Here is a 288,358-nt window from a genome sequence, read left to right on the forward strand (position 1 = left end):
AGGATACCAGACGAACATTTTTTTCTGCGGCGATTTCAAAAGTATTCCAGAAAGTGACTTGAACCGACAGATGAAGTAACGTTGTTCGGAGTTACTTAAGTGAACGATATGTGAACATTCCATTGCCTGTCAAGGAGGAAGTGAAGCTCTCCGACACACACGTCACTTAGGCAAACTTCCTTTAATTCAGTGCACCAATAGCTCATCAGCGTCGTCAAATGAATTCAGAAATTTATAGCAGAGTACAACTGCTGGTTAAAGACTTTATCAGCAGATTTCTTCGGCAGTTTAACGACAATAAACGTTTAACACACACAAACTGGTCTTTTTGTGAAAATAATGACGGTCATCATTTTATTAGGTTCTCACATTTAATTGAACCTAACTTTCGGGATCAGTTAGGAACATAGATGTACGTATATTTTTCTTATTTCGTTCCGATACAAAGGAAAACAGATAGGGAACACTTCTAGAACAACCGGAATGGTAGACAGCTCAACTCGATTGGTTCCCATGGTCAGTTTTGCGTTCTTCCACCTGAATATCCTCACCGACCCTGCTGTTGCTTCCAGAAACAATACTGGCTTGTGCGCTCGTCGAGAATAAGCTCGGGTTGAACAATCCTGCGGATGATCGGTTTTCTGATGATTGCCGGTGTCAACGATGGGTTCTGGTATTCACGGGTTTGATTTCATGGCTGGTTGAGCGCGGGAAGAAAAAACTTTTTTATGCTGGCTCGTATGGAAAACACCGGCTCTAGAGAAATCAGCTGGTTTATAATGTCCGGTTGATTCGTTTCGAACAACGGTCGGTGGCAGATGGAATCTGGCCTGGGGACACTAAAAATGAAATCTGATGAAATTGAATCATCTTGCCTCACCAAACAACTTTTTTCGTATGTTTGTAAACAAAGATAACCAGCACCACCAATATCCCGCGCTCTCCTCGCCTACTTACTGCAAAAGTCGGATAACCTAGTATTTAAAAGACCTTGGGGCTGAGCATGCTTGAGCTAGGGATGGAAATTAGGAATTCGGTTGATAGTGGAAAGTGAAATTTTCCAACAAGAAATAGCTGTGAGATATTTCCATGTAAATGAAATATAAACTTGAATTTAATGAAAAATTTTGTTTTGGCGTCTCCAAATTGTGTGTTGCAACTTTTTTTGTGTGCTCTAACGTAAGTTTAGAATTGTTAAAAAATTCTCTGACTGCGTTTCTGCTTCAGTTTGGTGTTCAGAATTTCACGGTAAAGTAAATCTGTACGGCTCAACTTATACTGCAAGATTGTTTTCCGATGTTCCGGTGAGATAATCTAGAATTTTTGCCTGTACGAAATCAATTTGTTGCGTTGTTTTCCGGTTGACACCATTTTTTGTTCTAACTTCCAACAAACTTACAGCGAAAAAGACCTCAGTGTATTTTTTTTTGCATTTTTTTAGACATCCTGCACAGTAACCAGGAAATTATGAGTTCGTTAAATTATTTAACCAAACCAGTTCTGTAATTCGGATAAAATCGATCATTCGTGATTTTACTCCTTTTTAGTACTCAACTTCGTTAACGGGTACTTTTTTTAATTTTTTTTTAAGGAACGCAAACCCAGGATCTCAATGAAACTTCCCAAGCAACCAAAAGTCCCATATCTACTTAAACGCGTGCCTCCAAATTTCGCTGAACAAAGGTTCCAAAGGGAATGAGTACCGAATTCTCTCGATTGCGAGCATGAAAGTTACAAAATGTTCCTCAAATAGCCCTTCTGTGACACGTGAATCGCATAACTCAATATTAAAATTACAAATAGGGCCTCAAATATCCTGCTATGGACTTGAAGTTCCAAAAAAATCCTAAAATAGCCTTTTTATGACATGTCAATCGCATGCATTCAGTGTAAAAGTTACAAATTGGGTCTCACTCAAATAGCCTTCTATGGACTTGAAGTTCCAAAAAGTTCTTCAAATAGCCTTTTTTGAGACATGAAAATGAAATGTTAACGAACATCACGAAAAGGCATATATTCAATAAATCATTTTTTGTAGCTTGGTAATTGTTGCAATGTACAATTTATATTGAAATTTCAACTCAGAACAACTCAAAGCTAACTCGCAAAGAATTGTTTTTGAAAAGAGTAATTTTTTTTTCACTATAAAAAATTTTGGCCAACTGTATTTACTTACCACGAATTTATCACACATTGAAAGTCAGTTCAAGCAATTCATAAAATTAAATATCAAGATAAACTCAAGAAATTGTATAATTTTATGCTTAAAGGAAACATGGAATTTTAATTTTTTTAAAACCGATATTACTTTGACGGATGTTTGATTTATATGCCGTTTCATAATGTTTCTGATTAATAATTAACATGCGTCTTCGCTGCTGACCGCTGGCTGTCCTTGCAGGTAACCTTGCAGCTTATAACCACTTCGAATTTTATCATCTTGAAAGATCGCGGTTCAAATCTGGTATCAGGACTAATTTTTTTTCATTAGTTTGTTTGATTGATTGAGTAAGCAAATAAAACAAATGTGTAGCAAAAGTGGCGTTCGTGCAGGCGTGTATCGAACAAAATCACGAGGTTCCGCACGAGTTTTATTTTAAACGATTACAACTCTTTTCCAAAAGTTTTTAGTTTTTGTCGAAAAGAAAAAAAATGCTGGAAAAATGCTGCAGCGAATCTCAATTCTCCACACTTAATTTTTTTTTCCTCTTGGGGAGAGAGTCTACTGCGACCATTTAGTTGATACCCCGCGTTACTACCCAAGTAACCATAAATGTGATTTAAATCATCGACGTTTTTTGGCGGATTTTAGAATCAAAAACGTAATTTAACGTACAAATGTAAACGAAAATCAAAACAAAATGTCCCGAATCATACTAGTATAGACGAAGGCCAGTAGTTTGTAAGATTTTAAATATTGTAAATTTAGATAAAAATTCATTGTTTAAAATATAATTTTAGTATCCACTGAAGAGGAGCGAAACCCATAGTAGTTAGAATCGTCTGGACAACTGGTAACAACGTTTTTGATTATAAAATCCGCCGAAAAAACGTCGATGATTTAAATCACATTAAAACAAAATTCCAAGTAACCATAAAGAACTGAAGCTTTGTATTTTTATAGCTTGATACCAGCATTCAAGTGCTAAATCACATTATACCAGCACATCAAGTGCAAATTTGCATTATAACAGCCCCCATTTTAACATAGTATGCTGCATCATATTAGAACTATACCACTCTTTTAAAATGCAACTAGCATTTTATCAGCTTTGCACAATGCTTTTGAAATGCAACATAGCTCTAAATCAGAGTATCAAATGCTATAGTTTCCAAGCATCAAATTGGCATCACACAAGCTTGCTTTAATGCTTTTTAGCGCTATGTAAGCACTACAGTGGCATTAGGCCAAAGCACATTGGCTTTGATTAAGCTGAATTAATTCAAATTTAAGTCACCGGTTTCCAGAAATTTGATTCAAAGGGGGCTTTTTTTCAAAGCTGATAGGACCTGATAGGTCCACAAGCAGAGCTACTGAAAAAAGTCCGGACCTAGATGTCATGAGTTAGATTCCAGATCATCTTCAGCCGAAAAAAAAATCATGTCGAAAATTCAACCCGAGAGAACCTTCTAAATATACATAAGCGAATATCAACATAAGCAAAATTAAGTATCATGGCAGAAAAAATAAAGCCCAACGAAATTAGATTTTCACCCCCCTATGAAAATTACGTAACGCTAATAACTACCCCCCCCCATTATTTTTAAATACTGATTTTCGATGGTAAAAAAAAATTTAAAATAATATTTTTAACGTTCTTCATAACGAAATCAATATTTATCCATATCGCTTCTTAGTACTCATTGATGATAATTCTCTGATAAAATAAATTGAATGTCTTATTACGATTTGCTCTGTGCTTGTTAACTGATGATCTATCTTGTTTACTTTATTTTGTTCAAGGAGCAAAACTTGTAACGCAACCAAAATTGCATTTTTTTATCAATTGAGAGAAAAAATAGTATAATTTCCATATAAAGGTTGAATTGAGTTCATGGGGAAAAGTGTACCTAATATTCGATTTTCCAACAGTTATTTCACGGATATTCAATACACTTTTTAAGGAATCTATATCAGAATCTTAAAAGAGAAAAGGTTCCAATCCAGTTTCAATCATGTTGAAGCTCACAATTTATAAGCTGATTTTGGTTTGCTTATCATTCTGCTAAAATTGCATGACATCAAAATAGCTGCGATGAAACTGAAATTTGTAAGAAAAAATCGTTACGTAACGATGAGCATACCTCCCCCCTCCCCTATGTCACAATTCGTAACGCTCGAGCTTACTCCCTCCCCCCCTAGGAGCGTTACGTAATTTATGGATGCCCCCTTATAGGGTTATACCAGTTTCTGTACTGAAGCAGCAGCTAATTTCGTCAAACCTGGCTCATAGAGCTGATATGATACCCATAATCAAGCTATATAGCTGACGTTAGAGCAGAATTGGTGCTAGTTTTTAGTGCTTATGGTTATTTGGGTATTTTTACTTTGCTATGCTATTTGACACCCCTGCACTATTGGTTGAAGTTGCAGTTGTTTACCGGAAGCACTACGAGCACACACATATCTAGGTAGGATCTACAAGTTCAATCTAAGTTCCCTTGAAAAGATCCATGTATGTGCTGCATCATTGAGGCGTACAATTCCAAAGTATACCCGGCAAGCATTTCACTAATGCTAAAAGCGCCAACCTTCATCATACTTTGTGTGCCAGGTTATTTCACGAACGGGATTCGATCTCATGACCGTTGGCCTAGAAGACAAATATGCTATCCTCTAGGCCACGATCTGCTGGCCACACACACTTAGGTGTAGGAATGTATGTAAACAAAAAGGATTGTCATCAATTTTCGGTAAAAACCGTTGAGCAAAATTGCTTAACAATCCTGCCTGTTATTTCGGGTATTTCGGAATATAAAGCACAAACAACTAATCGCCTTTAATCGCCTCACACTCGGAACATTTTCACTTCTATATTTGTGGTAATTGTATAAATGTATGTCAAATTGTTTTTAATGACTGTATGGGTGATCGGAAAGAGACACTGCCGTCGAGTGTCGTTTCGAAATAAACCAAACGTCAAACCCGTCTGTCATTTCGGGTGGATAGACGAAATCCTGAATTAACAAAATAAAAAACGAAAATTTCGCACGACGTTCGACCACACGAGTAGAAACCACATTTGGACACGAGTAGAAAATGTCGTTCCCGAAGCCTTTCAGGCAAAAAACACTGATTTGACTGCGCTTCAAATGTCCTTCTGGAGGCTCATCAGAAAAGAAATAAACGATAAAAAATCGGTAAATATCACCGGTAATTTGATAATAATAAAAGGTATTTCGGTAATACATAAGGAATTTCGGTAAACATTACTACTGGTTGTTCGGTAATACAAAAAGCTGTCACGAGAAGAACTGTAAATATTAAAATTTGAAAACTGCCGCGTTTCGATATTTATTTACCAAAAAAAGATCCGTAATACTGACAGCTCTCAGGCCAAGACAGGCCAAGAAAAAAAATTACGAACGGATTTACAAGCTCCACATGTTGGAAATTCGGTAAAAATCATTGCCGAGTTCGGTGTTTCTCGTTTAAGGTGTATACAGATAAACATCCACGGAAAATAAAAAAAAGGTAAAATTTACCAATACTGATATTATGAAATTGCTTGGTACATATTTGTATCTGAAAATAATCACATTTTCGTAGGTGATGGAAAGAATTAGAGAAACATAAGCTATCAAAGAACGAAAGAACATAAGCCGTGAATATCATGAATTTTTCGAAAAAGATACAACGGCTCACCGGCAGGACTTGAACCTGCAATCTCAGCTTGCCTGCAACCTGCAATCTCCGGAGATTCCAGGTTCAAGTCCTGCAGGTGAGCCGTTGTATCTTTTTCGAAAAATTCATGATATTTACGGCGTATGTTCTTTCGTTCTTTGATAGCTTATGTTTCTCTAATTCTTTCCATCACCTACGAAAATGTAAAATTTACCTTTTTGCGAGGTGATTTTTTTCCACCCAGCTTTCTCGGTAAATTTTACCTTTTTTCATTCACCTAGCAAAAAGGTGAATTTTACCTTTTTTGCATTTACCTAGCAAAATAGTAAATAATACCGTTACCCCACCCTCTGATTTAAAAGGTAAATTTTAACTGGGTTTGGTTGGTTTCTTCAATAAAAATAAAACAAAATTCGTTCAAGAATTGGTATTTATTTAAGATAATAGGAACTTTTACCTTTATAATTAATGTTGGAATGCAGAAAATTATTGTTGCTTCCTCACGGTCACCTTCTTCGAGTTCTTCCGAGGAACCTTGGCCGCTTTATCCTCTTGCAATCCTTCACATTCATATCTTTCTCCTTCGATTGATCCGGTTAGGTCCCGTTTTTCCGGAATGATCTGTAGGATGTTCCGGAATGTCAGCCAATCTGTAACAAAAGCAAAGTATTATTTATTTATTTATTTATTTATTTATTTATTACAAATCAACGGAACACATATTGGTCCAAATGATGACTTAAAATTAATATAAAAGGAGTAGTAAGTCTAATTACAGGGTTCTCAATACACTTAAAACTTTACTACGGAAAACATCTCTCGAAACGTCGAAGTCGAAGTGCTCAGAAAAACGGTTGAATGTTTTCATTACACCGATGATAGCGCTATTAGCTCCATAATTGTTCAAACGAATGGGAATATACAATCGCAGATCTTGGTTTCTAAGTCCACGGGGTCGCACACTTAGAGGAATGGCTTCTAGGAGCATGGGGCAGTCAATTCGCGATGTCAAGAGATCGGCGACGAAGGAAGCTCGTGTTGCGTTTCTGCGGACTTGAAGACCTTCTTCGAGTTCTTCCGAGGAACCTTGAACCAGCACTATTAAAGAAATCTAAAAAAACATTTACTGTTCTGTTGCGATTTTCACATATTGGGCACAAAGCAAAACTTGCTCCTGAATGACAAAACAGCTTAACCTCAATAAACGGGTTCGGCAAATTGTTACCTTTTTTTCAAAGATGAAATGTACCGTTTTGTTTAGCTTAATCCAGGTCAACTTCACCTCGCTACGAGGTAAGTTTTACCTTTTTTGATTCACCTTTTTTTCCAGGTGGATTGTACCTTTTTATTCAGCTCAATTCAGGTAAACTTTACCTCGCTGTGAGGTGAGTTTCACCTCGAAAAGTTAGAAGTTACCTTTTTGACTTTCACGAGCATTCACCTTTTTATCTCGGTAAATTTTACCTTTTTATTATTTTCCGTGTCAGTATTAACACCATTTTAAAATCATCTTCCCATAATTTCTCCATCAAATCATACTCACAGTATGAAATCAGCTGCTCAATCAAAATCTGATTACTATATTCATGAAGCTTTCATCGTTATATGGGCTTTCGTAAAATTACTGCGTTTTCCCACTCCTTTCGCAAAAGAGTTCTTAACAAGATCTTCCGATTTGGAGGAGGAAGCAAAAAACAAACACAAACTAAGTGCGCGAACCCAACCGACGATGGTGATTTGTACGATGGAACCAAATCTGAAAACCATTTCGTCTAAGCCGATTAGCCGAAAGTTGATAAATTTCTTTTCACACCAACGACCAACTTGGTCGGCTTGGTCGACCAAAAGCTTGAGGGTTTTTTTTCTTATATTCTCTTTTTTTTTTGGTACTCTTTCTAGATCGGTCCAGGAATCATGGGGTTGACAATCCTACCTATCCCATATCGATGGACGACGGCGAAGGTGCCCTGCTCGGGAAGTGGTCGGATGATTTATTATTTGCATATTCAGATTTCCATCACTTTTTTCTCCCTTTGTCCTTCCACCACCACCTCTGGTGCTGAGCTGATGGATTCGACTGGAAAACTCGGACGGCATTTTTTCGTGGTGGGAAAGCCTATTCAAGGGAATCAAATAGTCACAACCATCCCAGTAGGCGATGCAGCGGCAACAACAAAAAACAACAACAAACGGTAGGCTTGGATTGGATCACTTTTGTCAAATGTGGTTGTTTTTTAAGGGAAGGGGGAGGGCCATTCCGTCACAGAGCCTACTTATGTAGGCATTCAATCAATTTCGGGGACCTCGGGGAGGTTTCTCGGCGATATGGATGACACATTTTTGTACCGACTGACGGCACTCATTTGAATAACCTCATAATACGTATCGTAAAACGAAATCATCGGCATCGTTCTTCTTTTTTTTTGTTTCGGGCCGCAGAGTGGTCCGTCACCGTTCATTGATGACTATGAACGACGGTGACAGAAGCGACATTTTCCTGGATCGGGAGGAAATAACACCGGCCGAAGTGGAAAGTCGCGAAGAAATCCATATATAAACTCGTATTAGTGAATATCCGAGAAAAAAAAAGATCCGAAATTCCGAAACCAATTGACCGAAGGCGATGAAAGAATTATAATATAAACATAAAAACGTACATAAATAAGCAGTAACAAACAAATTTATATTCAATTTCATTAAGAGCGAATGTCTTTATAGAAACCCGATTGGTGTGATGCGAGGAAGGAGAAGTTCCGTCAACAAACAGGCCGCCATCAAATTGATATCGATTTGATTTTGTCGCCGGTCGCATCGGAACGATCTTTTTATGGCTGCGGCTGCGGCTGTTATCCATCCATCCGTCGTAGATCGGTTGTCGATCAGCAGGTATGTATGTATTCTATATGTTTGCCTGTAATTTCGTTCCGGAAACATAAACACTAAATATGACCGGTAAAATTCATCATTTTCATGACATTCTTTTAGTAAGATTTTACACAAAAAATGATTTTTGATAGAAGTAGGCCTTGAAATTCTCTTTGAAGGGTTTTTTTTCTCGGATTAGAAGTTTGTGTGTGGTGATTACGGTGGTTGTCGAATCCCGGACGACGCATTTACAAGGCTCATCTCGAAATTAATGCTTATCTGACGTTATCGAGCTCTTGATACTTGACAGCTCAGTTATATTAGCGATTGCTATCGCTGCTTATACTTCGCCAGAAGCATATTTAGGATGCCACATTCTTCCCTTTTTCAATGTTACATTTTTTTATAATCTTTTTTTTTTGTTCAAAACAGTATTCAAATAATTCAAATGCATGAGGATGCAGCAGATCGGTACTTGTACATGAAAATGAACCACTCGCGAAAAATACAAAAAAAAAATAAATGAAAATCCCGGAAGGGCCCGTGGATAGAAATAATGTTTAGCTAGCTTAGGTTTTCAGTATGTCGTGTTAGTGAATTGTGACTATTGCTACAAAGTTTTGGGTTTTGCGTGTTCGTGTTTTGGGTACTAGTTAGCCGTGTAGCACACACTGAAAGTTAGTCGAGCTCAATTGTTTCAAAATATTATTGAATTTAATTTTATTATTTGTCAATCCATAAATTCATAAAACCTCCTTTCAAAAACCCACCTGAAACAGCTTTTTGGGTCGGATGAGTTCTATTCTATTGCAACGAAAGAGTTATTTTTGTTGTTTCAAAAATTCCTTTTATTATTTCATTAACTTGTCACGGTGTGTATTTTGATACTACATGTTACATGATTCTTCAAGAGCAGCACTTGAAATGCATATTGAATTCGCATTTTAATTTTGGCATTTTTTGTGGCTTTCAATCATCAGTTGTAACTCGTGTATCAAGCAATGCAAGATGTGTGCAGTCACCCCTTGCTACGCTATGCTATGCTATGAACTAAACAACCTTTAATCAAAAGAATCTTGAAAAGTCTCTAAGTCTTCTTTATCAAAAAAGTAAAAAAATATTTTAGAAACGAAGAAAAAAAAAATGATTTTATCCAGTATTGTTCTGATGGATCCACTATAAGAGAAGACAGATTTTTTCCATATTTTTTTCGTTTAGTTTTTTTACTTCCTCTTATGGTCTCCGAAATCTGATAACGCTAGGCTGTTTGTCGCTTCTATTTGGTAGGCAATAAAAATAAAACTAATTTAATTAATGAACCATCTCATCGACACCAGAAACGGGAACAGGCGGTATTTGGTTTTGGATGAACCAGTTTTTTTTCGGCTCGTTTGTTTCGAACAGACCGACCGATCGACCGTCGGCCGGCGTATATCTTTGTTGACTTTTATTTTTATTCGTTTGCCTCGATCTCCAGTGGGTGTGATGTAGTCAATTGATTATAATATGTTTCACTAATTTACACCACAATCGATTCCCCACCGGTGATGTCGTCGGTGTGATCTCATGCTGCGACAATTCCGTTAAATAACGCTCACGCGATCGACCTGCTGGCTGTTGCTATCATCTTGGTTGTTGGTTTTGTTGTGGGGCGTGTTCGGGTCTTCCGGTTAATGGATTTGCTTTAGCCTAATGGATCAATCAGGTGGAGCTTTTTTTGGAGTGGTTCTTTACTATTTGAAAATGTTAAAAGATTCCGACGAAATGATGACATTTCTTCCATGCACCGTTTTCTGGTGATTTGATCGTATTTCAGTGATCTTTTTTGCTTCATTTGTTTCAATATGACAAATTTTGATCATTCTTTTTTCTATTTGATCGTTCAGTTCTTATCACGACCGAAATCATTGACCGCCTGGATCGCGGTTTCGGTTGGTTGATCCTGGAGTCGATCCCGGGCCATTCATTCCTAGCTCGGCGTCGTCGTCTATCATCTAAGGGGCAGGTTCAGACATTCATTCATTGGTGGAAGCGCCAAACCAGTTATATCATAATGATCAGTTTCATTAATTTTCCCCTCCATCATTATCATGGTTAGGCTGGCTTCCGCTCTTCTACGAAGCATTTACCACCAAACGATCTAGCCACTAAAATATCACTAGCACACAGACCATTAGGGCGCTCGAAAAACGGTCCACCGAACTTCTGATGTTCATGATTATGATGATGATGATCGGCAAATCGACCGCCAAAACCCGGAATGATATTTGTTTATTGTCGACGGATTCTAATGACCAGTTACGCAAAGTTACCTGAACACCGAGGGGTAGGTAAATGGAAGCAATGCTGGGCTGCCACGGATTCTGCGATCCCAGACGCAGACACACAAAGTGTTCTTTAATTCGTTTCCGGTGTCTGGCACTCCCTAGGCTGAGGACTGACGTTTGGCTATCGAAGATTGTTATTTGCGATCTAGTTCAAAGATTTTTGTTTTTGATTTACCAAAAAGAGGTGTATCGAAGGAACAGTAGAAGACATCAAATCGAGACTTCTGCTTGATTAGATTTGGTTAATGCAGTATGACTTTTCTTGATGTTAAAATGTTTTAAAACTTGTTCATTCATTCAGGCATGTAGATAAACATACTCAAAATCATTAACTCGATGTGTCCACTTTCATTCTCAACTCCTCTCTCCAGAGTCCAGGCGATCGGAGGCCAAAGATCCTTTAGACGAAACTTCGTATTCTCCTCCAGTCAGGTTTGGGTCCGTTTCAAAGATCCTTAACTATCAAGATTATCGGGCATATTATTTCACGAACGAATCTTCGGAGACAACAACACAATGCATATGGTGCTGCCATCCAACGAGATGGGATCCAAGCTTTGCAGTTGACGATTGCACCTCTCACTCATACATTGAAAACAAACGTCACTTTTCCCAAACAAGATTTTTGTTTACATTGTTCACGCCAATCATTTTGCACTATGGGTGAATTGTTATTCTTTCCCACTGTTTATGGAAAATTTTGTTGCAACTGGCCGTTTCCAGTCAACCCTGACCCCGATCGTTCGCCAGCGGAACGGATTCCCCTAGCATTCATCAAAATTCAAGGAAATTCGCTACACCGGTAAGTTAACAAACTAAAAGTGAACGAAATTTGATTCTGAATCCAAATCAGGATGCAAGAAGGAGACTCAGGAATGTGTTATCAACAAATTTAATTTCAGCTTAGCATCCGATGGAACGGCTAATGAAAATATCAAGAAGAACCAATTAGACAGATGGATCATTAATTTTGGCTGCCCGTTCTTGCGAAGAATCAGCCAACACCGAACTCGATTGTTTGCCAGTGCGACACATTTTAGCAGAATTCGAGAAAAATTGAAACTTCTTTTCCTCCGGTAAGTTGATAAGTTGAAAGTGTATAAATTTATGTTTCAAATCCAACAACAATCGAATTACAGCTGTACAGCAGACGGAATTTCCGATATAGGATCCCAGGAGGAAAGAATCTTGCAAGCCAAACAACCTGATTGTCCACGCTAGTGCCTCGAGAAAAATTGACAACATCATTTTAAGATTATTTAGTCCTGATATACAAGTGAGAGATATCGATTCGGAAACTAGCTATCAGACAAGAGACTGGGAAAAAATACGCCAAGGAGCTGCATAATTCGGATGTACAAATAATGGAATTTTCAATGCCGGTCGCATAGGTGAATTAATCTTCATCTTAGCATCACCTGCTAATGGACAGTCATGAACGAGTTTTTGAAACCAAGGATGGTTTTAACAATTGTTACATTCTAACTGTAATTCGTTAAACTTGAACATTTGACGTAAAAGATGATTTATTATTTTGAATAAACCATGTCACTTTGTAAACCAGGGAAGGATGTCTCATACCAAATTTATGTAAAATAAGACGCTACTCGAATAATTTTCAAGTTTATTTTCTCAAATTTGTTAAATAGCCAAGTTTTGATTTAATGAATTTTGAAACGAGGGTCTCGTACAGAATCAATGTTTTATTTAAACGAGGCAAATAAATGTTTCAAATAAACATATGAAAAATTAAAACAACTGCTAGCATATATTCCACAAGCTCATAATGTTCAATCTAGTTACATATATATTCAACACATTTGAACAACTTTGTAAGAACTCACATTTTTTTGCAACTTTGACCACTGTGCTGTGGTGTAAACAAAGAGAACTGGGATGTAAACAAAAAAGTAAACGCGAGCTGCTTTGATTTTTATGCAGTAGTGTGTGTAACAGATTACACAATTTGAGCTTGGATCTCAGTCCGTAAAATCTATTTTGGCGCTAGTGTTCTGTCGCCAAAATTTCTCGGAAGCCGGTAGGACCTGGTCCGTTTCGAGGTATGGCATGGTCCCATTTTGTGGGAAAATGCACAACGATCAGCTGCTTCTTCGTCAACTTAGACAGAAATCGCTTTGAGCACTCAAACCGCAGTGCTTTGATTCGTTCTGTCATAAAATGGCGCTTTGCTCTCGCCTTTGATGATGAATTTACATATGCAAGTCACCTTTGATCAATCGTTGCATGGAAGAATTCGATCTTATACTAGATTCCTCTCCATTTTTGTCTTGACCGATTTTACCACGTTTAAAGTACGCGCAGACCGTGGCCTTCCACTACCGTGGACATGGTCCATCCGTGGATTCCGTATACTGCACTGTTTACGTTAATTGATAGATAAAGGTTGGAACCAAGGTTCTTAGATACACTAGGTTCTCCGACTTTCACAGTAAGTAGGCGAGGAGTGAGCGGGGCTCTCAATGAGTTTGTTTATTTTTTGCTCAGCTTTTCTGTGGTTTGTTGGTAAACAAACTTCATGAGTTCCGCATAGTTGCATAGCCTACATAGCCAAAATGGCTGAATCGGGAATTCGTTATTCGGGAACACCTCCTGAATATATACCCACCTTGGTTGGAACTAAAAGACCCACAAAAAAACTTCAAAAATCTCAAAAAACATCCCATAACAGATTGCTAAAATTTTCACAGTTTTTGAGGGTCATACTGTAAATTACTTTCAAATGTAATTTTGTTTCCTGGATGAAACTATAGGAATCACTGAAATAACCAAAAAATTTGGTGATAGAAATAGCACCGGTTTTGTATTGAGGACTGCTTCATAATATTTTGAGTGGTTTTGCACGATCAGCTTGAATCAATAGCAAATAACATATTGTCGCTGAATCCCCAAATCGGAGCTTTCATCAACATCTGCGACGGTGACATCACTGACGACATTTCATGTTGACCAGACATCTATCAGACATCTTCCGAGTGTCGGAACCAAACAAAAGTAAGGGTTGCCGATAGCCGAGGTGTTTGATGAATTTTTCATGGGTCGACATAAAAAACCCAGAATAACAGAAATGATAAAAACAACCAAAATTAGTAAGAATCTCAAAAAATAGCGAAAATGGCAAAAACTAATAAGAATGACAAAAATTATAGAAACAAGAAAAATAACAAAAGCGAAAAATATGAAAAAAATTGTTAAAATTGACAAAATTAATTCAAAATGACAGAAAGAACAACAATGGCAAAAATGAGTGAATTGACAAAATTTATAAAAATGACAAAAGAACAACAATGACAAAAATGAATAAATTGGCAAAAGCTGTCAAAAATTGTCAAAAAGGACAAAATTTACAAAAATAACAAAAAACTCAAACATGACAAAAATTACAATATGACAAAAATGAAAAATATTATTAAATAAAAAAAAATGACAAACATGAAAAAAAAATCACAAAATAACCTACAAAAATGACAGAAATTGTCAAAAATACTCAAATTACAAATTAGACAAAAATTACAATAGTGATAAAGATGACAAAAATTATCAAAAATGTCAAAAATGATTTTTTTTTATTTTTGTATAACATCGAATATCTTTTTTGTTTTACAAATTATGATATGAATACATGATATGTTCTCATCATTCGTTTTCTTATTTAATTTTTGGCATTTCGGCGAGTTGTGAAAATTCAAGGTAGAATATTTTAGAAAGAACATGAAAGTATTATAGGTGGAAAGATCAAAGCTAGAGCGCTTTGGGTAGAAGAAATTGAATAGTTGGTGAAAATGTGAGCAGGGCTTTGTTTTTGTGAACAGCTTTTGAACTACTTGCGTGATTCTTTGCCGCGCGCCGTTTCAATGTTGATAGGAAGCGATGAAGAAACCCATCGCATTCCTACCCACATTGAAACACGGACGGGTCGAACACATGTGAGATTGTGTCCGACCGGGCAAAAAATCACCCAAGCAGCGCTCACATGTGCTGTTCTATTGCTAAGCCAATTCTATCGATGCGTGCTACTTTTTTAGGTACATCGGATGGTTGCTACTTTTTGTTTCGCATATTATCCATCCGATGCCTTACTTTTTTGCCAAATGCATCGTGGTGAATTGTGTTGTAATTTTTGTTATCCCATTTCCCCCCTTCTTTAGCCAAGTGATTCTGTTATCTTATTTTAATCGCCGCCGGGATATATTCTTATTTAATTTTTGGCATTTCGGCGAGTTGTGAAAATTCAAGGTAGAATATTTTAGAAAGAACATGAAAGTATTATAGGTGCCCTGCTCACATTTTCACCAACTATTCAATTTCTTCTACCCAAAGCGCTCTAGCTTTGATCTTTCCACCTATAATACTTTCATGTTCTTTCTAAAATATTCTACCTTGAATTTTCACAACTCGCCGAAATGCCAAAAATTAATTAAGAATATATCCCGGCGGCGATTAAAATAAGATAACAGCATCATTCGTTTTGCAAAATTCAAGTAATATTTATCACCTGATGTTTTTTTTTGAATTTTTAGTAAATCACATTTGAATTTCGTATGAAACATTTTGTTTTTCCATACAAATGCATAACAAAGTTGAAACTCGTTGCGCTAAATCTGGACGGAATTGCTTCCCAAATTCACAGAGCTGATTAGTCTGTAAAAGTAACTGAAAACATTGTGGCAGTATGAATTTTAAATTTTCCATAGAAAATTTCAGTTGTCTATTGAACATATTCATTGTTCTGGAAGTCGTTTTTGATTGTTTCTTCTTCTTCTTCTACCAACAAAGTCAAAACATGTAAGCATTCTGGAGACTTGCGTCCTTCATTTTTATTTTCAGCGTTTTCCCCTGTTACATTGAAATATGCATTGCCGATACTGGATATAGATACTGGAGCAATGGGAGAAATAAAACGTGGAGTTCCCCACCAAACGCTTCATATGCATTCTGTACAAATATGAGCGAAAACGGAATTATTGCGACACATTCAACAGGGCATAACCTTTTTTACAATTGGGTAAAAATCAACCAAATTTTGCACACTTTCTCATTGATGTGTATTGTTTACATGCTGTCAAACTCGAAGTCGTGTTTTTCGATTCAACGAAAATGGAGGTAAACCAACGCGAGTCGAGAGAACAAATTCTTTCCAAACACCTGGAATTTCCTGACCTGGAGCACCGGCAGTAGGGAAAAATGTTGAACATTCACCATTCAATTGTCTTCAAAGTTTTGGAGCGAATCCAGGAGCGGTTGACGTTAGACCACGGCAAAGGAGCTGGAAGAAAACCCGAACCGGAGAACAAAAAGACGGAAGGGGAAGGTGAAGCGGATGGTTAAAGCAAATCCCAACGTCTCAAGCTGTGATTTGGCTAAAAAGTTCGGCATGTCGCATAGCTACGTCCAGAATGCAAAGAAGAGAGCTGGACTACATACATAAAAAGTACAGAACTTCCCAAACCGTGATGAGCTGCAACAATCGACGGCTAAAACTCGAGCACGGAAGCTCTACGAGAAGATGCTGACAATTTATGGCTGCTGTGTGATGGACGACGAAAGGTATATAAAAGCCGATTTTAAGCAAATTCCAGGGTTGAAGTTTTTCACCGGCAAGAGCAAGTTCGAGATGGATGACAAATTTAAGAAGAAGAAAATGTCGAAGTTCGTCTCTTGCGAACTGAAGAGTGACCCTTGAGTGCCTCGAGAAGCGCCTTTTGTCGTTCTTGCAGCAGTACGACGATGCTCCGCTATTTTAGCCAGTCAAAGACGAGAAGGACATGTTAAGAAAGTGGAAAAAAAACTGAGAAACTGGTACCGGATGACACTGTAAAGACTTTAATGGAGGGCATCAAGCAAAAAAGCGTTCAATTTTACACTCATGGCTCCATCGATTAACTTTTCTTTCGATTTTTGAATAAAATATGTGTAAAATTTTGGTTTGATTCTAAAAATTATAAGAAAATTGGCATGACATCTTCGGTGTCGCAATAATTTCGTGTTCGTCCTTTAACTTTAAAAAAAAAACATACAATGCAAATGTCTTCAATCGTAAGAAAGATTGGATCAAATAGGTTATCTATCGTCGGCCGGCCACATTTTTCGCTTGAAGTGCTACATTTAAATAAACATATAAAAAATTGATCAAAACGTCAACTTTTTATTTAAAATTCATTCAATTTCTCTTGAAAACAAATTACTTTTTCAAAATTCACTGGTAAAGTTCGACTTGTTCGCCCTTGATTTTAACTACTCGCAGCAGACGGTCGAGGAAAGCGTCGTATGAAGCCCGCAGGTGTTCTTGTGGTATTTTATCCACGGCTGCCACGAGATGTCGCTTCAGGACCTCTACACCTTCATGTTTCTTAGAGCAGACTTCGGCCTCCAACATACTCCAAACAGCGAAGTCCATAGGGTTCAGGTCTGGCGAGCTCGCCGGCCACTCGGAGCTCGAAATGAACCCTGAAAAATGTTGCGCAATCCAAAGTTGGCTTTTCTTCGCTTTGTGAGCCAGCGCCGAGTCCTGTTGGAAACCCCAATCCCTGGAACCAAAATGTCGACGAGCCCACGGTTCGACGATGTTCTCTCCTTCAGGGACAAAAACCACGGGTGATTCCGGCCCAACCCATCACCGATGCTGGTTTCTGTCGCCGGGTGGCCATCATGGCATGGTGGCATGGCTTCGTGATCTGTCTGGCAACCAAACTTTGTCGTTCTGCTTATTCACGAACTGCTGTACGGTGAAGAGTTTCTCGTCGGTAAACACGATATTCTTCAACCTTCCTTCCGCGGCCTTGTTCAGCAGCGCCTTCGCTCTTTTTACCCGTTCTTGTTTCTGCTTCACCGTAAGGTCTTGAACCTTTTGGATCTTGTAGGGCTTGGTCTGGTGTCACCACAGTAGGTCGGCGTCCCCCATCATATCGTTTTTTGGCCCTTCCGGTCTCCAGGTATCTTTTGACTGTACGGTATACAAAACTTCTGCACACACTTATATCGGACATCTCACGAACTATGTCCTTCTGCCGTCAGGACCCGGCAACGTTACACGATTTGTCTATGTATCGTGTGACAAACATCTTTTGAGTAAATCTTGGTGAATCTCGTTTTTAAGCTTTTTTTCCTCAGATTTAAGCTTTTTTTGCCTTGAGAGCATAGGAGATGAAAGCTCAAATCTGAAGAAAAAAGCTTAAATCTGTCAAAAAAGGGGAAATCTGAGGGGAAATCTGAGAGATGTGCTCCATACGGTTTGAATAGCGTTGCCGCCGTCTGTCTGTTGTTTGCCAGCTAGGAACAAGGCAACCACAGCGCTACGTTTCTGCTCGAGATCCATTTTTTCGGATAACACCTGATTACAAAAGTAACACTTACATCCAATGATAGCTAAAGCGGGCCATAGGCTACAAAAATGGCTTGAGCAAATTCGATGATTCCATTGATTGTTTGATTCTACACTCGCCCACACACGATACAAACATATTTCACGCGAGCACAAACGACTGCTTGCAACAACAAAAACCCTCTCCACCCCGGCTGAGGCCTGAGTTTTGTACAAGCAGCACCATACACCATGCCTCAGAGGGTTGCTTGTACAAATAATTTCGATCCCGACCGATTTCACTCACAGCGACAGAAATTTATCGAATTTCATCGCATTTGTACAAATGTGGTGTAGTCTGTGGCCCGCTTAAGACTTAATGTAAACAAAGCGAACGAGGGGTCGTTCAATACTGTTTCGTGTGCAACGAAATAATTACTGTTGGAGTAATGTAGCAATTCAATTGCCGGACCCTGTACATCTAAAGTTGGCAGGAGCCAGGTTGATGCTGTTTTGATATCGGATTTCACTGCAACCGAAATTTCAACAGCTGATTTGTTTCTTCGCACATTCTGTTCAGCACAGCACACTCAAAATTTTACTTTGCGGCTATTTTCTACTGGATTTGATACTGGTTCTTCCTTATTCAAACTTTTTTCCTCCTCAGTTAATTAGAACGACTTTTTCACGGAGCGAAAATTTTTTACGTCCCCGCGAGTCAACGCCTACTTAAACTCTCTAAAAAAAGTCGATTTTGATTATTTTTTAGAATTACAGAATTTAGAAAATAAAACATTAAAATGTACAGTCGAGAACAGTCTGGATAAATCCTCAGTTTAAATACATTGGCAAACATCAATACTTTATTTTAAATTTCCCCTCGTTGCCTCTATATTTTGTTTTTGTTTTTCGCTCTAATTATTTTGCACCGAATGTTTAATTATTATTTGGAGTGAATCAAAAATGTAAAACCCAGATCAACCGCACCGTACGCACACCTCTGTTTAGAAGTTGAGCAAATCGATTGGTACTAATAGAGCAGAGAATCCGATTAAAGCGAAGAAAGAAGCGGTGCTTCTTACTATAATTATAGATTAACGAAATCAAGAATAGCACGCTAAGATTATAGAGGTGAGGTTTTAGAGGGACTCTGAATGGTTTGAGTCGTTTTTTCTCGAATCGACGGCTGCTGAATGATCTATTTCGGAAACGGCAGCACGAATCAAGTTTGCTTCAAACAAGATGAATGCTTGCTTGTGTTTTTATTTTAATGTTTTTTTTTCTTCACATACAATTTGATACAACAACATAATAGTAATCGATGTTACATGAATATGCTTATGAGCTTCGATTTCTTTTTGTATAATTTTAAGCGAATCAAACACGCACATCTCATTCGGAGAAACACGCTTTTGGAAGGGAAGCTTCAATGAAATTCGGGTGGGTGCGTAACCTATACCTTCAGGGGTAATTCAAACAGTCACGTCATGATAAACTATCATCATCATCATGGGTCGGTGCGTGGTGGCGATATGGCTCACTTTTTTGGCCATGCTTTCCACCGACTAAACTACTGGTCGATCTTCCGGGTTTCCGCTAGGAGAAAGATATCCCAAAAAAAAAAAACTAGTGAATGAAAACCACACGCTGGAACTAAGAAGGTTCGACAACGGATTTGATGGGTCTTGTTTTATTTTATTTTATGGGTTGTAATTTCGTTCGTCGGCCAGCCGCAGAAAAGAGATATGCAGATGGATGGGGAGATGGAACCTCCGATAGGGGTACCGGAAAAATTGGCTATTAGCGGTGTTTATAGGCAATTAAACTGATAACACATTTTCAACGGCAGAAACGGAAGAAACAGTGCTCTAGCTATGGCTCGGACTCTGACGGTATCGTTTTTATTGCTATTTTATGCAGGAATGTTACTCCACTTTTTGAGGTGTGAATAAAGATTAGTCACGGCGGAACAGATTTTCGGTTGGCAAATTTGATTCATTGCCCCCATCTCAGCTCTAGCAAATGCGAAGATCATGTTAATGGTTTTAGAGTAGTGCATATCAGGTTTTTCAACCCTAACCGCCTATCTGCGTTAGCCCTCGTCGTACAAATTCGACCGAAATCATTCAAATTAAGCCTGTTAACATGGCACTGTTGAATCCGCCAGTCAAAACAGCATCTAAAATGGAGTCATAAAATAAATAATAACAGTAAATTGAGGAATAATTTGAAATTTCAATTAGTGGAACATGGCGAGGGGATCGTTTCTCCTTCGGGTGTCTCCACGTTTAGTATCTGCCCGCGGTTTATTACACCGATACAATAATGTACAAACATGCTGCAACAGTTACTGCAAGACGGTTGTGGTTGTGGAGCTTAACCAGTTGTTTTTGGTTCTTTTCTTCGTTTCTGAAAGACACCTTCTTGAGGATTTTTCTTCTGTTCGTTTTCAGTTCAATTACTCTATGCTACAACTCAGGTTTTAATTCTCCTTGAAAAAAAAAATCCTCGACAGGTGCTGAAAGATTACAAAACTCCAGGCCAATTGATACTCCGACATTCCTAAAGAGGTTGCTGTCAAATTGATCAAATAGATTAAAAGAATTAATTTTAACTCAGTCTTGTGAATCGTAAACAAATCCTTCCGAAGCATGCAGCTTCTAGCCCAACACACATGGCACGTGTTTGCCTCAAAAATGTCAAAATAATATTGAGTCATGGCATACTACATTTCTAGCGTAACATTTCAAAAAAGCGCAACTGCCAAATGTAAACAGTTTACAGTCATGCGGTTGCGCTTTACCTAAAAAAATATTTTCATATTAAAATCACATCAGTTTATCAAATAATTGATAAAATTCAACCGGGCCAAATTTAGTGTTTATTTTTTTAGAATTTCCAAAATGTATTACTCACTAACTTACTTAATGTTCCTGCGCCGATCCTCCGGTGCATAGGGCCGTGGTAAAAGATCTCCACTGTTGATGATCCGGAGCCAGCGTCTTCACCTGGTCCCAGTCAAGAATCTCGTCGACAGTTCGGATTTCGGCGGCTAGGCTTCGCCGCCACGAGTTTCTGGGTCTGCCCCTTCTTCGATGTTCTTCTGGATTCCATTCAAGCGTCTTTCTGCAAAGCTCCATCTCCACTTATGTTCCCGAATCTCTATTTCTAGCGGCCTTTGATGACACCGGTGATGAAGTTCCTCATTTGAGATCCAGTTGCCAGGCCACCAAGGGCGGATGATACTCCGCAGGCAGCGGTTTACAAATACTTGTAGTTTTCGCGTCGTCACCGTATATGTGCACCAAGTTTCGCACCCGTACAGCAATACAGATTTGACGTTTGAGTGAAAGATTCGAATTTTCGTTCGTAGAAATATCTGACGTGAGTGCCAGATGTTCCGGAGACTCGCAAATGCAAATCGGGCCTTTCTGATCCGGGTTTCGATGTCTTTCCTGGTACCACCATCAGGCGTTATCTGGCTACCAAGATACTGGAAGCACTTGTTGCCCAGCTACCATGAAACTGGAGGGATTTCCTGTATTGATCTCCATCGACTTGGTCTTTCCGACACTGACTTTGAGACCTGCTGCCTTGGAGTTTTCGGTGAGGTCGTCGAGTTTGCTCTGCATATCCGGTTGTGTTTGGGCGAGCAAAACAATATCGTCTGCCAGGTCAAGGTCGTTCAGTTGCTCCATTGTTGAAGGATTTCACGGCAATCCTCGGTTCGGTGCACAGTCGATCGATCCAGTCAGAATCTCATCCATTACGATTATAAAAAGTAGCGGTGATAAGATACATCCCTGTCTCACTCCAGCAGTTACCGGGATTGGTTCGGACAAGACACCGTCGTGCAAGACCTTGCACGAAAAGGCCTCGTACTGTGCTTCGATGAGATGGACTATTTTATCTGGGACTCCTCGTCGCCTTAGAGCAGCCCAGATGTTTTCATGGTTAAGTCGGTCGAATGCTTTCTCGAAATCAATGATCACCAGCAGAAGAGAGTCCTGGAATTCATTAAGGGGGCATCCATAAATTACGTAACGCTCCTAGGGGGGGGGAGGGAGTAAGCTCGAGCGTTACGAATTGTGACATAGGGGAGGGGGGGAGGTATGCTCATCGTTGCGTAACGATTTTTTCTTACAAATTTCAGTTTAGGTAAATGTACCCGACCTTGGCACCTAAGGCATGATTTACCCTTTTTTTCGACATTCCTACCTTCCTGTTGAGTGCACCATGTAACATCCTTTGAAGAATTTACTTGCTAACTTACATAGAGTTCAACAAAAATATGATTTCTCTATGGAACTTTCATTAATGTGAGTAAAATGCATGCAAAGTACTCACAGCGGTGCTCCAATTACTTGGCCGCCGTACCAATTGTTTGCCGTTTCGATGATCCGATTCTTGACCACCAGCAAAGTGCAATAGATCTTTACCAACAATGCTCAATTGACAGTTAACAGAATCGTTGGCTATTCTGAATATAAGGCCACTGACAGAATGACGTCAGCTGAGCGTAAAGTTCTATGCGACGATGGAACACCGGGCGCCACTCATACAACTAAAAGGCTTTTGAAAACATTGATGAAGTTTGGTTGAAAGGGAAGCATAAAATAAGCTTTCATTTCAAAAAGTCGGAATTCCAGAAATTCCGCAATGCGATTGCGACACAAAGGGTTATTTTCACTACCAAACAACTGTCTTCATATTGTGGAGTTTGACTTCATAAAGTAAGAAATTGAAAAATTCCTTGAATGGTATTTAAAAATTTTGCCCTATTGAATTTGTTAGCTGAGATTATGAGCTTCTAGTAAGAGCCATCTCGAATGCCCGGGGTGTTGCGCAGTGGTTTGACACGCCAAATAGATGTTAGAATGTAAACCTTGCTAAAACAGTTTTTTTAATTCGACTCACATCAAATATTTTAAGGAATAATTGGAAAGCAAACGATATTTTCCTGAACTTCCAACTTCTGTTTCCATGAAAAAAATTAGAACAAAATTCCAAAAAATTAAATCTGAGTAGGTATATGGTTTCCAAGCTATAGAAAACGATTCCAAAACTCAATTAATTATGTATTTTATATACTAAAGTCATAAATTGCCATCGATCTAACAATTTTTAGATAAGAAAAACATCTTAAGTCTTGTGAGATGCTTAGTTTAACTTGGTTTTTTTTTTAATATTTCGAACCACTGTGTTCTGTAGGAGACCACGTGGCTTTTGCTCGGCAGACTGCAATGCAAATGCTGTTCGCACGCATACCAATGTACCTTCGATTCATGGTTCCCAAATAGCGATTTTTGCATTTAAAATGCTTGGATATGACTTTTAGTTAGTCGAATCACTTATGTTCTCCAACTTATTTCGAAGCTTAATTTGATAGCAACGGTCTAATCATACAACCCAATTAGTATGAAAAAATTTGTGCGTAGTTTTAAATGAAGTTTTAGGGAAAACATCAGCCCAAAAATACCTCTTTAATGAACATGTATTTTTTCCAGCTTCCAACACTGGTGGTGTATTTCGATTGAAGTTGCATGCCAAGAAAAGGAACAAAATTAGTTTTAAATTTTTATTCAAAACCTAAATAAATATTCACTCTTTAGTCTTTCTAGTATTTTTTGATTTTTTGCCGAGTTAAACTGTAAGCATGAGTATTTATTGCAAATTTTTCAAATGAATATCCGCGTTTGAAAGCGCATGTGAATTTAACAGTTGCACTAGAAAGGTGAGTTCATCTGATTTTCATACGGTGATTTCCAACATAATTTCCTAGGATGCAGATCGAAAAAAATTAACTTCTTTATTAAAGTACAAACAATCAAAAAATTTGTTATGCACAGATTTGAAACAAATTATTCTCTTCGCAATGAAAATATATTCAAAATTTTTTAAGCTCAATTTGGACCTGAAAAACATGAAAAGGTATGTTGGCATGCCAAGAAAAGGACCATGCCAAAATAGGGCTCACTTACCCTAATCGCAGCTATTTTGATGTCATGCAATTTTAGCATAATGATAAGCAAACCAAAATCAGCTTATAAATTGGGAGCTTCAACATGATTGAAACTGGATTGGAACCTTTTCTCTTTAAAGATTCTGATATAGATTCTTTAAAATGTGTATTGAATACCCGGGAAATAACTGTTGGAAAATCGAGTATTAGGTACACTTATCCCCATGAACTCAATTCAACCTTAATACGGAAACTATACTATTTTTTTCTCTCAATTGATAAAAAAATGCAATTTTGGTTGCGTAACAAGTTTTGCTCCTTGAACAAAATAAAGTAAACAAGATAGATCATCAGTTAACAAGCACAGAGCAAATGTAATAAGACTTTCAATTTATTTTATCAGAGAATTATCATCAATGAGTACTAAGAAACGATATGGATAGATATTGATTTCGTTATGAAGAACGTTAAAAAATTTATTTTAAATTTTTTTTTACCATCGAAAATCAGTATTTAAAAATAATGGGGGGGGGGGGGGGGTAGTTATTAGCGTTACGTAATTTTCATAGGGGGGTACGTCGAAGCGTTACGATTTGTGACATACGGGGGGGAGGGGGTCAAAAAAGTGCAGTTTTTGCGTTACGTAATTTATGGATGCCGCCTAATTTGTTCCAGTATGATTCGTAGCGTTGTGATGTGGTCCACGCATGATCGTCAGGATCATTATTTAGCTTGTTGCCGTCGTAGTTTGGCGTCGATTTTCTCCTGGATCACTTTGCAGAGTACTTTGAGGGCTGTACAGATCAACGTTATGCCTCGCCAGTTACCATACTCTGTTAGGTCTCCTTTCTTCAGGACCTTTACGAGGATACCCTGCATCCAGTCGGCCAGGAATGTTGCAGTTTCCCAAATGTCAGCGAAAAGACGGTGAAACCTTTCTGCTGACAAGGCAGGGTTGGCTTTCAGCATTTCAGCAGGGATGCAATCGATCCCAGGTGCTTTGTTGGATTTAATGTCTTTGATTGCCGCTTCTATTTCAGCCATCGAGGGCGCTTCCGAGTTGACGCCATTGATGTGAATTACTGTTGGCGCTTCGAGCTGCGAGTTCTGTTGGCCATCGCTATTCGCGACTCGGAAGAGTTGTTCGAAGTGCTCAGTCCATCGTTTGAGCTGATCTGTTCGATCGGTCTATAACTGAGCTGCTCGGTCTTTTAACGGCATTATTGCATTTGTCCTTGCACTACTGAGGCGGCTAGAAATGTCATAAATTATTCGGATATCTCCATCGGCTAGGGAGTTTGTCCAGGCTCTCTTCTCTCGTCTACAAGCTCGTTTAACTGCATTTTCCAGTTTCGCATATCGTAAGCGGGCGGCTGCTTTGGCTGATCCGGTACATGCCTGCTCAATTCCGACTTTCGCCTTTCTCCGATCATCGACCATCCTCCAAGTTTCATCCGAAATCCATTCACTTCTTCTTCCACACACTTTACCGAGTGTACCATGGCTCGTCGTGATAAAGGCATTGCTGATTCCACACCACTGTTCTTCGACTGTTCCCGTCTGTCGGCAGCTCCGAGGCTCGGGGTTCAAGCTGTTCAACATATGCCCTTTTCACCTCTGGATTCTCCAACCGGCGGACGTCGTATCGACACCCGACTTTCTCCTCGCGCAACTCTTAGTCGTATCTCGCCAAGAACGAGGTGATGGTCAGATGCGCTTCGTTTGTTGCGGACATCAAGAAGGCTCCTCCATTTTCGGCTGATGCAGATGTGGTCAATTTGATTTTTTGTTCGACCATCTCGAGATACCCAAGTGACCTTATGGGCGATGGGGGAAGAGCGATACACCGATCACCATGTTGTTGTTGCCACGAAATTCTACAAACAGCTCTCCGTTTTCGCACATCTGTCCTAGGCCATGGCGCCCCATGATGCGCTCAAGGTCCTGATTGTCGGAGCCAGGCTTGCAATTTCTCTAACGAGAATCACCGACGTGCTCGGTTTTCGATTCTCGGTAGAGATTCTGTGAAACGCACCGCAGAGATTTTTAGCCGAACCTCTGTAGAGAATCTGTAAATCAACACGACAGAGTGAACACACACTACAGTGAAAAAATGTTTTCACCACAGAGAACGACAGCGACGGCAGCTGGCTTGGCTTGTTGCGTTTACCAACACATACGAAGCTGAACGACTCACCCGAAACATTCATCGTTTGTTGATGCTATTATTATGCACACCATAGTGTTTGTTTTTGTCTTTGCTTTTTCGTGGCTTAAACCATTCGATCCTGTGTTTTCACCGGGGTGCTCTACGGTGACAACTTATCGCACGCTAGAGCTATTGGAATTAGGTGTGTTTGGCTTTCGAAACCGGGGTGCGAATAAACTGTGGAGAGGAACAAAAAAACTCACCCGGGTGATTTGCAGCTATCGCACGGGGGTAATTTTTTCTCCGTTCTCCGTCTTTCTCGGTAGAGAATGGCATCTCTGGTCGGAGCCAATCTTTGCGTTGAAATCGCCCAAATGGATTTGAATGTCACCCTTCGGAATTTTCTCTACCACGCTGTTCAGTTGACTGTAATACTGCTCTTTCTGCGATTTTATTTTCGCGCTAGACTTTAAGCACAAAAGTTTCGTCAATCTCGAATTTCGCCTTATGATTTCGCTCTTTTCTTTACCAATAGATGTGTACACCACTTGAATTTGAAAATGGACTATCCTACAATTTAAAATGGTCTTTTATTGGAACTGAGAGAATTTTTGTTTCATAATAACCTTATTTAAAAAACAAATTATAGGAAAAAACTTGTAAAATTGATTCAATTAACTATTGAAAAATCGAAAATCTTGAGAATATTTATTCTGCTTTTTTTTTAATAAAAAAAAATCCAATAGCATCCCTACTACGTGAGCTGTTGGATACGTTTTTTAACTTATTTGGACAAAATTAAACACAACACGTTTAGAAACTTATAGATGCTAAATTTGTAGAATTTTTTTTTTTATAATTCTTTATTTGAAACGGCTCATACAATTAAGTTTCAAGGAGCCAAACTCGCTTTTTTGTTTTTACAATCTTTTTCTTGGCTTAGCACTTTTTTTTAGAAGAAAAAAAAAGATAGAAAGGGAAAAATGAAAATAAAATAGAATTATAGACGAAGATCGATAGCTTTTAGAAAAGAGTAGATTTCAAACATGTAGTTCAAATCTAGCACAGCTAGTACATCTCTCACTGGAACGTTAGGTGGTTTTCCTCGGGCCCGAAGAGAGTCTATTAAATTCGTTCTGGCGACAAGGTGGACCTCGCACGACCAAACAATTAATATGCTCAATGTCATGGTAACCTTTGCCGCAACCACACAAATTGCTGCCAGCAATGTCAAAACGATAGAATACCGCGTCTAAGGAATAATGATTGGACATGAGACGGGAAAATATACGAACAAAATCCCGACTCAGGTCCAATCTATTAAACCAGGGTTTAAGGCTTACCCTTGGGATAATCGAGTGGAGCCACCGACCCAAATCATCCTCGTCCCATTTGCGCTGCCAGTTGACAAGGAGTTTCTTCGAACCAAAAAGTAAAATTCGTTGAAGACGATTTCACGTAGATACGTGTCGCCTTCCATCGCCCCCACCTTTGCCAGAGAGTAGGCCTTTTCATTACCCTGTATCGAGCAATGAGAGGGAACCCAAACAAAGGTGATGGTAAAGCGACGTTTTGATAAAGCACTCAAATTATTCCGTATCTTCTCGAGGAAGTATGGCGAGTGCTTTCCCGGTTTTATCGAATGGATTGCTTCAACAGAGCTCAGACTATCCGTTACAATATAGTAGTGTCCAACTGTCCGGGAAGCGACACTGTCCAAAGCGCAGTGAATAGCTGCTAACTCCGCTACATATACAGAGCATGGTGACTGGAGACTGTGAGAGGTGCTAAATATTTCGTTGAACACCCCAAAACCTGTTGTTTCGTCTATAAGTGATCCATCGGTAAAGTACATTTTATCAGTATCGACGTGTCTATATTTAGCTTCGAAAATTCTTGGAATCAGAAGAGGACAATGCGAGACCGGGATTCCACAAATTTCCTGCTGCATAGACAAATCAAACTGGACAGAAGAATCGTCGTAGTCTGGCCTACAAACACAAGTTGGGCAGTACGAAGAAGGGTTAACCTGCATTGACATGAAGATATGGTAAATAGACATAAATCTTGTTTGAATATTTTGCTCAAGTAGCCTTTCAAAATTATCAATTACCAATGGGTTCATGACCTCACTACCTGATGAGGAACCGGAGTGATAATAAATTGAATCGATCTTTCAGTGGTAGTATGCCTGCTAAAACTTCAAGGCTCATGTTATGAGTTGAAGGCATGCAACCCAAAGCGATACGGAGACAACGGTATTGAATACGTTCGAGTTTAACACTAGAAGGACCGGCAAATTGAATATACCTATTCGGTCTTTTGAAATTGTTTTGTTATTTATTCGATATCATTTTTGTTATAAAATGGAAATAATTTTTCACCATGGGTGCACGGAATCACCTCATTTTGGCATAGTTGACGAATGCGTGTATGCCATAAAATGAATATTTCAAATAATAACCAAAAAATTAAAACACATTATCAATCAAATTATAAAATCATGTTAGACGGCTATAGATATTGACCATGGGTGCACGGTTTCACTTCAATTTTGTTTTAGTAGATGTTTTCTAGCATCCATCGCATTGAAATTTTTCAACACATTGCCTATAAATTATACCTGATATTGTAGATTTTGAAGCTTATTTTTTCTATAAATAGAGCAATTTACCATGGGTGCACGGATTCACCGCTATTCATCCAAAATCAATTTTTTAGCATGCTAATGGTAAAGAATAAAGACTTTTGTAGATTCAAATAAAAATTTGTGTTATATACATGGTTTTTCACTGTGGGTGCACGGATTCACCGCGTTTTAATCATATATTGACTTTTTGCAATTTTTTTAAAAGCATTTTTATAAATCTTAACTAAACCAAAGTCGAAACCATGTCTTTCATGTTCAGACATAATGATTTAAGTAACGATTTTTATTTAAATTTCCGTATTTTCATTCCTGGAAAAGAAATATTTCAATTATATCTTGAAATAATAAATTTATTTATTTTTATTACAAAACAGGTTTTTGCAATCGTACATTTATCTGATAAGATCTGATCAACATCCAAGAAATTGGAAAACGCTTACCATGGACCGAGTGAGTTTTAGGGATTATATGCATCAAGTCATGTCGTGCGACGGGAAACAGTAAAAATAAAAATAATGAATCAACATTGTCAAATGTACACGTTGATTTGTTTATCCTTAAAAGTTTTTAAATTGACGAATATTGCACTTCAAATACCTATCATGTCTAACTCAAAAATATGATGTGTTCTGAAGCAAGTTGAAAACTATTTCACTCTATATAATTTACAACGGTGAATTTGCAGCCATTCCGGGCACCCATGTTGAAATGTCCGCATCCGATGTGGTCTATCTATGTTTCCTCTTATAAGAAGATTGTTCAATCAGTTGCCAGCTGGCCAGGTATATACACGGGTGCCGGAATACCTGTAAGTGAACTTGCATTGGAATTTGTCGAGCCTAATAATCTAAGAATGCAAGTGAATACATACTTGGCAGAAACTGCGGCGAATCCGTGCACCCATAGTGGATAACCAACATATAAGAATATATCGCACCCATGTTGAATTATCATTTTAATTATTCAGTTTCATAGTTTCATAGCTTTCCAATGAATATACTTTTGATTGTCCAAACAAAGTAAAAGCACTGAAAATCCGAGTACAACCTGACGGTGGACCACAAAAACAGATGAAATTTCAATTTGTAAAAAAAATGCGCAAAGTAGTGAATTTTGAAAAATTCCAGTAAATTCAATTTTTGTTGCATCAAAAATCTAAAGACAGCAAAATGTTAGAATTTCAATAAAGTTTGTTGTCATATTTTTTCTAAAGCTCTACCATCGCTCAAACAGTATTTACTAGCAATCGAATGAAAAGTAGGTTTTTTAGACCACTTTTTTGAACGTTTTGAGACCATTTCATGAAAAAAAAATTTAAAAAATATTTCTTGTCTTCATGATGTAGGCATTAACTTCAGCTTTCATATGCATAAGACAAATATTTTTTTGGACGTGTAACATATGAACTACAGCAGTTTTCGTGAGGCATGTTTTTTCGGATTTTTTTTCTTTCATGCTGATTAACGAGAAAACTTGTAACTTTAGCTGTATATAATGTTCTAAACATATTTTACTGACATTACAAGGTTTCTTTTGATGTAAGTTTTGTTTAAATCGGTCTAACACGCCAAAAGTTATAACGATTTGAGCTTGTGGTGTCAAATTGACACCACAAGTGCTGATTAGGGTAATGAAATCTAATGCGGATGAGGGTTAAACGGAACGGCGCTGAACTATTACTTAAAAACACTGAGAAAATCTCGGAATGTGCCATCTGAAGAAAGGCAACAATATAATAATGTCTATTTTACCTGAGAAGCAAGCAGCTGAGAGAAGAAAGTCAGCCCAACATACACAGCCCTCTGTTATCTAAATGACTTTTTTCTCCCGAAAATCGAACAAGCTGATGGAATTGGATTCGGGAAATTGAAGAAAAAAAAATCCAAATTTTACACCAATATTTTGGGTTTCGGATAAGGCGACACTCCCCAAAACCAAACCGTCCAAAGCCTCTCACTCAAATGGATTAAGTCTGCTGATCCGATGTTATGCGTTCGTTTCGTTGGTTGTTTTGGTTCCATTCCGATCTAAATCGGATTGTTCTGTTTTAAATTGGTGTGGCCTTTTCTTATCGTGTATTTTTTCCTGTTACTCTCCTTTTCAATCTATTAATTTGTTGCTGGATTGTAGTGTGAGCAAACTTCGACGATGAACGGCCACGAAAACGTGTGATCACCTTTTGGCAGGTATGTCCCAATCCAGCTGACTGACACTGAAGAAGAAAGGCGAACGTTATCGTTTATTCCTAAACAGCCGAATTATGTCTATTTTTGGGAGGTCGTTAATGAATCGAGAGGACCATAAATTAGTTAACGTTTAGTGGGGTTCCCTTCATGTTCGGTGAAAGGTGTTTTGTTTAGGGCCATGACCTCATTTAAACAACATTTGAAAACAATTTGTCACAAAGTGTTCTTGTATGGCGTTAGGCAAACACAGTAGGCGTTGGTAAATATGACAGGGCATGTAACTTGATGTTTTCGATTAATGGCAGTTTCACGTCAAACAATCAAGACTGTTGTGAAACCTCAATTCTAATTAAAAGAATATAAACATCATGGAATGAACTCACCAAATTATAAAAACACAAACAGTTATCCTTGTCCAACACGGAACACGGTGGAAAAAAAACAAAGAACATACAAAAAAGTAACAGCAAAACATGCGCGTTTTAAAATAATGAAACGTTGTAGACCACACAATCCAGCTGATCTGACATTTAAGCCTTCATAAAGTCCATGATCACGTTTTTCTAGTTTTGTAGTAAGACGTTATTAAATGCTTTTTTGTTGTTTCTTCGAGTTTAAAAATTTTTTACGCTATTTTTCGGACTGATTTCCTGATATTTCGATAAATTTCTTGTGAAATTTCTCCTGTTCAAACCTAATTTTTGCTGAACAAATTAACAACTTGATTATAAGTTTGACTCCCCATGCGCTCGCGATCGCGGCGACCAGAAACTGCTAAAAGTAGTTATTACTGGCATAAGTAAAACAAATCTAATTGCAACGCATCAACAATTATTATTCCATTCGAGTTGATGATGAACATCATCGATGATGCGATGCGTTGAGTGAATTTTTCACTTTATAAAGAGGCGCGCAGCTCAATGAAACAATGAAGCAAATAAGAGTTTCCCACAAAACTGACCAATCGACCGAAGATCGACCGCAGACCGAATAAAAAATGAAGCCCCCCGCGAAATTGCTCCATAATAGAAAATCGGAATTGTTCAAAGCAGCCAGTCAGCCAGTAAGCCACATATATCACCGGCCACGTTGTCTGTATTTCGGACTTTATTCGCATCATTAGTGCCTATCTTCTGCCTGTCTGCCTTCCTCATCTCTCTCTGATCGAAATGGGTAAAGAGGCGCTCTGCGCTGAAAAAGGAAAAATCAATTTTGAAACGATTTCGAAGATTACCGGTTGCTTAATTGATAATCCGCATGCTATTAATTACAAATAACATTAAAATTATACATTTTGATTGCTTTTGGCAGTGCTTCATAGAGGCTTCTTGTGTATGGGGCTTCGGTAAATTGCAGCTTTTTTCTATTTTTGTTTTTGGTTAACGTTGTTCGTCGAATTTTTTAAGGTAATACAATCCCAGCACACTCAGCAGGCGCAGAGAGCGCATCATTCCTTACTTGCTTGCTACATCAAAGTAACAGCAATTAACACCTACTTGGAAGTAATTATTGCGCATCAAAGTAATCCACGCGGGGTCTCCCTGGTGATGGGTTGATGAAAAGCAATATGAACGCTCATCAGCTGTCAAAAATTGCTGACGCCACATATGTATTGATGGAATTGGAAATTCGTCGGGTTTTAGAGCCAATCTTGCGCGATCGATCGAGTTGAGTTGAGTTGAGTTGTTGCGAGTTCTGAGTGTGCGAAATTTTTCCGATTCTAATTACTGCGCTTCGCAGAGTTCAGCATCAATTAAATAGAATGAATTTAATTTGGTTTTGATTCAAAAATGAACGTTTAATCGTTATGAACGTATCCATGGCAACTCAGCAAGTCGATATTGTGTACGATTTATTGGGTCTTTGTTTCACTGCCCCATTTGTAGGATTATTTTCCTCGCCACATTATTCATTTCATTTTGCTTGTGTAATGTGTATTCTTGAATAGCTTTCCATTGTTTTTTTTTAAATTTAGTTGAAAAAAAAAGTTTTTGTTTTGAGAAAGTTTTCTAATTTTTGCCACTATTAAGAAATTTTTAAAATGTCTTTTTCGACAATTTTGACAAGCAAGGCGAATTCGACAATTTTCTAAATTTCAATTATTTTGACAATTAAGACCATTTTAACTCTTCGGGCATTTCGGCAAATTGGGGAATTTCGATAATTTTTTCAATTTAAACTATTTTGAATTTTGAAAACTTGAGACCATAATCATTTTAATATTTTCGAAGATTGGTACATTGAGTCATTTTTGTACTTCATGTCATTTATGTCGTTTTTGTTAAATTAGGGAGTTTTGAAAATTTAAAAAAATAAATTGTCAATTTAATAAAATTTGTCATTTTGAAAAAAATTTCGAAAATGTTGATGATCTGACAATTTTCTGACAACTTTTAATGCTCATTCAGTTACTTTTACATTTTTTTCCATATTATTATTATTTTTTAAACATATTTGCTTATTTTTTGGCCATTTGTAATTTTTTTTTTAAGTTTTGATATTTTTGTCATTTTTCGACATTTTTGTCAACTTTATTTATAACGATTTTTTTTCCGGTTTAGTCATTTTTGTCAATTTTATATTATTGTTAATTTTGTAATTTTGGCAGCAGTGTAGCTGTCAGTCAGCCAGCACCAACGCTTTTTCGTCAAAAAATCAGAAGTGAAAAGCAAGTGGCGACCCGGTTCGAAAAATCGGACAAAATCGGCCAGAATTTGGTCCGTTCAACCCATAAATCTGTTCGAAAACAGACCAGGTAACGAACTAAATTCGGATCAATTCAGTGCCTTGGTAACACAACTTTCATGGCGACCAGAAAACGCATTTTAAAGTTGTGATCCCAAGTTGAGCTAGGAATGGCCAAAAAAACACTTCTAAAGGCCAAAAAACGCATTTTAAATTTGTGATTCCAAATTAAACTCAAAATGGCAAAAAAAAAACGCTTCTGAAGGCTGGAAAACGCATTTTAAAGTTGTAATCCCAAAACTAGCTCAAATTTTGATAATCTGACAATTTTTAATCAATATTGTATATTTTGAAGGTAATGTTCATTTAATTATTTTTTACATTTTTTCCATATTTTTAATAATTTTTTTATTTAGTCTATATTATATTTACTCAATTTTTGTCTATTTGAAAATTTGGTCCTTTTTTATTTTTTTTTATATTTTTGTCATTTTATGACAGTTTTGTCAACTTTATTTATTTTTCCTACGACCATTTTTTCCATTTTAGTCATTTATGTCATTTTTGTAAATTTTATACTTTTGTCAATTTTGTAATTTTGGCAACAGTGTAGCTGTCAGTCTGCCAAATCGAATGTTGCCAAAATCGAACGGTTTTTTTTTGTTAATTTTTTTTCTTTCATTTTTACAAAATAACTATGTTTATTGTCGATAATGTTATTTTTAGTCAATTTCCAACATTTTAGTCATTTTTTATCATTTTTTTGTTCAAAAAGTCAGAAGTAAAAAGCAAGTGGCAACCCGGATCGAAAAATCGGACAAAATCGGTCGGAATTTGGTCCGTTCAACTCGTAAATCGGTTCGAAAACAGACCAGGTAACGAACCGAATTCGGGCCAATTCAGTGCCCTTTGTGACACAACTTTCCTGACGACGATAAATTTTTGCGAGTTGGCTGTCAAAACAACCGGGTCGTTTCCAGACCGAAATCGGTAAGTTTTCCGACCAAAATCTGACAGTTTTCAAGCCAAAATCGAACAAAAAGTAGCCCTGTTGTTTTTTCTGCTCGGTTGATTTGTTTGTTAATTTTCATTGGAAAAATTATCAAAAACAGTTGCGGTCATCCAGAGCTCAGATTGAAAGTATTAGAGGCGATCGATCTTCGGGAGGTGCTGGAGAGGGATACCCAGGATGAAACAGCATTTCAGCTGAAATCGCCGGAAAAGGCCCTCCGACGAAGATAGTGTTTGGATGATTACCTGAAAAAAGGGTTTTAGCACAGTTATAACTTATTTATAATGAATAAACTCATCTAAAATGCAATCGCTTTCGAAGTGTTGTACTAAACTTGTAAACAAATTTCTAGCAGTGACAACTGACAACTGGAAAAATAATGATAGCTTTGATCATTCCATATTGAATAGTCTGCCAGCAATCGGTCTGAAGTTGGTTTCGTTCAACCAATTTTCCCAATTTGGTGAGCGGCGTAGGTAAGCGGAAAACAAAATCGCTGCCAGTTGAGCTTACAAAAAGTGCAGTGAAACCGGGACGCGTGACGCGACTATCGTCGCGATTAACATCCGGTCAAGGGAAACTGATGGATCTTCAGAGGCTGATGAACTTCCTGGGTCTTCAGACACTTACAGATTTTCAGGACCAGATAGATAGACCTTTGTGACTTCACAGACCTTCAAAGAACTTAAAAACATTCAAGGCCTGATGCACTTCAGGAGGTCATGATATGATACATTTTAAGGAAGGTGGCATCAGTGCCTGATGTAACTTACGGATAAGTCCATCAAACCTCAAGGTCTACTGCTTGAATAAACTTTTGGATATGAAGGATCTCAAAAGCCTGACGAATTTTTCATGGACTTTCAAGGTCTGACGAGTCTTCAGGGTCCAACGGAGCTTCAGAGCCTAAAGACCTTCAAGGCCTGACAAACATTCACAGGCTGAGGGTTTACAAGGTCTGACGAATCTCTTAGATGGAACGTTATGATCCCCCTTCAAATGATCGCCGCATTTGAAGTGCAAATTTCAAAATAGTACTGGCTCTTCTCTAGCTAGGTACCAGTTTTGAGCTAGATCAAAGCAATCCGACCGTTGTTCTAGAGCACGCATGCTCAGTCAAGTCAGGCCGACCGCATAGGCGACCTTGCCGTGCCGTTGCTGTCGTCGTCTCGTCGCCAGAGGGTGTGTCCGCAAGATTCGCTGGGTTCTGTTTCCTCTGCTAAGCGCCGCCAGCTCGGATGGATGGCGCCTAAGGGCTACTATCAGCGTAGCGACCCTTTTCCAAAAGTCAAATGCTCAGCTAATGATGGGCTAATTATACAGAGAAGACACCTAAGAAGCACTTTGAAAGTAAACCGACATCCGAAAGGTGGGGTTTTTTTTTGTCAAAAAAGGATATGAACGCCGGTCGAGGAGAAAAAGAATCAGGCGGCGACGGCGGCCAGCCTGCGGCGGCAAAATGTTGTTTTATATATGCGCACACGATGACTAGTAGGTGTTGAGAAGTGCCGCAATTAATTATCCCACAAAGTGGCATCATCCTAGTGGGCGAGAGAACTGAACTGCGAAACAGATCAGTGCAGATCCTTGCTTTGCGGCTTGCTTGCTTAGGGTCGTTGCGACCTTTCCAGGCATTAGGTTGAATGATATTTTGCAGGTTTTTTCCTTTGCTGTTGTGAGTTGCTCTTTTTATTTGTGATCCCTCCCGGCAGAGATAAAATTTACCTGGCGGATGTTGGTTTCTCCGGACAAGGGACAGGAGTCAGTCTCTTTCCGCTTCGAAACTTATTTGTTGGAACTTGGCGTTGGTTTTTTGTTTCCTTTGTTCGTAAAGTTTGTTTTCGATGGCGCTTGAGCTCGGTTCATTCATGAGATTTTTTACAACTTCAGTCAGACAGGGTGTTAATGAGCGATGATACTCCAGAATGATTTGGCTGAGCTTTAACGAATTTTGATTTTCCTTTTTTCTGGTTGTCGAATGTCGACCCGTTTCGCCTTTATCGCTTTTCATTATTTTCGTATCCTACCACTCACGTACGTGGCATTCTCACGGTATCTTTCAATCAAATATTTGTTTGACTGTACCAAATTTTGATTATTGTCAAAGAACTTTGAAGTTTCAACACTTGTAGGGTTTCAATCAAAGTTACCTTCGACCATTCCCAGTAGAAAACAAAAATCAATCGAGCCTTCCGGTTTCTTGTTTAAAGCAAACACACTCAGAAAAATGTTAATGATACAACCAGTGGGAAAATTTATAGTTTTAATGAAGTCAGAACCGGCAGCCAAGAAATTCCCTACACAGAAAAAGCCGACTAACCGGTTCTGTTCAATCGATGTGTAAACTCTCAATAACCGAACAGAAGAAAGGAAGGAAGCATCGATCGGAAGTGATTTTCCGATTCTGATGGCCCGCAAACTGGCCGGGTTTGATCACTACCAGAGGAGGAACGAACAAACGATATCTCCCGTTTCTAAGCTTTTTGAAAAATATTCCCTATCGTTGATTCAAAGCGGAAGCAGCGCCGTCGAGCCACAGAAATCTTTCTATTTCATCGAGTTTAATTTGATTGGATAATTAGACCACTTACCACCCCATTCATCTGCAGATCATCATCTTTCATCTCTCCATCCATTCATCCATCTATCCATCAGCTTGAGATAGTGGTCCAGTCTTCTATGTTTCGAGCTCAATCGGAACCGCCAGACCATTGCGATTGAGAGGATCAGCAGAAGAGCAACAGCCGCCAGAGCAGCCATTTCGGGAACCCAGAACCACAGAAAGGCCTTCGAGCCCGCCGGGGTTCGTAATGATGTTCTTCAGCGCGGTTTTCCTTCAAGGTCGAATGTCGAAAAAATTGAATTAGATACAAAAAGTAATTTTACACCATTCAACCAAACGAACTAAACTCTTCCGGTTCGGTTTTTTTTTTCTGCCGAGATCGAGAGAGCCGCACATTCCGTTGAACTATGGAATGTATGCATGTTGTATAGTTTAATAGCTCACCGAGATGAGCTAATTCAACCACATTGCGACGACCGAATTGGCACGACTTTAATCCCCGAACCAGGCCTAATTCATATTTCACAATGCGAGTCCCTCCATAAAAGGTGACAACGCCATTAGGAACCTCTTAAACATTTCCGCTCACGCTTTGTCTCTCTCGAATCCGACTTGTCATCCTGCCTGTTGTGGTGGACCGCGGTGTTTATAAACCTATAAGCCAATTCGACTGGAAGGAGGCAACTTTCCTGGTGAAAATGCTTGCGGTGGTACAAATTATCGGCAAATTCCCGGCGAAATGCACATAACTCTCTACGCGTTCTGGATCCGGCCGGGTGTTCGTTCGGGTGGAGCTGGTTCTAGGGTGACCGAATGGATGAAAACTCGCAGCCTTAAGTCCGAATGGATCAGAACTTTGATGACAAAAAACAAATACATTTTTCAATATACCAAGATTTTTTAAGTAATCATGACGACTACACAGCATAAGCATGGACACAGCCAGATCTTGAAAGGATCCCGATGAGTAGCAAAAATACATTTACTACTCCCCTTTACTGGGCCGGGCCTACCGTGGAGTAGTACTGAGCTCATAAGGTCGTCCTTCTGTGGATGGAAATGAGGTTTATATTTGCACTGAAATTCAAAACTTTAAGATACTAAAGGGTGATACGGTCAAAATTTGGTCAAGGGAAAACGCGTGTAAATAGGTGAAATCGTTTATTTAAAAAATCAAGTTATGCTTCCGCTTTTCCAAATCCGAATTGCCGGGCCTTACGCTTAACCCCTGCCATCAGATTTTGTACAGCTACCTTGTCCACCTTCTTTGCCGCAGAAAGCCAGTTTGCCTTGACCTGCTGCTTGTCTTTAGCAGTTTTTTGGTCTTCTTTAGGTTCCGCTTGACAATAGCCCAGTATTTCTCAATTGGGCGGAGCTCCGGCGTGTTGGGAGGGTTCTTGTCCTTCGGAACCACCTGCACGTTGTTGGCGGCCTACCACTCCATGGCCTTTTTACCGTAATGGCAAGATGCCAAATCCGGCCAAAACAGTACGGAACAACCGTGTTTCTTCAGGAAAGGCAGCAGACGTTTATTCAAACACTCTTTCACGTAAATTTCTTGGTTGACAGTCCCGGAAGCTATGAAAATGCTGCTTTTCAAGCCACAGGTACAGATGGCTTGCCAAACCAGATATTTCTTCGCGAACTTTGACAGTTTCATGTGCTTGAAAATATCTGCTACCTTTCCCCTTCCTTTTGCCGTATAAAACTCCTGTCTCGGAAGCTGCTTGTAGTCGGCTTTGACGTAGGTTTCGTCGTCCATTACCACGCAGTTAAACTTCGTCAGCATCGTCGTGTACAGCCTCCGGAATGGCGCTTTGGCCGTCGTATTTTGTCATTGCGATTTGGAGTCATAACCTTCTTGTAAGTCATAGTCCGGCTCGTTTTTTGGCTCGATGTAGACGATACACCCAGCTTATTTGCAGCATCTCGGAGAGAGAGGTTAGGGTTTCGCTTGAAACTACCGGCAACTCTCTTTGTCGTCTCAGCGGCTTCCGGTTTTCGATTTCCTCCCGATCCAGACTTCCTGGCTGTTGACAAACGTTCCCCAAACACTTTAATTACATTTGTAACAGTTGATTTGGCAACTTTTAGCGATTTTGCCAGCTTAGCGTGCGAGTAGCTCGGATTTTTGCGATGCGCTAGCAAAATTTTGATACGCTGCTCTTCTTCCTTGGACGGCATTTTGACAACTGAAGAGTGAATTCCAAAATTAAAATAGGAGCAACATTCTACACACATACACCTTCAAAATGAGGGGTGTTCAGATTTTTTAAATGCAAAATTTGAAAGAAATACGTCAAGTCTATATTGACCAAATTTTGACCGTATCACCCTTTAGCTAAGAGTCCTGCGCCGATTGACCGAAGCATAGGGCTGAACTAAAAGATCTCCACTGCTGGCGATCCGGAGCCAGCGTCTTCACTTGCTGCTATCCAAGGGTCTCATCAACTGTGCGGATTTCAGCAGCTAGACTACGCTGCCAAGAGCTTCTGAGCCCGCCTCTTCTTCGATGCCCATCTGGATTCCAGTCAAGTGCCTCTTTGCAAATCTCGTTTTCATCTCTTAGCAGCGTGTGCCCAATCCATCTCCGCTTACTTTCCGGATTCTCGATTTCTAGCGCCTTTTGATTACACCGGCGATGTGGTTCCACGTTTGGAATCCAGTTGCCAGGCCACCAAGCGCGGATGATGTTCCGCAGGCCGCGATTCACAAAAACTTTCAGTTTTCGCGTCGTCACCGCATATGTGCACTAAGTTCCGCACCCGTACAACAACACGGAATTGACGTTTGAGACAATATTTTTGTGTTAAAAACAAACGAGTGAAAAACGTGCCGACTAAAATGACAAGTCCGGTCTCCAGCAAGGCCTGCTGCTGTCGCACAAATGTACGAGTTCGCATAATTGTCGCAGTCATGTGTGCGCAGTCCAATCTAGTGTGCTGCGGTTAATAAAATAACAACAAACGTGTTTAAGAAATCAAAATTCTAATGAGTTAATTTCAACCACTACCAAATGCCGAAGAAATAATTTCACTAATGTGTTTCTGCTTTGCAGGATAAACTGTGAAACACATGAAATCACACGGGGGCAAAAGTACGAATGATATACGGGGTTAACCGAATCAAATCTGAACGAAAATTGTATACTATTTTTTTGAAAATGCTCTGACAATCATCAGATACACTTTAAGAATACACAAAAACGCTCAAACTTCTATAACAATAAAAACTTGTTCTAGTCTCTCAGTGAGAAAACAAAAAAAGTCGTTATAGTAAGAAAATCAGATTTCAGTCATATTTCCCTTTGGGATTGATCAATTTTTCACGTAATTTGAATGAAGATGTAATGCAGTTTGATAAAGTATTAAAGGTCAAATGACAAATTCTTGAGTACTAGAGAAAAAATCCTTTAAAACCTGTTTGAATACCAGAAATCGATTAAAAAGGCAGTTATCTATTCACATAGTTCGTAGAGGCATTATTATTCAATTTTATAAAATAAATTTTATAAAATAATCTTATTTTGTAGAAATGCTTAAGTGGTTCTATTGTTATTTCGCACCCTTTTTTACTTTTTTGGTCCTCAACGCCAATTGCTTCATCTAAAAAAAAGTAATCTTATGTATGCTTGATTAATCCGTTAATCAATTTAAAACAAATTGTATTTAGAAGAAAATTTGTACGATTGTCGTTCATATTTCAACAAGAAAAACACATAGTGGTAGTATTCTTGTTTCGCTCACTGTATGAGAAGTGAGACATGATACATGAAACCGGAGACTTGAAACCTGAGATTTGAGATATGTAAGATCTTAAAATTGAGGAATAAACGATGGGACCTAAGATTTGAGAATGGAACCTCATACACGAGTCCTCAGACCTGAGGCTTGAGACTTGAGATCTGAGATTCCATACATTTGACATAGATGTGAGACGTGAGACATGAGACATAAGATATGATAGGAAAGACATGAAACCAGTCTCATGTCTCAGTTTCCAAATCACACTTCTCAACATTCATGTTCCACGTCTCAGTTTTCACGTTTAATTTTTAATTTTTCTTGTGTAACATCTTACGTCGCACGTTTCACTTCTCACGTCGCACTTCTCATGTCCCGCGTTTCACGTTAAACTTTTCACGTTTCACATCTTACGTTTCACCTCTCACGTTTCACCTCTTATTTCTTTCCTCTTACGTCACATTTTCAGCCCTTACGTCCCACTTCTCACGTCTCATTTCTCTCGTCTAACGGCTCACTTTTAATTTTCACTCCTCACCTTCTCACGTCTAACATCTCCACATTAAACTTCGCGCGTTTCACGCCTCACGTCTCACGTAATATGTCTCACTTCTCACGACTCAAATCTCACGTCTCACATCTCACGTCCCATTTTTCACTTTCTTGTCTCTCGTGTCACGCATCATTTCACACTTTTTACGTCTCATTCCTCACGTCTTACTTCTCAAGTGCTGCGTCTCAGGTCTCACGTCCCACTTCTCACGTCAAACTTCTTACGTTTCATATCTCACTTCTGACTTCTCACTTCTCATGTCTCGTTGTTTATTTCTTGTGTCTTCTGGCTCACTTTTCGTTTTTCACGTCTCACTTCTAAAGTGCTGCGTCTTACTTATCACATCTCTCACTTGAAGGCTGGTATCATTCTTCACGCTTACTTTCCTCACATCTCACTTGTTTGGTGTTATGCTTCAGATCTCATGTCTAAGTTCTCAATATTGATTCTGAATTATGCCCCAATAAAAATTCGCACCTTTGTTGATTTGTTGGTATTGAATCGAAGTTTTGGTGATGTCAGATTTAAAATTGGAACATCATAGTCAAAAGTCTCGTATTTTTTGACCCTTCACAAATTTTAGGGGTTTTTAATTTATTTTTGGAAAAATAGGTAGTTGGCATTTTGGCATCATCAGTGAAAAAATGTGATTTTTACTTATTCACTCTGATTTCGCAAAACGCGCCCCACTAATTGAGCTGTCTGATTTACCACTGATTAGGAGGTACATTTTTAAAAACGTTGAATATTTTTTCGGAAAGATTTTTTATGGTAAAAAGCGGTATGGTTGGACTCAGTAAGAATAAGAATTCATTGTGTGCATAGGAGTATCTTTATCCTATGCTAGCAAAATGAATAATATACAATTTTCGGCATTGTATGACTAAAGTAGGCTCTAGGTCCAAAGTAGGAGCACTCACCCTATCTACCGTTTGGCATCATCATTCCATCCGCTTGGAAGAAAAAAAAGCGATAGTGACTTCGACGCCTGAAAAGCCGACTAACTCGATCGTATTCTTAGAAAAGCGAACTCCTGAACTCCTGGTTTAAGGCGTCAGTCTGATTTTTATGGTCACTCTATCAGTTTCGCACTTCATTCTTATAACTCCACTATATCACTCCACAACACCCCGGGGTCGCTTCGAGTTCCCCCATTCCGACATCCAAACGGGAAGGAAACGGACGGGAAGCCAGCACAGCCGACTCATGGATTTATGGCCCAAATTTCAATAATATACTAATATAGTCGAGTTTAAACTGATAACCGGAAAATATATTGAGTCGCGTATTTCGTCCGACTCCTCTCCTTCTTTGAGGGACCAAAACCGGGCCGAGAATAACAACAACAACCGAAAGTAAGAGGAGAGAGGAACAAAAAAAAACAAATCAGTAAAGCTTTTAAGAGCTGATCGTGATTTTGGAGTGGCGACCTACGACGAAAGCTGAAAGGCGGTGGAGGCGCACGACGACGATCGGATCGGATCGAGATCGGACCATTTAGTTTATGAACAAAGGCTAAACAAACATTTTATGCTAATAAAATTAATAAAAAGTCAATTATAATAAATTAGTGAACGTGTCAAAGCATTTTGTTAAGTTAAAAATGGTCGTAAATTTAAGGAGAGACCCCAACCAAACATCTTTCAAACGGAGTGTGATGTGTGTGTGGAATGTGTCGGGTGCGGTTGATCGAAGCAGGCTGTTTTATTTTTTCGTTTGAAGTTTGACGGCGCGACCGGCCGGTCGTGCTGTTGCCATTAGTAACGATCCATCGAGGAATCGGGAATCGTTTTTGAAGACAGCAATAGGACAGACGACCGACCGAGGAAGATACTTCGAAACGTTGACTGTTCGGTATGGTGCCTTATGGGGGCGCTTTCGGTCAAATGGCCTCGTGCCTTCTCGACCGTCGTCGTCGTCGTCCTTTTGTTTCTGGATCCTTCTGGAGGAAGAGTGTTAAAAGGTAAACAGCGAAGGAGAACCGAGGTGAGGTGTTGAAAAACATACACAATCCATTTGACGTTCGAGAAAGAGGCTGGTTGGGATTTGTGAGTGGGATTCATTCACGAGTTTTCAAATTTTTGCTGTGAGCACCAGACGCAGGAGGATTTGTGGAGACCAGATTGGGAGGGGAGTGGATGTGGTGTGATACAAGTGGACCATTGGGTGTTCGATATCGGAAAAAGAAATTTAATAAATTAAATCGTTTATCGCTTAATATGTTGGCCGAGTGGCTCTCGGAGTCTGCGAAGAAAAAGACAACGATGACGACCACGACGACTCCTTGCATTTCTGTGGAAACACACGCGCTGACGAGAAACATGTGTATAATGTGGCATGTAATAGTTGAGCTCGTTATCAGCGAGGTTCGATCTTTAAAAAATGGCTCGCGTGCGCTTTAAAATGAGCAAACTACAACCGGAAAGATGCATATTGAAAATTGTCTCCTACCCTGTGAAACAGATCTCATGAATCCGTATAATTTCGATGACTATATTTATTATTTTGATTGTTCAAAATAATAATTTTCTTAGATGAATCCGGCTCGAAGGACCCACAAAGATAGAAAAGACTGCAGTGATTCAAGTCGATATGTTCAAATCTTAGAATTTTGCTAAGAAATATGAATTTTCGAAATCTAACATAAATTCAAATTTAATAATTTAAAAAAGATCGTTAGAATGATCCCGCTCGAAGGACCAACTCCGCAGTGTCAGCTAAAGATAGTCAGTTCTATGATTAACGTTTCAAGTGATTCAGATTTTAATATTCAGATTCAGATTTCAGATTCAGATTTCAGATTCAGATTTCAGATTCAGATGTCAGATTCAGATTTCAGATTCAGATTTCAGATTCAGATTTCAGATTCAGATTTCAGATTCAGATTTCAGATTCAGATTTCAGATTCAGATTTCAGATTCAGATTTCAGATTCAGATTTCAGATTCAGATTTCAGATTCAGATTTCAGATTTCAGATTTCAGATTCAGATTTCAGATTCAGATTTCAGATTCAGATTTCAGATTCAGATTTCAGATTCAGATTTCAGATTCAGATTTCAGATTCAGATTTCAGATTCAGATTTCAGATTCAGATTTCAGATTCAGATTTCAGATTCAGATTTCAGATTCAGATTTCAGATTCAGATTTCAGATTCAGATTTCAGATTCAGATTTCAGATTCAGATTTCAGATTCAGATTTCAGATTCAGATTTCAGATTCAGATTTCAGATTCAGATTTCAGATTCAGATTTCAGATTCAGATTTCAGATTCAGATTTCAGATTCAGATTTCAGATTCAGATTTCAGATTCAGATTTCAGATTCAGATTTCAGATTCAGATTTCAGATTCAGATTTCAGATTCAGATTTCAGATTCAGATTTCAGATTCAGATTTCAGATTCAGATTTCAGATTCAGATTTCAGATTCAGATTTCAGATTCAGATTTCAGATTCAGATTTCAGATTCAGATTTCAGATTCAGATTTCAGATTCAGATTCCAGATTCAGATTTCAGATTCAGATTTCAGATTCAGATTTCAGATTCAGAGTTCAGATTCAGATTTCAGATTTCAGATTAATATTTCAGCTTCAGATTTCAGCTTCAGATTTCAGATTCAGATTTCAGATTCAGATTTCAGATTCAGATTTCAGATTCAGATTTCAGATTCAGATTTCAGATTCAGATTTCAGATTCAGATTTCAGATTCAGATTTCAGATTCAGATTTCAGATTCAGATTTCAGATTCAGATTTCAGATTCAGATTTCAGATTCAGATTTCAGATTCAGATTTCAGATTCAGATTTCAGATTCAGATTTCAGATTCAGATTTCAGATTCAGATTTCAGATTCAGATTTCAGATTCAGATTTCAGATTCAGATTTCAGATTCAGATTTCAGATTCAGATTTCAGATTCAGATTTCAGATTCAGATTTCAGATTCAGATTTCAGATTCAGATTTCAGATTCAGATTTCAGATTCAGATTTCAGATTCAGATTTCAGATTCAGATTTCAGATTCAGATTTCAGATTCAGATTTCAGATTCAGATTCAGATTTCAGATTCAGATTTCAGATTCAGATTTCAGATTCAGATTTCAGATTCAGATTCAGATTTCAGATTCAGATTTCAGATTCAGATTTCAGATTCAGATTTCAGATTCAGATTTCAGATTCAGATTTCAGATTCAGATTTCAGATTCAGATTTCAGATTCAGATTTCAGATTCAGATTTCAGATTCAGATTTCAGATTCAGATTTCAGATTCAGATTCAGATTTCAGATTCAGATTTCAGATTCAGATTTCAGATTCAGATTCAGATTTCAGATTCAGATTTCAGATTCAGATTTCAGATTCAGATTTCAGATTCAGATTTCAGATTCAGATTTCAGATTCAGATTTCAGATTCAGATTTCAGATTCAGATTTCAGATTCAGATTTCAGATTCAGATTTCAGATTCAGATTTCAGATTCAGATTTCAGATTCAGATTTCAGATTCAGATTTCAGATTCAGATTTCAGATTCAGATTTCAGATTCAGATTTCAGATTCAGATTTAGATTTCAGATTCAGATTTGAGATTCAGATTTCAGATTCAGATTTCAGATTCAGATTTCAGATTCAGATTTCAGATTCAGATTTCAGATTCAGATTTCAGATTCAGATTTCAGATTCAGATTTCAGATTCAGATTTCAGATTCAGATTTCAGATTCAGATTTCAGATTCAGATTTCAGATTTCAGATTTCAGATTTCAGATTCAGATTTCAGATTCAGATTTCAGATTCAGATTTCAGATTCAGATTTCAGATTCAGATTTCAGATTCAGATTTCAGATTCAGATTTCAGATTCAGATTTCAGATTCAGATTTCAGATTCAGATTTCAGATTCAGATTTCAGATTCAGATTTCAGATTCAGATTTCAGATTCAGATTTCAGATTCAGATTTCAGATTCAGATTTCAGATTCAGATTTCAGATTCAGATTTCAGATTCAGATTTCAGATTCAGATTTCAGATTCAGATTTCAGATTCAGATTTCAGATTCAGATTTCAGATTCAGATTTCAGATTCAGATTTCAGATTCAGATTTCAGATTCAGATTTCAGATTCAGATTTCAGATTCAGATTTCAGATTCAGATTTCAGATTTAGATTTCAAAATTCAGATTTCGGATTCAGATTCGAGATTCAGATTCCAAACTTGTATTTAATTTCTTGAAAATTGTTTTTACAAATTATTTGACATATTTATTAGAGCACAATCACAAAATCCCATTAATTCAAAAAAGGTTTTACTGATTTTTTTTCGAAACAATTTAGAATAAAGTTTCAGTAAATTGACGCTTTTTTTAGGTCCGATCTGTCGTTTGAGATAAATTAACCATTTTAGAAACCGGTCCGGAAAGCATCTTTCCCAAGGTTACCTTTTGGAAATAACGAAATTATGTCTATCAAGTCCAGTGCCAACCGCTGCCAAAATTATACGTATTACGATTTCCGGTTCCAGAGGCTCGGAGGCTGGGCACAGATTTACTCGTTTCATCAATCGCTTCCCTTTGAGCGCGAAAAATGTCTTTGGAAGGAGACCGTCCATGAACTACGAAATTCAAGACTCTTCCACGTTTGTGAAAAAAAGTTTAAATACCTTAGTGTTTTTTCACGAATAATTGGAAACGATAATTTTTTCAGTCATCTCAACATATTCCAGAGCAAAATTGCGGTTGTCAAATTTCGGCATCGACTACTAGATTAGAAATTTTGAAACGGAATCGAAAAAAAAAACACGTGGTTTAGGAACGCCGCTGGCCCAAAGACAAGGTTTTAAATTCGCATCCGAACAAAATTGGACCCATTTGTGCGTCGTCTTCGCCATCCTGAAACAAAACGTGATTAGTCGGTGGCTTTTTAGCGAGAACAAAATCCCGAACGGAAACTTTCCGGATCAGCCCCCCAAAGCGCGACACTTAGCATAATTAATGGCGGAAAACAAGCATCCCGGCAGCAATTACAACAACTTTATAAAGAAATATCTTAATTTTTTTGTTCTCTAGCTGTTGTCCGATTCTCCGTTAGATTGTTGTTTTCTTTGTCAGTTGGTGCTGATGAGGGTTAATCAAGACCAATCTAGACACTTGCACAAACAACGAGCTTAGCAGTGAGATTAGAAAAAAAGGGAAGGGGAAGGGGGTTGGAAAAATTTGCACTTTAATGAGTTTTTCCCGGAGTGATTTGAAGATCTTGGTCGGCCTACAAGTACATCGCGGCCATTATCTGCTAAATGAGCGCCAAATTTTGGAGCGTGTTGAACACGCTAAATTAATGGAGTGTTACAAATGACGCGCCATTTTACCCCACCTCGATTTGTGAAAATTTTCCCCAGTTTACCGGTAGCTTAGGGGTGTCCAATGCCTAAATTTTTTCAACCCAAATTTCTCACTCTCAAAAAGTTAAAGAATTCTATAGATTCAAAGTGAAATTTTCCTTTATTAATGATGGATAAATATCAAATTTCCGAATCAAAGCAATCGAAAGATTCCCTTTAATACAACCACGGTATAAGAACAGTTCAGATACCGGTATTTCGATAGCAACTTACTTATTTTTGCGATTGCTTTGATTCGGTAGAATTATTCAACCAAGTAGGCCCACAACACAGAAATATCAGAATCAAATAACGACTGGTATTTTTGTTCAACAATAAACAAACAGTTCGTCTGGAAATTTTGATCATCCCTAGCCTATTTAGCCCGGGTGCCAAACATTCCGCTTAGAGGCCGTTTTACTTCTAATTCGATTTTGATGCTAATCAATGTGCACCCTCTTCTGCCGTGTACTGGGCTACCTACTTATTACAGCAAACGGAAAAGAAGAAGACGCTCGGGGATTATTGTTTCCTACCTCTATTTAATTGGGTTGTTTTCCTTGCTTCAAAACCGTTTTTTTTTTTGTTTTTAGCGAAACCTCTTCAACCAACTACCTATCTAACAGGCTTTTGAAAACAACTCGCGGATGGAAACACCTTCTTTTGTAGTGCTTTAGCAATAAATTCGCCAGCTAATCTAAACTATCTAATTCTCATTTCCTCGAGGAAGACCGATCGAAAAAAAGGAAAAACAAAGAGGAAGAAAACCGAGGAAAAAAATCCGCCAGTCGCCACACTAAATTATGATCTGTCCACACCCTCTAAAAATATGAAGCCTCCAAGCACCTAGCTAGCGGAACTTAGCCCCTGAAGTCAGCTTTTGGGGTGTTTTCGAATCAGCGCAGCAGGCGATGAAGACCTTATTGCCTTGCGCATCATGTGAGAAAAGTTCGTCGGTTGTGTCGTCGTGACTTTCAGCGCCTGCTTTGATGATAACTTACTTTAACGACGATGACAACACGGATGGATGAGTGGATGGTCCAAATTCGAAACCGATCGAAGGAAATTCGTCGGCCGCCATCAAACGTTTCAAAAATTTTAACAAAGTCATCAAACAACAGATTCTCGTACGGTTTCCGATCGGATGCGGAATGATGGGAGTTGTTTGATGTTTTGTGGTGACGATCTCGAGACCATAAATGGGCAATCGATAGCGCGGCGGCAGTGCCACATCCTAAATAATCAGATAGTTGGATAAAAGAAGTGGACAGCGGATGGCGAAAGTCTTATCGAAATGTACAAAATTAGAGCCAGTTCGGCTGAGATGAAAACTAGGATGACCAAATGATATTTTATTAATAGTTGTTTGGTTAAGTTTACCATACAAAAAGTACATTTTCACAAACTATTTCTTTGAAACTTACCGAACACACCGTAATCCTGTACGGCAGGGCCGTAGGAAGAACCGAATCATGGGGGGGGTTTTGGTGACTGATTTTAACCTATGACTTTTTGCCCAACAACGCACGAACAAACAAAAATTAAATCAAAATATGTTTGAAACTATATAATTATTCATTTTTAAGTACTCATTATTAGTCTTCGTATACATCGTAACTTTAAAAAAGTGGTCCTTAGTCTAAAGGATGAGCTCATTTTTTATAATGAAACCTTTAGAAACAAAATATGGAATTTTCTTTCATTGATGGTTAAAATTTATGAATTTGTTCAAGAGTCTGGTAGATTTAAGTTATTTGATTTGAGCATAAAATAAGTTCTTGTTAGAGTAGCCTTCAATTTCTTAGAAAAAAGCTTATTCTACAAACAAGCCCAATCTTCCAAACTTTTAAGCAAGTTCCAAGATTCTAACCTTTGATGAAAATAAATAAAAAATTTCAAATACACAGTGAGAGATTAAACATTTTCGGATCAAATTTGCTTGATGCAAACTTAAACTAAATTTATGATTTTAATTTGAAATTTGGCCTTAAAAAAAACTACATAATGTTAAACAGTACACCGAGAAAAATAGAATTTTGTGCAGATTTTTTAGGTGAAGATCAGGTACATGTTTCTTTAACAGTTTCTTTCTTTTCTTTAAAAAATATATTTATTCCATAATGAAAATCCTGAGGATGACTTTTTTTTAAATATAATTAAGAATATTTTTCATAAAACAATACGTAAACAGTTAACTCAAATACTACTTTATATTTTCAATTTTCAGCTGAATTCTGTTTACAAACTTATTCTGATAAAAAAATGAAATCTTGAAATTGAATTGACAAGCGAATATTCAAGTTCATGTTCTCTTGAATTATGATTTCTGAATCTTATTACCAAATCAGAATTTTATGAGCCAAGCCCTCATTCATGAATCTTTCAAACGAACACTGTAGTGCTGGTTTAATCTTAATTCTTTATTTCAATTATTTAATTTTAAATCTGTTTTGTAAATCTGTATTAAAATGTTAATTTCAAATGATGAATCTAAATCTGAGTTTTCAATTTTGGATCACCACTTAGAAGCTTTAAATGTTTGAATTTTTGGTAAGAATAAAGTTTAAGAACTTTGAATTTGAATATAAAACAAAATTCTTCTTTTTTCATATTCGGAAAACTATTATCAAAATATTGGAAATGCATATAATTTTCGAAAAACATTATTCAAATTTGATATGAAATCAAAACTGAATTTGAACCAGGATTTCAAAACAGCTTCTCATTCCTAATTTCTTATGATCATTCGAACTGAAAATCAAGAATCCTAAACTTGATACAAAATCAGAAATACGAAAATATGTAGAAATACAAATTTGTTCATGGGAATATGGAACCAGAACCTCCAAAATGTGTTTTATTTAAAATTTAATATTCAGACTGGAATTTCTATGATAAGGTTGCAGATTGCCCAGTTTTAATTGGGTTCAGGTATCAGGTATCAGAATGGGGGTAGGCTTAATAGCGGCACGTAATCCAAACATACGGGAAAATTGTGCCTAGCCTGTTTTTTATCCAAGATTTCATCATTTACCTGAGAAACCTGAAAAACCTATAAAAGGAAGAAATAAATTCAATCTATTTAAGATGGCATAAAGCCTTTCCACTAGGGATTATTAGCATTAAAGCTCTTTTCTACATTCGGTAAGGAATGATAGAATGTTTTTTAAGTTTAAATTCTTAAACTCAGATTCGCTTAAAGCGTAAGATCCCAGAGTACAAAAACGTAGTCTGGCAAATGAGGGACAGTTACATATAAGATGGAAGGGATCTTCCACATCTGATTCACAACTACCACATACTGGAGATTCAGCACGCTGAATGTTGTGCATGTGATAGTTGAGTTTACAATGACCGGAGAGTGCTCTGATCAAGATGCTGCAATGAGGTTTATTTAAAGTTAATAAGTAACTCGATATGATTGGAGATGGTTTTTCTAAAAATAATTTAGTTTGACGACAAGTGTCCAACTCTTCCCAGTATCGTTCATGCTGGTTAGAGAACCAAGTTTGAATTTGGTTTCTGAACCAACATGGTGATATTGGGACAGCCGGCTCTGGTCCGTAAAATTCTTTTTCCGACCCAGCTCTAGCGAGTTCGTCGGCGCATTCGTTTCCAAAAATTCCCTTATGTCCGGGTACCCATAGAAGGTTTAATCCATTGCCTTCAGCAAGTTCTTCGATTGCTTTCCGGCATGCGATTACCAGTTTGATCTAGAACTGGAAGCACTGAGTGATTTGATAGCTGCTTGGCTATCTGAACAGAAATAAATTGTTCTGAACATAATCTTCTTTTGAAGTGCAATTTGCACTCCATACATAATAGCATATAGCTCAGCCTGAAAGACTGTACAATATTTCCCTAGAGGTTGAGCATATTCTATGTTCAACTCGTGACAGTAAATTCCTGCACCTGCACGGCCGTTTCATAATGAACCGTCAGTATAGAATACAATATGAGAGGACATTTGGTCCTCTACGAAACCTGATAACCATTCTTGAGAAGAAGGAAATTTGACTTTAAACCCCATGTAGGGAAAACTACTCGAGAGTGTTAAATCGTTTGGCGCTAGATTAAACTTGTTTAATCTAACTAATTCAGGCCACACATTTGTATGACTCGATGATCTTTCGATATTTCCTGACAGCCAGAGACCAACTGCCTGTAGACGAAAAGCACATGAGAAGGCTTCCTGTTTTAGGAACAAGTGTAGAGGTTTGATAGAAAACAGAGCCTCTAGTGCTGCAGTAGGAGTTGTAGTGAACGATCCGGACATCCCCAAAAGACACATTCTTTGAAGGTGATTTAGTTTAGTCCGAACTGTTGCAACTTCTCCTTTCTGCCACCACACTAGACACCCATAGGCCAGAATTGGTCTTACTATTGTGGAATAAATCCAGTGAATATGTTTAGGTTTGAGTCCCCAGTTTTTTCCGATTGCACGTCGGCATTGTCCGAAGGCCATGCATGCTTTTTTGATTCTGAATTCGATGTGATCAGACCAGTTTAATTTGGAGTCAAGAATGACACCCAAATATTTAACTTGATTAGACACGGTGATTTCGGAACCATAAAACAGCAGAGGGCGCACCCCGCGGGTGATACGTTTTTTAGTAAATAAAACAATATTAGTTTTTAGAGGATTAACTGAAAGTTCTACATGAGAACACCATCGTTCAACAGAGCGCAGAGCTTGTTGCATTATATCAAATAATGTGCTTATGCACAAACCTCTTACCAGCAGAAGATAATCATCTGCGAATCCATAGGTTGGTATTCCACGGTCATTGAGTTTTCTCAACAAGCCGTCTGCAACTAGGTTCCACAAAAGAGGTGATAGTACACCTCCCTGTGGGCAACCACGTGTGCTAACTTTTGTTATTGAAGCCTGTCTTAGAGACGAATGAAGATTCCTGTTACTTAGCATTGCGCTAATCCAGTTAGTTATAACACTAGGCACTCCATGAAGTAGTGCCGCATCCATTATTGATGTAAACGAGACATTATCAAATGCTCCTTCTATGTCTAGAAATGCTCCTAGACATGATTCTTTCTGTGAAAAACTATTTTCAATATTATGTACTACGTTGTGCAGAAGAGTTAATGTTGCTTTTCCTGTTTGGTATGCATGTTGTGTCGCATTAAGCGGATGTTGGACAAGGCATTCTTGCCTGATATGATGATCAATTAAACGTTCAAGTGCTTTTAATAGAAATGAACTTAGACTTATAGGACGAAAGCTTTTGGCTTCGTCGTATGATGATCGTCCCCCTTTAGGGATGAATTTCACGGCTATCTGCCGCCAAAGTTTAGGAATATATCCATGAGCAAAACTGCTTATCATTATTTTTCTTAATATGTGTTTGAAATGATCGAAACCTTTTTGAAGCAAAACTGGAAATAAACCGTCACTTCCAGGAGATTTGTATTGAGCAAAACCATCGATTGCCCATTTGATCGATTCTGTAGTAACTATTTTCCGAGCAAAATGCAAGGAATCTAGACTTCCAGAAAAGAACTCAGGCTCTATCGATGAATCTTGATCAACACATCCTGGAAAGTGAGTATTGAATATACAACTTAATGTTTCCTTGTCGTTTGATGTATAATCACCACTAGGGGTTTTAAGGTATGAAACCTGATAATCTTTTGATTTGGCTAAGACTTTATTTAACCTACTTGCTTCGTGCAAGCTTGAAATGTTTGTGCAGTAGTTCTGCCAACTTGAGCGTTCGGCAGCTCTTGTTGCTTTCCGGTAAGCTCTGCGAGCCAACTTGAAGGCATCAAAACCTTCCGTGCGCCTTCGGTTCCAAGAGCGTCTGCAGTTTTTTCGTAATTTACTGAGATTTGAGTTCCACCATGGTGTACTGTTTTTGTTGAATTTCAACGTTCGTACGGGACACGCTTCTTCATAAGAATTTAAAATAATTTCGGTGGTTTTTGCAACCACTTCATCCAACTCAGAAGGAGTAGTAATTTCAGGTGTATATCCATGAAATTTAATAGCAATATGCTCCAAATATAGGTCCCAATTAGTTGTTCTTGGGTTTCTGAATGTAATTGTTTCTAAAAACTCACCTGAGTGTTCAAAATAGATAAACCTGTGGTCAGAAATCGATTCTTCGTTAGGCACATGCCAATTTGAAATTTCCTGAGAAATTGTTCTAGAACAAAGTGTGATGTCAATCACCTCTTCTCTGTCACACCTAACAAGAGTTGGTTTATTTCCTACATTTAGAATTTCTAAATCAGTGCTGCTTAAATATTCCATTAAATTTAAGCCTCTCAGATTGATATCTGAGCTACCCCATACAAAATGATGGGCATTGGCATCACAGCCAATTACAAGAGGTATATTTTGTGATTCACAATTGTGATTTTTAAATCATCCGTAGGGGATGATTGTTCATATGGTGAGTATGCTGAACAGTAGACGTATTTTCTATCAGGCAGCGAAACCTGAACGACGCAAATGTCTCTTGTTGTTAGATTGGGTATAAGTGTTGCATTTAAAGAATTGTTTATCAATATACATGCACGAGGCATTATTCGGGCATTAGTCATTCCAATTACACTGAACACAGTAAAGTTTGGTTTGAGCAAATTCCCTAAGTAAAAAGTTCCATTTCGGAAATAGGGTTCTTGGACCAAGGCGATTGATGCAGTTCCATTAAGGATTAAACGACATAAGTTAAGTGTAGCGGTTCTTTTGTGCTGCAAATTTATCTGTGCAACCTTAATAGAAAGCATTTCTATCAAAGAATTCCACATATATTTCCATCACACACAAGAACCTCTGCACCTTCATATCAACGCATGAAGCGGGGTATCCCATACAGGATGAAAATTTAAAAATCGTGTGTCTAATCTGAATCCCACGAGTTGCCAGGAAAAATACGGCCCTTTGCACCAGTGCCTGGCTATAGTGCAGACCTTAACAACGTTCTGCTTAAGATAGGATTATTATACACCCTCCTACCCCCACTTTGGGGCCCGCAGGCACAGAACCACCTTGAAGCGGGTGTTTACAAAATTTAGGAGAATACAACTCGTGCATGCGCATTAATAGCAATAAGCACAATTGGTGAATCCTCCCTGAAGAAACTTGGCTTGGAACCAAGCCAAGGTTCCCCCCTCCCAATGTGAAAGTCGCATTTGAAGAATGACTAACGCATATGGGAAGTACTGGATAAGTCGCCTTTTACGACGTGGACCAGTATCCCAGTGGTAGTATTCTATAAGCCGCCACCACACAGCCGTTGACAAGCAAATATTCAAGTTCATGTTCTCTTGAATTATGATTTCTGAATCTTATTACCAAATCAGAATTTTATGAGCCAAGCCCTCATTCATGAATCTTTTAAACGAACACTGTAGTGCTGGTTTAATCTTAATTCTTTATTTCAATTATTTAATTTTAAATCTGTTTTGTAAATCTGTATGTAAATCTGTATGTTGAAATGTTAATTTCAAATGATGAATCTAAATCTGAGTTTTCAATTTTGGATCACCACTTAGAAGCTTTAAATGTTTGAATTTTTGGTAAGAATAAAGTTTAAGAACTTTGAATTTGAATATAAAACAAAATTCTTCTTTTTTCATATTCGGAAAACTATTATCAAAATATTGGAAATGCATATAATTTTCGAAAAACATTATTCAAATTTGATATGAAATCAAAACTGAATTTGAACGAGGATTTCAAAACAGCTTCTCATTCCTAATTTCTTATGATCATTCGAACTGAAAATCAAGAATCCTAAACTTGATACAAAATCAGAAATACGAAAAAATGTAGAAATACAAATTTGTTCATGGGAATATGGAACCAGAACCTCCAAAATGTGTTTTATTTAAAATTTAATATTCAGACTGGAATTTCTATGATAAGGTTGCAGATTACCCAGTTTTAATTGGGTTGGTCTGGATATTTAATATAAAATTTTGGAAAAGTCCGGTTCGACCCTGTTGCTCGGATTTCATTGGAAAAGCCCAGATTTTGCTCGGATTTATTTTAATTCTTATTATTAAATCAAACGTAGAAAAAATCAAATTTTTATTTATACGTCCAAAATTTTTGAAGCAAGTTAAAAAAAACCTAAAAGGTTTTCTTTCTTGATCTTTGATGAGTAATTCCTAGGTTTTTACCAGAATTGCCCGGATTTTGGTCGACAATTTTGAAATCAAATACCCCGATTTTGCCAAGTTTTTTATAAAAACCAGTTCGATTTTGTCCGGCCCGGATACGTGCTGAAAAAAATCTGGCGACCTTATGCCATGACCAAGTGAGAAAATTTTGAAAAACTGTAGAAGAATTTTGAACTTGGGATGGGTTTTTGAGGTTTTGGCATTAGTTTTTAGTCTAGATTGTAACTCTTGAATAACTTTGATCTTTTATTATAATTGGATTATGGATTTAAAATTTTAAGTGTAAAGTAGAATACCTCGCTTGCTTTTTGGACCCTCATGGGGGGGGGGGGGGGGGGTTTAACCCCCAAAACCCCCCCCGTTCCTACGGCCATGCTGTACGGTATGATTGTAAAATTGACTGGAACATAAACTAATGAAAAGCCACCTTCAACTAGCAGAGGTCTCGATTTAGCGGTAGTCTCAATCCACTTTCCTCATTACCAAAGGCCAGGAGTCACAATCCGGTATCTCAATCCACTTTGACGATTTTCAACTACCTAGCAAACATTTTTGTAGCTATATTTTATGCTGTTTTGATACACGTTTTGATATATATTCTGTAATGAATGATCGTATGGAAGTTGAGAAAACAGCATTTGCGTACCAAAGTGGAGACAATATACATACATAAGTTTTATTTCTTTCTAAAGCGACGAAAACTACACCAACTGAGCGTTATCCGACACCTTATTCGAACCTATCGAAAGAATGCAAGAGAACATAAGATTTTGCTCTCATTTTTCAAATCGCTGACAGCGACAATATTTTCCAGTTATTCTTATTGGTCAATATATCTCAATTCTCATCTGATTTTTAGCCATCTATTTACATACACGGCGAACTTTCTATTACAACCGATTTAAACTGACTTCAGACGACATATTTAATTTTTAGGTTTTTTTTTACACTTTACCAGCATTATGGCATTCGTGTCTAGAGAAGACGACATATAATATGATATTTTCACTATGCAGTTGAAATTGCGATTCACAACACCATTGTAAACGACTTAAGTTATCATTTCTGAAACGATTTCATGTTTGCTGGGTAGCAGAAGTCTATATCCGCCTTTGTTGCTTTTAATCAGCAAAAGTCTGATTCTTAATGCAGTGATTTGGTCACGAACCGATTTTATCACCTTTATGACCCAATTTTGTTGTAGTTTTAATGCAAAATTTACTTTTTCCTATTGATTAAATAAATGACGGGGCACATAAATACTTATACACTGTCACTGGCTACGTCATTAATTTTCGCTTAGTTTTTTCATCAGTTTAGCCAAAAATTGTCTTTACAAAATCTCCCGATTTTGCCACTACCTCAATTTGTCACCCTAAAATGTATCGTTGGGGTGACAAAATCGGGTTTTCACTGTACTTCGATGATTTGGAAACAGTAGAAGTCTCAATTTGCTTTCATCATTTTCCAATGCTTTTCCACGACTATCAATCCAATTTCCTTCAGCCAGATGTTTCCATATTTCTTTAAAGTGGAAGTCTCAACCAGCCCCCCGATTATTTTTTATCTAGCGGAAGTCTCAATCGACTTACACAGCTGTCAGCTACAAGAAGCCTCAGCCAGATTGTATAATTTTCCAAAAGCAGAAGTCTCAATCAACTTTTGTAGGTTTCAACAAGTGGAAATTGTTGGAAGCAATCAACCTTCATGATTTTCCACATAGTAAAAGTCTCAATCCTTTACATTGTTTCCAACATCTGTGTACCGTTTTATTCTAAACGATTCCAAATATTGTTGAATCAACTCAATTCGATAAAACTGTCAAAATTTATGAGCATTTTAAAAAGAGATTTTTCGGGACCTTTTTCATTCGTAGCCGACCACAGGTAATTTACTAAAACAAGTTGTTCTAGCTTTCAAATGTTGAAAAGCTTATTCCCTACTACATTAATCAACACTTGCGGCCAGAGGAACGATAATAAACTACGGATAGAAAAAAATGAATAAATTTGAACGCATCTTTCGCGAACGGCATAGGGAGGTTAACCTTTCATTATTATTAACCCTTTCGTTTCATAAAGTAACAAATTTGCAACAGTTAATGTATGAAAAAAGTGAAAAATCGTATTTTATTTAAATTTTTTTCTTGATGTACTCATCATTTCCAGTTGTTTAAAATGATTTTTAAGGAAAAATAAAAAAAAAAAAACATGAAATGAAGGGTTAACCAGCTGCAGTCTCAATCTACTTTCACTGCTGCCAACTAGAAGAAATCTCAATCCGCTCATTACAGTTCAAACAAGTCATAGTCTCAAACCGGTTTTACGATTTCCAACTAGCAAAAGTCGTAATCCACACGCAAAATAATCCGCACGTAGCTGCTACGTGAAAAACTACATAATTTTTACCATTGATTTTCACGTAACTTGTATTTACGAATAAAATCAATAAACTCTCCCTTAGAAGGAATTTTTGTTTCATGAACATCACGTACAACTTACGTGAATTATTAGTGCGTTCAGTGTTCAGTGTTCAGTGAACTTTTACTACCTCCAATAAGCAGATGTCTTATTCTATTACGGGAGACTTACCGTAGGCGAAGCTACAAAAAAAAAAATGATTCTCAAAAAATTTTAAATTTTAATTTGATTTATAATTTTGGCAACATTTTACCCCACATTCCCCTATTACATTGCGATCAGATTTTAATATTCACTTACGGCATCCTCCATGAACGCGCTGCAGCGCACTGTGTAGCCGCGATTCCGCTTTATCCTCTGCCTTGATGTGGGCAAACTTCCTTCCGCCGCCTTCGGTGTTAATTTCGGATCTGCTGTCGTCTTCGTTATGCCCAAGTGGCCGATGCCACCGTTGATCTTGCTGCTGATGGCGTTCACTGTCCAACGCCAATGCTGATGCTATGGTGCAAATCTGAAAGCAGCTTGTGCTGCTGGAGTTGATTCGTCTGTGCACCACCGTCGTTGCTGCTAGCTGTCCTGTTGAGTGAGCGCGATTTACGCTTCCGTTGAAGTTGTGCGGCCGACCAGGCCACGGTTGCCTCAGCTGACAGTGCGGCATGGGAAATCCTGCTGACGTGGTAACCGATCGGTAGCACTTGGGCCCCGGAAATGATGGTCGAACCGAAAAACCACGGTTGATACTGATGTGGCGAGAAAATTCCTGCTGGAGCTGCTTTAAACCGGAGACACCAAATCACCTCGACTGATGCTGCTGCGGACTCAGCGGATTGCGAGCCCCTCAGGGACCGATGTCCTAATTGATTCGATCGACGATGGGGTCGAAGATGTTCAGCTGGCACCGCCTTAAATTGCACTGCCAAAGCAGCGGAACGATCACAATCAGGACCGCTGAATAATGTTGCAACTGCCGGTGAAGTGGGGACGAAACTGGTGATGATGATATGTGGCTGGTGGCCACCCTTGTGTTGCCACTGATACAGCCAACTGCCTGTTGCCAATTCGCCCTGTGGACGATTTCACGTCGTTTCTGCTGGCACTCAGTTTTGGCCACCACCTTTGCCTAACTGCCGTTCTTTTCCTTCGGAGGTTCTCTCCGCCGGAAGTGAATCGATGTGATGATGATGGAAGTGGTGATGAAATGAATTTCTAGACCCCTTTTTCTTGTTAACTCTTTCCCCGATGCCAATCGTTCAGGGCGTGGCAGAGGATTTCTCCTTGGCTTACCTACCTACCTACCTAAGGGTCCAGCGCCGATTAACCGGCGCATAGGGCTGAGATAAAAGATCTCCACTGCTGGCGATCCGGAGCCAGCGTCTTCACTTGCTGCCAGCCAAGGTTCTCGTCAACTGTGCGGATTTCAGCGGCTAGACTTCGCCGCCACGAGCTTTTGGGCCTGCCTCTTCTTCGATGCCCATCTGGATTCCAGTCAAGCGCCTCTCTGCAAATCTCGTTTTCATCTCTTCGCAGCGTGTGCCCAATCCATCTCCACTTACGTTCCCGAATCTCGATTTCTAGCGCCTTTTGATGACACCGGCGATGAAGTTCAACGTTTGAGATCCAGTTGCCAGGCCACCAAGCGCGGATGATGTTCCGCAGGCAGCGATTCACAAAAACTTGCAGTTTTCGCGTCGTCACCGCATATGTGCACCAAGTTTCACACCCGTACAGCAATACGGATTTGACGTTTGAGTTGAAGATTCGGATCTTAGTTCGTAGAGAGATCTGGCGTGACCGCCAGATGTTTCGGAGACTCGCAAACGCAAATCGGGCTTTTCTGATCCGGGTTTCGATGTCCTTCTTGGTACCACCATCAGGCGTAATCTGGCTACCAAGATACTGGAAGCACTCCACTTTCTCAACCTGTTGTCCAGCTACCACGAAATTGGAACGATTTTCTGTATTGATTTCCATCGACTTGGTCTTTCCGACATTGATTTTGAGACCTGCTGTCTCCTTGGCTTCCCTATGGAAAATGATCCATTTAGCCTTTGGCTTTTCGTTATAAAAGCAGGGACTTTCTTTATATGATCGGCGTTGATCCTTGCTCGGCCGTTGGTGGACCTCGGATTCGGAAGATAAAAAGTGCGGTGTGGATCTGCGGTTTGGTTAGGTTTGTTGTTAGTTTTGTGGTGTTTTCTTGACGCTATCGGCAGCGAAATTTAACCTACCCGTTTTTTCCGATGCTGTCGCTCTGTTGCGGATCGCTAACTTTTTCTCCTCCCACTCGAGGGCTCGTTATGCCCGATATTCTAGCGCACACGATGTTATTCCGACAGCAAGCACGCTGTCCAAACTTTTCCGTCCAATGCTGATAAATTTTCTCCCGGAACTGGATCTGTCAGACGGGATTTTTTTTCTTTTTCGTCCCTGTAGGAATTTACCGTATTCTGCTCGAATTCTGTCAAACTGTGCTGGTTTGTGTTCGATTTTTTTTCGGATCAGGGATGAGATCGGTTTCTGTTGTACGCTTAATATTATTTAGTTAAGGCATGGGTTTTATCAAAAATAATGTTGCCATTCGCTCATATCGTATCGAAAGTTTCATGACTAATGTATAGCAAAACTTATATATAACAATTCTTCATTCATGATTTTCAACAGGTAGAAGTCTCGATCCGTCCTTTGTTACTTTAATTTCACTAGCGGAAGTCTTAACAGAAAGCAAAATTGTCAATCAGCTTTCATAAGTTTTAACAGCTCTGAATTTGATTTTTTTACAATAAATTTCTGTAAAAAACACTAAAATTTTTAAAAATGAAAATCTGTTCCGAATTATTGTCATTGACCCATGCCTTTAAGACATTTTTGGTTTTTTGTCTCAGTTCATGATTTTAGCTTTTATTAAATTTCTCTTTTCTTGTAGTGTTTGTCAATCCAACCTCTTTTTTCAACCTACGTTTCGTATTCATATTTTTCTTTTGGCATGGAACTTTTCCAATTTTTGTCATTTGTTTAATTTTTTTGACATTTTAATACTTTTTATGTTTTTAAAGTGCTTTAAAATTGTTGCACAATTTTTGTATTTTTGTGATTTTTCCACATTCTTCTTTGATATTTTTCGAATGTCAAACTTTGACATATTTTAACATTGTTGGTATTTTTTTCATTCTTTTCATTCTTGTAATTTTTCATTCATATTTATTACAATGGTTATTTTTATGGCTGGTGTCATTTTTGTCATAATTTTCAATTTTGTCATTTTTATCATGACATTTTTGTTATTATTTTTGGTTTTAGTTATTTAAGTCATAGAAGTCATTTTTGCTATGTATACCGTTTATTTTTTGTAATTGTAATTTTATTGAGTAACGATAGCCTTCTTTGGTACTACATAAGGTTAAGGAAACTATTAATTATTTTAATGTTAAATTTTCGTTATTTCTGGCATTTCTGTTTTTTGTGTCTTTTTTGCCGTTTGTGTCATTTTTGGCATTATTGTTGTGATTTTGGTCTTTTTTTCTCTTTTTGTTTTTTTTTTTTATAATTTTTGGTAAATTGTGTAATTTATTCAATTTTTGTAATTTTTTGTAACTTTTGTCGTTTTTGTATTTTTTAACTTTTTTGTCGCGTTTGTGATTTTTGTAATTTTATAAATGATTTTTGAATTTGAACATCTTTATCATTTTTGAAATTTTCTAACATTTTTGACTTTTATTTTTTAGTAGTTTTTATCGTTTTTGACGTATTATCGTGTTGTTTGATTTGTTCGTATAAGTTATTTTCATCACTTTTATTTGTCGATTTTGAAGTTTCTTACAATAATATTACTTTTTATCTTTTTTGTCCATTTTCTGGTTTGTTTTCCGTTGAGATTTTAATTTGTTGTTTGTGTTTCAAGTTGTTTTTTTATATTTCTCTCCCCAACTCCTGGTTTTTTTATTTTTGTAATTTTTGCATTGTTGTCAATTTTGTCGTTTTTGACATTTTTGCTGTTTTTATAATTTTTTACATTTTTGTCGTAATTTTTGCCTTTTAAGTCTTTTTGTCATGCTGGCTTTTTTTTTAAATCCTGTTACCTAAAGCTACTTTTCTTTTATCATATTCTGCTCTCGAAATAGACTAAGAAGTTCTGTTGACAAATTGTTTTTTTTCGGCCTGCTTCGATTGAATTTATCTCGCGGATTTAATATATTGTTTCAGTTTTACTAAGAACACCTGTATTCGTGGTCCAAACAGCCGGTTTAGACCCAAACTCCGACCCGAGCAACCGCACTGGTGATCCATTACACCAGTTTCAACTCAACTTTTTTTAGAGCTGGTATAAGGTTTGATCCAAAACTGATGAGATTTGGATTCAATTTGACGCAGTTCTAAACCGTTTGACATTCAATAGAACACGGGTGGGGTTGCCAACTCCTGGGTATAATTTCTTAAGTTCAACTGTTGTATAAATTAGACCCAAGAGTAGACCTCGAATCCAGGTGCTCTAAAAGCAGAACTTAGAGAATGGTTTTCGAACTGACTTTACTTCTTGAAGTCATATAAGAGTTTTTGAAAACTCCTTATTCAGATTTGTTTTCTTTCTAAAGAATATCGAACTTTTGCTGGATAGTCGTGAATCCTTAAAAAATCGAGTGTTCCCATCTTTCACAGCAAGCCCTTAATCAAAAGAGGTGCAAATTGCGCCACGTTTTAATAATGCTTGACCAATTCACCAGCGATTCCTCCCAACCCAACCTTCTTCTGCTTCTTCCAACATGTGCTTTCTTCCCAAGTATTCACCCTGGAAGACTTATTGAAGTAAAACAGAAAAGATTTAGCTCCGAGATTAATTATGATAAAAGAAAGGAAAAGGCCAACGACTGTCTAATATGTGTCTACCTGACTCAGCGTTAGAGGACCTGTGCTCGAAAGGGGAAGGAAAGTTAAGCCTAAGATCGGTCCAACCAAGTTCAAACTAAATCTCACCGTTTGGTTTTTTCTTCCTTCAATTTTCGAATATTTAGCACTTGAGTCAAGTCCACAAGTTTTACGCATCCGAGGAGGCGTTGCTATCGCAAAGCCATAAATTTGTTTGACAAACTGCTTGCTCTTTCTCTGGCCGTGTACAAATGTGAAAGACGCTTCGAAAATCAAATCATATGACTAGAGATTATTGCCGAATTTTTGGTTATTTTTTGTGGAGATTTTAAACTCTTAAAATAAGTTAAAATTAAGTTCTCTAATTTAAGAAAGTTTATTCACTGAATGATGGAATTTCCCTAACTTGAGTCATAGTAGGCTGATTCAAGCGCTTTTAAACGTCAAGTGTAGGATCCATCTAGAACAAATGTGCTTCACGTGGTGCGTTTCCTACCATCCGTTTTAGGGCAAAATAACAAGATTCAGGTTAAAAACGTGGAGAAAAAGAAAGAAAAGTGTTTTCATTTCCATGTAAAAGATAACGCCGGGTAATCGATCACTGATAGTGTGTGTTGTGGTTGGTGGCTATAAGTCGTTTTTGTGCTGTCTGCTTCTTGAAGATTCGCCTGGACTCATCTCGAGTGTGCGTACTTACACAGTCCTTCTCCATATATATATTCTATCTTATTGAGGCCTAAAGCTGCAACTTAAGGACTCTTGTTTACGTTTTTTTCCTCCAAATTTATTTATATACGAAACCGAGACTATCACCTCACGGGGCAAAACTACACGATCAGTCCGGGTGATTTGGCTGGTGTGGTATGTTTTGTCAAGAGCTCTGCGGATTGGCCGTTTTCCTTATCTCAAACACACAAATTTGCGTCCGTACAGAATGTTTTGCTTGATTTTTTTCCTTCTTATTTGTAGCTGTTGCTTTTGCACAATCTTTCGTCTCTTCAGTTCTCTGCTGTGGGTGGAAGAAGGTGAACTTACTTGATCGTCTAGACGTGTTATATTTTGCACCACATTAACAAATTGAACCTGAGAGCAGAGTTTTATCGCATCAGCCTATCGTGATTATTTATAGGTTGTGAGCAAGGATTGGGTCGTATTTATTTATGAAACTCAAATTCTACCTGAAGGTTTGTGTGCTGAATAATCTTACGAATCCAGAAATATCTGAACAATTCTACAGTATAAGTTCTTCTGTTTGTATCAGGGGTTGGTTGAATAATTTTTGAAAAAATGCCCACACACAAAAAAGTCAAAGAACGAAAAAAACACAAAAATAAAAAAAAAACAATTAAAAATCATCAAAACCGGAAAAAAACATAAAAACAAATAAAATGACAAAAAATGAAAAAAATCACAAAAATTAAAAAAAAAAGTGACGAAAATCACAAAAATGGCGAAAATAACAAAATATTAAAACGGACAGGACCGACAAAAATGACAAAAATGACAAAAATGATAAAAATTACAAAAATTACAAAGATGAGAAAAATGACAAAAATGACAAAAATGACAAAAATGACAAAAATGACAAAAATAACAAAAATGGCAAAAATGACAAAAATGACAAAAATGATAAAAATGACAAAAACTACAAAAATGACAAAAATGAAAAAAATGACATAAATGACAAATATGACAAAAATGACAAAAATGACAAAAATGACAAAAATGATCAAAAAGACAAAAATTACAAAAATGTTAAAAATGACAAAAATGATCAAAAAGACAAAAATTACAAAAATGTTATAAAAGACAAAAATAACAAACATGACAAAAATGACAAAAACGACAAAAAAGACACAAAAGACAAAAATGACAAAAATGACAAAAATGACAAAAATGACAAAAATGACAAAAATGACAAAAATGACAAAAATGACAAAAATGACAAAAATGACAAAAATGACAAAAATGAAAAAAATGACAAAAATGACAAAAATGACAAAAATGACAAAAATGACAAAAATGACAAAAATGACAAAAATGATCAAAAAGACAAAAATTACAAAAATGTTAAAAATGACAAAAATGATCAAAAAGACAAAAATTACAAAAATGTTATAAAAGACAAAAATAACAAACATGACAAAAATGACAAAAACGACAAAAAAGACACAAAAGACAAAAATGACAAAAATGACAAAAATGACAAAAATGACAAAAATGACAAAAATGACAAAAATGACAAAAATGACAAAAATGACAAAAATGACAAAAATGACAAAAATGACAAAAATGACAAAAATGACAAAAATGACAAAAATGACAAAAATGACAAAAATGACAAAAATGATCAAAAAGACAAAAATTACAAAAATGTTAAAAATGACAAAAATGATCAAAAAGACAAAAATTACAAAAATGTTATAAAAGACAAAAATAACAAACATTACAAAAATGACAAAAACGACAAAAAAGACACAAAAGACAAAAATGACAAAAATGACAAAAATGACAAAAATGACAAAAATGACAAAAATGACAAAAATGACAAAAATGACAAAAATGACAAAAATGACAAAAATGACAAAAATGACAAAAATGACAAAAATGATAAAAATGACAAAAATGACGAAAATGACGAAAATGACGAAAATGACAAAAATGACAAAAATGACGAAAATGACAAAAATGACAAAAATGACAAAAATGACAAAAATGACAAAAATGACAAAAATGACAAAAATGACAAAAATGACAAAAATGACAAAAATGACAAAAATGACAAAAATGACAAAAATGACAAAAATGACAAAAATGACAAAAATGACAAAAATGACAAAAATGACAAAAATGACAAAAATGACAAAAATGACAAAAATGACAAAAATGACAAAAATGACAAAAATGACAAAAATGACAAAAATGACAAAAATGACAAAAATGACAAAAATGACAAATTGTCATTTTTGTCATTTTCGTAATATTTTTTCTCGTTGTTGTCGTTTTTGTTGCTTTGGTCATTTTTGTCATTTTTGTATTTTTTTTTACATTTGTTATTTTTGTCATTTTTGTCATTTTTTTTATTTTTGTCATTTTTGTATTTTCGTTATTTTTTTTTTCATTTTTGCCATTTTTGTTGGTTTGGTCATTTTTGTCATTTTTGTATTTTTTTTCATATTTGTTTTTTTTGTCATTTTTTTCATTTTTGTCATGTTTGTCATTTTCGTCATTTTTTTCATTTTTGTCATGTTTGTCATTTTCGTCATTTTTGTCATTTTTGTCATTTTTGTCATTTTTGTCAACAATGACAAAAATTACAAAACTGACAAAAATGACAATAATGAGAAAATTGACCACATCGACAAAATCTGCATTCCTGACAAAAATAACAAAAATCACAGAAATGACAGAATTTATGAAATTTTCAACAATTACAAAAATGACTGAAACGATAAAAATGACAAAAAAGTTAATACGAGACATTCTAAATAGAAATAGGATACATTTAATTTTGAATGAACAAATAAAATAAAAACAGTACAAAATGAATTTTTAATTCCGTTGAATTGAGCTCGATTACTTTTTTCTGCATTTTAAGACACTTGAATCGGAATGAAAAAAATGGCAACAAACGGAAATGCTGCATTTTCCATTAGCATTATCAACTTTTTAAGTACACATTCCGTGTTTTCGTCGTCATCATCGTAGAGCTACATATCACACTATAATTTTGGGTAATTCGAAACACACTTGAAGGCTACCCAAAACGGAGGGAAGAAAAAGTTATATTCATATTCATAATAAAAAGATATCAATGAACGTGACTTGGGGTCTCGCTTCATTTCTCGATTCTCAATTCCATTCATGAGTTGAGTAGGGATCACAAGTCGAGTCGAAACCGAAATCCCGAAAGAAAGATTTTTCTGAATGGATTAACAGCTTCTTTTCTTCATTTTTTTTTTGTGTTTCGACGATCGCTTCCCAGGAGTTCAGGCAGATTGTTTGTTTCGAATCGTTGTCGAACCACAACAATTCATTTGTTCCTCCCGTTCTTTCTTTTTCTTTTCCTTTTTTCTTGGTTCTCAAACTGACGACCTGATTGATAAATTTCGAATAATAAAAATGTTAAACCACACGTCTCAGATTAGAATCATCATCATCGACGGCTAGGGTCTTGGGTCATAATCATATCGTTCGGTTTGAAAAGTGAACCCCAATTCTCCCCAGTCAGTGACGACGAGTGATGGATGTGGATGGAGATTTGAAAAGACACTACCGGGAGCGAATCAAAATAAGGCAACAGAAGAAGAAAACCGATCGACCGACCGAGACTTCAGAAGAGCGCGAGATCACACATGTATATTTATTGTTGTTCCGAAAACCGTATTTATATTCATTTAATATTCATTCATGGCCGCAAAGCGTGGTTTTTGATTGCACTTGGATAGCTATCATTAGGTGTAGATAGGAAGGGGGCATTAAATGTCGGCCCTGGAGGGATCGGATTCTGTAAGAAGATACTCGCTTCTTGAGTTTGGTCCGGTAGATTCCGAAGTCACTTAGGCGGCACATTATTAGACTAGCAACAATGAGCGTGAGTCCTTAAGGTGGTTCAAATTTATCGATCATTTGCAGTTAGAGGTGTATCCAAAAAAGATGATTTTCGGCACGGAAGGCAAATAATTCGAGTTGAGTGGTCCTTCGAGCTGGATCCTAAAACACCCTTAAATGAATACGATGACTTCAATTATGACATGTATCACCCAAAGCATGTCGTCTCGAGACTAGTCGAGACAGCTCATTGTGTCATCGAGTGGTGGATGTCAGCACAGATATGGGTGCACTTGAACCCGAAACGAAACTCCTCCCGGCGAGAAGATGAGAGACACACAACAAATCCCACTCGGGGAAATTGAAAGGAAGCGAAAGGTGCTGAACTCCATTAGCACCTAATCAATCACTCGGATGACACTTGCTGGCTGGCGGACTACCGATGGACACAGATTTTCGCCTTGGTCTTTCTGGTCTGACCGATAGGCTTACTCTTTCGAGATCTGCATGCAACCAGACAATCCAGACGTTAGTTACATTATAGGTACATGGGAAGATGGTTGGGAATTTGTAGTCAGGATTTAGACACAAGCGAAGAAGAGGAACCTTTCACCTTGCACCCATTTGAGAGTCGAATCGAGTCATGTCGAGGATTAATGTGCTCATGATTGATTGCTTCCGATGATGGTAATGGTAGCTTGTTGGTTTCATTTCCAGTTAAGATAAGTTGGAGGTTAAGGTAGGTTTAAGGCAGGTTTAAGGCACATTACTACTGCTTCTTGAAACTTTTTGAATTTTACGCCCATTTGATTTCACTAGCGTTTTGAATCATATCATCGTTATTTATTTTAAATAGGAAATTGATAAATCGGGAAATCGAAACCGAGATATCGATATTTGAGAAACTTTTGAATAGTAATGAAAACATGTGACTTACGTTGAGTTTTTCAATCACCTCACTTTGCTGGATATCTTATAACGTTCCTATCCATGTAAGTTGTTAGGATTATTGTAGGTCATTATCTTCACTTTTATTCCAATTTAAGCTCACTGTTAGATCCTCTAAGACTTCTTAAGCAACATACCTTATGAACTTTGGTGGAATTGTTGATTTCCAGCTGATTTAGGGACTAAACAGGATTTTTCTCGATCCTGCCCAAAAAAAAATCTCAATCAGCTTCTGTATTGGACGTTATCTAAAAACCCACTTGACATATTGTCATCAAATTTTGCACACATACACATCACACTACTAGGAAACTTCACAGAAAATATCATTAATTTTCAATTATGCATTCGAAAATGTTGCATTTTTTTTTGAATACACTCTTTCGCTCTTCCTCGCTGTTTTTTTTTAATTTAAAATAACCGATTGCTATGACCTATAGAAAACTAAACCTTTGCGGCAAGTAACAAGGTAAATGTTATGAAAGGTACTGAACTCCGCAAATCGTAAAATCTATAAAATAGGAACATCTAGAAATCTCTAATCTACAATCGAAAAAACGATGATCGATGGTGGAGAAATCGATTATGAAAAATCGAATAACTGACCACCGAAAAGAGAAAAATCGAAAACAAAAACTTTGAAGTGATCGAGAATTTGAAAAATCGAGAAATCGGCGATGATAATTGGACTTGGAGATATCGACAATCGAAAAACCAATAAATCTTCAAAATTGATAAATCGTAAATTTATTATCAAAAATCCAGAATTAGAGATATCAAAAATATTGGGAGTAGAAAAACCAATAATGGAGAGCGAAAATCGGAAAATTTAAACATCTACTATCCGGAATCGAGAAATCGACTCTCGATTCTTGAGAAATCAGCAATTGGGAAATCGATGATCGAGAATCTAGAAATCGAGAGAACAACTATTGAGGAATCGAAAAATTTAGAAACCGACAATCTTGGAATTTAAAAATCGATAAAAACCGAAAAATTCACAATATCGATTAATTAATCTCTTGAGAATTGAAAAATCGATACATTGAGAAATCGATAAATCGCAAAATCGTAGGAGTAAGCCTTGACTTTTGGGCGACGCACGCGTTTTTGTTTTCGTCCATCAAAAGTTTTAATTAAATTTAAGTTTACTTTTATTTTTAGAACTCAACAGTGGAAAATAATTGAGTAAGTGAACCGGTGGAAGTTCCTGAAGTGGTTTGTGCTTTGTTTCAGAATGCTTAAACCGGGTTGGGGGAGTGCAGAAGGAATCTGAACGACAGCCGGTTCGGACTAGAGGAAGAGGTTTCTAGTCGGAAACAACAGAGACTTATTTAGTGAGATCCAACCTTTCCTACTATTTTAAACTTTTATATTGTAATATCTTGAAATTCACAAACGTGGGAATCAAGAAGATCGACAGAAGATAACACTAGTGTTGCAGTTTGTAGCCACTTAATTTAACATTTTTTGGATGGAACTGAGAAGCGCGAATTGAATTCTAAACAACACTTTATTCGTCTTCAAAGATTGGCCGTTTTATTCTTAGCTTAAACAGAAGTAGACTTGAACGTTTTGACTTAAATTTTTATTGGTGAACGTTTTGACTTAAATTTTTATTGGTGATTCGGAGCTACGTCTAATCACTTTGACGATTTCTTAACACTGATGTCGTCAGCTGATCGTGCATCGATCAGCTGTGTGGATAGAAATTCGCTAATTGGAGTAGCAATTATCAGCTGGTGAGAAAATTGCTCTCTCTCTTCGACTGTGTGATCTTCTAATGCTACAAAATCTTGGGGCTCATTAACGTGGCTTAAATTTACGCTTTAACAACTAGTTTACAGCATTTTTGAGCTAAGTAAGCTGAAGATCATTTGAAATATTAAATCGGGCGCTGAATCCGAAATTGAAATTCAAAAAAATCTCAATAGAACAGCTATCTCGGACTGCATAACTTTAATTTGAAATCATTGATAATTTGGTATATTGAAGTTGAATAAATTTTTTTTTTAGATCATCTGAACTTCATTTTTGCGTATGATTAACAGTATTTTTGATATTAGTGATGTTATGATAGAAAAACAATAATAATAAAACATGCATTTTTATAGAGAAAATTTCATTTATCGACAGTTTTACATTCGATGGTAACATGTTAAAAATATGATTTTCTATGGACCGTAAATATCAATTCAAACAAAAATGTCAAGTGGTTATTTATCAAAATCGGTTGAAAATTGAAGAAGCTATGGTTATTTTACTGAAACAGTGCATTTTTAATAATTTAACGAACCGCAGTGTAATAATCCTAATATAGGAAGAATTAAACATGATAAATCTAACTCGTTCCAAGCTAAAATTCATCATTAACTAACTTACCAGAAGGACACATGCCAATTTCAGTAAGATCTCACCAGCAAAAATACTGTTTTTTATTGTTAACTTTTTTCTTCATTGAATATTGCTTTAAATAAATATTTTATTAAATCCTTAATTGAGACAAATATTTCACCCGAAGACTGACCGCAAATTGTCGTCTAAAACGCAATGCGTAAGATGTACTTATTACAACTTCAAAAATGCAAATACAACTACTGTTTAAGTAAAATAACAATAACTTCTTCTGCCATTTAGTAAAATAACCATAACTTCAATAACCATCAAAATCTGTTCAACAGATTCTGATAAATAATCACTTTATTTTTCTAAAATTTCATATTTGGAGCATAACTTAAAAACTGTTCTACTGAGGTTTTTTCGAATTTCAATTTCGAATTCAGTGCCAGATTTTACATTAAAAATTGAGGTCAGACGATGAAGTTCACAATTTTTTTTTAAATTTTGTAAACTAGTGTAATCGATAAACCAAAAACGGACAATCGATAATCGAAAAATTCAGATTTAAGAAATCGATAATCGAAAAATCGGCAATCCATAATCTAAAAACCGGCGATCTTGAAATATGAAAATTGACTATCGATAATCGAGAAATTTACAAATCTAAGATCGAAAATCGAGACCATTTTTAATCGAAATGTATGTATGGAAAAATAATTATGAACGAGTTTTGAAATCCGACCATATTTATTTTGTAGATTGGTTCAAAAACTGACCTGTTCAAAAACGCTCAAAAGTCAACAAAGGAGGGGACCGAAGGAAATTGAGAAACCGAAATTTCTGTTTCGATGCCAAATGACTTAAAAATGCAAAAACGTCGGAATCTCGAACCTCGAAAATAAATATGTTGGTCAAATATCTACTTTCTGGGACTGTTTTTCGAAAAAGCCCTAGAAAGTCGATTTTTGACCAAATTTTTTTCAAGATAACACCAGATGTCGACGTTTCATGCTTTTCTAAATCATTTGGCATAAACATTGTTATTTCGATTGTCCGGATTTCCTTTGGTCCCCCCTTTAGTGAATTTTTTGAAGGTAATAAAACCGAAACTTTGAGCGCTTTGAGGCATCCCTAAATCATATCCGATTGAGCTAAAATTTTGCACAGGTCAGTTTTTCAAGTCTGTGGTAGATTTGTATTTAGAAAATATTTGATATTAAACTAAGCAATCTATGTGAATAGAGAGAGTTAGTTCTTAACCAACCAAGCAAATAGTATCTGAGAGAAAATATTTTTTACAATGGAAAACACTTAGAAATATTTTAGATGGTCGCAGCAAGCGGTTGCCTGAGGATAGACGTGTTTTTTCCGACGTCGTGTTTTTCCCGTTCGTTTTTTTTGCGATTAAAATACGGTAAATTTTGGATTTTTTTTTTAATATTCGTCCGAAAAAGCAGCTTTAAATGGTTTGAATCGGATGTCATGAGTTTCATATTCTTCGTTTAAAAGTGTGGTTTATTGTACTGAAATCAGTTAAGTGCATTTGTCCAACCTTACAGTGTTTGGAAAAATAGAGGTTGGCAGACGCCCTCCGGACGGAAAAAGAGTTGCTCAAAAGATTGCCCATCGCGAGGGACTGGATAAGTGCGATCCAATGGATTCACATGATAAGTCAATCATTTATCTCTTTCTATAATGAATATGGTTCATCAAAACACATATATTAGCTATGATGGAACTGTACATTTGAGAATTCACATCTTTTTATTTTCTTACTTATATTTAAATCAGAGCATGAAATATTTCAGTTTAAGAGGTTGTCGTAGTATTGCCGTGATTTGTCTGAATCTTACGGGATGAACGGCGAATTCACCATTTTCATTAACTTCGTGTCATGTGAGTTCGAAAAAACACGTTTTGAAGTTTTTCCATATATTTTTTTGGAAAATTGGTATTTTGAGTATGTAAAAAAATTCGAAAAATCTCAAATACAATTATTTTTTATCATTTTTGATAGGACTTGAACCCCCTTAGGATCATTCTTCCTCTATTCAAGTGGTTGGTTAACCCATTAGGGTCATACTTCGTGGTAGATCTTTAGATTTGGTTGAGTAATCCGGCTTTGCGGAGGAAGGCAACTGATTTGGATTCTTCTTGGGGGTAGTTACTGAGAATGTCTCGCATATTTGAATCAAATATAGTTTTAAACATGAAGAATCGTTCGGCATCATTAACTCTAAATCAAACATTTTGTCACTTATATCCCTTTGGCACTGAGAACCTCAATTCAAATGCATAACGAAATTATTAAGAATTTTCAAAACGTTTAAGTACATGAACTTGGCCAGCGTCGTTATTGGTTTATTTTATAGTTAGAGCTTCTCAAAATTGTACAGTGAGATTGGGATGCTTGTTTCCAGCATCTTTCATTTGGTTATTGTGCGATGTTGATTACCTCGAACTATAACGGAGTGCGACCATTCCCGGATCGAAAATCTGACCAAAATCGGTCAGATTTTGTTCCGTTCAACCCGTGAATCGGTCCGAAAACAGATCAGAAACCCGACCAAATTCGGAACAATTCAGTGCACTGGTGACACAAGTTTCCTAACGACGCGACGCGATGCCAAAAACAAACTGTCAAAGCAATTGGTCCGGATTTCCAGACCAAATTCGGTCCGCTTTCAGACTAAAATTCGTCAGATCCCAGACCGATTCTAGACGGATTCCGGACTAAAAAAGGTTTGTTTTCTGAATTCAAATTATTACTGCCATCGTAAATTTATATACTATTTAGATTTATCAAAAAGTTCAAGTTATTCGGAATAAACTTATTTGATTTAACATCTAGATAAAACATATTATTAAAATATAAAATATCATTGAAACAAAACATTTTTCGTCAGGCGGTTGCGAAACTAGACGACGCATCGCGTTGATTCGGCCAAGAAAAACTGACCGAATTCAAACCAAATCTGGACCGTTTTGAACTGTCAGGTCTTGTCTTCGACGCTGCTTTTAGCAGCAGTGAAATGGTTCGAAAAATCGGACGATTTTTAACTGACAAGCTGGCTGTTGACAGCAATCCGTTCGATTTTCAGATGCGCTCCGATCCGGGTTATGCCGTTGGCCATTGGCGATAGCTGATAGTCTGCTTCCATTTTTACCACATCATGTTTAGCAGAAGTGTTTCAAATACAGAAGCGTCGTTTTCATGCATGATTGTTTATGTGATTTGGTTGGAGAAATAAAAATTTACTGCTTTTTTTTCTGTGGTTCTTAATGTAGTTAACCATGGCTCAGTGAAAATGATTGATTTTCGGAACATTTATTGGTGGAATGAGGATAAACATATGTAGGCATTGAAAATAATAAATGATCATGTTCAAAGCCACGACTGGAAAACAGAAAAAAAAATTAAAAAACGCCCAAATGTCAAATTGGTCTGATTAAATCACCGACCATATTTTTTGTTAAGAATCTTCATAATTATAACTTTTTTAAGTCTTTAAAAAAGTTTAGCATTGAACAGGCTTACGATTTTCATGAATCTATAGAACAATAGTTTAGTAGATTTTGTTTGGTTCCGGTACAAGTTTTTATCTTAAACGATTACAACTCTTTTCAAAAAGTGCTCAGTTTTTTGTCGAAAGTAAAATAAAAAGGTGCAGCAAATTTCTTCTCCATCCAGACCTAAATAGGATCAAAATTATGAATTTATGTTCGATAATCTTGTCCGAAAAGTTTTGGTTTATCCCAAATGTTTTGGTTGGACACCGAATATTAACACGAGAAAAATCTGGCTATTTTTGGCCCGAAATCGTACTAGGTATTTCACTAAATTTGTTCGTCAGAAAAGTTGTGTCACTAGAGCACGAAATTTGTTGTATTCATGAATAAGATACCGGACAGATCACCTGAGAATCGGACAAATTTATCTATCTGGGGATCGACAATCCGCAATCGATTATAATAGCGTCAGCACTTAATTTTACTTCGGAAGTCCAGACTTCCGACTTCCGAAAGACTTCCGACAAAGAAAAGTGAAGTCGGAAGTCTGTGCCACGTTTCTAAAAAAAATTATTAAAATTCACAATATCGTTAACGGAGTATTAATAGCCGATAATCGTCAATCTATAGTCGAAAATAGACAATAAAAACAATAGCAGGCAGATAAGAATAACCATGGTCAAAATGTGACGAATCTATTTGTCTCTAAATTAGGAAATAAAAAAAGGAATTAAACCGGAAACTTGGTTAGACGAATAAGCCCAACAATTCAGTAGATCACGTGGTGGCAGAGGAAGTTTTCCTCTGTGGAAGTTTTTTTTACCTTTTTCCAATCCCACTTATCCCAGACGATATGCTCCAGGCCTGCGAATCAATCGACTGATCGCTATCGAATCGGGCGCGCCTCGATCAATCGGCATTATGTTATGTTGTTTCTGGTCCGGGGTACACGAAGCTGTTGGTTGAATTATATCTTTTATTGCATTTCCAAGTCATGTTTGTTGCTCGCGATTTATCTGGATGTTGCTCGCCTTTGTTTTTTCTTTTTCTCAAGTTTCTTTCCAATTTTTGGTTTTTTCGTCTCTCGCGATCTTTGGTTCCGGATCATCGGTTCCTTGAGGCCGATCTCTCGCTCGCGCTTTTTGGTGGCCGATTAATATTTCAATTAATAATTATATTCAAATACTTCCCATATGTATGTTTGCATTGCGTTCGCATTCGGATTGTTGGGTTGGGATCGGATCGATCGATCGATCCCACATACATTACTGGGGGGATAATCTGCCGTGGTTCTGTGCTGGGTTCGGTTTTATTGGTTTTTCGTGCGGTGCCTCCTCAATGTGTTTTGTGTTTAATCGAATCGGGTAAGGTTTGTGGCAATTGGCTGTTTCGGGTCGCGCTCACTGGATCGATTCTTCCGAGTCAAGGGTTTGTTTTCACGCAACGCCATCTTTAAGGGAAGGACCGGAACTCAGCAAGCCGTCCATTTTTGTTTTTTTTAGTCAACTGCAGCAGTTGGTTTTCTCGGATCTAGTTACCCGGTGTTAAATTTTAGTGATTATTTGCTGCGCCCAAGCCCCAAAGGGTTAGTGAAAGTTTCGGCCAAAAGTCACCGCCTACTGCCTACTTCTAGCCGTTGTTGATGAGATTGTCAACAAGCCCCCTATGTTTAGTGTTGCCTAGATTTATGATTAGTGTGTTTTGATCAAAGGGCGCGGCGAAATAAAAAAAAAAGTGCGGTCACCTCGTCTGATTATGCAAGTGCGCAAATTTCCAAGAGCGATAATTATTGATGTAGTGATAGTGAGTCGTCGGTGTTCGTCCGGTGTGGAATTTGTGCCGCGCGTCTGAGTGAGTAGTAAAGTTTACTTTTCGTGTGTACCGATGAATTTGACGGCCTTCGGATCTCGGCGACCCCAAGTGGCGGTGAAAGAAGACGGCGAAGGCGAAGACGCGACGAGCTGCCGGAGGTCCATAGAAAGTCAAGAACTGTCCTCATTGAGTGCCATTGATCAGCAGCAACAGCTCTACTGGAGGAAGCTAGCAGCGGTTACGCAAAGTATCGCCGCCGGAGGCAGTTCTTTCGGAGTGTCGCCGCCGTCGTTGTTTCTTCAAAGCTTCAACGAAGTAGCCGAGGAGCAGGCGGCGACAACGGAGGGGCAAAAAATGGACCCTCGGAGATTGGGTAAGTAGGCGTGTGTGTAATTGAAACAAGATGATGAATGAGGTAAATGCGAGTGTGGAGGGCTCTAATTTGCAAACGAGGAGTCGATTGCACTCCCTTCTGCTTTTGCTAACAAGCGGAGATTACGCAGCTCTTAGCCCTGTTAGAGCCAATAGGTATACCTATCTACCGACAGTTTTCTAACGATAGACTCGGAGGGTGATCGAATAGGTTCATTATGTCGTTGCTCGTTGATCATCGGATAAAATTATTGGCTGTTACTGACCTGATCAATTGGCCTCGCGTGCCTTTGGCCGATACGCACTCGATTTTTATTAGAAAGATATTTGTGTAACAAGATGAAGTAGAAAGCTTAGAATTCTTGGAGTAAATCGAAGGATAAAAAATGCGTTTTAAACTTGGGCTTATTTTCAGAAACAAAGCCTAACGCAATATAAAAAAAGGAAAAAAATGGATCTTCAATAATTATGCTTTTACAATTTTTTTTTTGAAAAATGTAATCTGTTTTCGGAGCACTTCTCCAGTGTATTCTCAATACAATCGTCAATCGCAGGTCAAATTAACGCAGCCCTCAGACGATTGCCCATGGATGTGCTAAACCTTGACTTGTTTGTTATAAGCGAGGAAATGGTTTCAGAGTCTATTAGGAATCTAAAGTACTCAACTTCAGCTGGAAAGGATGGAATACCTGCATGCGTGTTAAAAAGTGCCTCCCTCTACTGTTGAAGCCTCTAACCTATATTTTCAATCAGTCCATTGGACTGTATCAATTTCCTGCTATGCGAACAAATCTTTCATGAGCCCAATCTTTAAAAAATGTGATAAGCAAGAGGTGCGCAATTGCTGAGGTGTCACATCGCTAGCTGCCTGCTCGAAGGTCTTAGAGAGAATTGTTTTTAGCTTGTCGTAATTGGATCTCAGACAATCAGCACGGATTTTTTTCGAAACGCGTTACCGTTGATCCGTTGACACGTTGACGTTACCAAAGCTTGGCAGTGTTCACATCATTCTGTATATCCAATATGGATGATGGCAAGCAAGTTGACGCAATCTACACGGACATTACTGTTGCATTTGATTCAGTTAATCACGTAATTCTCCTTCAAAAGTTGCAACGTTTGGGATTATCCGAAATACTATGTACATGGATCAGAAGCTACCTAATTAATCATCGTTTAGCTGTTAAAATTGGATCATCTGAATCTGCAGATTTCATCCCAACTTCAGGGGTACCACAAGGTAGTAACTTGGGCTCGCTGTTGTTCACACTATTCTGCAACGGCATAAATTTGCTACTTGTTGAATGCGGAGTACTCTTGTACGCAGACAATTTTAATTTTTTTCTGATCATAAACAGTTTATCCGATTGTCATATATTACAGCAATTTCTAGATACGGTAGTAAATTGGTGCACTGGAATCCTACTTGTTTTGAGCATTTTTTAATTGCTGTATCATAACATTCGGACGGAAGAAAAATCTTTTCTTGTAAGACTATAATATACAAGGCGAAGTTTTAGAACGTGTAAATCAAATAAAGGCATTGTTTTGGATAGTCATCTGACCTTTAAGCGTCATCACTGTGTCACACTTAACAATGCCAACCGAAAGCTGGAGTTTATCATACGTTCGAGTAAAGAATGTACAGATCCTGTCTGCTTACGAGGTCTGTACTGCTGTGTGGTGCGTTCAATTCTAGAATCTACAAACCTTGTGTGGTGACCTTATGAAGCAGTATGGGTAGCGCGTTTTGAAGCGACTCAATATAAATTCGTGCGTTATGCTCTTCGTGAGTCGTCTTGGGAAAACCCTTTAAACCTGCCGCCGTATGCACAACGTTGTGCTCTGCTTGGGCTTCAGACTTTGTCAAAACGTCATACCATCGGTCAATCACTGTTTTTGGCAAAAATTCTTCGCAATGAAATCGACTGTTCCTGGATATTATCTCGTTTCAATATATATGCACCAGGAAGAGCTCTCCGACATCGTGACTGGCTTTCACTGGAAACAAGAACTACGAGCTATGCCAACAACGACCCCTTACGTTCCGCAAAAATAAGCTTCTTCCTTTCTCTGTTTGATTTTAATGTCTCAACTGCAACCTTTAAACGCCTGATTTATTGTAACCTTCGTGATCAAATGAGAAACAATTAACAAGGACTTAATGTACGATTTATGTAAACTTAGTATTAAGATAATCATTAGGACATCTATGTCAGATGATTTAATTTTCATAAACAACAAACAATATGTATTTACCCTCTTATTGAGGTATACGTTGTTTAAAAAAAATCATCAAAGCAACCACGCTTGGAATTACTTTATGTTACCAAGCAACCAATACTATCGTTCAAATCATCAAAACAACGATCCTGATGCATCGAAATACTTAACAATATCAATCTTTCATGAAAGATTTTTTATGAAAAAGCCAACTCAATCTATTTTTGGTTTGTTCTCTGGACATTTCCAGCTTAATCGGCATCAGGCTTACTGATATTCGCTTCATTTACTTGAAAATTTCCAATCGTTGCGACGCAACCAAAGTAACGACGCTATTAGCATATACTCGCGAACGAATCATAACTTGCAACAGAAGAACGCCTTTTTAGTGAACTATGAACAATGATTATTCGTTGGTTACGAGCTGGTGACGATGCTGTTGATTCGTACCCAGACTCAGACCCTCAAGGAATAATGCTACTAGGAGGACAATTACCAGGATAAAGACTAAGACCCATACTCGATAAACAGTTTACACAACTTGAGAGGAGAACAACAAGCCAATATTGACATACAGTACCGTTCACAATTGTATAGAAATTGGAAGCACGCGCAATGTCACTTTGACTTTGAACTTCCATAACTTTTTACTCTGATGATATTTTTTGATCGAATTTTCTACGTAAAATAGATAAACCACAGACAAACAGACAGGACACTCTGAAGAAATTCTGTTCAATTCTTCGCAAAATTTCTGCATTGCCATCTATTGGCGACATTGCCTACCAATCAATTTCAATTTGAGAAAAGGATCATGGTCACCTCTGACAATTTGGCGTTTCAAGTGCGATTATAAACAATCAATTCATCATTTGCTCGGAGGTATTGGATTATTCTTTTTACAATCTTACTCAAGTTTTTGTTTGTTTTAGGTTTTAATGAGATACCTATTCTGCTGGCTACGAAGTACATACAAGTGATACAATCAAATTAATCAAGTCAATCGAAGGTTTAACAACAAGTGTATGACTAAGACGCTGGCTCCGGATCGCCAGCAGTGGAGATCTTTTATCTCAGCCCTATGCGTCGGTCAATCGGCACCGGACCCTTAGGTAGGTAGGTATGACTAAGCAATGTTATTTCCGTTCAGTTCATGCTCACAAATATCCAGGAATGGCTGATGCAAACGAAACTTTTGCAAATCTGCATGTGAAAATTTCTACAAGTTATGGGAAGAAAATTGTAATTGTGAATGTTCTGTGCTTCAGAATAGAAAAGATTACGCACCATTTTGCTTTTTGGAACTAGTTCTAGCCAAGGTTGCTGATCTTCGCTCAGAATGGTTTTTCACCCCGATCCTAGTCACCAACGAGTTTACTCCTCAACATAGAAAGTCTGTTTTCTTTAGAAACGACGCTTTTCAGCATCGAACGACGCAAACCTAGTTTGTTTTTCTTCCCCTCTTTAGTGATCCGTTATTTCCTGAGTTACTATCGGTAACCATCAAACAATCATCATTCGCTTCTAATGAAAACATTGCGCGTAGACGGCGTCGAATTCTTCGACATCTACTCGACTCGCTGAAGGAAGGAAAGCGAATTAATTCTTGGAATACAAGAGATGCCCAAAAACCAAATTTATGCAAAAATTGCCTTATTTTCCTCTCAAGGTGTGTTAATTATTTTATTAAATATCGGTCTTAGTCTTTATCCCAGGAATTGATCCCTAGTAGCATTCTTCCTAAAAGGTCTGATTTTGGGCATGAATCAACAGCATCGTCATCAACTCGCGCCGAATCAACTCGCAATCGAATTCATTCAGTAGCGAAGTGAATGATTGCTGGAGTAAACAATGACTAAAAATCGGAAGGAGAAAATCAACAATGAACGCTAGGCAACACAAACAGAACGAAAATTCATAGTACATGGTTCACTAAGACGGCGTTCTTATGTTGTATGTTTTGATTCGTTCGGGAGTCAATGCTTAACAGCGTCGTAACTGTGGTTGCGTCGTAACGATTGGAAATTTTGAAGCAAACGAAGCGATTATCAGTAACCCTGGTTCTAGCTTATTCAATTTCAGATTCTTATATTTGTTACTGATATAATATTCATTCTCTCCAGAATAGACTTTCATACCCATTATAAACATCAATTCAATATCAATTGTGAAAACAAAATGAGATTATATACAAATGAGAATAGCTACGAAATAAAGAATACTTATTTAATTCAACATATATTTTATTAAAATCTATGATAAAAAAGCGACAATCACTCTTGGGTTTTGCTTCAACACCGGTTATCTTCGGTCCAGCCTTGCAGCTATCGGTTAAGTTCTTTTGAGTAAATTCACAGCTTAAATTTCATCATCTCCATGTTCATCAAAGGTATGAACAGTAATTTTGAGCGAGTTTAAGTTTCCAGATATTGCCAAATTCCCAGGGTAATTTGGAATTCACTACACAGGCTTTCGAATTGTTTCGATTTCACTGGACTGATCAATTGGCCGATAAAAAACCTGCACCGAAATGCGTATGAAGTGTCACTTTAACTACACAACCGTTAAGGAATAGCTCATGTGGCTTTTCTTCCATCCAACCGATTCCGGAAGCAAAAGTTATCAATGTCGGAAAAAGGCTACAAAGGCATTCAAAACTTTCTCTTCAGATCAAAGGAAAATTTCCGAACACGAAGGTACGTTGTTTATGTTTATTTTGAATTGCGTTGGAGACCATGGTGATATGGAAAAAACGGAAGGCTACCATGATCGGAAATCTTTTATCCGATAGCAGTGTACTCTAGTGTCGACATTGCCTAGCTTCAAAGGTAGCATGTCTGAAGTTTTTGAAAAGTTCTATCGGTGGAATCAAAAGTTACGCGAAGTTCAATTTTTCAGGCATGAACCTAAAAATGCGATTTCTTTAGAATTTTGGACGATTTATGAGAACAACATCTTTTCCATCCACAAATCAGTCAAATAATGTCTGACAGAAGCAATGATGAAAAAAATAAAATGAATAAATGATTCATTAGTGTTTTGAAACAGGAATCTCAAAAAATTTGATATCAGTTTTTGATTGAAACAGATTTACAGGTTGTGAACATAAAATATGATTTTCCTATGGAAACATTCGTCCAAAATTCTATAGAAATCGCATTATTAGGTTCATGCCTGAAATATTGTACTTCGCGTAACTTTTGATCTCATCAATTGAACTTTTCAAAAACTTCAGACATGTTAACTTTATATTTCGACAATCACTCTGCAAATTTTCAATATAAATTGTTGCGTAGTTTCTGAGATATTGCAGTTTGAATGGTTAAAGTCCAAAAAGTCTGATTTTACTCTATCTCTGGCCACACAATCTTCAGAAAGCTCAAATTTTGTAATATGATACTGTGATAGTTGATCTATCTTACGCAGAAAATTCGATGAAAAAATATCATCAGAGAAAAAAGTTATGGAAGTTCAAAGTCAAAATGGCACAGCGCGAGCTACACCCAAAATAATTTTCACTTAAAAAATAAGTGACATCTATAGTAAATTCTCGCCATACGTAATTTCATTTGAATTTTAAGTGATGGGTCAAGTGAATTCACTTAAGTGACCGGTCAAGTGAATTACACTATGACGTTCGAGTGAAATTTATCTGAGTTTCTAAGTAAGTTTCTAGTTAATTATCTCTCGCGTTTTTAAATAAAAGAACATTTATAGAACAGCACTACGATTTCAAATACTTACATTACGCTTTCGCCATAAATTTATGGCGAAAGGAAAATTCCATCGTAATCCCAAGGCAGATCGGTTTCTGCGGATAGTGCGACTTCTAAATCTTCCCTGCTGCAAACCCGAAAATCTGTCCTGTTCAACGCACAAGCTGGTTATCATGACCTTAAAATAACTTTTTCTTGCATCACGTTTAACACAAACTACCGCCAAAATCGCCTATTAAAGAATTGGGAAAATCCAAATCCAGCATAAGCTTTAAACGCTGCTCGTTAGAATTTGCCATTTTGAGCAGAATTTGAGTTAGAATTTGCCTGACATTCACTTGAAATTCAAGTGATGGGGAAGTGAATATTTTTTCTCACTTCAAATTCAAGTGACGACTGAAGTGAATGTAGATGAATTCACTTGAAATTTAAGTGACTGCCAAGTGAAATGTATATGTCGCACTTGAATGGAAGAAAATCACTGGATCCTTGTTTTTAAGTGAAAAATCATGTGTATTTTAAGAGTGAATTTGGGTTCAGTGTACCAATTTCTACACTCAGGCAAATTCTTATTATAATTTTCATAAGATACGTCTTATGAACCCCTTTTTTGCGTCCAAACTAATTTTTCATAAAAGTCTTATGAAAGTCTTTCAATTTTCATACGAAGTTCTTATGAAAAATAGAAGAATCGGCATTGTGGAAAAATAATGAACCATCCATTCCATCAGTCATTTTTCAATCGTCAAACGAAGTTGTAGAACTATTAATTTTAGCCAAGTTGGGCCATAATTGGCCCTAGGAAAAGTCATGTAAATGAAGACAAATAAAAAATTGTTTTATTGTTCTAAATGGTAAGTTGGAATTGAAGTTTATTTTTTGTGATCGTTAAATATATTTGAAAACTTTAATTTGTTTTTTGTTTACTTTTCAGCACGTTGACCGGGAAAACCCAAGGTGAAAGGACCGTATGCGGCCGATAAAATTCTTTGGAACCGGGTATTGATGTGCTGCTAATGATGACCATAATGTTTGTAATTCCAAACATATAAGTCAAACAATAAAATAAATTTTTAACATCAATTGTTTTGAATTTTTCTCATCAAACGTGACATATCCTGTTTTATAAGACCCTCTTATGAAAAGCAACAACCTCTCATTGAAGTAGGTGTTCATCTGCAGAATTCATTCGCGTCATAAGATAATCTTATGAATTTCAATGATTTTTCTTATGGCACCACTTCCATAAGAGAATCTTATAGCATGTATAATAGTATTTTTCTGAGTGTATACAATAATGAACGGTACTGTAGATTTGGTTTTAGGGCACCTCTTGAGTTCCTAGAATTAAATCGTTTTTCTTCATAAAGCATTCGTTTCGATGCATGATCGTCAGCGAGTCTAGAAGACGTCGAATGATTCGACGTCGTTTTTGCGCATTTTTTTCATCAAGGGCGAATGATGATTGTTTGATGGTTGTCGATAGTAACTCAGAAAATAACTGATCACTAGTGAGGGGAAGAAAAACAAACTAGGTATACGCCGTTCGATGCTGAAAATCTTCGTTTCTAATGAAAACAGACTTTCTTTGTTAAGGAGCTAAATCGTTGGTGGCTAGGATCGGCGGAAAAATCATTCTGATCGAAGATCAGCAACCTTGATCGGCATGAGCGTTGTAGAGCGCCATCGAAAATTACCGAACTGGAAAATTACCGACGACCTTTTCGGTAAAAAATTACCGTAACTAGACTGAAATCATATGTCAAGATAATGGTAGTTGTCAATGTGGCAGCTCGTTGCATTACCGAACAATCCGGTAGTGTTTACCGGAACACCTATATTTATTACCGAAAGTCCGGTGAAGTTCAACCGAACAACTCAATGCTCTGTAATATATACCGAACATCCAACAGATTTGATCGAAAAACCTTTTACTATTTGTAGCATCTAAAGCTTAGTTCTTTTAGAAATGGGACACTTTCATTTGCTAATAGCTCGTTAACTAGTTATCGGAGGTCCAAATTTTTGACAACATTTTGTTGCCTGTAAAAAGTACTATTCGACCTATTTTTTTCAAATTTTAAAATTTACGCGTTTTTGAGATATGTACGATGCAAGAGAAAAAGAAAAAAATAATTTTGCACAGTTTCCTTGAAAATGCGTCAATATCAAATTGATAGCTGACAAAACCGTTGATTATTCAAAGAATTACTGAGTTTTTGTGGTGGATAAGTATGCAAACACTGTCAATAATGTCCACAAAGTTCAAATCAAGCATTGGAGAGAAGCACATGATCGGCAACAACGGTTAAGGATCATCAAGGAAGTCAAGTCTTATAGCAGCTTTTTTAATTTTCAATAAACGAAAAACTAAGGGTAGATCGCTGAAATGTCCAAAACAAATTTCTCCGATAAGCTGAAAGTGTTGCCTAGTGATGACTAATTGAAATCCAACCTCAAACAACCATTTTTTGATAGTTCCAAAGCTCTTAAGCTATGAAACCGGTACCGAAAAAAAAACGTTCAAAAATGTGGTCAAAAATAATCAAATTTGTTCATTTCGAAACAACTGTATCCACTAAAATGCTTCCAATTTCCAGTTTCAAGAGAAGTGTTGGACCAGAAAGTATCACAAATTGAAGAAGGAGGGTGAAGCCACCTAAAATATAGATTTTACGAAGTATAAGTTGGAGAAACTGATCAATACCATGACTGAAAAAAGTGTGCGCCGGCCAATGGGTGATACCAAGAATTAAGTAGAAATTTCTTTAACAAAAAACGGTAAATATTTTTTTTCAAATTTTTTCATGAAAGATCATAACATTACCTTCTTTTTCTTCATAGAAAGTATTTCGTTCAAACAAATAGTTTTTTAGATACAGGCATTCGTAACTGTCCCATTTCTAAAAGAACTAAGCTTTAAGAGTAAGTTCACTGGTGTTGGGAAAAAGTGGTAGAAATTTTGACATTTTGAAAATTTTACCATGCAAAAATGATTTCAAGATCTTGGGGCGTTGTATTTTTTTACAACACTGTTTCTATTTCAGCCGTATGTGATAGAAATATTGCTATTTTCGCATCAAAGCATGCGAAAATACAACACGTGTTGTAAAAAAACTAGAAGGCCACAGATCTTGAACATGTTTTTGCATGGCAAAACTTTCAAAATGTGCCGTAAGTGTCAAAATTTCTACCACTTTTTCCCAACACCAGTAAACTTGCTCTAAGTAGTCAAGTATTTGTATACTGTTAATCTTATGTCATCTTAAGATCATTATTAGTTTAACCACGGATCTTGAAGGTTCACGAGGATAAAAATCTTATTTTGAAACTTCATTTCCATTTTTCGTGTCGATTAAGTACGTAGTGAGTTAAGCATAACTGTAAAGCTACGGAACTCGGAAGTGCCTCAGACACAGCCTGACGACGTTCGAAATGTGGGAGCCCGGTAAAACGGGTAAATTTCGATGCAACTACCCAAAGTATGGTGACAAATGTCACTATGCAGTCAAAAAATGGAAAAAGGCTAGAGGTGCCGGTTGTTGTGCGTAGTTTGTATGCCTATACAGTAAAGCTACGAAAATACATCAGACACAGCACATGGTTTTCGAGATGTGGGAACTGTTTCCGAGACCCGGTAAAACGGGAGTTTTTGGAACAATTGCCCAAAGTGTGTAAACATATGATGTTCCATGCAGTCGAGAATAAATCCTGGCTGAAGGTGCCTCAGACACAGTGCAGGGTTCTTGAATTGTGGGAACAGTTTCCGAGACCCGGTAAAACGGGGAAATCTTGGAAAAGTTGCCCAAAGTGTGGAAACATGCGATTTTTCCATGCAGTCGAAAATAAATCCTTGGCTGGAGGCTAATCAGTACATGGTACTCGAATTGTGGGAGCTTCTAGCTGCCCGAAGTATGGTAATTTCATTTACCATGCAGTCGAGTGTAAAGCCTAACTCAAGAGAATATACTAAAAATGAAATGAGATAGTATGGTATGGTATCTAAATTCGTCCAACAACTACAAAGCTAAGACTAGGCCTTCTGCTAAGTGGTTCTCGAGGATATGTCGCGTGCGTGGCATTAAAGTGCCTTTTGACACCATTTGAATCGAGGAAGAATGCGATTGACATAGGATCGGGCATTATCTGAGTTAAATGCATTCAATCCCATAAAAAAACAGGGTACAACTTTGCAGTGGAACCTCATCAAATCTAGTGGAGGTGACATAGACTCATCAAAATGATAGGCCATTGGAAGTACAATCAAATAATTGAAAATTTAAGAATGGAAAAAGGGAGGGAATGTAGCATCTAAGTAGTCAAGTATTTGTATACTGTTTATCTCATATCATCTTAAGATCATTAGATATTAGTTTAACCACGGATCTTGAAGGTTCAAGATGCTACACTATTACCGAAAAATTTGTTATTAATACCGAAATAACTGTAATAATTAGCGAAATATGAGTAATTTTTACCGAAATACCGTTATTATTCACCGGATAACCGAAGATTTTACCGAAAAACCTATAAAAATCACCGAAATACCAATAAATTTTATCGAAATGCCCAAAATTCTCACCGAAAAACTGTGAAACTTTCGGTTATTTACCACCGCTAGTTATTACCAGCCTTTGATATTTACGGAAATAAATGTAATTTGGAATGATTCGTTTCTTCAGCGAAATTTAGGAATTTCACATTTGTTTAGTTTAGGAACCACTGTCTGTAGAAGTATAAGGATGAGCCGGACATGAACAAAATTGCTGAGTGAACATCTACGGAGAATTCGCTCTACGGATGATGTAACCCTTAACCAATCTCGTTGAGATTAGGTGAATCTATTCCTACCTAGAACAATAGGTGATCACGGATGCTGAGATTACTGCTGATTAGAGAGTGATCCATTGTGTGAAAACATCGCAACATCCGAGTCCGATCCAGACACAATTGATCCCGCATACGATCGACCAGTTGATCTGCCACACTCGAGACCACAGCACTTCGTGGAATGTCCTGCCGTCGAAACTTTGCTTACCATAGAATTGAGTTCTAAGTCCAAAATCTAAGTTTAAGTTAAAAGACAAGTTTAATTATACGTTCAAAGTAGAATTTCACGTGTTACTTTCTACCTGTGCATGAGATCTCCTCGTGATCGAAGTGGGTTAAAGATTGCTGATTAAAAACACTTGGGGACTTACGAACGGTTTGCTTGAGGTCAACGACCTGGTTTCGAAGACAAGGGACGGAACGCTAGGAACACCAGGAACAAGGTATTGGCCCGATCCGGACCCAAACAACACGGTAGACGGTAGAAACCACTTTAGGATTCCAACGTCAACATTAGGATGACGCTTATCGATGCGTTAGCTTGTAAGCCAGCATTTGGTCCTTCGAGCTTGATCGAATCGCATACTGCGACTCTTGGGTAGGATAATACTAACATAGCAGAACTTGCATTGAAAGTTGTATCAACTGATCCTGACTTCGGTACTTATCAAAACTTGAATCAAGGACCAAATCAGAAAACGAACAAAACTAATTAGCACTGATACTCTACGAAAAATAAACAAAAACATTTTTTTTTAAATAACTGCTCTATGTTACCAATTTTAGTTGCCGAATTTGACACAAATTAAAAATTTTTAAACTGCATTCAGCGTTAGGATAGAATATGTACTTAAATTCTAAACACAACAAGGGAAGTGCTTCGAGGTTCATTGCTGCTCATTTTACCCATTCATTAAAAGCTTTTTAGCTAGTAGCGATCTTATCCTACAATTTCTCCTCATCAAATTTGTCCTGTCCCAACCATCACTAGCAACCGAAAAAGTTGTCAAAACTTGACGACTAGTTCACGCTTTCTGACCGCGGGAATGAGCGGCATCTACCTAACTAATTTTGTCTCTAAGTAATCGCTCATTATCCGAGGCCAATTTGTCGGTCTCTATCTATTTCTCTCGGCTTCTGTAACCAAAACTAGCGACCCTCACGGATGATCGTTAGGCCAAATTTAAACAAACGGCAATTTGGGCTCATCAAAAACCATTTAAATATGAATTTTATTAGCTAAAAGTGTCCCCTTGTTCGTATTTAAGAGCACGCACAATGGGTACAAAATGCAGTCCGGTGTGGCCATAGGAAAAAAAATCAAAAATCTCTGAACCGTTTCATCGGCTCGCTTTATTTATTTGTGTGGTTGCCATAGAGTTGAGTCGGTAGAGTCACTTGGTCCATGTTCCTATCTCTGTCTCGCACGGCATTAAAAACGGCACTCTACCCTACCACACACTAATTGGTTCGGAAATCGTGGATAAAGTTGTTTGCGGACCGTAAACTGTCTTGATTTGTTTTTGATTTACGACCGCGCCCGGTTTTATTTTTTCGCGTGTGTCCACCTCCGCAATTGACGATAAAAAAAACACAGAAAAACTGCCGACTGCCATCGCTGCTTTGCACCGATTGTTGACTTAATTTTGCAAACTTTTTCCATCATATCAGACAGTCGTCAACTCGTCACACTTGATGGAACATCTTTATATAAATACGTATTTACTCGTACTCGCGTTTGTTGGAGAAGGCTTTTGGTTGCCATTTTTTTCGATTGGACGAAAAATAATAATAAAAACAAAAATCATCATAGATCTTGCGGCGGCAATCGTAACTGTGAAAAATTGTCCTGCTTTTTAGGTTTTTATCATTTGAGCATTTTTTTCCTCTCATCAAACAACCACCTAGAGCCGGTTAATCTCCAGTTCGGTATCGGAATCCTTGGAGCGTGTCAAAAAGCATCATTTTCGGCAATTAAAACCTTTCCACACGAGACAGTGACAAGAAATTATGACGACGCCGAACGAGTTCAAACGTCGCGTCGTCGTTTGTCGGATGAAAAATTGACCGTTTCCTGCGATCGAAGGCGGCTGTTTATTATTGGTACGGTAGAGTTAAAGTTAGTAGAGAGTCGATTTCGAGAATTCGTTAATCTGAGAGAACTGTCAAGTTCAATTACGACGGTTCAGTTGGCTGAATCAACATCCGTTTTCGATTTGTTTACAAGAGCCCAAAAGCCGGGGTTGACAAAACCTCGGTTGGTTTGCTTCAAACGTCGCGCGGCCATTGTTTCAGACCTGTGTTGCATCCAGCGAACGACCTTACGGCCAGAAGAACGTCAGGTAAGCTGACGATGCTCTATAATGAAATTATTATTGTCATTATAACTATTATTATAATTTGACCCTATCTGGTTTCAGCAGCTCAACCGTTTTAATTGTCCACCTTCCGCAGATGGCATCTCGGTGATATGGCCACTGGCCCCTTTGTCTGCGCTATGTACCTGCACCTATAAACTAACGAACGCTTGCCCGTAAATGGCTCTTTTGGAGCTGAACTGATTTTGATCTTCTGGAGAAGTGGCCCTCACAGAGGTGGTCGAAGGGTTTCTGAGCAACGTATTTAGGATGGAAAAATTACCTAGCACCTAAAAGGTGCAACAGAAAAGGAAAACCTTAACTAAAATTTATTTGGGAATCAATAGATAAACAAATTTCAGATTGCCTTAATGTTTCAGAAGTGACCGATTTGCTCCAGCCTCTGAAGTTCCCGGACAATTCAGGAGCGTCAAAAACCCGACGAGGTTAGGGATCAAAAAGTGTTTTTAAAGATGAATTTTTGTCAGTTGAAGCAGTTATCGTCGACCTAAAGGGCATAACTTGTTTACCATTGGGTAAAAATCAACCAAATTTTGCACACTTTCTCATTGATGTGTATTGTTTACATGCTGTCAAACTCGAGGTCGTGTTTTTCGATTCAACGAAAATGGAGTCGAGTGAACGAATTCTTTCCAAACACCTGGAATTTCCTGACTTGTCGCACCGGCAGTTGTGAAAAATGTTGAACATTCACCATTCAATCGTCTCTAGAGTGTTGAAGCGGTTCCAGGAGCGGTTGACGTTGGACCACGGCAAAGGAGCTGGAACAAAACCGGGGCCGGAGAACAAAAAGACGGAAGGGAAAGGTGAAGCGAATGATTAACGCAAACCTCAACGTCTCAAGCCGTGATTTGGCTAAAAAAATCGGCATGTCGCAGAACTACGTCCAGAATGCAAAGAAGAGAGCCAGACTACATACCTACAAGGTACAGAACTTCCCTAACCGATATGAGCGGCAACAACCGACGGCTAACACTCGGGAACGAAAGCTCTATGGGAAGATGCTGACAAAATATGGCTGCTGTGTGATGGACGACGGAACGTATATAAAAGCCGATTTTAGGCAAATTTCAGGGTTGCAGTTTTTCACCGGCAAGAGCAAGTTCGAGTTTGGCAGGCCATCTGCTCTTTCGAACTGAGGAGTGAGCCTTTCGTGATTAAGAGCACAGTAAATGGCGAGATCTACAAATCTGAGTGCCTCGACAAGCGCCTTTTGCCGACAAGCGCCTATTTTGGCCAGATTTGGCATTATGTCACTATTCTAAAAGTGTCCGCCAAACTGTCCGGAGCTGCGCCCCTCGGAACAGTACTGGGCAATAATGAAGTGGGGACTTCGGAAGAGCAAGAAGACAGTTAAACACATGTTAAGTAAATGAAAAAAAAACTGAAAAACTGGTACCGGATGACACTGTAAAGACTTTTATAGAGGGCATCTAGCGAAAATGTGTTTAATTCTATACTAAAGGCTGCACCGATTAACTTTTCTTTTGAAGTAAATATATGTATAAATCAACCCTGAAAATTGAACTGATAACCTTGGCTGGTTCGCTTTCGTTGCTCTGTACTATTTGTTGTTTCTTTTTAGCTCCGCTTCTAAATTTGGCCTCTCAAACTATCTTATAACTTATGACGGCAGTATTCCTTCGAATAACAACTTTCCTAGTTTCCTAAGGGTCCGGCGCCGATTTTCCTATGCATAGGACCAAAATAATCCGGAGGCAGCGTCTTCACTTGCTGTCAGCCAAGTGAAGTTAATGCGTGGGGCACGAATGGATGTATACAAAACCCATACATTCATTCGAGCCCCACACCTAGACCACGGCTAGACTACGCAGCCATGATTTTTTTTTTCAAGGGAGTTTAACTTCCAGGGTCATTCTTCCCTATACGCAGCCATGAGCTTCTCGGCCTGCCTTGCATTCGATGTCCTTCTGCATTCCACACAAGCGCCTCTCTGCAAATCCCGTTTTTATGTCTGCAGCATGTGCCAGGCAACCAAACGCGGTTGATATTCCGCAGGCAGCGATTCACAAATACTTGCATATCTGCACTTTCTAAGCCAATCTTTTTCCACCGCAAAGCCAAATCAAAGTAAACAATCAGCAGAAGCTGCCTGAAAATCTGCGCTTCCAAAGCCATTCCGTCTTTTTCCACCGGAAAGCCAAGCCAAAACAAACAAACAGCAAAAATCTGTTCTTCTAAAGCCTTTCTGTCTTTTTCCACCGGAAAGCAAAATCATAACAAACAATCAGCAGCAGCAGCCTTAAAAATCTGCTCTTCCTAAGCCAATTCCGTCATCGGATGGCCAAATCATAGCAAACAATCAGTCGCAACAGTCCTAAAAATCTGCGTTTCCAAAGCCATTCCGCCATCCCACGAAGGCCAAATCATAACAAACAATCAGCAGCAGCCTTAAAAATCTGCGCTTTTTTAGCTATTTCGTCTTTTTCCACCGGAAAACCAAGCCAAAATAAACAATCAGCAACAGCCTTAAAAATCTGCGCTTCCAAAGCCATTCCGCATTTTTCCAGTGGCCGAATCAAAAACTTTTTTTTTTCGTAGCAGCAGCCTTAAAAATCTGTGCTCCCTGTGCCAATCCGTCTTTCTACCGGAGGCCGAATAAAAATAAATTTTTCGTAGCAGCAGCCTTGACAATCTGCACGTGATTTTAAGATTCTTATGAATCTCATTTCAGAGATTCACTCAGACACGTCTGTCACTCACAAGAATAGATCAATGACTGACTTTGTTTTGTTTGTTTTGCCTAGTGTTGCCAAAATAACAAACGTTGCCATAGTAATTTATATTATTTTATTTATCTTCAGTATTTCCGAATACAACTATTTTTTTAATTTTATTATTGATTAATTTTGATTTTTATTCTGAATTTCCTTCATCTCATCCCTACAGACGTCTCTTGTAGCAAGAGCTTTGAGGTTCTTTTCGAAAAGTTTCTACCGATTTTATGTCTCAAAAGTCGACGTGACTCAAAACAAAAAACCCACAAATGCATGTCATAGTCTTCAGAAATTAACGAAATATCAACAGCAACAACGACAGCGTCAACCAAGAACAGAAAACGAAAAACATTCATTTTTGTCCACGCAAGAACAAGAGAGCGACCAAACCGCCCCGAAAGACCACAAAAGACGAACAAATTAATGAAAATTAAAGATATCAAGATCGCGTCGATTTCGTCGCTTCCGCTTCTTGGTTCCTATCCTGAATTGGTCTGGTCGCTGTCAAAATATGACGCAAAAATTTGGAAAGAAAGGCAGGAATATGACCTAAACAGGTCCGCAAAACTTCATCATATCCGAGAGTGTGTGTGTGTCCCCGAAGGTAAAAAACCAAAATTATCGGTACCTACCTAAGGCGGAGGACGTTGGAAATTACGCTTAGTCGTTGTTGTCGTTGTTGGGGAGATCCATCACAATTTCGTTTAGTTCCAATTTTATCTCGGCTCGATAATTTTGGGACCGGATTTTTTTCTGTTGTTGCTTGTTTCGTTCCATCAGCGCAAAAATGCCTTTTATGATTTTTAATTCGTCATTCATCGTCAGACGGTCGTCGTCGTCGTCGCCGTCGCCATTTTCCTTGCCGTATGACAAAAACTGCTTATCAACGAGTGAGTCGAATAAACCTAAAAGAGAAAAAAAAACTTTAATGAGTACGCCATAAAGGCAAATTAAAGGGAAATAAATTTAGTCCGCATTATTTTTTTCCTCAATTTAAACTTGGTGGTGTCCCTGCCTGCTGTGATGCACGGAATTAGCCATCGAACAAAACGCAGAAGGCCTTGAAGTTTTGCGTTTAACTGCATTTAATCAGACGCCATGTCACACTGGACTGCCGCCGGCCAGGCCAAATGAGTAAAGTTGGAGATGGAAGAAAAAAAAAATGAATTTTGGTAATGAAAACAGCGGTGATTTGACGTTTTGAGTTCAATTAGGCACCGCTCTGCTTTGGCTGTACAGTGTATCATACATGTGAGGTGGTCGCCATGGTAATTAACCATCGATAGTAATGAAGGTAGGGTTGCTCTTAGAGTTTGTTCATTATAATTTTGTAATTTTTTTCATCAAATTTTCTACAACTGAATTTTGTTAATCAATTCGGTAATTTGGCAGTCATTTTTAAACGAATAAATTGTGAAAATTTACATCTAAATATCTTGGTTTAAATCCTCTATAAATAAAGAAAATAGAATTACTCTTATCGATATAACGAAAATTCTTATTTTTCAATCTCATTTTAAACAGTTGGGAACCCTCTAGCTTCCTGATTCGCATTTAACGAGTACATGCCAAAAGAAGTTGAAAATATCCAGTCCTTCTTTTACATTTTCAAGGTACCTATCATCATTATTCTTGGTGACAGATTTCACATTTCCGTTATCGAGCAACGGAGGTTTCTTTGTTTTTAATAAGCTGGTTTGTGTTAAAATTGATAATACTTTTATATCGACCTATCCAATTAACTTGTTTCATGAAAATGAAATCGCGACCACGATGTGGCAGACAAATTGAGGTTGCAGTGCGATGCATTTATATCATTGAGCAAGGACTAATAAAATCGTGTACACGAGTGGCGATTCCCGCTCGTCTACGATTTTTACCCGTAAAGGTTCGTCAAAGCGCGAGCAGGCTGTGAAAAAAAATTCTATAGGTTCGCGAACCATAGGAAACAAGAGCGAGGCAGTCCAACCAACAGACGATTCTTTTGGATTTTGAATCCTGTCTCGCTCGTGGAAATCGTAACATACATGAAAATTTTTCCCCGCGATTTTGGCTCACGAACCATTTAGCGAAAAGGTTCATGAACTTTTTTTTTGGAAGGGAACGCGTGGTTATTCGATTTTCTTCCGTAGGCAGGCTGTGCGTCTCTTTAGGTACGCGTACGGGTAATAAATTGTGCTTCAAGCAGCAGCAGGAAGTTCTTCATTTTCCACTGTTCTTTCAATTATTGTATGGAATATTTCTGTTTTATTTTTAAGTTTATTAAATAAAATTTTTTTTTGTTAACTTACAGCGTTTTAAGATTAACGAAACTCTAAATATTAAATCAAATTCATTCTGCGATGTCAACTCCTGGGTAGTCAATTGAATTAAACAAAGCTTTTTGACAAAATTATGGATTAGAATAGACACAAGAAGGCCCTAATAATGATCTTTAACAACCGTTTAAAGAATAAATAATCAAATCAAATCTTAGAGCCTTACAATTTCATCCAAATCACTACATTTATGTAGTAGAGGTTGAGTGTAAAATTCCATAACTGTTTTTTAAATTTTAAAGACAACCACGATTCCATATGAAAAGTTTTAACAAGAAAACACATGCAAACGTATCAATGATTATTTTGGATGAACGTGAATATCATAAAAAAATTATAAATTAATTCAATAATCAAAGAAGAGTTTTCAAGAAATTAAAAAAAAAAAACTTTCTTGAGGGGTTTTGGCTTGAGGGATACAAATATCAACGGAAACTTGCTTTTTCACCACCTTATTCACATGCCCCTAAAAGGATGAAGAAGAATTCTTTTTAACTTATAAGAAGACGAAACAATTTTAAAAGAAGAGAAAAACCCGAATTTTAAGAGTGCGTACTTAATTTTGTCAAAGCGAAAACAGACTTTGACCACAATAACGGGTCGGTAGTTTTTAAATATAACAATAAATTCATGTTATTCTCAATTCAAATCTTTTTAAAAAAAAAAAATGAGTATGATACTCAATCAATGATAAAAAACGATAGAATTAATGATACGTCGGAAAATAAATTACAAATTTGCATTGTTATTTTTAAATTATAATAATCTCTAACATTAACTCTGAATCCGATCTTGATCTCACTACTGGATTTGAAATCACCTTTTATTGTCTGAATTTCCTTATATTGAGCTTTTTGAATTGATTTCTGCAATTTTTTTATCTTCCATTTTGTCGTAATTTTTATTTTTATTTTATTAGATTATTTTTCGATCATAAAAATTCACAACGCAACTTTAAAATGAATAACTCCAAATTAATTATTCTTTTTTTATGATTCAAAACTATCAAAATTCTTTTTATGGGTTCATCACTCTATGTTTCGAACTGTTAGTAAGTACGGAGTTTGTTTTTCAGATTTTATTTTAACATTTCTGAATCCGCTTATACGAATTTTGCTATTAAAATTTATGTTTTCTCACTTTTTGCATAGAGTTTGAAATGGACAAATTGATGATTGAAAATTGCTTATTCCAAATTCAAAAATATTCAGTTGAAATTCATTTTGGAATAGGGAATCCTGATTTTGGAATTGTGATCTTTTGATGACTCAATTCTGAATGAAAAAGTCACACTTTACTATTTGAATTGGGAATTCTTAATCCACAAATTAGATTCAAATATTCGTAAAACTTATTTCAAAACCCAGAATTTGAATTTAAATTGTTCAGTTCCAAATTAAGTATCACGAATATGAAATTAAGAATTTGTGAGAAAGAATTTTTAATCCTAATTTTTTAAATCCATTGTATAATTTTGAATCCAGAAAAGCAATTTAAAAAAATGTATTTTGAATCGTGAACATTGAATTGTTTGTTTTCAAATTTTGTTCATCATTCGGATTTTCAGCTGAAATTAGGAATTTGAAATATCAATAGCAAATCGTACATATTTTAAATATTTTAAAAATAAAAATCGAATATGTTCACACTAGTCTAAAGGTAGTACCTATGTATGTCAAATTTAAGTAGTAATGAAAATCAAATAAGATGCCATTGAAAATATTTTGCAAAATGAGAATGTTCTGAAAAATATTTTGAAATATTTCTGAACTAGATATGGCTCTGTTACTTTGAAAACCTGATTAACATCAAAAATGTTGAAGACAATGACTAAGCTATCAGTTGAATTAAAAAAAGATTTTTTTTATTTCAAAACAGAAGTAAAAAATCAGTTTTCAAAAATTTAAATGCAAATTTTTCAATTATAGTTATCTTTAACATTAATTTTGAACTTGATCTTGATCAAACTCATGGATTTTAAATCTACGTTTATTGCCTGGATTACCTTTGATTGAGCTTGTTGAATTTTTTTTCTGCTATTTTTAATTCGTCATTATTATCTGCTCATAAACTGAAAATGATATTAGAGAAATAGCGTTTCTTTCTTATCTAATGTTGTCCGATTTCCCGGTTTTATTCGGGTTTGCCTGGACATTCAATACAAAATTTTGAAACAGTCCGGGACGGCCCGGTTGCCTGGATTTCAATGAAAAATGCCCGGATTTTGCCCGGTTATTTTCACTTTATTTGGAAAATCAAAATAACAAACTCCTCCAAAACAGAATTTTTGGAGAAAAAATAATCATGAAAGGTGTTTTGGATCTTAAAGTACGATTCAAAACCTGTCGATAAGTTCTGATAAACAAAAAAGTTTTTTTGCCCAGATAATGCTCGGATTTATGGACATTTTCAAAATTAATTGCCCGGATTTTGCTAGGTTTTTATTTAAAATTGCCCGGTTTGTCCGGCTCGGAAACGCGTCAAGCGAAAAAACTAGATATCTTGTATTTGGTCCACAATGAGTTAACATTGAAATTCTTAATTATCTTAATGGTTTTCCCTCGCTTTCGAAACTTCATCGCACGGTTAATGCCTCCTTTTTTCTGCCATGACATGAAATTTGAAATTCCAAACTTATATAACTTCCTCAATTTGAACTTCGGAAGAAACTTGAAAATAACAAAGGGGATACAATTAAGATGCCGAAGTAGCACATTTCTAGATTGGACTTGTATTTTTTTATCCTTCCCCCACCCCATACATCTTTTTAGGATGCGGAGGAACTTTCTATCCTTCGGATAATTAAATCAATATTTTTTCTATCTGTTACTGGGCCAGATTGCATCCTTTCGAAACTCTATATTCAAATTTGCCAAATTTGACGTTGTTTAACATCAGAAATGACAAACTTCAATTCACAAATTATGTACATCGTTCAAATGTTATGAAAAGTTTGAAAATCGATTTATTTCATCTGTCCACGCGTTGCATTTGGCGCAATCGACAACCATGTGGAGACAAAATAACGAAACGGAAAACACGACCATCAAGTGTGCAATGCGTTTTCCAATTTGGTTCACGAACCAGAATCGCGAGGTTCGCGAGGTTTTCTGCCACGGCTCGCTCACGATTTTCTGGCGATCGGATTCCCCTTGAAAAAAATCCCCTACAATCACGTGTTTGCTGGGTCGCGAACCTACTGTGGTCAGAACTTTTGTGAACTACGCGCGGTTTTGTTTCTTGGCTGCTCCGATTTGAATACGATTTTTTTAGTCCTTGTCATTGAGCAGTAATTACTACTTTCCTAGCCGAGAAAACCGTCACGACATGTTTGATCCAAGATAAAAAGTTTTGAACAAAATTCATGGCAATGAGGTCATTGACAATTTTGGAAAATTTTTACAATTTTAACAACTGTGGTAATTTTGACAAATCTGACAATTTTGACGTTTCTAACAATTTTGATAATTTTAATTTTTTTTTCAAATTTCGGCAACTTTGACAGTTTAGACAAATTCGACAATTTTGACAGTTAAGACAATTTTGACAATTTGAACAATTTTAAAAATTTTGATAATTTCGACAAATTTTGATACATTCGCCAATTTAGTCGATTTTGTCTATTTCGTCAATTTGGCAAATTTGACAATTTTGACCATTTTAACATTTTCGTAAATTTTAACAATTTTGTCAATTTAGTTCATTTGGTTATTTTGTCAAATTTTTAAATTTTGTCAATTGTGTAAACTTTGTAAATTTTGTCATTTTTTTTCAATTATGTCAATTTTGTCAATTTTGGCAATTTTGTCAATTTTGTCAATTTTGTCAATTTTGTCAATTTTGTCAATTTTGTCGATTTCGTCAATTTTGTCAATTTTGTCAATTTTGTCAATTTTTTCAATTTTTTCAATTTTTTGCAATTTTGTAATTTTTTTTCAATTTTGTCAATTTTGTCAATTTTTTGCAATTTTGTAATTTTTTTTCAATTTTGTCAATTTTGTCAATTTTGTCATTTTTGTCTTTTTTGTCAATTTTATCAATTTTGTCAACCTTGTCAAATTTGTTAATTTTGACAATTTTGACAATTTTGACAATTTTGTCAATTTTGACAATTTTGACAATTTTGACAGTTTTGACAATTTTGACAATTTTGTCAATTTTATCAATTTTGTCAATTCTGTCAATTTTGTCAATTTTGTTAATTATGTCAATTTTGTCAATTTTGTCAATTTTGTCAATTTTGTCAATTTTGTCAATTTTGTCAATTTTGTCAATTTTGTCAATTTTGTCAATGTTGTCAATTTTGTCAATTTTGTCAATTTTGTCAATTTTGTCAATTTTGTCAATTTTGTCAATTTTGTCAATTTTGTCAATTTTGTCAATTTTGTCAATTTTGTCAATTTTGTCAATTTTGTCAATTTTGTCAATTTTGTAAATTTTGTCAATTTTGTAAATTTTTTCAATTTTGTCAATTTTATCAATTTTGTCAATTTTGTCAATTTTGTCAATTCTGTCAATTTTGTCAATTTTGTCAATTTTGTCAATTTTGTCAATTTTGTCAATTTTGTCAATTTTGTCAATTTTGTCAATATTGTCAATATTGTCAATATTGTCAATATTGTCAATATTGTCAATATTGTCAATATTGTCAATATTGTCAATTTTGTCGATTTTGTCAATTTTGTCAATTTTGTCAATGTTGTCAATTTTGTCAATTTTTTCAATTTTGTCAATTTTATCAATTTTGTCAATTTTGTCAATTTTGTCAATTTTGTCAATTTTGTCAATTTTGTCAATTTTGTCAATTTTGTCAATTTTGTAAATTTTGTCAATTTTGTCAATTTTGTTAATTTTGTCAATTTTGTCAATTTTGTCAATTTTGTCAATTTTGACAATTTTGACAATTTTGACAATTTTGACAATTTTGACAATTTTGACAATTTTGACAATTTTGACAATTTTGACAATTTTGACAATTTTGACAATTTTGACAATTTTGACAATTTTGACAATTTTGACAATTTTGACAATTTTGACAATTTTGACAATTTTGACAATTTTGACAATTTTGACAATTTTGACAATTTTGACAATTTTGACAATTTTGACAATTTTGACAATTTTGACAATTTTGACAATTTTGACAATTTTGACAATTTTGACAATTTTGACAATTTTGACAATTTTGACAATTTTGACAATTTTGACAATTTTGACAATTTTGACAATTTTGACAATTTTGACAATTTTGACAATTTTGACAATTTTGACAATTTTGACAATTTTGACAATTTTGACAATTTTGACAATTTTGACAATTTTGACAATTTTGAAAAAATTTGGAAAATTTTGTCAATTTTTTTTCAATTTTGTCACTTTCGTCAATTTTGTCGATTTTGTCAATTTTGTCAATTTTGTCAATTTGTCAATTTTGTCAATTTTGTCAATTTTGTCAATTTTGTCAATTTTGTCAATTTTGACAATTTTGACAATTTTGTCAATTTTGTCAATTTTGTCATATTTTTCAATTTTGTCAATTCAGTCAATTTTGTCAATATTTTCAATTTTGTCAATTTTGTCAATTTTGTCAATTTTGTCAATTTTGTCAATTTTGTCAATTTTGTCAATTTTGTCAATTTTGTCAATTTTGTCAATTTTGTCAATTTTGTCAATTTTGTCAATTTTGTAAATTTTGTCAATTTTTTCAATTTTGTCAATTTTGTTAATTTTTTCAATTTTGCCAATTTTGTCAATTTTGTCAATTTTGTCAATTTCGTCAATTTCGTCAATTTCGTCAATTTTGTCAATTTTGTCAATTTTGTCAAATTTGTCAATTTTGTCAATTTTGTCAATTCTGTCAATTTTGTCAATTTTGTCAATTTTGTCAATTTTGTCAATTTTGTCAATTTTGTCAATTTTATCAATTTTGTCAATTTTGTCAATTTTGTTAATTTTGTCAATTTTGTCAATTTTGTCAATTTTGTCAATTTTGTCAATTTTGTCAATTTTGTCAATTTTGTCAATTTTGTCAATTTTGTCAATTTTGTCAATTTTGTCAATTTTGTCAATTTTGTCAATTTTGTCAATTTTGTCAATTTCGTCAATTTTGTCAATTTTATCAATTTTGTCAATTTTATCAATTTTGTCAATTTTGTCAATTTTGTCAATTTTGTCAATTTTGTCAATTTTGTCAATTTTGTCAATTTGGTCAATTTTGTCAATTTTGTCAATTTTGTCAATTTTGTCAATTTTGTAAATTTTGTTTCGACAATCTTGACAGTTTTGACAATTTTGACAATTTTGACCATTTTGACAATTTTGACCATTTTGACAATTTTGACAATTTTGACAATTTTGACAATTTTGACAATTTTGACAATTTTGACAATTTTGACAATTTTGACAATTTTGACAATTTTGACAATTTTGACAATTTTGACAATTTTGACAATTTTGACAATTTTGACAATTTTGACAATTTTGACAATTTTGACAATTTTGACAATTTTGACAATTTTGACAATTTTGACAATTTTGACAATTTTGACAATTTTGACAATTTTGACAATTTTGACAATTTTGACAATTTTGACAATTTTGACAATTTTGACAATTTTGACAATTTTGACAATTTTGACAATTTTGACAATTTTGACAATTTTGACAATTTTGACAATTTTGACAATTTTGACAATTTTGACAATTTTGACAATTTTGGCAATTTTGACAATTTGGACAATTTTGACAATTTTGACAACTTGGACAATTTTGATATTTTGGACAATCGTGACAGTTTTGAAAATTTTGACAATTTGGACAATTTTTACAATATCGACAATTTTGGCAATTTTTGACAATTTTGACAATTTTTACAATTTTGATAATTCTGACAATTTTGATAATTTTGACAATTTTGACAACTTTGACAATTTTGACAGTTCTAAAAATTTTGACAATTTTGTCAATTTTGTCAACCTTGTCAATTTTTTCTATTTGTTTAATTTTGACATTTTTGACAATTTCGACTTTTTCGAAAATTTTGACATTTTGGATAATTTTGACTATTTCGACAATTTTGACAATCTTGACAATTTCGACCATTTCGACAATTTTGATATTTTTGACAATTTTGAAAATTTTGAACATAACGATAATTTCAATCATTAGAAAATATTGATAATATCGATAATTTTAATAAATTTCGATCTTAAGACAATTCTGTCGATTCTGATAATTTGGACAATTTTGATTTTTTCTACAATTTTGATGCTTTCTGCATTTATTATATTTTTTGTCATGTTATCAATTTCGTTTTTTGTATTTTTTGTGATTTTTGTCAGTTTTGCATCGTTTTAGTCTGCCAATTTCGGCAGTTTTAAGAGTTTTTACTGTTTGGTGTATTTTTCTGGAGTATACATAATCTTGTCTTACAGGTTACCTACGAATTTTATTCACAACAGAACTAAATACACGATTTTTTTTATAATTCATGTTTAATATTGGATTTGATTTCCTTTAATGATTGCAAAATTTTCCTTTGTTTTAAACCCTTCATTAATGGAATCAAGTAAATTGTATTAATTATTTCTCTTCTGCATGAAATCCGGTTGTGTTCATTTTTGATATGAATAATAAACAGCATATTAAAAATTAAACAGTATGTAAATAACACAAAAAAGAAGTACCATCGCTTACAAATCGTTAATTACATGGCTAATCCTGCATCGATGATGACCGATATGAGGAAGTAAAACGCTATACGGCGTCGATTATTCACAATGTAAAATTACCGTTGATTGCGGCATGATTGCACTAGTTAGTCGACCAAATGACTATTTTAAATTTTTTCCGACCGTTTCCCATCAATCAATACACAGAGACTATACTCTAATCGCCATTATCTCGCAATCTCGATTACATACACACATTTTTCTTCAACTTCTTCTTCTGTTGGCTCAAACTATTTCATGAGTCATTAAAATTTTCCAATCGCATTAAAATGCAATTCAATCAGAAACAGGTAGGAGTTGGAAAATTGTGCCTGACTCCTTACAATGTATGAATAAACAGCAAACGACGACGAAGCATTCCCATCCATATTGTAAGCCTGCTGCTCATAATAATGATTGCATTTTTCCTCCCATTCATAAGTCACTCTAGGTCTAACTAGAGCTTAAGCTGCTGACTTCATCAAACATAGAACACTGAAATTAATCCCCATTTACGGTGCCATTTGCCATGTGCTTTGCATGGTTAGTCTCTGCTTAGTCAGTCAGTCATTCAGGCCACCAATCAACAAACTAATGCCGAGCGAGAGACCCTCCCTCCCTACCTTCTCTTTACTTCTCCGGACTCGAAATCGTCAGCAAATAGATCACAAAACAAATGCACTTTAGCGATTGCATGCAGTCAACCCATTCCATATCGCATACATCAACCATTTTGTGTATTGGCCTGGCATTCCTGTCCACCTACTACATTTAACCTTTTTTCTAACGGTCGCCTTGTTTATCCAGCAAGTTTAGTACATAGCTTGCTCGTTCAGTCAGAACTAATCATATGGCGATAGGTAACGAAATACACACCCTCCCCCTCTCTTTCCAGACTCAAGCAAGTGTCGTGCTCACGCCAAAAAGTGATTTGTTGCTCGTCAGCGGCGAATGAATTATTGGTTCTGTTTTTTTTTGTCTTGTGACTTTGACGAGCACCATTGGGAAAACGGTTTTTTGACAGTCGATCACAAAGCAATAAACTTGGTTGACATTTTTTTTAATTTAAAAATTTATAAGTTTCGACCTCGCCTAGAACCAGCAAGTTTTTCGATCCGAGAAAACGACTTCATTCATGCATTCCATGCCTTTCACTTTTTAAGAATTTTCCTTTGGTTCCAACCTTTCGGGTCCCGGGTCGTTTGTTTCTTAAAGCCCTTGCAGGAGCAATGAATTCCGGTGAACAAATGGCCGAAGCTAATTTCCATATTTCCCTTCACACTTCCAACCATTGGGTAACAACAACTGTCCTTATTTACACCTTCGGCCCGTTAGCCGTGTTGCCAGTTGCCAGCGAGTTGATGCACCTATCCCTTCCACCAGCCTTCAGATAGAAATATGAAAAAGGTGGTCAAACTGGCAGCCAATGTGGTTGCCAAAGAGTTCGCGATTAGGTTTGAATCAGAAAATTTGCATTTTTCATCACCAAATGTGGTACACCGTTAAAACACTGAATTCACATAATTTACAGAATAGACATGATTGAGAGAACTTAAAAATTTTTTTTCAATCACAAAATTCACTAATTGTCATACAGTTTAAGGATTTCTTCAAACTACGCCTAAGCTTATTAGACATCTTCAAGCCGAAAGTATTGCAAAACTTCAATAAAACTATCTGAATTAGATATGACACGGTAGGCGTTGACATGATGGCATCTCACGTGTTTGTTTTCGGGTCCGTGAAAATTTTTAAAAATTGAGTGTTTTTAGAATATTTCTCAAGATCAGCTGTTCGAAAATATATAAAACGAGTTCCCGGAAGTCCATAGAAACACTAATCGCCGGAAGTGTTTTAAACCTGTTTGTGGATGCGTTTCAAACTGGGTTATGGGTGTGCAAAAATTCGCTATATGTAGGTGGTTTCAATCGTTTCTTTGCGCAATTGGGGCATGGCAGCCGGAGGTAAGGTTTTTTTCCCGTAAATAAAAATCACACAGTTATGTTTGTTTCTTTTTTCTCAGGGATAAAAAATAATCACAATTACAACGGTACTCCGAAAATGTGCAAAATTTTAAAATGGTAATTTTATAAAATCGTTTAGATGCAACTTCTGAATGAGCTCACAAATTCTGCCGAAAAAGTGGCCGTCGTTCTAAAAATTTACAGTTGTTGTTTAAAATTGTGCTGTGACTGGAGTTTTTTTTTTATATCTGGTGATAAATGTGTGTTGATCAAATTGCGAGCCTCGAATTAAGGAATCCATTTCAGTGAAGAACAGTACCACTAAAATTTCAAGCATAAATTTTCAAATTCGTGTTTGAATTGTGATTTTTGTTAAATGAATGGGCATTTCATGCGAGTGTGAAGAAAATAGTTTTCCCAAATCCCGATTCGTGCATAAGCCTTAGGGGTCTTGGCTTGCTACGAACGAATCCTAAGTTTGTTTCCATTCCATTTGTGGTTCGGTAAGCAGCCGAAGCCTTAGGAATTGTCAATATTGTCAAAAATTGTCAAAACTGTACAAGTTGTCAAAATGGTCGAAATGATCAAAATTGTCAAATTTGTCAAAATAATCAAAAAAGTCAAAATTGCCAAGATTGTCAAAACTGTCAGAATTCTCAAAATGGTCGACATTGTCAAAATAATATCAAAATTGTCAAAATGGTCAACATTGTCTAAATTGGTTAAATTGTCAAAATTGACACAATTAAAAAAAATTTAAAAATTGAATAAAACGACCAAATTGACAACATTAATAAAAAATTTACAAAATTGCAGAAGTTGACAATATTGGAAGAAGTTTAAAAAAATTGATAAAATTGACAAAATGACAAAATTGACAAAATTGACAAAATTCACAAAATTGACAAAATTGACAAAATTGACAAAATTGACAAAATTGACAAAATTGACAAAATTGACAAAATTGACAAAATTGACAAAATTGACAAAATTGACAAAATTGACAAAATTGACAAAATTGACAAAATTGATAAAATTGACAAAATTGACAAATTGACAAAATTGACAAAATTGACAAAATTGACAAAATTGACAAAATTGACAAAATTGACAAAATTGACAAAATTGACAAAATTGACAAAATTGACAAAATTGACAAAATTGACAAAATTGACAAAATTGACAAAATTGACAAAATTGACAAAATTGACAAAATTGACAAAATTGACAAAATTGACAAAATTGACAAAATTGACAAAATTGACAAAATTGACAAAATTGACAAAATTGACAAAATTGACAAAATTGACAAAATTCACAAAATTGACAAAATTGACAAAATTGACAAAATTGACAAAATTGACAAAATTGACAAAATTGACAAAATTGACAAAATTGACAAAATTGACAAAATTGACAAAATTGACAAAATTGACGAAATTGACAAAATTGACAAAATTGACAAAATTGACAAAATTGACAAAATTGACAAAATTGACAAAATTGACAAAATTGACAAAATTGACAAAATTGACAAAATTGACAAAATTGACAAAATTGACAAAATTGACAAAATTGACAAAATTGACAAAATTGACCAAAGTGACAAAATTGAAAAAATTTACAAAATTCACAAAATTGACAAAATTGCCAAAATGAACAAAATTGACAAAATTGACAAAATTGACAAAATTGTCAAAATTGTCAAAATTGACAAAATTGACAAAATTGTCAAAATTGTGAAAATTGTCAAAATTGTCAAAATTGTCAAAATTGTCAAAATTGTCAAAATTGTCAAAATTGTCAAAATTGTCAAAATTGTCAAAATTGTCAAAATTGTCAAAATTGTCAAAATTGTCAAAATTGTCAAAATTGTCAAAATTGTCAAAATTGTCAAAATTGTCAAAATTTTTAAAATTGTCAAAACTGTCAAAATTGTTAAAATTGTCAAAATTGGCGAAAATTGTCAAAATTTTCAAAATTGGCGAAAATTGTCAAAATTGTCTAAACAGAAAAAATAGTCGTAATTGTCAAAGTTGTCGAAATTGTTAAGGTTGTCAAAATTATAAAAATTGTCAAAATTGTCAAAATTGTCAAACTGTCAAAACTGTCAAAATTTTTCGAATTTTCAAAATTTTAAAAAATTTCAAAAGTGTCAAAATTGACAAAATTTTCAATATTTTCCAAATTTTTAGAAATAGCAAAATTAACCAAATTGTCAAAATTAAAAAAAATACAAAATTGTGAAAATTGTCAAAATACCATTGTCAAATTTTTAAGATGGTCAATATTGTCAATTGTCAATAGTCAAATTCTTCGAAATTGTGAAATTGACAAAGTAAACAAAGTTGACAAAATTATTTAAAATTACAGAATTGACAAAATTCTCGGAATGGAAAACATTGTCAAAATTGACAAAATTATCAGGTATTAGAAAAGGGTTAGGCTTAAAAGCGGCACGTTATCCAAACAAACGGGAAAATTGTGCCTAGCCTTTTTTGCAGATTTCATCATATACCTGAGAAATCTGAAAACCTATAAAAAGGGCAAGAAAATAAATTCAATGTATTAAACATGGCATGTAGCCTATCCACATGGGTATTTTTGACAAAATATGGCATAGAGCCTATCCACATAGGGATTTTTAAGCATTAAAGCTCATATGGTTAAAGTATGTCATAATGTTACTTTAATTTAAATTCTTAGAATTTGATTCACTTATTACATACATGATAGGCAGAGTACAGAAAAGTTGTAAAGCGAACTAGAGACAGTTACATATAAGTTGGAAAAAATCTTAAGAATCATAAATTATTCGAGGAGATTTGATTTTACAATGATCAGAGCATGCTCTGACCAGGATGCTACAGTGAGGGCTTATAAAAGATCTGATTTAAGTTGGCATTTAGCCTATCCACATAGGGATTTGAAGCATTTGCGCTTCTTAAAATTACATTTGAAATGATTTTTTTTCTTTATAACTTTCTTATTTAAATTCAGACATACAAATGAATGTAGTCAGATAAAAAAGGGCAATCACACACTAGGTGGAAGGAAAATATACGTAGTACCTACTATCTCGTAATCATAGTTAAACCAAACAAAAGATTCATTATACAAAGTTTTTTGTTTTTACAGACCAGTTAGTGCTCTAGTCAGATAGCTACTATGAGTTTCTTTAAAGTGAAATTTAAAATGCAGCTTTGAAGAGTGCATAAGCAGGTGAATTTTGATACATAGCAATCCTATGTTACAGCAGGTTTTTTTTCATTACCTTGCGATATATCTATAAACTGGACGTGAGAAATGATTTTAAAGCCATTTGGCTATCTGTACAGTAACAAGTAATTTTAAACATTATTTTTAGTTTAAGCGATATTTGCAAAAGCACATGTGATTGCACGAAATTAGTGTAGTGAATTCCAGAATCAGGACTGGCGTATGATAACGAAACATCAGAAAATGAAATGAGAAATTCAACTCTTCTAAACCACACATATTTAACCATTCTAAAGCTGAAGTGAACTTGTCACATGTGTCAATATAAGAAAAGTTACACATATTGGGTTAAACAGGAATAACTGTCTATATGCGATATTAGTTTTGACTTCCAACTTCCAACTAGATACAATGAGAAATTTGAAAGCCTTTCGGCTATCTAACATATTTTTGGACATTTGTTCCTTCAAAACGACATTTGTACGGCTTACGTGATTGAAGCATCAGGTCGATTTTTTTAAAATAAATATCTATTCCTGAAAGGCCATTTACTTCCACAAGAGGGTGTTACTAAAATGAAGATAGAAGGCACTGGACACTTGTGTTAATACAAGGAAAAATACGACGAATTTATTTAATGTCACAAATATTACTGATGTCATTTATGTAGGTAGATCAATATTTTATAAGATTTCAACTTGGCCAATCTTAACGGATTGCCAAAAAAAGAAAATCCCATTGGGTTGTAAGCGATGTGTACATGAAAGAGCTTCACATTCAAGAATCACATGTGTAGAGATTTTATTGAAAGAGTTACCAGGAAAGCATAGAGATTTGTTGAATAAAAGATCATTTTCCAAATTGGCTAAACAAGAAAATAAATATGGAAGAATACAGCTTGTGCAAATGCTTATTTGGCAATACGCACTATGTCCATATCCTCCAAAAGAGAAAATAGGTCAAAAAGTTCAAAAATACCAGCAAGATTTCAAAACCGATTCAGATTCAAAACATTGGCTTACACAATTCCGAACTGAAAACAATTCTGAAATCTGCATGTTATAATTGACCTTGACCTATTTCCTCCCCCTCCCAGATACAACCTCATTGATTTCCAATAGACAGAAATATGAGCTAAACGTATCTGGGAAGTACTGGATAAGTCGCCTCGTACAACATGGACCAGTATCCCAGTGGCAGTATTCTTTAAGCCGCTGCCACACAGCATATCAGAGCATATTTTCCAAATTTTTAGAATTAGCAAAATTAACCAAATTGTCAAAATAAAAAAAAAATACAAAATTGTGAAAATTGTCAAAATACCATTGTCAAATTTTTAAGATGGTCAATATTGTCAATTGTCAATAGTCAAATTCTTCGAAATTGTGAAATTGACAAAATAAACAAAGTTGACAAAATTATTTAAAATTACAGAATTGACAAAATTTTCGGAATGGAAAACATTGTCAAAATTGACAAAATTAACAAAAGCGACAAAATTGACATCATCGACAAAACTGAATAGAAATAGACATGATTGACAAAATTGAAAAAAAAAGACAAAATTGACAACATTGATAAAATTGATAAAATTAAAAACAATGACAAAATTAAACATATTGAAAATATTGACCAAATATGCAAATTAAAAAAAAAATGAAAATGTTGAAGATATTCACCAAATTGTCAAAATTGACAAATTTAACAAAATTGATAAAATTGACTTGATTGACTAAATGGACCAAATTGAAAAAAAATTACAAGATAGACTAAATTGACCAAATTGATAAAATTGACAGCCTTGAAAAATGACAAAAATGACAAAAATGACAAAAATGACAAAAATGACAAAAATTGACAAAAATGACAAAAATGACAAAAATGACAAAAATGACAAAAATGACAAAAATGACAAAAAATGACAAAAATGACAAAAATGACAAAAATGACAAAAATGACAAAAATGACAAAAATGACAAAAATGACAAAAATGACAAAAATGACAAAAATGACAAAAATGACAAAAATGACAAAAATGACAAAAATGACAAAAATGACAAAAATTACAAAAATGACAAAAATGACAAAAATGACAAAAATGACAAAAATGACAAAAATGACAAAAATGACAAAAATGACAAAAATGACAAAAATGACAAAAATGACAAAAATGACAAAATTGACAAAAATGACAAAAATGACAAAAGTGACAAAAATGACAAAAATGACAAAAATGACAAAAATGACAAAAATGACAAAAATGACAAAAATGACAAAAATGACAAAAATGACAAAAATGACAAAAATGACAAAAATGACAAAAAATGACAACAAATGACAAAAATGACAAAAATGACAATAAATGACAAAAATGACAAAAATGACAAAAATGCCAAAATGACAAAAATGACAAAAATGACAAAAATGACAAAAATGACAAAGATGACAAAAATGACAAAAATGACAAAAATGACAAAAATGACAAAAATGACAAAAATGACAAAAATGACAAAAACGACAAACCCGAATTTTGGTGAATTTTTATTAACTTAAATGTTTGAATTTTATTTTCATAATTGTTTGGCATAAATACAGATTTTTGCTTTTACATTGTCAATATTGATTGGAATTATCCGTAAATATTTCAAGAGGTCTTTTTAAATTGTAGAAAACAAACAGCTATCAACAATAACTGTCAATCCTTGACAAATTTCTACCTGAAATCATTTATCAACGATAGAATTCTGCGGAAAACGCATTCTTTGAGATAGAACAAGGAAAACGACTAATTTACAAAACAAATTTACCACCTTTGTTTTTAACAAAAGAATTAGCATGGTGTTCCGCAACCATTCTAGTAGGACTAATCGTTTCTGTCTGAAACGCTGTAGTTGATAGTTTCAGTCCAGTGTGTCCGGATTAAAAATTCCGTCCCGCATTTTTATCATTTACAATTCTATGCAAAAGTTAAAAAGTGCTCGCACCAGTTAGTCAATTGCAATCGCTATCAAAGTTGAACAAATTACAGTCCTCCGCGCTGCTGCTCGTAGTTTACATGGTAAGAAGACTAACGATCAAAACAAGCGTCGCTCGTTGGGTATCGTTGAACAAAATGTAATTTTTCCTACCTTGTGTATTTTGCAGGGCGGAAAATTTTATCCATATTTTTTAAATGGGGCTAAATTGAAATGCGGATCTTATCCGAGTAGGCGAACGAGAAAAGGGGAAAAATACCAATCCAAAAGCCATGGTTGGCGGCCATTCAAGGAAGCAAAATAAAGGAACGATCGCAGCAAGCGTCGAGCAGCAAAACTCAACCGCGCCTGGGGGCTCCGCCTTGTGCAATTTTCTTACTGACATACGCGAGGCGATTGCTCGCTCGATTTCAGCCCCGCACCATTTTTTTTACTGCGCTTCGTCCGTCCGTCTCGAGGGGCAGCGCAATGGGCGCAATTCAAGTTAGCCCCTCATATAAAACAAAACAGCCCCTCATTCCCCGTCGTATGAGCCGAATCTGTTGAGGTTGAGCTGCTGGCTGCATGCAGTTGTTGCCAAACGTGTAGTTTACTTGCTCTGGCTATAATTATTTGCTGCTGCTCATGCTGGCTGGTATTTTCCATCTCTCGTGATAGCCAATTGACCCTCCCCGATCTCCCCAATCGGCCGCTGGACCTCCCACCCCCACACTGTTTCAAGATTTCCTCAACTTGGTATTTCATATGGTAGATGGAAGAAGTTGTGGAGGGAAAAAATCCATTCATTTGAGGTCCGAATCCGAATAAGGAGGCAGATCTGAGTGAGTGGACCATCCCCGCCTCCGGACTTCGAGACGTGTTGGTACGACGAATGCACTCGACGTCGTCATTTTTGGTCAGCAAAAGGATCGAAAATGTGTGGAGGAAGGAAAACAGAAATAATGTGCTCCAGTAACACACCCCTCGAGGGGGTTTCGAAAAGATGGAGAAATGAGACAGAAATAGAAAAAAAACAACGAATCTGAGTCTCCGGGAGGCATTTACTCCTGCAACACGTAAAATTGTCTCTCGGTAAGATTTGATTTGATTGCGAGTTGAGCAACAATTTTCTTATCGAGTAACTATTAAGATGGCGTGCAATAGCCTACTTTTCAATCGTTAATTCAGCGATACCTACTTCGATTAGTACATTGAATGCTTCTATCACACCAGGAGCTATCTGGAGCCACTATCAGTTGATCGTAGTTCCCTCTAGAGGCCTAGCAGCTTTCCTTGTTGGCTGATTGAGAATCGATTGAGATTGGTTTGTATGAAATAGTGTAATTCTTCAACTTTCAATATTTTGCAGTAAATATCATGTCCTTACGTCCTTATGTTCTACTAAAGGGTGATACGGTCAAAATTTGGTCAAAGAAAAACGCGTGTAAATCGGTGAAATCGTTTATTTAAAAAATCAAATTAAATTTCTTTTTCAAGTTTAATTAGTATAAAATTCAGGAAAAATATTCAGTTGGGCTTCCGCTTTTCCAAATCCGAATTGCCGGGCCTTACGCTTAACCCTTGCCATCAGATTTTGTACAGCCACCTTGTCCACCTTCTTCGCCGCAGAAAGCCAGTTTGCCTTGAACTGCTGCTCGTCCTTAGCAGTTTTTTTGATCTTCTTTAGGTTCCGCTTGCAATAGCCCAGTATTTCTCAATTGGGCGGAGCTCTGGCGTGTTGGGAGGGTTCTTGTCCTTGGGAACCACCTGCACGTTGTTGGCGGCGTACCACTCCATGGCCTTTTTGCCGTAATGGCAAGATGCCAAATCCGGCAAAAACAGTACGGAACAACCGTGTTTCTTCAGGAAAGGCAGCAGACGTTTATTCAAACACTCTTTCACGTAAATTTCTTGGTTGACAGTCCCGGAAGCTATGAAAATGCTGTTTTTCAAGTCACAGGTACAGATGGCTTGTCAAACCAGATATTTCTACGCGAACTTTGACTTTTTCATGTGCTTGAAAATATCTGCTACCCTTCCCCTTCCTTTTGCCGTATAAAACTCCTGTCCCAGAAGCTGCTTGTAGTCGGCTTTGACGTAGGTTTCGTCGTCCATTACCACGCAGTCAAACTTCGTCAGCATCGTCGTGTACAGCCTCCGGGATCGCGCTTTGGCCGTCGTATTTTGTTTATCATCGCGATTTGGAGTCACAACCAGGCTTGGCAAATATCAACGTCATGAGGCGTGAAGCTGTGACTGTGAAGCCTCTTGGTCCGTCAAACTCAATTGACTGTTCCTTAACGACCAGTCACTTCGTTTGCCAGTCATTCATTCCCCATTCATTTGAAGCTAAAATAATAACCTAGTCAAGCAATCGCATTCAAGCGACCGATGACGAAAAAGAAACGCATTTATTATTATTGTTGCTCCTACCAGCAAGCCGAAGACGACTGAAGAGGAACAAGAAAAGCATTTATTATTATTGTTGCTACTGCCAGCAAGCTCGTTTTCAGTTTTTTATTGCTATTGTTGCTCTCTGCCAGCCAGTGTTCGGCATCGCTAACTGAAAAATTAGCGCCGCTAATTAAATCGCTAACTCATAGGAAGTTAGCGATCGCTAATTAAATACGCTAAATGTGTTGAAAAAGTTATCGCTTTAAGCTTAAAACGCTAATCGCTAACTGCTGACCATCATTAAGGCCGGAACAAATATCAAATTCTTCGTTAGTCACGCTCTTCCCCACTTCGATTTTTAGAACTGTCCAAGGGAAAAAAAATAAAATTTCAAGTATATAATTAGATAAATTGGTCGAATTTTCATAAATTATATGAGCAAAACCAAAACTTTCAAAGATAAAATTTTTAACAAATCTCTGAATTCTACAAATAAAAACAAACGAATTTTCGAACCATTACAAGAGCAAAAGAACAGAATGTGGAAGATGGGAGCTATAGGTATATCTTTTTTATTAATTTAAATTTTGGTTAAAAATTTACTTGATTTATCGGTTTTGTGTAGATAGTATGCAATTTTGATGCAAACAATATTTTGTACAATGCATTCCATTTTGTTGTTTTTGGCAATATTTTATACTATCTTCATTAAATATCTTCAACTTGTTTTCTCCTTTTTCAAACTTGCAGGAGCATTGTCAAACGTCAAACATTTATACAATTTCTATTTAAACTTAAAACGAAGGCTTCAATGATGATTTAATCTTATTTTTATATGAAGTGATCTGCAAATCTCTAAAAAACTGCATTGTGAAAAGTAAATATCTCAGCCACTTGAAAACAAATGCTGATGAAAAGATGTTTTAAATAGTTTTATATTGTTTAAAGGTTTTATCTTCTTCTGTAAATGTTGCTAAAAAAGAGAAAAATAACTCTAAACTCATCTTTTCTCTAACTCGAGTACGCGATCCTCCAATGAATCCAATAAGGCAATCAAAGAGATGTAAAATGTCCTCTTAACTTGATGAAAGCAAGTATATCCTATCAATAATAATTCGAGAGCTTGATACAAATATATGGGAGTTAGCGGTCTTCAATTAGCGGAACCAAAAAATAGCGGAACTTTTGAAATCGCTAAATCAATCAAAACTTAGCGGCAAAATTAAATCGCTAACGAAAACTTAGCGGACTTACTAGCGAATAGCGGATTAGCGTTATTGTGCCGAACACTGCTGCCAGCAAGTCGTTCAATTAGTTGTACCTGCCGTCAGCAGCCGGTCGAAGTGTGAAGAGATTTGCCAGTCACTCTCAGGAGAAATTTTGACCATGTGTAGGAGCTTCGCCAGTCGATGATGGAGAAATGTTGATTGTAGTCGTGCTTTGTCCATCATGCGAGTAGTGAGGCTCCGTCAATTGAGAACAGTGCCAGTCGTTTGATGAAACAAAACAAATCGGGTCAAGCGTGACGGGCGAAATTTACCATCACTGGTCACAACCTTCTTGTAAGTCGATAGTCCGGCTCGTTTTTTTGGCTCGACGCACGGTTGTAGACGATACACCCAGCTTATTTGCGGCATCTCGGAGAGAGAGGTTAGGGTTTCGCTTGAAACTACCGGCAACTCTCTTTGTCGTCTCAGCGGCTTCCGGTTTTCGATTTCCCCCCGATCCAGACTTCCTGGCTGTCTACAAACGTTCCCCAAACACTTTAATTACATTTGTAACGGTTGATTTGGCAACTTTTAACGATTTTGCCAGCTTTGCGTGCGAGTACCTCGGATTTTCGCGATGCGCGAGCAAAATTTGTATACGCTGCTCTTCTTCCTTGGATGGCATTTCGACAACTGAAGAGTGAATTCCAAAATCAAAATAGGAGCAACATTCTACACACACACACACACACACCTTCAAAATGAGGGGTGTTCAGGTATTTTAAATGCAAAATTGAAAGAAATAATTTAATTGGATATTGACCAAACTTTGACCGTATCACCCTTTAAGCAATACAAATGCTGAATCAGTTCACCATCAAAACGCCATTTTTCGCCAGCCATATAAAAGCATAAAAAATGCATACTTAGAACACCTTTAAATTATTTAATTAATTGATCTTGATTGATGTGAAACGCTAATTCAAAACGGGAAATTAGTCTTAAAAAGAATTAACAAGAATTAAAAAAAAATCACTATCAAAAACATCAATCAACCTGCTGAATGAAGGATTATGCCTGCTTAATGAAGGGTTCTATGGAATAAGAAGTGATTATAATTGAATTATGAATTACCTTTGATGAGTCTCGAACCGAGGATCTCGCAGCAGCTTTTATCTTTCCTTGCGCCTTTACCATTTCGGCCACTCTTGAAGTTGATAAGGTAGGTGAAAAAACCCGTACTTCAAGTACTGTTTGGGTCATAAGATTTAAAGCTTTGTAAAAGCTGAATATAAGCATTAACAGGAATTTTTAGTGCCACAGTCTCAATGCTTGTTAACTTTATATAGTAGCTCTATATGTGCATATCGTGCTATCATTAGTGCGAATTTTGTTTATTGCTTCTATGCATTGATAATGCTTATATAAAACTAAAAAGCTTTATGAATGTTGATATAATGCTAACTTGCATCAGAAATTTTGATTTAATGCTAAGGGTTATGGCTTAATGCTTATGATTATTTGGGTAGCCAAATAAGTCAAATCGGTAACCTATGGCTAAGGCTTGGTTTGAGACAAAGTCGCCTTTTGTAGAACCACTTCATCTGAAGTTTTTAATGAGTTCCATAAACAAACAACATTTAGCGACACTTTTATGTCCTGCTCATGCAACTTTTGTCATCAAAGATTGAATTTTAGATATTTCAACGATATTTCGGCAAAAATTTCTGCTAAGAAACAAGAATTATTATAGTATTGCTTGTGGTCAAACTGAGATTTCCAATCGGATTTTTTAACTTTTAGCCTATGTAATCAGTTGATTAGAAGGTTCTAAAATGTTTCACATAACTTATTACCTTTGTCAATAGAATCTCACCTATCAAGGGAACGCTTTTGTGAGTTAGTTCTCACTGGACCGTTAACCTAGAGGTTGAGTCAAAAGTAGCGGGAAAAAGTTGACGCCTCGTTTTTTACCGAACACCTTACAAAGAACCGAACTGTTGTGTTTGCTTTATTTCTTCTTTTTCGCGGACCTTGCTCGCGTAAAGTTTGTTTTCGTTTATAGGGTGTCCCACTATGTCTGCTCATTTCGGATGACGTTAAAACAGCTGATTTCTGCTGTGTGTTGTTGTTTACAGTTCAACTTAAAATTCTGTCTATCGTGAGTTTCAGTTTTCATATTTCTCGTAATTATGAAAAACATTTTCCCGGAGAAGCGCAAAAATATCAAATAGTGTACTTTCCCCAACATTTCGCTGAGTAAGTGTGCGAAAATGTAGGATGTAAGGATTGGAGCGGTCCGAAATCCGAAGCTTCGTGTACAATATAAAAATCTGGGCACAAACCGGGATCGGTGGACAAAACATTGGACCGGAAAGTCATGCGTGATTATGCCAGTAGGAAGACTGCCTCAGTTCGGGAAAAAGTTGGATCCCCTCTCCGCACCGTCCATCGAGCCAAGGTAAGATTGGGTTTAATGACATACAAGTAGCAGAAGAAGTCAAAACGACAAAACCTATTGCAAGTTTGATTACAAAGCGCTTCCGCCTGCATGATCACCCAGTACTGTTTTGACCGGATTTTCCTTCAGTTCATTACTCAAAGGACACGCTGGCTTGGTACCAATTCAACAAAGTTCAGATCGTACCGAATGAGATGAATCCGCTAAGTTGTCCTCATTCGAGACCGATTGGAACATTTTGGGCCCTTACCAAATCGTATTTGTGAAAACATGTGAAGTCTGCAGATTCTATCGAAAAAAAATCAAACATTAGCCACAATTTCAATTCATTGGTTCAACACAAAAAAAATACGTCTTTTTCTCAAAATAACAGCAATTTTTCATTGTTTATTTACAACAATATTGAAGACCTCTAAAGTAACTGTAAGATTCTGATTCAGTTAAGCACGTTCAACCAATAAAGGGTGTCCACGATGAAATTGCCACACTATGAAATTGCTCTAACTTTTTAACCGTGTTGGGTAAAATTTAATGAAAATTTGGGTGGATTTAGTTCATAGTGCATTGTTTACATCCCGCAAGTTTTAAAGTCCTGTGATCAAAATTCGCGGAAATGGAGTCGAAAGAACAGTTTGTGCGGGATGAAATCTTGCGCATTGATCACAAGAACAAGGATCTCTCGCATCGTTCCAGCGCTAAAACGTTGGGTATCGCAAATTCCACGGTGTCACGAGTGATTAAGCGGTTCGAGGAACGATTGACCACCGATCGGAAGCCCAGAAGTGAAGGAAAAAATCACAACCGCGTAGTTGGGGCCTTCAATCGAAACCCGAACGCCTCCGTTCGGTATGTGGCTAAGAAGTTGCTCCTAAGCCGAAGTTTTGTCCAGAAGGCCATAACTAAGGCTGGGCTTCGAACGTTCAAGGTACAAAAGGCCCCTAATCGCGATGAGAAGCAGAACAAGTCCGCCAAACCCGTGCCAGGAAGTTGTACCTCAACGTGCTGACGAAAGTTGAATGAACGACGAAACATATGTGAAAACCGACTTCAAACAGATCCCCCGCAACCTGTTTTTCACGACCAAGGATAAGTTCAGCGTTCTGGAGCATGTCCGCACTCAGAAGATGTCCAAATTTGCGAAAAAAAATTCTGGTTTGGCAAGCCATCTGCACGTGCGGGAAGCGGAGTGCACCTTTCGTGACCCAGGACACGATGAACGCACAGGTGTACATGAAAGAGTGCCTCGAGAAGCGGCTGCTTCCTTTCCTGAAGGCCCACAACGTCCCAACAACTACTCCAAGGACGTGCTGAAGTGGTATGCCGGCAAAAAGGTCAATTTCGTGCCGAAAATGTTCAACCTTCCCAACACTCCGGAGCTCCGCCCCATCGAAAAATACTGGACGATTATGAAGCAGCACCTTCTTAAGCGACCTAAGGTAGTGATGACAGTCGAGGAACTGTAGAAAGTTTGGGTTTACATGCAAAAAAACGGTTGATTCACAGGTTGTGCGGAATATTATGCCCGGGGTTAACGCCAAGGTGGGGGCATTTACGTAAGGACTGCAAATGAAATACGAGTAAAATAATAAAAAGAAGTTAATTTTCATTCCCTGTAAATATTATGGCAATTGGATGAAAACTCTAATATTGTGAATTGATTTTGTGTGTGGCAATTTTATCGTGGACACCCTTTAGAATATTTGAAACGGGTCATTTTTTTCCATCAAGTGAAAACAAAACAAAATGTACTCCATAGCAACCTACATGATTACACACAAAAAAAAGTTCTAGTAGGCTAACATTACTACGCTGAAAATGAAATTTCAAAACAGTTTCCTGCGTGTTTTGAAACATTCGGATAAACTTGTTTAGCTAAACCACGAATCTTAGGTTGATGAAAATGGTGCTCAGTGTTATTTCAGTTCATTACTGGATAAATAATTATCCGTAATGTGTATTTTGACGCAAGCGTTATTATCCATCCTCCAACGAATTTCTTGATTTAACACTTTCCAAATTTCAATGAATTTCCACCTTCAGCTTTTTGATTATCAGGCCTTTTATTTCCATTCCCTCATTATTTCTTTAGATTACGGTTCGGTTTATAACATCAACGACAAAGTCTCAAAAACATAAAATTGCCCACTAGCCAACCACGGATAGGATTAGATAGGAGAAGCTTAAAAAAAAGCGTGACCGCCAACACATTAGTAGGAAAACACACACTCTCAGTCGGATGTTAAGTTACGTGTTTTGTAATTATAAGCGACTACCGTTTCTGGGTCCAAATGAAAGAAAAAAAAAATAGAATAAAAGGGTTTTTCCTTGAGGAAGCAAAGCTGGAAAATGGGTTGATAGCATTTCCCACTTCCTGATGTAGTCTGTAGCTGAATGTATTTTTTTGTGTGTTCCGATGGGTTGGGTTAATGGAATCGGTAATGCGCTAATTACGGTTAATTATTCAAGTAAATATTTCAAATCTGACCTTTTCCTCCCGGCTGCTATCAATGGCATGGCGTACAAGAATGGTACGCCCAAGAGGAAAAAAAAATGAGTTGATCGGTCTTTCCCTTGTTTTTCTCGTATAGGGATGGGAAAGGGGGAAAATCACCGAAAAAGGGAGCAATTATTCTCTTGAAACACACTCCACTTTTCGGGGGATTTTACTTTTGGCGATGAAGCAACCGCACAAAAGTTGGAAATGCGGAAGGCGGAACTCGGAAGAAGGAAAAACGACATAAGTGCTCTTCCTTGAGGATATTTCAGCCAGCAGTGGGAAACGGCACTTGCTGTAAGTAGCTCTTTCTCTTTCTTTTAGGTGTTTTTTGTCTGTTTTTCGATCTGTTTCACAGTCAAAATTTCGATGGGACCGTCAAAGTTTCTTCCACAAATTCCACCGAAGAGTGAGAGAAAATGGAAAATATCACTTACAGTCGATGGAAAGTAATTGCACATTTGATGAAATTCAAAGGGCGGTTTTTATCGGAAAAGGTTTTAGATTGACTGTGGAATGAGAACTGGGAACCGGGTTAAGCTAAGCCACGGTGGGAAAAACATGTATGCAAACTACACATATCATTTGCTTCTTAGGTGTGAAATTTCCAGTACAAGTTTTTTGTCTTTCCGAACACTTTCAGTCGAGTCAGAAAGTAATGAGGATTTGTTTCACAAACATTAAAAATGCTTACTGTTTCCTGAAAATAACTGTCAGAGATTAAGCCAGTTTATTATACCGAACAGTTATTTACCGAACATCCAAAATTTATTCGGTAAAATTTACCGATTGTTTGATGAAAGTATACAGCTTACCGAAATTTCGGTAAAAATTACCACCGAACATTACCAATCGATGTAGTATTCGCCTTGATGTATGACTCAATGCTCATCATGGCATACCTTGATTTAAAACAAAATTCACGCTAAATATTTTGAAACAATCTTATAGGTTCCAATGATTCCAACGAATTTTGATCGATTGGAATTCAGTTTTTGGTATTAAAAGTTGTATTCGAACTTTTTTTGATGGGAAATTACACCACAACCAATCGTTTAATCACCGAGTCAAGATAGTTTTTACAATAATTTCCGGCATACTGGCCGGGTAATGAACAAAACAAGACCGATTTCGCCGCGATAAAAATCTCCAAACTGACCAATAGTCGTTTCTGATGGGTAGGTAATTGGCAGTGTCGCTCAGGGCAGGAAAAATCACCTTATTTTTTTCGCTCGCTTGCTCGCCTGCAATCGACCCATTTTCCATCATGTATTCCCACCTGCCTGCCTGAATGCCTGTCTGTTTTCTGGCTCTTATTCTCAGCCCATTATAAAAATTACAACCTTTCCGGAGGCCAGCAATCGGGAGATGAGGAAAAAGGAAAAAAAAATCAACCCAACACAAAATGCCCGGAGAATAAAAGAATACTTAAGTGGCCCGAAAAGTGGCTTCCGACACTAAAAATTAGCCACCCCGTCTCATGTCCTCGGAGCGCCTGGTGGATGCAAACTTCGTTCCTTTCGGGGGATGGTTTCGGTCCTTGTTTCGTCTCGAATCTGTTTTTTTTATATCGACGTCGCGGAGGGAACAAAAAAATGGTGGACCAAAAATGATTCCATGTGACCGATGCATTTTGTTCTGCTGATGTTAATTTATCTTACTATCGAATTTGAACATATCTACTGTAGAAAAGTCAATTTGTATTCCTAAAAAAAATCATTTTGAAAACAGATGGTTTTACGTGTTTCAGACAGAAATTGTTTCACCATGAGTTTTTCATCTGACAGATTTTCACACTGTATACACCTTATTTCCATTACATCATTCATGATTTTCACAATAATTTGGTTTCTAACTGTCCTACGTAAACACTTAAAAAAAAAAGAAAAGAAATTTACAACTGAAATTAACAGCAGGCCGTGGTTTAAAGTCAAGGCATTTCAACTCACCTGACATTGAGCTTAAAAGTAGGCGTTGATATTGATGTGTTTTTAACGCACGTGTTTTTTTTTGTCTTACAGCTTGCAAAATGATGATCGAAGTAGCTACATTATTCAAATATAATTATTTGCATGCGAAAAGCCAATCTTCCATTAAAAGTTTTCACGAATTTCATTAATTCACATTATTTTTTTTCAAAGCGCTTTGATTTTGCTCAGTTTTTCTTACATGACTGATATTAACACGGTTTCTTGCCATAAGCACGGTTATTTTCCACGGTTCTTGCAAATTAACACTTCATTTGAAATAAATATTTCAAGTCCTACATGTAAACGGCGGATTTGCTACCGCGTAAAAACCTTTGTGTAATGACAAATATATTTCAAATTTGTTTTTGAAATTTGAGAACTTAAGAAAACATCCATCGTTGTATACTTTGGACAATTGAGCCGAAAAAGGTGGTGATAACTGGCTCTTCAAACTTCAAAAATCCATAGTTCAAATCTTGTTCTTCCTCAGCTAGAACGACTTTTTCACGGAGCAAAATTTTTTGACGTCCGTGCGAGTCAACGCCTACTCAAACTCGATTAAGTATCTATACTCGTTGTTGGAAGTGAAAAAGAACAGAGGAAAATATTAATGAAACATCAAAGCCCGCGAGTTCTTTTGATAACCAAGGTTGCCGAAATCACAGAAAAATCTGTAATTTCACAGAATTTTGAGCAAATTTTCATCATAAAATCTGTGTCACAGAACACAAAATTTGGAAAAAATTTCACAGATTTCACAGAATTTTGAAATATTGAAAGTATTTCCAAAATTATATTTTTTTGGCCAATATAAAATTTAGATTTTTACTCTGTAAATCAGTAAAGTGTCATAAGATTGGTAATCTGAATTTATTTTACTCAACTTAAATGTAAAAAAGACCCAATTTATCATGAATTATCAATGAAATTAAATGAAATAGCATCACAGGAAACCATCACAGAATTTTTGGGTAAAATCACAGAAAGTCAGAATTTTTTTTCTCAAAAACACAGAATTTTTTTTCGGCAACCTTGTTGATAACTTGAAAGGGTTTTTTTTACGATTTTGACTTACAGTGTCAGACAATAGAAAAGGCTCAATCCAAAACAGAAAGTGACAAAACTTTGAGAAAAAAATTTCTATTTAAGTGCATCAAACCATTTACAAATTGTTAATTCCATTCCATTCCATTCCAAATGCGTTTTAAGCATACTTACTGACTAAAATAACGCGACATAAAATAGGACCGCTTTAGAATTCATGGTAAAAAAAATTTGAAAAAAAGGAAATTCATACCGTGATTGATTTGCAGGGTTAGTACTTGGTGGTATAACCCTTATTACGCATCACTTCTCGCACGCGGTTCGGCATCGACTCCACCAGCTTTTGGCATCGGGATAGCGTACCACACCGCCTGGATTCTCTCCCATAGCTGCTGCTTGTTTTTTGATTTTTCGGTGTACACCTTACGTTTAACTATTTCCCATAGGTTCTCTATGGGATTGAGATCAGGGGACTGTGCTGGCCACTCCATAACGTCTACCTTATTATCCTGGAACCACTTTTAAACCGTTTTAGCGGTAGGTTTGGGGTCGTTGTCCTGCTGGAACTGCCACTTTAGGGGAATCTTCCACTCGGCGTGTGGCAGCATTACTTCCCGAAGTATCTGGGCGTAGAGATGCTGGTCCATAATCTGGTCGATCCAGTACAAGGAACCCACCCTGTACCAAGAAAAACACCCCCACACCATGATGCTACCTCCTCCATGTTTGAATCTTTCATTTGTATACTGGGGCATATACGCACAGCCGAGTGGGCGATGGACCCAACTCTTTCCGTCCGAGCCGATGAGGTTCACTTTGGTCTCATCCGACCACAGAACATTTCTCCATAGTTTCTCCTTTTCCGGACCGACCCAATTGAAGTGGTCCTTCGCATACTTCAGCCGCGCCTTCAAGTGCTTCGGCGTCAGCATCGGCACCTTCCGGGGACTTTTTCCTCCTAGTCCCTTCTCCGCCAACCGTCGCTGAACCGTCCGGGAACTCACAGATAAGTTTAGCTCGTCTCTGATCTGCTTGGACGCTTTGAAAGGGTCCTTTTGCGAGGCCCGCTTGATTCGGCGTCGTTTTGCGGGGGCGGCCGGTCAGTTTCCGTTTGCCGGTGCTGTGAAGCGCGTTGAAAACGAAAGTTTTCGACCTTCCTAAGTAGTCGGCAATCTCACGTTGGCTTTTGCCAGCCTTGTACAGTACTGTTCCCGACCCATCGCCTTTTCGCTGAAAACAGAGTGGGAGGAAGGAAATCTTTATTTTTTGTTTGTTTTCATGATTTACATGATACATTTTATGGGAAATACTTACCAGGACACGAAAATGGACAAACAACACCGAAAACAACACTTTTTCTTCAAATCTAGAGCGCTGAAAATGCCGGAACAGCCGAACCGATGAGCTGGTCTTATTTTATGACGCGACTTTTTTCACCCTCTGACAGCTTTCTGGTCGAGCAGAACAAACGGGTTGCTTTGATTGCAACAAACGTGCAGTATACAAAGTTGGCATACTACAATAAGTGCTTGCCGCTAGGTATCGAATATTATTATATTTGAATTGGCAGTTCAAAGGTGATTTGAATATTTTGCATTAGAGCGGTCCTATTCTATTGTCCGACACTGTAGATGCAAAGGCATCTGACTAATGAAATTCTCTTCGATTATCTGCCGATAACATAACACTTCGTCGTTCCATTTCAATGCTGGTACAACACAAAAGTTACGCTTTTCTCACTAAATACTTCTTTGGAAAGATCGCAGCAATCATGATATCTCGAATTTTCATCTACAATGTTCCGGTATTGAAAAAAAATCGGCACTTTTTGCCAAGAAAAATACATGTGTGCCAACATGTTTCTAAAAATTTCTTCCAGATTCTTCTCCAATTCACCCCACACAGAAAATACTAGTTTCGCTTCAATTTCGACGCTCATCGACCAAATAATTTCTCATTTTTCACTTTTTGCAAATATTTTGCCATCAAAAATAACGCACTCAATAATATTTTCCTGATTACCTACTTCAAAGCTAATTTTAACATCCATTAGATTTGTAAATTTCATTTCTTAAAAAATATAAGGAACCAAATAGGTACGCAGAGCAAACACAACATCAACCATTTCCTTGAGCAGCTCACTAACAGCTTCTATGTATGGTTTTAACGCGGCTCCAACACACGCCTACTCCGTTTCCTAAAGATTTTAAGATTTTCTCAAAACCAAACTGCAAATTAATGCACTTGTTCCCCGGCAACCACGAAATTCGAAGAATTTTCTGTGTTGATTTCCATCGACTTGGTCTTTCGGACATTTATTTTGAGACCTGCTGCCTTGCATGAAAAAGCTTCTATAAAAACGCATTAAATAGAATCAAAAATTCCAAATAGTCTAAATTGGATGTAAATCACCTCGACATATTTCAAAATTTCTACCACTTTTTCCCAACACCAATGAACTTGCTCTAAATGTCCCAATGAAACAGAAAGAGATACACTGATGATACAGACAAAATATGACTTCGCTGCATTGCAGTAATAGTGTTAAAGTATTCCATTGCATGCTTCACATCCAGATTTGCGAATCACCGGGTTCAGGATAAGATCTGGTTTGAATGAAACTCTCTGGTGCGATTTCGAGGTGCAAAAATTGGGTGTATTACGTATGGATGCCTTTTCCCCAGGGCATTTTTCAAAGATTTTCTCTACCTCACACATGTTTAAAGTACTGAATTTTTTCCCATTTATTTAGGCATCGTACTCGTTGATTGTTAGCAATCTGATCATAGCTACACAAACGCCTAAACTATTTTAGAAATTGTAGCAAATGAGAGGCCCTCCGGCGCAAATTGTATCATAATAAAAAAAAGGCTCGCCTAAAAGGCTTGTTTGGAGTATGCAGTTGTTTTAGGTACCTTATGTCAATGCTTCATGCTTTTCCGATTGAATTTTATAACAAAACAATCTAGTAGGCAGTGCGTGTATTTTTATAAAAAGTATGTTTATAGGAGTGTTGCCAAATTTAGCAAACAATTAAGCAAAAAAAAAACTTCAAAAAAGACCATTAAGCTTCTGCCATCACCTAAAAGTGCATAGAATGAAACGGGATACTGGATGACTTCTCAAAAAGGGGGGCGTCCTTTTTTTCTGTTGTAGTTGTTATCGTTATTGCTCCAACAATTTAAATTTTAAATTACACCTTTTATAGCCCTTAGCCGGGTCGTTTCGAGGTGGGGAGGGAAGTTTCACCACGATAAATTCTCACTCGACTCGACACAGCATCGTAAGCAATGCCAAATAAAACGCCAACAACTCCTAAGGGTGTGTAGGATATGGTTTAAATTGTGCAGCGGTGGGGTTGTTGTTGTTATCATCTTCAATTTTTTTTTTGGTTCATTTTCATCCCACTTTACCCAAAAACCTCACTCTCTGTATGGATTGCTCATGTTATATTTTATTTTTGTTTCTAAGGGTGAGCAGGGGAATGTTTCCCCAAAAACCCGCGTCGACGTCGTCGTCGGAAGGACGGAAAACTTTCAACATTTGTGTACTTATACACTTTTACGGATTTAATGGAGTAGGTACCTACCTACTGGTGCTCCGGGATCCGGAAGCTGGAAAACCGCCGAAGCCGAAGGCGGAGGCGGAAATTAATAGCGCAAATTGAGGGAAAACATGACGGCTTACGAAAAGAATAAGGATGTTTATCCCACGACGACGACGACGAAGTTTTCATCTCGTTTTGGCTTCCAGCGGAAGTGTCTCTCTGCCCACTCTCTCACGCTCTCACAAATGGCGGGCTGTCGACGACGAACTACAAGGGTATACCGTTCCGAAAATACTCGCTTTTCCGATCGAACGACCGGACCTAATCCTGAGGCTTCCCGGCCTGAGGGATTCTTGCGACGGGTGGGAGTCGCGCCGGGAGGTGTGAATACTCTTTTGTGGCAACAGCCTGGCAGCAGGGATCACTCTCGCCTCACCTTCTTCCTCACGGTTGTCTCATCCAAGGAGCCTGGTGCAAAACGACGTTTCCTTGGGATTAGCAAACGTTTTCTCGGGTTGCTTTGATTAGGTTCGGTTGGTCTTTTTTTCTTCGGTCTTCGACTTTCATTCAATGTTGGTGTTGGTTCGAATTCCACGGTTTGGCTCCGCCTACTGAGGCTCTCCTTTGCCTTCTCGTTTATTTACCAAAAGCAAACAGTTACTTCTAATCACTAGGTTGCTTGTTTGCTTTTGCTCGTCGTTTTCCTTCCTTGTTCGCTCTATCCCATTGTTGAGTGATGCTGCTGGAAGGCGTGGCCTATCTAGTGCTCTCTCATTGCACTCTTCCTCTGTACGAGTTCTCTCTCCTGCAGCAGAACCAGTTTCTAATCAAGCGAATGGGGCAAGTTTCGGTCAGTGTGAGTGCGCGGTTAGGTATCGCCGATTCCGCCTTTCCACCACTTTTGTAAATTTCCTCGAGAAGAAGAGAGTATCGGTATCCTCTCTTCGCTGCTCATACGCTTGGTTCGGTTGCTGTATTGGTCGTCAAACTGCTGCCATTCTCGCACACTAGTTCGCGTTCCATCCATTGCGTTGTTCCTCCTTCCCACACGGTTTTACGTACGGCTGTTCGAATCGCACCGGATCCGGTTTCGTTTCTTCAGCCAACGTTTGACGTTGTTGAGGTTGTGTTGACTGTTGGCAACGGGCGCCTCTTTAGTGTACGTTCAACGCTGATCGACGGAGCATGTGCGTTTTTTGAAAAGGTTCGTTGCGTCGTTCGTTAGTGAAGCCTAAAGGAAAATCCTCCGCCTTCTCGAGCGCGTCGGAATCGCTTAGCACCGCTTAGTGCGCTTTGGTGTCGCGTGAAAATACCTGTGTTTCTATTTGCGTTTGTGGGATGCGCTTATCGCGTGGTGACTTATCTCTCGAGGTGGAGTTGAGTCGCGGCTAGTTTCGTTGTAATTCGTGCGATTAAGACGCGCGGTTTTCCGAGTGTAAGCCAATCAATCTTGCTGTGTGGACAGGAATTCACAGTTTTCGACTTGTTCGAGATGTACAGTAGGTGTCACGTCGTTTGAGAGTGGGAATTAGCGTATTGGAGATAGCGCTCGGAGTGTAGTTCCAGTGAACCTAGTGACCCAAAGGGTAACCTTGAAGATTGTCTCAGCATTCGTCACGGTGACAGATATGGATTAGATACTGCGGAGTTACAGTGGAATTGCTGGAAGTGTTGTGCAACTTCAAATTTCCAATCTACAGTGATCAGTGATAACACTACCGAAATTTCTCGGAACAACGAGAACAAAGGTTGACCTTGATAACCCAAAATAATAGTCATTGGTGAAATACTTACCTGTAACAGGTGCGGAATTAAACTGTGTGCATTGTGCGTACGAGTGTGGGTGTTTGACTGCAAATCGTGAGACCGGGACCGAATTCCCGGCCGCTGCCATCCCAATTTTTTCCTGCTCTGAGTCCCTGGAAAGCAGTCAAAATCGTGCTCCAGTGGCATATTCCGGGCGAAAGCCCATTCGAGTTGACCAAGATTAGCAGCCTGTCGGATATCGGCGGTGCCGGTGGACCAGGCAGCGGTATGACGGTGCCAGTGCAACGCAACTCGATGGCCGTGCTGCAGCCGCCCCGGTCACGGTTCATGATAACCGACATCCTGGCCGGAAGTCAGACCCACCACCATCAACAATCCGGTGGAGGAGGCGATGGCAACAGCACCGGCGGTGCGGACAGCATCAACGGCAGTAGCAGCGAGGGCCGTACGCCCAGTCCGGGACCGCGGGATCTCAGTCTGGTGCCGGGGGGCGGCCATCACCATCATCATCATCACCATATGCACCCGGCCGCGGCTGCGGCGGCGGCGGCTGCAGCAGCCGGTATGGGCGGCCTGAATCCGGCCGCCATGCAGCATCATCCGGGACTGCAGCACCTGCACCATCAGCTGAGCCAGCACCACCACCACCATCACTTGGACGACGACCAGGACGATGTGAAGAGCGAAAGTGATAGCGAGGACATGGATAATTCCAGCGTGTGCAGCAACGGTGAGTCGATGTTATGATTTACTTTACGCGAACCGTTGAACTCGGCCCAAATGCAATTTTTTTTTCGGACGGTTTTTGTGCTAGGATGGACGTGATTGGAAAAGAAATGTATTTGGATACGTTTTGTACGATGAAGACGCATCATACTTTAAGATTCCTTGAAAAAGTGCTTCTAAAATTGATTTTTATCCCTCAGATCTAAATCTGTGGAAATCGCATTGTGTCATTAAAATTGTCTTGGGTGGCAGTCCATAACTGCAGCGTTGCCGTGCATCCGTGTTGAATTCTTGAATACATAAAAACATCACATACATTTTATTACTTTACTACAGTATTATCTTGAGAGGTATCCGTTTGGTTTGGAAATAGCTCCCGCGAGTTTGCTGTCTTATCTGTTAGTTAAGACACTGATTGCTATGATCACAAATATTCGAAGTCAGAGAAATCGGTCGATAGTCGATTTTGTCCAGTGCGAGGAAAATGGTCCAAAAAAGGGCCAACATTTTCAGACGGCTCATAAAAGGCAGTATCAAGAAAGCAGTACGAACCCTAGAGGGAAGCTTATGTGGTAGTTCATAACTTCGACGTTGCCGTGCATCCATGCTAGATTCAAACTTACTTATGTATAGTTCGTTAATATCTTTATTGCGCTTCACTTCAAGATTGAGGGGAACCCTTTCGGCCTAAAAAAGGGACCCGCGAGCTTACTACTCACGTTGCGAAGTTTTGGCACTGACTGCTTTGATTGAAAAAAAAATCCCTGTCTGGAAAATCAACCAATATTCGAGACTGTTTGCTGATTCAGAAAACGGTCTGAAAGCTTACCAATTTGTAACCTTATTCACTGTAATAGAACAATTTTTATCTTCGAATGTTAAATTTATCTCAAATCGTTAAAAAAGTTGGAATAATTGGTCTATTTTCAGACCAAAATCGAAGCATCTTTTATTCAATTCTCAAACCGTTCTTAAAGGAAACATTTAACAATACCAAGGTTACTTCAATTTTGTGTTTTTTTTTCATATTTTTCGACGGTTTGTAAAAAAGAAATTTGACAGTTTTTATTCTTTGCTTTGTGTTTTTTAGTGTTGTTTCTTTCCGGATTGGCGTTACCAAAAAAGAGTTTGATATCGAAATTTTACAATAATTATCACATAAGTGAAAATCATCCAAAAATGGCTTGAAATTTTTCAAATTTAATTTAATAATTTCAAAAATTGATTATCAGATAAGTTGTTCAGACCCGAAGGACCGGACCTCTGAGCTTAAAAGGTCTCAAATAAATATCATTATCATTGATAAGATACATATCGGTCTAAATCAGTCAAACAAAATCAATCACAATTCGTTACATTTTGAAGGAGTTAATTTTTTTGGACATACAATTTTGTAATTTTTCAGGGGTTCTTTTATTTTTTTTTTTAGTTTAGAGACTCACAGGATAGAACATTCTCTTTTTCATCAATTTTTGTTGTAGACCATATTGAACATTAAAATATTTGTTTCTTTCTTAAAAAAGTCTACGAAGAAAAGTTCTCTACTAGCTTAAACAACAATTCGGCAAATGGGGAAAAAAACTTACTGAATTTGATTAAAAAATTGTGCAGTATGAGACAAGGTTGCAAAAAAATGTACTCTGATTCTGTCCAACAATAGTAATTTAATTCTGTAATTTTATCCAAATTAAACTGTAACAGTTTTGTGTCATTATTATTATTTTCAACAATCAGAGTTGAAAATCCAATCCAAACCCGAAAAAGAAATGTGTTCAACTTTTGAAAATTCTGGGAAATTGTCAAAATCTGTATTCCGTACCACAGATTCTTCGAAGGAAATATTTTGAAAACTATAAAATTTTGGAGTTTTATTTCGATTTCGGCAACTTTGCTATGAGTCAATTTTAACTGTCATAGCCTATGACAGTTAAAATTCGACTGAAAAATTGGTATATTTCGGATCAACTCTCAGACTTTTTTCGGACCAATTTTTTTCCATCTGGTCAGAAACAAATTCCTAACCTTCAAATTTGAACCAAAAAGTTAAGAAAAGAAGAACAAGACTAGAAAAAGGCAAGTTTTGGTAGTTTTATAGAAATTTTATTTGGAAATTTTCTCAAACGTCGGACGGTTTTCGAGTATTTCAACAAAACCGTCCATTTTGGGACTTGATTTTAAGTCCTGTTTGAAAGTCTGTCGATGTGTATACAAAATGGAAAAAAAAAATCACTGATGAAAGGCCTACTTCGATCGATATACACAAAGATTATTGGAAGTTATCATTGATCGGTTTACTTTGTGTTTTGGTTGAATATGTACATTCGAAGATTTTCAAAGTTTCGTCACAACAAAACTAAACAATCGTTTTTATCTGTACGCTTTCAATTTTACTCGAAGCATCAGTCGTTTTTCCAAATCGGAAGATGTGATTTGAAAAGTTGAAGCTAAAATCCATAATTGAGATGTACCCAAGATAACTCGGACGAAACACTTTAAGATTCATCTGTTTGACAAACCGTCGTACTTCTTCATTCAGTCGATTAAGTAGACGAAAAAAAAAAAATGAAAACCTTATCATAACATTACCCCCATTGAATGGCCGCGACTTCTAAGCCGTTCCGTTTTGTTCCACCCATTTAGCACAATCGGTTGATAAGCTAGTTAGTGGAAGTGATTCAGCTTGGAATAAATCTTTTTCCCCCGTTTAGAGTTTAGAGCCCAAAGTAGGCTGGAAAGTGGAGTCCAAAAAAAAAAAAATAAAAATCTAAAATGGGAACCATTTATCCGAAAATTTAGATAAAAGCTCAATTAACCATCAAGCCCACATTCATTCGTCATCCCCCCGTGAGCCGGAAGACCTTTTAGTGTGGAGGAAGGTTTTTCCCAGCTTAACTTTTCCGGAAAACTTACGGAGCCACCTGGGCAATTATCGAGCGTCACCGGTCCAGTTGGGGCCGAATCAAAATAAAAAACCCAAGCCAACCCAAGTAGGCTTTGAAGAGGAAAACGTTCAGAGGAGCAAGGGGCGATCCCCTTGGCAAAACCCATTAACGCCTAGATTTTAGGAGATTAGTGACACCTTTTCCCGACTCTCGGACTCATATTTGGACCTAGTTAGTTGTTGTTTTCGTTTGTAGGTTTCTAATGATGGGAGATTGTATTCCGTTGTCGTTTCTTTTTGTTTTTTCGATTGAGACACAGTTTGTCTTTGAGGCCTTCTCCCTTGATCGGACTGAGACGCCACTGGGAGCGGAAGCTTAGTTCGGGCCTAACGACCTACCAGTGTAGCATAATTAGTCAATTTCGCTTCAACACATTTCCGCACCCGCCGAGTGAGTGCTCAGTCAAACGCTTTTACATTTTTTATTTGTAATTAAACTTTTAATGCGTTTTTAGAGGGGGCGCAGCCATCGAGGGACCCCTCGACTCTACAAATTCAAAGAAAATAAAAAAAAAAGATGCCTCCAAGAAACAAAAGCACGATAACAAATTCTGATTTCGAGAGCTGAAGCCCCCATGAACGTTAACAATAACAATACAAACAATAACAACAGAAACAACTGCAGTCCGCGGAACGCGGAGGCGCGTGAGTTCCCTTCATCGGCGTTCCGGAGAGCTTATTTATACAATATTTATGTTCCGGCCGCCGCCGCAGCCGCTAGGAAAAAAAAAAACAGAAAAAAAGCCGGCGCCCAGCGACCGAAAAGTCATAAAGCAGATAGCTAAATCGCTAAATTTTTAAACCGTTTTTCGTTGTGGGGCTCCTCTTGGGCTAGGGCTAGTCAAAACCAAGAGAAGTTTGGTCCAATTAATTTCATCAAGACAATGTTATCTTCCACAAACCACACGGTTTTTAATTAATTTTTCAACAGCTAGTAGTGGCGGTAGTGATTTTTGTACCCCATTTTTCTCGCAGTTTTTGCTTTATCGTTTTAATGCTGTGTGCTTGGCCACCGCCGCACCAACCAAAGCAAGCTGTGTTTTTCATCAGCCCTGCACTCACTCACTCACTTAACGCAATTCGGGGAGAAAATCATGACCGCGGTGGTCAAAGCCTACTGCCTAGCTTTCGGTGTTGCTTTATTTCAGTGAATTTTAAACGTTTTATAGGTTTATTTATGATTTCTTAACGCGCTCTCGCGCGCAATTTGGAACACTTGGGCGCTGTGTTGCTGCTGCGTCTTTTTTTAAGGTTCAAGAAAAAGGGTCAACCAACGAAAAAAAAAAAGGAAATTGACAGTTATCGAGGGCTCGAATTGAAGCGAGAGAGTGAGTGAGTGAACCACCAAAGAAAGAAAAAAATCGGATTAAAATGTCACCCGAGATAGAGAAAAAAAAAAACGAGAACCCATTAACAGTTTGTGACAATCTTACCGGTTCGATTTAAAATTGTCAGGACAGGAATTGATCCTCCGGCTGGCCGGCGGCGTGAAGTTGTTTTCCGTTCAGTTCTTTTTGTTCCTCGTTTTCGGTAAGCAGATTAGCTCGGGAGTTTTGAGCTAGGAAAGCTATTAGAGGCTTCGGGATTGATTGTTTAGTGTGTTACTTGATTAAATATCGGTTGACGTCTTGATCCGGTTTGAGGTTCTCACAGTTTCAGTTTTAATTGATTGACTTCGATGCTCTCGTGACGAATTCCGTCTGCCGATGGCTTGTGATCTAGATACTTCCTTCGTTGTAGTCTCATTGAGTAGTTTTGATCAAGGACTTTGGCAGTAAGTAGGCGAGGAGTAAGCGGTGAAGTTCAGTGAGTTTGTTTGTTGGTAAACAAACTTGGCAAACTGACATATCGTTAAAATTCTTATACATACACACCTTGGTTTTGACTGTCTCGCGTAGTCCGTAACTGCAGCGCTGCTGTGCACCCACGGTAGACACAAACAATTGAACTATATGTACAACCATATACATCTTAAAAGCACCTGTATCCGTGGTCTATTTTTGGGCCTAATTTAAACAAGAATTGGATCAACGAAATTAGATCTAATCCAGTGAAAACTGGCAACCCCACTCGTGCTCTATTTTCTGTCAAAGGGTTTAGAACTGCGTCAAATTGGGTCCAAATCTCATCAGTTTTAGAGCAATCCTTATACCGGTTCTAAAAAAAAGTTGAGCTGAAACTGGAACAATAGACCACCGTTGCGTTTGCTTTGTTCAGAATTTGAGTCTAAATCGGCTGTTCAGACCATGGATACAAGTGCTTTATTAAGGGTACTTCACGCTTAAGAGAAACCCATTCGGTCTTAAAATAACTCCCGCGAGTTTTCAAATCAAGCAAATTTTTCAGACAATGATTGCTATGATTGAAAAAATCCCATTCGGTCTTAACATAACTCCCGCGAGCTTTCGAATCAAACAAATTTTTCAGACAATGATTGCTATGATTGAAAAAAATCCCAGTTAGGAAAATCAAACTATATTCGTGTATGTTAATTGATCCAGACACGGGTCTGAAAACTGATTTATTTGTAACTGGTAGGATGTGCATATTTTTGATTTTATTTTTTGGTTCAGGAAAAAAGAGTGGAATTTGTATAGTCAGATTTTTTTGTTAAGATGTAACATTAAAAACACTTCCAAAAATCGGTTTATTCATTTCATGTGAATCAGCTGTGTAGACACGTGTCCACTTTAGTTTTTCTATTTCTTTCTAAAACCGAACTCTCTCTTTGGTCAAACTTTTTCATATAAAAAAGCTATTGAAATTCAACCAGAAAGCGTTGCCGCCCAGCTTAGCTACCGGTTTTTCTATCTCAAAACTTTGCACCGCCTCTTGAAAAAACTAAAAAAAAAGCTGATCGCGAAGCACCCCGTTAGTTGCTTCCGATTGGTGAGGAATTCGAAAGGTCTCCACAATAAACCAACCAGAGGGTAAAAAACTTGCGCCCCGATCAACGCTTGGGGCAAGAACAAATCAATCGATGCCAATTTGTGTGCGCGCAGCCACCCGCAACCGAATCCAATCCGATCTATCACTGTTTTGTTCCAGCTTAACACCGCTTGATCACTTATGCTTAGTATTCCTGAGTACGTATACTTATGTACGTGAATTAGGATAGTTTGTAATGCTGCTTCCAAATTGATTCGGATACAGCTTTTGCGAAAAAAAAAAACAAAAAATGGACAAATGTCGAGTCACGCTGTCATTACGACTGAATAATCATAACAATACCCATCGATACCTCGACTTTTTTAAATTTAAACACATTGTTGATGTCGAGTGGCTTTCCCGCAACTCAGCTCAGTCGAGCAATCGAAAATTTCCTTACTAACTATGTCTATGGGTTTGGAATATATCGCTTTTTTTTGCGAGCCATATAGTGTATGTTACTAAACCCACACACACGAAAAAAAACAAAAAAGAAAAAAATTAATCGGAAGAAATTGTCTTCCGCAAGCGGCGCACACAGTCAGTAGGCCAGTTATACGTTTTCGATCGGAATCCTAGGAAACCCAGTAGGCAGGCTGCTTGTTCACGTCTATCGCGCACAGCAGCAACAACAATGTGCGAGGGGGGATGTGTTGTTATGTAACAGCAACCCATCGCGCTCTTCGAGCAGCAGCGATGCAAAAATTAATAAACAATCACTATAACTTCCCACGACAACGCATGCAAGTGTACGGGGTGCTCTACAAAACAGTAAGTAGCAGGAAAAGATTGTAGGTACCTACCATTGAATGATGAACAGCGTGATAAGGAAGTGGATTCATTTTGTCAAAAGAAGGTAGAAATTTACCTATTTTAATTGGGTTTCAGTCATCAAGTAGGCGCACACGCTTAGTTCGAGTGACACATATCATTAGGTTTCGGGAAACCTAGTTTCATAGAAAAAAAGGCTGTTGTTTACTGATTCCGATCGGAATCGGTAAACAACACCGGTGATTACAGTTTTTCTGTAGCCTGCATACTAGAAAAAAGATTGTTGGATGCGTGGGTGCGATCTTACTGTTATTGTTTATCTACATAATTAGCGGGTATTAGTCGCATAACTGGCGATACTCTGTACGAGGTGCGTGGTTTATTTCCAAGTGTTGGCAAACGCCACACCAAACCACACTTGTCTCGATATTTGAACAATGATACAAGGAGGGAGGGAAGAAGTAGAAAAGGTGAAGTGACGCGAGAGTAAGTGCTCATCGCATCGCACTGACTGACTGACTGACAGTTATGTCGGTGGTGCTAGATTGAATTGTCTCGGGCATATATTTGCCTTTCTCGGGGGGTAATTTCCTCGCTCGCTATTTACTCGAGTATGTGGGTGGCTGGCTGGCTGGCTAAGAAAGATCTGGGAAAATGATTTAATTTGATGGAATTAAGTGTTTGCCGTTGCGAGCAATTGAAAACATTGTTGGTGGCGTGTCTGCCTGGCAGAGTCTTTTATTGTGACATTTCCGTTAGAATGTTTGATGGCTTATTCTGATTTTCATACCTTTGAAATTTTGTTTACTAAAATTTACTCAATTTTTGAGTTGCTGGTCACGAACGTGTAAGGTCATTGACATTACACTGAAAAAAATTTTGTTTCACTTCTGACAATTTTTGTTAGGAAATTATTAATCTTTTCCTGGTAGGGAAAAAATTCAATCGTCGGTGGAGATCAAAAGTTCAAATCAAGTTCCGAGGGTGATCCAAGTTAGATTCTTCGAACTGATTTCCTCAGAGATAATTCGCGATAATCAGAAAGATTAGAAGACGGCAAATTGGGATGCTGCTCTAGGGTGTTCCATTGTTTTCCGCGCCCAAGTGTTCTCAATTATCCGATATGCTAGGTTGCTAGAGATCGTGATAACTCAATGTGGTTTAAGGGGAGCAAATTGTGTTCACGATATTCGTTGGCGGCGTCGTCATCGCAATCGTGATTATCGACCTAGCGCCAGCCAGACCCCGGAAGGATTTTCTTTGGCTCTTTGGTTCAAAAAGCCCCAGATGGTAAAATTGAGATCATCATCTTAGGGTTTGAATTGGCCTGAGGCGGCAGCCATGATCAAGATTGGAAATGAGCCGTACTAAAAGAAAAATCGTAATTGAATACACACTAAACTCGAGGGTTCAGTAGTGAGGGTTCCTCGTACTCTACTTTGTACACTTCAAATGTGGTCATTGCGGATGAGGAAAAAAAATAGCGTTGGATTAACGTTTGCTTTATAATTAATCATCATTAATTGAATCATAAATCTCGCACCATTTCAACTATAATATTGGAACATAGTTCTCGCGCTGAGGCGAGACTCGAGCCGATGAAAAGCGGAAGTGCTGCTCCGAAACTTAATTGGTTTTCTTTACTGGGGACGACGGAGTGATCCATTGAGTGTTGGTGGGAAGAAACGAGCCAATTTCTGACTGGGTCGCGTCATCTGTGCTGTTGCATCGAAAAAGAAGCACCTCAACGCCAAGCGAGAGCCATCCAATCATAATTTAATTAACTTGTAATGGTCTGGACGAAAAAAAATCAGAAAAGACAAGCCAAACGATGGCGGCTAACACTTTCATTCGCAAATTCACCGGTTAATTAACTGTGGAAGAGCGTCAAGAAAATATGAAAAAAAAACTGAATGAAATAGTGTAATCAAAATCGACCAAAGAGTCTTGGACTGGTGGCAATTTACCGTTTGTTTTTTTTTTTATTTTCGCTCGAGGTGTATTTACCGTCATCATCAACTGACAAGATGGGTTCAATTTGTGTGAACGTCGAACAACACGATAAGCTACGATTACACAATTTATCGCACTTTTCTGGGTTGGCGAACCGCGTGAAAAGAAAATTCCAACGAAGAAGAAGGTGTGCCATTTCGAACCCCATTAGTGTCCGCCTAGCTAGCCACAAATTGGCGACACTCGGTTGTGACAAATTTTCGCTCGATAACCGCGCGGCATTAGTTAAAGTTTTCTGGTTCAGGTGGTGTGATTTATGGGCGGGTTTTTAGCAGCTTCACTTTCGCGTTCAATTTTCGCGATCAATTTTCGCGAGTAGCTTCGAGATCTGTTTGAAATATTTTGGTTTTGATTTGAAATAACTATCATTTGAGACATCTTTTTTGACTTTTTAAAATAATTAAAAAAAAAAAAAAATGACGAAAACAATGGAGCCTAAAATATCTAATATGACTGGAGCGTATATTCCCAGTTAGTAAAATTCTTGGTTGGGATGTTAAATTTTTTTTTAGAAGCACTGTATTTTTAACTTTTTCTTACATTTTACCCAAAATTGACTCAGAACATTCGTCATAAAATTGTGTAACCAGAGCACAAAATCGTTTAGGTTCATGATACGATTTCGGACCGATATCGAACGCAATTCAGACCCATCTCGGACCGGTTTTTTACTATCTGGGAAAGATTTTGAGCAATTTCTACACGATCAAGAAATTTCCATTATTTTGAGATTTACGGTAAGTTCACCGATTTTCGCAATTCTAATCTCGCTAATTGACCAGCACCAGTGACGCCTGATGTGATCTGATTTTCCCTGAATTGTTCAGATTTTCAGTCTGTCAAAGTTTGACCGAAAGCATTTTTAAATTCCATAATGCGAAACTGAACTGTTTTGATTTGAAATCACTATCTTTTGAGACATAATGTTTTGGCTTTTCAAAAGAATAAAAAAAATATGACGAAAACAATAGAGCCTAAAATATCTAATATGCCTTGAGCGTGTATTCCCAGTTAGTAAAATTCTTGCTTGGGATGTTAAATGGTGGTTAAATTGTTTCACGCAGAGAAAACTTGGATTTTGAAACAAAACAAAACTGACTTTGATTCAAAACACTCAGTTTTTTGAATCAAACTCCTGTTTTCTTTGAATCAATGAATTCTCGTTCTGATTCAAATGAATATTTTTTGAAAGAAAGAAATAATTTTTTGAACTGAATAATTTTGGACTTTGATTTTAAACAAATTCTTTGATTCAAAAGACATTTTTTCAATTGCATATGTCTTTTGAAACAAAGTAAATTTTCTTTCAACCAAAGAAAAATGTTTTCAACAGAAAGGAACTTCAAGTTAAAACTTCAAACTTAGAAGATAATTTGGATTGAGCAAGTACCGAATTTCGAATAAATTTTGGCCGGTCGTGTTAAAAATCAAAACTAGTGAATCAGCGATAGCTATTTAGGAAGATTCAGGATGAGAAATGCAAACCATGGTAAGTGCGTGGTAATCCGTTAGACAAAAAGTGATTATTTAAGATTCTATATAAACTTTTGCATTGTTACAGGACCACGGCTGATTCCGCCCAAAATCCAGCGGTCTGATTATCTTCGACCCGTTCTTCAGCGGCAATCACCAGTTGGATGACCAATAAAGCTAGCAACCGGAGTTGCTTCCGGAAGTCGGCCCAAGAAGAATGCCCTCAGCCCAAAATTTAGGACCGGATAGTTCCATTATAGTGAACCAGTGTTTGTTTTAAGTTTGTGAATAAAAATGAATTTAAGATGTAAATTGTTTATCAGTCAAAATTCCTAATAGGAACTTATGAACAACAGAAAATATTTCTTCCAATTGGATTAAAAGCAAAATGGTTCAATGAACCAATCCTTTTAAATCTAAATCTAAATTACACTGTAGCAAACGAAAACAACTTTGCATCAAATGAAACTGTTTTTTGTTTCAAAGCATTAAGATTTTGATTCAAAGATTTTTCAAAAGAAAAATTCTTTGAAACAAAGGAAAATGTCCTTGAACCAAAGGAATTTTTATTTATCCCAAAATCAAAGGAAAAAATCCTTTGTTTTTGCGGCACTTTCCTTTGAAATAAAAAATCTTTTTTCTGCGTGTTGGTTTGGTTAAATGTTTTTTCAAAGGCACTGTATTTTCAACTTTTTCTTACATCAGTATCCAAAATGGACTCAGAACATTCGTCAGAAAATTGTGTAACCAGAACACAAAATCGTTTAGATTCATGATTCGATTTCGGACCGATATCGAACGAAATTCAGACCCATAACGGACCAGTTTTTTTTCCTCTGGGAATGAGTTTGAGAAATTTCTACACGATCAAGCAATTTCCATTATTTTATGGTTAGTTTGCCGATTTTTGCAATTCTAATCTCGCTAATTGACCAGCACCAGTGACGCCTGATGTGATCTGATTTTCCCTAAATTGATCGAATTTCCAGTCTGTCAAAGTTTGACCGAAAGCAGTTTTAAACTCCATAATGCGAAACCGAACTCGAGCGTGTTACGCTCGATCAAACAACCAGAAAACTGACCAGACCAGTAGCGGCCAATAATAATAAAAATAATAATAATAATGGGCCCAAAACTACCAAATTGGGCGATAGCAATCACACAGAAATGTGCTCCAACCGAGCAATTCCAAAACTGTTCATACACTTTCCAATTTTTCGCTGCTGCTGCCTGCGGCAGCCATAAATCGATCTAGTTTTTTTTTTCAAGTCGACCAATAAATATATCGAGAACCGAGTCAGTCGCTTTGCAATTCAATACGTTTAATATATCTTGTGTCGCTCACGATGTTTTTTCCTTCTACTCTCATACGGAGCACTCATATGATGGGGTTGCGTTTTCGGATGGATGATTTATTTAAAAAAAAAATCCCGCAATTGGGCTCCCGCTGCTCACGACTATCATCGATTAGCGCTAGGCTCATTTCCTCGCTATTGTGCACACTCGAACAATCACAATCAATTCGAACGCAAGCAGAAGTAGCAGTTTATATCAATCTCTTTCGACTGATTATTACAAATGAATGACCAGACCACTCTGCGCTATCGACGACTACCGGGCGTTTTGCCTCCTCTTCTATGCGCATTTTACCCCCACCCTCTCCGAAGAAGGCGTTAAAACTTGATCAAGCACAGTCGAAGCTGCCAATTTTCGACGGGCATCGACGAATCTTTTCCAAGCGGGACTTTGGAACGGGGGGTAGGCCAATAAAATAAAATGACACGCCTGAGTTAGTCACCTTTCGGGGGTCTCCCCTAATAAACAACCATCGCGGAAAGAGGCACAAATCGAGGGGCTAACGGTGAGCTTTCTTCGAAAACCATTTCTATCACGCCAGCCTGCCCAAGCAATATAAATGGTCATGTCGCTCGCGGTTCATAAATTTGATTCGCGAGAAAAGCAAAAAAAAATATCGTAAATTTTGGACTTCGGAGTTCGTTATAGCTCTTGTTGCGCCGCCGCGATGATAACAACCCGTTCATACATGTTGAATCTCACCGAAAACGCGTGAAGAAGGAAAAACACTTAAAACTAGTGAGCGCAAAAACGAATCTGTGCACCCCCCCTCCGCCCCCGCCCTCGTCATCGCTCTCTTTTTTCTCCTTTTTACCTATCTTAAAACGAAAATTAACCATCTGCGAAAGCTTAAGTTTTTTCTTGTTGAGTACCTTTATTGGAATTATTTTAGATTGGAATATTTTGTATTTATCTTTTTATTGTGTACTTCTGAAAATCAAAGCAAGCGTTGAATTTTGGAAGCGGGTTGATTTCTACCCAGTTGGAGAACTGGTTCGAATTACGTTCGGTAGTGGGGTAATCGGTCCGAAATCTTATCATGAATCTAACCAATTTCGTGTTCTGATTACAAAACGAACTCGATAACTCATTACAGTCAGAGATTTTAGAATAAAATTTAATAAGATGTTGCTTTGCCATTTTAAAGTTGTGATCCCTAATTAAGCTCAGTATCTCGAAAAAAAAACGCTTCTAAGAGACAGAAAATGCATTTTAAAGTTGTGAACTCAAATCAAACTCAGAATCCTGAAAAAAAAAAACGGTTCTAACGGCCAGAAAACGCATTTTAAAGTTGTGCTCACAAATTAAGCTTAGAATCCCGAAAAACGCTTCTAAAGGCTAGAAAACGATTCCGAATTAAGCTCCGAATCGCCGAAAAACGCTTCTGAAGGCCAGAAAACGCATTTTAAAGTTGTGAACACAAACTAAGCTCAAAATCCCGAAAAAATGCTTCTAGAGGTCAGAAAAGGCATTTTAAAGTTGTGATCCCAAATTAAGCTCGGAATCCCGAAAAAAAAAATGCTTCTTAAGGCCAGAAATCGCATTTTAAAGTTGTGATATCAAATTAAGCTCAGAATTCCGATGAAAGGGTAGAAAAACGCATTTTGAAGTTGTGATCCTAAATTAAATTCAAAATCCCGATAAAAACGGTTCTAAAGACCAGAAAACGCATTTTAAAGTTGTGAATCCCTAAAAACGCTTTTTTCCCTTAGTCAACTATTCTACAAGCCTACTTTGATTGACTTTCAAACATTTACGAACACATAAAAAAAACTCCCAGTTCAAAAGTTGATTCGTGGAAATCCACTGAAAAAAAACTCATGGTTATTTTTCAATGATTCTTATGTAAATACAAATAGATGTGTTTTCTAAGTAGCATTTTTTCTTGAAAACTGGAAAAAAATCTCCCAACGTTTGACCAGGATGATATGCGTTAAAAATGCGCATTATCTAATTTATATAACAAGTTTTGAATTCAAGCGATACAATTAATTTCAAAACGAGATTCTCTAGTAACAAAATCAACGATAGATTCGGCAACCCTGCCAGATCCCTGAACAATTAAGAAAAAAGAACCGGGGAGTTGGCTGTTTAATTTGCTTTTAACTTCTACTTTAATATGGTTTAGTCAGATGTACGATTTTCTTATCAAAATCAGTTAAATTTTCATAAACAATTCATGCTTTTGGTCCGATAGGAACAAACCTTCCAAAAAATGTTGTTTCTTATAAATTCACATTTCCGAAAATTATTTAAAGCCCTTGCTTAACGAGTCATGGTTAAATTATGATTTGAAATAAAATGAACTTACCTGTAATATAGCCGTGGCTTCCAAATTGTAAACCTTTTTTCGATAGTCTTTCCGGATTAAGATTATGACACGTTATAGAAGCTCGTTAAACTTAGTCCAGTTCTGGGAAAACACGAAACCTCTGAAAAGAAAAAAAACGGAGAAATAATTGATCAACATTATACAGAGCCTGCTTTGATTGATTTTAAAACGTACGAATAGTTCAACACAATTCGGTTCAAATATTGATTTAATTCGTGAAAATCATAGTTTGGCACTGAAAAAAAATTGTGGTCATTTTAAAATGTTTTATCATCAAATTTTACAAACAATTCGTTTTTTTTGTTGGTTTTCTAGTGACGAAATCAACGAAAAACTTGACAACCCTGCCACAAAAAATCCAAAAAAAATCTCCAAACTCGTAAAATCAAGAAAACACAAATCTGAAACTCGGTTGTTTTTTTTTCGTAAGTTTATTTTTTATTTGACTCCTGGCTACCATTGCAGAATGAAGAAGCCAAAAAAAAAAATACCCCGTTCAGTTAACACTCCCAAATTAATGAGCGTATCATTGCTCGGCCGAAATAAAAGTTAAATTAAAATGATAAATAGTGGTTTGTGGCGAGGCGTTCGGGTTGTGTGCTGATTTTCGGAAACACTAAACCAAAATTGCTTAGATTTGTATCAGCGAACGAGCGCGCGCTTACCTCTATAGAAGGTATTTTGGCGAGTGATGAACGAAAAAAAAATATGAATAAAAAAACACAACACTAAACTTAAACCTAGCTTTAGGGGGGTCTCAACCATAAAAAGTTGGCACTCTTTGCAGAAGCCCACCAACCACCTGGGCTAGGCTAGTTGGTGGTCAAATAATAATAAAACCGACCAAAAAAAAACTAAATATTACTTGAATCTGCCCAACCAAAGAATTATGATTTCTCGTTAGCGCGTTTTGATCATCATCGGAAGACGTGGCTGTCGTGAACGATCTGGTTATTATCACAAGATACTATGGCCGCTTTCTTTTCAAGGCCTCGTTTTACCACACAAACTTTTGGACCATTCGTCAACACGTCAATCATCCTTTTCAAGCTCGCTCTATTAACTGACTAGTCTTGTCCTGTATCAGTTCTGCTTCAACTTATTGACGTTCTCTCGCTCTCACTTCAAAGCTTTTTCCTTCGAGTATGTTTATAATTCTCTCTTAATGCTGTCTTCCTTGAGAGTAACATCGATGTTCTCGAAATCGATTAAATCAATAACACAGGGTGATTCATACGAAGTGAGAAGACTCCTAACTTATTAATTAATTCCCATCTAAATACAATATTCTCTACATTCGCGTCCACCTGTACTCTTATAAGTTAACTCTAAATACTCTATTGAAAACTATACTATATAGTGGTATAAAGGTTCGTTTACATAATGGAACACCCGCATTTCGTTTTCGCTAATTGATTTTGTTTGCTTACTTTTTTTTCTCTACCGAACCTATTTAGTAGTGTATTAATTATATACAAAATATCTCATTTTATGTTATTTATTCAATTTCTTCCAAACACTATCAAAATACATATTGAAACTCATGCATAAACAAAACTACATATTTTTGTATTTTTATTCTTAGCCTTTTTTTTTGAAACTTTCAAAAGATATTCAGCCAAAAAAAACGAAAACAGTTAAACATCATCGTACATTTTACTTTTAAATTCAGTATAACTGTTCTATAGTCTTAAACCTTTTGCTCTTTACACTGTTTATTTATTTACTCTTCAGTCTTTTTCCACCACTTTTTGAATTTTTGATTTTTCATTCTTAACTCTTAATTTTTAATTCTTTTCTTTACTATTTTATCTTTCTTTGTGTTTTTTTACTTAGCCTTTTTTATTATTAACTGTTGAAATTATTTTCTTCTATGCTCTATTTGCTTTTTTACCACTGACTCTCGTCTTTAACTCGATATTTATGCTTTTACCGATTGCTTCTTTTTTATCTTCAAATTTTTTGCACTATTTTTTAGTCTTACTCTTGCTTTGAATACCTTACTTTTGAGTTTTTTTTATTTTACTTTTGTTATTATTATTATATTTTTTTAATTCACTGTTCTTTTTTTTTTTTTAAATTTATTGTTCTGTTGTCTCTGTTTTCAAATCTACTCTTTTCGCTCTTATTTATCTGCATTCTTGGCTCTTCCTAAACTTGTACTCTTTATTGTTTACGTCTATTTTTTTTTTAATTAATTTTTGTTTACATTCTTTACTCTTTACATTTAAACTCTCATTTGAATATTTTTTTAACCCTCAGTTATACCTTTTATTGTACTTTTTTTTTTAATTTACACTTTATTTTTTTTTTCTCTCTGATCTTTACTCTCTTCCGTTTCTTATCCATTTTTATGCGGTTTACTCTTAATTCTTTTTTTTTTCAATACTACTGTTGACAATTTACTAATTCTCTTCATTATTTTCTGTTTTCACTTTTCACTTCATAAATTCTCTCAACTTTTAACTATTTCGTTTATTCTTGAGTCCTTTATTTTCTTAATGGTTAAGGCTTCATTTAACTCTTTGTTCTTCACTTGTTATTCTAAAAATGTTATAATGTTAATGTTAATGTTATATTAACTCTTCGTTATTCACTCTTTGTTCGTTTTTTTCTTTTACTGTTACTTACTTATATATTTCATTCAATGCTTTTAATTTTTAACATTTAACCTAAACTTTTTTTCTTTTTTTTTTCCTTTAAAATAATCTTTTCTTTTCAACTTCATTTTTTTTTCTTCTTTTCACTCAATCTTTCTTTTACTGTTACTTACTTATATATTTCATTAGATGCTTTTAATTTTTAACATTTAACCTAAACTTTTTTTCTTTTTTTTTTTGCTTTAAACTAATCTTTTCTTTTCAACTTCATTTTTCTTCTTCTTTTCACTCAATCTTTTTACCCTGCTTTTACTCTTTCCTCTCCATTGAAACTGTTTACTCTTCCTTTTAAAATCGCTATAAAGGACTCTTAAATCTACGGTTGCTAATGCTCATTTTTTATTTGCTCTTGACTCTTGGTTTTTAACGCTTAACTCTTTTCTGTCACTCTTCGTTTAACACTACTCTTCACGCTTTGCTCTACTCTTTGCTTTTCCTCGTTTTTTTAACCTACTACCCTTTTTTCTAACTCCTGTTTTTTTTATACCTGATTTGAATCCTTGTCCTTTACTTTTGATTTTTTTTTTTTAATTTAGAAATTTAATTTACTTTTTTTTTTTACTCTTTACTCTACGCTCTTTACTCGCTTCACTCTTCTCATATTTTTCTCAATTTTAACAATGCGTTTTATTGTTTGCTTAATAGTTTGAATTCTTACTCAATATTCTTATTTACTTTGCAATTCTTTGGTTTTTTTATTTTCATTATAAACACTTAACTCCTCATGACTATATTTTATTAAATTCTTGATCTCATTGCTCTTTGTTTTTTTTTCAATTTCTATCCCTTTTTTATCATAACTCCTCTTTACCCTTTATTTTTATTCTTAACTTTTTTTTTTACTCTTTTCTTTTTGCTTTTTTCTCTTTTACTCTCTGCTCAAATACCTTACTTCGAATTTTGTAGTAATTAATATTCCTCTTTACTTTACTTCATTTCACTGCTCAAACTTAGTTTTCTACTCAAATATTTTCCTTTTTGTCTTTGTTTTAGTCTTACACTTAACTCTCAGTCGTGTAAATTAATCTTCTCTTTGCTCGTTACATTGTTTTATTTTACTCTAGCTTTACTTGTTACTTTTTCTTTTTCATATCTGTTCGTTATTTTTATTTATTAATAACTTTATACTTATGACTTTTATGTTTCTTTTTTTTTCACGCAACTCTTCTCGCTTACTTTTTATTTCATTCTTACATTTATTATTCATTCTTCTCACCACTCTTTGTTTTACTTTTTTTTTTTAATTGTACTCTGTATTCTCCATTCCTTTTTTGCTTTAATTGCTTCCTTTTATTTTTATTTGTTTTTTAAAACTCTTCTGATAACTCTATTTACCTTTTTTCATAACTCCACTTTACGCTTTATTTTTATTCTTAATTTATTCTTTTTACTTTCTTCTCTTTGCTTTTACTCTTTACTCCCTGCTCATATACCTTATTTCGCATTTTGTACTTATGAATATTCCTCTTTACTTTACTTTTACTTTACTTCATTTCACTGTTCAAACTAGCTTTCTACTCCACCTTTCTATATTGTTTTTATTATACTCTCTCAATTTACTGCAGTCGTGTAAATTTATCTTCTATTTATCTTCTATTATCTTCTATAACTTTAGTTTTTTTGCTACTCCTACTCTAGTATTTAATTATTATTTCTTTTTTCATCTTTGCATGGTCTTTTTATGTATATATTTTCTGTATACTGTTTAATTTTAACTTTTTTTGTTTTTTTTTTTTTTTGCTACTCTGTACTCCGTATTATTTATTTTTTTTGCTTTTTTAATTTTTAAGTTTCCTCTGATAAATGTTTTGCTTTGCTGTTTATTCTTTGCTTTGAGTCTTTATTCCTTCTACCATCACTTCTCTCTTGAAATGTGAATTCTTTAGCTTTTTATTATGTTTTTTTTTTATTCTTATTTCCTGAACACTTATGCCATTGATTTTTTTTTACTTTTCTCTTTTGAATTAGGCTCTTGATTCTTGATTCTTGCTTCTGCCTCATCACTCCTGATTTCGGTATCTTGATTCTTGAATGTTTAATTCTCATTCAGGATTTTTGACTCCAGTCTTTGACTATTGACTCTTGCTTAGAATCTATCCTTATTCATGACTCTTTAATCTCCACTGTTGACTCTTGAGTCTTTACTCTTGAATTCTCCTTATTAGTAAATTTTTGTTTTGAAGATTGTTCACTTGAACTCCTTAAAATCTTGATTATTGACATTTCCATGCCCTCAACTTTCCATTTAAGCTTCTGGATTCTTGGATCCTGACTCCTGATAAGATTATTTTGCTTTGACACTCACTGCTCTACTCTGGACTCTATGTATGTTTATGTTTTTAATTTAAGGCTTCAATTTAAATTGCTTCCACAATTGAATTACAATTGTAATTATAATTGAATAATAATTGAATAAAACGTTATTAAAGACTCATATCATTATGCAGATTAAATATCTAAAATACTAAAATTAAATATAAAAGAATACACATTTTTGAATTATTATTTTTTTAACCTGTTTCAGTCTGAACCTTAGCGCCTAAGGTTTACTTTGGACATGTATCATGACTATTATTAATTGGCACACCTATTGGTCATTTCCCAATGTTTGTTTTAAAGTTGTAACTGCATATGTTTTACTTATTAAAGACTCTCATAACACCTAGGAGGACTTTATTTTAGTTGACTCAACTTTTTTACAGGCACTTTAATTTTCATACTCACTTCTAAATTTGCTTTCCCTATCACGGACTGTCATTTATTTCCAGATATTTCTTTCTCATATTTCTATTTGATTTACATATAAGGTATTCCATATTTCTATTTGCTTTACATATAAGGGATTCTCATAAGCCCTAACAGGACTCTATTTAAGATGGCCCTTGAGAACTTTTTTACAACACAATGGGACTTTGATTTTCATATTCAACTCTAATTTTTTTTACCTATTAGGGACATTCATTAACCTTAACAGTACTTCCATAATTTTTATTTTCATATCTCAGTTTGATTTACCTATTAGGGACTCTTATTAACCCTAACATGACTCTATTTTAGATGAATCAATCCTTGGGGACTTTTTTTTACACCACAATAGGACTTTGATTTTCATATTCACTTCTCAATTTTCTTTACCTATTAGGGACTGTCATTAACCCTAAAAGGCCTTCCATAATTTTTATTTTCATATCTCATTTTGATTTACCTATTAGGGACTCTCATTAACCCTAACAGGACTTTATTTTAGATGACTCAACCCTTGGGGACTTTTTTTTTCACACCACAATAGGACTTTGATTTTCATATTCACTTCTAAATTTTCTTTACCTATTAGGGACTGTCATTAACCCTAAAAGGACTTCCATAATTTTTACTTTAATTTTTAGATTGATTTACCTATTAGGGACTCTCATTAACCCTAACAGAACTTTTTTTTACACCACAATAGGACTTTGATTTTCATATTCACTTCTCAATTTTCTTTACCTATTAGGGACTGCCATTAACCCTAAAAGGCCTTCCATAATTTTTATTTTCATATCTCATTTTGATTTACCTTTAAGGGACTCTCATTAACCCTCACAGGACTTTATTTTAGATGACTCAACCCTTGGGGACTTTTTTTTCACACCACAATAGGACTTTGATTTTCATATTTACTTCTAAATTTTCTTTACCTATTAGGGACTATCATTAACCCTAAAAGGACTTTCATAACTTTTACTTTCATTTTTCAGATTCATCTACCTATTAGGGACTCTCATTAACCCTAACAGGACTTTTTTTTACACCACAATGGGACTTTGATTATCATATTAACTTCTAAATATTCTTTACCTATTAGGGACTGTCATTAACCCTAAAAGGACTTTCATAATTTTTTATATCATTTTTCAGATTGCTTTACCTATTAGGGACTCTCATTAACCCTTACAGGACTTTTTTTTTACACCACAACGGGACTTTGATAATTACATTCACTTCTGAATTTTCTTTACCTATTAGGGACTGTCATTAACCCTAAAAGGACTTTCATAATAATTACTTTCATTTTTCAGATTGATTTACCTATTAGGGACTGTCATTAACCCTAAAAGGACTTTCATAATTTTATTTTCATATCTCATTTTGATTTACCTATTAGGGACTCTCATCAACCCTAACAGGACTTCATTTTAGATGACTCAACCCTTGGGGACTTTTTTTTCACACCACAATAGGACTTTGATTTTCATTTTCACTTCTAAATTTTCTTTACCTATTAGGGACTATCATTAACCCTAAAAGGACTTTCATAACTTTTACTTTCATTTTTCAGATTCATCTACCTATTAGGGACTCTCATTAACCCTAACAGGACTTTTTTTTTACACCACAATGGAACTTTGATTATCATATTAACTTCTAAATATTCTTTACCTATTAGGGACTGTCATTAACCCTAAAAGGACTTTCATAGTTTTTTATATCATTTTTCAGATCGATTTACCTATTAGGGACTCTCATTAACCCTAACAGGACTTTTTTTTTTTTTTACACCACAATGAGACTTTGATTATCATATTCACTTCACCGTGTAATACATAAGAGGGAATATCATAAGTCCTTACAAGACTTTCACAACAGATTCATTTTCATTTCATCTACCAATTCTTAGAGGACTTTTCTTACCTTAAAGCTTATCAGGACTTTTTGCAACAGATACGACTTTTTTTTCTCACCATTTTTTAACCAACATAAACCATTTGTAGTTCAGTTTTTTTTTCATTCATATCAGTTGTCGTCATTTAAAAAAAATTAACACAGTGAAAATTGTTTCACATTCATATTTATACTCGATTCAGACAATCATCCACTTAGTAGCTCTTTCAAACTCTTTTGATGTTCAAAAGACCCTAATAATAACATAATTTACATCATGGCTAAAAAATCATGGCCGCTTATTTGAGGAACACCTCAGAAATTAATTCACAAATTCATTGCCCACAGTATTTGTCATTTCATAGTTCCTACATATCGAGAAAGTTGAACACAGTACTCCATGAAAAGGAACAAAATAGCAATAACATTCACTTACTCCAATATATGCAGAAACAAAACTTTTAACACCACTTAGATTAAAGCCTTTTTCCACTCCATGATCGTCCAGCATTCCCGCTTGCCCCGTACACTTTCACTTGCACAGCCATTTTTGTTTAAGTATAAAAAAAAATCCATTTCAGAACTTAACGAACTCTTTTTTAAACCTTATTTAATCATTTTTATTAAAAACATACCTGCTTCTGGGAGCTATAAGTTTAATCCTACAACCACGCCATTGTCGTGAACGATCTGGTTATTATCACAAGATACTATGGCCGCTTTCTTTTCAAGGCCTCGTTTTACCACACAAACTTTTGGACCATTCGTCAACACGTCAATCATCCTTTTCAAGCTCGCTCTATTAACTGACTAGTCTTGTCCTGTATCAGTTCTGCTTCAACTTATTGACGTTCTCTCGCTCTCACTTCAAAGCTTTTTCCTTCGAGTATGTTTATAATTCTCTCTTAATGCTGTCTTCCTTGAGAGTAACATCGATGTTCTCGAAATCGATTAAATCAATAACACAGGGTGATTCATACGAAGTGAGAAGACTCCTAACTTATTAATTAATTCCCATCTAAATACAATATTCTCTACAGTGGCGTGTGTTTTTCGTTTGTTCGCGTTGCCAGGGGTTACTTTTTAAAGCCTACTGCTACTGCCTTTTGCTTGCCGACGCCGACTAAGCACTAAGTAGCAGCGATATCTCGATCTTCGTCTATCGGCAAGAAGGAAACTCCAAGCCGAAACAAAGCTCGAAACGAAACCAGAACTGAACGCGTCTATGATTTTCAGTTTTTGCTTTTATTTTTTACTATTATTTGGTGGTTTGGTGCTAGGCAACAGATTCTTCGCCTACTTGATGAATAATGGAAATAAATTTCGTTAATTGCGCTCACCACCAGGTCTTTAGTTCTGTAGCCTGCTGCTGGCAACACTTACTTTTCTTCGACCTTCTGCCCAGTGTACCCTATGATTAAAGTGTCCGAAGAGAGACCCTAGCCTAACACGCACCAGCCAGAAAAATTTTCGGTTCCGGACGGAAGACTCCGATCAGCTGTTGTTCCTTCTTCTGTTGCGCTCACACAGAACAGAACCGAACGAAAAGTGTTTGTTTAGAACGGAAGTAAATTAATTTTCTGGCAGCCATTAATCTTGGATTCAGCCGGTTTCTTCCAGAGAGATTCTTCCGGACATGGCCCGGCGTTTTCAGCGGAGATTATTGAAAATTTATCGGTCGAAATCGTAATTATTGACTCGAATCGAACCGAACAACACACTGACGTACAAGAATGTAGCGAGCAATAATTCGGCTACTGTTGTTGTTGGTCAGCGTGCGTACTGTGGTGATGATATGATTCGATCAAGATGCTTCTGAGGTTTTTTTTTTCTCGGCTTGAATTCTTCCCGGTTTGGAATAAAGGGGAAGATACAACTTAAGCGAGCAATTAGCGCGATGAATTGATGATTTTTCGACGAAAGAAGCAACGCGCTGCGGGAAATTGAAGGTCACGAGCAATATCGGCTGCTTCCCCTAATGGCGCTGCTCTGATCCCCCTGTTCCCGAACCTGAACGTAATACGCAACGCAACCCATCTCAGTAGGCCGCCGCGATTGTTGCTCATTTGCCGGGTTTTTCTGCGCAAATCAACCGATAATGGGAGGCCACTGTTCCCCGGACTGATTGTACGTTGTTTCTCGCTGTTGTACAAGTGTTTCGGCTGCCAAAATTAGCCTAAATGATGAGAGCCGGTCTCACAGCCCGCACATCTCCCCACTTCTTAATATTGACGAAATGGATTGATGGATGCTGTTGCTGCCATTGTTCCACGAATGGACGCACCTTTCTGCGGAATTCCTTCCTTCAATTACGGAATGACCGCATCGAGGTTGAGGTCTTCGCATCTTGAACTATCGAACCGAGTTTGACTTCTTTTTTCAGTTGTTGGTCAAGGTGACAGGTGCATTGATGGTTTTTTATTCATGTGTTTTTTTATCGAAGGCGGAATTACGTCATCTAAAGTGTGCTGCGCGCGTTCAATCGGTCGGAAAAATGAGAACATATTTCGATGGAGCTCAACTGTGAAAGACGTCCCTTCGTGGATGGACAATTTTCTGAAGTGCTGGCTGCCACCGCTTGCTTTGTGACTCATCGCAAGTGATTGGCAGAAAATTGGCGTCCACACCGGGAAAAATGCCACTCTAGCTTTCGGTTGAAGTTGCCTTAAAAAGTAAAAAAACAAAGGTTAATGTGCACTGGAGGATCTAGTTCCGAGTTAAATAGCAGAACGAAACAAATAAGTCAAGAGAATATTCAAGAACACGTTCCCTGTCGTAATTTCCAGCAATCGCAATCGTTGATATCGTTTTAATATGCTGCTAGTCAATTGAAATGCTTGTTTATGACTTCATATAGTGCGTTTTTCCACAATTCCACAAACGCAGCAGCAGCTTCATTGCGAACAACAACAACAGTTGAAAAAAAAACCCATTATGATAATTATTAAATATGAATTCTCGTGTTTGCACTGAACAGATACCCGAGCAGCAAAGAGCGTTCTGTTCGGAATTAAACACCATTTAATGCTGACAGGCAACCACAGAGGCTCGGAATACATGAGAGAGAGAGAGAGTGTAGAAGTGCACCCATTAGCGTCGAGTGCAGCAGCAACAGAACCAAAACACTCTGCCGGATCAACAACCCCCCTTCACTCGGATGAACGAATGAATGCGATCATCGCGACGCTTAACGAACCGTGAAAAGGTGTTTTTATACCACGAAAAACATTCTCGAACTGTTTCACAAACCATCATCGTCGTCGCATCGAGACGATGTGTGAACGATGCTAGAATGAATTGTCTGTATCGACATTTAAATAATTTGTGCGTTTTTTTGTTGCACCAACGCAACGCAGTAGGCTGCATTTGCTTCAAAAACAATAACAACGGTTGAGGAACGCAAACTTTCTTTGCGTTTGCGAACGCAAACTTCTATTTTTTAGGGGAAATTTGTTTCATTGTTGACACCTTTTTTCCGCAAAAAAATAGAAAATTGAAATTCAAATCAAAGGTGATAAGCTGAAAACGGTTTGATTTGTTTGTAAAACAAACAAAAAACCGACTCCGAGATCAGGTGCTGAGAAATGAGTGTAAAAATTCTTCACCTTCCACGGCTCCAACTTATTTCCGCACACATCTTCCTTCCCTCTCCAAGTGTTTTTTCTCGCACCAAGCAGCACTGCGCGCGTTGGTGTTCCAAAATTTATTATAATTTATAGTTATTTGTATTTAATTAATGTTGTTGAAATACCATTACTTGTATTTTTTTTCGTCGTCTCGTCGCGTTTTCTCGAATGGAAAGTGGTATGCTGACAGGTTTTTTTTCTTCTTTGGCTTCTCCTCGCGCTCTTTCTGGACAACGAAAATGTTTTTTTTTTCTCTCTCGGTTTGTTAATTTGCCGGTTAATGAGAATTGGTTGTGACGTTTATGATAATTTTATGGGCCCAATGTTTAGCTCCGATGTTGGCGAAATTCAAATTGATTATGCATTGTTTTGTTTTTTTATTTTGTTCACTCCTCTTCATCCCTTTTTTTCCGGGAAAAATAACTTAAATTTAAATGGAATTTTTATTCAGTGTTGTTGGACAGCAAAACACTCTAAAAATTATTTTTCATAATTTTTAAAGAAAAACTCACCTACTTTTGAAATAATTTATCTGAATTTTTATGAGATTTAATAATCTTCAGCTTTATTGCAAGGCTTCGCTCTAATTAAACGCAAATCATACAACCGTAAACACGTCTTCGTTTCTAACAAAAACCAAATAATCATAAATGGGGGTCAAAAAGTCCCGACCTAAAAAAAAACATACCAACAAGTCAAGTACCGAAATGATCATCATCGGTCGTGGTGGTGGTTAACCAAGGTTCCAATCATAAACGGAACCAGAAAAGCAAAAAAAAACCGTTTCCGTCACCAATAAAACTTACAGGTGAGAGACATGAAAAACAAATAAAGTCAACCCGAAAGACGGGAGTCTCTTTACACCTTACGCCCAAAACAGGTGCCTCGTAATTTCTCCACCCGAAAAACCTGAAAAAAACTAAAAGAAAGGATTCCCGTAAGGCAACTGAAAGTAAGGGGTAGGAAATGAAATTTATGACCGACTCGGTTTATTTGCTCTGGAAGTAAGTGAGTCGAGAAGTTCCTAAATTTTACAATTTATGACTTTTATTGCACCAAATTATTGTAGTTGAGTGAGCGCTCAAAGAATGGATGCCTGCCCTTAATTTGGGCGAAGGCACTCAAGAACGGTCGGTTTTTCAGCTGAATGAATCCCGTTCAAGTGGCTTGAGCCATGCGGTTTTGGATTAGCTTTAGCTTTCTAGGGTTTTAATTGAACATTTACCTAAGCTGGTTGTTAAAAAATGGTACCTGACTTTGGGAATAATTGCTATTTAGGAGTAAACTTGTGTACCGCAAGGTAGTGACTTGAGGCCAATATTTTTTAAGAATGTTTTTTTTAATTTTCTTTTTTAATTGCACAGAAAAACTTCAATCTTACTTTAAATTAAATTTAAGAATTCTAAAAAAAAAAACTTTATTTTGAATTTGCCTCAAATGGACTTTCTGTACTGAACTGACAATTAAGTCCTAAACAATCAAAACTGTCTTAATCGAATTTAAGACTTGAATTTGCAAAACTGCCTCAACTAGACGTCCTCAACTGGCAACATTGCCCAAATTCAGACCTCAACTGACAAATTAACCTTCACTGAATTTTTAGTCCTCAACTGGATAATCTGCCCCAAATTTGTCCAAAACTGAACTTTCAGTCATCAATTGAAAACATTGTCTCAACTGAACTCTCACTCCTCGACTGGCCTCATTGCTCATTGCACTTCAGCATTCTGGATCAGAATTTAAATTTAAATTTCATAAAAAAAAATATCATTTTAAAGAACCGAAGAGGTGAAATTTGAAATCTATATTTTTTCAGTGTTTCGAAAATTGTAGGTAAACTTTAAATTTTTGTTGTTGTTTTTTGACGGAAATAAACTTGTAAAAAAAATGAAACTGAGAATGATATATAAGATTTCATGACCTAAAGTTAAAATTTAGATGCAGAATTTGGATTCCGATTCAGCATTCCACATTGAGATTCAGAACTCGAATTCAAAACACGAATACAGATTCGGAAGTGAGATTCAGTATTCAGAATCAAAATTATATTCAAATTCGATCCCAAATTCAAAATACAGATTCAGAAAACAGCTTTCAAATTAACTTATAGTATGGACTCGTCACTAAGACTATATGCCCACTTTCACATTGACCAAGGCCTACTGTTCTTAGAATAAATTTAAACGTTTAAAATGCCTACCAATTCAAAATTTAACATAAAATCTAGACAAATATTCGAACGGTTTTCCTTCTGTAAAACCGCATGTCGTCGCAAACGAGCCGAGGGATTACTGGACTGACTGATCCGATCTCGGCTGTAGTAATTAAGCCGCCCTAGCGTCACCTACTAATTCGTTGCGCACTATCCGGTTGTAACGAGACTCGGTGACTTGCTGTACACCACCTCACTTAAATGAGACCGACAGAGAGAGAGAAAGACTTAAATGGCTGAATTATAGAAGGGGGGCAGCAACAATATTGCAATTAAACTGCAACTGTCAAGAACTTTTCTGCACCGCAAAGTAGACACCCAACGGATTGGGGACAAAACAGAGATTCGAACACAGAACGGGGTTCTGTGTTGGAGTTGGTGCAGCCCTAACCTCATCAACGCCGCGCCACCTTCAAGGGGTAATTAGAGATAAATCGAAAGCTAAAACGAACGTTTAATCTCCGTTCGGTACGGGGAGAGTCATTTGGTTTGGCTTGGTTTGAAGCCCTTCGTTGACGAGGGGTAGTTTGTGGTGGGATCAAGGAGAACCCCAACAGACAGGTTTCCTCCGCTAGAGGAAGCTAGAAGTTAGAGGGTGTCGAAGGGTGGAGAGGGGTCAATTAAAAGTCATTTACGCTTCTGGGTTCTTCCCTTCGCGCATCGATGATCACAACGAAGATCGGTGAGGAAAAGCGAACGACGGGGGAAGCCCACACTCTACTCGAAAACTGATCACTATCGGTTTCCATCGATCTATCATTACTTGCCAGTTGGGCACCCTCTGGCTACCACATGCGTTTCTTCGAGTTAAACGCTGGATGCGTTTAACAAAACTTGCCCGATGCCTTGGCTCCCCATTTGTCGAAGAGTCTGAGCGTGCGTCTGAGTGATTCACACATGAGTGATGAAAAAGTGCATGGGCGCACAATCAAAACACGAATGTCGATTTGTGGCTGGAAGCCAGCAAACCGAAACCTAATTCTAGCGTTCAGCTTTTAATGTGTTTACCAGGTGAGAATTTCGTGACGACGATGATGATGATGCTACCCCATCGACCGTCGATTGGTGCTGGTAATGAGACGTTTTGCTAGCCACCTCCAATCGGGTGGGTCGTAAACGAGTGGGTGTTGTTTGTGTGGAGAATTACGGACAAGGTCCACCTTGCTGGGCGTCATATACAATTAATAAAAGGAAGGTAATGATCCCCCTTCGCAAGAGTAACCAGGTCGATTAGTCGATTGAAAATTAGCGGATCTCACCTTGAAAACGGAACGGCGACGAGCTGAAAACTGTTAAAATTATTCCTCCAATTTTGTCAGAAGTATGCTTCCGACAGTCGCTGATATGATCTTCCAGTTAGAACAAGCTTCCTCCGATGCTGACTTTTCAAAGTTTTCCAACAGTTTTCCATTAATTTTCACTAGCAAAACATTGAAAATCATCAACTTTTTCTCAAACGAAAACACTTGCGTTTTTCATAAACAAACGTATCAACGCCTACTCTGACGAAAAGTTGGCTGTCGGCAGGGAAACCGCGACTTCCCTGATAGAAAAACAGTACGGATTCGGTCTGATTTCCGTCCGATCATCGTCAGAAAAATCGGTCCAAATTCGTGTACCTTAATCTAGGGGGCCGTTCACATACCACGTGGACAACTTAGGGGGGGAGGGGGGTATGGAAATGTCCACGCTTGTCCACGGTGAGGGGGGTAGGGGTTTGGGTCATGTCCACGTGGACATACTTACTTTTAAAATATTTTCTAAAAGTGAATAAATATTAAGATGTTTAAATCAAAATCTTAAAATGGCATACCTTTCCAGTTCAAGTTTAAACAATAAGTATCTACTTGAAAGCAAGTGTTAAATATAATAATTAAGAATTTTAATATTTTCAATTTTTTTTATATCAGGAAATTCTTATTCGGTTTTATAGAATCAGCCATATCTATAACATAAAGGCAAAAAGAGGTGTTTTCTAACTGTCAACTTATAGGTATTTAATTTTTTTTTTCAAATTTGTCCACGTGGACATCCGGGGAAGGGGGTAGGGGTTTGCCAAATGTCCACGCTTGTCCACGGAGGAGAAGGAGGGGGTCAAAAATCTAATTTTTCTGTCCACGTGGTATCTGAACGGCCCCTAGCTGATCTCTGTCCAATTTTGCGCTCTTCTGTCAAACGTTTTACTGCCGGGCTTTCTGCGATAGAAAACTGTTCGTATTTCGTATTGTTCACCGGGCATTACCAGGTTTCAACAAATCGTTCTGTCCCTAGCAAATCGACCAACGGTCATAAAAATCAATAATCCGATTGTGATCTATTTTAAATACGGGTCATTTCTGAGTGCGATTCAGGAAACGCTTCGGACAAGGTTCAGCATCTGAATCTTCTAAAAACGATGAAATTGCTTCATTTTTGCTGCAGTTTCTGAAAAAGAAAGATAAAAAACTAATTTTTATTCTAAAGTTTAAACAGTTTTCCATTATTTTTCTCAAGCGAAAATTTGAATATCAACAACCTTTCTGACACGGATAAAAAAACGTGTGTGTAATAAACGCAGATCAACGCCTGCTCTCCCGTAAAGTGAACTGTCGAAAGAAACCCGAGGCTCGCGGCCTGCTTAGTTCAAATCTAATACGACAATTTTCACGAGGTTGATCTCTGGTTCGGGGGGCACCTCAAAGTGCTTACTAATCATTTCATTAAAGGAGTTGTAGCTAATTTTTGCATCGTTCCGAAATTTGCTACGAAGAGGAAAAAAAATGCAAAGCAAAGCCAGGGAAAACGGTTGATCCGGAAAGGTATCGGAACGAGAGCAAAAAAAAAAGATTGCCTAGCAGCCCCAGCACACAAATTGGCTAGTAAAAATGTAAATTACGCTGCTAAGCTCTTTCACCTCGGCGTTTGGCGTTCCTGTACACTACATTTTGCTCCTCCAGAGGTCTTCAATTTCTATAATGGGTGCAAATATGCGGCTCCTCGCTTCTATCCCTCCCTTCAGATGGGTTCCATTCCTTCAGAATTGCGGTGCGGTGGAGATATGACAGAACCTATAGCCTTTCTGATCAAATTGAGCAGCCCCTCGCTGCTCCCGGTGCAAGTGTGCGGTTTTGCACTTCATGCGGGCTCCTCATCGTCATCAGGAGTCAGCGAGCCGTGGCTCAGTGTTGCTAACAGAGCAAGCACACAGTTAATGAGTTTAATAATGTGCGGTTTATGTTTATGTAAATGTACGCTCATATATGTTCTGTGTGGAACGGAATTATCCCACTTGGAACCAAGCCAGGGGGAATCAGGTCCGAATTTTTCTGAAGAAAAAAGTTCCTCTAGTGAGTCTCCTCAATTCGGTCCTGTCTCCCTTCTAGCTAGGGAGCTAAATTACTCCCTTCTCGGCACCCCCCGTTGTTGATTTCGAAATTCCCACAAAAAAGAGCAAAAACTCAAAACGTTTAAACGTGTGCGGTTTAACGACTGTTGTTTCCCACTAAACTTGAGTACAAATTTACAGCAATTAGGCAGCAAATACCGCATTATGTCGTTGCTGTTGTTGTTGGTGCTGTTCATTCCTCACCTGGTTTCCGCTGCCGCTGCCGATTCGTCACCCCTAATTTCTCGATTATCTCGCTTATCTATCGGGGAAGGAAAGCCGGGGCCAGTCAGTGCCAGTTCCCAGCAATTGACGACGAACGTTGTTAACTTCACGTTACCAGGAAAAACGGTACCTCCGGTGCCTTATCGTTGGGTCCAAATCAAAGGAAATGTGTCCTGTGTAGCGGGCGACACTTCCGGCCACGAACTTGTTCGAACCGTCGTGTGGGAACAGCCGTCGTCCTGAAACGGCAGTGTTGTACAATAATTGCCACCGGTACACGCGCTCTTGTAGGTAGCGGTCTCTAAAAAAAAGGAAAAAAAAAATCTAAATTGAGGTTTTTGTCGACCGACCCGGGTTTGATCACGAAGGGGGCTTATTACCTTTTTACACATTGTATTTACATAGCAAAGCGCGGACCGAAATCGCTGCTGCTGACCGTAAGCAAGGTTTAAAGTAATCGGAACCAGAAGAGTCCCACACCACTTCTTCAAAATCCGACTCAGATTGGCCTCGGAAGTTTCCGAAAAACAAACATCTATTTTCGGTTGTCCGTTCGGTGGCTATATTTCAATTTCTTCCGGTTCGCTCAAGACAACCCTAATTGGACACCGGACTTGGAACCGGAGGCGATTCGGTCGAAAAACAGGAGTTTACCCCGGGGGCATTCCGGCTAAAACCAAAAAAAAAAACAAAATCAACCAGAAGGTGCAACCACCAGAAATTACCATCAATCAAATTGTGTAGAAGAAACACGCAAACTTTTGGTGGTTGCTTGTCGTTTCGGTGACTCGGAATGACCACAAACGTTTGGCATCTTGCTCGGCTGTATAAATTTCGGTGACCATCCCACACTTTTAGCATTATTTTTAACCCTCAGCTTGAACTGGTCAAACCGTTTGTTAATTTTTCCTTTTCTGAAAATAAGTTTGTCTATAAATAGTTCCAACTACTCACCCGATACTCTGTTGACGATTTTTCCGGATTTAATCCTTCGGGAATCGACCGCCGCTCAAGGTCACTCCACGGAAAATAAACGAGACCCGAAAATAAACACAAACCTGGTCATCAGACGACTTGAAGATCTTAAAGCAAAATTAAGAGAAGAAAAAACGCAAATCATAATCATTTCGCCTTTTTTAAGGTTTAAATTTGTATAAATTCGTTACTTCCTTCCTTCCTTTTCTGGATTGTAGGGGGCTCAAGAATTCGGTTTTCCGTCGGCCAAAAACTTACCCAAGAATTGTGGCTGCTGTTTTCGTTATTATTGTTGTTGAGTTGAGGGTGCACGTCCACGTCAAACTCATTTGTATCTTTTTGTTTTCTCCGCTGTGCGGTCTTCTCCAGTTCTGCTCTGACGGAATGTTTACGTTGTTCAGTCGATTAGCAGTTTCTTTTGTTCTTGGGGCGCATTTCGTTCGATGATCGCGCTACTGGTTGATTTTGTTTGTTGCCGCTGCGTGTGCAGATTGCCGCGGCCGGCCGGCCGGCCGGAGAACGTTTTGTTTTCACTCAATCATGTGTACAACAACAACAACAGCACCCATCCAATGTTCAGCCGGGTGTTTGGACGTTATTGTTTATGCTGGCCACTAGATGGTTCTTGTTTTTTTTTCTCGTTCATTTTTGCAATGGTCAAAATCGTCTGAAAACATAGATCAACATTCACATTTCAGATGATTCGGAACTTCACTGGACATAGAACTGATTTATTTCGGGACCTGAAATAAAAATAAAGAACTTAAGTTTTCACTATTTTCATCATGTCTATTTGACGTAAACACGCGTTAAATTTTCGACTCCTGACAGGAATGTATATTTATTGATTCGATGTGCCAAAGCATACTTTGATCTGTGAGTTTTGATTGTTTGCTATGAGTGACTTAAAGTTTTAACTTTATGAGCATTCTCAATTCCTTTTCACTGATCGCTATTCTGCATTTGATATTTCCTATTCGTCTTAGCTTAGTAACAAAAGAAACAAGAGTGAAAAAAATGGTGAAAATCCAAAAAGACCAAAATAACAAAAATGTTAAAATAGAAAAAAATGTTCAAAATAGCGAAACTGACAAAACATTAAAAAAAACTGAAAAATAACATAAATCAATGTAAAAATTATGTAACAAAAATTACAAATGTTAAGCCAAATTGATGTAGAACATAAAAAAATAATTGAAATGACAAAAATGTTCAAAGTTAAAAAATGACAAAAATTTCTGAAATGAAACAATCACAAAAAACACAAAATTGACAAAAATGTTCAAAAAGTCCTTTTTTCAATATGACAAAAATGACAGAAATGGTAAAAATTTCAAAAAACGACAAATAATAAAAAGTGACATAAATGACAGGGTTGCAAAAATGACAAAAATTCTCGAACGACTCAAATTGAAAAGACCAAGACAACAAATTGTTAAAAAAAATACTTGTCGTTTTAGCATTTCCTCATTTAAAAACATTTTTTTTTTACCTGTCCGTCTTTGTTGTCATTGTTGCTTTTTTTTTCTTCTAATGTTTGCCACTTTGCATTTTTTAATTATTTTTTTTAAATTTTCTTAGATCATTTCTTGGCTCTAATTAATATGAGAATTGGGCTACCGGAATTAGATTCGATCCAGTGAAAACACTGGCAACTTCACGTGTTTTCTATTGTAGCTAACAAACTGTTCAGAGCTCAGAAAAAAATGGTCAAATTCGTACGATTGTGTAATCAATATTCAAACCAGTTTTAAAGAAATTTGATTTATAACTAGCTATTTGGATAAGTGCGAGAGTTGCCCTTAAAAATTGCGCTCGGAGCTGGGAGGCTTTTCCGGATGAATTAATTCCCCAAAAGAACAAAAAAAAAAACGCGATTTAGGAACGTTTTTGCGATACAACCACATTTAAGATGTGAACATACAAAATTTTTCATCTGAAAATCCATGCATTTATAGTAGGCGACGAACCTTAGTACCCAGTTCGGAAAACCGGTACGAAATCGGTCCGATTTTTTTCGATCATCAGAAGAATCGGTTCGAAACCGTATTAAATTTTATTTTCATTCTTTTGTTCCATCCCATTATTCAAGTTTTCTGGATTCGTCTTGAAGAAAGCTCGACAGCCGATGTCGGACAGTAAAACATCGGCAAGTTCACACCCTTACCGTATTTTTGAATGATTTCGTGTTCAATGTTCGCCGTCGTTGTCGTATGATAATTACCAAACAATGTTTCCGAGCGGCAAAAAGTGAATAGCGCAACGCGTTTTCGGCCAAAAGATAAGACAGACTGAAGTGAAAAAAAAAAAAACACAAAATTAAATTCAACTTTTGCTTGCTTGCTTGATGACCAAAAACGATGACGACGGGACGTTTAAGTCTTTTGTAGAGAGGCCTTAATTATTTGTTCCCTGCTGATCGTTCGTTCGTTCGCTCACCCGTTTGCACGTTCAGTGAGCTGTTTCACCCACTTTAACCGGCCCTGCTGCGGCTACTTATGGTCAACTGAGAGGAAGGAAACAACTTAAGTGTACACACGGTAGAGTAGAGTAGAGAACTTTCCGGATCACTGCCGGTTTTTTTTCGAACTTTTGCTGCGACTTTTTGTTCGTAGACGTCAACCACGTTACGGGACTCTACTTTACCGACATGGTGCGCTCACTTGCACACTGTTTTTCCACGTGGTTGCGCGCTGCGCATCCCATTAGCAACTTTCCCAAATCGTGTTGTTAATCGAAAACCGGGAGAAACCGAAGAAGACAAAGCAAGCCGAGAGAATCGAAGAAGCCCGGCGACCGATCATGACCAAGCGATAATGAGCGAGCAAGGAAGCCTGCTTTGATGTGCGAGCGAATGATGTGATGTTTTTGATTGAGACTCACTCACTCTTCAAAGGCATCGGACGGGGAAGGAATCAATCAACGATTAGGCCGATAATGAACCACATGGACGGAAGATGGAGGACGGCGGTTGATCCTGTTTCCCCCTTTATTTCGGTGCGACCAAAATCGATCGGCTTGACAAACTTCTTTCGGCTTAAGCTTAGTTTTAGACGAAAGAAGTTTAAAAACAACAAAAGTGAGTGAGTGATTCCGAACGTGCATAGATTAATAGATCGTGTGATAAGTCACATGATTGAGACAGTAATCACTTAATCAGCTTAGAGAAAACGAAGCGATTCTCTCTTTTCGATCGGTCGCTGCGGAAACCGGTTTCGGTTTCCGAGTCTGAATCGACGATTTCCTAAACAAACACAAGCTTTCGGACTCGGGTCCTGAGAAGTTTTCTGATTGAGCTGTTCTGTTGGGCTCCTCGCGTCGTTCTCGTTTGTCCATTCATTAGGTAATCGGTTAAATGGTCTTTCTCGGTTGACATTTTGATAGGATTGACGGTGTGGTGTGGTGCGGTGACGCGGAAATCGAATCAAGCCCGACTCCCGACTCTTGTTAAAGGGGTTCGCACTCATTTAAGTTTGCCCAGGGTTTATATTTTTTTGGGACTCCAACAACGAACGACAACAAAGCTCAGTTGTCACTGTTTTTTTTTTCTCTTTTTGTCGATGGTTGCTTTGATTATCGATTTGACTGACCTCACTCGGACCATTTCGCGTCCGTCACAGTTTGAAAGCGCAGTTTGGTTTAAATTGATTATGTGCTAATGGAATATTTAGTTTAAGGTGACAACGATGGCGGCTGGTCCACTCAAATGGTGGCGACTTTGGAGCTGGATGACAGGAGCGAGCGCAAGGCGGCGGCGTCGTTTTTTCCTTCTTTCTTTTGTTTACGTTTGTCGTCCGAGATCGGATCACTGAACCGAAAAAATTAAGGAGATACCGATCATCGTTCCATTAAACGAACGCGTGAAAAATCAACGCTTCCTTGGTTAATATCAAGCGAAGGTTGTTTGCGAGCTCCGTTTTTATTTCAACTTAATTTGAAGTTATTATCGATTTCTCACAGCGAACACAGTATGTCATGAGTTTTATTCGATTTACTCGTTGCTTCAAAATTGCGGTGTAACCAGGGATGCCAGGTGTTGAGGATGAAAAATCTGGGGAATTTTGAAAAAAAGTCTGTGTGTGTCTGTGCATAAGGAAAATCACAAATTTGGTACTAAACAAGAAGAAATTAATATTGGTGAATCGTGTGTGAGCGGGGGGAGGGGGGGGGGGGGGGTGTTTGTGCTATGGTGTACGGGTTATTTTCGTGTTGATAACTACATAACAAACACTTTTTCCTTCCACGTACCATGCCGATCTTATTTAAAAAACGATTGATTGGTCATATCAAAGAATACAAATCAGATTTTAGTCAAATCTGCCACTTACATATCAAATCAGATACATTAATATTGATTTTATCTGTCAATTTTGAAAGTCTGTAAAATCTGGGCACTCTCAGCAAAAATCTGGGCAAAATCTGTGTCTGACCAATATCTGGACGAAGGGTCAAAAGTCTTGGTTTTACAGACAAATCTGGGCACCTGGCAACCCTGGGTGTAACCCGCTTCGCTTTATTTTTCCCATTCAACGCTAAAATGTCAATTACTTCTCGTTGCTAACCAGAATTAAATGGCTTCCGGTCGTCCGGCTTTCCTGTGAATGGTGGTCACAGTCACATCTCCCCTAGTCTACCTATAAAGCAAAACCGATTTCATGCGCAATGGTTTTGGCCCAAGGTGGAAATCTGCTCAACACACGAACACATTTAACACATTTAACAAAAATTTCCATTGTAATTCACAACAACCAAACAAGGACTCTCTATCTCTGTACTGACAATATCAAATCGGTGGTACGGGGAGGTGTGACGGTCAATAAGCAGTAGCGCTGGCAGAATTCCGCCCACCGGAAACTAGATTTTCATTACAGTCACACACACAGACGACCAAGATATGTTTGCTCTGGCCGTGTGGTGAGACCAAACTGTCATTAGCGCACGAAATGACGCACCACCAACCAACAATAAAACGAACTTGTTCGTTCGTTTTTTTTTTGACAAAGTTTAACCAACCATCGTTCTCTCAATCTAGATACGGATCTCTTCATCAGCGGACCTTGTCCCACGAATAAGCACACATTTATTAAAGCATATAATTTAAAATACATTTCCCACTTCCCGCGTCGCTTGCTTGGATTCCGTTTGGCGAGCGCACGCAAAACAAGGAAAAAAATAATTTCGAGTGTTTTTTGTTGGAAAATCTAAAAAAAAAATTAAACTAAAAACGTCCCAAGAGAGCGACACAAGTTTTGTGTTTCATTTTTCGTGCGGATGTATTGTATGTTGTTATTCCCGGTTCCAACTTTTTGAGTATCGGCGGGTTCCCGGTTGCTGCGATTGTTTACTTTACTCGTCAATGTGGCGACAGTAGCGCCAATTTTTCAACCAAACGACGATGAATGACTCCCGTTAGCCGCTTTTATGGTATTGTTATTCCTAGAGAGCTAAATTACCATAAAACTGAAATAAACTAGAGGAGAATTGAACAAATTAAGCGACAGTTTTTTACACTCACGCAAACCTCGACAAAGGGATGACATGTGAATTTTTTCTTTGTTGTCATTTTTGGTCGGTAAAGAAGAGCACCACGCTGCTTCCTGCTTGAATCGTTTCAGATCAATGTGCGTTGATAAAGCACCCAGAATTAAATGGACCTTTTAGTGGGCAGCGACTTTTGTTTCCTAAAGTTTTTCGTACAATCTACGAAAAACGATTACTGTTAAAGCTGTCGGCTGTCGATCGTTGCAGTGAGATAAGTTCGCAGCCAGCAGGCCTTCTCCGTCCGGATATCTTTCGGAGTTTTGGTGGTGTTTCGTTCTCGGTGATGTGGCATGTTGGTTCCGGTTCGTTGGTCCGCGGGACCATTAACGAAGTCAGCACCAAGGAACAAAACACCACAAAGAGTAAATCTCACTGAGAACAAAAACAACCGAACCAACAACATGTTGTTGTCGGTGGTGTAGAGTATTGTGGTGCATTGTTGTTATTATTATTGTGGTTGTAGAGGGCAGTTAGTTTCCTTTTGTTCGGATCATTTCCAGTAATAAACGTGAGAGAGTGACCAATTAAAGTTCCGGCAGAAGGCAAAAGGTTTCGGGGTTCCTCGTCGCGTCGCGACGGGTGTCAACATACACCTGCAAAAATGACCCCGGACAACCGGTAGCCGTTCCATTTGGTGAGTGTTCTTCAAAAAGTTTTTAGCATGTTGTTTGGGAAAGAGATTAATTTTCGCCATTCCGAACCATTCCGGTGACCGCGCGACGCGCTTTTGTGACCACAATCGCGCCGGGGGTTTATGGCAAACTGTCACGAAGTTCCTCCGTCCATTCGGCGGCAACCTGTTATTAGTGAACTCCGGTAAGATTTAATGGTCGCCAATCAGTTAATATCTCAGTATCAACAGTATCCAAACCAAACGGCTGCTAATGGGTTGTGTTGTTGTTAGTTACACTCTAAAACAGTGATTAGTAACGACGCTAATTAGTAACCTTAGACTGGAGGAGTTTTTCACCTTGGAGTATCAAAAGTTAACCGGTTTGGAGAATGTAATCGGTTTGGCGACGAACTTTATTTGCAAATTCATTCATTTTTACCTTATGGTGCTTAATTTTCAGCTCCAGTCAACATATTTGTAGTAAAACTTTCCTTATTCAGACCAGATCTTATCATGGACAAAATTTTCACTTTTGAGTACCATGTTAACATTTTCGGAAAATTTCACTAGATTTTTTAAAATTCTTGATTTGATTATACTGAGGTTTGGGTTCCAGAATACGCTGTTCCAGAAAGACGGTTCATATATTTATCAGGTGAATTAACTAAGACATGCCTTCTTTGGATCAGATCCGATGACTTTACTAATGAACTTTTAACTTTTGAGTACTAAGTCAACCTGTTGAAAAAATTCAATTTTATTCACGAAGCAGGAGATGTTTTTTTATTATTCGCTTGTTTCTACACAATTACTTTGTTGTACTCAGTTTTTGCTTTCAGACAAAATGTTTTCGCAAAGACCAACCACATAAAGACCGGATGAATTGACTGACGAAATTTTCATTATGGAGTACAAGGTCAAACGTTTTAATTATAGAATTCATTCGGTTTAATAAAGTAAACAATATTTTTTTCTTTTTTATTCCAACCCCTTAACGGTTGATTTTGGGATCAAGACAACACAGTTTCAGGATGACTTCTTTTTTATTGAAGCCAAATGGATTTACGGTTGAAATTTTCGCTTTTGAGTACCAAGTCCACAAACGCAGACAATGCAATCGGTCGGTAGAGCAGGCGAAGTAATTCATCCACTGATTCCTACACTATTACTTTACAACACTGAGGTGTGCATTCCAGATATCACTGTCCTGGAGAGACCCTTCTTACTCTGATCAGGCGAACTAACTAAAAGATGAAATTTTCACTTTTGAGTATCAAGTCAATCGGGTCTTAGAAAAATTGGATTCATTCTCCAAAATTATTGTTCATGAGTTGTCACATAAAGGTGAATAAATAAACCGTTTCTGAAATAAAATCTAGTTTTTATAACCTTGAATAAGTTTTCTTCGTTAAATAATTTCTCAACAAGAGTAAAAAAGGCATTTAATTTGTAACCAACTCAGCTTGAAAACAATAATTTGAATAAGATTCAAGTTATGCTATTTTTTCGTCAAACTCATTATATAATTTCAGTCAACCCTCTTCCTGGAATGAAAACCGTTCCATATCCGGAATAGTTTGTGAATGAAAATTATCATTAAACAAATCCTTGCTTAGCACAAACAATATCTGAGGGCATTTTGTGTCACTTTTCTGTGAGGAACAAAATAATATTTAACGAATAATTTTACTTATAACTGGTACAAATTCCGAGTACTTTAAGGAATGTAACGAAATATAAATAAGATTTTTTGCAAACTTTAAACGTTGAAATTGTAAAATTGTGCGTATTCAATGCTTCACGTCTAATTTGAAATAAACAGATATCGTTTATTTCTTAGAAATGGTAGCTTTAAAATTGAGCACCACATAACTCTCTTTGGAAACATATTTCATGTTTATCCAAAATCTATTAAAATTTAAACTCAACAATGGTTACTTTTTTAACCATTATGGTTGAAAATCATTGATCGTACTAATTTGTACATAAACATTTTTGAATTTTTTTCTTAAACACATTTTTGAATTTTTTTTTCTTAAAAACATTTTTCGAGAGACTGGAAAATGTTACCAAGAAAATTGTCAATTATTTCCAACAATTTGTTGTTAAAATTGTTTTAATGTGCTGATTTATGGCTCACGCTTAGTGCAGAATAAGCAACCTTACTTTTAACAGCTTCAATTGAAGAATCTAGCGTAACATTTCATAAGGGCGAAACTAGCAGTTTCCTCGAAACGAAAAAAACGCCTTTGAAATTTCGGTGCATCTTATCAAATCACTCATTGTTCGTTGGTTATCAAGAACTTTTACTTTTTTCACTTATTTTCATATAATTTCGAGTTTCACCGTTTTTCGTTTTCGATTCCAGTTACACCTGGAAGTTTCGCTCAATTGTTTTGTTTTGAAGTCAGATAATTTGAAAGTTTTAATTGATTTTAGGATGAACCACGTTTATTAAGTGAAGTACCACCGCGTATCCAAAATTACGGTGTACTTTATTTTTTTACATTTGGCAGTTTCGTCCTAATGAAATGTTACGCTAGGTATGACAAATTTTCTCCGAGTTGAATTTCATATAAAAGATATTTTAAGACTTTTGAGAGAAAAAATCTACGAATTTGACTATCCGATGTAAAATTAAAAATGATATTTTTCAACAGGTGCGTTTTTGAAAAAGGCTGATCTTGTTTGTTTCGACACGTTTAACTTAAAATAGCCCAGCTCCAAATTTAATTTAACCTGACTACACACTTAAATAAATTAATTTATCTTGTCGAATTCGAGCAGAAGCAACGCAGGGCAGGAAAAACAATCGCAGTTATGGGTTTATCGAATGTGACGCGAATGTGCGTGATTAGTTCTAGTGGGAACAAAAAAACCCATAATCGAGTTTTAAAATTTGATCGTTTCAAAAAGTTTTTGATTTGTCGTTTTTTTTGGGAAAAAATGGTGTTCAAATTTCGATCATCGCTGATTTGTGGGTAAGCAATGGCCGGTGGGCCGGAGGAGACTCCCGTAATCCACTCAATCATATTCAATCACATTTGCTAGTCGTGCGGGTCGCGTTTTTTCGCTCTTCCATAGCTCGAATCCATAGCTGAAACCGACTCCATCACAGCACAGCACAGCACGCCTACAAATAGCACACTTTGCTGTTACAAATTAGTTCGGAACGGCTGCTGACGAGGAGGGTGGGCGTCGAGATCGATTAATCTGAGCAACAGAGAGCAGCAGCGGCAACGGCAATGGCACCGACACGCAACTAGCTAGCGGCGCGACAAGCGCTATGCTATGGTTGTCGTTGTCGGTGGAGTGTTTTCAATTACGTTTAACGTACTATTTTGCGGTTGAATTAGTTAATAATTCAGGCAATTCTTCGAATGTTGTTTTCCTTTTTTTTTGCTGTTTTTTTATTGTTGTTGTTAGTGATGTTAAGATTGTTTGTCCGATTGGGGCTCAACGGGGGAAAGAGGGGACTGGATCAAGAGTAAAGTTAAAGTTGCGTGGTTTTGACAGGTCGATGTGCCAGGGGTGTGTAATTAGAGTAAATCAATTTTATTCCCTACCCGCGTTCGCAACCTGTTTCGGGTAGTTTTGTAGTGATCACAGTTGGCCGGTGTTTGTTCTTTGACTTTCGGTTCGGTCCCAAGCCTGTTATTATTAGAGTTGCGGTTTATGTTTTGTACCGTAGTAGCCCGGGTGTCTATCTCTATTTATGACAGCTGGGCGCGAGTTCAACGATTGCTGTGATTGATTGAGGTTAGTGTTTTTTTGAGTAGATAAATGGAATATTTGATGACGAACCGTTTTAATCAATCGATAAAGAATTAATGTAGCTGACGCTAAAATGGTCGTGGTTAATTGAATGTAACATCTTTCTCGAAGCCATTTATCGCGGAGACCGTAATTCGACATAACACTTCACCTCACTCCGAAAAAACAAGCGACACCGAACGGAAAAAGGCGTGGCGTATTTTATTTATCGTGTCGTGTGTTTGGTGTTGCCACTTTTCTTGGCTGTTTCTTCATCTGCTTCGGATGCTGTGGGCGCGCTTCGTTCCTCTCTTTTGCTCTTCGCAATAATTCTCTCTGTCTCGCAGCTGCGCTGCGATGATAAGGTTCGTTTCCTTACTGATGGTGTTGCAATAAAAATCACATCTCACGCATACAACTACACCATGCTTTACTCTCCTTCAGCTGTCGCTGCTTCTGCTCTCTCCTTGAATATTCCGCATAGATTACCATCTACACTTGGTTGATGTCGGTCGTGTATGTGTCCGTTTTCTGCTTGTACATAAGTCGTCGTCAACGACGACATTGTTGGAAAATTAACTTCCATCTTCTGCTTCGGATCACTCTAATGGATGCTGAAGGAAAACTAAGGAGAAAAAACAGCAATTTTCCTTCTGCAAAAACATCGTGATCGCCCCATTAAACTTTAGCTCTTAGTTGGTATACTTACTTACATTCCTCGGTTCTCTTCTCTTCATCTCGCCGTTCCGGTCGCCGCAAACGTGTAATTCGATTCGGTCGACCTTCATAGTCAAGTAGCTCCAATTGACACTCCTGCTTGACATAAAATCACGATTGCTTCCCTCCGCGTTCGTCTTTCTGTCCGTTTATTCGCAGATCCCCTTAAATTGCAATTCTATACCCACTTGAAGCTGCTCACTTTTTCCTTTTGTGCGGCAACGTCGACGACGGAAAAATGCTTCTCACAGTGGAGGCAAAAAAAACGCCAAGTCAAGCCCTCTCAACAACTGTGTAACATTGTTAGCACAACACACACCCCTCGAGCAGTCAAGAGAGCGTCGTAGCACAGCACTCGTCTTCACCAATAATCATATTTTTCCTCCGCCTGCTCCTGCTACACGTTTGCTCTCTCGGTGTGGCAGCTTTGTAGCCGCACTCGCACTCGACTCTGCTCTTATCGACAATGATACTTGTTGTCGGAGTTTTCCTCTCCTCCTTGTCCCGAAAACTCAGCGCCTGCTGAGCGCTGCTAGAAAAACGGACGAATCTCGCCCAACAATAACACAATATCACCAAACTTGGAAGCGGCACCCTTTCGCTTCACTCATTCCTCCTGCTTTGCAGAAACAGAACAAACACGAAACTCTAAAAAAAGAAAAAAATGTAAAAACATTTTCCGTGTGCTGGCTGCTGACGTGATGTTTGCTCTCAATTCGCAAAACAACAAATAACAATGATTTTCCCGGTTGCCTCCTGGTCTCTTGACGCGGGGTACTCTCTCCTCTTGACTCGGTGTTCAATTGACGTTCAAGCCAGGCCAGGGTTCTGATTCATTTCGCAGGAACCCAAACTCCGACCGAGGAGAAGAGTTTGAAAACCTCTTTTGACCGTGCCTTCAACCATCATCCTTGGGGTGGATGTGGAGGTTCTGATGAAACATGAATTCGTGATTTACACAATAATGAACGTACTTAATTTCGAGTGAGATGATGATGGTGAAAAACAACTGTATAATTTTCGGGGCACTTTTTTTCCCAGCTTCTTCTCTCTGCTCGGCGTCATCACCATCCTTTGGAGGAAACCATACGAGGAAGGGGGAAACAAACTCGATGGAAAAATTACAATAATAAGTAAATTCGTTTCAATTTTGTGCCATGCAATCCTCGTCCTCGTCCTCGACTTAGTATTGTTTGTTGCCGGCGTCGAAGGAACAATCCGGGTGGTGGTGAAATACTCTTTTTGCGCTGCAGTTTCGGTGGGAAATGGCAAACTTTCCCGTCGGCCCTTCGATTGTCTGGCGTCTTTGCTGAGGACTTACTGTTCTCGGAAAACTTTTAAGAGTTTCATTGTTGCAAGATTTCCAAGAAAATCTTCCGAAGTCGTGAGAAAATATGTGCTGCTCATTTGCAACCGAGTAATCACTTAGGATGATCGAGTGATTTTCTCCGAGTGTGTTTTCCCTATAAGTCATTTTGACAGTTTAGCAGAACTTATCCGTCAAATTTAACACGATCAAATTGTTTACTAGTTTAAAGGCAAAACGGTTGAGCACTGGGGAAATTGCACCCACACTGGAATCAAATGGGTCGTGTTGTTATCCCTTACGATAGATCAAAAACGTCGGTCGGTGTTCCAACGAGGCCAATCATCATATAAACTAGCAGCAACACAGCGCAGCGATGCGAAGTGGCAAAGGACGGGGTAGGGTAACCACAATAATGGCAACGGTAATGATACACCACACAACCAGGTTAGCGCGATGACTGCACTTAGTCGACAAGCAGAAGTTTATTCGTCAACTTTACAACCTAACACACCATCTACCCCTGATTTGTTTGTGTGTTTGTGTGACTTTGTATGTGTGAATGTGGGTGTGCACCCGGGGAAAATGTCACTGGAGTGGTTGGCTTCGAGTAGTGCAATGACAGGGAGATGTGGAGGGAGTGTGATTAGTTTTGCGCACCACTATCGTCGATAATGAAGAGCCCTCTGCCATTAGCCTGGCTAATCTAACGACTACCGAGTACTTAGTACGTTCTGCCTACTACGAGGCTTCGATACGATGAGGTGTCGGGGAAAATGTGGTGCCACCACCTTCGCAGCTAATAAACTATAAGTGCCCTGCGCTTCTAGATGAATCGTTGGCAATTAAAACACGTTTCCTCGAGCATGATTTTGATTCGCGTTTAGATCACCTGAACTGTAGAACAAACTACCTAGTTCGAAAAACGGGGAAATTTACCATGTTTCCATGAATAATTTTCGCTAGTAGTAGGCCAAGCTGCCATTTGTTGACTTGGTGATTTTCAATTGCACAAAAAATACAAAAAGTAGAATCAATAACAAAAAGCGGCTTACCTGTCTTTAGAATATTTCCTTGAAACTTCATCTGCAGCTGCTGCTGATCCAAACACACCATTTTTATCATTTCCACAAACACTTTTGGGTCCTCCTGGAAATCACTGAAATTATCCTCAGTTTTGTAAGTCATTCCCGGCTATTCATTGGTGGAAGTATTCAGCTATTTTCCTTTTTTCACAAGCAAAACTACAAAATTCGGAAGACTTTTATTGAACGTCACCAAGTCACGTGCGTTCGTGGTTAATCTGGAAACAAAAAACTAAAAACGCTTAATAAAAACTACAGCTCGTGTTGCTAATTTTTTAGAAACCCACTATAAACATACCAACCATTTTTATCTTCTCCTCCTACAATTTCGGGTTTTTCTTGTTTTTGTCACTCTTTTAACATCCATAGATTGAAATCTCGAGCTGTTTTCCACTATTTTTTCACAAGCAAACAACTGAATACGGGGAACTTTCTGGGTTGTTACAAAACTGCAGCTGTTTCGCCACAAATCTAAAATCAAGCACAAATTATGATGAACTTGGCTTTTTTCCAATCATATCAATAATACATGTAAAAAGGTTCAGTATCATCAGTGAAGATTCTTACCTTTGTTGAATAATTGCTGAAATTATTACTTTCGGCCTGCGAACCCTTCTGGAGGTATGATCCTCTTGTTCTAGTCTTTTTCAATCATCCATTTTTGGTTAATTAGTTGAAATTTCGCCTATTTCCGATAATTTTCATAAGCAATACAATTGAACTCGAAAATCTACTGGTTTTTATGCATTTCTTTGAAAATTTGAAAACAAACACAAACTTTGATTGACACTTTAAAACAAAAATATAAATAAAACACGTTGAAAGTGGTTTATCACTACAACGGTAAAACTCAACCTGCTTAGCGAAATGTACACTTGAAATGCATCTTTTTCTAGTAATGCATAAGATAATTACACTCACATTTTTTATCCTTTCCAGCCAAACTTTCGGCTCTCATTGATACAATCTTCTTGAAAAAATCGATTCCGGTAATCGATTGGTAAAATTGATTAACTCTAGAGTTTGTTTTGATGAGGTCGTATGAGCCACTTGACTTGTTCTGAGAAAATCGCTGTTGAAATTTTGAATCGCATTTTTAATTCCCTTTTTTAAAATTCTGCTAGAATTCGTTCGGAAATTTGAAAATTATAGTTAAAATTGCAAAAGAATATTCAGATGTACTGGAAAAGAGTGTCAGTACAGTGTTTACATGTGAAATTGTACTTAAGTCCTATTGCATTTCTTGTTTGGTGAAAACGACATTTTGCCGATCAACAATTTTCATTCCCGAAACAGATTCCATTCGCCTAATACTTTGCTAGGTAATGCAAAATTGATTGGAGGAGCCTTAGTAACTATAATCCACTCAATTAAGGCACGAAAAATGCCACCAAAGGGCATCCGGAATTTGTGCTTCCTAGGATTATCTGTTTGGGGATTCACTATAGGAAATTTCAGGCCAGGCCTATAACGCCGATGACCGTTCGAAGAATGCGAAAGTTATCCATTGCTTCAAATTGTTTTGGTTGTTTCTGGAAAGGAAACAGAATAATGGCTTTTTGCACTTTCAAAAGTAAAGTTTTGTATACTTACCCAACAATAAATTAAGCCATCCATTCCGATTAGATACAACTGAAATCACTCCTGCAGGCAGTTTTCTTTGATTTTTTGTATTAAACCGTAAAGTTTCATCAATTGCCAAAGCAATTTTCGCGACGATGCACAAACGACGCAAAAACCAACTCGACGAAGCGTCTTTTTGCATGCACGGCAAAAAACGGTGATGCAAAAAGTCGCAAAAACCAATATGCACTCGAAAATAAAAAAATTCGGATACGTCTTAAATTCAAATCATTTTGTAAAAGTTATTCATTGATCAAACACAGCCAATTTTTTATCAAACACAGAACGCACGATTCTCAATCGTTTGCAACCAATAACTCAGTTTTGTTTGTATTGGTTCATACGACCTAATCAAAACAAACTCTAGAACTGTTTTCCGTAATCTTTCACAAACAAAACAATCGAATTCTCAAAGTTTTTCCCGACCCATCGCTTGTTTCGTTAAAATACTCACTTTTTTCCTTTCAGATTGTCGCCACTTTTTTTTCTTTCAATCCACACTCGTTTGCCTTTGATACGAGATTGCTTTCTAAAAAATCACTTCCGCAGACATCCGAATTGGCAAAGTTCTTCCGGTTGTTTTCCGTTATTTTCCACAAGCAAAACAATCCAGTATTCGGAAAATTCCTCCGCGTGAGACAACTGTCCTTCCTGTAGCGAATCTGAAAATGAAAAGAAACATAACACAGTAGGCATTAATATGGAATGACAACAACAAAAATACACTCAAATAAAATTTAATATCCATAATTGAATGTTGAAACATACAAAATATAAAAAAAAAATTTAAACATTTCGTTTTTTTTTCATTAAAAAACTAAAATTTTACTATGCTCAGTAATTACGTTTTTGAATAAAACTTCAGTTTTTTGTGTTTACATAAAGTTACGTGGTAGAAAGCCGAGCCGGGGCGAAGATGTGGCCCGCCAAGATTAATTTGTGTATGGTTGCGAATCAATAAAACCATAATTACTCGGACATGACACGACAAAATGCCGATGATGGTGATGATGACGATAATTTCCAAGCTTAAGTGATTTCTCTCGCTGCAGCGGACTTTTTTCTCTTGAAATAAAAAAAAAGTGAATTCGCGTTTCGATGATTCAAGTTATTGTAAGCTAAAAAACGGGTGAAAAACTCTTTAAAATTTGCGGTCGATCGATTCCAAGGCAGATAACCGGTCTGTCAGTCAGAGTCGGACACTGTCACTCGCTTAAACTGTCGGGAATGAGCTACGCGACCTTTTCTTTTCTTGTGGACTGCGCGGATCGATTACGTCCTTTCCACCGGTAACCTAAATTGACTGTAATGGTTTTGACTGGCAACGACGTCCGAGCAAGTCATGCGCGCCAATCGATTGTTGTCTTTCTCAATTGATTGTTTTCGAAAACAGTTTTTCGCAGCCTACTCCGGTGAAGAGTTCTTCGAAACGTCAATTAACCACAGACTTGGCTCCGGATTTCTGCTTATCGTCGTGTACTGTTAAAAGACTTGTTTCACACCGGACTGAGCTCGTCGTAGGGGAACTGGGGGTATAATGCCCATTGTGGGCAAAACGCCCCACTGCAATATCTAGCTAGATATACACTTATTTTAAGAATTCGGTACGCTATTCCCTTCTAATTAACAGTAGGAACCTTTTGTTCAAGAAATTGGCATCAAATATGCGATAAATCCTTGCAAAAATCCAAAAATACTTTTCAAGCCATATTCCTTGCAATTTGTGCCTTAACTTTCGTAAGGAATAACGGCATCTATCGCCAAAAAAAAATTACCTGAAATCTGTTACAATGATGAACATTGGTCTTGAAAATCATCACAAAACGAAAAATTTCCTTATTCAATGATTTTTTATGTTATTTTGAACGATTTTTAATAAACTTGTCTAGGTGGGGCAAAACGCGCCATCTCTGTTTATCATTAAGCATGTTTCATATTTGTTTAAATTTATATGCAGTTTCATCACAACAATTTTAAAGATATTTATAAGTTGTATTGGAAAACATAACTTGAATATAAACGAATATATTTAAAATTCCTAAATTTAATATAGATTTAATGAACTATTCACAAGAATTTCAGTATATCTGACAGCACTGCGCGTAACAATACATTTTTCCATCTGTGAAGTAGAATAGAAGTGTTTTTACCTGGCAAACACTTTCGGAGGCACTTGGATCAATAAACACTTATTAAACGTTAAACGGCGCGATTGAGTACACACATATGCGCATTATGCCCCTACTGAATCTGAAATCCAGTTTTCTACCTACTCTTCGAACTTCGTTAAATTTGTGGCCTTTTTTGACCTTACAGTTATTCTAACTATCAGATTTAGACAAAAAATAAACCAAACTTCCAAACACAATCGAAAATTAAAGTTAATCTTTTCAAATGTATTCTAAAACAAGGCTTTCTTCTTAACGTGGGCATTATGCCCCCTCTTCCCCTACGTACGGCAATCTACATAACTCAGTTACGAAAGATTAACTTCCCGGATTCTAGCTCCAGGCCTACTCAGGTTGGTAACTGCTAAGAGTGTAACGATCCCTAGCACACAGACATTAACCAGCATCAACAGGTGTTGAACTTAGCATTAGATTGGAGTGCTATGATAATTTGATGGGTTGTTAGCCTTTCAGATTAGATGCTAATTCTAATTCGACGAACTCTCTCGCGCTCCGGTTGGCTTATGAGTATGTATGAACGATTTTGTCCGGCAATGGCGTTTTGTTCGCTCCGAATATGCACTCAAGCTTTTTATTGTGGTGCTGGCAGCATTTCCATACCCCTAGGCTTTCCGAATCGAGGGGTCCGCCAAGTAAATTAGCCAATTTGTTCGCCGGACCAGGGCCGCGCCGAGAGTGAGCAAATATATTATCGGATGAATTATGAGTGTTTCGTTTCTCTCTTTTGGGTGAGAAACAAAATTAGGCAACTTAAAAAATGCAACCCGTCACACTGAACAACGCGATAAGTTGATTGAAATTTGAATAATAACCAAATTTGTACACTAATTTCTCAACTGTTACAAAACTTTTCAAAATTTTTGATTAACATTTTTTTTTCTGCCGGCCCCCAATTAGCCATCTGTCAGGCTCAATTTGGCGGTGTAATGTGCCACGAACGGCTTCAATTAATTACACCCGAAAGCCCCTCGGCGTCTTGGCGAGAGCCAGATCTGTCACAGAAGGCGAGAATTTTCACAGCTTGCTAGCACCACGCGAAAATAACTGATTATGGTCTATTGTTTGTGCCAAAGTACGATGTCATTGAATTAAAAATATCCGCTGCGCTTTAGCACCAATAAAAAAAGAAAAACAACCGCTGAGAAATCTGTCATTTGCTCCCGTTTTCCTACAGCCTACTACTTTGATGAAGCAGCGGCGTCCGGCTTGCCACGTTTTTCCAACCGTTTATCATCGATTATACACGATTGACGCTGACGAGTTTCGGGCTAGCTAGCCGACAATCGAATCGAAAACGAATGAATCTGCTGACGTAATGCAGCCTAATAGATTTTTAAATGTCACAATGAGAGAGGCATCAACACAATCGACGACGACGAGCGCTTGCCTCCTGTCGCGCTTACCCTTTTTCGTTTGTTGTTGCTTTTTCCCTTTTGTTACTCGCTGAGCAGTAGCTGCCTGCCTGACTAACTGTTATTATTGTTATAAATATTTAAAAGCATAATTAAGATAGGAGCTGGCCTGGCTGGCAGTGCGAAAACTGCACCATCACTCCCGTTTCTCACCTAATTGATATCCTCTTGCTGGCTGCTCCGGGCTCCCGAAAAGTTCCAATCATCCGAAGCACCGGGAAACCGGTCGAGTTCAGCTCAAAGCTCTCGGAAGATGATTAATTGCTCGCACTTTAGTTTTAAGCACTTCAGAATCGCTTCAAGCGACGAAGGCGGCAGCAAACCCAAAACACGAAACAGGAGTTTATTAAAAATGAATGAAATGTGTCAAAGCTAGTTAAGTATTTGAATGATTTTCCACTTTCGTGTTTTTGTTGTTGTTTTCCATCGACGAACGTCGGCTGGGGTTAGGCAGCTGTCATCGATCTTTCCCCGCTCCTCAAAAAAAAAAAAAAAAACTAACTTGGTCTGATATCCCCTTTTTTCCTTCTCCTTCTCATTTCAGGTGGCAAGGACGAGGATGGCAACAGCATAAAGAACGGCATGGGCCTCGGCTCCTCGGGGCTGAGTAAAAAGCAACGCAAAGCGCGAACCGCCTTCACCGACCACCAGCTGCAGACGCTGGAGAAGAGCTTCGAGCGGCAGAAGTACCTGAGCGTGCAGGACCGGATGGAGCTGGCCAATAAGCTGGGCCTAAGTGATACCCAGGTCAAGACGTGGTACCAGAATCGAAGGTGAGTCCATTTTTCAACAAGAATCTATGGTCCTGATTTCCTGATAAATGAGAAAAAAATTTAAGAAAACTGCCAACTGTCTTGTTCTGCTCAGAAAGATTTTACTTAAGCATGCTTGAAGAATTTCACTTCTCTTCTCGGATCGAAAAATCGGACCGAAATCGATCGGAATTTTGTCCGATGAACCCGTGAATCGGTTCAAAAACATACCGGAAATCGATCCGAATTCGGACCAATTCAGTGCCCTGATGACACAACTTCCCTGACGGCGATAAGTTTTTACGAGTGAGCTGTCAACATCGTTTCCAGACCAAAATCGATTAGTTTTCCAACCAAAATCTGACAGTTTTCGGACCAAAAAATGACAGTTTTTCGAAAAAACGGACAAAAAATCCGAACGCTCTGCCCTGTTGATTTGTTTGTTAATTTTCGTTGGAAAAATTATCAAATAAAGTTTTGGTTGTGTATTTTATTTTAATTTCACCATACATAACCATAGATTCGATTGGAAATATTGTACAAAACTTGTAAACAAATTTGGCAGGGACAACTGAAAAAATATGATTGCTTTAATTAATCCAGATTGAATAGTCTGCCGAAAGTCGGTCTGAAGTTGGTTTCGTTGAACCAGTGAAACCAGGCGACGATTTTTTTTCTGTCAATTCGACACTGCTTTTTAGCAGCGGGAATTGTTCCGGAAAAAACGAACAAAATCCGAAGCTTTCTTTTGACAGTAATCGGTCCGTTTGAGAGACTCGCTCCGATCCGGGTTGATTTGACCCGATTTGCTGTAAATTCTTACAGCATTCGCTCCAATTTTAACCAGAATGTGAACCATTTTTCGATAGTTTTCGGGCTGAAATAATCGTAATACCAAAACCAGTTGAGAAATGAAACTTTGAAAAAAAAAAAAAAAATTTATCAGAATTTATGAAATTTCATTCGTGCTTGGTTGAACGCATTTAATCGTGTAAAGTACCCAGTATGTAAAATCGGGTTAAAATTCGTTAATATTTGATCCGTTTCGAAGAAAAAAAAAACCTTCAAAAACGAAATATACAATCTTATATTAGCCTACATGCAAAAAAAAAACATATCCTTTCTTCGTGATCAGTTTCAATTTGAAATAAAAGAAACGAGAGGAAATCGTTGTTGAAAAGTTGCCCTTTTTCCTACTGGGTATTAAAGTGTCAAATTCGCATGGCGGCCCTAATCGGAAATGGCACGTAATGAGTCTGATTTTCGTTCGATTATTATCAGTCAAATCTGTCCGAAATTATACACTTAAAGATTGGACTGAATTTCGCTCATTCAAAGCCTTCTGATTTTGTGACAGGAATTTTTTTCCAAGCATAATTTTCAATCCTGTGAACATTGCTGACGCACTGAAGTTTTTCGTTATCGAACTACAAATTCCCATAGATCAATCCGATACCACCTCAGCATCTCTCCCTCTGTTCATTGGACATTGATCGGTCTATTGGGCTTGCACCGTTTAAAGTTACCTCCTGGTTAAGGAATGTGGTGTGGTAATCATCATCACCGGTTGGATGAATCCGACTCGAGTGCTCAACAAGCTGCTTACAACAACAAGTGTGTGAAATGCGCAGTGATGCAAATCGGTCGCCATGATCATCAACAGCTTTCAGCCTCGTTTCGTCTTGCACATCATGACCATGGTACCTATGGTAAGGTGCAGCAATTTCCGATCGGTATAACGACAACGGAACCTACTGAACGGTAACGAGAATAGACCTCTCTCCCTCTAATCAATCGCTCATCCAGAACCGACGGTGATGATGATCTGTCTACATTTCCGAAGAAGGTGTTATCCAATTTCTGTCCGGGTAGGAGTTTCTCGAGTTATGTGATCTTTCGCCATCAAGTAGGCGACGACGACTATTTTCTCATTCCCATGAACGACGATCCGATCGAATATCGTCCGTGAAATTCCTAGTTTCCTCTAGTTTGTTTGATCACACCACCAAGGTTTGTTTTATTTTTCGTCTCACCTTTTTACGAGGTGTTGTTGTAGATAGTGGAGTATTGTTTTTTTCTGGATTCCAGAGACACCTCCGGAACCAATAACTGGTAAAATTCTCCCAAACAAGCAGGGAAGCAAGCTCCTCAGAGAAATTGATTTCAAGTAGTTCGATTCGGATCGTTTCTCGGGAGTACAAACTATCGGCTAGCTTTGGTTTTGTGTGGTCATTGAAGCGTGAGGCCGGATATCCCAAACGTCCGGATCGAAAGCTGCATGAAGAGAGGGACGACGCGAAAGAGATTCATTCACAAATTGGTGTTCGCTCCTAAACAATCGAAACGTCGACGACCAAGACGACGACGAGATAAAGGGAATAGAGTGTGGCAATGTGCCATTAAATGAATCAAATTAAATAAACAAGATTATAACATGCTTTGTTACGAGTAGAGTAGAGTGGAGAGAAGAAAAAAGCACGTCGAAGGAACGAATGGAAGAGACAACACACAAAATTGGGTATCAATGGGCGCAGGTCTGTGCGCGCACACACGAAAACAACTTAAAAACACGCTAGGAGCGGAAGAAACGACGATGACGGCGACCATGAGCGGATCGAATGAGGGAACCACACCACAAAATCAAATAGATGTAAATTACTCTCGATAATTTAGTATAATAGACACACAGACACAGGAGAATGAGGGTCACCCTTAAGAAGATACGGCAAAAACAACAACAGGGACTATTAGCTTGTCGACCGATGCTCACTGTTGGAAGCTGGAAAACTTTGAAAACGGAGTAGGCGGCGGCGGCGGCGGCGGATGGGATTCGAAAATTAAAGGGAACCAACAACGAATTCGGATTCAGAACAAATTGGATCTGTGCGTGGTGTGGAGTAAAAACGGAGGAAAACTTCAAAGCGGTTTTCGGGTTTGGTTTTTGGCAAATGCGCATCGTCGCCTTGTTCAAATGGCGACAGGCGACGAACGACACGAATACTTTGCGCTTCTTACCGACAACGACGAGGAAATGAATTTTAATCCAATCCAATTTATTATATCCGTAGTTTCTGCAGTTGCCAGTAGGAGGACAGCCGATGCAGCTATCCACATAAAGCCAGCCAAAAGTTTTACGGTCGCCATGGATGGAAGTTAGCTCGTTGGTCGGTTTAGAGGAAGAGATATCCGGGGATAATGTAATTAGCAATTATCAACCGGGCGCTACGGCGAGAGGTGATGAAATTAAGTTTGTTAGTTGGCTCCTGCCTTAGATAGGTAGGTGTTAAAATTTCGATGAAGTCTATAGCCCCTGGAGAGGAGGAGAATTGGGTACAGTTTGTCTCCCAGTTGTAAAAGTTTCCATTGAATAAACGAAACCGCTTTGCGGAAGTGTTGAAAACGATCCAATTTACTACGAAGATTAATTTCGTCTATCCGCTTACCGTAAATGGATTAATAAACTATTAAATTAATGAAAAACGTGATGGGTGCCTTGAAACAGGATTTATAAGGAATCGAAACGTCGGTTCATTAAAAAAAATGAATCCAAACCCGGATTTTAAATTTCAAATTTCGACTCATAAATCTAGATTCGAAATCTGAAATCTTAACTCCAAACCTGAATCTAAAACTTGAATCTGAAATCCGAAATTTGAATCTTAAATATTTAAACTTATCTGAGATCTGAATCTAAAATCTGAATCTGAAATCGGAATCTGAAATCTGAATCTAAAATCTGAATCTGAAATCTGAATCTGAAATCTGAATCTGAAATCTGAATCTGAAATCTGAATCTGAAATCTGAATTTTAAATCTGAATCTGAAATCTGAATCTAATTTAGATTTCATTCTGAAATCTTAATCTAAACATCTTAACTTGTAAATCTAAATCTGAAATATAAATCTCAAATCTGAAATCTAAATCTGAATCTTAAATATTAAATCTGAATCCGAAATCTGAATTTGGAATCTAAATCTGAAATCTGATGTTTTTATTTAAAATCTTTATCTGACAGTCGGATCAGAAATCAGAAATTGGAACTTCAAAATCTTTCTGACATTTAGAATATGAATCTTGAACTTGAAATCTTTGAGATCAATGTGATGTACTCAAGTTTAGATTAAAATGTTTTTTTTTTGATTTTCAATTTCATGACAAATTCTCGGAAGAAGTTTTTAGATGGTTAATTTTAAACAAAAACAGCTTAAAAAAGCTAAGCGTGTTCAATTGGTGACATTTGCTCGTGCGCGTCGGATCAAAGTCGTCTCTGCTCAGTTTTCTGTCTTCCTGTCTTCGAGTTCGATTGACTTTTGGCTAATATGATAACAAACAATCAATTTGAGCGCTGAAGACATCGAAAAAAAACGAAGGTAAGCACGCACCTAAGGATAAATTTGCTTCGAGTGGTTCTTGTTTTCCCATGACTGTCGACCGAAATTGGTGTGATTTATGACGGCAACGAGCCAGCCAGCGGCAACAATTACGAGCGTCATCAAATTTCCATCTAAATAGAGAGCTAACAAATTAATTTCGGGGTAATTTCTGTCATTTGATTGCTTCCTCTTTTGTGGCGGATGGCGTGTAGCCGTTTGTGGATTGATTTCTATCGGGGTCTCTTTTGTGCTGCTGTGCATCGGTCGGAAGTGCTAAAAAACAACCGCGGGTTGAAATTCGAACGAAGCACAGGAAGGATGCAATGCGCCATCTCTGCTAGCTAGTTCCAACTCCCAGTTATTGGACGGAAGAAAAAAAGTCCGCTCGCCGTAGCAATATACACAGAGATCGTTAATGCGTGCGCGTTCGTTCGCTCCATTCTATTCGTTACTAATTTGAATTTGATTTATTGCGATTTTTTCGCTGCGGCTGTACCGTGAGTTGTGGGTACTTGTTTGTGCGGTTTGCTTTTTTTCGACTTCGTCGCATTCGTCAAAACTTGAGTGCCCATTGTTGAGTCAACGGGGTGGTTGGTGTTGGGGTAGATTTTATTGCCGTTTCAATAATCGTAAAAAATTGAAAGCGCGTACCAAATTCAAAGTGCTCTCGGCTTGCACCGCGCCACGTCCCTCGGTATCTCCGCATCCCAGAAGAATTAACACAAAACTAACAAATTTATTCATACATGAGTGTAATAAATTTGCATATAAACTATAAATTATCCGTGTCCGCGCGCTCGCTCTCTCGTCTTTGGGCCGATTGTTCCTTCGTCGTGGACTTCGCGTTCTGCAAGGACGAATGTCTGGGAGATGATGATTTATCAAGCTCACCCTGTCGTTGTGTCGTTGTTTAGCCCGTGGTGACGTATTCTGCGGATGATACACCGTTAAACATTCCGTTTTCCGTGTCGTGTCGTTTTCGGGTGATGGCGTGCAGGGAAATTAAAGCTTCAAAGAGCATACATCACCCTCGGCAAATGATTAATTAGTAGGGCAGGCGCCACACTCTACAGGGTGACCTGAAACGGTCTCAATGTGTGACCTCTCCGATGCAGAAGAGGTCCGCCAGCCGAAACAGTAAATCCCATTTGTCATTTCACACTTACCGGTGCAGCGCGCTTGGTTTGCTTGAGCTCATGGAAAAAGGACACCAACCATAACAACTTCCTGCTGAGAGCTTAGCCAAGCCGGGCAACACAATCTCAACTGGCAAAGTCAAAGCCGAGAAACGGACCAGTGTGGCACCTTTTTACGGAGCTCTAGTCCTTTAATTGGATTTAAACGGCTTACCTACATAGGTTTGATTCCGTTGCCTGCTCTCATTGTAGTTTTTGGGATGATGCTCGCTTTCGGGTCATCCTTCGTCGAGCTCACACAGATTTCATTAAAGGATCAGGAGGAGGACCCCGGGTTTCCGGCCTTGGCGCCAGCAACCTTTACCGGTTATCGTATAAGCCTCAAATCCTGCGGCGGCCGGCGGCGGCGCCGGAAATGTGAGTCAGCAATTTCTCCACCTTCCAGAATCCACAAAACACAACAAACCGTGGTCGCCGAGTTTTCCACTATATCATCTTCTAATTATTACCCACTCACTCACTCGCATTCGGTTTCGGCAGCGCTATTCTCGATCGACAGAGCCGGTGAGCTTCATCGCATCATTCAGAGGGTTTCGGAAGATCGGCCGAATCACTTTTGATGGCTGGTGGCTATCCAAATTTTGGCGTCTCTCGGTTGATTGGCGTCGAAAGGCGGTGGCGGCGTCGGTGGCGTGAAAGGCGGAAATTTGTTTTAGATGCTGCCTAATTGAAAGTGTCTGCGCGGCGGCGGCGGCGGCGGCATTCTGCTCCCTTTCCGTGTCAGTTTGTTTCTGGTATATCAATGGGTCCGAAATTTGTTGGTCCCTATACGACGAAGCTACTACTGCGTGGGGGCAGCCTGCCGCCGTACGTTTTGCGGTCGTTTTTTGTCTTCTTTTCAAATGATGATGTGAGGTAGTGACGGAGGCCCTTTTTCTGCCTGAATTTGGGGTCCTCATTCGAGCTAACGAACCACCGGAGGTTTGATGTTGTGGACGTTAATTTGTTTAAGTTCGGCGCTGATTTCTGACTGATGTGTCTTTAAGTGGCGGACGTCATTTGGATCAATTTTAATAAATTTTGTTTTGTTTTTTTGCGATCTTTATTTGGCACCGGAGACCAATTTTTCTTCAATTTTACGCTGAAGTGCGACTTTGCTCAAGGTTGAGACGTCCGATTTCAATCATTTTGTAAAGATTCCGTAGAAATTGGATAAAATATCTATTTTTGCACTGAGCTTCAAATATGGTTTTGTATTCAAGTCACAGCACAGACCACTTTGGTCAGTTTACTCGTCGTTTTCAGTAACATTGAATGTTAACCTCATCGAAGATGTTTTGTTATCATATTAGCCAAAAATCAGCGAATTAATTAAGTTTTTACAAACAGAACTTACCTGCTGTCTACAGCTAAACTTGATTGTTTACCACGTTGATGATGTTTTGTTATCATCCCGAATAGGATTGCACCGTGAAAACACCATGAATTCCATATTCACAAACCATAAATTGTATGGTTTACACCATGATTATAATCGTCCACGATACCGTGAATACACATTGGAATTCATAGTTTACGACCGTACATTTCATCGTTTTGCCGAAAATAACCATGAAAAAGGGGTATTGTTATGCAGCGTGACCATGAAAAAAATGGCGATTTTCCATACATTGAGAAGCCCAAAAATATGAAGTTCATTGTTGTAGCATCTTCCAATTTTTCATAGTAAAATCATTAAAATCCGATGATTTTCATTGTTAAACCGCTGTAATAAAAATTTTGCTTATGGTGGGTTTTTTTGTACTCGATTTTTTTCTGTCATCATTTTTTCATGTTTGTTTTAGAAAAAAAAACAATAAATTTCTTGACATTTATTATTTATTCTAATAATCTTGACACATTACTTACAATTCATTATTTACTGGACTGCTTTGAGGCTCGCATCCCGTCATCCATTGGCTACCGGAACCTGTGCCATCCGCAGAGTGTTTGTTGCTAGAATATAAAATATTATTAATGATTGTCTCCTGTTAACTTTAACTTTAACTTACCGTTGCGCCAATCTCCGAACACTTTGAATAAACATATTAAAAAAAAACCTTCTAAAACCTATAAAAAAAACTTTCGAAAACCCTTCTCCCGACCGAGAATGATTGCGGAGAGAAAAAAAACGTTCCACGAGCTGCGGCTGTCAAAAAATCGCCCTACACGAAAAACTTGGAATTGTGAACTCTTGAAAAATTTACGCTCGCCGGATGTTGTTTTTACCATGAAGTTCATGGTCACATTGAAATTCAATGGAAAAAGAATGTGATACCATGGTTCTGTTCTATTCGGGATATCAGCCAAAAGTCAACGCAATTGTTACGTTTCATAAACACACGGCAAAGCTAACTTTGATCGTGAATAAGCCCGGTGAAACCAAACGTCAGAAAACCACTGGAAAACAGCCCACCGGTTTCACGCCCCATCGAATGAATGTGTAATGCACATTGCTGCCGGTAAATTAAACTGCCATTTCCTTTTGCACTTACGCATACATACTGAAACACGAGTGTTTGGTGGTCGCTATCGGTTTGTGTTTCGCTCCGTGGTCAGCCAGTCTACCGCCTTCGTCTTCTTCAGGTCCTGCTTGAGGTGAGGTTAGTAGGAGCGCTGTAAAGAAAAAGAGAGAAAAAACCGGGTCAAATTTGCATACGACAAAACGCGTTAATTTCTGGCCAACTTTATCTACAAGCGCCAATTGACATGCAATAGTTAAACGGTATTTTCCTCCGCGTTTCGCGAATCCAGCTAACTAGCCCCGGGCTAGAGTGAAATGGTGCAAAAACACACACTCCAACTTCAAGAAGGAGCAAAGGAAAGCAGGTGTAGTCGTCTCTCAAGTTCGGCTCACACACCTCATAAATAACAGTGGCACCCCGGCTTAAGGTTATAGTTGTTAGAGCACAGGCAATAAAAAACAACAGCACACACATCAAGTGCGATTAAATCGGATTTTAAGCAAAGCTGTTCCCCTCCCCACGGTTAACGAAAGGCAAACCGGGAGGTAAATTTTCCCGGGGGCCAACCAACAAAAAACCGGAAAGGTCGACTGGAAGTTTGCATACGAAAGCTGGAATTTCCTTCCTCCGCCAAGCAGTCAGTAATGGTCAGGAAAATGCAAAGCAATAAGTCCATTATAGTTTCGGAAGGCAGAAAAAAAAGCCGAAGCACTGTTATCTTAATAGGTTCGCTGCGGTTTTTATGCGGTTACAGTCATAAGAATTTTTATGTTTTCTCCATCGAGGCCCATTGCGGTCAAAGTCCTTCTGTGCATTCCTATATCGTTTGGTGAAGGCCCTCAGTTAGCGGCGACAAATTTGCCAGTGCTTCAGTTTTTTTTTCTGTTACTACACCAACATTCGTCGATGCCGTCAACCGGTGTTCGGTGATTGTAACGCAAACTACATTTTTCTCATCGATTCGATTCGTTCTCGCTCTGTCGGTGATTGCCAATTGAGGTGGTCGTATCATGACACACATGTGTGCCAATTTGTGTGCTGTTTGCTGTCTGATTTGACCGCCTGCAGCCGTCCTCCCTTGATTCAACCTGTCGTTCGCAGCAGATGGCACTCTTGCTTGATTGCAGGGACGAGTAATTTAATCAGGTATTAAATCATGGTTGTTGTGTTTTTTTTTCTCGAGCGAGCGCAACTGAAATAATAAATAAATTGATATCGCAAAACCACAAACAATAAATCAAAGCTCCCCAATAATGACAGGTGCGTATGGTTGTGGCTGCCGATTCGATTCGAATCGATTCTCGGCCTCCCAATCCTCCTCCGAGTGACAGTGTGGTATGCGGTTTCTGTTCGTCTGTTCGATTGACCACAATCACACAAACTCACTGCAGCAGCAGCGAAGGTTAAATAATAATTTAACATTTTGATCGAAAAATGGAATGACATAATTTGCATTAGCATCATTTGATGCTTTTTGGTTCGCCAACTGTCAGCAGCAAACCACATAGTCGTCGCTAAACCAGATTGAGGAGACACACAAAACAACATGATGATATGGTTTTGTACCCGGTAAACACAAGCACAGACACTAGTCACTAACTCACTCCAAGAGCAAATAAATGGCACAAATGGACTGTCCTGTGATTTTTCCATTACTTTATTTGTTCTGGGTAATGAGCATTTCGCTCATTAGTCGACCGTAATGAACGGTTGTCACAGATAGGTCCCGCTCGCTGCCGGGTACTTATTGCGGTAACGATTTCCGGCTCACTCACCTGTTTGTTTGTTATCATATTGGCCAAAAATCAACGTACTTTGCTAGATGGATACTTACCGGCACGCTTTGATCGATCGGTGGATTGATTCGCCCTCAAAGTGGTCCGAAAATTGCACGGTTGCTGCGATCGCGATTGACAGTTGTTTTGTTACCGATTACCAATGACTGCCCTGTGAGTCGGAGCTTTTGCGTTTGGACTGGCGTGCACTCTGATGAAAAATTATCTAAAAAGAGGAAAAAAAAAACAAAATTTATAAAAAAATTAAAATTTTGTCTTAAAAATTCGTTTATGTAAGTTTGACTTCAAATAAGGAAAAATATGCTCACAGCTGCCCGTGATACCACTTGGGAAAAAAATTAACTTATCGAGCTTGTTTCGATTAAACATGCGATTAGCTAGTCGCTGGCAAACTAGTCCCGGCGCGAACCGGTTGCGGCGCGCGGTAGATTAATGATTAAGACACTCACTTGTAATTTGCTATTGATTGTTCGCTGCAAAGCGATACAGAGAGCGACGACGCCCTTTTCGCGATTTTTCCCTTTACCTTTGTGGGACCGTTAAATTATAACGGTTTGTTAAAGCGCGCTTAGCCGATTTCCAGCTGTAAAGGTAACAGACAAATCAATAAAACGATCGACTGGCGTGTCGCTTTACCGGTTTGTTGTTGTCAGCCATTTTCGAGCGAGAGAGAACCCCAGTTCGAAAAAACAATAACCGTCTTTCGTTTCCGACCGAACCCGCTCATTGGATTGGGTGGGCGCGCGGGTTTGTTTCTACACAGTTCATTGGGCACGAGACGACAACGACGCCGTTTGTTCGTTCATTCGGTCGGAAAGTCATCGTCGCCGCGCTCATTGGCTCTCGTTAGGCGATGTGGGGGCATTCCACTGTTATTTCCCCTGTCTTGTCTCTGCCTGTCTGTTTATTTGTGTGTTCAAGTCGAGCTCCGGTTGCGCGTCGCTAAGTGTAATAAATAAAACGACAAATTTGCTTGTTGGGTCCCGCCTTCGCATTTGTGTCTGATTTCGGTCGGTGTCGGGGGAGTGAATCAGAATACGGTCGACAAAGACGATGCGACATTGTCAAACGATTGCCATTGTTCCCTCTCCTCAAGTCGAAAGGTTTCGCAGATGGTGTCAATTACGGTTCCGATCTTTTTTTACCCTCTGTTTGTTTTCTTTTCCCCTTAGGGGAAAAGAAGTTCTTCTTTTAAAAGTGTTTGACAAAAGAAAAATTTCTTTTTTTAAGGGAAGATAGAAAAAGCATATTTTCTCAAATGCGTGCTTTCCTGTTAGTCGTAGATGTCTGCTTTGGGTTGATGTGATTGTGTTAATTTCACAATTTTGCAGTAATCATAACTTTTTAATTAATCTTGTCGACCGCTTTCAAAAGTAAAATTTTAATCGATTTTCTTGTTTTCGAGTGGATGAGAGGAAAAAAAACTGTTGCTGTACTTTTTTCCTTCACTTCCCCACTCCATGGAAACGAAAAAGCCGTGAACGTGAAAGGATCAAAACTTCCATTAATCACACTCAGAGAGCTGTCACCGGCTGCACTGCGCTGCGCGTCTTTTATACCTATTGCTTCGACAACATAACTTTTCGAGAGCTTGGCTCTGCCGCGATTATTCCTCGACCCAAACGAAGGGTTTCGCTCGGTTCAGAAGTTGTTGGAAACTGTTGTCACCTTTTTTTCGTGTCTCTCTCTTACCGCATTCTTTTTCTCGATTTCACAACATCACACCTTGCTGCCGATTGCTGCAAGAACGTACCTTCGAGCGGGCTTAAAGACGACGACGAGAAAGGAGGTAGCTGCTTTCGCAGGGAAACGATTAATTTATCATACCTCACCCCCTGACTTGGCTTGGTCCTTCGAGCCGGATTCCGGAGACCGTCTCCGAGTAATAAAAATCAAATTAAGCTGGCAGTGAACCGATTACGGCAACACCATTAAACGAATCGAATTGAAACGAAACGAGAGCACCTCAGGTCTCTCGAAGGGTATCAATTAATAAATGTACTTTTGCGCTCCGGAACGATTTCGTACGATTACGGGGTAACGGTAAAATCTCGTTAGGTTTTCCCCCTCCGGCCAGATAAGCATCACTCGTCGAGGGCTCCCTCGACCTGTAGGACTACTAAGTGGTTAAGGGAAAAGCACGTATCGGAAGTTATTCCTACACTTACAATAGAAATCAACACAATAAAAGAATGTCATTACCGGGTCCGGTGAATTTTCTGACTGGCGGTGGCGCGGTCACTTTACTACACTCATGGACGCATTCGAATGGAAAATGATTTCGGTTTTAATTGAAATGTCAAACACTCACATGCATTAAAGGCAGAGAGAAAGGCCATTTCCGGTCTGTCTTTTAGAAAAGGGCCTTTTTCATCTAATGTTGCGTTTCGATGCGTTGCGCAGCACTGGAACCTGACTGATACGAGATCCACGAAGCTTGATGAGCTGCGAAGCTTATGCTGCTGCTACCTGAGCTTGTGGTTGATGTGGAATCGCCATTAATTTGCGGCTGCCGTGTTGAATAGTTTGATCTCACCATCAGTGATGTTCCATTAAACGGAAAAAAAGAAGAAAAAAACCTAAAGGGGAGCAGCACTGCGCAAATTTTCATTCACAGCGCAGCTCAGACACACTACAACCTGGAAACATTAAATAATGAGTAATGAATATTTCAATTATTCATGGATCGTTATACGGTTTGCTTGCTTGCTCGGGAGCCCTCGGGATCTCACTCTTCGAAAACTCGGTTCGGTCCGATGCATGATGCAGTTTTTTTTCCTATATTTTGTTGTATTATTACTTTTGTGCCAGCAAATTGCTGCACTTTTTGCCTCATCGGCCCCATCACCGCAACTCCATCGTCGTCGTCGGTCGCCGTAGTCGTGCCGATGCGATTTATAATCTATACAAAACTCACATTTTGTGCTTCATTGTTGTACCCTAAATGGTCAAGTTTCTGCACACAAAGCCGAAGCCGTGTTCGAGTCCGGAGAGCGGCGTAATTGTTTGGCTCCGCGTGATAGGCTTCGGAGATCCCTTCCCCCTCGCTGCCCTCATTTTTCGATAGGATGATTCATTCCGCAGGTTGTTGTTCATCAACACAGACAACAAACTGCTACAAAAAGGCTCTCCAATTCTTGATGCGCTTCCGCCGACTGCCTGCACTTCCTCCTTCTTTGTCAGCTTCTGGATTCATCCAGCAACGATGATGTGGGAAGAAGGGGAAGAACCAGTTCGTCGAGCCAATTAAATGTGCAAAGCACCAGCAACGGAAAAAGGCTGTAAGTAAGTAAGAAAGTAAGTGCACGGCACGATCTGCTGCCGGGATGCAAATGCAGCGAAACGGGCTGAAAACGTTTAAACGTTCTAAACGCTCCAGACGGCCTCCTTCCTCCGGATCAAGTTTGCGTGATTGCAACTTTACTGCGGTTGAAGGAGATCATTTTCCCGATTCCCTGTTCCCATTCCGATACTGCTGCCGCTAATCGATGCCCGGTAATGCCCCCTTGGCGTGGGTTGAATTGTGCTTCGCCAAAAACTGGTTTGGTTCCCGCCGGGAAATGGTGGGCTTTACACTGGAACAGCAACTTCTCCCCGGCCATAAAGTTCGACTCCACCATTTGTAAATCGTGCCGTTTTCACATTGTAATTGGCTGTGCCGTGGTTTTTTTTACGACAAACAACTGCCATCAGCGTTCAGCGAGCGCTTCTAGGAGATGGTGATCATGATGATGGCTGTCGATGCTGCGATGGGAACTGGAATGTGGCATCTTCACCCCATGGGAACACAATGTAACTGCCGCCGCCGTCAACCTATTTATTTGTTATCATATTGGCCAAAAGTCACACGTCTTTTCACTTCATAGTTTTCACCACTTTTGAGAATTTAGAAACGAAAACAATAACACAAAACAAATCACAGTAACCCTGTCTAGTAGCCCAGTGAGTTTGCCTTCTGTCGAGCTTAAAACCACGTGGGGCCTCCTGCTCAGAGGTGCCAGGTGTCCTGATTTATCAGGATTTGTCCTGATTTTCGAGAGACCGTCCTGATTTTTCAAAAACTCTCGATTTGTCCTGATTTTCTAAAATTGGTCCCTAAAATGTCCTGATTCTTCCTGATTTTCATAAAAACTTCTCAAATGTAATCAAATTTGTAGCTAAACTATAAAAAAAATCGAATAAATAGGTTATGAAATAGATGGTAATCTTCGGTTCAGCGATGATATTTAAATGGTGTTTTTCGATATGAACTACAAGCCAGCCAAGAAGCTGCTTACTGTTGTTGCACAAATCAAGGCGTTTACAGTACCTGTAATGCGCCTTTATTTATGCAATTTAGGCAAAAATCCTTAATATTTTCAAGAATCTAGAGGTGTCCTGAAAAATCCTGATTTTTAGCTTCGCGATGTCCTGATTTTTGACGGAACCACCTGGCACCCCTGCTCCTGCTGCTGCGTCATTTGTCAAACGACGCAATGTGCTACCGTGTTTAGTGTGTGCGTGCGTGAAACACCCCTGCCCTGCTATGCCTGTGGACGACAATAACTCAAACAACAGCAGTAACAATAAAGTGGAAATTGTTTGAAATAATTACCCGTCCGCCGTCGCCGCGTGAAGCTATTCACACCCCGCCGCACACCGAGAGACACAGAACAGCAGCAAACACAAAAAAAAAGCTAAAGGCTCTTCTTATACCTACAAGCAGGTACGCACGCAGCAAAACGCATCCAACCGTAAGTGCAACAGCGAAAATCATTTCTGGTTTACTGTTGATGGTTGAATGTTATAAGTTATGAACTGTGTTGTTGCTTTTGGTTGGTAATAATAATAAACATAAAGCGAGTAGGAATTGAATTAAAAATTGGTACACACACTAGCCCAGCAGATGGGGTTCGGGATGGGTTAGCAAAAAGGCACAAAAAGACAGAAAAAACACAAAAGTACCTTTGGGAGCTTTCCGAGAGTAAACATGCATATTCCATTTAAATGTTTCGTATGTTTTATCGGTGCGCAAAGATCGCTGTGCTGCAGTTTGAAAGTACGTACTTAACTACACTGAGAACACTGATCCGAGAGAGGAAGAAATGTTATCATACTTGACGTTAGGGTAACTAAAAAATTAGAAATAACAGAAAACAAACATAATTGGAAAAAAAAACAAAAAATATGAGAAATATAAAAAAATTATGAAAAAACAAATGAAAAAGTTAAAAAAGGAAGAAAAACAAATATTTTAAAAAAATAAAGAAAAAATAAAAAATTAGAGAAAAAAAAATAGAAAAAAACAACAACAAAATTAAAACGCAACATTTGAAAAAGAAATACGTTCAGCATTCAGACTGAATTTTGGCAGGCAAATTTTATCATCTTTCACTTTGTCAAATATGTAGCAGCAGTTAAATGCAGCCGATCTTGTGAAATGAAATGTTGCCACACAACTGATGGTAACCCTATCGAAACTAGAAGATCATCAAACAGTTTATGACCGTAGAAATGCAAAAATTTAACATTAAACTTTTCTCCGTACACGCATTAATAAGTTGGCTCATAATTCTTTACGTACGATTAATTTGCCTGTAATAAAATGCGCGTTATTAAGTGAGTTTTCCTACGTTTATCTTTTGTCTTGCAGAACCAAATGGAAGCGACAAACGGCGGTGGGTTTGGAGTTGCTAGCCGAGGCCGGCAACTACGCCGCCTTCCAGCGCCTGTACGGAGGCCCCCCGTATCTGGGAGGATGGCCCTATCCGGCCCAAGGACCTCCAGGGGCTCCCCAGAGTGCGGTGGACGTTTACTATCGCCATGCGGCAGCTGCTGCAGCCCTGCAGAAACCTCTACCCTACCGGATTTACCCGGGAGTTCCTGGCCTTGGAACGCTAAACACCATCCCTGGACCCAGTGCCCCCTTTCCTCATCTGTCCGCTTCGTCGTCCCTGTCCTCATTGAGTAGTTACTACCAGGCGAGCAGTCAACAGGCAGTGGCAGCTGCGGCTGCTGCCGCGGCCAATCAATCCGGGAGCAGCCTCAGTCCGGGAGCCAATCCTCCGACGACACCCAGCAACGGAAGTCCTCCAGGAAGCCAACAACACCCGCATCATCCGACGAACATCACCTCCGCCACCAACAACAGCAACAACCCGCGAGGATCGACGACGCCCAGCAACAGCAGTCAACCGCGGCGATCGCCCAGTCCAACGCTCAATCCGGGAAGCCCACCGGGAAGATCGGCGGACAGCAATCCTCCGAGCGATGACGAGGACGAAAATATCCAGGTTTGAGTCGTTGTAGTTGTTGCCACTAACACCAGCTCAACAGAACCAGGACGCGGAAACATGTGATTATACGGTTTAGCAAACCGATAAAGAAAAACAAAACGAAACACTCATATACGTATAAATATTATTGTATAGAAGAGAACGCGTGTGGCGATGAATGTGTAGTAAGCAAACAGGAAAATGTAGTGATTATTATTTTTAATAGCATTTATTTAAAGCAAGCAACACACATTTTATAAGTGGGGAACGATTTGGCGAATCTTTCCGGCAGACGAAAACACGCGCGCTAGATTGAGAGTTTTCCGAAAACAATTTAACTGCACTTTGATGGGAAAAAATTAAGTACAACACTTACCCGTCAAAACCGGTTCGATACCTTGCGTAGTTCAACCAACCTTTGTGTGATCATATTTGCCAAAGAACAGTGAAAAACAACTTCTCGACACTAACTTTTTCACTGGAAAAACTAAACTTGTGACTCACTCCAATGTTGACAAACTGCAGCAGCATCAGATTACTTCGATTGAAATCCACCAATATCGATCGACTGTTGGTGAAGAGTGATTGTTTTCGGAAAACTGTCGGCTTGCTGTGATCCAAAATCGACACCGTTAGCCGCGCGAAGGGTATTCGCTAAAATGTTCGAAAGTTTAACTGAAACAAAAAGAAAATTGTTGTAAATATTTATTTGATGTAGAATCGAAAAACAGTGGCAGCCCAAACAGGCAGAAACAAAATCGTCCCGATAAAATTGAACAGCAAAAATTACGAATTCGTTCTCTCGCAAAGCTCAAGCGCATCACGTCATAATCATCATCATCATCGTCAGAGTTAAAAACTGACAACAGTTCGTACGTTCGTTCGTTTTTCCATTTTTTTCGTTTTTAAATTAATTGATGAGTCGGCCGCAATGTGGTTAAAATATCGCTTCTTACTTTGTTCTCATTTCTCTGTTGTATAGCTAATGGTTAGTAGAAACAAAACTGTAAGAGAAAAAATAAACGAAATAAAAACGCCAAGGTAGAGACGCTCGAAATAAAAAAAAAAGCCCTTCCATAATTCTCCCTTCTATGGTTGCTCTGGAGAGGGCGAAAACTAAAGTTTATTTTCAACGTATAGTATCTTAACTTATGGTAGTAGTATTTTGAAATAATTATTTAATTATTTTTATAATTGTAAAATGTTGTAAAGTTTTTCTCCCGTTTCCTAAACGACAGACACAGGTTCGAAAGTTTCCCAAAATTGTTGTTGATCAAAATGTGAATTTTTAACGATAGAAACAAAAAAAATTACAACGCTTTCAAATTTCTCTCATTTTAACTCAAAAAAAAATCAACTCAAACAAACCCCAAGTGAATGAAAACCAGGAAAAAAAACAGGAATCAAGCTCAGTGATTGCTCAACCGGAATCCCAGTGAATTAATGAAACAAATGTATGCAAACCGTGAACAGTAGTACCCCATTTGTATGTTTTTTTTCCTTCGCTCTCCATAAATGTAAATTATGGATGGAATTGGAACAAATTTGTTTTTGTTTTGACGTCCCACTGGGGCCCCTTGATAAATTGTAACCGAAAATTCAAAACACTTCACTTCCTTCGCCTACTGTTTGAAGCAGAAAAAAACTCATATCCAGTCTTTTGAACAAACTTTTCTCCAACAAATAGACAACATGAACGTATGAAAGCCATTTCATTAGTTCCTCAAGCAAGGTTAGATTAATCACACGGGTAACTCACAACTGAAACTGTCAAAACGTCAAACGCAACCGTTTGACGTTTGGCAGCAGTAACCGAAACCGAAACCGATTTGCCAAACTGACCCAGAGCATATGCAGCAACAGCAGTAGCAGTTTCGAGCCAATTATGTTAAATATAGTTAAAACGCGAAGCAGTATTAGAGCAGATCGAATAAAACTCAAGGCTAATTTTCTTCTCGTACGACCCCCCACATCCCCCGTCTTAGGTTAATTTTGCCAGCATGAATTACATAAATGATACAACAGATAAAACAAAAACACATCAGCTCAGCGATGTCAACGATAGCGACAACAACAGGTTTAAAAATGTTAAAGGAGTTTTTAGTTCGTTTTAAGGTCCCCCCCCCTCCCAAACTGACTAGTGATATTAGATAAATGTAAACAAATACATTTTATTTTTGGAATGAACAAATCAGTTTTGTTGTTTTGACTCTTGTTTCCCGAATCATAATCAAATGTAAAAAAAAATCAAAATAACATTCCCCCAAAAACGCATACGAACAAAAATCACAAATATGGAAAGAGAAAATTCGGACGCGGAACGCTTAAGAGATAGTTAGCTATTTGAAAAATTGTACATATGAAACTATAAATATCTATAAACAAACAAAACAATAAACAACAAACTGTATCCGGTGTTTTTGTAAGCCAACAACAACAGCAAACAAAGTTCTCACACGCGCTCACAAACGAAAACACAGCTGTGAGATGAGACGAAGGCCCTCAGTGAAGAAATAACGCACTATTTAAAAACATTAATTGTATATAGAGTATACCTGCAGTGCTTCTCAAACAACAACAGCAACGGACTTTGTCAAGAGAAGCGAAAGGGATAAACAACAAACAAACAATTGTGTATAGGAAAATGTGTGCACACACACCGTGTACAAGTGGAGGTTTAAAAATTATAAAACAACAAACAAAACAAACAATTACTGAGAAATAAAATCTTCAAATTTTATTGAAAATTAATCACGTTGTTTATTAATTTGTTTTGATGATGAAGGAAAGAAAAGTCCTTGTATTCTTTTGTTTCAGGTAATATTTTTTTATGATTAATGACTTCAAATTGAACTCCTCTTGGCCGTTAGTTGATTCTCCATTTCATTTGAATTTCACCTGTTTCTCTTGATAAAATCTATCTTAAGAAATTTTTTCAGTGTGCACGCCAGAAGAATAAACGTTGAATCTAAGCAATCGGGCAATCAAGTTGATATAATTTTTAAAATATTTCCTTTGTCCAGTCAGTTCAATTCCAAAATGTAAATTACAAATAAATCAGTAATTTGCTGTTTATTTTCTCTGCGGACTACAAACTACAAGAAAAATAAACCTCAGAAAAATAAGCACGTTCATCAATTAGGAGCCATGGTGAGTATTGTTCGACTCGAAGTCTTCAACAATCGGAAAACTACATCATGGGTGGGCTATTTTTTACCAGAAATTGTCTCGTGAACCGACAATCGAATGGTCTTGTTCCAGAAATCTTGATGCGGATCACAGACGTGCTTAGAAAAAATGTCGGATTGCGATCCGCAATGATCGTCAGCCTGTTCACGACGATGAAGCATGAACGAACACAGAATTTTTAACTTGAGCTTCGGTTGAAGATTATTTTCAGATTTTTCGGCTCCGGTAAAAAAGACGGAGTTGCTGGAAAAGCACCGATTTGGAAAGCTGTTGCTAAGGTAGTTTTGAGTTCGCTCCAACTTCGGTCAACAAGTTGTTTGAATTTCTCAATGGCTGCACAGAAGAAACACATCCGCTTGGTACTAAGTATAAATTTATTCTCTTGATGATTTTACCGCGATGATTGGCGTAACACTCTCTCTCTTTCTATCTTGACAAATGTATCTCCCTACAACAGTGCAAAATCATTTTAATCAAAACTGGGTTATTATTACACGCTTCCTTTTTTTATGTTGTCCATTCACCATAGTATTTCGGCGTTTTAACACTACGACCACTGCGAGTGCGAATTTCAGGAAGGATGGTAGAAGAAGGATGAACCACAGTTTCACTATCCTCAGAATCTACTACATCAGAATTTTCTGATGCAGTTTCGTAATATGACGATTTCATATCACTTCCTGATAAAGAACTTCTGCAGCTGTCATTCAGCTGCGTATTCCTTCTACCATCGCTTGGGTGATCAACTTTAGGAGCAGACGATCGAACAATGTTTTGATTATTTGGAAAGTCCAACGTTTGTTGCTCATACAATATTTCACTGCTATCGAAATCATTATTTCTGGTTTTAGAGATAAAGCGCCTGTTTCTATGATAATGATTATTAAACCTATCAGCTATTATATAAGATCTACCGTTCACATTTCTCACGATTTTACCGTAATTCCATTCTTTACCAGTTTTTTTGAACATTACAGTCTCTCCTTCATTCAGTGGAGGTAAAGGTTTAGAATGTTGATCGTAATATGTTTTCTGCTTATTGCGCTTTATATCAAACCTTTCCTGAACGATCCTTTCTTCTACACTTGCTCTCTTAAGAAGAAGTCCATCTACGGGAAGCATAGTCTTTACCTGCCGTCCAAAAAATAATTGAGCTGGTGATAATTTCATGCTCGCGACAGGAGTCGTATTATACTCCAAAATCCTGTATTGATACAGCTCAATTTCATTAGCCTCATAGCAACGTTTTAAGAGATTTTTAGCAATTGCAACACCTTTCTCTGCTAATCCATTACTTTGTGCATATCGAGGACTAGAGAAAACGAATTGTGTATTGCACCGATTTGCGAACATCCTACAGGTTTCTGAATTAAACGGCACATTATCACACCGGATTTCAGTAGGATAACCATAGCAACAGAATAATTTATCAAGGAAATTCACAACGGAATTTGCAGTTTTATCAAGTAATTTACCAGCACAAAGAAACCCCGAATAGGAATCAATAAGCGACAGATAACTGTACCCAGCATATTCAAAAAAATCAATGGACACCTTGTGAAATGGATAAAATGGTTTATCATCTTGTACCAACGGCTCTTTTTGATTGTTTCTTTGAAACTTGTCACATATTGCACATGATTTTACTATATCCGTGATATCTTTCGTTAAACCAGGCCAGAAAACGTGCATACGAGCTCGAGCAAGGGTTTTTTCTATTCCCATGTGAGGAGCATGCAACCATTTACATATTCTTTCTTGCATGTCAGTAGGTATTACCAATCGATGGTTTTTAAAGAGAAGATCCTGTTCAAAATGCAACTCATCTTTTATCTTATAAAAGGACTGCGCTAGGTTGTCGAGTTTGTGGTACGAAGGCCAGCCTTCTTTAACATATTTGCACACGCGGCTGTATTTTTCATCCTTGCGAAGCGCTTCAACGCACATGTTACGGTTATCTTCAGACATACATATTCGTTTGGTAACAGCATGGATTAAACCAGTCAAATGCATAGTGTCTTCTACGGGGTCATTCAGGGGAGCTCTAGACAAACAGTCAGCAATCAACATTTCTTTTCCAGGTTTATAAACAATTCTCAACCCAGGATACTTCAAAAGAAACATAAACATTCTCTGCAAACGTGCTGTTACTGAATCTATGTCACGATTTATCAAAGAGGACAACGGTTTATGATCCGAATGTACATCAAAATCCCGACCGTACACAAAATAATGAAACCGTTCACACGCAAAAACAATCGCCAGTAGCTCTTTTTCGATTTGTGCCCATCGCTGTTCGCTCTTGGTAAGACATCTAGAAGCGAAAGCCACTGGTTTTCCATTTTGTAAAAGAACACTACTGGTTTCTCCATTTTGTAAAGAACACTTAGGAACGGTAATAGATTCAGTGAGATCCCTAAGCTCTTTTGTGTGCTTTGATGTCCAACACCATTTTGTGTCCTTTCTAGTTAGATCACGCATTAAAGCTGTTCGCTGAGACAAGTTAGAAATAAATTTCGCCAAATATTTAAATAGCCCTAACAACCGCATAACGTCTGTCTTATTCTCAGGTTTTCGGAAATCGGTTATAGCACGTATGTACTTATTGTCTGGTTTGATGGTGCCATCAGCAATAACGTGCCCCATAAACGTAACCTCTCCACAACGATACTGCATTTTGCCTGAATTAAAGCGAATATTATTTTCCTTAGCTCGCTCCATCACAACTCTTAACGTTGTGTCATGCTCATTACTATCAGCTCCAGCGATTATAAGGTCATCAAAGTATACTTCAACACCTGGAATGTCTCCAAATATTTGGACCATTTTTTTCTGGAACATTTCAGGTGCACTATTGAGTCCAAAAGGAACCCGATTCCATTTATATCTACCATACGGTGTCATGAACGTTGTCAGATCTGAGCTCTTCTGGTCAAGCTCTAATTGCCAGAAACCACTTTTCAAATCTAACACAGTGAAGACTTTCTTTCCAGGCAGGCGACTCATTATACCATCTACGGTCGGTATTAAAAAGTGTTCACGCTTGATACACGCATTTAGTGGCTTTGGGTCTAAACAAATCCTCAACGAACCATTTGGTTTTTCAACAATTTGGATATTGTTGACCCAATCTGTAGGATAGTCAACAGAACTTATAATGGATTGAGCCACCAAAACATCTAACTCATTTTTTAATCCAATCCAATCCTATCCAACAGAGGGCGTGGGTTCGTATCCCACTTCTGACACCATGTTTGAATTTCTCAATGGCTGCACAGAAGAAACACATCCGCTTGGTACTAAGTATAAATTTATTCTCTTGATGATTTTACCGCGATGATTGGCGTAACACTCTCTCTCTTTCTATCTTGACAAATGTATCTCCCTACAACAGTGCAAAATCATTTTAATCAAAACTGGGTTATTATTACACAAGTAAGCGTGCCTGAAACAATCGCCGATTCGTTGACTGTAACTGTAGTATATAGCATTTACACCATACTTGTTTCTTCAATGATATTTGGCATCCAACGATGAAGAATATGGGACTAGACTGGCAGCCAGTTCGACAGATGGACACGCGGTGGAGAATTCACCTTGAGAATTTGAGAACGGCATTCATTGCGGACGACGCGGACGACTCGATACAACAACCTGGCGACGAGGAATTGGAAATTTGAAGCTTTCGGAAGACAAAATGGTAAGTTACCCAGTAACGAAGTGAAAACATGGTGAATGGCGATAAAAAGAAAGGAGAGAAAGTCGTGATTCGGAAAAAAAGTGATGAAGTGATTTGAGTATCTCGAACGGCAAAAAATGAAGAATGAGAAGGAAAAGAGGCTCTGCACTGAGGCTCGATGTTTGGAGGTTAATGACGGAAACTGCTAGAGTTTCCCTGAATGAGGCAGAAATCTGAAGGATTCCGCCAGAGGGTAATGGCAGAAACTGTTAGAGTTTTTCTGGAGTAGGCAAAAATCTGATGGATTTCTCCTGGGAGCAATTGTGGCGAAACCCGTACGGACTTTCCCTAGTAGATGGCATAAATCTTTGGAATTTCTCCGGAACAGATCGGGAAGATAGAACTAATTGGAAATAATTGGGACACTGGAAAAAATGATTAAAATTGTCTTTCTAAACTTGTTTCAGATGCAAGATTCTCGGCCAGTTCATGCATTTCATTGCGACCAAATTGAGGCTGGGAGTACATCGGAACCAGAGTACACCAGAGTACATCGGAAAGACGAAAACTTCGACTGATGAAAAAAAAAGGTAGGAGAACGCTTCGCTGATTTTGTGATTAGGCTGAGAACAACAGGTTTCCCAGTGCGGAATTGTAGAATATGGTACTGAAGTTATCTGATTCCATTTTGAGCGATATTTATGTGACTGACACGGTTTCAAAGGGTGTACTTTGAATGAGGTGCGCAGAAGAGTCCTTAAAGATTTGTCCTTTTCGGAGATTGAAGCTTTAGGGACCACTCAGGAAGTTGTAGATCAGCAGATAGAAGAGATAGAAACTCCAGCAACCCGAAAATGTATTTAAAATTGAGCGTAGGGTAATTCCAAGGACAAACCTGTCACAGGTACAGCAAAATCAGCTGAGAAACTTCTTAAAACTGCGGGAGGTTGGGGCACTTCGCTGCCTCACCCAGATGTCTTGCACGTGGAAAGCAATGCCGTATTTGTAAGATTTACGAACATTACGAAAGCTTGTGCCGGAGACCGAAGCAATCTGGTGCCAGAGAAGAGGGAAAACTAGTGCAAACGGTTCTAGACTCCTCGAACTCAACCGAAATATCAAAGGAAGATCCAGGAAGCGTCAAGGTGTACTGTGCCTTTTATTCGGGTAACGAGTCTTATGTTATTGCGTGTGTGATTGGCGAGGGTTTCTGTGGAAATGCTGGTCGACTCTGGTGCCGATTCCAATCTTATCAGTGGAGAGAGATGTGGCAGAAGAAAAAAAGCGAGCAAAGAGAGGTGTTTTCATCGAAGAATGGCAATTCCCAGATCTTAAATACGTGCCTACGGAAGTACGGCTTTTCTTGTTATTCTCGGATCATTCGTTGCAAATGTTTCAGTTGGTGATCATCGCATTAGGGAAGAGTTTTTCGTTGTTGAAGGAGGGCAACGATGTCACTGGGAGATAAGACTGCCAAGGAGTTAGGTGTGCTGAAGGTTGGGTTCCACATAGGATTGTTCGATCTTCGGGAAAAGATCGATCTACAAGATCGATTCATATGAACGGTTCTGGGATCGATCCATCTAAAAAATCGGAGCTTGAAGATCGATCTCCGATTAATCGATCTTTTCCAGTTGTAACAAGAGGAAACTGCTTTTTATTAAAAAATATTCAAAAAAAGACACAAAATTTCAAATTTTTATAATCCTTCTACATATGGAAAAAATAAAATTTTAGGCGCATTTATGTAAGGTGAACCGGAGTAAGTGTTTAAAATCAACATCAATCAAAATCCAAAAATCTCGGAACCGCTTTGATATTTTTAAGAAATGTACTGTCAAGAAATATTCAAGAGATTAAAAGAAATAATTTCAAGGCATTTTTATTAAGATTGTCTTATGTATATAAGAGTTATCAAACAAAATATGCAGAAAAAAAAATCAAAAAACAAATGAATTTATTTTAAAAAAAAGTATTTTTTAGAAAATCGCTGTTATTTCTTAAGATTAGCAAATTCTTGCAAAAAAAATTCGCCTCGACCAGGAATCGAACTCGAGTTTTCTGATTAACTCTCCGACACCTTACCAATAGGTAAATCGTCAGATGTAAATAAGTCAAGTGTATAATTCAGTAGACTTCATCAAATATTATTCGCTGCTAGATTCTACGGCAGAAATTGCTCATCCTGCCCCGATTGATGGTGTCTATGGTGCCCCTACAGTGACTGATTTTCAGATTTCGGCACAAAAATTTAAATGCATTTTTAAATGTTTATGTCTACTTTTTTCAAGTTTCATTCAGTAAGGAAATTGAAACAATGATGTAACTCACATATTATAGCTGTTTTCTATGGTTAAATAGGTGTCCTCCTTAATGTGGCCATTATGCTCTTATTTCCCCTAAATGAGAAAAAAAGATCGAAAGATCGAATCGAAAATAAACTGATCTAATCGATCTTTTCCTGGCCAAAAAGTCGAAAATCGGAGTTTAAAAGATCGATCCTCCAAGGATCGGTCCAAGATCGAACAATCCTAGTTCCACATAAACAGCACCGAAGTTAGTCTTTTCTCGAAGATGGAGGGTATAAACGCAAAGTACGGATGCTTCCAGAAGTAGTTCCAGTTTAGCAATCTATGCGACGCATTCCCGTACCACTGGAAGAAGCTGTGGGAAGAACACTCGACGAGTTACTCAAACGCGACATCATCGAAGTAAAATCAGGACCTACGACCTGGGTTTCACCACTAGTTGTGATTGAAAAATCAAACGGGACACCGCGACTATGCCTCGATTTGCGAAGAGTGAATAAAGCGGTGTTGAGAGATCATCATCCAATGCCATCAGTGGATGACTACTCGGCAAAGCTGGGGCGTGGCAGATTGTGGAGTAAACTCGATATTTAGGAAGCGTTCTTACAGATTGAGTTAGAAGAAGATTTCAGACGCGTGACTACCTTCATGACACGACGTTTCAAACATTCGTTTCAAGCGATTGCCGTTTGGATTGGTCACTGCTCCGGAGCTATTTCACAAAGCGATGGACGTGGCTGTGATGGGGTATTCTGGTATTTTGATGACGTGCTCGTTGAAGGAAAGGGCATAAAGGAGCACGATGAACGCCAGGATCTGGTAATGGGTGGATTTCTTATTGACGAAAAAAATTAAGAACAATTTTTGAAATAAATTTATGATTTCTGTTCAAAAAAAACTTGTTTGATGTCTAGTGAGCTACTCTTTTAATGCATGCTATTGTTGTTTCATTAGCTTTGCAGGTTCTTACTCGATTGAATTAATTATTACTCGATTGATAATTTTCTTGACTTTATTAACATTTTTTGATTTTTTTTTATTTCTTTGTTTAGTGATTTGATGATGTATTCAGTAAAGATTTTTTTTAAGTGAATTTATTCCATTTTTGCTGTCAATTTTGTCCAAATTTTAAAATGTTTCAAAACTTTGATTTGTAACAAAATTCATCAAAACGAATTTTTTCATCAATCGAAAACAGGTTGAAATCTTCACAGTGTTTTAATTCACTGGCTAAAAAGAAAGAAAAACAAATACCTTGTCGATAGACATAGAGAAAAAATTGACAAAAAAAAAATGCTGTCCTGAATATAGGAAATCTGTGCAAGCTCCTGTGGGATCGTTGAAATTTTGTTCTCGGTTTCAGAAGAGATGAGTCGTCACGAGATTCGGGTGGGTTTCCATTCGAAATTCGTGAAATTTTACTCTTTGGCCAAGTGGCTCGAAGAGCCATCATCTTGAGCGGATTAATTAAAATCTCAGTGTGTTCATATTGTCCAAATTCATTTAAATGTTAATCTTGTTTTGATTACAAAAACCTTTAAATAAATATCACATCAGATCGATGAAGTTGATCTGGTCCTGTCTGCCAAATGGATCAAATGAGTTGCGTTCGAAGCAACGCAGCAACCTTGACATTTGGGCCACTCAATCGGGACTGCATGGACAAACCCAATTACCACCGCTAAACGGCTTTCATGTGTCCATTCAGCCAGACAGCCGCTACTTTCCAGCAGGGTTCAACACGCAGGAGTGCGTCGAATGAGAAAGAGCAAATAAAACGCAGCTCTTTCGTTCTCGGTTCACGGGCACATTTGATTGCTCGAAATTCTCTCGAGAAATTTGCGACCAAAACGCAGATTGAAAATTTTTGAGCAGAGCAAATTCCCGCGCGCCTATTCGAGAGCGCGAGCGGTTCGGAAACTGCGTTTGCGTTTTTCTGCCGCGTGCGTGTAGGAACACCGAGCATCTACCGAGAGGCGGCTCACCGGACGGCGCGCGCGGCTCTATTTAGCACACGGAGTGTTCGCCGTGTTTTCGTTATTAAGAGCCGACGGAATAATCTGTGCGAATAATTAAATCAATAGGTAAAATAGATAGAAGCAAGCAATAGCCTTGGGAGGAGGGTTATAACAATCCATGTTAGAAGTTTTAAAATACATACTAGTAATAGTAACTAGCACTAGTAACTATGAAAAATTTACCATGCAATAGTAAAATTTCGCGAAAAACGCCAGATGAAAGAGCTTTACACAAGGATTGTTAAAATGAATGTTGAAAATATTCTAGCCACTAGTAATAGTTACCAGCACTAGTAACTATGAAAAATTTACCATGAAATAGTAAAATTTCGCGAAAAACGCCAAATCAAAGATCCTTACACAAGGATTGTTAAAATGAATGTTAAAAATATTCTAGCCACTAGTAATAGTTACCAGCACTAGTAACTATGAAAAATTTACCATGCAATAGTAAAATTTCGCAAAATTCGTCAAATCAAACAGCCTTACATAAGGATTGTTAAAATGAATATTAAAAATATTCTAGCCACTAGTAATAGTTACCAGCACTAGTAACTATGAAAAATTTACCATGAAATAGTAAAATTTCGCGAAAAACGCCAAATCATAGAGCTTTGCACAAGGATTGTTAAAATGAATGTTAAAAATATTCTAGCCACTAGTAATAGTTACCAGCACTAGTAACTATGAAAAATTTACCATGCAATAGTAAAATTTCGCGAAAAACGCCAAATTAAAGAACTTTACACAAGGATTGTTAAAATGAATGTTAAAAATATTCTAGCCACTAGTAATAGTTACCAGCACTAGTAACTATGAAAAATTTACCATGAAATAGTAAAATTTCGCGAAAAACGCCAAATCATAGAGCTTTGCACAAGGATTGTTAAAATGAATGTTAAAAATATTCTAGCCACTAGTAATAGTTACCAGCACTAGTAACTATGAAAAATTTACCATGCAATAGTAAAATTTCGCGAAAAACGCCAAATTAAAGAACTTTACACAAGGATTGTTAAAATGAATGTTAAAAATATTCTAGCCACTAGTAATAGTTACCAGCACTAGTAACTATGAAAAATTTACCATGCAATAGTGAAATTTCGCAAAATTCGTCAAATCAAACAGCCTAACATGAGGATTGTTAAAATGAATGTTAAAAATATTCTAGCCACTAGTAATAGTTACCAGCACTAGTAACTATGAAAAATTTACCATGAAATAGTAAAATTTCGCGAAAAACGCCAAATCATAGAGCTTTGCACAAGGATTGTTAAAATGAATGTTAAAAATATTCTAGCCACTAGTAATAGTTACCAGCACTAGTAACTATGAAAAATTTACCATGAAATAGTAAAATTTCGCGAAAAACGCCAAATCAAAGATCCTTACACAAGGATTGTTAAAATGAATGTTAAAAATATTCTAGCCACTAGTCATAGTTACCAGCACTAGTAACTATGAAAAATTTACCATGCAATAGTAAAATTTCGCGAAAAACGCCAAATTAAAGAACTTTACACAAGGATTGTTAAAATGAATGTTAAAAATATTCTAGCCACTAGTAATAGTTACCAGCACTAGTAACTATGAAAAATTTACCATGCAATAGTAAAATTTCGCGAAAAACGCCAAATGAAAGAGCTTTACACAAGGATTGTTAAAATGAATGTTGAAAAAATTCTAGCCACTAGTAATAGTTACCAGCACTAGTAACTATGAAAAATTTACCATGAAATAGTAAAATTTCGCGAAAAACGCCAAATGAAATAACTTTACACAAGGATTGTTAAATTGAATGTTGAAAATATTCTTGCCACTAGTAATAGTTACCAGCACTAGTAACTATGAAAAATTTACCATGCAATAGTAAAATTTCGCGAAAAACGCCAAATTAAAGAACTTTACACAAGGATTGTTAAAATGAATGTTAAAAATATTCTAGCCACTAGTAATAGTTACCAGCACTAGTAACTATGAAAAATTTACCATGAAATAGTAAAATTTCGCGAAAAACGCCAAATCATAGAGCTTTGCACAAGGATTGTTAAATTGAATGTTGAAAATATTCTTGCCACTAGTAATAGTTACCAGCACTAGTAACTATGAAAAATTTACCATGCAATAGTAAAATTTCGCGAAAAACGCCAAATTAAAGAACTTTACACAAGGATTGTTAAAATGAATGTTAAAAATATTCTAGCCACTAGTAATAGTTACCAGCACTAGTAACTATGAAAAATTTACCATGAAATAGTAAAATTTCGCGAAAAACGCCAAATCATAGAGCTTTGCACAAGGATTGTTAAAATGAATGTTAAAAATATTCTAGCCACTAGTAATAGTTACCAGCACTAGTAACTATGAAAAATTTACCATGAAATAGTAAAATTTCGCGAAAAACGCCAAATCATAGAGCTTTGCACAAGGATTGTTAAAATGAATGTTAAAAATATTCTAGCCACTGCCCACTAGTAATAGTTACCAGCACTAGTAACTATGAAAAATTTACCATGAAATAGTAAAATTTCGCGAAAAACGCCAAATCATAGAGCTTTGCACAAGGATTGTTAAAATGAATGTTAAAAATATTCTAGCCACTAGTAATAGTTACCAGCACTAGTAACTATGAAAAATTTACCATGCAATAGTAAAATTTCGCGAAAAACGCCAAATGAAAGAGCTTTACACAAGGATTGTTAAAATGAATGTTAAAAATATTCTAGCCACTAGTAATAGTTACCAGCACTAGTAACTATGAAAAATTTACCATGCAATAGTAAAATTTCGCGAAAAACGCCAAATTAAAGAACTTTACACAAGGATTGTTAAAATGAATGTTAAAAATATTCTAGCCACTAGTAATAGTTACCAGCACTAGTAACTATGAAAAATTTACCATGCAATAGTAAAATTTCGCGAAAAACGCCAAATGAAAGAGCTTTACACAAGGATTGTTAAAATGAATGTTGAAAAAATTCTAGCCACTAGTAATAGTTACCAGCACTAGTAACTATGAAAAATTTACCATGAAATAGTAAAATTTCGCGAAAAACGCCAAATGAAATAACTTTACACAAGGATTGTTAAATTGAATGTTGAAAATATTCTTGCCACTAGTAATAGTTACCAGCACTAGTAACTATGAAAAATTTACCATGCAATAGTAAAATTTCGCGAAAAACGCCAAATTAAAGAACTTTACACAAGGATTGTTAAAATGAATGTTAAAAATATTCTAGCCACTAGTAATAGTTACCAGCACTAGTAACTATGAAAAATTTACCATGCAATAGTAAAATTTCGCGAAAAACGCCAAATGAAAGAGCTTTACACAAGGATTGTTAAAATGAATGTTGAAAAAATTCTAGCCACTAGTAATAGTTACCAGCACTAGTAACTATGTAAAATTTACCATGAAATAGTAAAATTTCGCGAAAAACGCCAAATCTAGTGCTGGTAACTATTACTAGTGGCAAGAATATTTTTAACATTCATTTTATCAATCCTTGTGTAAAGCTCTTTCATTTGGCATTTTTCGCGAAATTTTACTATTGCATGGTAAATTTTTCATAGTTACTAGTGCTGGTAACTATTACTAGTGGCATGAATATTTTCAACATTCATTTTAACAATCCTTGTGTAAGGTTCTTTGATTTGGCGTTTTTCGCGAAATTTAACTAATTCATGGTAAATTTTTCATAGTTACTAGTGCTGGTAACTATTACTAGTGGCTAGAATATTTTTAACATTCATTTTAACAATCCTTGTGCAAAGCTCTCTGATTTGGCGTTTTTCGCGAAATTTTACTATTTCATGGTAAATTTTTCATAGTTACTAGTGCTGGTAACTATTTCTTGTGGCTAGAATATTTTAACATGCATTTTAACAATCCTTATGTTAAGCTCTTTGATTTGGCGATTTTTGCGAAATTTCACTATTGCATGGTAAATTTTTCATAGTTACTAGTGCTGGTAACTATTACTAGTGGCTAGAATATTTTAACATTCACTTTAACAATCCTTGCGTAAAGCTCTTTGATTTGGCGTTTTTCGCGAAATTTTAATAGTTCGTGGTAAATTTTTCATAGTTACTAGTGCTGGTAACTATTACTAGTGGCGAGAATATTTCTAACATCCATTTTAACAATCTTTGTGTTAAGCTCTTTGATTTGGCGCATTTTGCGAAATTTTACTATTGCATGGTAAATTTTTCATAGTTACTAGTGCTGGTAACTATTACTAGTGGCTAAAATATTTTTAACATTCATTTTAACAATCCTTGTGAAAAGCTCTTTGATTTGGCGTTTTTCGCGCAAATTTACTTTTCCATGATAAATTTTTCATAGTTACTAGTGCTGGTAACTATTTCTTGAGGCTAGAATATTTTAACATTCATTTTAACAATCCTTGCGTAAAGCTCTTTGATTTGGCGTTTTCCGCGAAATTTTACTATTTCATGGTAAATTTTTCATTATTACTAGTGCTGGTAACTATTACTAGTGGCGAGAATATTTCTAACATCCATTTTAACAATCTTTGTGTTAAGCTCTTTGATTTGGCGTATTTTGCGAAATTTTACTATTGCATGATAAATACTTCATAGTTACTAGTGCTGGTAACTATTTCTTGTGGCTAGAATATTTTAACATGCATTTCAACAATCCTTATGTTAAGCTCTTAGATTTGGCGATTTTTGCGAAATTTCACTATTGCATGGTAAGTTTTTCATAGTTACTAGTGCTGGTAACTATTACTAGTGGCTAGAATATTTTTAACATTCACTTAAACAATCCTTGCGTAAAGCTCTTTGATTTGGCGTTTTTCGCGAAATTTTACTATTTCATGGTAAATTTTTCATAGTTACTAGTGCTGGTAACTATTTCTTGTGGCTAGAATATTTTAACATGCATTTTAACAATCCTTATGTTAAGCTCTTTGATTTGGCGATTTTTGCGAAATTTCACTATTGCATAGTAAATTTTTCATAGTTACTAGTGCTGGTAACTATTACTTGTGGCTAGAATATTTTAACATGCATTTCAACAATCCTTATGTTAAGCTCTTAGATTTGGCGATTTTTGCGAAATTTCACTATTGCATGGTAAGTTTTTCATAGTTACTAGTGCTGGTAACTACAACTAGTGGCGAGAATATTTTCAACATTCATTTTAACAATCCTTGTGAAAAGCTCTTTGATTTGGCGTTTTCCGCGCAATTTTATTTTTCCATGGTAAATTTTTCATAGTTACTAGTGCTGGTAACTATTACTAGTGGCTAGAATATTTTTAACATTCACTTAAACAATCCTTGCGTAAAGCTCTTTGATTTGGCGTTTTTCGCGAAATTTTACTATTTCATGGTAAATTTTTCATTATTACTAGTGCTGGTAACTATTACTAGTGGCTAGAATATTTTTAACATTCATTTTAACAATCCTTGTGCAAAGCTCTCTGATTTGGCGTTTTTCGCGAAATTTTACTATTTCATGGTAAATTTTTCATAGTTACTAGTGCTGGTAACTATTTCTTGTGGCTAGAATATTTTAACATGCATTTTAACAATCCTTATGTTAAGCTCTTAGATTTGGCGATTTTTGCGAAATTTCACTATTGCATGGTAAATTTTTCATAGTTACTAGTGCTGGTAACTATTACTAGTGGCTAGAATATTTTAACATTCACTTTAACAATCCTTGCGTAAAGCTCTTTGGTTTGGCGATTTTTGCGAAATTTCACTATTGCACTTTGATTTGGCGTTTTTCGCGCAAATTTACTTTTCCATGATAAATTTTTCATAGTTACTAGTGCTGGTAACCATTACTAGTGGCTAGAATATTTTTAACATTCATTTTAACTAGCCTTGTGTAAGGCTCTTTGATTTGGCGTTTTTCGCGCCATTTTACTTTTCCATGGTAAATTTTTCATAGTTACTAGTGCTGCTAACTATTTCTTGTGGCTAGAATATTTTAACATGCATTTTAACAATCCTTATGTTAAGCTCTTTGATTTGGTGATTTTTGCGAAATTTCACTATTGCATGGTAAATTTTTCATAGTTACTAGTGCTGGTAACTATTACTAGTGGCTAGAATATTTTTAACATTCATTTCATCAATCCTTGTTTAAAGTTCTTTGATTTGGCGTTTTTCGCGAAATTTTACTATTTCATGGTAAATTTTTCATAGTTACTAGTGCTGGTAACTATTACTAGTGGCTAGAACATTTTTAACATCCTACATTAATTCTGATAACCCTCCGCCAAATCCCATTGCGCGCTTACATATATTTTAACTATCCTGTTGATAAAAACATACACACAGATTTCTCAATCGGCACTGCAAACAGAAACACGAACGAAACACAAGGCCCTCACTCGAGCCCGTGCGCGCCGCCCGGTGAAGAAAAGAGGGCCGCCTCGGACCATTCGGAGAGCCGCCGCGCGCTGCATTATGGGCCGCTGCGTGCTGTTCTTTGAGCCAAAAGAGAGGCCTCACCCGCCGCTCGATTAGGACGCGCGAGAGCTAGCCGTGCCTGTTTGACTTGGCCGCTCGCGCAGATTTCGGATAGTGCATCTCGTCGACGAGAACGAGGGGAAAAGATTGAGCGCGCGTGTTTTTGTTTCGAGCGAGAGCGCGTCAACGGCCAGACCGCAAACGAAGAGGTGTTTCGCTCGAGAGGAATGGTTTGCGTGTGCCGCGCGCGTCTAAAAGAGTGCGTTTTGTTGAACCCTGCTTTCCAGGAATTTGGCCAAATTAAGAACCGATAATTGAATTACGCCAAACTCGCGGGGATTACTCACACGGTTCTCGCGCCCAAATGACCAATTGACGGCCTACTTCGGTCAACCGAAAGTCAATCGCATACCGAAGAAAAAATCCGAAGCGCCTTCTTCGATTTCCCCGGAAAAGGGAAAAACAAACGAACAATTTAATCCAAAAATGCCTGGAAAAGCTGGTGGGCGGCTGGTGCTTTTTTACCGGGAATCTAATCTGTGTGCCGCGTGGTAAAGTGAACGTGTCGCGCCAGATTGTCGCGTCACTGAAGTTGTTTGTTCTTTTGGATTTTTTTTAGGGACACGGTTGGAAGTCACCTTTTTAGAAGGAAATTAGGAAGCCCTATCCCCGGTAGGAAAATTATATCGCCGCACCGTTTTCCAGGTGTACAGGTTTTCGGGTAAGTGTATACGAACTCTTATTTAACTATACACAGGTGTTATCCGGGGGTGGTGCAACGCGACGCGGGGGTATTTCTGGTAAAAGCTTAACAAGCGTCCAATTCATTACGTAAAAGCGTTATTCACACGCACCATTTTTTCCTCCGGATATCACAGGCATCGTCTGCTAATTCGACAGAAACAAGAACGAGGCATTTTCCGAGATGGTTTGGGAGTGTTTGTTTAAAACACCAAATTACAATCAAAACTAGGTCTGTTCAATGACTTTTTCCTCGAGTCATTTTATTAATCAAATCAAAACAATCGATCAAATTCTTAACGAGGTGGATGGACGTTGTCCTTGATTCAACCCAGCAATTCACCGACGGAGGACTGTAATTGACTCCATGTCAGTTGACCAACAAACCGTCCGAAGTGGAGAGGGCGTACAAATCCGCTCCATTAAGCACCCACAAAGTCGCGGCGAGCTGGCCTGCCGATCCAAATGTGCACCATCATTTAAGTCTACCAAGAGGGGGTTTTGAGGAGTTTTCCACAGCTTTCCGCAGCCTAGTCGCCGCATTTACATACACTTAGTACTTTTAATGTTGTTTTCCCCTTGCCTTCATTGACGACCGGCCGGAAGACGACGGAAAACTTACTTCGGTCTCGGCTAATTCGTTTAGCGCTCATGTCAAACGACGATACGCGTGAATGGTCTCACTCGTAAAACAAAAATTAGTCCCTCAATCCTTAGCGCCATCGATTTACGTCTCGCCAACTTAAATTGGAGTAAACAAAAATTAAGTTACAAAATTTAAGAAACGAACTACCTAAACTGCAATTTTTAACTAAATCTTGAAATAGTCCGAAATCATGTGAAATGCCAATCGAAGTCTCAATAGGCTTTGCAGTAGGCGGGTTTTGGGTACGAAATTGAAGCCATGTGTCAACAAACGAAAGCGTTGTCCCGGGAAAGTGTAATCATATGGTACATTTTGTCAGTGATAAGACTAAACAAGCTTGGCATTTTGTCGGAATTGGAACCGTTTGTGTGAGTCCAAACGAATTCGTGAGTGACCTCAGTCAGCCAGGGGCGCACACAGCAGATGGTGAGTAAACCTAATTAAATGAAGCGGCGAAGGAGTGAGAGGGATCGTTACATTTTTTTCAATGCTGTTTGGTTCCGTTTGCTGGTACACACTAGCCGGCTGCCTGGAGGATCATCAACGAGACTTGTAAAATGTATCGGCCATCAATTGGGCAAGTCCGGAGAGAGCAGACGGAAAAAGAAGAAAGGAAAAAAAACTCGGCGCTTACACAGAAATATTGAATTTAATTGAAAGAAAATTACCGGAATGATTATGTTAAATACGTTACCGACCACACTTTTAGGCCCCGGACGAACTTACAACACAACATTCATTGAGAGGGTAGCAGCAGAGGATGGATCGGCGGACGAAGTGGAAACAATGAGAAAAACCGCCCGAAGCAATAAAGAACCGGCCGCCGGCCCGGGAGCCCGATTGATGGATGTTTTGTTGGTAAATGAACAACAACGAGTAATGCGCTCACTCGCTGCTACACTGGGGCGGAAGTGCAGGAGGAACAACAACCAACGGCAGAACACTCGGAAGTTGTGTGTGGAAAATCGGTATAACATATGTCATAATTCATCAATAGGTAGTTTGTTGGTAGCTATTCCTACATTATTTGAGAATGGAATTTTCTCACACAACAGAAGTTGGTGGCCGCCGTTCGATGATGCTTGGCTGCTGACGGCGATTTGAATGCGAAAAGGGGTGAGTTTACCATTTTGTATTTTCGATTTGATAGCAGAGTAACGAGAATCAATTGTATCGGGATTTGACTTTTTGAAATTGTTGAGTTTTTGTTTGATCAACTCAAACACAATGAGTAGGTTTTGAATGTTTGGTCAAAAAACGGGTTTCGTTTTTTTTTTCAAAAACATATGTTCCAATGAAAACATTGGATTGATTTTAAATTTCGATGCAAAACAAGGATTGTTTTTGATATTCCGATGGCAGAGTGAATAATTTTATAATATTTGGATGGGAGACTGTTTTTTTTTCAAGGTTTCGATGACATTCTGATGAAGAACTCAGATTGTATTTGATATCCCAATAAGTTACTCGAATCATTTTTGATACTCCGATGAAAGAATTACGTACGACTCGGTGCAGTGAACTAGACAGCATTCGAGATCACATCTGGTGTTCCTCAAGGGAGCCACTAAGGACCATTGATCTTCCTTATTTTCATCAACGACTTATGCGCCATTCTTGAGTTGGAAAACTTACTTTACGCCGATAATCTTAAAATTTTTCGTACAATTTCATCTCTAGTGAATTGCTGCGCACTTCAAAAGGACATCGATTTCTTGGTGTCATCACAACGGTATGGCTCCAAATATTGCCAAATGCACTACCATCTCATTCATTCGTCAACGAAATCCCATCAACTTCGAATATAAAAGGACCTTGGAATCACCCTGGATAGCAAACTCAATTTTTCACAGCATATTTCCTCAACGATAGCGAAAGGTTTTGCGATCCTTGGCATAATCCGTCGAAACACGGAATTCTTTAATGACTTTTATAGTTTGAAAGCTCTGCATTGTGCTCTTGTGCGCAGCATTGTTGAGATAGAGAGGATACAACGATGCTTTATTAGATATGCATGCTCTACGACAACTACCATGAAACGACTCATCTGACCTCCCGCCTTATGAACAACGCTGCTTGCTACTAAATTTGCCGACGCTGGCATCAAGGCGCGTCTTTACCATTCTTTACCGTTCAATGCTCCTGTGAGAACAACTCGATCCCAGGATCGGCCGCCGCCCGTGGCGTAGAGCGATAGCGTTCAAGTCTTCCAGGCCAACGTTCATGAGATCAAAACCCGGTCACGGCATACCTAGTAAACTTTCTGTGAGTTGGTGATCTTAGCATTTGTAAGATGCTAGGCATCATATCCTCGAAAGATGTACGCTCTATGGAATCTCTTCGAGGAAACGTTTTCGGAAACAAGTTTCATTGAGATTGTATATGTATTTACGTTTGTTTATAATAAAATCACGACTGAGTATTCCGATGAAAGACTCGAATTATTGCTGCATGAAAAACTAGGACCAGACTCCATAGAAATACTAAGGTCATACACTATCACTTATGACAAAAAATATACAATAACAAAAAAAATGCTAATATTTATGCTTATGCTTAAGACACAGCCAGCATCCCTGTGAGTAGTAAAAGAATATTTACTACCCATCTTAACTCGACCGGGCCCACTGTGCAGTATTGGACGCAGAGACAACTGGAACCAAGGGAGGAAGAAACGTGGACAACAGTACCACACGTTGCTTATAAAATGTTATAAAATGTATTAAATATTCACGTTGGAAGCTCATTAGCCAAAATTTACTGTGCGCTTTAATGGTGGCTCTTGAGAGTTCGTCCTACAGTGGATGGAAATGTGGGTTTTTTTCCATATACCATGAACGTGTAATTAATCCACATGTTTCGGATTTTTTTGCACCATCATCTCTGGTCAATGACCTTGAATGTAGCGTCTATACTCGCTCTTGAAAATCAATATTGGAACTATTGGAAGAACAGAGAAACTATTCAAAAAAAAAAAAAAAATTGCGAGAGAAAGTTTTGAGCATCGATATAATCAATTAACAATTTGTGACTTTAACCACACATCCATTACTGACCCAGCAATCCGAATATATAATAACGAAGAGAAACGTTCCAAATTATTCAAAAACTTACCTCTGATTCACCTTTAGCAAAGAAAACATTGGAGAATATCACAAATTTTATATCTGGAACATGATTTATGAACAGATGAACAACTTGTCTGGTTCCAAGGCGCAAAATAATTTGATGAATCCTTTTATTTGTTAGACGATTTCGTGCTAATTCTTATGCGCATCTCACTTCACTTCCACCCACTTGTTTTGAAAAATTAATAGTTATTTCAACACATCACTATAAACTAAACCCGAAAATGTTTCCGAAATTTTACTTCTACTTTGATTCTACTTAGATGAAAAAGTAGGTTGAAATAGAAAAAAAACTCCCCTGCGTTCCCCGTAAAATAAAGGGGATTACATAAATTGATTATAAATCAATTTAACGGTATTTAAGAATTTTCCACTTTTGAGAATTCTCAGATAGCAATTTCCAGATTGGAAAATCAGTTCAGAATAAATGAATAAGAAGGATCATGGAACGAATACACCAATTGTTGAAGCAGGAAGTGTGTTCCCTCTTGCCACGGATCATTCAACGATGTCAACTGCTAGAGGAGGATGAAATCAACGGAGAATCGGGTCGGGCACATACAATGAAACATACAATTATTGATTACTATGCTTTATCTACTTATTCCAAGAAAAATTCACAATTTCACATTGATAAACTACATAAACTTCTAAAATTTATTTATCACAGTGACGGAGCGAAAAATAAACACGTGCGATACCAACAAGCCATCGCCTACTTCCCGAGAATTCTTTAACTTTTACAAAATATCAAAAGAAAAAGCAACAAGGATGAAAAAGTGTCGTAAATAAAAAAAAGCCTAAAATGACAAAAAAAAACTAAATAAAAACAAATTTTGAAAAATGATTGACTTAAATAAATTCAAAACTACAAAAAATATAAAAAAAATGAAAATTTTAAAAAATGATCTATATTTTTATTCAACAAACTTGATTCGATGAATGATGAAACAATTGGTAAGAGTGTAATGAGTCCCAATAATGAATTTTCATTCTTTAGTGGCTATGATATGATACATTTTTGACTGCATCGATTTTCTCGTTAAGTATGGGTCCACTGAGCGATATGATGGAAGACGATAATTATTATGGTACCTTGGCATTGGGCAAAGTAAAACCGTATGCCAATATAGAATCAATTTTGAGCGAAAATTTCGTAAAAATGTTATAGAGAACGATCTTATACCAGTTCTAAAAAAGTGGAGTTGAAACTGGTATAATAGATCATCAATGAGGTTGCTTTGGTCAGAATTAGGGTCTAGACCGACTGTTTGGACCACGGATACACTCGACCTCAGAGCACCTGTATCCGTGGTCTATTCTTGGATCGAATTTATACAATAATTGAACCAACGAAATGAGATCCAAACCAGTGAAAAAACTGGCAACCCCACTCGTCTTCCATTAACTGTCAAACGGTTTAGAACTGCGTCAAATTGGATCCAAATCTCATCAATTTTGGAGCAATCCTCATACCAGTTCTAAAAAAATTTGAGATGGAACTGGTATAATGGATCACGGATGCGGTTGCTTGGGTTGGAATTTAGGTCTAAACCGGCTGTTTGGACCACGGGTACAGATGCTCTTAGTTGAATACAATTCTTCTTCAAATCGAAAACCTAAAGGGCGAACACGAAATGATTGCGACACATTCAACAGGGCATAACTTTTTTATCATTGGGTAAAAATCAACCAAATTGTGCATTGATTAATTCTCGGCTAACTATAATTATTAAAATTTCAACAATACATATAATTGACAATCTGATTGATTTCGTACAGTCAACAATGTATATAATACATTCAACTATAGATGTATGATTAATTTTGTGCATTCAACTATAAATATAATAGATTCAACTATAATGCGCGATTGATGTTACACATTCAATAATATTTATAGTAGAATCAATCATAATTATATGATTGATTTAATTATAAATCTATCATTCAACTATAATAATATAATTGATTTAATTATAAATATGATAGATTCAATTTTATTTCTATGATTGATTCACTGAGGTCAACTATAAATATATTTACATTTAATTTCTGTTTATATTGGAAGTTATCATATCTGAAGCACTTTTTCGGAATAATTTTATGGCACGTTTTATTTTTTTAAATTTCTTATTTCAGCATTTTGCATTTAGTTTGTTTTAGCCGCCATGATGCTAGAAAACCTGACCGGAAATCCCGATATCCATGTCTTGGTTCCTCCGCTGTTTTTCTTTTTGGATCTTGATGCATGGTTGCCCAGGAAATTTTGCGTCTTAACTAATCGGTCCCGGAAGATGTCCGTGCTTCTGCACCCGGCGAAGAATGACCTTGTGGGGGGGGGGAAATTTATTCAATATCATGACATAAATCTATCATTCGCTGACTTACCGTAATGTTTCCTGTGGGAACCTGCCACTGGTAGAGGAAAATGTTTCCCCATCACCGGAGGGAACACGTATTGGGTTCCACACTTACTTTTTTTTTGTTTTTGCTGATGAACACTGTAGTATTCAAGTAACACACAATCTATCATAACAATACCGTTTTGTTTACTATATTTATGGTTCAATACCTAGAATCAATCATACATTTGTACGGGAATCTATTATATTTACAATTGAATCAATTATACCACTACAGTTGAATCTATCATATGTACAGTTGAATCAATCATACCACTACAGTTGAATCTATTATATTTATAGTTGAATGCCTAAAATCAATGATACAATTGTAGTTGAATCTATCATATTGACAATTGAATCAATTATACCACTCAGTTGAATCCGCAATTTGAAGTAATCTCATTTTTTTTAATAATAATTTGTGCATAATGAGTGTTTATGATTCCATTTTATTATTTAAACTTTTAATCATTCAACAGTTCAATTGCTCAAGGGGGGGGCAAACAAATAACACCTGCGGTGTGCGGTCAAATCATAATATTGTTTGAATTTCAATTTGTGTTCGGTGTTACTGTACTTTAATAAATAACCTCCAACCCGTTCGTTGTTCGGTTAGTTTAGTTGGAAAAATTATTTTCCAAACCCCCCAAGTATGTAGTAGGTATCAAAACGAAGGAAACATAAATCAGATCACACTCGCCACATGATGATCATGATGATGATGATAAAGGTGCGCGGAATAATTAGGTGTTGGGGTACCCCTCATGAATTTATGATCAACCACCAAACTCAAACCCAAGACACCCACTGACTGACTGGCTTACTAGCTGACTTAGGCTTAGGCTTAGCAAGGCTAGGTGCACTGAATCGAATGAAACAAAAATTGAATTATGCAATTTCTAAGATACAATTTTTCATCGGTCTGCTTTCGCTTCCATTATAATCCGGAATCAGAAATGGATGGATGGAAGAAAAAAAATAGCAAACAGCTACAACAACCACAAGAAAAAGAAAACAAAAACTTTAAGCTGCTTATTTGCAAGCATTTGATTTACTTCGTACGTGTAACAACAATCAACCGGGGAACATTGTTTGTAATTCGCACTTATCATTATCCGTTGTTACTATTTCTGCTTTTATTTAGATAGTGTGCATTAGACTGAGTCGATTTGGGGTCATTTTTGAATTTCTCAAACCCTGGGGTCTTAAAAGCTTCGTTTTGGTCCAAAACTCATCCATGATTTTTTGCAAAATTTTTAAGTAACGTTTACATGAGTAAATTTGAACTTTTAGGTTTGTATGGGAAAATTGAATATTTTGTACTGAAAAATCAACATCAATTTTGTTTCTTCTGTGGAACCGAGCCTGCTTATGGTTTTTGTGCCAATTTATAAATTCCTTCAAGGAAATTTTCCGCTGAACAACTTTGTCGAATATCATAACTTCGTATCTTTTTAGACAAAAAAGTTATTAGCTGTTGAACAGGTGTATGTCTTTTTGAATTGATAAACCATGAATTCAATTGACACCACTGCTTGTGCCCCACGAAGTATGGAATGAAAAGTGGTCTTGCAATACTTCGCTAGGCACCCAGCAGTGGTGTCAATTAAATTCATGGTTTATCAATCCAAAAAGACATACACCTGTTAAACAGCTAATAACTTTTTTGTCTAAAAAGATACGAAGTTGTGATATTCGACAAAGATGTCAGCGGAAAATTTCCTTGAAGGAATTTATAAATTGGCACAAAAACCATTAGCAAGCTCGATTCCACAGAAGAAACAAAAATGATGTTGATTTTTCAGTACAAAATATTCAATTTTCCCATACAAACCTAAAAGTTCAAATTTACTCATGTAAACGTTACTTAAAAATTTTGCAAAAAATCATGGATGAGTCTTAGACCAAAACGAAGCTTTTAAGACCCCAGGGTTTGAGAAATTCAAAAATGACCCCAAATCGACTCAGTCTAGTGTGCATTTCAACGGTGCGCTTTATTATTTTTTTTTTTGACCATCATCCTCGCGCGATCATGTTACATTAATCTATTAGCATAGTTCTTTTTTTGCCTTTATTTCTTTCTATCTTTCTTTGTATTTGTTACTTTTAGTAAGTCAGTCCGCTTGCCTGCAAACCGCGCTTGTGGTTTAACATTCAGTGAGGGGATTTACAATTTTGCTGGCTGTTTTTCCAACTGACTGCCTTCTTCAGCCGAGCTTTGCTGTGTGCGCATAAATGTGTAATATGTAGACATGTGAGGAAAATCGATTCAATCAAAACGCATTGTTTTATTTATTCACCACCAAAGCTAATTCCTCTGCGAGACTTTTGGAGGGAAGAGAATTTTAGTTTTTTTACTTTTTTTCTTTTTGTTTTTGACGTGTTGTTGTTGTTAATCGACAAGTGGTATGTATTTGTGTTTTGCGCGCTACTGTTGCGGATAATCAAATGCACTTAGTAGGTTAATTAGTTCCTACTAGGAAATGTGTTCTTCACTTATGTTCAACTGAATGTTAGTTGTTTTGTTTTTAATTCATTCGAAATACGTTGCAACATCAATCAATAGTTGTAAAAAATCCCTACAAATTATTTGTAACTCGAGAAAGTAGGCGTTGATTGATTTGGAACTAACGTGTTCGAAAACAATTTTCTATCAAGCAAAAAGCAGTTTCGGTGTTAAGCGGGTATATTCTGAACTCCCTCTTAGTGAAAGAATGCTTAGGCTACTTGATTTTCTACGAATAAATTGAAATGCACAGAATAAAAACACTTGAAAAATGTGACGTTCAACGGAAAAGGGCCAAAATTTAAAACAAAAATGATAAAAATGGCCAAAATGACAAAAATGACAAAAATGACAAAAATGACAAAAATGACAAAAATGACAAAAATGACAAAAATGACAAAAATGACAAAAATGACAAAAATGACAAAAATGACAAAAATGACAAAAATGACAAAAATGACAAAAATGACAAAAATGACAAAAATGACAAAAATGACAAAAATGACAAAAATGACAAAAATGACAAAAATGACAAAAATGACAAAAATGACAAAAATGACAAAAATGACAAAAATGACAAAAATGACAAAAATGACAAAAATGACAAAAATGACAAAAATGACAAAAATGACAAAAATGACAAAAATGACAAAAATGACAAAAATGACAAAAATGACAAAAATGACAAAAATGACAAAAATGACAAAAATGACAAAAATGACAAAAATGACAAAAATGACAAAAATGACAAAAATGACAAAAATGACAAAAATGACAAAAAGGACAAAAAGGACAAAAATGACACAAATGACAAAAATGACAAAAATGACAAAAATGACAAAAATGACAAAAATTACAAAAATGACAAAAATGACAAAAATGACAAAAATGACAAAAACGACAAAAATGACAAAAATGATAAAAAAGACAAAAATGACAAAAATGACTAAAATGACAAAAATGACAAAAATGATAAAAATGACAAAAATGACAAAAACGACAAAAATGACAAAAATGACAAAAATGACAAAAATGACAAAAATGACAAAAATGACAAAAATGACAAAAATGAAAAAAATGACAAAAATGACAAAAATGACAAAAATGACAAAAATGACAAAAATGACAAAAATGACAAAAATGACAAAAATGACAAAAATGACAAAAATGACAAAAATGACAAAAATGACAAAAATGACAAAAATGACAAAAATGACAAAAAATGACAAAAATGACAAAAATGACAAAAATGACAAAAATGACAAAAATGACAAAAATGACAAAAATGACAAAAATGACAAAAATGACAAAAATGACAAAAATGACAAAAATAACAAAAATAACAAAAATGACAAAAATGACAAAAATGACAAAAATGACAAAAATGACAAAAATGACAAAATGACAAAAATGACAAAAATGACAAAAATGACAAAAATGACAAAAATGACAAAAATGACAAAAATGACAAAAATGACAAAAATGACAAAAATGACAAAAATGACAAAAATGACAAAAATGACAAAAATGACAAAAATGACAAGAATGACAAAATGACAAAAATGACAAAAATGACAAAAATGACAAAAATGACAAAAATGACAAAAATGACAAAAATGACAAAAATGACAAAAATGACAAAAATGACAAAAATGACAAAAATGACAAAAATGACAAAAATGACAAAAATGACAAAAAATGACAAAAATGACAAAAATGACAAAAATGACAAAAATGACAAAAATGACAAAAATGACAAAAATGACAAAAATGACAAAAATGACAAAAATGACAAAAATGACAAAAATGACAAAAATGACAAAAATGACAAAAATGACAAAAATGACAAAAATGACAAAAATGACAAAAATGACAAAAATGACAAAAATGACAAAAATGACAAAAATGACAAAAATGACAAAAATGACAAAAAAGACGAAAATGACAAAAATGACAAAAATGACAAAAATGACAAAAATGACAAAAATGACAAAAATGACAAAAATGACAAAAATGACAAAAATGACAAAAATGACAAAAATGACAAAAATGACAAAAATGACAAAAATGACAAAAATGACAAAAATGACAAAATGACAAAAATGACAAAAATGACAAAAATGACAAAAATGACAAAAATGACAAAAATGACAAAAATGACAAAAATGACAAAAATGACAAAAATGACAAAAATGACAAAAATGACAAAAATGACAAAAATGACAAAAATGCCAAAAATGACAAAAATGACAAAAATGACAAAAATGACAAAAATGACAAAAATGACAAAAATGACAAAAATGACAAAAATGACAAAAATGACAAAAATGACAAAAATGACAAAAATGACAAAAATGACAAAAATTACAAAAATGACAAGAATGACAAAAATGACAAAAATGACAAAAATGACAAAAATTTGGTGTTTTCGATAGAAGGTCCAGCAGTTGATCGGCAGAGCTCGATTGCTCGGGTTTTCCAGTTTCATCACGTTCCCCGTGGTGAAATTGGCTAACGCGCCGTTGTACTGAAGCGGAGATTGCAGGTTCAAGTCCTGCCGGTAAGCCGTTGTATCTTTTTCGAAAAATTCATGATATTCACGGCTTATGTTCTTTCGTTCTTTGATAGCTCATGTTTCTTTAATTCTTTCCATCATCTTCGAAAATGTGATTATTTTCGGGTACAAAGATGTACCAAACGATTTCATAACATCAGTATTGAAAATGGTCAAAATTGTCAAAATTGTCAAAATTGTCAAAATTGTCAAAATTGTCAAAATTGTCAAAATTGTCAAAATTGTCAAAATTGTCAACATTGTCAACATTGTCAAAATTGTCAAAATTATCAAAATTGTCAAAATTGTCAAAATTGTCAAAATTGTCAAAATTGTCAAAATTGTCAAAATTGTCAAAATTGTCAAAATTGTCAAAATTGTCAAAATTGTCAAAATTGTCAAATTTGTCAAAATTGTCAAAATTGTCAAAATTGTCAAAATTGTCGAAATTGTCGAAATTTTCGAAATTTTCGAAATTGTCAAATTGTCATATTGTCAAAATTGTCAAAATTGTCAATTTTGTCAAAATTGTTAAAATTGTCAAAATTGTCAAAATTGTCAAAATTGTCAAAATTGTCAAAATTGTCAAAATTGTCAAAATTGTCAAAATTGTCAAAATTGTCAAAATTGTCAAATTTGTCAAAATTGTCAAAATTGTCAAAATTGTCAAAATTGTCGAAATTGTCGAAATTTTCGAAATTTTCGAAATTGTCAAAATTGTCAAATTGTCAAAATTGTCAATATTGTCAATTTTGTCAAAATTGTTAAAATTGTCAAAATTGTCAAAATTGTCAAAATTGTCAAAATTGTCAAAATTGTCAAAATTGTCAAAATTGTCAAAATTGTCAAAATTGTCAAAATTGTCTAAATTGTCGAGTAAGTTCATCAACTTATTTACCAGAAGTGTCATAGCCTTGAAGGATATGTCCAAAATTTTTCAAATGTCTAAAGTTCTAAAAGAATTGTAAAAAAAATCAAACGCCTATTACTTTATGAAATGGAATACGCGAGAATGTTTGACTGCAAATCAAATTTTAGGTTTTTGAAAATATTTTCAACAGCTCAAGGAAAAAAAGTGTGTTTAGGAACATGCACACATTTTTCTTCCGTCTGTAGTGTTTTTTCAACCACCAAACGCGTCGTTGTAGCTGTTGTTTATGAATATGCAAATCGCTTTTGAATTGACCAGCAGGAGGAAGAAGAACTATGGAGCGAAAACACGAACGAACGAAATTCAATTATCTCCAGCGCGAGCGTCACACATATCATCATAACGCATAATTTTCGCCCCTATTTTGCAGGTTTGCAGCCAACAAAAAAAACCCCACTAGCTTAACCCAAAATAACTCCTAGCAGTTATTTAGAAGGAAAAATTAATGAGCCACTTCATGGAAAATCCATCAAAGGCAGCAGCAGCGCCCACCGAAAAACGTTTGTTCTTCATTCGATGCAAACCTATAGCGGAAGGCACTCATTTGTATACCCACTCAATTACTCCTGAATGAATCGGCCTACTGCGGTATAAGGAAGCTAAGTTTAATTCAATTTTTTTTTTAAAGAGGGTAGTGGCTCGTATTTTGAGTCGATTTGAACATGTAAAGCGGTGCAATTTTACTCATTTTTTAAGTTGGACGATTAGAAAGAATGATCCTCAATTCAGACGTACAATAAGTGCAGATACCCTCTCGAACCGTTGTAGTTGTAGTTGGTCGTCGTCATCGGCGCGTTTAAGCTAATGTGATAAAAGGTGTTCGAGCGTAAAGTGTTAACATTAGTCCACATTACTACAACCGATATGCCTACCCACCTACATTGAATCGATTATAATAGGTGAGCCAGCCAGCCTATATGGAAAATGTGGCCGCTTCATCGATCATCAAACGAAATCGACCCGTTATCAACATTATTTCGGTGAGCCTCCTCGGGGGTAAATTTATGGGCGAGATTTGGATTCCCTAGTAAGTATTTCCGGAACGAGGGGATCAAAACATTGAAAAACTTGCATAATTTAACATATGGTGGCGGTTGATCGATGATAATTAAGTGCGGTGTTTCTGTTGTTGATCATTTGTCAGCAATCAATCGGTGAAAGTTTGCTTCGAACATGGAATGAGTAATTTCAACTAAAAGAAACGAACCTGCCAACTGGTATAACACTCCTGAAAGGTTTTCAATTACATATTCGAAAGTTGAACAAGTCAAGATTGAGAAATTTAGGATCCGAAATCCTATACTCATCTTTAAACTTTTTACATAATACTACCGGATTTTTAGTATTTTAGTTTTAGTGTCGTCTCACGAGCACTAAGGTCTCCCAGGAACAATTCAAGAATTAGTCAAGGGTATGCGCACGACATATCGTAAAATTCTCTTACAACTTAGGCGCTCGAGGAAAGTCCCCTCACCAGCGAGTTCGCTTAGGACCTCGAGAAAGTCCCGTAAGGATCTTAGTGAGCCTCAACAGAAATTCTAGGGAATCTACTCTTAAACTCTAATATTTAAGTTCCCTCAGAAATTTTAGACTAAATACTCCCAAAGAAATTCTGGAAAATTTTCCCAGGAATACTAAAGAATCTCGTCACGAATGTTTAAACTAATTTTCATGAGAAACATAAAAGAGTCTTCCCTGGAATCTCAGAGGATCCCCTCAGCTCTCAGAGTTTCCTCAGGAACTTAAGAACCCCCTCCAAAGGTTTATAAAAGTAATTTTATGGAGTCAAAATTCAAGGGTCCCCTAAAAAGCTATAGAGTATAGAGCATGGGTGGCCCAAACCACGGCCCGCGGGCCACGTGTGCCATAAAAATGGTTAGAACGACTATAATCGAAACAAATAAATAAATAACTTTCAAATTGCTATTAAAAATTTCAACTTCTGAAACACATATAAAAAAAAGTCTGTGTAAGTTACTCGAGAACTAATCAAGTAACTGGAATCTAATATAGTATGTAAATTATATAAGATACAAATGAACAAAAAGTTGTAGGTATACACTGTTAAAGAGTAGAGGCTGGTAGTAATGTAGTGATTATAGGAGAGAAAGGAAAATTCGGTTACAAATCATTATTATTATTGTAATTATTGTAATCTTTATTTATGGGCAAACTGTATGGAAAATAAAATTGATACATTTAAGCGTATATGACTCAGAAGTTGCAAGAACGCGCCCCGGGAGAAACAGATTGAGAGAATGAACACAAAAATAGCTCGTTTATAACGAAAGAATGGGTTTTACGGGATGAATCTTCCAATCGGATGAAAATCCCCGAAAAAAATATAGGAGGATATAATATATAAAAAATATATATAAAATATATAAATAATATATAAAAATATATTGAGGAAAAAACACCCTAACTGCGAATCGATTCAATAACCGTTAGCTTTGAATTTAATAATTCAAATTCTAAATTTTTAGATTCTTAATTCTGATTTCTCAATTCCGGTTGAGCAACGCAAGTGTCAAGTTACTTTTTCTTGATTTTTCAGAGGAAAAAATCGTGCGCTTGGGTGCGCAACGACTTGGAGATCAGCTTCTTTTGGTGGTTAAGTACTATTTATGAATTCATCACTGAGCTAGGCAGGTGAGGCATAATAAATCTTTCCATGGTTTTGTTTTTTGATTTTCCTTTCGCACCTCGCCAGGCCAAATCAAACACAGTCCTCACACGATAATGTGCTACGCCAACAAAATAGAAGAGAAAAAAAAAGCTAGAGAGGGAGACGCGGAAAAACGATTTTCCGTACTACTAACCAACTATTAGTTGGGTGAAGGTGGAACAAATATCTGAAGAGGCTTTGTGAGCAGGCATGTGAGGGGATTAATCTAAAAAACAATACGAAAAATATGCGCGCGCGACTCGTCAAAAAGCTACAGGTGAGTAAAAATATAAGAAGGTGCTTATTTACGATATTTATGCTTATGGTATGTGCGTGGGGGTGGTCTTCCTCGATTAAAAATGCAACACGAGAAAAATTTGATGATTCCCCATTGCAAAAAAAGAAAAAAACAGCGCCACAGTTCGTTGTTAATAGGCGAAATGTGCGGCTCTGTGTTTGTTGGAGGTGTTTATATGAATTTATGATGCATGTGCTGCAGCATGTGGCTGGGTTTTTTTTCTTCACTGTGGTGAATTTTCTACACACGTCGTCGCTTAAGTTTCCTGGAATGTTGCGAAATCGGCTAAACGAATCCAATGACCATTTAATTTCGGTGAAATGGTTATTTTGTGGCTTACATTATACTTTATTTTTCCTACACCAATTCATATTTTTTTTATTTCACATCTGTAATTTGTATCACATTTTGTAATTTTTTTAATTCATGTTTCATTTTTCTATAATTTTTGTTGTGCCATTTATTGATAATGTTTCTGTCATTTCTGTGTAATTCGTGTGTAATATTGGTGTCTATTTTTTTCTGTAATCTTGCGTGATATTTTTTTTCTGCGATTATTGTGATAATTTTATATCATTTTTGTGCGATTTAAGGGTCTTTTTTGAGTGACTTTGATGTCGATCTGGTGTTGTTTTGTGTCGATTTATGAAATGTTTGTGTCATGTCACTTTGATTTGTCAATTTTGCGCAATTTTTGGGTCATTTTGTAAAATTTTGTGTCATGTATTTGGATGACTTTTTGTGTCATTTTGGTGTAATTTTTGCGTGTTAAGTTAAGTAAGTAAGTTGGTGTAAATTCAGTGTCATGTTTGAATCATTTTTAAGTGAATTTGGTGTTTATCTTTTTTTATTCATCATTTTAGTCGTTTTCGTCATTTTTGTCATTTTTGTCATTTTTGTCATTTTTGTCATTTTTGTAATTTTTGTAATTTTTGTAATTTTTGTCATTTTTGTCATTTTTGTCATTTTTGTCATTTTTGTCATTTTTGTCATTTTTGTCATTTTTGTCATTTTTGTCATTTTTGTCATTTTTGTCATTTTTGTCATTTTTGTCATTTTTGTCATTTTTGTCATTTTTGTCATTTTTGTCATTTTTGTCATTTTTGTCATTTTTGTCATTTTTGTCATTTTTGTCATTTTTGTCATTTTTGTCATTTTTGTCATTTTTGTCATTTTTGTCATTTTTGTCATTTTTGTCATTTTTGTCATTTTTGTCATTTTTGTCATTTTTGTCATTTTTGTCATTTTTGTCATTTTTGTCATTTTTGTCATTTTTGTCATTTTTGTCATTTTTGTCATTTTTGTCATTTTTGTCATTTTTGTCATTTTTGTCATTTTTATCATTTTTGTCATTTTTGTCATTTTTGTCATTTTTGTCATTTTTGACATTTTTGTCAGTTTTGTCATTTTTGTCATTTTTGTCATTTTTGTCATTTTTGTCATTTTTGTCATGTTTGTCATTTTTGTCATATTTGTCATTTTTGTCATTTTTGTCATTTTTGCCTTTTTTGTCATTTTTGTCATTTTTGTCATTTTTGTCATTTTTGTCATTTTTGTCATTTTTGTCATTTTTGTCATTTTTGTCATTTTTGTCATTTTTGTCATTTTTGTCATTTTTGTCATTTTTGTCATTTTTGTCATTTTTGTCATTTTTGTAATTTTTGTAATTTTTGTCATTTTTGTCATTTTTGTCATTTTTGTCATTTTTGTCATTTTTGTCATTTTTGTCATTTTTGTCATTTTTGTCATTTTTGTCATTTTTGTCATTTTTGTCATTTTTGTCATTTTTGTCATTTTTGTCATTTTTGTCATTTTTGTCATTTTTGTCATTTTTGTCATTTTTGTCATTTTTGTCATTTTTGTCATTTTTGTCATTTTTGTCATTTTTGTCATTTTTGTCATTTTCGTCATTTTTGTCATTTTTGTCATTTTTGTCATTTTTGTCATTTTTGTCATTTTTGTCATTTTTGTCATTTTTGTCATTTTTGTCATTTTTATCATTTTTGTCATTTTTGTCATTTTTGTCATTTTTGACATTTTTGTCAGTTTTGTCATTTTTGTCATTTTTGTCATTTTTGTCATTTTTGTCATTTTTGTCATGTTTGTCATTTTTGTCATTTTTGTCATATTTGTCATTTTTGTCATTTTTGTCATTTTTGCCTTTTTTGTCATTTTTGTCATTTTTGTCATTTTTGTCATTTTTGTCATTTTTGTCATTTTTGTCATTTTTGTCATTTTTGTCATTTTTGTCATTTTTGTCATTTTTGTCATTTTTGTCATTTTTGTCATTTTTGTCATTTTTGTCATTTTTGTCATTTTTGTCATTTTTGTCATTTTTGTCATTTTTGTCATTTTTGTCATTTTTGTCATTTTTATCATTTTTGTCATTTTTGTCATTTTTGTCATTTTTGACATTTTTGTCAGTTTTGTCATTTTTGTCATTTTTGTCATTTTTGTCATTTTTGTCATGTTTGTCATGTTTGTCATTTTTGTCATTTTTGTCATTTTTGTCATTTTTGCCTTTTTTGTCATTTTTGTCATTTTTGTCATTTTTGTCATTTTTGTCATTTTTGTCATTTTTGTCATTTTTGTCATTTTTGTCATTTTTGTCATTTTTGTCATTTTTGTCATTTTTGTCATTTTTGTCATTTTTGTCATTTTTGTCATTTTTGTCATTTTTGTCATTTTTGTCATTTTTGTCATTTTTGTTATTTTTGTCATTTTTGTCATTTTTGTCATTTTTGTCATTTTTGTCATTTTTGTCATTTTTGTCATTTTTGTCATTTTTGTCATTTTTGTCATTTTTGTCATTTTTGTCATTTTTGTCATTTTTGTCATTTTTGTCATTTTTGTCATTTTTGTCATTTTTGTCATTTTTGTCATTTTTGTCATTTTTGTCATTTTTGTCATTTTTGTCATTTTTGTCATTTTTGTCATTTTTGTCATTTTTGTCATTTTTGTCATTTTTGTCATTTTTGTCATTTTTGTCATTTTTGTCATTTTTGTCATTTTTGTCATTTTTGTCATTTTTGTCATTTTTGTCATTTTTGTCATTTTTGTCATTTTTGTCATTTTTGTCATTTTTGTCATTTTTGTCATTTTTATCATTTTTGTCATTTTTGTCATTTTTGTCATTTTTGTCATTTTTGTCATTTTTGTCATTTTTGTCATTTTTGTCATTTTTGTCATTTTTGTCATTTTTGTCATTTTTGTCATTTTTGTCATTTTTGTCATTTTTGTCATTTTTGTCATTTTTGTCATTTTTGTCATTTTTGTCATTTTTGTCATTTTTGTCATTTTTGTCATTTTTGTCATTTTTGTCATGTTTTCTTGTTTTTTTTGTGATTTTTATCATTTTTCATTAGAAAAAACTTTCTTTTCCTTTATCAAATGCACTCATCATCCACATCAAAAAATTTATCAAGACTCTTAAAAAATAGAATCATTTCGAATGAGAGTTAAAAAAAACTCCCGGAAAATCCTCCACAAATATAACACGCTTAACGTTCCTTAGTTTATTAGTCAAGCACATAATTTTTCCAGAAGGGGAGATGTTACTGTTGGAAGTTTGCGAACGCCCGGTGTCATTTTTCTCCCAGTTTACTGCGATCCGCGAAAAGTGGTTTTGCTCGACGAGTCACCCTCCTCCCTCGGTTAGTTATATTATTTTTCGCGGGATCGTCGACGTCGTCGTCGCATATTAACGCATTAAATTTTGTTCCGAGGCCAGAATGTAACACGCTAAAATAAAGTTACTCAGACACGCAGCCGTATAATGCTATTATCCCAGCTTCCGAGCCAATTATTGTGCATAATATGAGTGAACCCGAGTGAAGCTACATAGACGACGAAAGCTGATGGACCATTTTTCATTGATGTTTCTGCCCTTCTACTTCTAGTGGGGTGGTGATCCTTTTCTATTCTTCAGTCGAATGCCGAAAATGCCAGAGGCGGCAGAGGGTGATGGGAATTAAATGAGAATGTTATTGTTATTTATTAGCACTTAATAGAGGACGTATTAGATAGATTATCTGCGTGATATTTTCCTCCCTCTTGGTCTATGGTTCTGATTTAGTCTTACATCTCTTCTCGTACAGGAGTTGAGGACACAGAAAAGTCGGGAAACTCAGAGTCGAGGGAGTTGTTGAGCTTTATTCATTTCCGTCTGTCGCTCAAAGGAAGCGCAAGAGGGTGGCGTGGCACATCTACACACAAAAAGAAGAACAGCAACATAATGGATTTGTCAGTTTTACGGATGTGCTTCACAATTTGGCTTTCCTGATTGATTGAACCTGGCCTGGTCCTTGAAATCTGGCGTGGGTGGAATCGTTTGGTGCTCTCCCGGTGATTGCAGGGGAGTCCTAAAGCCATTGTTGTCGAAACGGTTGAATCTCGGCTAAAAGGACTCTTTCAAATAGGATACACTTTAGCAGGCCCAAGTCAATATGTACGTACATCTACGTATGTCGACAAGGAAATTTGTCAGAAAGGCAGCTCCCCTCAGTAAACGAAGGAATATTGTTCCCCGGGATTTGACGAAACGAGTACGTGCGGTGGAAATAAGTCCTTTCCTAATTCACTTATCTATCACCCTGTAGCAGGATGAGTTGTCGTCGCTCATCGTTGACAAGCGAAAGTGGTTGAAGATCCGACCATCCGACAGATCAAAAGGATGTTTAAAGTGATTTGTCCTTATGTTACAATCGACCACATATGGCAGCCCTGGCTGGGGTTTGGTTGATGAACAAAGCAAATGATAATGCTGTCAATTAATGCTTCTTAATTGGCAATCTTGTGAGCTGTGGGATCGAAGGCTGAAATTTGATACATGAAAACTCTACTTGTGCTTTGGAAATTTCTTGAAATTCTTGTTTTACTTTACGGATGTCAATTCTACTACAAGAATTTTGAGTGTCTAGTTGTCAAGGCAGAATTTTTCTCAAATGGGTACTAAAATCCATCTTAAAGTCGGCGCCTACTTTTTGAACTTCGAAGGACCGAAATCCAATCGTATGCCAAAAATGACAAAAATGACACGCAAAAACAGGTTCGGTATGCATTTTCATCTGTGTCATCAGAGCAGGAAATCGATGAGATTTTTGATACGATACGACCCGAAAATCAGATGATTATCAGATCGATTTTTCTATCTGGGTTTCTACCCAGTTAGGAAAACAGGCTAGAAATAAGTCAGAGTTTCAATAGAGTAATCGGTCCAAAATTTGTTCGAAAATCCAACCGGTATTTGATCAGTTTCTTTAATGAACGATACAAATTTTCTCAAAGCTTTTTCGAATCAAACTTTAACATTTTTTTTTCGAGAATTATGACAGCAAATAAACCCGATGGCTTAATGAACCATTTTGAATCGATTTTCGAAATTCTTCCGGACAAGTCCAATGAGTTATGTTATTTTAGGAGTTAAAATCGTCTTATGATCACCACAGGACGCATCAAGCAGTGAACTCACTTCTACACGATGCACGTTGCCGCCATAAAATGAGACGGGACTGCAAGCGCGAAACATAAACGAAACACAATCATCGATTCGATGCACTTTGCCAACCGATTCAAAAAGCCGGACAATTCTCTCCGTTTGCACTGCTTGGCTTGCTGGAAGGCATCCGATTGTATGGAAAAAATTGAGGTTGGAGGTACGGAAAATCTCCGCGCGATTGCTCGCCAAAATGGCCACCGGCAATCGGCCACTCATTGCACCGACTAGGTACCAACCACATCAGAGACATGGCGAAATTGAAGCCTCGGCCAGTAGTTGATTCGAGTTCCACGTTCAATGTGCGTAATTATTCCATTTTATTCCATTTATTTTTCCCCGGTCATCACACAACTTGTGTCCACCTCTCTCAATCTTACACTCAAAGGGGACCAATTTGTAAAGGGGGAAAAGAGTCGTAGGACTTGGGTTGACCAGACCAGATCAGACCAGGTTTCCCGCCGTGGTAGTGCCATCACGATGGCCGTCATTTCCCACCCCGGGTTTTGTTGTTTTTGTTGTTGAGCCTGTTGGATGCTGTTTGGTGTCAACTTTTATCTGAGTTCTTTCATCTTTTTTTTTGACTTGAAAAAACAGAAGAACTTTTTTTGCAGTGCAATTGCAGTTTAAATGAATTGGTTTTTTTTTCTGAAATCAGGAAATCGGAAACTAATAATTGGTGATTAAAGTTAATTTTTTTTTTTTACATTAAATATATTTTATTTCCTTTTTCATTTTGCTTCTTCCAAAGATTTACATTTCAAGTGCTTTGCTTATTTGCATCTCATCTTTGTAAGTAATTATGTTTGCGTTTTGTTGTGTTGTTTACAAAAAGTAATGATTAGTGTTACAATGATTGTACATTAGTGTTTAGTTATGAATTATTAAAATATACCTACCTACTTATACTAACATTAACCTATATCATCAACACACGAACAAAATCATGCTCAGAAGCAAGGCACCTCTCTCCAAATCGTTGGTTATAGTTTGGAAATTTGATGTCCAGAGTATCTATGCCAACTTTATCGTGGACTTCGGCTGTTAAGGTCCATGGGGGCAGTTTAAGTATCATCTTCAAAACTTTATTTTGAATGCGTTGGAGCCTTAGTTTGTGTGTTTGGGCGCAACTCTTCCATACAGGCACTGCATACTCAATGACGGTATATATTATTTGCTTATAGATGATTAATTGATTCTCAGGACTCAGCTTGGATGATCTGCATATTAACGGGTACATGGATCGGATCAAAATGTTGCATTTCGATACTATTTTGTCAACATGGGATCGAAAGACCAGGTAACTGTCGAGCGTGAGGCCTTCGGAGGCCTTGTGTAACTTCGGAGGACCAGTCAATAGCAGAGTCTCCAAACCGAATTTTAACGTCGTTGGCAGGGGCAAGTTTAGGTGATCTAGAGTGCGGAAACCAGTGTTCCGAAAATCAATCAAAACAAACACTCAGGATGCGTTTCCTGTTGGAAACATTCTGATTGTATAATGGGATAGCGCCTCTCGCAACTGCTTCGCCTGGCTGGTATGCAATCTCGTTCAGCGCTCCAATCAGCTATGCAAACCAAGTCGCATCATTCAGAATCATCGGTTTAGCAAACATCGCATATAGAAGACGAGTGAGATACAAACTGATCCATTCTGAATGTAGCTCACTCAGTATTTGCCTGAATTATATGAAATTCAAAATAATTTTTTTTGCAGGACGAGAAAAATCAAACAGTTGTGCGGGACACCATAAATTCTCAGTAATTTTAACGTGACGGACGACAGTTTAATAAGAGAACTTGTAAGAATTGAAAAACACGGCGAAAGTTAACATCTTTCCCTCACAAACACAACTACAATTTGATTTTGATCATACAGATGTTAAAAAACGTTATAACAACAAATAAATTTATTAATTTGCTATGTTTCAAATCAAACAAAATACGCTAATGATCGGTTTCATGTATCACTCACTCACTGCCTGGTCCATTCACTCCTGATCGAAGACCAACATGATTCGCTATATGCATTGCGCATTGGTGAGATTCCAATTTGATGATGGTGCTGCACTGTTTAGTGTCGGTACTTAAGTTTTCACTTACGTTTTCGGAGATGTAATAAATAACACGTCGATCAGAATTAGCCACCAGTCTGAGACTGAATTCTTTATTGATCACTGATCATCAATTCCGTATCTGAGTCTGAGTTACAATGTAAACACAGAGAGAGAAAGAGTGATTCTCTCTTGCATAGATTAACTCAGCGAAAGGGGTTTGGACGTCAACGTCGAAAGATATTACACACTGTTCTGACAGCAAGCATCGTGCGAGGTGATCTGTATATTAGCGATGAATTGAACGATCGATGATCGGGTAGGTCCAGTAGAAATCAATAACGAAACCCGACCGCTGTACGTTCAGGTGCGAAGTGCAATCAGAAACATTCATTGAAAATGAGTGATTTTCGGAACACTGGCGGAAACAAGATTGTTTGAGTTTTGGCTGCATTTATTACTGTGAGATATAAGAGAAGGAATCATGGCAAATGTTTAATAAAGCCAACCAATACAACTGGCATCACTATTTGCCAGCATTGTTAGATCTGTCATGAATCATGATGATTGATATCTTCCTTTCTCGAATCCTCTCCCTCTCTCCAAGGTGCATTCGCCAATCACCAAAGGCCCAACCAGTTCGCCAGTTCGTTCGTCTGTCGTGCGCCAGAACGGTTGTGCGCCTTCACCGCACTGCGAGAAACGGAAGAGTCATCGATCGGACGAAGTGAATCCGGACCGACGTACCGGTTCTCCGGTAGACTCCGGAACGAGCCCCACAATTACTATTTTCCAGCTTTGGTAATATTCCGTTAAAGAGTCTGGCTAGACCACTCTGCAAATTGCATGCTAAAGTTCGGACAATGCGACCCTTATACATTATAGCGGTGTCATTAGCAAATTGGGACAATACACCACCTCCAGCAAAGCAAACATTTTTGTAAGTATATTTCTCAACAACTTTGTTATACGTTTCATATACAGTACCGTTCATAATTGTATAGAAATTGGAAGCACGCGCACTGTCACTTCGACTTTGAACTTCCATAACTTTTTACTCTGATGATATTTTTTGATCAAACTTTCTGCGTTAGTTAGGTCAACTATCACACTATTATACCTCAAAATTTGAGTTTTCTGAAGTTTGTGGACTTTTCTCATACAAACAGCAATATCTCAGAAACTACGCAACATTTTTTATTGAAATTTTGCAGAATGATTGTTGAAATATAAAGCTAACATGTCTGAAGTTTTTGAAAAGTACGATCGATGGGATCAAAAGTTACGGGAGGTACAATTTTTCAGGCATGAACCTAGAAATGCGATTTCTATAGAATTTTGGACGATTCATGAGAACAATATCGTTTCCTCCACAAATCAGTCAAAAAACGTCTGGTGAAAGCAATAAAGAAAAGAAAAAATGGAATAAATGATCTATTTGTGTTTTGAAATCAGAATCTCGCGATATTGTTTTGATTTTTTGGTTGAAATAGGTTTACTGGTTGTTAAACATAAAATAGGACTTTCCTATGGAAACAATCGTCCAAAATACTATAGAAATCGCATTTCTAGGTTCATGCCTGAAATATTGTACCTCGCGTAACTTTTGATCCCATCGATAAAACTTTTCAAAAACTTCAGACATGATAGTTTTACATTTCAACAATCACTCTGCAAAATTTGAACAAAATATGTAGGGTAGTTTCTGAGATATGCCAGTTTGAATGAGAAAAGTCCAAAAAGTCCGATTTTCGTAGAATTACTGTATCTCAGGCCACCCAAACTCTAGAAAGCTCATGTTTTGTGATATGATAGTGTGATAGTTGATTTATCTTTTGCAGAAAATTGGATCAAAAAATATCATCAGAGTAAAAAGTTATGGAAGTTCAAAGTCGAAGTGACAGTGCGCGTGCTTCCAATTTCTATACAATTATGAACGGTACTGTACATTATAGAATGATCGTATGAAACACGAAAAAACAGCATTTACCTACCAAAATGGAGTCAATATACATACAAATTTTCAACTTCTGGCTAAAGCGATAAGAGTATACGATTTCGACACCATATTCACACATACTGAAAGAATGCAAGAGAGCACAAGTTTTTTTTCTCTCAACGCATGCGAACTGTTGCCAGCGACAATATTTGTTGCCTCTGTCATTGGGCAATTCTTGCAAATACACCATTTGATTTTGAGCAATCTGGTTGCACTGCTGGTCGCAAAGAGACCAGCAGTGCAACCTGTTCTCTTTTTTGACCCACGCGGGAGAAAAAATGGAACGAAATCGTCTTTAAAATCTGCAAACATGGCGGACTTTTTATCATATCCGTTTTACACCATTTAATACGACTTCGAGTAACGATTTTTATGACATTTTACTGGCGTTAGTTGGAATTACGATTCGCAGTAACGTTTTTATAGACTTGAGTTATCATTTTTAATGCGATTTCATGTTGTCTGGGAGGGAGCTGAGGGACGTCAGCAGTGTAGATATTGTAGAGTATGGGTCCTAGGATACTTCCTTGCGGAACACCGGCCACGATGTTATATTGATCTGAGCACGCACCATTCAGGAAGACACGGAATGCTCGACCAGATAAATAGTTTTTAATTATCTTGATGATATACATTGGAAAACAGAATCGCTGCAGTTTGAACACCCAAATAGAATAGAATAGAATAGAAGGGAATAGAAGGGTCTTTACCCGGTTTAAGTACGGGGATGACCTTAACTATCTTCCACACTGTGGGGAAATAGCTTAGTTTCAAGCAACGGTTAAATATTTTGGCTACAAAGGCAAACGAACGAGGGCCTAGGTGCTTGAGCTCAATGTTGAATGTATTGTCGAATCCGGGGGCCTTCATGTTTTTAGACTCAACTCTTCCGCCGTGATTTGAGACTCCTCGGAAACTATGCTGGAGGAACTATTAACGGAGGCGACACCTTCGCAAACAGCACTTTCATGTGGACTGGTGATATTTTGTCCCAAATTATGAGATGACACAAACTGCTGACCCAACCCATTCACTTTTTCTTGGGGCGATATCTACAGACCATGATCACCCGAGTTTCCTGGGTAGACTAAAGGAGGCACAGGTTTGGACTTCTTTTTGAGGATTTTAGTTAACTTCCAAAATGGTTTCGAGCAATGGGGCATTTGTCGAAGTTTCTGTTGGGAATCACTATTCCGGAGGACTATAATCCTCTCCTGGATGACTCTGGTTAAATTTTTCATCGAGAGCTGTTTATTTAGGTCACCAGTACGCTGGTACTGACGTCGATAGATATTCCTCAATCGGATTAGATGTTTAGTGGTGCTATCGATTTGGAGAGAGGTACTCACCTGAACTAGTTCGGCCGGGACTGTTCTGTTACGGGCTGCCACATTAGCTTGCTGGAGGGATTCCAGCGCCAGGTCCACATCTGCTGCGCCTCACTGCAACAGCGACTCCTCCACCTCTTGCGCTGGTACGGTCGAGCCTGAGTAATCGATAGTTCGGAAGAAAGATGTTTTTATCGGGCTGTAGATGTGTTTCAGTTATTGCTGCGATGTCAACTCCCTGTACCTACGTTGAGGAAGTCAAGTAGTTCAAAATGCTTATTCCGCAAGGAGCAAGCGTTCCAATTAACTATTCTAATAGTTTCACGGTCCATACTTGGTTAGGAGTTGCGGTGCAGCATGGAGCTGTTCAGATCGAGTTTTGCATGATCGGAGAATAATAATCACTTCAGCGACCAACGTCACCAGTTCCTCCGATGTAAACGGAGTTTCATCGTTGGTTGTACCGGAAGTCACACGGGCAAACGATAACCCTGGTGAAGATGTAGGTTGATTTGCTGCAGCATCAGCAGTGAGGCGTTGCCGAACGGATTGGCTCGTCGAGGCTACGATGATGGCGGATTCAGACACATGGGTCCGGGGAAAACGTTGATTGTTGAGGGGAAGTGGGGCCAGGTTCGGGACGATTCTTCGTGGAAGGAGCTGAGGAAACTCATCCACAGAAAGCGACGGGGAGGCACGCTTATTTCGATGACGACCCGGCTGGTTGGTAGTTGATGCCGTTTGTCGGATGCGTATGAACTCTGCGCGCTTCGGACAACTAAGATTGGTGGTGTAAAATCCACGGGAAAGGATCTAATTTATACTAAGATATTCCAGTTACGATATTGGATTTTATATAACCGAGCTCCACAGAGATTCGTAAGCAACCGTCACTTAACGTCTAATCGTCTGCGCTGTGGGGTGGGAGTCGATTTCTTGCTCGCACTCTCTTTGTGATTCTCTCACGGTATTATTTAGCAAATAGGGAAGTGGACAGTGAATATAGAACCAAGTATATCTAAACTCTACAGGTGGCACGATGGATCCCACCACAGTTGAAACATTTAGGTTCATCTTCTTCAGATTCTTCACAGGCCGTAGTAAGATGATTACCAGCGCACAAGTCACAGTGAGCTTGCATGTTGCAATTTTTTGTTCCATGACCGAACGACAGGCACTTAGTACATTGTGTCACGTCACGATGTTGAGGTCGGTACGGTTCGCATGTGATGATGATGCGTAGAAGATCTCGGATATTTTTTGGGGCACCGTTTGAAGTAGAGCCTTTGATAAAGTGAATCAGAAACAGTTGATCCCGAAAGCTGGCGTTGGGATCAGCAGATGTACGGCGAGCCATTGGATAGACCGCTTGCGGCTGTAGACCAATCTTTTCCAGCTCCGATTTGACCACGGAGGCTTCGAATGGAGGTAAACCTCGTAAGACCACTTTCAACGGTTTCGCAGATTGGATGTCATGGGTGTAAAATTGGATTTCACTTTTTGTCAAGAACGCACCAGCTTGTTGATACTCATTCAAGCTTGAACACAGGATTTTTGTCCGAACACTGCATAATTTAAAGCACGGGCGCAGGTTTTCCTAGGTAAGCGCGGCCTCCAGCTTGGCGACGTCTTTCAATGGAGTGAAAAATGGAGGAACTTTTTCCTTTTTGGTAATAGCAGCTGCACTTCCATGTTCTTCCGGTAACAACGAGAATTGGTTGCTCTGAAGAAGGCGTTTGGTGGCATCATTCGAAGATACTTCCGGTTGGGTTCGAGCTCTCTTTGAGGGCCCTCCGGATGGAGGTGCTGTGGAACGGTTACGTCCCATTGATTTTCTTTTGGCGTGCTGCAATAAACATGCCAAAGCAGGCGACGACGACGATGACGTGTCCAACGCGCGAGAATGACGAGAGCGAACGATTTACGTTGTGGTAAAATCAATACGAATAAAAATCACGGAGCGAAGAGAAAAGTAAACTTTACGCTTCGGCTGTCGCGTAACGAATGATGATGATTAAAGTTCTTTTTCTAGCAGGATTTTCTAGTTGGATTTATTTAAATAAATTGAGAAAAAAAACACCTTATTGTTCAGTTAAAATTCTGAAAATGCTTGAGAGATGTTTATACTATTTTCATGCTATAAAAAGCCTTGAAAAATGGCTTTTTTTCAATAAATCGCTGTACATACATAAGTTTATTCTAATTAATGTTACTATCAAAGTAGGCGTTGCTCAGTAGAATGAATTCCACTTCGCAAATGGTTGCTACCCCGTGATTGGCCGAGGCCATCAGTTGTGTTCTCTAATGCCCTCTCTCTTTGAACTTCAAAAACGGTGCCGGCCACGTCCTAGTAGTTAATAGATAGAGAAAAGGGATTAAAAAATTCATAATTCATGCTTTAGGACCGAGGTTACCTCTGCATCGTTGCGAAACAAATTTTTGTTGGGAATGGGGTTCAAGGGATTTTATCAGGAGACACTTTTGACTGTTTTATGATCTTAATAATATCATTTTTACTTACTTTATGCTTAATTTAAAAAGTTAGCAAATATTGTGATTTTTTTTCTGTTGTTATTTATCAAGTTGTTATCTCAAATTAGTTTTTGTTGATTTTTCCCCATTTATTTCAAGCTGTTCCCTGAACTCGCTTAAGTTTGCATTTTCACTAAACTGTCCTCTCAACTCGCTTGATCACCAAGCTGTCCTGTCAACAAGCTTCAAGGTGATTTGTTCTAGTTATTTCAAGGTGTCCTCTTAACACATTTGAGTTATAATTTCTACCAAGCTGTCCTTTAAACTGGATTTAAGGTGAATTATTTTTTATTTCAAGTCTTCACATTTGTGATTTTAATTAAAATTAATGTTGAGTATAATAATTTTGAAAGCAACTACTTAAAATTGCCGAATTTTCATCATATTGGCTGTCTATCCATTGCATCGCCTTTTAAAATTTGACATTCAAAACACTTTCAAAACCCAATAACAACAGAATACAACATTTTAGACCGATTTTTTATACCTAGTGAAACATCATATCGCCCTCAAAGATCGCCCGAACGAACCCAGTTTGAATCGAATTCAAGACAACAACTACAAAATCGAATCGACTGCCCGACAATTATCGATCGGGCAAAGAGTTTTGCTGCAAAATATAAAAAGTCACGTACCGAGCTAAATATGAGTAATCGGTTCGGTTTGGAGCGTTCGAACGATCGATTCATCTCCGATAAAAACCACTTTAGTAGAGCGGGTAAAAGAGTGCCGAGGAACGAGCAACAATCCGGTCAGTTTGGGTCCCCCCGATCCGATGGTTCGCCCCCAAAGTGAGGGGTCCCTCAATGACTGTGTCGGCCTGCCTGGCGGAATGAATTGGAATCGTCGTTTCTGTTGTTGTCGTCGCAAAACACGTTTTCTACTATGCAATTTTCGAGATAGAGACCCAGCAAACCGATAACTTCCAAGTCGGGGAAAAAATCGAAAGCCTCGAAGAATCGAAATAAAACGTCCCGCAAATGCTATTAATAAAGGATAATTTTTTGACTTTTTATCTCAGTAAAGGTATTGTTTTTGTTTTTTTTTTCATTCGAAGGTTTCATGTGAAACAATTCGATTGCGAGTCGGTATCATCACTAAGCGAATATTTTGTGCCAGCCAGCGGGAATTGGCCGATAAATTGCTAGCAATAATGAAAACTTTTTTCGTGACTTTATTGATCGACGCTCATCAGCTGGGTGACGGCGACGATGACGGCAAGCGCGAGGGAAAAAAAATTGGGAATCGGTTTATCCGACTTTTTGCCTTTGGACCTATTTCAGACTGGGGATGAAATCGGTTGAAGATGATCTTTATTTTTTGTAGGGTTCAATTTTTCCAGACGGGAAAAGTGTGCAGAATACTTATTTCAAACTTTATGATGAAAACATCAATAACGAAAATGGATTTTGTCTGCTATGTATGAAATATGAGTTTCAGAAGTCTAAAAATCATTTTGTGTTTTCTTGATTGATCGTGAGATTATTAAAAAAAATCGCTTGGCAAAAAGACAATTTAGAAAATAATACACCGAAATACTAATTACAAGAAAAAAGCCAGTCGATAACGTTAGAATTACCATTTTGATAATCAAAATAAGAAGATAAATCTGTAAACAAATCATTGAAAATTATCGTCAAACGTCGACATGCCTCGACGTAAGACTACTCCAAGATTTCAAAACGTCAACGGGAAATCGTTCCCAAATGGACGTTTGTGTGAAACAGCCATTTAGATTCTCCTCTTCAAGTTTTTCTTCGCTGGCTTCCATCCCCCCAAATCTCGAAGGGGATTGGTGCAAATTTTATTGATTGTTGGTTTTGTTTTCCAACGAAAAACCAGACAAATCCTTTTTTTCCTTGGTTTTTCTCCTCCATTTTTTCGATGGGTGGAACGAAATGAATAGTCATTTTTAGGCAAATTGTCGTTCAGTGAACCGGAAATCGAAGTAGTCTGTGCGATTGGGTCCCGATTGGTGTTTTTTTTCTTCTGATTTTGCCTTCTGTTTTTGTTTGTTAGTTGGTCAGGGCTAACTTGATTTTGTTGGAATGTTTCGCAAACGGTTGAAACCGTTTGAAATGGAAACCTTCCCGATAGTTGCAGTTTGACTCTTTGCAGTCACCACGAGCAGCAATTTTTAGAAAAAAAAAAACAGTAAAGCAAAATCGATTCGTTTAATTTTTGGTTTGGAATAGGAGAGTTGAAACAATAACCGAAGAATTGGGGAAAAAAAACAATCGTCTGCGGTTGGTATTTTTAAGCTAAAATTTAAGCTGCAACAAACGGGACATTCGTTTCGCAATTTAGCAATTTGAGGCAACCAAGACGCTTTTCAAGGGCCTCTACCACGCCGTTTTTATTTGCACAAAATGCTTCTTTAGGCTACCTTGCGGTTTCCACTTCTTCGAGCCGATTTGGTGTCACCTTTCGAAAATGGTTCTCTTTCTCATAAAGATAGCTATTACTTATGATTGATTTTTTTTAAAGAAATTTTTAAAAAGAGACACGCTTTCTGTCTAGCGAGACACAAGGACTCCGCCAACATCTTTAACTACAGACCATTTACGTCAAGTTCATGATAACACCAAATGTTAAAGATGTTTGTAGTGATTATAGATAACTAGTAAAGAACTATGGGATTTATGATGCATTGAACAAGCCTAATAGCAAATTTTGTCTGATGAGTTTGTGAAAGTTGTTAAGCGTGTAATTTGATAAAAAACGGCCATTCATTTAACGAATTTTCCGAGAAAGGTTGTGCTTGGAATTGAGTTCCCGAGTTCTAAACTTATTTCACTCACAACACAACTCTTCCGACGCATAACCTTTCTAGGAAAATTCCTTAAATGAATGACCATTTTTCTCAAAATACACGCTTAACTACTTCCACAAACTTGTCAGATAATTAGGCTTGTTAAATGCATCATAAATCCCATAGCGCTTTACTAGTTATCTAAAATCATTACAATGTTTAAACTGATTTAGTTGATTTTTATATTTTTCCACAAAGGACACGGACTACTTTGATGTGATAAATTATCATCACACTAGTTTTAATGAATGTTGGTTTAAAATACCTGAGAAGAAATAGTATTGATGAAGTCTTTTCGATTTTTTTTAAACATGTTAATGAAAAAGGTTCGGAAAAAAGTCAAGATTGTTAAAAGCACAACAACGAAAGTTTGAGCCCTAGTTTAAGTGTCGCTCAATAGATGGGACACCGATAAGCGATAGCAGCGCGTTAGTCAAACGTCAAAAAGTCATTGATTTTTTTTCGTTCTCCTTTTCGGGGGTAGGGTGACCGTGTATTTTGTTGCAATCGCCTCTGCCACCTTTTCTATTCTCAAGTTGGGGGTCCACGCTAATTACTTACTATTAACTTAATGAGGGGTGAAATTTGAATACCCCCGAAAAAAAATCCAACCTTATTCGAAACACCACAATCGGGAGTGTTTTTCGTTTTTTATTCCCATTATTACTGTTTTTTTTCTACGTTATTTGGCTTCCTTCACCTGATTGAAAACGATCGAAAGCCACGCTCGTCGGAGGTTGTAAAAGTAAAAGGCGAAAAACGTATCGCTGGTCAAACATGAATATTTTAAGCTTGCTCCGGTTATTTGGTCGAGCTCCTTTAGTTATACTTATGGGTTCTACACACCCGATTATGATTGTAGAAGCCTCCGAGAAGCCATGAAGGTGTGTATTTTAACTTATAGGCTGAAACAATGTCGCGGTTTCCGAGGGAAAACTCTTAAGAAAGAGGAGAAATAATATGGCTTTTTTAAGCTTTATACCCGGTCGTCACACTCGGCAAAGTCGAAAGGACGAAGACGACGACCAGGGTAATTAAAGCGAAAATCCCAACCGCAAAAGTGTTTCAATTAGAAAGTCGTTTTTCGATCCATTTATCGTACCGTGCGTGAGGACAGTAGTAGGTATTTCTTGAAGGCGAAAAATCACTTGACTCTGACTGGACAAAACGTTTGAGTGTTTTGCTGCAGGACTACTTCGATCGATCGCCGTCAGACACTGGAAATGTAATGTCGGTTTATCAAGTAAACTTTGGTAATTTAAAAACCGTTCGGTAAAATTTCCTTTTGTATCGCAACTGAAATTCAAAGTTTCAAAGGGCAGGATTCAAAGTGTCCGAAAAAAACAGAAAATAAATCGGGAATAAAAGCCGAACAAAAGCCATCGAATCCTGCAGCGGCTTTTGATCGTTAATAAACCATTTCAACACAATGCGCGAACAACCGTCAGAACAATACAAATTTTGACGGCGCGGTGTTGTTCTTTTGGAAGCCCGATTTTCTTTTTTGTGTTTTGTTCTTTCGAACTCAAATCTCCCACTGGATTCCTCGCGAAGAAAGAGCATTTAACGCTATTACATTTTGATGGTTCTGAAGCTACTCTAATTGCGCAGGCCAGGATCTCAGCGGTGGGTAACACTGGATGCCAGACACATCCATCGCTGGTAAATGGTGTTCATCTGCGTTTTTTTTAACTTCGGAAATTTATTTCGCGGTTGTTTAATTTCATCTTTAATCATCCATTATTCTGACTGCGCCGGGAGCACTCTTTGGGGAGAGGTTAATGTGATAAATGAAGTGACTTACCCCGCGTCTTCCTTCTTCGACTATTGAATGGCCCCTCTGGGAGTGGCCGGTGATCAATTTGTGATCAGAGTAATGGATGTTTCGACGTACAGAAGTTTAGCAGGATTAACGGTAGGTGTTTATAACTCCAAAGTAGATAAATATTTGAAATCATGAAAAAACATTCTAGTTTACCAAATTTTTACGCAAAAAGAGTACTTTTCAATTCTAATTTTCCGGACGGAGAGAAAAAAACGCGTGCGCTGTCATCAAGTCAACGCCTACTTTTTTCATAATAAAAAAAACAATAATGATAAAAATTGCAAAATGACAAAAAATCACAAAAGATCGATAAAAATGACAAATAAGGCAATTGACCAGACAGAACCGAGTTAAATAAGTATCAAAGCAAAAATAAAAACAAAACAAAGGTAGAAAAAATTACAAAAAAAAACAAAATGATCAAAAATCAGAAAAAAACAAAACGACAATGAAAAAAAACAAAGACGGAGAAAATGACAAAAAAGGACATAAATGACAAAAATGACAAAAATGACAAAAATGACAAAAATGACAAAAATGACAAAAATGACAAATATGACAAAAATGACAAAAATGACAAAAATGACAAAAATGACAAAAATGACAAAAATGACAAAAATGACAAAAATGACAAAAATGACAAAAATGACAAAAATGACAAAAATGACAAAAATGACAAAAATGACAAAAATGACAAAAATGACAAAAATGACAAAAATGACAAAAATGACAAAAATGACAAAAATGACAAAAATGACAAAAATGACAAAAATGACAAAAATGACAAAAATGACAAAAATGACAAAAATGACAAAAATGACAAAAATGACAAAAAAGACAAAAATGACAAAAATGACAAAAATGACAAAAATGACAAAAATGACAAAAATGACAAAAATGACAAAAATGACAAAAATGACCAAAATGACAAAAATGACACAAATGAAGAAAAAAAATGAAAAAAAAAATGACAAAACTGACAAAATTGACAAAAATGACAAAAATGACAAAAATGACAAAAATGACAAAAATGACAAAAATGACAAAAATGACAAAAATGACAAAAATGACAAAAATGACAAAAATGACAAAAATGACAAAAATGACAAAAATGACAAAAATGACAAAAATGACAAAAATGACAAAAATGACAAAAATGACAAAAATGACAAAAATGACTAAAATGACAAAAATGACAAAAATGACATACCTAAATGACAAAAATGACAAAAATGACAAAAGTGACAAAAATGACAAAAATGACAAAAATGACAAAAATGACAAAAATGACAAAAATGACACAAATGAAGAAAAAAATGAAAAAAAAAATGACAAAAATGACAAAAATGACAAAAATGACAAAAATGACAAAAATGACAAAAATGACTAAAATGACAAAAATGACAAAAATGACAAAAATGACATAAATGACAAAAATGACAAAAATGACAAAAGTGACAAAAATGACAAAAATGACAAAAATGACAAAAATGACAAAAATGACAAAAATGACAAAAATGACAAAAAAAAAAATTGCCAAAAATGACAAAAATGACAAAAATGACAAAAATGACAAAAATGACAAAAATGACAAAAATGACAAAAATGACAAAAATGACAAAAATGACAAAAATGACAAAAATGACAAAAATGACAAAAATGACAAAACTGACAAAAATGACAAAAATGACAAAAATGACAAAAATGACAAAAATGACAAAAATGACAAAAATGACAAAAATGACAAAAATGACAAAAATGACAAAAATGACAAAAATGACAAAAATGACAAAAATGACAAAAATGACAAATATGACAAAAATGACAAAAATGACAAAAATGACAAAAATGACAAAAATGACAAAAATGACAAAAATGACAAAAAATGACAAAAATGAAAAAAAAATGACAACAATGGAGAAATTGAAAAAAGTGACAAAAATGACAAGATATTACAAAAATCACAAAATAAAGTAAAAAATAACAAAAATAACAAAAATGACAAAAATCAGAAAAATCACAAAAATGTCAGAAATTATCAAAAATAAAAAAAAGGCAATAAATACAAAATCGACATTAACGATAAAGATGGCAAAACGACAAATAATTACGAAAAGGAAAAAAAAATTGCAGAAATCAACAAAAATTACTAAAAATATCAAAAATGACAAAAATGACAAAAATGACAAAATTGACAAGAATGACAAAAACTTCTTTTGTTACAAAAATAACAAAAATGAAAAAAAATGACGGAGATGCCCAAAATGGAAAAATACAAACAATAAAACACAATATTGGCATAAACTACAAAATTGACAAAAATGACATAAACGAAAAAAAAAGAATAAAAAAATGACAAAAATGAAAAAATGGCAACAATTATCAAAATGACAGGATTATCTTAAATTACCCTCAAGACGAAAGTGACAAAAATTACAGAATTGATAAATATAACAAATATTATTAAAAATTATGAAAATGACAAAAATCACAAAAATTACCGATAACATAGAAAGCAAAATGAATGAAAAAATGGAAAAATGACAAAAATGACAAAAATTGTGGAAATGACAAAATGAAAAATAGAAATAAAATGACGAAAATGACAAAAATAACAAAAGTTGTTACAAATTAGACTCAAATATCATCATTAAACGGGAGAGAACGACATGAAAGATTAAAAACAACAAAAATGGCAGTGTTGACAAAATGACAAAAATTATCAAAATTGATATGAATAAAAAAAATTACAAAAAAGATCAATTTTGAGCTTAAATTACTTACAAGTCATATTTTGGGTCAATATACAGCGTACTTCATGGTCGAATTTTGAACTTAAATCTTCAAGTTTTTTCAGGTCCGAAAAACGTGAAACACTGGAATAAAAAATGACCGAAAACGACCCAACGCCCAAAACAGTGGCATCAATCAAAAGCCTTCGAAACGGTTAAATTAGCCAACAATGACCGTTTATCCTGATGCTGCTGTTGCCGAACCTTTAACAGAAAACCGACAAAACTTAATCGAAGTTCGACGAAAAAAGGGTGGTTGCTTGAAGAGGATCCATTAACCCGGTAGGAGATGTGGCTGTCTTCGAGTCCGAAACTGACAGATGACCCCAACCTCACCGAGAAAGTTCAAGAAGTTTCACACCCATCCGGGGTTCCAAAAACCGGGCTCTATTGTTGTTTGCGGGAGCAGTTTTGCGCTTTTCGGTGAGTGATTAACGCAAAAGTTTGGTGAGTGAGAAGTGAAGATGTTTGGGATCGTTCATGCTATGCTATGCTTCTGTAAACTTGAAGGAGGGATTCCGGGGGCCACATCGTTTGTCCGCCACGGACCTCTCTCAGGGGGGTAAGTGAATTCTTTTTTCGAAACTTCCACATTCGATCAGGTCCTGGCTGACGAGATGAGCCCGCTGTGCCGCCGCGATCGATGATGATGCTCATTGCCACTGGCTGCGGTTAACAAAAGGGGAAAACATTTATAAAATTTCCGCGCTTCTCTTGCTTTTTTATTCCTTGGTGTAAAGAATCAGGCGGCCTATTGTTCAACCAGTGCTGGATCGTCCGGCGGCTGAAGCTGATATCGCGTCATTTTGGAAGCGTTTACCTGTCCCGATTCGGTTCAATTGGAAATAATCGATGATTGATCGATCGAAATCGGGCGCGGATGTCAAAGGTGGCAGCACTGAAGCTTCGTTTAGTTTTGTACTTGTAAGTAGTCGAAGGTGAGTTTTGAAAGCCGTTTATGGTAGCAATTGTTCGGGAGGATGAATATTTTTAACTGACATTCAGCGTACAACAATCAGGCAAATGATTGACGGGTTTTTACATGTTTACACATTTTTGGCATTTAAGAAAGGGTTAAACCTTAGGCTTGTTCAACGACCATATTGCAAAAGGAATGTCCAACTTCATAATTTCAATCTTTCCTAGATTTGTTTCGTCAAAAAATCAGCGTCTGTCCGAAAAATGGTCCTAATTTTTCACATCAACAAACAGCTGTCACATTTAATCCTAATGTGACACCTATCGCAGAAGGACGGACGTGCGGCGACAGCATTGATCACAGTTGTGACCTCAAATTACTGCTCCGATCTCCTCATCCGTCAAGAAAGGCCTCCGCTTTTCCATGGAAACCCCCAAAGCCAACTTGACTTGACATCTGATGACGCCTCCTTTGATCACCGACCATTAGCATAAGCTATTCATTTAAATATTGATCAAAAACAAATGACGAAAGAAAAAAAACCGAAATCGGTCCGGCTCGATTCGATTCCTGGGAGGGCGGTAGATTTCCGGTTCACATTCGAGAGAGAAACGTTGGGACTTTTTTAACCCGCAGTTAACGTTCTTCTTTTGTTTTTGTTGTGTTGGGAACAGCAACAACAACACGTTTATGATACGCCAAATTAGCTAATCCAGCGAAACGCGGCCGCGGTTCGGCTCATGTTTCATGTTTTTTTCTGCTTCCTCCGAAACTCAGATAAATTAAGTATCGATTTTCGGTGGTTAGCTGGTCGATAATGTGTCCAAAACCGTCTTCGATTATTACCATTCATTTAACTCGCTCTATAGATTATGTATTTGTTAGATGAGAGTATTGATGACCGCGGAATTGTATATTGTATTATGTGGTTCGGGGCCGGTTTTTTTTCGGTGAAGGCCGCTTTCGGTATCACTGGACCGTTTCTAAATCGCGTATTATTGCTGCTCTCAACCTGGGATTCGGAACCACCAAAGGGTCCCTTAACCTCTTCTCTTAGCGCGATGTGCTCAAAATGATTAATTAAGACACAAATCGTTCCATGTTGGTTTCGGGCCGCGCAGCGCGTTGTTTTTCTAACTATTGCTGGGCAGAACAATTTAGTCCGAGTAAAAAGAGGAGACGAATCTTCTCACAGTTGCTGCCTCTTGAAATCTTTTGTTACCTACCTCTACTCACGACGCTACTGAATGAGCGAGCGAGGAGTCCCTCCCTGCTTGAACAATGAGTGAGGAAAATTAATGATGTTATTGATTGGTTTTTAACCGCAAAAAAAAGCGACATACGGCTCGGTCCGGCTCAAGTCGGCTTGGCGCGGTAGCAATGGCTTCTGGGCAGGAAAAGGGTCCCGGTTAATTATGGGGTGCTTTATTTTCAACAACAATCAAATTGGAAGTTTAATTTTAAATATATTTGTTCTAATTACAGTATATATACTGTCAACTTTAAGTGTATTTGTCAATTTGCATATCGATCAATTGTTTTTCCTTCTGAAATACTCAGTTTAAGAATGTGTAGAGTCAAGTAGGCGTCTTCAAGTGCAAGGTAAAGGTACAGTTAAAATGTTTTGATCATAAACCGATTACTTTTTGCTTCATTATAGGAGGCGGAACAGCTGCGCTGCTGCAAGTTATGAACTTTTCAACGTTGAGTGAAAAAGAATGTAAACAAAAGAAATAAATAAATTGTCAGTTATTGCGATTTTCTTCTCTCGCTAGAGATTCCACACAAAAATAAGGTCAGTCTCAAATTTCGCTCTACGATTTCGTACTGTTTCCTCACTGTAATCACAGCAACCATATCATCAACTACAAAAATAAACAAATAATTCAAAAAATCATGGAGCTTCACTTTGAGTGACGTTTTTAGGTAACTCTTGAAGTATTTCATTGTGAAATTTGGTTTTGAAATAAACTCCTTTTCTAGATCCAACGAGACGTTAAAATCTACCACGACAAAGATTTGCAGGAAAGACTGTCAATTAGTTTTCTCTATAGAAGTTTTAAGTTGAAATTCAATTGTGCTAAACACAATGTTTTTTTTTCAAATTTTCATGCTTTTCTAGCATAAAGTATTGAATAATATTCTGAAATCATGGTTATGACTATGTATGGGTCGAAGAGAAACGGGAGATGAATATGGTGATAGTGATTTGAACCTGTTTTGAACGGACGCGATAACAAATAAATTCAAGAAATGGAGGAATAATCTTATTTATTTTCAAAGCCACAATGTTAATCATATTTAGAAAATCGTTTAAAAATCCCTTTGACTACCGGTCAAAGAATGGCTGGAAAATGGACACGGTTTAGGTCTAAAACCGTCAGAAAATTTATTATCGTCTTGTACAGAGGTGAAAATCTTCATCGCGCAAAATTTTTAACAAAACGTAACTTCCAAAGTTTACAGACGGAAGTCCTCATCGCGTCTGATTTGTCAAAAACTTTTCACATCGCTAGGCGGAAGTCTGCACCTTGCCAATATTCTTTCACTTGTTTTTTCTGACGGAAGTCTTCATCGCGCCAACTGTTTTAACAAAACATTCATTACTTATTCTATAGACGGAAGTCTTCATCGCGTCTGATTTTACAGAAACTTTGTACATCGCTACGCGGAAGTCTACATCTCACCAATCAACCTATGTTTGTTTCTACTGGCGGAAGTCTTCATCAACTTTGTAGAAACATCCTAGGCGGAAGTCTTCATCGCGCCAAATGTTTTAACAAAACATAACTTTCAGGGTTTACAGACGGAAATCTGCATCGCGTCGGATTTTCCAAAAACTTTTCACATCGCTAGGCGAAAGCCTATATCTCGCCAATCAACCTTTGCTTGTTTCTACTTCCGGAAGTCCTCATCACGTAAACTGTGTAGACCATCATCAGCTGTCATCATCAATCATCACCGCTATTGCTTCAATTGCGAATTGACTCAAAGCATGCGGAACCAAAACAAACTGTTTTGGTTTCGTCGACGGAGCGGCACCGAAAACCGTAAGTATCAACACCACCCCCTCAATTCGCAGATTGAGAATGCTGAACAGCTTCGCGTGCCTCGCCCTTGGTAACGCCTTCGTGAACGCATCAGCTGGCTGATCCTCAGTGGAGATGTGTCGCAAAGATAGCTGACCGCTGCTTATGATGTCTCTGATGAAAGCATACTTCACATCTAGATGCTTCATCCGCTGATGAGTCCGCGCCTCTTCCAGATACTGGATGCAAGGGATGTTGTCTTCCATTAACGTGAAAGGAGTGCTAACCACACCCAATTCACCAAGGAAGTTTGTTAACCACAAACCTTCCTTGACTGCATGGCAAAGGGCTCCTATCTCAGCTTCGGTCGACGACAGACTGACCGTCTGCTGACGTTTTGTTGACCACGAAATAAAATTTCCGAAGATCATGTAAGCGTAGCCTGATACAGATCTTCGATCATCGGAGTCGTTGGCAAAATCTGCATCAACATATCCGATGAGTGGTTCCGATTTCGCGTTTCTGCGGAATACCAACGCCATAATGGTCATACGTCGATGGTATCGCAGAATACGCTGAAGGCCTCGCAAGTGGCTATCCGCTGGGCTGGCCTGGTATTTACTAAGTGCGCTAACCGCTGCACAAATATCTGATCTCGATGATATCGCCAGATACTGCAAACAACCGATAAATTCTTTGAACGGTTGTTCGGTGACAATTGTTCATCTTCGTCCAGTGAACGTTCATGTCACGAAACTTGTGACCTAGGGTAAGCCAACCGCTTCCCATGCCGCGTACTTCTCAAGGGTTGTTTCGATAGCTGTTTTACAGAAGACCCATTTGTACGATAAACAGAATGGGTTTCCTGTAACATGGGTTAAGCTAACTGCTTCCCAAATCTCATCCAGTGCTGCTGATAGTTGCTTAGTACGCTAAGCGCAGCACTGATTTTCGGCCTCGAAAACTGCAAACAATCGATCAAATCGTTGAACGGCTGCTCAGTGATAACCTCACTTCGTTCAGCCCGAATCTTGTTCCTTTCATTGCTGCGGTGGACTTCCGGAAAAAGCAGTCCCTTTGGCCCTTGAGCTTGCTGACGATTCGAAGTTGCTCTTCCTCATCATCAGCGGCTACGTTAGCCACGTAGCGTTGATTAGCTTCTCCTGTTCGCTGACTGCGTCTCTGGGCCGGTTCGGGATTGACGGAATCTTGATCATCATCGTCATCTGCGTCGTTGCAACCGTTGAAGTCGCTCTCGTTTCGCACCCTACGCTGACGGGCACCAGAATCGCGAATCTTGCGTTGACCTGGTGGCTGATAACCTTAGCGTGCGATCGTACAACATATCTTGAGTGTTGTGTTCTGGTAACCCTAGAAAAGCATCCTTTTGTAGCTTACAAAGCCCTCTCTCGGTGGCTCCGAGAATTAGCCTGACTTCGATCGGCAGCATTCGTCCTAAATGCCGCAAAAATCAAGAAGTGGTTGAAATCGCTGGCAACTAAACGTCGCCTGAACCACCTCCTCCGCAGCACCCGGAACAACTTCCAAATATCGAAGACAAGCTCGCGCATGTTAACCACAGCGCAGCTTAAAAGCATGAGAACGATCTTCTCGAATTGCAGCTTCATAGACTTTCGTCCCGCTGCTTCAATGCTTCGAGCGCTCCAAAAAGCCGAAGAGCAACCTTCAGCAGCATGAGCCCGATCTGGCTCTGATGCGTTGCTGAAGTTGCTGGCAACTAACCGTCGCCCAAAACATCTCCAAAGCCACAGAAAAACCATACTGTAGGCTTGGATAAGCTCACGCGTACTAATCGCAGCGTAGCTCCACATCCTCTCGGCAAACAGCTTCTTGCTTACAGATCCCGAGAGTCTTCCTCCCGGCCGTCGAAAATGAAACCATGCTGCTAACCGCAGCGCGGTTCGTGTCGGCATCGAGAGTGACTCTCTCGGGACCAGACTTCCCGGCCTCGAACTCCAGTGGCACCTTCTGGCTGACCTGAAGCATCTCGTGGCCTCTGCGCTGACAATCTTCTGTGCTGGTGGTTCTCTGCGATTGGATCAGCCCATAACTGCTGACCACAGCGCACAACCAAAGCACGAGAGTAACCCTCTCGGCTATCAGCACCACCCAATTAATCAGGAATGTTGCTGCAGTTGGACCCGTCCACCTCTGCGGAGCCAAGTTGCGGATCCTGAGACTCCTCCCGGCCGTCGGACGTGATCTCACGCTTGCTAACCGCAGCGTGGCTCGTGACTGCATCGAGAGTATCCCTCTCAGTCCACGAACCTCCCCGGACTCGACCTCTGGTGGAACAACCTGGCTGGCCTGGGACATCTCGCTGGCTGGTCTCTGTGCAGGCGGTCCTCCATCAGCTGGCTGGCCCTCTGCGGTGGTCCTCTGGCTGGTGGCTGGCCCCTCGACCCGGGCTGGTCCTTCTGCGCTGGCTGCTGGAGCACTTGCTAACCGCAAGTCTAATTCACTTGAGAGTACCCTTCTCACTTACTCGTTGTTCCTTAATCCAGACGTATCTGGGCCCATAACCTGCGTTGAATTACTCATTTCAACAGCTTGTTTCGACTGACGAAAGTCTTCATCGTGTCAACCTGTGTAGAAACACCCAAGGCGAAAGTCTTCATCGCGCCAAATGTTTTAACAAAACATTACTTCCTTGTTGGAAGGAGGGGGTAATATACCCCATCTACAAGAAGGCGACAAATTGGACTGTGAGAACTACTGAGCGATCACTTTCCTCAATGCCGCCTACAAAGTGTTGTCCCGAATCCTGCTCCGCCGCGCCGTCTAACGCCACAAACAAACAGATTCGTGGGAAGTCATCAGGCCGGCTTCATGGAGGGACGGTCAACGACAGAAAAAAAAAACAAAATAGAGACGCAACAAGAGGAAAGTTAAAAAAAAAGTTTTGATGTTTGCTAATCTAGAGATTTATCCAGACTATTCTGGACTGTACATTTTAATGTTTTATTTCCATAATTCTGTAAGAACAAGTTCACTGGTGTTGGTAAAAAGTGGTAGAAATTTTAACATTTTGAAAATTTTACCATACAAAAATGTTTTCAAGATCTTTGGTCGTTGTATTTTTTTACAGCACTGTTTCTATTCCAGCCGTATGTGATAGAAATATTGCTATTTTTGCATCACAGCATGCGTTTTGTAAAAACTCTTGAAGGTCACAGATCTTGAAATGTTTTTGCATTGTAAAGTTGCTCTCCAGTGAACTTTCTCTAATAAACTTCTAGACTTGTTAAAATATGGTAAGTGTTACTTTAGAGTTCAATCTAAACAGACGTCTTTCATTACGCCGCCAGAAGAGAATCGAATAAAGTTAGTTTACTTAATTTAACAAATTGTTCTCGAACATTTAAAAGAGCCGATCGTCCGGGCGACGTTCATTCCAGACTACCACCGCCTTTTGGCTGGATTTTGGTGATGATGATGATCACGATGACAGTGCAAATAACACAAAACACTCAACGGAACGGCGCGGCGGCAGCGGCACCAAATCGAGGCAATTAGTTGATGCCACACCGCGCCGCCGCCAAGGAGCCTGAAATTGTTGGCCGCCCGAAATCTTCCATTCAGATGTGCCGCAACGACGACGACGGCCCGGTTAGTGTTGATTGATCTCTTTCGTCACCGCTGTTTCGAAAATGGAGAAGGAGCCTTCTTGATGTCCGCAACAAGCGAAGCGCAGACATTGCATCTGACCATCACCTCGTCCTTGGCGAGATACGACTGAGAGTTGCGCGTGTCCAACGGCGCGAGGAGAAGGTCGGGTGTCGATACGACGTCCGCCGGTTGGAGAATCCAGAGGTGAAAAGGGCATACGTTGAACAGCTAGAATCCCGAGCCTCGGAGCTGCCGACAGACGGAACAGTCGAAGAACAGTGGTGTGGAATCAAGAATGCCTTTATCACGACGAGCCATGGTACTCTCGGTAAAGTTTGTGGAAGAAGGAGTGAATGGATGTCGGATGAAACTTGGAGGATGGTCGATGATCGGAGAAAGGCGAAAGTCGGAATTGAGCAGGCATGTACCGGGTCAGCCAAAGCAGCCGCCCGCTTACGATATGCGGAGCTGGAAAAGGCAGTTAAACGAGCTTGTAGACGAGACAAGAGAGCCTGGACAAACTCCCTAGCCGAAGAGGGAGAAAGAGCCGCCGCCAATGGAGATATCCGATTACTTTATGACATTTCTCGCCGCCTCAGTGGTGCAAGGACTAATGCAAAAATGCCGCTAAAAGACCGAGCAGGTCAGTTATTGACCGATCGAACAGATCAGCTCAAACGATGGACTGAGCACTTCGAACAACTCTTCCGAGTCACGAATAGCGATGGCCAACAGAATCTGCAGCTCGAAGCGCCAACAGTAAGTCGCATAAATGGCGTCAACTCGGAAGCGCCTTCGCTGGCTGAAATAGAAGCGGCAATCAAAAACATGAAATCCAACAAAGCACCTGGGATCGATTGCATCCCTGCTGAAATGCTGAAAGCCGACCCTGCCCTATCAGCACAAATGTTGCACCGTCTTTTCGCTGACATCTGGGATACTGCAACATTCCCGGCCGACTGGATGCAGGGTATACTCGTAAAGGTCCCGAAGAAAGGAGACCTGACAGAGTGCGGTAACTGGCGAGGCATAACGTTGATCTGTACAACCCTCAAAGTACTCTGCAAAGTGATTCTGAACAGGATCCAGGAGAAAATAGACGCTACACTCCGACGGCAACAAGCTGGATTCCGATCTCGACGATCATGTGTGGACCACATCACAACGCTACGAATCATACTGGAACAAATCAACGAATTCCAGGACTCTCTTCTGCTGGTGTTCGTTGATTTCGAAAAAGCATTCGACCGACTTAACCATGAAAACATCTGGGCGGCTCTAAGGCGACGAGGAGTCCCAGAGAAACTAGTCCATCTCATCGAAGCACAGTATGAGGCATTTTCGTGCAAGGTCTTGCACGACGGTGTCTTGTCCGAACCAATCCCGGTAACTGCTGGAGTGAGACAAGGATGTATTCTATCACCGCTACTTTTTCTAATCGTAATGGATGAGATTCTGATTGGATCGATTGACTGTGCACCGAACCGAGGATTGCCGTGGAATCCTTCAACAATGGAGCAACTGAACGACCTTGACCTGGCTGACAATATTGTTTTGCTCGCCCAAACACAACCAGATATGCAGAGCAAACTCGACGACCTCACCGAAAGTTCCAAGGCAGCAGGTCTCAAAGTCAATGTCGGAAAGACCAAGTCGATGGAGATCAACACAGGAAATCCCTCCAGTTTCATGGTAGCTGGGCAACAAGTTGAGAAAGTGGAGTGCTTCCAGTATCTTGGTAGCCAGATTACGCCTGATGGTGGTACCAGAAAAGACATCGAAACACGGATCAGAAAGGCCCGATTTGCGTTTGCGAGTCTCCGAAACATCTGGCGGTCACGCCAGATCTCTCTACGAACGAAAATCCGAATCTTCAACTCAAACGTCAAATCCGTATTGCTGTACGGGTGCGAAACTTGGTGCACATATGCGGTGACGACGCGAAAACTGCAAGTATTTGTAAATCGCTGCCTGCGGAATATCATCCGCGCTTGGTGGCCTGGCAACTGGATCTCGAATGAGGAACTACATCGCCGGTGTCATCAAAAGGCGCTAGAAATCGAGATTCGGGAACGTAAGTGGAGATGGATTGGGCACACGCTGCGTAGAGATGAAAACGAGATTTGCAGAGAGTCGCTAGATTGGAATCCAGAAGGTCATCGAAGAAGAGGCAGACCCAGAAATTCGTGGCGGCGAAGCCTAGCCGCTGAAATCCGAGCTGTCGACGAGAATCTTGACTGGGACCAGGTGAAGACGCTGGCTCCGGATCGTCAACAGTGGAGGTCTTTTACCACGGCCCTATGCACCGGAGGATCGGCGCGGGATCATTAAGTAAGTAAGTAAGTAAGTAAGTCACCGCTGTCTTGGATGATTGACTTTCCGCTCTACGGTTACCAAAATGCGGGTTTCTCTTAGTTGATTCAGTGAAAATTCCAATAGATTCCAGAGGGTTTCTTTCAGCTGACGAACTTTGGCAGAACTGGGAACCCTAGGCAAGATTCAATTGACCGCCGAAAGATTCGGAATGGAAGAGGTCAAAGTAGGGCCAACAGAGACGCCGTTCAGGTGAGTAGATTCTTATTTGAGGAGGAAATTTAGTGATGCTCCGAATACAAACACAAAAATTCAAAATTATTACCGAATATAATTTACTTCGCGAGTATTATTGAAAAAAAAATTGAATAAGGAATTTCTTAAGAGATTCAAAGACTTTTTGAAAAAAAAATTGATAATCATTACATACGCTTAAAATTGGCGCCAGCTCAAAGAGCCGATCAGGATGCTGTAATTATGCGAACGACCTGTTTTATTTTTCCTCAAGGAATTATTCCTTTAAAATCCTCTTCCCTTCCATCTCGTTTTAGGGCAATCGGATGATGGCCGGTGGGTACTTTTTTTACATGCCATAATGGCTACCGGGCGTAATCGCCCTCAAGAAACACACCAATCAGCATCTTTCAACGCGAGAACGCTCCCAAGCCGATCTTCATCAACAACTGGTTCGACTCCAATCGACATCCGGTTTGACGGGATGCATTTAAGTGCAATTACCACGGTGCAGTTGCCTACCGTCCATCTTGTACATCTTATGAATGACCAATGATGATGATCTGCTAGTCCGGAGCCCCTTCGCAAAACATCCGAGTAATTATTGAGCATCCGCATCGCATCTCGATGCTAAAATGGGAGAGGCGCTGATCGGCAAATGGAATCAATTACAGAAACAAGATGTCCTGCTGGGTGATTACGATGAGCAATGATTGGCGGGAGGCTGTGAAGGTTACTGAGGAAAGATAATGGAGTAAATCTTGTCCGACAGGCTACTCCCTAAACCGTACAGTGGAATAGACTCAATTATAAGTCACAGTTTTGACCTTCAACGGATGCTATTGATTGCAACGTCGTTCGACCAAAGTTTTGACATTTTAACTGATCCACTTAACCTGAGTTAGCTTTAGAAATCTAAGCCATGTAGCTTCCCTTTTTTTGAATTACCCATTGTAAGGGTAAAATATCTGAATAATATCTCGTTAACAAATTCACTCCTTTTTTAATGCCTTCTCTGCTCATAAAAGTTAGCTCAAACAATCTCCGGGTAATGTCTTATTGTTTCCATGTCATTTGCTCTACTATGTTTAAAATTTCCATCAATCTCAGAGCCTAATAAATATGTTTCAATGGAAATTAATTCTTCGTTGTACGAAGAAAGACTTTTTCCGTTTGGCCATTTAATTTTCGATGTTGCTATCTTTTCCCACCTTGATTACGAACATTAGACACGTTTGCTCCTCCGAACCCCAAACGTATGTTTCCATTAATAAATTTAAATTAATTGCATTATTATGACTGTACGACTGTATTGTATCTTTCGCCTTTCTCTCTGCAGGAAAAAAAAGCTCACCGAGTTTGCATGCACTCCTCATCATCGTGAAGCAGCAACAAAACAACCTCTTAAAGCTTACCTACCCCTGGCTGGTTTAGCGCATGAAAAAAATATCCGTTTCTGACATGCTCACCACCGAATGGCTTAGTTTCATGCATAAAGTATGTAGTAAGTATCCATCTATCTTCCGCCTTCTGGTGGTTGTTGTTTTTGTTTCAATTTAGCCTCCAACCCAACAACAATCGAAGTAAAAATTGCTTATCATGGGCCGGAATCTCCGTAGAGTTGCCAGCCAGAAAAGTTATTTATCTTAAGCTTCTATTTAAAATATAGTAACCTCATGGTTCAGATTAACTCAAATGCGTTGTTCTAACTTAATCGCGAAGAATAAAAAAAAAGTTAAAAAAAACAGGTTATTTGTCGATTATCACTTTTAACAATGATCGAAATTATTGAAATTATTATTTACAATTAAAAAACCAATTGTAATTTTAATCATTTTTGTCATTTTGATCATTACTTTTTATTTTTGTCACTTTTGTAATTTTTATCAGTTTTGTAATTTTTGTTAATATGTAATTTTTGCCTTTTTGTCATTCTTGTCATTTTTTCAAATTTTTTTCATTCTTGTCATTTTTGTTATTATTGTAATTTTCGTCTTTTTTGTCATATTCCTAAATTTTGCCATTATTGTCATTTTTGTCATTTATGTCATTTTTGTCATTTTTGTCAATTTTGTCATCCTTGTAATTTTTGTCTTTTTTTTCATTTTTATCAATTTGATTTTACAATTTGGACAATTTTGACAATATTGGCAATATTGACAATATTGACAATTTTTTCAATTTCGATTGTTTTGGCAATTTTGACAACTGTGACAGTTTTTACAATTTTGGACAATTTTGACAATTTTGTCCACTGTGACAATTTTGAAATTTTTAATAATTTTGACAATTTTGACAATTCCGACCATTTAGACTGTTTTGACAATTTTGACAACTGTGACAATTTTGACAATTGTGTCCATTCTGAAAATTTTGACAATTTGGACAGTTTTGACAATTTGACAATGTTGACAATTTCGACAATTTTGACAACTTTGCCAATTTTGTCAATTTTGACAATTTTGATAATTTTGACAATTTTGAAAATTCTGACAAATTGGACAATTTTGACAATTTCGACAATTTTGACAGTTCTACAAAATTGACAGTTTTTACAGTTTTTGCAATTTTGATAATTTTGACAATTTTGACAATTTGACAATTTTGACAATTTTGACAATTTGACAATTTTGACAATTTTGACAATTTTGACAATTTTGACAACTTTGACAACTTTGGCAATTTTGTCAATTCTGACAATTTTGACAATTTTGACAATTTTGACAATTTTGAAAATTTTGACAATTTTGACAATTTTGACAATTTTGACAAATTTGAAACTGCTGATAATTTTGACAATTTTGAAAAATTTTACAATTTGACAATTTTGAAAATTTTGACAATTTTGACGAAATTGAGAATATTGACAATTTTGGACAATTTTGACAATTTTGTCCATTGTGACAATTTTGAAATTTTTGATAATTTTTTTTTTGTAGAGAAATGAATCCAACTCAGATGAAATTTCAGGGACTAGATAAGAGAAAATCGATGTTGAAAAACATGCGAAAAAAATTCGCCTATAAAAAATTCGCGTATACGCCAGGTTGGTCTCCTGTTGTAGAATGTTAATACATGGGCCCGGAGAGGCGCAAGATGTGGGTTCAAGTCTCACCGGGAGACAAGGCGAATTTTTTTCGCATGTTTTTCAACATCGATTTTCTCTTATCTAGTCCCTGAAATTACATCTAAGTTAGATTCATTTCTCTACAAAAAAAGTTTCGCTGACTGAATGTTTGAGTCAAGACCCATCTCTGGGTCGCAATTTAAAAAAAAAAAAAAAAAAAAAAAAAAAAAAAAAAAAAAAAAAAAAAAAAATTTTTTTGATAATTTTGACAATTTTTACAGTTTTGACAATGTTGACAATTTTCACAATTTTGTCCATCGTGACAATTTTGATTTTTTGATAATTTCGACAGTTTTGAAAATTTTGACAATTTTGACAATTTTGTCAATTTTGACAGTTTTGACAATTTTGACAATTTTGAAAATTTTGGACAATTTTGACAATTTTGTTAATTGTGACAATGTTGACAATTTTGACAATTTTGCCTATTTTGACAATTTTGACAATTTTGACCATTTTGACAATTTTGACAATTTTGACAATTTTGACAATTTTGACAATTTTGACAATTTTGACAATTTAGACAAATTTGTCAATTTTAAAAATTTTGACAATTTTGACAATTTGTCAATTTTGACAATTTTGACAATTTGTCAATTTTAAAAATTTTGACAATTCCTAAAATTTCGACAATTTCGACAAATTTGACAATTTTGACTGATTTAGCAATTTTGACGATTTTGACAATTTTGTCCATTGTGACACTTTTGAAATTTTTGACATTTTTGACAATTTAGACAACTTTGACGATTTTGACAATTGTGACAATTTTGACAATTTGGATAATTTAGAACATTTAGACAATTTGAAAAATTTTGGAAATTCTGACAATGTTAACAATATTGACAAATTAGAAAATTTTGTCAATATTGACAATTTGGACAATTTTGATAATTTTGATTATTTTGTCAATATTGACAAATTGGACAGTTTTGACAATTTTGACAAATATATGAATTTTGACGGTTTTGATAAATTTAATAATTTTGACAGTTGTGACAATTTTGAAAATTTCAACAATTTGATCAATTTGACAATTTTGACATTTTTGACGATTTTGATACTTTTGACAATTTTGTCAATTTTGATAATTTTGATAATTTTGATTATTTTGGCAATTTTGACAATTGGGCAATTTTGATAATTTTGACAATTTTAATTGATAATTTTGACAATGTGTACAAGTTTGTCAATTTTAACTATTTTGACAATTTGAACAATTTTAATTGATAAGTATGACAATTTTGACAGTTTTGACAATTTTGTCGATAGTGACAATTGTGGAAATTGTGGCAGTTTTTACATTTTTTACATTTTTGAGAATTTGGTCCATTGTGACAATTGTGACAATTTTGTTAAATTTGACAATTCCGACAATTTTTGATAATTTCGACAATTTTGAGAGTTTGACAGTTGGGGATTTTTTTTTATTATCTGACGGGTTTGCGCCGGGGGTCTTCAGATTTTCCCCAAAATTGAAAATTTGGTTCATTTTTGCGACTTAAAAACACATGTATTTTTTCAGATTTCTAACATTTTTATTTTTTGAGTTAGCTTCGGTTAGATTTTTTTGTCAATAAAAAATAACCATTTTTCAAAGCTACATAACTCTGTTATTTTTCAACGGAAATTATAAAATAGCACATCAAAATGCATTGAAATTTTATCAGCTTTTCAAATAAAATAGCTGGAAAAAAATAAATAAAGACCTTCAACATGAAAAATTGTAAATAAACTTTAAATGGCGTCTAAAAGTACCGGCTGCACCACCGAATATTTTGCAAAAAATACCATTGAATAGCTCATGATGCAACTTTCATCTGAAGCCACCAAAGTGGGCCATCAACTCCTTGAAGAGTTATGAAAGAAATAATGACAACAAATCTCTTTTTTTGCATCTAAAACAAACAATGGTCGAACAATTGCACTAACATATGGAGTGAGCGCGTACTTCTAACAACATGGAAATAAAAGAACTTTTCAAAGCAGGTAAAAAACACTACTTTTTGTGCTTTGTAGACTGCCCATACTCGCATAACAGTCCCATATGAATTTTCGACATTTTAGGTCAACATGGGGATTCAAAATAAAACACTAAAAAAGAGGTTTTGTTCTACAAATTTCGAAAAAAATATCAATTTGTGGCTGTCCTATATGAAATATACCCGAATAACAGTGCCTTGAAATACCACGGATTTGGTTACTTTTCATTGATTTATTGCTTTGAATCATTTAAAACAAATTTAACTCACTTGATGTCGAATGATGCACACGAGTTTTCGAAGGCAGGTCTGACTTCCTTAGGAATGACTTCCTGAGCGAAAAACTATCGGATGCAATCAAAAATCGTAAAAAGATTCAACTTACAATATGGATTTTACGATATTTTGTATGTTTCTTTTTCTGACAATTGCATTTAGAAGTTCAAAAATGATCAAATTTAAGTCTTAGAAAGTAGCTTGGTGAGAAAAAAATATTCTGTATGGGACTGTTATGCAAGTAGATTTGAAAAAGGTTTCAAATATGGTCGATTAACAGTCCCATAATGAATAAAAATGGTGCTCTCGACCTTACCAATAACTTAATTTCGAAACAACAAGTCACAACAAGTTCTGCAAATTTTGCTGTCATTTTTAGAAGTTTATGCGCTCAGTTTTGCATCCGTAATTCCCCAGATTTGATTTAAAATTGACGGTGGAACACTGAAGATTCGTTTGATCGAGGTAGCAAAACACTGACGACAAATTTTGTTCGTTCTAGTATGGTAAACCTCAAAACTGGGCGAATGGAGAAAACGAATACGGTAAAAGTATCATATTTTCAATGTCATATTACCTACAATGGGAATGATGCTGTTTACAGCCTGGGCTGGTCATACTGAGCTCTTCGATTATTTCTACATTTGTGCCACACTCTTTGTTACTGATCAATGGGAAAGGATTTTGGTGTCCAGTGCTTAGCTCCCGATATAAAAACTATGTATAGCACGTCTATATTTCATTTTTTTAATCACATTTTTGTGATCCCAAACACAGGGACTGAACCTTCTACTATTGGCATTGATTATGCTTCACAATGATCTTTGATCGAAAAGTTAATAAGTTATATAGCATATGATCAAGTTGTAAAAGCAACATTTCCATTATTTGTTATATTACATTAACAATACGATACTAAGAATTTTGGTTAAAATTTAAAGTCAGTTATATGTACTGCAAATACTCTACAAAGCACGAAAAAGTAGTGCTTTTTACCTGCTTTGGTAAGTTCTTTTGTTTTCATGTTGTTAGAAGTGCGCGCTAACTTCATATGTGTGTGCAGTTGTTCGACCATTGTTTGTTTTCGTCGCAAAAAAAAGAGATTTATCGTCATTATTTCTTTCATAACTCTTCAAGGAGTTAATGGCCCACTTTGGTGTCTTCAGATGAAAGTTGCATCATAAATTGAGCTATTCAATGGTATTTTTTGCAAAATATTCGGTAGTGCAGCCGGTACTTTTAGACGCCATTTAAAGTTTATTTACAATTTTTCATGTTGAAGGTCTTTATTTATTTTTTCCAGCTATTTTATTTGGAAAGCTGATAAAATTTCAATGCATTTTGATGTGCTATTTTATAATTTCCGTTGAAAAATAACAGAGTTATGTAGCTTTGAAAAATGGTTATTTTTTATTAACAAAAAAATCTAACCGAAGCTAACTCAAAAAATTTAAATGTTAGAAATCTGAAAAAATACATGTGTTTTTAAGTCGCAAAAATGAACCAAATTTTCAATTTTGGGGAAAATCTGAAGACCCCCGGCGCAAATTGTCAGATAATTAAAAAAAATCCCCAGTTTTGACATTTCTTTTCAATTTTGGCATTTTTTACACTTTTCTATTTTTTTAGTTTTATGCAATGTTTCTAATCTTAGAACCATCTGACTGGTAGCCCTCCTTGGCCCACAAACAGCAACATCCAGGAAAAATAATTATACCACAAATAGCATCTTCCTCGGCCGACGAGAAAAAAAAAGAAGCGTCGCGCGTCTCTCGAGGGAGGAGAAAAGTGATGGTTGCACCTTTTGCTGCTTGCACTTGCACTGCACACAAATTCCGGTGCGATGCCTTTAGTGTAAACAATTAAATCATTCTATTGTTTTAAACGGCGAAACATATTAACATACATTTTGTACGTCCGCATATGAATTTCAATGGGCTTCCCACACGCTCAAGCTGACTGATTCCGGAGCCATCTTGCCCGGGTTGATCTCCGCGTGGCTTTTTTGTTGTTGTTGTTGTTGCCTTTTCCTCTTCTCGAGGAAGGTGTTATGTTGCGCCGCGCGAAGATGATTTAGTCATTATCATACACTCGGCGTGCCCCGTCAATTCTTATCATAATCCATACCTGATTTTCCCGGTTACGTTTCGCTTCAGTTTTTTTTTTTGTGCTGTTGTTGTGTTTTTGTTTTTGCCATCCGGGAAAATCAGCGAAAACCCGTTAGCAGAAAATCAGCTTACATACCCTTTAACCTAGTTCCCGCGAAGAACAGAGATTGCAGGTAATTTATCTCAGTAGGCTACTAGTTGCCCATACCTACCCGATTATGATGGATATGCACTAATGACACACCTTTTCCTTCAATCAACCTTGCTGATGCATCACACGTAGATAGTAGATGGTTGCTATGTTTTTGTTTTGTTACTTTCTAGAGAATGGAACAATTAAAAACATTACAAGGCGCCCCTGGAAAAGCCCCGGTTGCTTTGTTGTGGCCATATATGCGCCGCGATGAAAACAAAATAACATTTTTCCCGAGCGTAAGTAAGTTTCCTGTGTGCGGGCGATGAAATTGCTTCCCCTTAGCGGTAATTAACGTTCAATTTACTTTTTTGTTGCGCTCGTCCCATCTATCAAAACATCTCCCGAGCGACATGGCAGCCAGCATCCCCGGAACATGACACACGGGGATTTTTTTTTATTATCTGACAATTTGCGCCGGGGTTCTTCAGATTTTCCCCAAAATTGAAAATTTGGTTCATTTTTGCGACTTAAAAACACATGTATTTTTTCAGATTTCTAACGTTTTTATTTTTTGAGTAAGCTTCGGTTAGATTTTTTTGTCAATAAAAAATAACCATTTTTCAAAGCTACATAACTCTGTTATTTTTCAACGGAAATCATAAATTAGCACATCAAAATGCATTGAAATTTTATCAGCTTTCCAAATAAAATAGCTGGAAAAAAATAAATAAAGACCTTCAACATGAAAAGTTGTAAATAAACTTTAAATGGCGTCTAAAAGTACCGGCTGCACCACCGAATATTTTGCAAAAAATACCATTGAATAGCTCAATTTATGATGCAACTTTCATCTGAAGACACCAAAGTGGGCCATCAACTCCCTGAAGAGTTATGAAAGAAATAATGACGATAAATCTCTTTTTTTGCATGGAATACAAGCAATGGTCGAACAACTGCACACACATATGAAGTTAGCGCGCATTTCTAACAACATGGAAACAAAAGAACTTACCAAAGCAGGTAAAAAGCACTACTTTTTCGTGCTTTGTAGAGTATTTGCAGCATAACTGACTTAAAATTTTAACCAAAATTCTTAGTATCGTATTGTTAATGTGATATAACAAATAATGGAATTGTTGCTTTTACAACTTGGTCATATGCTATATAACTTATTAACTTTTCGATCAAAGATCATTGTGAAGCATAATCAATGCCAATAGTAGAAGGTTCAGTCCCGGTGTTTGGGGTTTACAAAAATGTGATTAAAAAAATGAAATATAGACGTGCTTTACATAGTTTTTATATTGGGAGCTAAGCACTGGACACCAAAATCCTTTCCCATTGATCATTAACAAAGAGTGTAGCACAAATGTAGAAATAATCGAAGAGCTCAGTATGGCCAGCCCAGGCTGTAAACAGCATCATTCCCATTGTAGGTAATATGACATTGAAAATATGATACTTTTACCGTATTCGTTTTCTCCATTCGCCCAGTTTTGAGGTTTACCATACTAGAAAGAACATAATTTGTCGTCAGTGTTTTGCTACCTCGATCGCTCACACACGAATCTTCAGTGTTCCACCGTCCATTTTAAATCAAATCTGGGGAATTACGGCTGCAAAACTGAGCGCATAAACTTCTAAAAATGACAGCAAAATTTGCAAAACTTGTTGTGACCTGGTGCAAAACTGGGTATAAACGAATACGTTATTAGGTTTTTGGATATAACATGAAGTCAGTTTAGCTGCAACATTCTACCGCCCCTACTTTCATTACAGTCCCATATGCAAAAACAAGCAAGCGAGAAAATCAGCTTTTCCTGTTTTGGAATACATTCTTGAATAGCGATCACCACTTTCGGCATAAACGAAAATCGTTTCTAGATTGTCATAATAAATCGCAAGACCTGAAATTTTCGAAATTAAGTTATTGGTAAGGTCGAGAGCATCATTTTTATTCATTATGGGACTGTTAATCGACCATATTTGAAACCTTTTTCAAATCTACTCGCATAACAGTCCCATACAGAATATTTTTTTCTCACCAAGCTACTTTCTAAGACTTAAATTTGATCATTTTTGAACTTCTAAATGCAATTGTCAGAAAAAGAAACATACAAAATATCGTAAATTCCACATTGTAAGTTTAATCTTTTTACGATTTTTGATTGCATCCAATAGTTTTTCGCTCAGGAAGTCATTCCTAAGGAAGTCAGACATGCCTTCGAAAACTCGTGTGCATCATTCGACATCAAGTGAATTAAATTTGTTTAAAATGATTCAAAGCAATAAATCAAAGACTATTTCGCCGAAAGAAGCATTGAAAAGTAACCAAATCCGTGGAATTTCATGGAACTGTTATTCGGGTATATTTCATATAGGACAGCCACAAATTGATAATTTTTTCGAAATTTGTAGAACAAAACCTCTTTTTTTAATGTTTTATTTTGAATCCCTATGTTGACCTAAAATGACGAAAATTCATATGGGACTGTTATGCGAGTAGGGACAGTACAAAGCACAAAAAAATTGTGTTTTTTACCTGCTTTGAAAAGTTCTTTTGTTTCCATGTTGTTAGAAGTACGCGCTCACTCCATCTGTTAGTGCAATTGTTCGACCATTGTTTGCTTTCGATGCAAAAATAGAGATTTGTTGCCATTATTTCTTTCATAACTCTTCAAGGAGTTAATGGCCCACTTTGGTGTCTTCAGATGAAAGTTGCATCATAAATTGAGCTATTCAATGGTATTTTTTGCAAAATATTCAGTGATGCAGCCGGTACTTTTAGACGCCATTTAAAGTTTATTTACAACTTTTCATGTTGAAGGTCTTTATTTATTTTTTTCCAGCTATTTTATTTGGAAAGCTGATAAAATTTCAATGCATTTTGATGTGCTAATTTATGATTTCCGTTGAAAAATAACAGAGTTATGTAGCTTTGAAAAATGGTTATTTTCTATTGACAATAAAATCTAACCGAAGCTAACTCAAAAAATAAAAATGTTAGAAATCTGAAAAAAATACATGTGTTTTTAAGTCGCAAAAATGAACCAAATTTTCAATTTTGGGGAAAATCTGAAGACCCCCGGCGCAAACCCGTCAGATAATAAAAAAAAATCCCCACACATAAATAAACTTTACCGCATATCTCCCCCGGTACGTCACTCCCTGTCTACTGCTGAACGGTACAAAGTGATCAATTTTTTTTATTCGAGGGACCACGTTTTTCGATAGGACGACAACAAATTTCGAGCATGATTGGAAATCTTTGATAAGAGAACGCTAGGACGCACGTTTGAAGTGTGGAGTGGAGAGTGCAATTTTCCACTTTGACGGAAACGATGATGACAGATTGAGTGCTGACGGTGATGCGGAGGGGTCGTTTGATGATTCTTAGGAAAAATATTCATCCATATCCTTCGAATTTCGGAAGTTGACCGTTTCAAACGATTTTATTTTCTTGACGTTAAACGAAATATGCTTGATCCAAAGAAAGTTTTTTTCAAACCGTACATACATATATTTAAATGATATATTGTGTCGATGGAGAGTCGTTTGTTTTAAAATTCCAAGACTCATTTACAAGATTGTTTAAAGGATTTTTGTTTTACCATATATTCTTTGGAGTTTTTGAATGACAAATTGTACACAGTGTTTAACAAAGAAGAAAAAAGGAAAAATGACGAAAATGAAAATAGATTGAATCAGAAATCACAAATATGAAACAAAAAATGAATAACAAGATTGACAAAAAAAAAAAAATTTAAAAATGACGATAATGAATAACTAACAAAAAATGACACAATCTAGAAAAAAATTAAAAAAAAAACAAATTAACAAAATTACTACAATTATAAAAAATACTGACAAAAATTACAAAGATTAAAAAAGACTACAAAAATTACAAAAGATACAGAAGTTACGTCTCGGTGGTCAAGCGATTAGCGTGGTAAGACGGTAATCGCTGGTCCAGTGGTGGCATGGGATCGATTTCAATCTCGGTACTGAGCACTGATAAATGATAGTCTTAAGTGGTTAACGTTTATTCAGTCTGTCAACCCCAGATCGGCTAAGACGGTGTATGTCTTTAAAAAAATAGCAAAATTTGCAAAATTTACAAAAAAGGAAAAGACTGAATCACAGCAGTCGAAAGATTTCCGTTATCACTAAGAAAGTTCATAACATATATTAGATAAAAATGATGAAAATTTAAAAAATGACAGCAATTACAAAATGACAAAAAATTTACAAATTGATAAAAATAACACAAATTTAAAAAAATCACAATGAAATTTACAAAAAATGCAAACTTCTACTACTACCACTGTAAAGCATAGTTTATTTCAAATCTGGACGCATTGTATATCATACTACAGCGCTCCTGGTGGTCAGATCTGGAATGTTTTGACAGTACTTTGTTTTGGAATGTTTTCTCTAACAGTGCTGAAAATTTCATTACGATTCGTTTTGTTTCAAAAAAGTTACATGTGATGGAAGCCGTGAAAGGAAAATTATGTTTGGACACCTACGTCAAATTCCCCACCCACGACCGGAATCTTAACTGAGTATTTTTCCGTCTTTTATATAGATTGAACTTCAAAAAGAAAGATTTAGTTTGACCACTTTTTGATCCAAACACCCTTTAATCGTCACTTAAAACGCTTCTTAGTGTAGTCCAAAATTGTTATAGTAAAACTTTCAAAATTGTCAACATTTTCACAACAGTCACAACTTATAAAACCGACAGGATTGAAAAATTGACAAAATATTTAGAAACGACTAAGTTTTTAAAATTTTTGTTCGATTGAAATTGGATTGCAGTAGGCATCGATTGAAAAGCGGACGCGGGTATTTTTTTTTCTCCTGCCAAAAATAATTTTTGATTGTAAATTGGTGAAAAAATAGTTAAATTCGGAATTTCGAACATTTCTAAACACTGGTGTTTCCTTTAGCGGTCTTTAACGGTTGCTCGAGTTCCGAATAAGGTCCGTTATGACATGTTGGAATCATACGTTACGCGTTACTTTCCATGGTCCCACAAGATTCCAGGTCGGCTCTGATGAGCTTGTAAAGTAAACCAACTTCTTGCGTGAGTCCACCTTCCTCGAACGCGTCATTCAGCTTCGCCTAAGCCTCCCGAGCTGTGGTTGTGTCTCGAACATGGTAAAAGTTTTTCGGCTCCAAAAACAGTATGATCTTGTCACGTGCCTTCCGGTCCTTGACGGGATCAACATCTTCCAGTGTTCCCTTTGGTTTTCTTCCTGGTTAGACTGCTTCCCAAAGCTCCACTACGAGATGCGTTTTTACGCCGAACTTCCAGGTACTTCAATTTTCCCTACCGACAAGCATTTCGATTCCGGGATTTGATTTCGACATCTTTCAGACTGGGTGTCCCTAAACCTCTTGTGAGTTAGTGGCGTAATAAAAGACGTCTTTTCATATTGAACTCAAAAGTAACACTAACTATATTTTAACTAATCTAGAAGTTTCTTACAAAGCAATCCTACGACTACTATGATCGGATTACAGTTTCCCTCAACAAATTCAGAATTGAAATACTTACAAACGTAATCCAGTGATTTCACTGTTTCCTGACTTTCTTAACGAAGTTTTTATGATACGATTCTCACCTATTTTCAATCTTCCAAAACACGTCCAGGAGGGCAACAGTTAAACGATTCTAATGCATAAAGGATTTTGCGACATTTGCGACGCGTAAAAAATGCATGCTTTTTTGCACTCCAGCAACGCCGCACATTAACCGCCCAGGGCTTTGATGAATATCAAAGTAGGCGGATAGGCCCCATCAAAGCCTATGGAGGTTGTAAAATTCCAGGAGCCTACTTACTGTGTTAGTTGAAAGTTGATTGAATCGTTCCGAGTATATGAGAGCAGTATCCATTGCGTTGTCACAGATTAAGTATGCTATGCAGGAAGATGTTTATTTAAGCGTGATTAGAATGATTTCATTGAGGTAGTAGCCTGAGTATCTGAGTGAATTATCACGTCATTGTTTTTTTCATAATAATTGATAGTTTCGCGCAGTTTTGTACTTATTGTATTCTTAAATTATTTTGTATTCTTGAATCATTTAATCATTCCAAATGAAATGATAGCTGATTCCAAATGGGCAGCGTGGATGAGAAAATTCCGCAAGCCTTGTCAAGAAAAACTGACCGATTTCGAATTAAAACCGAACCGAATCGTAATGACAACCTTTATTTTTGACAGTGGAACAATCTCTACCTATGTTGGTAGTTTCAATATAACACTTCAACTGTCGGACCCTGTATTTCCAGAAAAACCAGGCCATTGATGAAAAGCCTAACAGGTAATTGTTAACATGATTGTAATAACTTTCAAATAAATCATAATACAGTGCCCGTGAGAACCTGTGAAATAATTTTGATATAATAATGATGTAAACTATATTTAATGATCCTTTCATCACGTGCATCACATAAAATAAACATGGACGATATAATATCAAGAACAACACTGAGAAAAAGGGTGCAGGAGGACGATACACGTGTTTCCAAGTGACCCCTTGCTCGTCGCCCCGTTTGTCGAATGATGCTACCGGAATAAACGTTAGTGTATTATTGTAGGGGTAACACGAAACCTCGGAACCGATTAGCTCCTATTCATTTCAAATTAGATTCATCAGCACAGCACCACACATTTCCGACGTTGGTTTGGCTCTACGTTCTCGCTAATTCGGCATATCAAAAACCATCATCAGCAGCAGCATCAGCACAATCATCAACAACAAAAAAAAGTGCGGGAATAAGTTTAAGCGCCCATCGTCAGCTGTTGTAATTTATTTCAGATTGGTCTCCGGTGATCCGCTGATGATCAGAGATCATCATGTTGTTGGTTAGCTGGTTGATGAACAACGAGTTTGCCACCCGCGGAAATGGTGTGAAGTGAGTATTTCACAGATGGTGGCAGCGTTGTACATATTTAGGTCTATGAAGTGTGGTCTTTTTTTCGGCTACACCGTGAAAGATTTAGATCCGGTGTCGATGATAGCAAAAGCCGGTACGATGGTCTCGATCTCGATTGCTGCCGACGAAACTGGCATTTAATGGAACAAGAACTTTTTACAAATCCTCTTATCACCTTCTGCTTAAATTTGTAAACGTAAGTGGGTAACAGGGCGGATGTGTACGATTGATATCTCCCTTGAGCACCCCTAGGGAGTTGTTTGTTCAACAAGTTTAGCAGCTTCCTACTTGTAACGAACATTTCAGGAACTGATTCAATGATCCATTTATGCTTGAAAATGGTAAAATGGTTGTTGTTTATTCTATCCTTTTAAGGACATTCTTATTGAACTATCATTTACTTACTTACTTAATGGACCTGCGTTGAGCGACAGGTTACGAGAAGATCGAAATATAATGTTTGTGAACAACTTTATATAACCCTTCTTTCAATTACGGAAACCTGATTAGTACCGATCTAATAGTTTCTATAAATGTACATTTATGTACGAAGTCAGTAGTAAATTTTACAACCAAGAGTTTGAAATTCGAAGGGTAGATTTCACAAAAGATTTTTCACAATATCTTGGCGACATCCTTGTTACGAGCGACCAACACCCTAGGCAACAAGAAGTTTCGAAGGACGCTGAAACGGAAGACCGAGCAAAAAATGTCAACAACAAAGCTTCGTGCGTTTGGCCGAGAGGTCTCATGGATGACAACGGCTTGTGTGTGGTAGGTAGGGCACTTCGTATTTCACTTAACCATGTCGCCAATCATGTTCTTCAAGAAGGTTGCTAACAATCAATGAACTGGGGATGTCAATGCTGCTCTTTTTTCGCTCCCGACTGATCGTGCACGTGGAAAAAACTTTTGTCGATGAAAGAACTCAAAAACACAACTCAACTCAAAAACATGCTCAAACATTTGTTATTTGTTATTTATTTCTTATCAGCGGATCACATGTTGATCCAAATGATTACTTAAAATTAAAATTAAAAACATAACATAAGTCTAACTATGGGGTTCTCAAGGCCCGTAACACTTTTCTTCGGAAAACATCCCTCGAAACGTCGAAGTCTAAATGCACCGAGAAACGGTTGAACGATCTCATTGCGCCGATGAGGGCGCTGTTAACTCCGTAATTGTTCATTCGAAAGGGAATGTACAACTGAAGATCCAGATTTCTAAGACCACGGTATCGTACACTAAGCGGAATAGCCTCCAGTAGCGTGGGACAGTCGATTCGCGATGTCAGGAGGTCGGCAACGAATGAGGCACGTGTTGCTTGTCTGCAAGCTTGAAGAGTATCGATATCTATGAGGCGGCATCGATTTTCGTAGCTAGGCAAGCGAAAAGGGTCTTGCCAGTTCAGGTATCTAAGGGCGTATCGCATCTATCGCCGCTGAATAGCCTCGAGCCTATCGACACCGTTCTGGTAGTAGGGACACCAGACAGCTGATGCGTATTCAAGGATGGAACGCATTGTTCGTGCAGTATAGGCTTTTCAGGCAATAAACGTCCTTGAAGTCCTTTGCCACTCTAAAAATGAAACCGAGACTTCTGGATGATTTGTCAATGACGTAGTAGGTGTGTGCCTTGAATTCCAAGCGCTGATCTAAGATTACGCCAAGATCGTTAACGTGGTTTACATGTGAGATGGGTTCGTCTCCTAGGAAGTACTCCGCCTACGAGAAAAGCTGATGACTGCACATTTGTTGCGGTTTAATGGCAGGCAGTTGAGGTCGTACCAATCAGCGAAGAGGTTAAATTGACATTGCAGAAAATTTATGTCGTCGTAGTCGTTTATGGTGTAAAATAGTTTTAGGTCATCGGCATAGCAAAGTTTGGGGACGTCGAAGAATGACAACACGTCGTTGAATTAAATTAGGAAAATGATCGGTCCTAGATGGCTACCTTGGGGCACACCAGAGTTGGCTGGGAACTGCCTGGAAAAGGTGTCACCCGTTCGAACAATCAATTTACGACCGGTTAAGTAACTGCGGAACCAACCCAGTAGCGTACCACAGAATCCTAAGCGTTCGCGTTTTCCGATGGCAATCTCATGGTTCACCTTGTCGAATGCAGCGGACAGATCGGTATGGATTGCATCAGTTTGAGATTTGGCAGCAAAACTTTCATGCACAACAAAAGTGAACGCTAGCAAGTTACTTGTTGTAGAGCGTTCGGGCATGAATCCGTGCTGATCATTGGAGATGTAATTTTTGCAGGACGTGAAAAAAGGATTCAAGACCACCAATTCTAATAATTTGGCAATAGAACATAAAGCAGAGATTCCACGGTAATTGTTAATATCTCTCCTATCTCCTTTTTTATGAACCGGGAACATGTAAGCTTCCTTCCATAGTAGAGGGAAGATGGCTCTATCAAGCGAAGCTTGAAAAATGAGCCGAATAGGGGTCAGCAAAACAGGCATGAAACTTTTCAAAAAAGCAGCTGGTATCCCGTGCGGGCCCGTAGAAAAGGAATTCTTGAGCTTCGCTGCCGTCCAAAAACATGTTTGAAGGTATACCAGGTTCCTTACGCTGACTATTTACGTGTTTCCAAAAAGATTTTGGGCAAAACTTGAGGTTACGTTGTACGCGACGTGCATAGTTATGGTAACAACGTTCGCTGGCTTTTTTATAAACGGAGTTAAGTTTACGGTATATGTCCTTAGTGTAGGATGATTTTTGCTTCTTGTAATTTCGAAGAGCACACCTTTTAGCCGTCTTCAGTTGTCGCAGTTCAGTCGTGATCCAGGGGATTTGCGTATTTCCGCTGCTAGAGCGTTTAGGAACGTGGCGATCGATGACATAATTCAGAATGTGTAAGAAGGTATCAGCAGCGGCGTTAGGATTTGATAGATCAAGCTCAGACAACCAGTCAATAGTTGCCAGAATGTGAAAGATGTCGTCGAAGTTAGCGTATTTAAAGTCGAGGTAGAAAGTCGCTGGTTTTCCTTCTGTAGCGTCCAGCCTAGTTATTTCAAGTGATGCCAGTAGAGCAGGATGATGTGGGACTACTTTAACTAGCGGTGCAGGAGCGAGTTCGATGAACGGTAAACGAGATCCATCATTGGCAAAGCAAAGGTCCAGCGTACGACCGTATTCGTTCACCACGCCGTTAATCTGGCGCAAGGTCGCTATACTCAAGGAGTTCAATATGATGTTTGAAGGCGCCGAAAAAGTACAGCAGGCAGGGTCCGGATACAGACAGCTACCATGGTGAGAGCACCACTTCAAACCGGGCATATTGAAGTCGCCAATGACAAGTAAGTCATCTTCTGGAGCGCAGAAAGAACTAACTTCGACAATGCAGCGAGAAAACGACTCAGCGAGGCCAACATCTCTTGAGCAATAGGGTGGCAGAAACAGTACACATACGTACAGTTTCCGGTCTACGAGGTCAATGCGAATCCACACAAGTTCCAGATCGCACCAAGATTTGTTGTCGATGAGCTGCGCTGGGAGATTCGACTTCACGGCAAGTAGCACCCCGCCTCCACTGGACTTTTTGCTGTTACGGGAACTGCGGTCACAGCGGAACACTGCGTAATCAGGGCCGAAGATCTGACTTGATAGTGTGCGGTCATTCAGCCATGTTTCCGTGAAGACGATGATGTCATAGCAGGAACACGAAGTTGCGAGCAGGTAGTCGGTCAGGCAGGAATTAATACCCCCGACATTCTGGTAGTAAAGGGTTACTGAATCTGAATTCACAGGCTGGAGAACCCCTTCGCCGCAGACGAACTCAGGGCCGCGACGACTGATGACGCTGGCTGGAATCAGCGCGACTGATTCGAAGGGCTCAGGGGTCTCCAAAGTGCCTAGCTCGTTGCGTGCCGGTGTAGAAACCCCAGAATTCTCGTTAGGCGGAGGTTGCCGAAGTAATACTGGTTGGAGTCAGCGCTATTGGTACGACTGGAAACCGAAAAAGCGTCACGCAGCGGGAAAGTTCCGAAGGAAAACTAATACTTGCCAGTCGGTGCAGGCTGGAGAACCTCGTCGCCGCAATAGAACTCAGGGCCGGGACGACTGATGCCGCTGGCAGGAAACAGCGCGACTGAGTCGAAGGGCTCAGAGATCTCCGAAAGGCCTGATACGTTGCGTCCCGGTGCGGAAAACCCAGCAGAGTCGAAGAAGTTTTCGTTCGATTGGTGCTTGTCGAAGCGATACGGGTCGGGGTCAGGCATTTTGGAAAAGCTGGGGTTCACAATTTCGTCACGCAGTGGTAAAGTTCCGAAAAACAATTTATGTAAGTAGTGTACCAAATTCATATTTCAGATTTCTCAGCTCTAATAACCGTAAAAAGCACATCATCCGCCTCATCTGATAGCACTCATCATCGTCGTCATCATCTGGTGACATGGATTTGAATTTGAATAGACCTCTTTCGTTTTGAGATCCAAGATAAATATCACCACTTTTCTCCCCTAACAAGCCAGACAATCCAACAACCAGTAACCCTCTACAGAAAACGATTACTTTCCGCGAGGGCACCGCTAAAGTGGCTACAATTAGCCACATTGCACCGCCACCAGCATCATCACATGGACAAATCGCAATCGCCGCACCGAGTGCATCTTCACAGTACAGAAGAGGACGACGACGACGACAACGATAATAAATACGGTAAGTGTCAACCGCGCCGTAATCCCTTCCCTTCCGGGGTAAAATATGGAACTGGAATGCATGTAGGACTCACCCCTCGCTCGAGCAAATGTGAAGGATTATCATCACATCTCAATCGTGGTGCTCTTAGTTGATGGTCGGTTGCAATCAATCCCCCGATGAATGCGAGACGACCAAATGTGGACAATCCCTCATTCGCGTCGGACGAAAAGAGCCACCGTAAAGAGATGTGTCTTCTGCGCTGACTGAACAAGGGGCCGATAAGCATCTTGACTCGATGTACATTTCACAGGACATTTTACCGAAAAACCGTCTGTCGCCGATAGTTTGGGAGATTGGAATTCATCCTTCGCCTAAAATTGATGAAGATTAGAAATGAAAATATCAACAATTCAACTTACCGAGGTGTCCTGTCGCCTGAAAACCAGAGGCTGCTGTCAAACAGAAAGTACGCAATGAACCTAAATCCGGCCTTGTTTTTCCGGGGTGCCCTTATCGTAGTCCAAAGATCAGCTCACGCTCAAAAAGGTCTAGGCCTAATCGTTTTTCCGAGTGCTCCCCGGGTGACATTCTCGTGGTCGGCCACTTGACACTTTTATAGGGTGTTAAGCTCTTCTCCGCAAACTTGCATACATATGGGTACAGCCTACTAAATAAGCAAGCAATCCAACGATGGCTAGGTTCCTACAATGATTCGATAAAACTGCAGTAGGCCTCGAGCCGTGTGCATGATGGATGATGAATCTCATTTCAAAACAAAATTGAAAGGGGGAAGCTCGTATGGGTATGTGCCGATTAGCGGAAAACTGGCCGAAGAACCTGCAGAACTTTCTGTTCTATCGTCTCGCGGCGCAAGCCTTGTAAGGTGTTTGCATGTTCGAGGCAAACGGACGACCGGAGTAAGTCAATAATTTATGATTCTACTTTTATGCATTTCAGTCAGCCAACGAATCCGGTCCCCATTCCAGAAGGTTTTCGAGATGATGACATCCCGATGACACTCTCCTCCAGAACGACGATGAAGGGGGAAACAGCCGAGAAATGAGTGGTGTCTTTTTGCGTCCAGAATGCATCGCGCGGATAAACAGCATCTGAAAGACCACTTCATTGGATTGGAGAGATCGCTCAATTAGTCCCGGCAAATGAGGTAAATTGTAACGAATCATAACAAATGGAATCGTCCATCATCGTTCATCTGTCATCGTTCTCGCTTATGTCGAGGCGGTGCGGTGGATGTTTGAGATATTTATGGACGTGTTTGCAAGTGCGACGAAGCATGAAATAAGTTTGCCGAGCCCTTGTAGAGGAAGGTTTGGGAAGAATTGTTACGAAATTTCATATTCGTTATGATAAACAAAATTAACGATAAAGTTTACCACATTTACCATTATTTTGAGATTCATGAAGGTACTTTATTGAATATATTATTCTAGATATTTTTTTATGCCTTTATCGGTGAGTATCTTATTTTTATAGAAAAAAAAATTAAGTATTGACATCGTATTCACAAGTAATCAAGGAATCAAACGGAGTACTACTGAAAATAATAACTATTTTATCACTTGTCTGACCCTGAAAGATAAAAATAAGAAAGCGATAGTTCTCCAAAATATTTAAAGGGCGAACACTAAATTATTGCGACACATTCTACAGGGCATAACTTTTTTACTATTGGGTAAAAATCAACCAAATTTTGCACACTTTCTCATTGATGTGTATTGTTTACATGCTGTCAAACTCGAAGTCGTGTTTTTCGATTCAACGAAAATGGAGGTGATTTGGCTAAAAAGATCGGCTTGTCGCAGAGCTACGTCCAGAATGCAAAGAAGAGAGCTGTACACTCAGAAAAATACTATTATGCATGCCATAAGATTCTCTTATGAAGTGGCGCCATAAGAAAAATTAATGAAATTCATAAGATTGTCTTATGACGCGAATGAATTCTGAAGATGAACGCCTACTTCAATGAGAGGTTGTTGCTTTTCATAAGAGATTCTTATGGAAACAGTAAATCACTTTCTAATAAGAAAAATTCTAGATGTTTCATGCTGAAAACATTCACTTTATTGTTTGGAAAATTTGTTTAAAATTAAATCATTCATGGTCACCATCAGCAGCGCATCAACAGACGGCTCCATCAAAGTTTTTTTGCCGCATCTTAATCTTCGACCTTTCGTTTTTTGCCGATCAGCTTGCTGCAAAGTAAACAAATAATGTTTTTTAGTTTACTAATATGTTAAACGTTCACACCCAAAACATCAAATCGAACTTACCATTCCGGAGATAACAATAACATTTAACATTGAAGGAAAACTATAATAACTATGAACCGGCGATTGCTTCGCACTGTTAGATGATGATAAAAAACTGATGCTACGAATGAATGTGTTCATTATTTTTTCACAATGCCGTTTCTTCTATTTTTCATAAGAACATCGTATGAAAATTGAAAGAATTTCATTAGACTCTTATGAAACGTCATTTTACACTCTAAAAAGCGATTCATAAGATGCATCTTATGAAAATTATAATAAGAATTTGCCTGAGTGTACTACATGCATACAAGGTACAGAACTTCTCAAACCGCGATGAGCGTTAACAATCGACGGCTAAAACTCGGGCACGGAAGCCCTACGAGAAGATTCTGACAAAAAAAATAACTGTTGTGTGATAGACGACGAAACGTATATAAAAGCCGACTTTAAACAAATTGCGGGGTTGCAGTTTTTCACCGGCAAGAGCAAGTTCGATGTGGACGACAATTTCAAGAAGAAGAATATGTCGAAGTTCGCCTCCAAATATCTTGTTTGGCAGGCCATTTGCTCTTGCGGACTGAGGGGTGAGCATTTCGTGACAAAGGGCACAGTGAATGGCGAGATCTACAAATGTGAGTGCCTCGAGAAGCGCCTTTTGCCGTTCTTTCAGCAGCACGACGATGCTCCACTATTTTGACTAGATTTGGAATCGTACCTCTATTCTCAAAGTGTCTAAATCCGGGATATTCTCCTTGATCGCTGGCTGCGGCTCCGGGACACCAAATGATTGCAGAAACTATATTCGCAATCTAAAGCGTAATGGCGAATCTTACCGCCTAGATGTTTTTTTTTCGTTGATTGTTTTCGTCCGTTGTTGATTGTTGTTGTTTTGTCGCTCTTTGTTTATGTTGTTTTTTTTTTCATGAGCGCGTTTGACAGCTACACTCTTAATTTTATACACTCATTCTTCGGTGTCATCTTTTTGCCTCTGATGATCGCACAAAACAAAATAGCTACAGTATCTCTAAAATGGAGTGAACCCCCTAAGTGCTATTTATTTAAAAAGTTTCCAAATATTTTAGGTATGGTTTAGGATGAAAAACAAATTTTATCGTTGGAGATAGGTTTTATAATGGAATTTAACATCAACATTGTTACATGAGTCATCAGAAAGTCACAGAAATTATAATAATTTTGTCATATATCATTCTGATGCTTGGTCCGAGAAACAAAAACGATACGAAAATATTTCTCAGCACATCCGAACTCATTACTTTATTATCTTCAAAGTAACCTCTGGCGTTCCGTAAGGCAGCTTCTTGACACCACTATACTTCAAACTTTACCTTATAGCGAGTTAGAAATATTCCTCTAAAGAAATCCCTTATGTGATTTGTGTGTGTACCTATAGATGTTTTGAGTAAACTTTGTCTAATTTAGTTTCTATTTCGTTAATTTGTTCAAATTCCTAATCCCAAAACTATTTCCAAAAAATCAGTCGGTCTCGTGTGAATTCGCTCACATTTCACTCACTTTCATTACTCGGCCCATTTGGTCTTCGGCCGCAAAAGTAATTTGATTAAACGCTCAATGAATGGGGCAAGCAAAGAACACAATACAGGTTTTCAATAGATACTTTCGGCCAGTTGAAACCTCTTTTCACTCAGGATGAGACAAAAAAAAAACAATCCTAACACCATCGGTAAAATTCAATAGAAAAGATAAAGCCGTGCTCCGTTTTGTATGAATGAAGTTTTTTTTTCTCTATTCGTCCCCAGTCAGGAAAAAAATTAAAACCAGCAAAAGGTGAATGGGGGTCTCAAGTAGAAAATAGCCCTCCCTCTTCGTCGAGGCTTGGAAACTATCCTAATCAATACAATAGCGCGCGGGTGAATGGAGAGTTTCATCAGTTTATTAGTTTTTAACACCCAATTCACTGGTCACTTTTCGGGCGAGTTAGCGTATAGTAGATGCCGGCGCAATAGAGACGTGTTTCGAGTTGAATTAGATTTTTTTTCGCTTTTTTGCCGGGGCGGCTCCGTTTTGTATGTGCGGGGGTTATAATAGTGAGTGAAAGAGCCTATCGGAAATTGACCAGTCATCACCATCATCATCGGCAAAATTTGCCGATTCCCTAACCGGCAAGGGTTAATTGGAAAACAAAAGCAAATCGCTTCCTGTTACGAGGCCGAAGGCGGATTTTTTCCCTTCTGCCCAGCCTTCTTTGTTGGAGGGAAAAAATTAAATCGTTGCCATGGCGAGGCTGGCTGATATAACTTTGCTGTCGGAGTCGAGCTCACAAATTGGGCACGTTGACGCTCTTTGAAAATTGAGTGAGAGCTTTTGATGTTTTTTTTTCTCTATGGTGTTTCTTTGAGGCTATCAAAGTAAGCGATCCACAAAATTGATCTTTGCCGATATGATGGCGACCATATAAAGTCGGCATACCTATCGCCGGCTATCGGTTAACGCAAAATGGTGCTCGTTCGAAAAATTTCCGATGGGAAATTGGAAATTTTACAGCTAGTTTTAGTTCGGTTTTGGTATTGGGCCTATATGTCTAGATTGAGAGGTTTGGCCCGTTTCCGTCGCAGTCTACTGCGATATCGGGCGATTACTTTCACGCGTTTATGATTTTGATGAGTTTTGATTTCCAGTTATTGGTTATGTCGAATTTTGACAGCATTATGGGCTAGGGAAGAATGAAAGCAAAATGGTTAATTCCCAGAAAAAAAAAATTAACAGCATTAATATTTGCTACTATTTTGTTCGGTATAACTATGGGCCCTAAAAACAAGAATTATACTTTGTTAGTTTTAAACTTTATCAGATAAAATTTGGTTTTCGTATTAGATTAAGTAATGACAACCTATTGCCGGTTGATCTGAACCAAGGAAGTTGAGCGTTTTCAGAGAAATTGTAGCCCTCAGATTTTAAAGAATAGTTAATCTTAAATCTGGACGCAACAAAACGGGTTCATCTCGGAGCTCCAGTGTCGGACAAAACATTAACACCACTGCTCAAACAAAAAAAGAAAGTGACAATGCTTAGGGAAAAAATAATCAAATCCAGTGTTTCAATCCATTTATAATAATTTATTTGCATTGTTCGAAGAAGTTTATAGAATCTGTAGTTGAACAATAGTTATTCATTTGAAAAAATGCTTTTTAGCATACTTAACCACTTATATGATGCGACAAAAATTAAGAACGGTTTTAAAAATCATGGCAAAAATCAATAAAAAGAATAGAATATTCGCTGATGAATACGCTGGAAAGCTTCTAGAGTTAGTACTTGGTCGTGAAACCTTTGTTACGCATCACTTCACGCACCCGGTTTGGCATGGATTCCACCAGCTTCTGGCACGTGGTGACAGGGATGCCGTACCAACAAGCTTGGATCTTCTCCCATAATTCCTGCTTATTCTTCGACCTTTTCGCGATTTCCCATAGATTTTCTATAGGATTAAGATCCGGTGACTGCGCTGGTCACTCCATGACGTAGACTTTGTTATCATGGAACCACTTTTTGATGGCCTTGGCAGTATGTTTGGATCGTTATCCTGCATGAACTGCCATTTCAGGGGCATCTTCCACTCGGCGTGTGGCAGGATTTGAGCGTAGAGGTACTGATCCATGATCTTATACAGGGGCCAACTCCGTACCAGGAGAAGCACCCCCACACGATAATATTCCCTCCTCCATGCTTGAATATCTTGTTGGTATACTGTGACATGTAAGCGCAGGCTATTGGACGATGAACCAAAGTTTTTACTTCCGAGCCGATGAGGTTTACCTTCGTCTCATCCGACCACAGTATACTTCGCCACTGCTTCTCCTTCTCCGGATCGATCCAATCTAAATGGTCTTGTGCGAACTTCATCCGCGCCTTCAGATGTTTCGGCGTCAACATCGGGACCTTCCGGGGGCTTTTACCACCTAGCCCTTGCTCCAACAGCCGCCACTGAATTGTCTGGAAACTCACGGACAAGTTCAGTTCGTCCCGGATCTTTTTCGAGGCCTGAAGAGATCTTTCTTGGAAGCCCGCATTATGGCAGAATCATCTTTGGCGGTCTTTTTCCTAGGGCGTCCAGTCGTTTCGGATTTTTTCGGTCGTGGAGGGCATTAAACACGAAGTTTTAGATCGTCCCAAGTACTCTGCGATTTCGCGTTGGCTGCTGCCTGCCTTGGGCATTTTGCGGATTCTGTTGTGACCCATTTTTCGTTGACTGCAACTAGAATTCGAGAGTTAAAACCCTACATACTTCTTGTTTACGTGATAAATACTTAAAAAACGAATATTCCACCGAGATTCAATCATATCGGTCGAAGCAACACGAGGAACTGGTCTTATATTTTGTCGCATCGGTTTTCAACTTTTGACAGCTATCAGTGCGTTTAGCTAAAATGGGTTGCTTTGATTGCGTTAAGCTCGTGGTTTTCACAGTTTTCATACTAGTATAAGTGCTTTCTTCAAACATGAAGTTTTTATTTAACCGACGTTTCGGTGCTGATTGGCACCATTATCAGGGTATCCAGAGCAATCACCTACTAATCCAGCCAATTCCACTTTAAATAATTCGGAAGACAACATGCCATCGATTTTTCGGCCAACCAGGTATTTTTCAATCTCATTTATTCGTAATTTGACCCAAAAGTTGGGAAAAATGTTGAAACTCGACTGTCCATCCATCGTCATAGCAAGTAAATAAACTAAGTCCATAGCAAACCTATACAGTAATATAAAAGATCCCATCCTCAAAGAGGATCTACCCAAACTCATATACTCAATACCCTGTCTCAACTGCGACCACCATTACATTGGCCTAACACGTCAGAGACTTTGTGATAGGCTCTCCGGACACAGACCCAAACACAATCTTTATTCTGGAAAAATTAAAACTAACATCATCCCTGATCGAACATTGTGTCGATTGCAAACGATCTCCGTAATTCACGAATCCTCGACTGCACACTCAGACTCATAAACCTAGAATTTCTAGCGATGTGCCACATTCGCATAGCCGAAAAAAGTGTAAACAATCGAGCAGACGTTGATAATCTCAACACAGCTTATGCAGCGATCTTTGGCAAATTGAACCAATACAAAAAAAAAACAGGAAAAACCCAGCAAGAAAAAAATTCATTACCGTTCATTAGCGGCCCGCCTCGGATTTATTTCGCTGCGAAGCGGAAAATTAACCTAAAAATCACTGGGAAGTTCTCCCAAAATCTCTTTCAAAATGAACACTCACAATAACAATGAAGTCGCTACCATTTCCATAAACCCACAGTTTCTCAGTGGTCGCCATAGATAACGAGGCTGAAATTAGCTCTGTAAGAAATCGAAAAAAGTTTTGAGTTGTGTAAAGGGTGTGTCACATCAAATTGCGTCACGGAAAAAACGCTGTAGAAATTTAATTTTTAGCAATTATATCTTCAGCTTTCGCTTAGATAAGAGTGTATAGATCACGTTGGCCATGCTTCACTTTCAATTTTTCGTAAATTTGAAAAAATGTCGTCGAACGAAAAAGAGCGTCGTGAATTAATCCTGCGCAATCATTTCAAGAATCCGGAGTTGTCACATCGGGACATCGGTAAGATGCTGGGAATCGTCCAATCCACGGTCAGCAGAGTACTAAAAAGATACTTCGAGAACCTTCGACCGGAAGGTGAAAAACGGCAAAAATGGATGCTCTGTCAGTGAAAAAGATCACAAGTGCGTAGTTAAGCAGTTTAGACGTGAACCGAGAAGTTCGGTCCGGGATGTCGCCAAAAAGCTAAATTTGTTAAGTTCATTCGCCAGCGGACCAAGCAGCGGGTCTAGGTTCATACAAGGTTCAGATGGCTCCTAACCACGACGAAAGGCAAAACATGGTGGGGAAGACGCGAGCCTGGAAGCTGTACACTGAAATGCTGACGAAGCTGCATTGCCTGGTATTGGACGACGAAACCTACGTCAAATTTTTAGCACTGATAGTGGAAACATTTCAAAACAAAGTACTGTCAAAACATTCCAGATCCGACTACAAGGAGCGCTGCGCTATAACACACATTGCGTCCAGATTTAAGATGAACTATGCTTTATCTCGAGCAACAGAATGATTAATTGTCCCTTAATGCAAAGCGCATTGATTTTCAGTCAAGCGCCAAACGAATTTAATCCTGAATGACTGTTAAAACCACGTCACACACTCTTCAGGAAATTCTCTCTCCCATTTCAGTCGGCCGGATGATTGTGGTAAAGTGTCAAACCGCCTACGAAAATGCCGGGCCACGTGGCAAAGGGAATCCTCCTGAGCGACCAACTGCTCCGGCACACGCATGCAAATCGTCCCCTGAAATTCGTAACTTTCAACAGTGGGTGGTACAGAATCTCTTTAATTGCCGTTATTCAGAAACTTTGGCAACCGGCTCGTCACGATCCATACCGGATGTGGGGTATCCTCTTTCGATGTGCTGTTCCCTTTTTCGAGATAAATGAGCACTTCCTTGGAAGTTAACCATCAACGACCTCCGTTAAGTCGCCAATCAGAACAGTAGGGTTTGCTTTTCATTTTTTTTTTACTTTTCCACCTTCCAGGCTTGCTTGATTTGTTTGACGAACTGACCGCATCAAAGGTAAACAAATTCGGAATAATTTGTTATTTTTTTCGAACTCACAACCTACTTCGTTTATTTGTCGTTTTTTTTTTTTTTCATTCTTCAGAGACTGTAACCGATTCATCCAAATTTTTATTTGACGCATCGGTGAAAAGCAATTAGATTCGCGAAGTTTTCCAACCATTCAGCGAAAAAATGAAAAAAAGATTTGAAAAGCTAAATGGGAAAATTCCCATGGGAAAGCGAATTGCTTTGAAATCAAATCCTTCTTACCAGTTTTTTTTTGCTTTCTCTGTCCAAATGGAAAACGTCCCCAAGAGACTAGGGCGAACGAAAAAAAACACAGATAATTT

The 288,358-nt window shown here is 37.5% G+C and overlaps 2 protein-coding genes and 2 long non-coding RNA genes across 4 annotated transcripts; 2 read left to right on the forward strand and 2 right to left on the reverse strand.

Moving 5' to 3' along the window:
• Positions 1-6,345: 6,345 nt before the first annotated feature.
• Positions 6,346-142,763, reverse strand: LOC129745467 (uncharacterized). Its single transcript, XR_008737131.1, has 3 exons — positions 142,636-142,763; positions 93,700-93,972; positions 6,346-6,495 (listed from the first exon to the last, which is right to left on the reverse strand). It is a non-coding gene; the product is annotated as an uncharacterized LOC129745467 (long non-coding RNA).
• LOC129745459 (uncharacterized) lies at positions 11,641-12,597 on the forward strand. The gene is made up of 3 exons (XM_055738565.1): positions 11,641-11,839; positions 11,940-12,113; positions 12,177-12,597. Exons 1-3 carry the CDS (start codon positions 11,697-11,699, stop codon positions 12,256-12,258), a joined length of 399 nt encoding a protein of 132 aa, XP_055594540.1. The 5' UTR covers positions 11,641-11,696; the 3' UTR covers positions 12,259-12,597.
• LOC129745452 (homeobox protein B-H1) lies at positions 127,522-198,165 on the forward strand. Its single transcript, XM_055738552.1, has 3 exons — positions 127,522-128,846; positions 179,143-179,371; positions 194,793-198,165. The coding sequence occupies exons 1-3, from the start codon at positions 128,384-128,386 to the stop codon at positions 195,436-195,438; spliced, it is 1,338 nt and encodes a 445-aa protein (XP_055594527.1). The 5' UTR covers positions 127,522-128,383; the 3' UTR covers positions 195,439-198,165.
• Positions 159,387-160,885, reverse strand: LOC129745474 (uncharacterized). Its single transcript, XR_008737134.1, has 4 exons — positions 160,618-160,885; positions 160,339-160,466; positions 159,765-160,054; positions 159,387-159,685 (listed from the first exon to the last, which is right to left on the reverse strand). It is a non-coding gene; the product is annotated as an uncharacterized LOC129745474 (long non-coding RNA).
• Positions 198,166-288,358: the final 90,193 nt, after the last annotated feature.

The sequence above is a fragment of the Uranotaenia lowii genome, chromosome 1 (assembly GCF_029784155.1).
Source record: "Uranotaenia lowii strain MFRU-FL chromosome 1, ASM2978415v1, whole genome shotgun sequence".
Lineage (NCBI taxonomy): Eukaryota > Metazoa > Arthropoda > Insecta > Diptera > Culicidae > Uranotaenia > Uranotaenia lowii.

What these genes read in the sequence shown, in the direction of transcription:
- LOC129745459 (XM_055738565.1), top strand. Translation starts at nt 11,697, where the DNA reads ATGGGTGAATTGTTATTCTTTCCCACTGTTTATGGAAAATTTTGTTGC. An exon ending in CAAGGAAATTCGCTACACCG is followed by an intron (nt 11,840 to 11,939) that starts GTAAGTTAACAA and finishes ATTTAATTTCAG; the next exon opens with CTTAGCATCCGATGGAACGG. An exon ending in TTGAAACTTCTTTTCCTCCG is followed by an intron (nt 12,114 to 12,176) that starts GTAAGTTGATAA and finishes ATCGAATTACAG; the next exon opens with CTGTACAGCAGACGGAATTT.
- LOC129745452 (XM_055738552.1), top strand. Translation starts at nt 128,384, where the DNA reads ATGACGGTGCCAGTGCAACGCAACTCGATGGCCGTGCTGCAGCCGCCC. An exon ending in TTCCAGCGTGTGCAGCAACG is followed by an intron (nt 128,847 to 179,142) that starts GTGAGTCGATGT and finishes TTCTCATTTCAG; the next exon opens with GTGGCAAGGACGAGGATGGC. An exon ending in ACGTGGTACCAGAATCGAAG is followed by an intron (nt 179,372 to 194,792) that starts GTGAGTCCATTT and finishes TTTGTCTTGCAG; the next exon opens with AACCAAATGGAAGCGACAAA.